We start from the raw sequence: 265,629 nt of genomic DNA on the forward strand, positions 1-265,629 counted from the left end.
AGGACATCGCTATAGTAACACAGTGGATTAGCCTTTTGAACCAAGTGCAAAGTAAACCAATAGGAAACACCGCTCATTTTTGTGTCCTTTTCAAAAGAAATTGGCAAATTTCATGATTTTTTGATCTACTGTAGAAAGAAAACAGCAAATACTTCTTGCCGTATCATATATTTGGCTGTGTTTTACATAGATTTTCCTCTTGTAAACGTGTATATATATATATACAAAAATCATACTATTTAACTCTGTATTACTGGACTGTATATATATTTATACCATATACTGTATGCAAACATGTTTCCTTTTTACAATTGTATTCCATTTTATTACATAACATTAAGCAAAGTTTGATATAGTCTTTCTGGACTCGCCACTCACTTGTGCCACACAGCTGCTCTCACAAATACACATCAAGTCTATGTTCTGCTCTTGTCTGGCCGGATCAAGCACTGCAGTTTAGATCATTGTACCAAACAGGAACACACAGGAATAAATAACATCCGGATTTTCAAAGAAAGTATTCCCTGCTTTGACTTTATTTTCTCAGAATATTAATATTTCATTGTTGTACAGTACAATACAATATAACCTTCATATTTAGTGTGATTGGGGAGTAGCTGGGGCCACCTGTAGGAGCAGTGGGCGGCCAGCATAGGCCGATGCTCAGGGACCCATCCCTGATGGTCAGAACACCTGGCTGGAGGATTATTGATTGATGGGAGTCTTTCTTCAGAAAGCCTGTCAGCTCACGCCGAGTCCTGGAGCTGCAGGACGGTCAGGGGCCCGTCAGGAATGGGCCAGCCACACTGGGACGTCTGAAAAAGAAGACACAGGGACACCATGTGAATAGCAATGCACAGACTATAGTGGAAGTAAATATTGTTATTGTTTATGAAGACATAGGTTCAGACGGAGCAGAGGACAGGGCTCAGTACTTAGCTTCATTACTTTGGGCCATAGACTGTGGGTTTGTGCTGTGCCCAGCTGACCTGAACTGTCTCGAAGAGTATGTGTTGAGCCCAGTATCTAAAGCCCTATTCGCTCGGGATCGTCAGCAGATCATTCTAGTCCTGTGCGAATGGGGCTTAAGCAAGTGTTGTTTGGTCAAAGAAGCTTTCTGCCATCAAGGAGTCTGCCATTGTAGTTAAAAGTTGTCATCTGGCCTGGATTGTTTTACTTTGCACCCAAGAAGCTTCTGCCTTGTTTCCCTTGGATATCTGGAGACCAAACCAGGGAAACTCTGGCATAGAAGTTTTTTCTACATTGTTTAACTAACAAGGGCTGTATTTTCTGAGCCAACAGTCAGTGTGTGACATGAGGAAGACACTGGATTGTATTGAGTACAGTACTGAGACTGAAGTGGACACAGAGCAGACAGTACAGTAAAAGAACAGTAGGCTCTCTGCACATGGGCCACAGTACAGTGTCACTTACAAGGCTCTGTGCCTCATTCATTTTCTAGTGGTGCAATGAATGTGGTTGGTCTTACAGTATATTACAAAAGCAGACACTAAAGTCAAGATATTACAGCTAAAAATGTTTACATTGTATTTAGACCAAGCCGTTACACCTCTACTGCATTAAAAGCAGCAAAGCCTGCCTTGAAGAACATTTGTGGACATTGGCTACAGCTGCTGAGCTACAGGTCTCCAAACCTCTCCAAGAGGAAGCCCTGAACCACACTCCAAACATGTGACAGAGGTCAGAGGTGGTGACTGTACTTTTCCCTCAGAGGGTTCATAGATGTGAGCCGTACATGTGTTCACTGTGTAGGGGCCTAATGCTAATGTCTTGAGCAGCTTAAAGGGACTAGATGGAAGTTGGTCACTTTTATACTCGCTACTGCCACCTCAGGTCTTGTGCGTAGCTGCAGGTTCTATATGAAGCTCGTGCAGATCGGTACCTTTAAACCAGTATGAAAAAAAACTAGGTATCAAAAACAGGTTATCAACAAATATTTGTCTTGAGATACTAAGTTTTGATGCTTGTTGGTCCAGGGACAGCACTTAAGAAAGTTACTTGGCTGTGTCAGCTCAAAGAAATGATACACATTTAAAATAGTCTTTTATGGAATAAATTAACATTATTATTGCTCTGTTTTATGATTTAGATGACAAATATTTTAGTATAATTAAGTAGTGCTGCATTTAGGGCTATGTATTCCATTGAATTAAAGTTAAAGTTAAAGTTAAACTACCTTTTATCAGTTCTTGATTATGGTGACACAGTTTACATGCACACTTCACCTTCCATTCTTCAGTCTGCTATTTGTGTTCTAACTGGAGACAAATAAAGGACTCATAACTGTTTACTACATATATGACAAAGTTGGCTGGTCTTCACTGTCATACAGGAGAGAGCAACACTGCATTTATTTATTTACTTGTTGGGAGGCTTTGAAATTAAGAAATATGTTATTACTACTTCTCATGAATAAATACAGATTATGTTATACATCAATTAAACATGTATATATGATTTAAATACAATATGGGTTTGTGATGATGATGATGATCTTGTAATGAATAATAATGATGATCCTAACATGGCAACACATTAAGTATAGGAAGAGAAAAATGATACACTAGAGAAAAATGATGCACTAAAGTGTAACATATTGTGAACATTGACTTAATGCAACGCATTATTGCATTTCATTTACATCCATCCATTTTATTCCACTGTCCGTTTCCGGGTCTTGGGTGCAACCGTTGGAGTTGCCCGAATCACATTGCACCTGCCCCTTATGGCTCCTCTGCAGGTGGTGGGTCCACGGGAGGACGTCCTCATGGTTCTAACCGGGCCTGTTGGTCTCTCATAAGGGGCTTCTGACCCGCTCTTTGTCTGACCCGTCACCTATAGGACCAGTTTGCCCTGGGAGACCCAACCAGGGGCGTGGGAGTAAACAAGTCTGTGTTCTTCCCACTCCCTTTCGAGCTAAAATGTTGTGTTTTTTTTTGGACAGATTCAGCCTGTACATGTGTCTCTGTCTCTGCACTGTATTCTTATGTTTATATGGCTCAAAATAAAATATTCAATTCAATGCAAATAGAAATATATAGCCTCACACATCATCAACTAAATATCAAATGTTTTTCATGAGGAAACACTGCACGTGGTCCACACCTCCAAACATGGATGTGTCGGCTTCTGTCGTTCTGTTTAGAAATGTACCGTGGTGTAGGGTTACTTTCTCTGTTAGTTCTTAGGAAGGTCCTAATCCCCAGAGATGTTGCTAATCTGTAAACTTTGTTCTTCATGCTTCAATGACACTGCTTCTGGTCAGTGTCTTTCAAGGACAAGGACTAAATCCTCAGCTGACCCCCAGACTGTTGTAAGCTGTTCATCACTGGCACATACAGTATGAGAATTGACCAAAAAAATGCGACACACCTTTATATAAAATGGGAATCATTCAAAGTCCCTAAAGCCTCCATATATGGGCGGGGGTTAATGAGCGGTCTGTAACAAAGCTGACCGACGATTCGCGGGATGTTTCGGTCGTCATCTGAAGGAATCCACACAAATATTTCCTGCAGGTTTCTGTTTGTGCGGTGATCTCTCCTGAGCAGGTGCAGTGATAACAGATTCAAGACTATTAATGATTTACAACTCTACATTTCACCAGGACATGACACCTATAGTCCAGTTCCTGTATTTCATTCCACCCATAGAAATAAAAAGGAGAAGAGTTCAAGCCGACAATCTGGGAGACTTTTCAGAGTCCGTTAGCCTGCTCAGTCTACTTTCCCCCTATAGCCGTTAGCATAAGCCATCAAACATAACATGAACAATCCAGGTGAGGTCACATTATATAAATGCCATTCACCATACATTAGTATTGCACCTGGCTTCCCTTTTGTGTGGGGATAGAACATTTAATTTTATTTATTTATTGACCTTTATTTAACCAAGATAGTCCCACTGAGATTAAGAATCTCATGGGACTATTTCGGGGTCCGGGATTCGACAGCTGACATTTGTAGGAACAGGCCCAGATCGCTAAAGGCATATCTGTGATTTCTATGCTTTCACCAGCCAAAATCACCCACAATGCACCACGGTTGTGCAGAATGAACACAATGACAAAGTTGGAGCTGGCTTGTGCGACTTTTAAAGGCACTTCAATTCCAACATTTCAAAGCCACGATATACACTTTGGCTTTTTTAATAGGCCTGCCAGCAAGTGTACATTCAGACATTGTAATTTGTCATAGGCTAGTTTTTGTCATAGTCTTTGTCATTTATTTAGCCAACCAAAAAAGTAAAGTTAGCCAATAATTTGTTTTGTCAACTTTTGCATTTAGTTATATTGAATCAAATTGCTCTGTTCATGAGCTACAGAGGCTTGTTTGTGGACTCTGAATGTGAATGATTGAGGATCTTTCACATTTTCATTAGAAGGACGTAACACAACATCTTTACTAAAGAAGTCCCTTCGTAGGCACTGCCCTCAAAGCCAAGCCACCAGGCTTTAGCAAACAGGGACTGAAGGGTCTGCGGGTCAGCGAATGGTAACAGTGCATTAGCCCCGACAAGAAGAGACCAGGATACTTGTGAATCATTTCTAAGATCTTTGTGTTTTTTTGTGTGTGTGTATTGCTGAATCTAACCAATAAAGGGACACAACAAACAACAACAAACAACTGGCCGCGTGGTGCGATGAAGAGGAGACGTCTCTACAGACCGAGGAAGGCTCTTTATCCAGTGTGTTCAGACACAATTGTCCAGTCACACGCTCACTGTCCTCTGTCTGCCTCACACTATTGACTCTGTGGACACTCCACAAAGACACATCATTAACTGGATTCTCCATGAACTGGGAGAAAGTCATAACCCAGGGGATGGTGACTGTTTTTTGTTGATCGCAATTTATACATAAATCAATTCAAAGTGCTTTCAGACCAAGGCGGATAAGAAGAGAAGCGGAGAAATACAAAATCAATACAGAGGTCACCGCAGGTGCCTCCTGACAGCTGCTTTTAAAAGTACATTTTATGATAAAATGTTTTTACTTTTACTCCACTCCATTTTAGGGCGGTTATTTGTATTTTCTACTACACTCCATTTCCACTCCATTTCAGTGAAACTAAAGCTGCAGTTAAGTTGTTCTGATCCGAAAGTCAGGATAATAAAGTGTGAAAACACCTTGTTCCAGTCCTGATAATTCTTCATTAAAACATCAATAGTTCACAAACATCAGAGTGAGTATCGATTACTTCTTTATGGAAACAGCTGAGGGGAGCAAGAGGTAAGATTATAATCGTTTTGGACGATCAGGAACCTTACTGGACATTTAGTTTCAGCTGTTTTATATCAGAGGTTCAACTGATCTGATCACTATGGGATGATGAGCTGTGACCCAAATGAAAAATGTATTTGCTCTACGTAATATAATGCAAAACAGTGTTTTCCCCACAAAGCAAATAAGCATTCGATAAGCCCAAAGAGCTAACCTCATGATGATAACAGTCATTTTGCAGACTTCCAGAAGACAAATATGAAAAAAATGGCGAACCACCAGTTGAGAACCACTGTTTTAGATCAATATTGCATTTTCACCAGAAAAGTGTAAGACGGTCCACGGAAGGACAGCCTCATGATTCCTTTTGGTCTCTCATAAGGGGCTGGTGCAATGTGACCCACGACCCGGCAACGGACAAGTGGAAGAAGATGGATGGCTGGATGGATGGATGGATGGTTGGATGGATGGAAGGATGGAAGGATGGATGGTTGGATGGATGGTTGGATGGATGGATGGATGGATGGATGGATGGATGGATGGATGGATGGATGGATGGTTGGATGGATGGTTGGATGGATGGATGGATGGATGGATGGATGGTGTAAGACAGTGATGAAAATGCTTGGAAAAAGCATAATAATCCCTCTTTAGTAAATGTGTTGCTCCTATCCACTTCTAATTACATAAGAAGCTTGAGTAATCATCCATTGGTTAATTTAAAGGAACAGGCCACCGTTCTTCCATACGGAGATATGTTCTTCCCTGAATTTAGATGAGTTGATGCGTACCTGTCTGGTCTTTGTGCGTGCCCGTGGAAGAGCATGGTAGCTCCGTGACTCCACCCCGGTTTGAAGCTATAGGAATATGTTGGGAGAGGCCAAATGCTAACAACATCTTTGGTCGTTGTGCGTGACTGACAGGTATGCATCAACTCGTCTATGCGACATATCTCAGTATGTAAAAATGGTGGCCTGTTCCTTTAAGACTTTCCAATCTGTTGGAACAGAAGAACAGTTTGACCTTCGCCAGGCTATAGGTGACCCAACTTATGATCAGAAATATTTTGAGTTGATCAAAACATAGAATTTCCTCCCAAAGTTCTGTGATCATGAGACTAACAAACTATTTTCAGATAGTTCCCAAATGAGTCTCCTCTCAGGAATTGATTCGAAGACATTTCCCACAGACGGCGTTCCAATCACGTGCCCCTCATTCCTTTAGATACATTTTTCAAACAGCTATACCACACGTTAACACCTTCTTACTGACTCCTAGTCCATCACACATGTCTTCCTCTTGTGAGCCCTCGTGGTCAGCAGACGCCCACAGTCGAGACGCAGAAAGAGTCCACAGTACGGCAGCAGACGGAGGTGGAAATGGGGGTGAGGGATTTGGGAAGAGCAGGTTTTTCCAAAAGGCTTGAGGCCATTTCTCAGAGCGGAGGATTTCAATTACACCTGCTCCTCTGTCTGCCGCCGCACGTTGCTCATCCGAAAATAGAAATGACTAGATTTAATGTGGTCTATGACACTAGGACTTCAGCCTTCACAAAAGATCTGATTGTTAAAGGGGCTGTATATAACAATTCTATGTTGATTTTGTAGAGAACTACAGTCTAGTTTAGTGTAAATTATATTATAGTTCTGCCTCCAACCCTACAGGAGGTCGGACATATTGGGAGGAACGTTCATACTTTCGGAAAGATTATTATTTAGATTATTATTATTTAGACACAAAACGCTGTGGACATTTTGAAAATGACAGCTCTCACATGAACACAATGACATACGGTCCTTGATCCAGACATAACCGTTTCTAGTAATTAATCAGTCTTCCAGCCCCTGTATTGTGTTAAGATTATGAAGGTACACTAATAGGCCTTTTCCACTGGTAATTCCTACCCAGCCCAGTGCCAAGTCTTTCTGTGTAGTCGAGTGTCTCCACTGGCCAGACCAGGGTCAGCCGGGTACAAGTTTTGGGGTCGAGTTCAGCCCTGGGCGCTGCACTGATACTAGTGTGACGTGAACAGACTGCTGGCCTCTGATTGGCCAGAGGAGAGAGGACCACCCTCACTAAAACATGCAGGTCTTACGGGATTTAATATTTATATAATAATTTATTTCATATATTTCATCACACGCTGTTCAAAAATATGATTTTGCAGATGTTAGCATTTAGCTGCTGTTAGCACAACTTTAGCTGCTATTAGCATATTAGCTTACCTTCATAGTTCGTCTTTTAGCTTCTTCTTTCCTCTAGTTTTTACCTTGGCACCTCTGAATGATTCCAGTGTTTGTCCACTTTGCTCTAATCGGCGCTAAAAAACCTTTTCATTGCGGTTTGTTGTTCCGTCAGTAATGTGTTTTCTAGCATGTGTGCATCTGTGGGAGCGCTGCCCACTGAACATATAACGCCATCCCCGTGCCGTTGAAGCTAATGACTAATATGTTCGTATTCCCTGGTTCTAGCAGCAGCATTCTGTAAGATAGTTAACTAAAACATGTTAACTTTAGATCAACATTTTGTCATATAGTTTGATCACGTGACTATGACGCGAGGCTGCTCCAAACACAAGGAGGGCGTTCCGGTGGTCTAAGGGAGGAAGGATCCTGAACGTGGAAAGTTGTCCTCATTTCCTACTTTGTTGACTGCGTGTCCCTTGTCCCCATGGAGATAAACTTACCTGCGTAGTTTCATGACCCCAGGCGTCTGCGATGGGACCAGGGAGGTGCTCTCTCTCGCTCACACTCTCTCAGGGGGATGTGAAGGGAGAAGGGGGGTGTCATCTTCCATAAGCCGCCGCCGCCATTGCCATCGCAGGTGAGCTGTGAGTTACGACCACAGAGCCTGGCGATCGTTTACACAGCGCTCCGGGCGCGGGCCTTTGTGGTGGAGGGCAGTGGTGAGAACGAGAGGGGAGTGTCACACCAGGTGTGTCCCTGTGAGTAAAGCCAAATTCTTCATAGAAATATCCCAGGTTTTTAAACAGCATATTTACTAAACACTACACATTGGCGCTGTAACATATTGTAATTAAAAAGACCCAGCAGAGGTGAATATCTCCTGGAGTCCCCGACACGTCCTACTGAGGGCACGCACAAAGACCAGACAGGTACGTATCAACTCGTCTAAGCTCAGGTAAGAACATATCAGTATGGAAAAACGGTGGCCTGTTCCTTTAAATATGTATATAATATTTAGATTTTTACTGATTCTAACAGTCTCTGAGTCAGGGGTTCTCTATAATGCCCGAGCCCCTGTGTGGCTGCGAAAAACATCAAGCAAATGCGGCACAAACTCGTGTGAACGCAAAACTTTGTGCTCAGCTTGTTAGGTTTAACTAAGGAACCCCAAAGCAGAGGACAGAAGCAGGAGGCAAGTTACACAGTTTATTTTACAAACGGATCGTGGCAGGCAGTGGAGGCAGGGAGCTGGCCGACGAGGAACAGGTCACCAGGAACGAGACACCAGGAGAATCTGTACAGATGAGGACACAGCAGGTAAGTATAATCCAGGTAAGTAAAAACACAAAGTACTTCCAAGACAAGGAGCTCTGTAACACTACCGAACAGGACGGAATTATCTGGCAGTGTGGTGCTGAGACATCCAGGCCTTCATACTGTGGTTGATTAGGTAATGACGTGCAGGTGTCTAGTCTGCAGCACCAGGAGGAGTCAGCCACGCCCCCTGCCACACACTGCTCTGCTGCAAAAACAAAAAGGAGAGAGGGGGACAGCACACAAACCAAATCATAACAGTACCCCCCCCTCAAAGGGCGCCACCCGGCGACCTGCCAGGCTTATCCGGGTGTAGAACATAAAAATCCCTAATGAGATCAGGGTCCAAAATGAAAGAGCGTGGAACCCACGAGCGCTCCTCAGGCCCATACCCCTCCCAGTCCACCAAGAATTGCAGCCCACGACCCCGACGCCGGACATCCAACAGGCAGCGAACAGAGAAGGCCGGGTGGTCATCGACAACCCGGGGGGGTGGAGGGGGCTCGGCTGGAGGGCAAAGATCACTGGAGGAGACAGGCTTCAGGAGGGAGACATGGAAAGAAGGGTGAATGTTCAAAGAGGAAGGCAATTTTAAACGGACGACAGTGGGATTGAGGACGCGCTCAATCTCAAACGGCCCAATGAATCTGGGAGACAGCTTTCTGGACTCGCACCGCAGAGGAATGTCACGAGTGGACAACCAGACTCTCTGTCCAGGGCTGTAGTCAGGGGCTGGGACACGGTGCCGATCTGCCAGCAGCTGGTTACGAGTCCTCGTTCGCGACAGAGCAGCCCGGGCCTCCCTCCATACGCGTCGGGCCCTCCTCAGGTGTCCCTGAATCGAAGGCACTGACACAGCCCTCTCCTGTGTCGGGAAGAGTGGAGGCTGATAGCCGTTAGACGCCATGAATGGAGACATACCTGTGGCCGAGGAGATCAGGGTATTGTGGGAGTATTCGATCCAGGGGAGATGAACGGACCAAGAGGCAGGGTGGCTGGCCGTAACACAACGTAAGGCAGCCTCCAGATCTTGGTTGGCCCGCTCAGTCTGGCCATTGGTTTGTGGGTGATAACCTGAAGATAAGCTCACAGTGGCTCCGATGGCTTGGCAAAAAGCACGCCATACTCTCGAAATGAACTGGGGACCCCTGTCCGAAACTATGTCCTGAGGGAGTCCATGGAGCCTGAACACATGCTCAACCAAGAGATTAGCCGTCTCAAAGGCAGACGGGAGCTTGGGAAGAGGAACAAAGTGGGCTGACTTGGAAAAACGATCAACAATTGTTAAAATAACGGAGTTACCTTCTGACGGGGGAAGGCCGGTCACAAAATCAACTGCTATGTGGGACCAAGGGCGATGAGGTATGGGAAGTGGCCGCAGCAACCCAGCAGGGGGACGATGAGATGCCTTGTTGCGGGCACAGATGGAACAGGCAGAGACAAATTCCCTTGTGTCGGCTGTCATAGATTGCCACCAAAAACGTTGCTGAAGCAGGGTCAGGGTGCGGCGGATACCGGGATGGCATGCGACCTTGGAGCTGTGTCCCCACTGCAGCACCGCAGACCGGGCAGTAGGTGGCACAAACAGAAGCCCTGGTGGACACTCAGCAGGGGTAGGAATGTCTCCCTGCGCCTCCTGAACTGTCTTTTCCACTTCCCAAGTGGCAGCTCCGACTATGCAAGAGGAGGGTAGGATGGTGTCCTCTGGTGGATCAGCAGAGATAGCAGGGGTGAATAGGCGTGACAAGGCGTCTGGCTTCACATTTCTGGACCCTGGACGGTAGGTGAGTGTGAAGTTATAGCGGCCCAGGAAGAGGGCCCACCGAGCCTGGCGTGAATTCAGCCTGCGGGCAGAGCGAAGGTAGGACAAGTTTTTATGATCAGACCATACCAGGAAAGGTTGAGAAGCTCCCTCCAGCCAGTGTCTCCACTCCTTGAGAGCCAGGACGACTGCCAAAAGCTCACGATTGCCCACATCATAGTTCTTCTCTGCGGGAGTGAGTTGTCGAGAGAAAAAGGCACAGGGGTGCATCTTCTGATCGGCGCCTGACCGCTGAGAGATCACAGCACCAACTCCAGACTCCGAGGCATCTACCTCCACCACAAACTGAGCAGAAGGATCAGGGTGACATAAAACAGGAGCAGAACAAAACAGGTGCTTTAACCTTACGAAAGCGGCATTTGCTTCGGGAGACCAGGAAAAAGGTGCCTTAACAGAGGTAAGCTTGGTGAGAGGAGACGCAACTCTACTATAGTTGCGTATAAACCGTCGGTAAAAGTTCGCAAAGCCCAGAAATCTTTGGAGTTGTTTTCTGGTCGTAGGTGTGGGCCACTCAGTCACTGCGGTTACCTTGGCTGGGTCTGTCTTGATTTGCCCCTTCTCCACCACAAATCCAAGAAAACTGACAGAGGACACATGAAAATCGCATTTCTCAGCTTTCACAAAAAGTCTATTTTCAAGGAGTCGCTGCAAAACCAATCTGACATGCTGAACATGCTCCTCAAGGTTACTTGAAAAAATCAAAATGTCATCAATATAAACAAACACAAATCTGTTCAGCATGTCACGCAAAACATCATTAATAAGGCACTGAAAGACAGCAGGTGCATTAGTTAATCCAAACGGCATGACTGAATATTCAAAATGCCCAAGGGGGGTGTTGAATGCCGTTTTCCACTCATCCCCCTCTTTGATTCTGATCAAATGATAAGCATTCCGAAGATCCAGCTTTGTGAACACTGTAGCCTGGTGAAGGGAGTTGAAGGCGGAATCAATGAGTGGAAGGGGGTATTTGTTCTTAACAGTTATGTCGTTTAAGCCCCTATAGTCTATGCATGGTCGTAGAGACTTGTCTTTTTTATCCACAAAAAAGAAACCTGCTCCTACAGGAGAAGAGGAGGGGCGAATAAGTCCTGCAGCCAAACTCTCAGTAATATAAGTCTCCATAGACTCCCTTTCTGGTTTGGAGAGATTATACAACTTACTAGTGGGTAATGGAGCACCAGGTATCAGATCTATTTGACAGTCATAAGGTCTGTGAGGAGGCAGAGATGACGCTCGGTCCTTAGAGAAAACCTCCTTGAGGTCATGATACATAGACGGAACTACTGACAGGTCAATGGGCTTAGGAGTAGAAGGCGTGTGGAAATTAGTGGGTGGAACAGCTGCGTGTAAACAATGGGAGTGGCAGAACAAGCTCCAATTAACAATGGATTGGGTGGACCAGTCTATGTGTGGGTTATGGAGTTTAAGCCAAGGAAGGCCCAATACAAGTGGAGCTGACGGAGAGGGAATTATGTACAGAGAAATTAACTCACAATGGTTACCGGAAACCAACAGGGACACTGGGACTGTACGGTGAGTTACACTGGCTAGCACTCTTCCATCGAGAGCATATACATTCTTGGGCTCTGAGAGAGGTTCAGTAGGAAAGTTGGCCTGGGAGACAAATTCAGAGTCAATGAAGTTATCATCTGCACCAGAGTCCACTAAAGCCTGAACTGTAAGAGAAATGGTGTTGAAAGACACAGTACTTTTGAGTTGAATGCGCTTAGCGGAGGGATCCATAGGAGTGTGGCTCACCAGCGCCCCTCCCGAGGCCGATGAGCCTGGTCTTTTGGCCGAGCGGAACAGTTGAGTAGGATGTGGCCAGCCTGGCCACAATAGAAGCAGAGTCCTTCCCGAAAACGGCGCTGACGCTCCTCCTGGGGGAGTCCCATTCTCCCGAGCTGCATGGGCTCCTCTGTGGCGTTAGAGTACCCTTGTGTTGGAGGGGCTGGTAGTTCCAGCAGGTGAGGGGTCCTGGACTGGAAGGTAGGAACAAAGTGTCTGGACCTGACACTTCTTTCCCTGTGTCTCTCACGAAGGCGGTTATCCAGTCTAATAGAAAGCGAAATTAAGTCCTCTAGGTTAGCGGTCTCGTCTCTGGCCGCCAGCTCGTCCTTCACCTCCTCACTAAGACCGCGAAAAAAAATGCCTTGTAGTGCTTTATCATCCCACCCACACTCTGTAGCTAAAATGCGGAAGTCAATGGAATAAGCCGAAACTGAACCAGAGCCCTGACGTAAAGAGAGCAAACGACTACTAGCCTCCTTACCCTGCAGTGGGTGATCGAATACTCTTTGCATTTCAGATGTAAATGACTTGAGTGCGTAACAAACTGGAGAGTCACTGTTAGATAACGCTACAGCCCAAGCGGATGCCTTCCCAGAAAGTAGACTCATTATAAAAGCTACTTTAGATCTATCCGAGGAGTAGGTGAGTGGCTGCTGTTCAAACACTAACAAGCATTGATGTAGGAACTGCTTACACATCCCTATCTCTCCGGAGTACCTGCTAGGTGTGGGTATGAAAGGCTCACGAGGCTGAGATGTCAGGGGACCGGTGGGAGCTGGGACCTGGAGATTTGGATCCGCCGCTTGGTCAGAGTCTGGAGATTGTGCCTGGTTGAGAGGCTGAAGCGAGGAAAGATGAGCCGCTACTTCATTCAGACGACCACCGAGCTGATGCATTCCCGTAGTGAGTTCCTGTAGAGTTGACATAACTTCCTGAAGGGCGACGCCATGCTGCCCAACAAGCACTCCTTGTGAAACAACAGCGCGTTGGAATTTTTCAGTCTCTGCCAGGGCCTGCTTGATTTTTTCTGTCTCTGCGGGGTTCATTGTGGCCAGATAATTCTGTTAGGTTTAACTAAGGAACCCCAAAGCAGAGGACAGAAGCAGGAGGCAAGTTACACAGTTTATTTTACAAACGGATCGTGGCAGGCAGTGGAGGCAGGGAGCTGGCCGACGAGGAACAGGTCACCAGGAACGAGACACCAGGAGAATCTGTACAGATGAGGACACAGCAGGTAAGTATAATCCAGGTAAGTAAAAACACAAAGTACTTCCAAGACAAGGAGCTCTGTAACACTACCGAACAGGACGGAATTATCTGGCAGTGTGGTGCTGAGACATCCAGGCCTTCATACTGTGGTTGATTAGGTAATGACGTGCAGGTGTCTAGTCTGCAGCACCAGGAGGAGTCAGCCACGCCCCCTGCCACACACTGCTCTGCTGCAAAAACAAAAAGGAGAGAGGGGGACAGCACACAAACCAAATCATAACACAGCTATGAGAGAAGAGATTTGCGTTGCACATTCTGATCGTCGACTGCACGTTTATTGCGCCATAGCTACAGTCCATTGTTGCAAACGTTTTCCTGTCCTCTTCTCTGACGTCTACGAATCTTCACCTCTTCAATCACTGTGGAAATAGTTTTAATGCATCTAAGTGCTGTGTCGGGAAACCAAAAGAGCATGTGGCGAATTACCATATGTAAAAATGCACTGGTTTCAAGCACTGAATCCTGTTGTCTTTCATGGGTTAAACTGGTATCACTAATATATAATGTTATTACATTTAGTCTTTGGCCTCAAGTCTCGAGTTAAATCTCAAGACACAAAAGGCAAGTCAAGTCTTTTTGGAGCATAGGCCAAGTAAGTCTCAAGTCTCTAGATATGTTCTTACCTGAGCTTAGACGAGTTGATACGTACCTGTCTGGTCTTTGTGCATGCGCTCAGTCACGCAAGATGACCATGTTGTTAGCATTTGGCCTCTCCCAATGTGTTCCTATAGGTCCAAACGGGGGTGAAGTTGGAAGCTACCACGCTCTTCCACGGGCACGCACACAGACCAGACAGGTACGTATCAACTCGTCTAAGAACATGTTTCAGTACGGAAAATCTGCTGTGGCCTGTTCCTTTAAGCCTGACCCCAGTCAAGTCATGTGACTCGAGTCTCCCACCTCTGAAATTTAGCTCTGAAAGTGAAAAATTACAAAACAAGGTTTACACAGGGAGCAGAAAGTCAAATATATTACTTTTTAATGCCATTTTAAAGAACAAAAATATATTTTTAATGCCACAAATGCAAAAAAAAAAAGTAAGAAAATACAGCCATATTTCATGTCTTTGGATTTGCAAACATTCCATTAAACAGAGGAATGAGTGCAAATTGTGACTTGACTTTTGGCAAACTTCTTTCACAGCAGTCTTTATGCAAACGGTGTCTTATTGTCATACACACTTTAAGCAAAATATATATTATTTACCATTTCAAATAAAAACACACCAGTGGTTCCCATTTTTGGTCTTTTTGACAAACATATGCAGTGTAAAAACTTAAGAAATATCAGCATTTACAAAAAGATTGAATCCAGTTGAATCCTTTTTAATGACATTTAAAGCCATCATTTTGGCACAAATTGATTTAATGACTTACTACAGGACTTTTATATGATCTCTTCTGTTCCAAGATGATTTTGAAAAGCATAATTCCCCCCAACAGAGATCCAAACAGGCGCGGAGGTGTCCAGAGTTATTTTTAAAAACCTCCATCCAGCGAAAAAACATATCTTATTAAACAACATCCGACTGGAGAAAAGCTTTGGGCCCGCTGTGATCCGCAAATTGCCTGGTTCCCCGTGCGCTCCCCGCGTGTCTGCGAGTGTGGGGGCACCTCAAAGAGAAACCTCAAAGGCGGCTCCGCTGTGGATGAAAGCTCTTTCTGTGGAGCTCCGGCCGTTCCAGTTCAGCTCAATTCTACACCGTTTCCCGTTAATTCAGCGGCCGGCGCGGGGGAATGGGGGTCCTCTCTGCTCTGCGTCCGCGGACACCTCTGCTCCTCAGCGCTCATCTGCAAACACACAATTAGACCAGTCAGTCGATGGGTTTATGATGAGTAAGGACTTTTGGATGCACCATTTTTCTGCTCAAAGCTTGAAAATCTACTTTCTGCTGGGCGAGTCTTGTGAGTTGACGGAAAAAGAATGTAAAATGCTGGCTTAAGAAAACAGACTTCTGGTTGGAAATACTTGTGGTTTCAAGTATGCTTGCTCTTTTCAACTGTGCGCTCCATTATGTTGGCATCCTTGACAAACATTGTATCAGCAAAGGAAAACTAAAACTATTACAATGTTCAGAAACAGCGCAACTCTGAGAGGGAGCGATGGAAAGGGTCTGCTTGTAGATGTACGTACAATAGAAATGCATCAAACAGGTTTGTAAAGGTCCTTAACCTGCTGTACGCTGACCTCTTCTCATTCATGTACTCTGCTATACAACAGCCTCCTGAGCCGCTACATCCCCTCCTATTTACCCACACCTTTGTCTATTAAAGTAAGGCTTAAATCAAAGCAGTAGCATGCTCAATGTGAAGGAACATAAACAATAATCCTGGCGGCATGAAACTTGAGCCGTGTTGGTGAGATGCTCCTCCGTTGAGTTTTGGACTAATCTACACAAGGAGCAAAGGATATGAGAGGCTTCAAAACTTCAGCCTTCGGGGACCCATCTCCAGAGGTGGAACCAGGCTAATGGTCAGAAAAGTTTTTTAGTGGCAGGGGAAACCAGAGTACCTGGAGGAAACCTACGCAGACACGGGGAGAACATGCAAACTCCACACAAGCGCTTATCGCTGTGCTACCATGCCGGCCGCAAACACAGCCATGTCCATAGCGTCCATAGTGTAGCAGTGCTGCATGGGTATCAAAAGCCAGCCTCGAGGGCAGCCTCGAACACCGGGGAACTCCAGAGGCTGTGTGTGCAAACATGCCGAGGAGGACCACTCTGAACATGGCTACACTCCCGAGGAGTCGCCGATTATATTGTTAATGAACAATATAATCAAAGTTTTTAAAGGCACTATAAGGAGTTTATACATATTCAAACTAAGTATTTTCCTCCTTCTACATGTTCCAGCCATGTCCTAATGTGTAGAATGAGCTCAGACCTGTTCACCACAACTTCCTCTAAAATCCTGCACTGTCACTCAAAACGTTTGTTCGGGTCTGAAGTGCCGTCATGCACGAGCTTAATATAGACACTGCACTTACGCACAAGACCTGAGGTGGCAGTAGTGAGCATAAAATGGCCAACTTGCATCTAGCCTCTTTAACACAATTTCATAAAAGTAAATGTACCTGTAGGCCACCGACTGTGCATGTAAATAAAATTTCAGTATTTCCAGTGCTGATGGCACTTCAGATGCTCTTGGAACAGCTGCAGCTTACAGCGCCAATATAAGTAAAAAACAGTGGTGCGGCTCATATTCTGGGGCGCTCAATAGTCCTTCACAACAGAACAAGTATTCATTCACTGTTTGTGGTGGCAAGTGATATACGTACAGAAAGAACCGCACTGGGCGGAGCTGGATGTGAACCAAGGACCTTCTGGATATGTGGGCAAATACTCTAACCACTGAGCCAGCGCTGCCTCAAGCTGACCAGAATAGAACTTTTCTAAACAAATCGTTTCTCCTTCAACGCATCTTCTTCTTCTTGATAAAACCTCATCAAAAACAATCCCAGAGCAGTATTTTTCTTCATTAACAGGTTTGACTTTTCCAGTTTACTATGATAATTGTTTTTCTACTTCTGAAGTGCTATGATCTGTATTTCCTGTTTTTTATTGTGCCATACAGGAGAACAGAACTGTCCTCCACATTTTTAAAGCCCATAACCCAGTACGGCTGTACCACAACATGTAACAATATCTCCTCTCAGAATGAAAACCAAGGACAACTGATTGACCGCATTTGTATGTGATCATAATGGCTACGTAAACAAATCAAGAACAAGGAGATCTTTATAAGGCCAAAGATCTGCTTCCACTCATAAATGACCACACTGAGAGGAAACCAAAAACGTTGTCTGTCACTTCTACACTCTGTGGTGTCAACAGTCAGTTGTTAGTCAGAGTCGCGTTAAGCTGCTCAAGACGTTAGAATTCTACCGCGGTTAGCATGTAGCATTTAGCCCCTGCACAGTAAACACATCCTCGGCTCACATCTATGAACCATTTTAAGAAAAAACACAGAAACGGCCAAGCTCTTACCTCTGTCACATGTTGTACAGGCTACATGAGCGGTGGCCAAACTTTAGTGTGCGAGTCAGTCTGGTGAAAATGTTAACTGAGTCTGTTTTGCAGAGTTTTTTACTTTATTTTGTCTTGGAACCATCAAACCAGCTCTTTCCCACAATAAAATGTTTGTTTTGGACGTATATTGTGTCTCGCGCCAATTCAACAAGAACCCTGAGGGCCACCATATGGGTCTGAGGGCCGCATTTGGGCCGCATTTGGCTCCTGGGCTGCACATTGGCACCCCCAGGCTAGATATTTAGAGATATTTAGAGATCACCCTCTTGGAGAAGTTTGTATGACTTGTAGCTCAGCTCAGTATCAGTGTTCTGGAGGGCAGGTGTTGCTACTTTTAAGTGGAGTCAGTAACGTGTAAGATCAGCTCTGCTCATCTGCATGACGTGTGCTATTTCTGGATGTAGCAGCTTGACTTCAGTCCGTGGAGATGCATGGCTTGATAAGATGTATCTCAGCCAGACATCACGTGACTGAAAGGTATGTAATTCCACTACTGCCTGCAGATGGCGCTCCAGGTCAATTTGAAATCCTGACCAGCCCAGTGTCTCGCTCTATAGTCTTTTCTGCACATAGAGTAGACATTATTAAAACATTCTATATGTAAAAAATCAAAGCTGAGGTGCCCAAAACACTGTTTTTAAGCCTTAATCATGCACATGTCCTCTTTAAATCTCCCCAATAGTCAATCATTTTTCCCTTCAAATATACAAAACATGCATTCACCCTCCACTGTTTACAATACCCCTCCATTCCATTGCAGAAATATTGCACATTTCATTTTACGGGACTGAAATTTGACAGTTTGGATGAGCTCGCTCTCCCTCTCACTCTCTCTCTCACAAAATTCAATCACGGCTGAGCTCTGGCCCGCGGCAGCTCAATGCGCCGACCCCGCCACGCTGGAAAATCGCCTTTTTCTATGTCATTCCACACACAGTCACACTTTCGCGCGGCGCACCGAAAAGATCAGATGTTTTTAACCCTTTGTGGGGGCACTTCTGAGGCCGTCATGGCTGCCGCGGTGTGTGTGCAGCAGCCACGGGCCCGCGGCGGCGGAGAGAGACGGGATTTCTGTACAGGCGTGGAGAAAATTACACGCAGACCTCAAAGGGTTAATGTGATGTGCTGACAAGGGAGAAAAGGAGCGATCACAGAGGGTTTGACAGAGAGGAAGTGGAGAGGGCTGAGTCTACGGAGGAGAGAAGTGGTCATGGGTTCGAGTACCGGCATGTATCAGCCTTATTAGCTGTTGTGTTGGTAAGTAATCATAGTCAATATTTGTACAGACCTTCCCGTTAAAGTGGAGATGTAAAAATATCGACAGGACTGGGTTGGTTGAGTTGAGGGCGCTTTTCGCTCAATCAATCAAAGTTTATTTCTAGAGTACTTTACAACGACACTTGGCGGACCAAAGTGCGTTCCATAAAACATCACTAAATGACATAAAATAGAAAAACACAGGTGTTCTGTTAAGTGAGTCTTTAGTCTGGACTTTAACAGTGGCAGGTCAGTGATGACTACAGCTCGACATGATGATTACCTTAGTTTAGGTGCTGCCACTTCAAAAGCACGATCGATCCACGGCCTGGACCAGAGCCTGGGCACATCCAAAAGCACACGAGGCTCTGCACGGGCGGTGGGTGGACAGAAGCTCGGACAGGTATGGGAGAGCAGGCCTATGTAGAGGAACATACTGAAATATGTTCTTACCCAAGTTTAGACGAGATGATACGTACCTGTCTGGTCTTTGTGCCCTCAGTCACACAAAAAGACCAAAGATGTTTGGCCTCTCCCAGTATATTCCTATGGCTCCAAACGTGGTGAAGTTAGAAGCTCCCACACTCTTCCACGGACACGCACAAAGACCAGACAGGCATGTATCAACTCGTCTAAGCTCAGGTAAGAACATATCTCAGTATGGAAAAACAGTGGCCTGTTCCTTTAACCCCCACCTGAACCGAGCACATTTTCTCCAGATTGGCTTTACCCAAATCTAAAAGCTTCTTGAAAAAAAGTGTTGTGACAGAAAAGCAACAAAAGAGCGACAATACACAAAAATGGAATCACGAAGAAGAAGCTAACATGCTAACAGGCAAAGCTAACTGCGGGCTAGCACACTTAAACAGTATTTACAGCTAAGTTTGAGTGAAAAAAAGGATCTCCATTGTGTAATTGGATATACAAGAGAGAGTACCCTCTCTCCCTTTGTCTTTTCTGTCAGTATAGTATTTACTGTCACGAACAAAAGCAAAAAACGCAACATGCTACGACACCTGCAGTGGCGCTTATGACCTCTAGGGGCATGAGTTAGTTAGTCCTGCTTTAACACTGAACTGGAGAAATTGTGCTCAGTTAAGGCGGGGGTTAAGAGGTTACATTCGTTTTGATCTGCAGAGTAGCTTCTTCTCATTCTTGTTCTTAGTCCATATTCAACAATCCCAAACAAGTCAAAGTCAAAGACACGCCAAATATCCACCAAATACATGTCAGAGTGCCGCTGCAGGAGAAGAAGAAACCGCCAAATGAAACTGGATTTCACACATGAATGAAGCAGAACACCATATCACTGCGGGTATGTTTTTGACAAGGGCCCAAAGCGATTACATGCAGTTTTCAAAAGTTCTAAATAAGATCTGCAGACCTGGAGATCAGGGCAAAAGGGGAGCGATTAAGTAAATGAACAATATGAAATGTTGTTATTAAGTTGACTTGTGTATTTGGTCATCATGACATGATTCACACAAGTATTCATTCCCATAAGTGCTTTTGTCCCTAAACCTGTTCAAGTATAATGAGAAAAAAACAAGTCATCTTTTTAAATCGTGTTGAAATTTCTTATCTACTGAAGCTGCATTCCCGGCTTTATATCCAGAATGTTCAAATGACAGGGTTGAACTCCTAAACTCTTTTCTAAAAAAGTAAAGCACTTCATTTGCCGTTTCATGTGGGGGAAAAAAAAATGTGGAAGTGCTAAGTGGAAAAAATCCAAAGATCCAAACACATGGTCACTTTTTAAAATGCAAACCCTGGAAAGTGCTCCTGTCACTTCCTTAACCCCGCTGACCCCCACCCCAGACCCCATCTCCACCCCTCGGGCCAGCAGTTCACCACGCCTTGGGGCCCGGGCTCCCATTGTGCGTCCTGTGCCACTTCTGTTTGGGGGCCATTGTGCGAGTCTAATCACCCGTGGGCCTCTCGTGCACCCTGCCCCCCCCTCCCGCCCTCCCCCCCTCGTGTCCCGTCACAGCCAGAGTGTGTGCGTGTGTTCTTGGACTCGGTCGGCCTGGGAAGTTCTAGTCTGTCTCCGGTCAGCTGTGGGTGCACGGTCTGTAAAGAGAGGCTGACAGCACCCGAGCACATGGCTAATCTGGGTAGTATACAAGGTAAACTACGCTGTTCAAATTTCTTGAGGTTCTTCTTACGACAATATGGACTTTTTCAAACTTCCAAATCCTTAAGGCGAGACAGGGCAGGTGAAAACATCGATGTTTCACCCAGTGGTCGATGGTGAGAGTTGTTGAATGAATGAACGGTCAGTCAGTCGTGCTTCTGTCAGTCCTCCCCAGGGGAAACTGGAGCTTACACCACCGAGTGTGGGTCAATGTAAAAATGGTCCTATGTAAAGCGCTTTATGACGTCTGTGAAAGTTGCTAGTTCCTTAATGTATTTGTTTTATTAGCTCTATTCGCACAGGATTAGAACGACCTCAGGTAAATGTCAGTATTACTGACGTCCTCGGCGTCTCTGATCCTGTGCAGATCTGCCATGTCAGTCATTTGGGAGGTCAAAATTCCACTGATTCTTACCTTGGTTATTCTGCAAACTCGGAGGTTAGACAGGCCAACATGGCGGCTCTGAGGGAAAGCTTGGATGCTTTTGGTGAAAAGTTTAGACGGAGGAGGCTGTTTCAGATAAAGGAAACAACTGTTTTATGAAAGCAGCAAAATCCCAGACGTGGCGCTGATGTCGTTTGTCATAGCGTGCGCTGTGCGGTAAGAAATAGCCTCTCGCTAAAGCAAAGTTCACGTAAACAAACCTGAGAGTAAGTGCTCGCATCACAAATGAATTAAAGGCTTGTTGTCATGATTCAGAGTTCATTATCTGTCCATTTCCGAAAAAATTACTGACATTGCTTATAAACATTACCTGACGTCCTGGAGTAATTTAAATTTGACTGACGTCCCCAGGTAATTGTAATCCCGTGCAAATAGGGCTAATGTCAGTATAAAAATGGATGAAACTCACCCTTTACGATGCTCATTTTCTGACGTTTTGTCCACTAGCGAGCCGGAGAGTTCCACAACATCACGGCGCTCCCATGTGTATTCATTCACAAATATTGACATGTTTGGTATCCACGTGTAGCACGAAAGGCGACCGTGATGACAGCCTCCTTTGTTGTTGTCGTACTGTGTGTTTTTGGATTCCCGTCACACAGACGTCTTAAGCGAACCCTCATGTGCGTAAGTAATATCTGTTGGGAGAAGGTGTGAGAGTGAAGGGTGAGAGCTGGCGTCCATAATCAGAGGTATCCAGTTTGCATTAATCCTCCAGAACCTCCTCCTTCATATACAGGTGTGCTCCAAATCCTATCAGCGCTGGACGGGAAAGAGCCGTATCTGTTTACAATGTACGACCTGTGAATCACCAGAGAGCAGCGTGGAGGATTTTGTAAATTGACATTTTTGGATTTTCCTTCTTTTTTTTTTTACACAAATAGTAATTGTATTATTTAGGTTCGACGTGTATCAGTGGCAGACTCCTTCATGGCAGAAAGCTTATTTAACCAAACCACTCTCGACTTCATTACTCCTCACATGGTGTGTCTACAATCTAAGAAGTAGAAGAAGAACTTTATTTATAAACACCTTTCATAGACACAGTCACAAAGCGCTTTACATGAGACAATTGTCCATTCACCCCATACTTGGTGGTGTTCACTTTCCCCTGGGGGAAACTGTCGCGACCCCACACATCTGCACTGCCATTCATTCACACACACACACCATTCATCCTGGCCCATTGTACATGTTTTTAGTGGTCGGGGAAACCGGAGAACCCAGAGGAAACCTACACAGACACATGGAAACTCACCGCGTGAAACAGTGACCGCCCACACCCATGTACTTGAATGGGAGTTGATGGCCAACTGTCTTGTGGCGGTCACGCTCGTCATCCACCTCTGCCCTCCACGTGGGGCTCAGTGAGAGCTTTCAAAAAATATATAATATGTTGTTGTTGCGACAGCGGCGATATTGTCTTTGCAAAAATAATGCAAACACTGCATATTCATGAACATATAAATATAAATATGCCAGCATTAGCCTATGGTTACTTTCTGTAATCCCTAGATCAAGAAAATACAAAGACACAGTGAACGACGATCATGACTGAAGATCATCCACAATTCAGCTCTTGAGACATGAAACTTAGAACAATCATCAGTGGTCTGTTCCACTTCAGCCGACATTTAAGTGTTTCATTAAATACTATGAATGTGGTACAGGGTCTTTTGTCAGCTGGGATGCTGTTCCACATCTCAGCCCCTTTCACCGATAGCACCTGTTGACTAAACACTGTGTGTCTATACAGCCTCTAGTGGAGGCTCTGCTTACTTTACCCGTTGAACTGGATTTGAACTTAATGAATTCATTCAGGGATGGTGGAGCGAGTCCATGCAAAAACTTATCACCTGAACATAAACCGAAAGACACAAACTCCACACAGAAAGGCAGTGGTCGCACACGGCCATCATCAAAACAAGGTTTTGGTGAAAAGTGATTTGGATTTGCTGTGTTTCGAAACCAATAAAAAGATGAAAAAGGTGTTTTTCTTTATTTTAAAGCAATCAAGATTTTCTCCCCCTAGACCTCTTTCCCTTTCAGCCCCCCAGACTCCTTACTGCAAACGGCGGTGTGAGACTAAACCAAAGTAATGGCGGTTTGATTAGCAAGCATGTAATGTACTTTGGCCCCCCAGGAGTGGTGCGGAGCGCAGGGGGCGGGCGCTCTACGGCTCCGGCAGGAAGGAGGTGTTGTTTGTGGGCTGCCCTCTCAGCAGGTCTCCCCCAACTCTACCATCCTCCACCTCTGCCCCCGTCCAACCCTTCCCTGAGCCCCGTGAGCTGCCCAACCATGAAGCACTCTCCTCCCAGTGCAGCGTTGTATCCAAACTACTGTTCAGGCCTATGGCTGTGATTTTAGCCGTATTCACATCGTAGACTAGCCTGGCTAAAGCCAGACTAAAATCACAAGTGATATTTACTGATATTACTGTAAATCACAAGTGATATTTAGTCTGGGGACCACCAATTCATTTTCAGTGATTCGAGTTCACACAGCAGCATGGCGTTAGCCAGGTTCATCGTAGACCTCATCTGCTCAAGGGTTTGCATTTTGATTAAAATGACTTATGCTCACATCACGATTCATTCTAACCTTTGAAATGCATGTCATGTAAATAAAGGAGTAGGCATACAAACACACTTTCATTGCCTTGCCTAGGCTCTTGTTTCGTTATTACATTATTATCATTAAAATTCACATTTTGTATATTTTTGTTTTAACCACACAGTTTTTGAGTAAACCTCTTCACTTTGCTTGTTTCTTCTTCTACTGTTGAAGCAAAAACATAAACTTGCAAAACTTTTCTCCACATTTTTAAAGCCAATGTCAGATTCGACACGGGATCCGTTCAGAGCTGCTCTGTATTCACCACAGCAGCAAGTCATTCCCACTGCAGCCTGTGGGGGGAGCTCCAGGCAAACTCCTCACCCGCCCTGGCCCCTGCACTTCACACCAACTGTCTATTCCTTATCATACACCAATGCTCAGGCACCAGCCACATAATATGCATGATATGACCACTTTAAAGCTACACCCAATAAAAAGAACAGTGTTTGCTTTGAGCGGCTCACCTCTCTTTGGACCAGACTTTACTGGGAGGGGGGACGTCTCCAGTTTGTCTTCAAATAAAGTTTGAGATTTAAACTGGTGTATGATTAGCCACGGCAAAAGTAGCATTTTCTGTGTCCAGCTGGTCATTATAGGAGCATGTTTTGTAATACTGGCTAAAGTGTCACCCAAAATGTCACCTAGGGCCAGATCTTGTGCTTCATAGCGCAGGCTGTAGAGCAGACGAGTGCGCAGACGGGTGGCTGTGGAGGAGTTGCAGAGATATGCAGTAAAACTGTAGCTTTTTGGAACTTTTGAGCTACAGCTGCAAGATTCTGGGAGCGGCTGAATTGAAAAAAAATAATAATACACTGACACACGTTGGAAATGTCTCCTAAAAACTCAGATTAGACCTGGTGTTGTGGCACTCGAAGGCCTGTGTGGTTTATTTATGGAAAACTGTGTGTGTTGATCTACTGTAAAGTAAGCCAGACAGACTTTTCAAGGCAATTTCGCTTTTGTTTTCAATTCGATGTCGTTTCTAAGGAAGAAGACAAGGCAGCGCGATGTAAAGAGGAACATAATGTGAAGGTTGCCATAGAAGAGCAGCTCCGTTTGCTGCTTTTAATGAACCACGCCTCAGTCGGCCTCTTTGTCTTGAATAACGCCCTCTCCCGAGTGGCGCAGCCTTTAGCGCAAAACCTGCGCCACACGCAAGATCACGCGTGTACCATGTTGTGTTTAGAGTTGCGCACGGACTGCGCCAGTCACAAGATCTGGCCCCTCGTGTGCCCTTAAGTTCTAAGATTATTGTGGAAACAATCTATAAGACTGAATTGTGTATGCCCTTTCACAGAGCGAGGTCAAAGAGCACTTCATAAGTAAACTTGCATTGGAAAAATAGAGGTATCGAAAGCAGGAACCGAAAAAACATTATTTCTTTAGAGACGAAGTCCAGGAGCAGCATTCAAGGAAGTTACATGGTTGTTTCAGTTCAAAGAAATGATACAAAAAAAATATCTATATATATATATTAGGCATAAACTAACAGTATTGTTTAGTTTTCTGGTTCTATGATCAATTTTAAAAACATATTTTGGTGTTGTTTTTAATCTGTAAAGCACTTTGCACTACAATTCTGTATGAAAAGCGCTCTTGAAGTAAAGTTTTGATTGATTGATAGTAAGGGTAAAAAGTATCATTCATGCATCACTATCAAAACTCCCAAGTCCCGGTATGGATTTTTTAATGACACCCAGCCCTTTCAAAAGGAATCATTCAATATGTAATGCAGCCACACCTGCCCTGGTGTAGACGCTCAATACTCACGCACCACATTCACCCAGAGACGAGGAAATAAAAGAACTGTTTTGGGACAGTCATCCACTCCACACGGGGGGGTGGAGGCCTCTGTACATTCACACATCGGCAAAGTGGGATGAAGTGTGTCTGCACCTGACATCGGCATCGGTCTCCAGTAGATGGGACAGTGGAGCATGGTTGGGCGTGGGTGGGTGAAGGGGGGGTGAGGGTTGGAGGTCAGAGGCAGGAAGACCCCCCCCTCTCCCCGCACTCCTCTCCTCGGGTAAACTAACAAGCTGCAGTCTGCACGCAGGAAGCTGTTTGTGCACACAGACAATGGCGGTTTATTTGCATCCAGCCGGGAAGAGTGGCTCGTGGGCCGCGCGCAGGTTTAAGGGGTTAAAGGCTACGCTAAATGTTGAGGTAGCACCCACCGGGATTAGCACCGCTCCACACTTTCTGTCTCGGTACAAAAGATGCAGGTCAATCATACACAAACAAATCCGTGTTGCCATCGTGCTTTAAATAAGCCAAATGTATCCATTTGCGATTTCAATTACTTTGGTCCATTCAATAACTAAGCACCTCGTATATCCGGAAAAAAATTGACTTTTTCCAGCTTTTAATAAAGTTCTCTGAATATCCTCCACAGAAGCTTGGAGTGGTATTTCATTGAACTGCCACATATCCTGCATATTCAGTCGGTTCTGTCTTCCACACAAAACAGTTTTTACTCCTATTCAGAGAGGTATGTCCAAATTCAGAGAGGTATGTGCACATTTGTTTTATAGTTTGACGGAAGAACATTTTTATTGGATGCTGAGCCATTGGTAAGGTGATATTTTGCGTGTACATTTACTACATACTTGTGTTGAGCTGCGTTCTTTATAGTTTTTGTAGTTCTACCAAAGCATTACAAAGGAACCTTCTGGATACATACGCTCAAGGTTATAAACTCATTATAAATGAATAGACTTCGATGTAGTTTGTATGCAGCGTGGTACTTTGTCATATGTGTTATTCATTATGGTAGTATTGATTCATACTGTATTGCCCACTAACGATTATGGATTCATCTGCAGATTATTTTTCATGATTAATCGCTAAGCTGTGATGCATTCAAATTGTAAACTTTGTCCCACGTAAAGTTATGGTGGTGCCCCTTTTGGACGTGTTGATACACTTAAAGTGAATGTTTGTCAGAGGCACTGCTCAAAGCTGAACATGAACATTCCTCTTTTGAAAGCTAAGAACCTTGGACTGGAGGCTGCACTGCGGCACTGGCCGGGAGGTTATCGAGGACAGGACCTGGGATTGAGGAAGTGAGAGAGAGTCCTTTTGTGTTTATTTCCAAACTGGTTTTAAGTAGACACAGACAGACAATAATAATGATGAAATCTACGATGTACAAACAACTACATAGCCGAACTTTAAAAACAATGTTGACGTTATTATGACCTAAACGTCAGACTCAGGGTCAGAGGGAGAATCTGCGCAGCTCAGATTTCATTCAGTTTGTTGATAACATTTGCTACAATGTAAATGTCCTGGATGACTGAGAGCTTACAAACATTAATAACTACTTACTACAGTTAATGCTTAACTCATAATAGATAGTTCTTCACATACTTCACATTGTTCTGAAGTTATTAAGTGTCACTCACACTTAACATTGAATTCATCATCAACAATTCATTAGTTAAAGCAGTACTAAGTAACTCTTGCCCCTAGAGGCCATAAGCGCAACTGCAGGTGTCGTAGCATGTTGCAATTTTTTTACTTATTAATTGTCCGTGAGAGTAAATACTACGCTGACAGAAAAGACGAAGGGAGAGAGAGATATTGTACATCAAAGTACACAATGGAGATCATATTTTTCTCTCTAACTTGGCTGTAAGTGGTGCTAGCCCACAGTTAGCTATAGATACAGACGGCATCTCGTCTTAGAAGGGGGCGTGGCTTCGCCAAGGGGGAAAATAGAATTTTTAGAGAAACACAATTTTCCACTCTTTTTTGCCATTTTCTGGTGGAATATGAACTTATTTATCACATAAATAAAGTCAAGTGTAAATCGGGCCCATTTGGATATTTTCTCACAGCAGATTGTTCAGTAGAAGTGAAAAAAGGCAGTCGTAGCTAACGCTAGTTAACCGCTAGCATTAACCCGATGCCAACATGTAGCATCATGTTAGCATTCTCCGTTATTTATGTTATTTATGTATTTATGGGCTGGTGAACCATTTTGCTCCTCTCCATGTCTTTGTATCTTTGTATTTGTTCAAGTAGTTTTTGAATAATTAGAGAAAGTTTAGATCATTCTCCAAATTGTTTTCCCCCGAAACTGTTTTCAAACATGACCATATATGGGCGATTCCAGAGATGCCATCTGTATCTATGCCCGTTAGCCTGTTAGCTTCTTCTTTGTGATTCCATTAGTGTGTATTGGTGGCTCCGGTCCGGTGGCAGTCAAGTTACAATTGTGGTTTTCTGGCCAGAGACACTAGGGGGAGATGAAAGACCCCCCAATCATCCCTTTAGCACTTGTATTACCCCCAGAGGGAATACGAAAATGATGTATTAAGGTAAACAAGTTATTTAATACTGCTGTAACTCATCATTTATTAATCTCTTAAACCAAGCACATTTTCTCCAGTTTGCAGTTTTCTCCATTACACAGATTTAAAAGCTTCTTGAGAAAATGTCAAAATCGCGCCGAAAACATAACAAAAAGAAGTGACAAAAAAGCGACACAAAAACGTGACGGAAAAGCAACAATAACACAATAAAAAAACTTTCTGAACCCACCGTGCATTACTTTAACTCCTACTCGACGCTAATGTCTCCAAGAGTACATATAAATCCTCAGCCGGTCCTCTCACCCCTCCTCTCTGTCGCTCTCTCCCCTCTGTCGCCGCCCTGCTGTCGGCCCGTCGCTCCTCCGCCGCACTAATGCGTGGAGACACCTGCCAAGCCCGCTGCACCTCAGCGCTGGGCCTAATCACTGCAGACCCCTGACGCGCCCCGCTCTAAACCTGCGAAACCAAACAGGCCCTGCATGTGGGAGCTGTCCGAGCGCCTCGGCCGCCTGTGTCAGGCAGAAGGGGACAAAAACCCCTGAGGCTAAGTGGATTTACCCCGCGGTCCCGACGTAAGCCCCGAAAGTCAGCCATGGACGCCGGGCTAATGCAGCTTTTAGCACATGGGATGTTTAAGGAGCCTTTCAGGTTAGCAGATGAGGATTTAGAAAGGGAAATGAGTTAGCGTTAGACATATGCCATACAGGTGCACTTCAGCTTTAAAGGTCCAAGAACAGTTCATTTGTTAAAACACATTAGGAGACAAACTTGATCTTTTTGAAGTGGACATACTAGCATTATTGTGACGTATAAACCTGCTTTAGGACACCTTCATTTTTCACATTTCCAAACACAAACTGTTTGTGTTTGAAAAAGAGGCTTCGACAGAATGGACTGTGTTGGTCTTTATCTCGATATAAATCTGGAGCGCCTTCTGTGGGCAGCTGGAGGAACTGTCAATATTCAAAACCTTATACGAGCTGTTGTTTTTGCTAATGATGTTGCTAACAGATTGATAGTGCCGTAATAAAAAGCACTTTGAGGTCAGAATGGGTCTAGTGATGATTGTTTTTTTCTTTGTCAACACCCACAAATGGTGACCGTGAGTGGGAAAACAACAACTCTTTCAGCGACTGCTCCACAGCTGCAACAAACACATTATTACACATTATGGATATATTTTCTTCCAAATAAAGATACAGAGAAGTGAAGAGGGACGAAGTGGTTCAACGGCCGATAAATACATACAAATAACGACGAATGAAAACCCAAATACTCGGGTTAGCTTCATGCTAAAAGGTAACGGCTAGCTTTGAGCGCCAGTTTGTCACTTCGACTGGACAATCTGCTTCATTAACTTGAATTTATTTTCGATTTAGCTTTATTTATGTGAGCTAAATATGCTCATAGTCGGTCAGGAAACGTCTAGAAAGAGTGACAAATTGTGACTTCCATAACAAGCTTCATTCCCCCTGCACCTGCCACTCACCTTATCCGAATAAGTGATTATGAAGGAAAGGCTAAATGATATTATGCTAGTCATGCTGCATAGGAAGCAATAAACATACCCTGCAAAACATGTGCAGTAGCACCTTCTACCTGTTCAATGGTCACATACACTTGATGTGTAATTTGTTGGATCTTTTCCGATGGAACACACTCGGTCTTCAAGAAACTGTACTTCGTACTTGCCGCTGAAGTAAAACATTTCCCTCAGCATCCAGATGTGTAGAAACTGAAAGCTTTTCCCTGTATATAATCCGACAGAATCAGAAATGGTTTTATTGCCATCGTCAGTGAAAAGGTTCACAAACTTGGACCTTGGAGTACTCATGCAACATGAAACATAAACTTTGATAAATAATAAACTATAAAAACTTCAAGGGCATGCATGAAGAAGATTCAAAATAAAATACGATAAAAACAACATTATGTTGCGGACATGATGTTATATTTATTATTCATCTATGTCATGGCACAAACTCATCAGCAAACTCCAATCATCTCAACGACCCGTTTCACTGAAGGAATTTTCAAGGGATCTGCAAGACTTTCTCCGTATTGTGCCACCAAGTCCTCTTTGTTGCTGCTTAGCGTTTCCACACAAATAACTTCAAATGAGCAATTGTCCATCGTCAACAGCGTGACTCATCTCTGCATCCACCACCTGAGCCTCTCACTCAGTTTAGTCAGTTTTGAACATCATACAAACATATAACAAATCATTTAAACTACATTTATCTGCACTCTCTCGTCTCTGCGCTGTCAAATCATACTTCTAAATCTTCCCATCAGTCATTCTGCCAATTGAGATTTCCATTTCGCTTATTTATAGTCTATAGCGTGGGCCTATATAGTGAATGAGGGGTTCGGGACTAAGAAGATGTGTTGTTGCCTGTTTCCATAACACAACAAAATCCAGGATTGAAAACCACATGAATGAAGACACTACTCCCAGTATGTTTTACATTCTAACATTCTAACTTGCTTCCCAAAAAAACACAGAAAAAATGATTAGCTAATTGCAACTATTCCAATTGTGATTTCAATTTGATTGCAATTAATTGTGCGGGCCCACTTCCGATAAACGCACGTAAAAATATTTCTACAGTGAATTAGCATGTGCCTGCCCTCACGTGTGCTCGGGCTGTGACTATCGGCCCATCTGAAAGAGCCCCCCAAAATGGCCCTGTCTCATTAAGCACGCCTGTTTGACAATTTAAATATAAATGAATCTAATTTAGAACGCTCTGCTCGACCAAGGCTCCCATTTAGAGCCAATCTAAAATTAATGATGACATGAGGAGCGGCGCAGAGGAGAGGCCACGCACACGCCGACCCAGCGACGGGCCAATATACGCACTGGAATCTCAATAAGGCGCAGACCTCAGAAATCAGGATGAGAGCACATGAGCGGTGAGTTACCATTTCACCAGGACAGAGGTTTTTGCTGAAAACTAAAATAAAATGAGCAAACATTTCACAGGTTCTTGTTGTTTCATTTTCCTTATTCAACATAAGAGGTAAACGTTCTGTCACTGTGCAGCCGTACTGTATATATGGGCCGCGGCGCTCGATCGTTACGTATAAGGACAGTTAGCAACCAGGCTAGTCTCATCAGCGTTAGCCTCTTCAATGTGTCCTTCCTATAGCCGTTAGCATTTAGCCATCAAACATCGCATTCATGAACGTTTTCAGCTGTTGCCAACCCATAGTTAGAAATAATTGTGGGTGATGATGGGGTATTATGTTTTTATCGGGCACATAGGACCATTCTATAGCATGCTCAAATAACTATGCTACCCAAAATTGTCCGGAAAATGCAGCAAATGTCAAAATCAACTTAAAAGAATTTTCCCTCATAGCAGCACTGTTCCTGACGCTGTGATTTGTCCTCTGTCTCTTTAAGAAACTCCGTGCCTGTCGCCCATGAGCACTCCCCCTTCAGTGCGTTGTTGTTTTTTCTTCTTTTTTTATGCTTATATAAATGAGTGCAGACAACATAAGCCAGGGGTTTCCTACAGAAGTGTTTCAAATAGATAAATTAAAAGCTAAGTCTACAGGGGGGTGCTGTGGGCTGAACTGAGGAAGAGAACATGGGCGAGAAAACAGAAGGAAACTGGCTGCTGGCAGGAGATTCAAATATTACTCAAAAAAACATGAGGAGGCATGTTTTTCAGGAGGGAATGACCACTAGCATGATTTACATTAACGTGTAATGTTCAGACCTTTGAGATTTTTCTTCAGATACAAATTCTACAAGTGGCCCCTGAGCAATATCAGGGTTTCTACAGGAGGCAGCAAATCAAGTTGAATGCTTTTTAATGCCATTTTAATGCCCAAATACTACATTTTTAATGCCACAAACGCAAAACATCTGGGCATGTTTCATTTTGTAAGATCTGTTGTAAACGTTCAATCAAACAGGGGAATGAGGGGGATTTTGACATTCAAAACACAAATTGGACACGACGGGAAACTTTTGAGAGTGTCTAAAACTTCAGTTAATACTGCAGCTGACTTTGTCTTGGACTTGTTTTTTTGTGTTGTTCAGCAATGTCATTGAGTGGGTTCTGTCTCAAAGGGCCTCCCGCGGGAGGTGTTCCAGGCATGTCCTAGTGGGACGAGGCCTTGTGGAAGACCCAGGACACGCTGGTGGGACTATGTCTCCGAGCTGGTCTGGTGTCGCCTCGGGGTCCCCACAGAACAGCAGTTTGGGCATCTCTGCTGAGACTGCTGCCCCCACGACCCGGCCCCGGATAAAGCGGAAGAAAATGGATGGATGGATGGATAGATTTAATCCCAGTTTGAATCCAATTGAATGACTTTTAATGACTTTTAAGGCCTTAATTTTGAATCATCAGAAACCTTGTAAATGCTTAATTACAGTCTTTTTTCTACTAAACCTTCTCTTATAACGTGTCATACCTCACCATACTTTAATATAGGGCCTGGCTTCACCATTCATCTGTAAGGGAATAGAACGCTCAGTTAAACAGGTCTGAGAGGCTGCTGGCGAACAGAAGAGTGCATTTGTAATTAGGAACAGGCTCTGGTAGATGGATTGGACGGACATCGAGAGAGAGATATAACTTCGCAGAGGTTGTTAGCGCCTTTCGATCAACTGAAGTTAAAGCTAGCTTAAGTGCTTAAGTGCCAAAATAAAAAACATTGAACTCATTCAAGCAGGATGTGTTACTTTAACCCTTCAGCAGCTACTTTTAGCCTTACCTTTTTCCACACAACGCAGAATTTATTTGAGCACAATCTGACGTGTTTCAACATACTTTAATATCCCAGGGGGATATTTGCAGATTCCAAATCACCACGGAAAGATTACACTAACAAAACCACCTCGTTTTGCCGGTGTTTACTTTTTTCCGCCGCCTCATTTTGTAGCCATTTAAGCTAGCGCTCCGTTTGCCTCACAGTGGTGTCGTCCCCGTCTCGGCGTGTGTCGGCCGCGTTACCGTGCGCGCCAAAGTGGACTTTACAGGTATCTGAGTGCTCGCGGTAAACCAGCAGCAGGCCGCTTTTCCCCAACACAAACCCACAATTTTGAAAGCGTCGCAAAACAGCGGCGCGGCACCTTGTGAAGAGGACCACCACTGCTCCAACCAAAACAAATAAAAACCACACACAGCAAGGAGCAGCTATTAAAACAAACACGCTCGGAGAGATGCTCAAATGTCGAAAGTTACTTCAGGATAATTCAGTTTTACAGCACAATAACAAACTGTAAGCCATTGTGGTGGGGATAGAGGACACCCATCATAATAACAGCAAGTACAGACCAGGGATATTAATATAGCTGGATATAAAAGACGTTTTGAGCCGATGGTAAAAGCTTTCAAAACATGGGAATTATCTGAGGACCTCGGAGTGTGCCAAACTGTGCTAAAGGTAAAAATCTAAGGCATTTGCAAATCCGCACGGGCATAGAAACATGTGTCCTCGGACTTCTCTTTAGTTTGAGGTGCCAAGGTAAATCCTGTTCCAAACAGGCTTATGGAAGGCTGAATCTGTCACTCCAAAATCAAACAATTTTCAGCATTTAAAATGTCAAAAAGAATCAGAGTAAATGCACAACATAGTCGGGGGTATTGTTACTGGCAGCGCCGCCGTCCTGTCGTCAAGCTGCAGGTTGAATGAAGCTGTATGGGATGGTTAAGAGATTTTGTCATTCATTATGATGAAGAAATGTTAGATTTGAATAAAAGTTGCTGACAAAGCATGCTGTTCTTCAGTTTGTAGCATTGTGTAAAAACAAAGTGACCGTCTGCATCTAAAGTAGCGAGAAATGACTTTGAGCCATGTCGTCTGTCCGTTGTCCGAAAGGGGGAAGAAACTGGTCCTCCAGATGTGACCGTCTGTACCACTGTTTCCTTGACTTTTTAAGCAGCTGGAGAATTCACCCTGTGCTTTGGCAGTTCCACAAAGGTTTTCTCCATTTCTTTAGAAGCTTTATGAGGGAAATTTGATTAGAGACTTATGTATCACGTCATATACCGTTCATATATATAAGTCACATTTATAAATTTGTACACCGCTTTACAAACCTCAATGTCTATGTCAACTTTATTGATATAGCACATTTAAAAACAGCTACATCTGCCCAAAGTGCTGTACACCAAACATTATACACCGCGTTACAAATTATTATGCACATTTTATTTCACTGCCATAGAGGTAAAGTCTCAGGGCTCTTTGAATCACTGACATCAATCTCAGACGCCTGTGATGATTAGTTGTCAGGTAAACCCAGTTAAGAGAAAAACTACTGAAAAAGGGTGTTCCACTTTATTATGCAGATCATCATTTTCAAGCAATATGGGAAAGAAAAAGGGTCTCTCTGCTGATGAAAAGCGTGAAATAGTTGAATGCCTTGGTCTAGGTATGAAAACCTTCGATATTTCACGAAAGATTAAAGCGTAATCATCGTACTGATAAGAGATTTGTGGCTGATTCAGAGCGCACATGGGTTTGTGCAGATAAAGGCACAATGGACGGTTTCTGCCAGACAAACACATCAGATTAAGAGAACAGCTGCTACAAAGCAGCAAACAGGTATTTGAAGCTGCTGGTGCCTCTGGATTCTCCTGAACATCAAGGTGTAGGACCCTCCAGAGGCTGCAGTTGTGCATAAACCTTCTATCCGGCCTCCAATAAATTGTTCATTAAATGCTCACGAGCAGAAACGGCTGCAGTGGCTCAGAAATACAGACTAATTTTCAAACAGTCTAGTGGTCAGATCAATGGAGTAGTGGATGGTTGGTGAATGGCCACCATGTCTCAGCAAGGCTGTGACGTTAGTAAGGAGGGGGCGGAGTCATGTTTTGGGCCAGAATTATGGGCTGGCCGGCCACTTTAGGCTCCCTGAAAGTGCGAAAATGACCTCTGTTATGTGAAGTTTCTGAATGACCACTTTCTTCTATGGTACAAAAAGAAGAACTGTGCTTTCCCTAACACGATCATCTTCATGCACGACAACGCACCATGTCATGCTGTAAAGAATACCTCTGCATCACGTGTGCGTTTTAATCGACAGGAGAGTTGGCCGGTCCTGTCGCATAGTGGAAAAAATTCCAGGCGCCGCTATGTTGCAGATCAAGCTCAGGGAATCACTCGGCCCAAACAAACAGGAAGGAACATGCGGCAGCAAAAGAAGAGCATCTGGTGATTTGAAGTGTAAAATCATCTACGAACGTGCGCTAACTCGTCAATGGGCAAAACAGAAACATTCAAGAAGAAGCAACAGAAAACAACGTTTGGGGGAAGCAGAGGAAGAGTCTGGACAACCAACACTGGCATCAGCCAAACCACCGTGTGATTTCAGGTGTTGACTCTGAACATTTGAACAAGCTGAAGAATTTTTAGCCGCAAAAACGTACATTTCCAAAACATACAAAGTTTGGCCGTCACCACAAACCTCGCCCACTACCTCAACCCCCCACCGTCCCAACCCGAGTCGCCTCATCAATAAAAAAGCGCTTTACAGCTGTACGTCTCCCCCGGCAACGCCCCCCCTCCTGACAACAAGCCCCTCTCCCCCAGTCGGTATCTGGCTGTTTGGAATCCAAGTGCCCGGCGTTTTAAGGCAGAGGAATGCTATTGTTGTGGCCACAGCTGCACCATCACCAGCAGCACTGCCACTCGGCCCAGGACCTATGGGTGTTAGGGGGGGAGAGACAGACGCACGGGTGGATGGGTTGGTGGGAGGAGTCTAAGTAGCAAAAAAAAAAACTTTACGCCAATCCAGGACAATGCAGATGGCAGTTAACAGCTAGTTGGCACATTCTTCTAACGTCTAGTTTTTGCCTGTACCTGGGGCGTCCAAACTGTTTTCATCAGAGGCAATAAGACAATAGTAATGTTACTAGTGACTAAACTTGCAGGAAAAATAAACCGTCTTTGGTGATGCAGCCTATGTAAAAAAAATGTTTCGTCATCATTTTAGTCAAAGAGATATTTTTGCTGACTAAAATGAAACGAAATTAAAAGTTTTTTATGAGACTAAAACTATGACTAAAATATCCAGATATTTTTTGTCAACTAAACGATGACTAATGAAAAATGAAAAGGGACTAAAATCATCCAATGAGAGTCCCAATAAACAATCCGACACGTATTGCAATCCATGTCATTATAACAAACAGTAAAACTTTAGCCTGAATGAATTTAATAAGAAAGCACAAGCTGAGTTTCCAAAGGTTATATTAAAGATAAATCAGTTTCAAGTTTGTAAACTGCAAATGGTACAAACAGGTATCAAACAGGTATCAACCGAATCAACCTTAAGTAAAAAACATTCAAAGTATTGCGATACAATACACGTATTACAACAAAGACACATTGCGATATATTGCGAAACGATATTTTATGCACTAAAAACCCCCGCAAATTTAAGAGAATAATTAACCTTTTAAGATAAGATAAGATAAGATAAAATAAGATAAGATAAACCTTTATTGATCTCACAAAGCAGAAATTGACTTGTTACAGTCGGCGTTCAAGAAGATCACTCAGAGTTAATAAAGTGCAGCTGATACAGAGATTATTGCACATGTTACTTCACAGTCTTATTGCACAGTCTGACAGCAGTGGGGATGAAGGCTTTGCGGTAGCGCTCCGTCCTGCACTGAGGGTGTCTCAGTCTGCCACTGAAAGAGCTGCACAGCTCCCCTACAGTCCCGTGCAGTGGGTGGGAGGTGTTGTTCATGATGGAGGTGAGCTTGGCTAACACCCTCCTGTCCCTCACCTCCTCCACAGAGTCCAGGGGGCCCCAGGACGGAGCTGGCCCTCCTGACCAGCTTGTTCAGTCTGTTCTTGTCCCGCTCTGTGCGGCCCGGGGCCCAGCACGCGGCAGCGTAGTGGAGAGCAGAGGCCACCACAGAGTCATAAAAAGTCCTGAGCAGAGGCCTGCTCACTCCGAACGACCTCAGTCTCCTCAGAAGGTGGAGGCGACTTTGGCCCTTCTAGTACAGGGCGTTGGTGTTGTGGGACCAGTCCAGTTTATTGTTGAGGTGAACACCCAGGTACTTGAAACTGTCCACCTCCTCAATGTCCTCCCCCTGGATGTTCAGCGGTGTGTGCGGTAGTGGCTTCCTCGTGAAGTCGATCACCATCTCCTTCGTCTTACTGATGTTCAAGCACAGGTGGTTGCGCTCACACCAGTCCACAAAGTCTAGGATGACTGACCGGTACTCCAGGTCGTTCCCCTTAGACACACAGCCCACGATGGCGGAGTCGTCGGAGAACTTCTGGAGATGACAACTGTCCGTGTTGTATGTGAAGTCCGATGTGTAGATGGTGAAGAGAAACGGTGAGAGGACGGTGCCCTGAGGGGCCCCGGTGCTGCAGACGACCACCTCAGACTCACAGCTGCGCAGCCGCACATACTGTGGTCGGTCCGTGAGGTAGTCAATGGTCCATGCGGTGAGATGTTCATCCACTCCCGCGTCCTCCAGCTTCCCCCGCAGCAGCGCCGGCCTGATGGTGTTGAAGGCACTGGAGAAGTCAAAGAACATGACCCTCACAGCGTTCCCGGCGTGCTCCAGGTGCGTGAGCGCCCGCTCCGACAGGTAGATGACAGCGTAGATGACAGCGTCTTACCCCCCACGTTGACCAAGCACATTTTGCCCGGTTCGGCTTTACCCAAATCTAGAAGCTTATAGGCCAGTGTAACTCCTCATTTGAAAGCTAAGACCTGCAAAACTGATCTACGATGTTTACTTTTTATGACACTTCCACGCGCGGTTTTTTTTCATGTATTTGTCGCCTTTTCATTGCTGTTCCGTGGTACATTTTTATGCATTTCTGTCACTTTTTGGATGATTTTTTTTAAACTAAATGGAAATATGTTGTAGAAATGAACACTGTTCTCGGGCCTGGGCAGCCCCGGAGGACAAAGCTATTCATCTTATTTTGCTTGAATCTGCGCTCCACATAGTCTCTAGCTTCTGTTTTATTCTTTTTGAGCTGTTCTTCACGTTGACAAACTCTCTGCGAAGACCAATTTGTTCATCTTTAGCGAACGATCGACTTTCGCATTGATTTTAAGAGATGCTACCTGTGGATGCCTCTTATTACTGTAGTTTGTCTGTATAAATACATAAATACAGCTCAGAGAAGTGGATTTATCGTGCAAGTTTTTCTGCATTTACTGATATCAAGTTGTTGTTTGTGCGTTTTGTTTCTGCAGCTCGATTTGTGAAATGGAGCTTTAGGTGTCGGTGAATAAAAGCTATATAGATGTTTATTATTGGTAAGTATTAAACGTAATGCTACCCAACTCCGAAAGTAGTAGCAGCAGCAGCAGATCTTTAATTTCCAACGTTTTACATTCAAAACAGTTCCCCATAAATCTCTCTTTTTATTTATTCCTATGGTGTAATTTTGGGCCTGTGAAAATCCCATGCAACCGTCCCGTCTGCCCAGGTGTCCTCCCAGCTCCCATTGTAAACGCTTTCAATCACGGCCGGCCAAAATTGGTTGAAATCCTGGAAAGTCGAGTTCCCAGCTGGACGCCGGGCTGTTGCGCAGGATGAAACGGCGCGGCGAATCGCGGCGCAGCGTGGTGGTCGGGTCCGGCGGGGAGTGGCAGGTGTGGAGCCTCGTGAAACTGGAGAAGTACTGGAGTTTGCCAGAGTCGGAGTTTACCCAAAGCTAAGTTTCACTGCAGTCCAGGGGGAGCAGATGAGAGGCGGGTCAAATGCGAGTGGTGGGGGAGGGGGCGGGGTTTCTGGGTAACACAGAACTTAACACTGTTTGATTTTATTAAGTTAAAACTAGTGGAAAATTTATTTTTTATTTTGTCCTTAATAAAATGTTTAATGTTTGCAAAGGTAAGGATTCCAGACCCAATAATCTTATTTAATTACTATTATAAAGATGCAGCATGGGTTTGGCAGTGGGATCCTGCAATGGGAAGAATTCACATCTAATTAAATTAAGAATTACAAAAGGAAACAAGAATATTATTGTCCTGAAATTGATATTGGAGAAGAAGTTGCTTAGCTTTCAAATGAGGCATTACACTGGCCGATAGTATGTAAACAAAAACAGTGACGAAAACACGACAAAAACACGTAAAAAGAGGTCCAAAAATGTGACATGGAGACGTCACAAGAGGCGCTACAGGAAAAAAAAAAAAGGACAAACGAGGAGGTATCCAGGCAAGACTCCCAGCTAACACATGCCTTCTATCCCTACTAGTGTTCTGGCTAATGGATGTTGGTGAATAAAACAGATTAACTACTAGTCTCTTCCCAATCGATGAAGGAGGAAGAGGAAGAAGGAGGTGGAGCTGGCCAGTGCAGGACACCACGCTCTGAAACAGAGACACCGTTTCAGAGGAGTACTGAAGGCAGCCAGCCAGGTTTCCCCTACCTCCAAAAACATGCTTGGCAGGTTGACCCAAAGTGGGGGGCGCGGCTCAGTCGCAGCGGCTCAGGACTAACACCTGAACACTATGTATTTCATTGTGCGCTTGTACAATGTCAAATAAAGCACTTACTTAGTTACAAAAACGTGCCGGAAAGGCAACAATAACAGAATAAAAAGGCAACAAAACAAAAAAGGGACTTAAAAAATGCTACAAAAAGCAAGCTTTTAGATTTGGGTAATGTTGAGCTGATGCGCTCGGTTAAGGTGGGAGTTAAGAGGTTAATTAAAAAAAGTGCACTGGATTATTACAACTGTTTGCCTGAAAGAGGAAGCTGTTCATTATTAAACCGCTCAGGCTAACAGCTAAAGCAGCTAACTTTCCACTTTAACAGCTTATTTCAGTGGTTAATTCACAAAGCTTTGATATAATATAATGCATGTGGTGAGTGTTTGTGTGAGGCAATGAAGAAAAGTTGATTTTTCCCCCGTTTTTTTATGTTCCAAATGAAAAAAGAAGCACTCATTTTTTTCAAGAATTGCGACTCGCCCTTAGGTACAGTATGATTGCACTGTGATAGATAGGGAAAGGTTATCTCTTCTTATCTGTGCTCATGTCTAAAGGAAAAAAGAGAAACCTGGAGCAACCTTGTTCTTAAGATAACTATGTAAAAATGGTGGTTCTAACTGGGCATGTGACACTTTAAGAATAAACCAATTGAGCGAGTACTGAACAACAATCTATTTACCGCTGAAATCTGCCAAATCACGTGTGTGTAGGATCTGTTCCGGGCCTGCCCCGTTAGTGAGAGGGGACGGAGGAGGAGGAGGGGGGTAGAGAGTGGGTACCTACTCTCTCTCCTCTCCATCTTTCGCAGCGGAGTAATGACCCTCCAGCTGCTCATGGGACAATGGCTGGCCCTCTTCCAGCGAGCGCACTTCATGTGTGCCACTCTCAATTTAGGGGAGCACAGGCTGAGAAGAGGGGGGTGGGGAGAGAGAAGGGTAGAGAAAGGGAGAGTGGACAGGAAGGGACGGGGAGTATGCATGCGTGTGTGTGTGGAGGGGGGGGGGGGGGGGGGCCTCACATCATCAGGTGCTAAAATCCCAAATCTTCAGACAGCTGAGGATCTCGCACTACAAAAAAACCAAAATGAAATCAATTAGCATAGAGTAGATTTTTGACTTAAAGGGGCTAGATGCAAGTTTTATACTCACTACTGCCACCTCAGGTCATACATGTAACTGCACCTTCTATATTAAGCTCATGCATGACGACACTTCGGACTCGAAGTAACAACTTTCTGAGTGACAGTGCAGGATTTTAGAGGCAGTTGTGGTGAACAGGTCTGAGCTCATTCTACACATTAGGACATGGAGGAACATGTAGGGGGAGGAAAATACATCATTTTAACATGTTTAAACTCTGTATAGTCCCTTTAAATGTACAAAAAGAAGAAAGAAAAAAATAAAGCTTTTTCAAGTTATGGAACATGCCCAACATTTCCTAGATTTCAAGGAATTCAATTGGATTTATGGAAAAGGCAAGTTTAAAGTGATGGTTTGTAAGTTTAGATGTTTTACAAATCTAGTTTGCCTATAACTGACCGCCTGGGTCTTAAATTTGACGTACTGTAAGTAATATTATATTCTGAATTTTTTCAAAAGTCCCTCCCTTTGTAACTTATCAGAATCCCCGGCTATCACTTTGACCAATGAGATGAGCTTGGCTGTGAGCGGGCCTGTCAGGTCCAATCAGGAGGGAGCTTGATCATCTACTTTTATTCTCCTTTTACCAACTATAGGAATGGCTTTCTGGTCCAGTCAGGAATCTTGATTGTTTACTTTTACATTTCACTCTCTCCTCACTTTGCAATCTTACAGACAATCACTTTAAGTTTATGGTGTTAATACATTTTTTTTTGACATAGTTACTTCAATGTTTTGATTCGCAGAAGGGATTTTGAATATCCTTTTCAATCTGGGAAGAAACTGAAATGACCACAACATAAATGATCCAGCTCAGTTATCATCACAGTGAGCTGAGTAAATGACACATACATCCAAATGCACGAGTGTCGATAAAGTGTGAAAGCTCCGCACTGCTGCTGCTGCTGCTGCTGCTGCTGACGGAGGCGAATGCTGGAACGCTCGGCCTTGTGCCGGGCAGCTCAGCGCGGGAGTCAGAGGTCACGCCGAATGCTTGCACACCCACAACTGTTCCCAACGCTTCCTGTGCGGCGCCCTGTTACCTGGCAACAAGCGGTCCGGGCCAAAAAAACTTCAATATGTGCTTTTTTTTTTTTTCTCCACCGGTGAGAGGAGAGGGGGAGAGAAGCTGACCGCATGATATTTACTGAGAGAAGATTTGACTGTGAGCTTGCAGGCTAGTTGTTGTTGTTGTTGTTAGCATTATTGCCATCAGTTCCTGCTAAGCTAAAACTTTTTTTACAAAGAGAGACCAAGCTTCAAATTTGACACCTTTCCTCTTTGTCTGTAAACGGGAAAAGAATCATGTACATGGCCTTTGAATTGTGTTTCCTCACTGGTGTCTACAGGTTTTTGTTATATTTTGACAAAGCACAGGAAAAGCATGACAATAGGATAGAAATGGTGTAACAACTATGGCTTTTAGTTGGTACTTCATAACGGCTTGTACTTGGGTTGTGCTATACAAGCCTGTGTTTATTAATTAATTAATTTATTTCAGTCATGTTAGTTACATGTTTTCACATTTCATAAACAACTATACATGATTATTTCTTTTTTTGTACATGATTGAAAAGGAGCACGATGAAGACAACACTTATACTAAGTGCCCTTTTCTGTGTTGACAAGTTTCTCAAAGTGCTACCCTGTAGTCATTATTCGTTGACTTCGTACTCGGTAATGGTTAGATACTACTGTAGCCACAGGTGCTCTAGGGTAGACTGATGGAAGCGAGGCAGCCAATATGTGCCATTTGCCCCTCCCATCACCAACGACTCACTCACAGACTGTAGAGGACTGATGGACTAAGTGAGGGTGGCTTCCCCCATAGTGTTCAGCGCGAGCTAACTGAAGCTTGTTCATGCTAGCAGTCTGGTTGGGTTTATAGAAAAAAAAAAATTAAAAAGCAAAAGGAAAAAATAGGACGATGTGGTGAGTGTTAAGACAAAGCCTTGGAGGTCAGAATAACAGGCCCGTGTTCAATACTGGCCGAAAGAGACAAAGAAGTTGCCTCTTGCAGTAAGGACATTTTGGAGCCTGGCCCCATTTCCTGGGCTTCAGCAACGGTTTATTCACCTTATCCCGCCCCGCCCACTTTTGCCTCTTTTTGCTTTGTCTCGGCACTTCCGTTGTCTTGACACTTCCGCTCGAGCGCAAAGCCTGTTAATTTAAACGAAGAACGAAGGAAAACATTCTCCACTCAAATCTGTTTATGTTCATTTGCACCAACAAGTCAACTCTGCGGCGTTTCTCTGCACAGCCGAAAATGGGCTTTGTTTTTGTGTAGTAACTGATTTATCTCCAGTCCTATGTTAAAGAAGGGGCGGGCACAATTCATGGTGGCGCCCACGCGAACTTCCGGAATAAGGTGAATACAGGTCAAAATTAAGTCAAAGTCAAATGTAATGCTTTTAAACGTCATTTTGAATGCCAAATACTGTATTTTAATGTCACAAATGCTGAAAAAGATTTGCATTTCATCAAACAGAGGAAAGAGAATTGGACTATACGTGATATTTATGAGCAAAAAATTAGTCAATTTCATCCAAAACTGCAAATGAATATATTTTAGACCATAATGTAGGTATTTTTGATTAACTTAAACAGCAAAAAATGTTGAGCAATGTCATAATTTTCTAATAAATTTACATTTGATCCCAGCTTGAATCTAGTTCAATGCTTTTTAATGACATTACTCAGGAAGTTGCTCTCCACACCTGTATACAGTGACAGAAATGTATCCAGTGAGTACTCCAGTTCTGCCTGTGAATTGTGGGAATACGGGAAAATATTGGACTGAATAAACCGTGAACTGAATCAAATGGAAATGTCTGAATCCCAAAAGTTTTAAAGTGATTTCACATCATGTAGGAAAAACACAGGTGGAATGACTTCTTGTGCATAGAGTCATATCGATATCGTGGGAAATGCGAGAATCATCGCGTTCCTACTAGTTTTCCCAGTCACCATGCGATTTCCATCTCATTACCATATCATTACTGTGCAGTAAAGCAAAGTGCACTTGAACCCAACATTCATCAGTCACTCACAGATAAGGCCAGAAGGATTAACTGTACATTCAAAACTAGAAATGACCACAAAGCCCCGTGTGTCCCATCAAGTCACCGAACCTTCAGTGGGTCATATCACAATCTACGACTGTACACACTCCGACAAGCGGGTCCTGTCCCAAACAACAGACACCCCCACGCCAGTCTCCTCACAACATGAATGGACAAAACGGACACATGCTAAGGTTTGGTCTATACGGCACAAACAGTGACAGGCGCTGATTGTGGAGAGTGGTTCAGAGAAGGAGATGGTGCCATTCGGACACGCCAAAAAAACTTTGAAAGGAATCATTATGGAGGAGTCGGTCAGCTGTTCCAAGTCAATAAAGCTACGTGGTCGTTTCATCAGCTGATTTTCGTCACCCGTCGTCGCTAGCTGTGGTTGGAGTCACGGAATAAGTGGGAATGTTTCAAGAATGACCACAAAGGTTAGCGTGACTGTCTTTGCCTGCTCAACTCAATCCATGGTTTTTGATAATCCAGTGTGTGTTTTGTGCGCAACTCAGCTGATCGTGCGGTCTTGTTTGTTCGCTGGCTTGCTCCACCAGAAAACATCGAGAAACAGCAGAGACAATGAACTTTGAAGCCACTGACACTTAAATGTAAATAATCAAATCCAACACAAGCCAAGCGTAGCAGTTTAGTTTCGTTGAAAGGTTGTTTTAAGATGTGTGTACGGCACTTAGGCCAACGGTAAAGTTTTTAAAGTGTGTTATAAATAAAGTTGGTGTAGTATGGAATAAACTGTGGAATTCACTCCTGTAAAATATTCAGCCTAAAGGTGACGAGTAGGTGTTTTACATTTCTTGTACGTTTGTAAAGGATCCTGGAGCTTGGTTGGGGTGGTAGGATGGGTCGCAGCAGGTGCCAGAAAATGTCCCTTATTTTCAAATAGAGAACGTGCAAACTCGGGAAGGCCCTGCCGGGACAATCTTACAGTGAATTAAGAGCAGGGATGGGAATTGAGAAAAACTTGTAGAACGAGGAGCTGACAAGGATATCCGACCCGTTGTTCATAGAAATAGAGGAGGGGAGAAATAAGTAAGAAAATCACTAACAACAAGCAAGTTGAATTAGTCAAACAAATGCTTAAATACACATTTCAGCTTTAAATCCTGTCCATTTTACAAAGGCTTTTTTTAGATGCTTTGTGTGATGGGAAGTTGCTAATATAAAACTACAAGAAGCATTATATAGACTATTTCTATTCAGTTGGAATCGCTAGAGAACCGGATCGATAAGAGAAATGATCAGTGGCAATGATATAGATTCAAAACGTATCAACTCCCATCCCTAAGCAAGAGCGCGAACCACAGAAGCACCACCAGAAGTCCCAACACTTTCCGAAAATGTCAGTTCCACCATCAGTGACTCCAGGGCCTGAGCTCCAAAGTCGTCATATCCTTTCCTCATCATCTCTCCTGGGTGAACTGCATTTTCTAATCTAAGCCCAACTTGTTGCATGAGATTTAAGAAATTGTCATTGTTGTTGGCTGCGGTTGTGTTGGGATTAGCCCTGTAGCTAACAATGCCAGCAGCGGCGAGAGTGTACATTTGCCCTGTGGCTTTGGGCCAGAGTAAACAGAGGCGCAGCTCATTTGGCTGCTACAACAGAACAGAGGAAACCAAACGGGCCTGCAAACCTGAGAACCAAAAGAACGCGCTTTATTCGGATGGATTTACAAATTGTAGCAATATCCAAATTGCACGGCATGTCTTTAAGGAATGTAAATTTACTGTATTTTCAAGAGGGTTCATGACATTGTACAAATAAAACTAAAATGAACAGCTCTATCGCCAGAAACAAATGACAAGTTTAAATGACTGAAATTCAGATTGTTACTCTAAATGTTGTATTGACCTACATTAATGGACTTGTTCTTGGATGTTTCTGCTTTAAAACCCTGAACATTGCATCCTCTACTTTCATCAGAATTAGACAAAAAACAAAACAAGACACCCAGCTCCTCTGTTTCCTGTTGTCTCAAAATCAGTTTTTATTTGTAATACCTTCCCATATGAAACAACAGACTCCAGTAAGAGCTCACATCCACCTGTTTGCGTATATTTGTGTGAGAGTGCACTAGCACCCCCCCTCGCGAGCCCCAGAGGATTGTGGGTAGCCCGTTTGCCGCTGTGGACTGGCCTTTTGTTTGTGCTGACATCACTCTGCTGATGGCACCAAATCCCACTTTCTCTGCACACAGCACTTTCTATAGAAAGTCCCGGGGCTGGCTCACCGGCCCAGTACTGCCGCGCTGGCCAAAAAAAGGCCCTCTTTGAACACGTATGCATATGGACATGCATGCACACACAAGCAAGAGCGGGACGCCAGAAAACTGTGGACAAACGCCACATGCTTTCACCAAACCTTTCTACCTTGTGAGCTTTTGCCACATAAAAATGTCAGAGAGGACACTCTGAGGACACTTGAGTGACTGTGGGGCTTAGGTGGAATACTCAATGCACCAGACTTTGTTCTAGATGTAGAATTAAAGCTGTCCTTTCATGATATTGTAACCCTGGGTGAGGCTATAGTTATTAACAGCTCCCTGAAAGTTTTGAAGTCTGCTAATAAACTTATCCAGGTGAAAAACTGGGATGTCAGAAATAGAGATAGAATAAAAAACGGAGTAAATTTGGACCACAATGTTCAGTTTAAATGTTACTAAAAAAGGGTTTTCTCTGTGCGTGACTATGGCTTGAAATAATAATAATCTTTAACCAATTTTGCTTCTTCAAACTTTGTGGAAATTTGTAGAAAGCATCTGGGAACTCCAGAGCTACAGGTCGGAGAGCCTTGATTATAATAAAGAAGGTTAGTGACAGTTAATCCCTGGGTTTAAATGTGAATATATGGCATGAGTTTTTTTTAACATTTTATTTATCCTTTATTTATCCAGGATAAAACTCATTGAGATTAAAAATCTCTTTTTTTTTGTCCTGGCCAAGAGTGGAAAGAGCAAAGAGGAATCTCATAAAAAATATATATATACATTATAGAAATAATGCAATAAATATACACACACTCATGAAAGTGTTTTCTTTCAATTGAAAATGTAGTTTTGTAATCTTGTTTGTGTCTTTTTCTCCTGAATTCTCTCCCTAACAACCAGCCACCTGTTGCAGTGTGTTTATCACAAGAGCATGACTGATAGTCATCAAATAATCTCAGATTTGATCACTAAACCTGTTTTTCCCGTTGTATTTATTCATTTTTATCCATAGATTTTATTATACAGGACAATGTGCAACCTGGAACAGCAGAGAGCACTGTGAGTCATACAGCAAAATCAATCTCACCACGTAAACAACAAAGCTAACCCCTGGGCCGCTGAGTTTTGCACTTTTGCATGATCTTCCTTGTGTCGGATAATACCGAACGCCTGGTCCACGTAGAGAAGTAACTGGATTTTCCAGAGTTGCTCCGTGTTTGTGGGTAGGTTGTCGGGGCAGTGTCGCCGGGCGGGTTAGCCTGTTTGCCAATGCGCTCAGCCCCGAGTGTGTCTGTACACAAACTGGTTAAACATTAACAGCGGCTGCCTATGCCCTCTCCTGCTCTCTGGTATGTGCCTGCTGATGTGGGTGTTAAGGGCGAAGACAGGGAGTGTGGGTAAGTCAGGCTGGAGATTTTGCATTTGACCCATCCTTCCATGTACTGGTGGGAGATGTTGTGCTCCTCTTCCCAATCATGCTCTGTGGGTCTATCGTACATCAGACAATTTGAATACTTACTTACATATTAGATGAAGAAACAAAACACAAACAAACAAAAGGGATGTCGCTAAGTCCGTCTGACCTTTTGGGGATAAGTCAGTCTCACCATCTGCATTTTCCCCATCTCTCAATACTAGATGAGATACTTCAGTAGAATTGTGCATTTGACCCATATTCCAATGTAACAGGAATCAGGATCTGGATTTGACCTACCCTTAAATCACCTCTGACCGCCGCTTATATCTGTCTCCACTCAAGGTCCACAATGAGACTTCTGGACAATGAAAATGATCATGCATTTGACCCATTTTAGTTGCTCTCCATTGTTACTGGACGCTCTTCTTCTCTGTGATATGTGTGGATCCAGACTGTGGATGAGAGAGAGAGCCTGTTGTACATCCAACCATTTTTGTACTGCATTTGACCCATTCCTCAACACAGCAAGGGTTTTTGCACTAAACCATCTACCTCCATTTCAAATACTGTGGATCATAACCAGAAATATGAAGCATTTGACCCATACCCCAATAAAACACACATTAAATAAACGATTCATTGGTGTCCTATTTTTTCTTTTCATAAAATGTTTCCCAGTGTGGCATTAAGCATCTGTATTTCCCGGATTTTGCTGCGCCATAGATGAACATGAAACTGTCCTCCACCTTCGTAAAGCCCATGATCCATCACCGGACTCTATCTGAGCAGCTTCACGCTCAAAGTGTGTTCATCACGACGCCATTGATATATTAGCCCACATTTAAGTGAAAGCTTGTTTTCGCTGTCCATAGCATGCCTTTTTCCCACTGCTGCCTGCAGATGGCGCTACAGATCGATTTGAAATCCTGACCAGCCCAGTCTTTCGCTCTACACTGCGATTCCTTAAGAAACTCATGGAGAGACGCTGCAGGTGAATGGGGGTAAAAGAAAAATATAATTTAGAGATACAAAATTGAAACTTTTGTTTTACATTACTGAGAAAATATCAATATTATTGAAATATCACGAGTGGGAAACCGGACTTTGCAGCACAATGTTGCATCATAAAGGGTAACTTTCGTCTTCTTTTTACTGATGTTCCGGGAGAAAACTAGCTAAAAATCTCAACATTGACAACTGCGGGTAAAATGTATGATTCCCCCTGTTGCGTCTCGCCGTAAAAGGTCAGTGCTGATGTCCCCTACAAATATGTGTCCATGGTAGTTTGTGAATTTCAACCAAAAGAATGACCAAACCTCTCCTGCTCTATTGTGCTCGGCGACACTCGGAAAAAAGAGCCGCATTTGACCCATTCTTGTGTATTTGAACCGCGGACACTAACCTCACTCAGCCTCCATTCACTTGTATGGGTATAACATTACAGGCCAAGCGGCGCAGGAGAGGCCCGCAGCGCAGAGTGTGTTTTGGGGGGGATGGATCGGGCACTTACAGGTACTCAGAGCCAATCACTGCTGATGAGAGAGGAGCCGGGCTAGACAACTATCCATCAGCTGGGCTACTCCTACGCCGCTGAGCACTTAGAGGAGCAGGCGTGTTGCCGGTGAGCCAATCTGCGCGCTGAGAGCGGCGGAGACGGCCGTACACACAGGCAGGTGCGGTCTGCAAGAGAAAAAGTGGGTTCAGACGTTGGGTTTAGTATTCTGGGAATGTGACACACAATCTTGTAATATTCCTTGACATAGAAAGCCTTTGAGAGAGTGCTTTTGACGTTATTTCATAGTTCCAGAGAATGAATAATTGAGTATAAGCCAAAAAAGGGATGGTTCAGGTCCCGCTTCTGTAAACCGAGCACCGTTAAAGCCCTCGTCCCACCTGCTTCTTCATGGCCCATGACAAAGTTTGAGTGACCTCTGCTTCCCCAGCGCTCTGTCCCACACGAGCTCCTGCCGGGGCTAACCGACCACGCGCTGGGATTGGCCGGACAGAGGTTGCCGTGGGATACGCGGGGCGGATTTGTCGGGCCACCTGCCGAGCCTCACCCGTCGACTGACCAAAGCGATTTACTTCAAAGTCACAGAGTCGCACTCGTGCACACGGACACGCCGGGAGAAACGTCTTGCCCAAGGACACAACAAGTAAATCTGAGAGTGTGAATGAACTCGTCTGTCGTGTTGCCAATGATGCTAATGTGATATGAACGCTTCATGATATGATTCAAAACATGCTAAACCACAGACCCCATCACTGACTACACTTCTCTGTGGAGGCCGTCATTGCCTTTGGACAACTTTAATCCTGGTTTAGTTCTAGTGTAGTTCTAGTGTAGTCCTGGTTTAGTTCTAGTGTAGTTCTAGTGTAGTCCTGGTTTAGTTCTAGTGTAGTTCTAGTGTAGTCCTGGTTTAGTTCTAGTGTAGTTCTAGTGTAGTCCTGGTTTAGTTCTAGTGTAGTTCTAGCGTAGTCCTGGTTTAGTTCTAGTGTAGTCCTGGTTTAGTTCTAGTGTAGTCCTGGTTTAGTTGTAGTGTAGTCCTGGTTTAGTTCTAGTGTAGTCCTGGTTTAGTTCTAGTGTAGTCCTGGTTTAGTTCTAGTGTTTAGTTCTAGTGTAGTCCTGGTTTAGTTCTAGTGTAGTCTTGATTTAGTTCTAGTGTAGTCCTGATTTAGTTCTAGTTTAGTCCTGGTTTAGTTCTAGTGTAGTCCTGGTTTAGTTCTAGTGTAGTCCTGGTTTAGTTCTAGTGTAGTCCTGATTTAGTTCTAGTGTAGTCTTGATTTAGTTCTAGTGTAGTCCTGGTTTAGTTCTAGTGTAGTTTAGTTGTAGTGTAGTCCTGGTTTAGTTCTAGTGTAGTCCTGGTTTAGTTGTAGTGTCGTCCTGGTTTAGTTCTATTGTAATCCTGGTTTAGTTCTCGTGTAGTCCTGGTGTAGTTCTAGTGTAGTCCTGGTTTAGTTCTATTGTAATCCTGGTTTAGTTCTAGTGTAGTCCTGGTTTAGTTCTAGTGTAGTTCTAGTGTAGTCCTGGTTTAGTTCTAGTGTAGTCCTGGTTTAGTTCTAGTGTAGTCTTGATTTAGTTCTAGTGTAGTCCTGGTTTAGTTCTAGTGTAGTTTAGTTGTAGTGTAGTCCTGGTTTAGTTCTAGTGAAGTCCTGGTTTAGTTCTCGTGTAGTCCTGGTTTAGTTCTAGTGTAGTCCTGGTTTAGTTCTAGTGTAGTCCTGGTTTAGTTCTAGTGTAGTTTAGTTCTAGTGTAGTCCTGGTTTAGTTCTAGTTTAGTCCTGGTTTAGTTCTAGTTTAGTCCTGGTTTAGTTCTAGTGTAGTCCTGGTTTAGTTCTAGTGTAGTCCTGGTTTAGTTCTAGTGTAGTTTAGTTCTAGTGTAGTCCTGGTTTAGTTCTAGTTTAGTCCTGGTTTAGTTCTAGTGTAGTCCTGGTTTAGTTCTAGTGTAGTCCTGGTTTAGTTCTCGTGTAGTCCTGGTTTAGTTCTTGTGTAGTTTAGTTGTAGTGTCGTCCTGGTTTAGTTCTAGTGTAGTCCTGGTTTAGTTCTAGTGTAGTCCTGGTTTAGTTCTAGTGTAGTCCTGGTTTAGTTCTATTGTAATCCTGGTTTAGTTCTAGTGTAGTCCTGGTTTAGTTCTAGTGTAGTCCTGGTTTAGTTCTAGTGTAGTCCTGGTTTAGTTCTATTGTAATCCTGGTTTAGTTCTAGTGTAGTCCTGGTTTAGTTCTAGTGTAGCCATGGTTTAGTTCTAGTGTAGTCCTGGTTTAGTTCTAGTGTAGCCATGGTTTAGTTCTAGTGTAGCCATGGTTTAGTTCTAGTGTAGTTTAGTTCTAGTGTAGTCCTGGTTTAGTTCTAGTTTAGTCCTGGTTTAGTTCTAGTGTAGTCCTGGTTTAGTTCTAGTGTAGTCCTGGTTTAGTTCTAGTGTAGTTTAGTTCTAGTGTAGTCCTGGTTTAGTTCTAGTTTAGTCCTGGTTTAGTTCTAGTGTAGTCCTGGTTTAGTTCTAGTGTAGTCCTGGTTTAGTTCTCGTGTAGTCCTGGTTTAGTTCTCGTGTAGTTCTGGTTTAGTTGTAGTGTTGTCCTGGTTTAGTTCTAGTGTAGTCCTGGTTTAGTTCTAGTGTAGTCCTGGTTTAGTTCTAGTGTAGTTTAGTTCTAGTGTAATCCTGGTTTAGTTCTATTGTAATCCTGGTTTAGTTCTAGTGTAGTCCTGGTTTAGTTCTCGTGTAGTCCTGGTTTAGTTCTATTGTAATCCTGGTTTAGTTCTATTGTAATCCTGGTTTAGTTCTAGTGTAGTCCTGGTTTAGTTCTAGTGTAGTCCTGGTTTAGTTCTAGTGTAGTCCTGGTTTAGTTCTAGTGTAGTCCTGGTTTAGTTCTAGTGTAGTTTAGTTGTAGTGTAGTCCTGGTTTAGTTCTAGTTTAGTCCTGGTTTAGTTCTAGTGTAGTCCTGGTTTAGTTCTAGTGTAGTCCTGGTTTAGTTCTCGTGTAGTCCTGGTTTAGTTCTCGTGTAGTTTAGTTCTAGTGTAGTCCTGGTTTAGTTCTAGTGTAGTCCTGGTTTAGTTGTAGTGTTGTCCTGGTTTAGTTCTAGTGTAGTCCTGGTTTAGTTCTAGTGTAGTCCTGGTTTAGTTCTAGTGTAGTTTAGTTCTAGTGTAATCCTGGTTTAGTTCTATTGTAATCCTGGTTTAGTTCTAGTGTAGTCCTGGTTTAGTTCTCGTGTAGTCCTGGTTTAGTTCTATTGTAATCCTGGTTTAGTTCTATTGTAATCCTGGTTTAGTTCTAGTGTAGTCCTGGTTTAGTTCTAGTGTAGTCCTGGTTTAGTTCTAGTGTAGTCCTGGTTTAGTTCTAGTGTAGTCCTGGTTTAGTTCTAGTGTAGTTTAGTTGTAGTGTAGTCCTGGTTTAGTTCTAGTTTAGTCCTGGTTTAGTTCTAGTGTAGTCCTGGTTTAGTTCTAGTGTAGTCCTGGTTTAGTTCTCGTGTAGTCCTGGTTTAGTTCTCGTGTAGTTTAGTTGTAGTGTAGTCCTGGTTTAGTTCTAGTGTAGTCCTGGTCCTGGTTTAGTTCTAGTGTAGTCCTGGTTTAGTTCTAGTGTAGTCCTGGTTTAGTTCTCGTGTAGTTTAGTTGTAGTGTCGTCCTGGTTTAGTTGTAGTGTAGTCCTGGTTTAGTTCTAGTGTAGTCCTGGTTTAGTTCTATTGTAATCCTGGTTTAGTTCTAGTGTAGTCCTGGTTTAGTTCTAGTGTAGTCCTGGTTTAGTTCTAGTGTAGTCCTGGTTTAGTTCTAGTGTAGTCCTGGTTTAGTTCTCGTGTAGTCCTGGTTTAGTTCTAGTGTAGTCCTGGTTTAGTTCTAGTGTAGTCCTGGTTTAGTTCTAGTGTAGTCCTGGTTTAGTTCTCGTGTAGTCCTGGTTTAGTTCTAGTGTAGTCCTGGTTTAGTTCTAGTGTAGTCCTGGTTTAGTTCTATTGTAATCCTGGTTTAGTTCTAGTGTAGTCCTGGTTTAGTTCTAGTGTAGTCCTGGTTTAGTTCTAGTGTAGTCCTGGTTTAGTTCTAGTGTAGTCCTGGTTTAGTTCTCGTGTAGTCCTGGTTTAGTTCTAGTGTAGTCCTGGTTTAGTTCTAGTGTAGTTTAGTTGTAGTGTCGTCCTGGTTTAGTTCTAGTGTAATCCTGGTTTAGTTCTAGTGTCGTCCTGGTTTAGTTCTAGTGTAGTCCTGGTTTAGTTCTAGTGTAGTTTAGTTGTAGTGTCGTCCTGGTTTAGTTCTAGTGTAGTCCTGGTTTAGTTCTAGTGTAGTCCTGGTTTAGTTCTATTGTAATCCTGGTTTAGTTCTAGTGTAGTCCTGGTTTAGTTCTAGTGTCGTCCTGGTTTAGTTCTAGTGTAGTCCTGGTTTAGTTCTAGTGTAGTCCTGGTTTAGTTCTAGTGTAGTCCTGGTTTAGTTCTAGTGTAGTCCTGGTTTAGTTCTATTGTAATCCTGGTTTAGTTCTATTGTAATCCTGGTTTAGTTCTATTGTAATCCTGGTTTAGTTCTAGTGTAGTCCTGGTTTAGTTCTCGTGTAGTTCTAGTGTAGTCCTGGTTTAGTTCTAGTGTAGTCCTGGTTTAGTTCTAGTGTAGTCCTGGTTTAGTTCTAGTGTAGTCCTGGTTTAGTTCTAGTGTAGTCCTGGTTTAGTTCTAGTGTAGTCCTGGTTTAGTTCTAGTGTAGTCCTGGTTTAGTTCTCGTGTAGACCTGGTTTAGTTCTCGTGTAGTTCTAGTGTAGTCCTGGTTTAGTTCTAGTGTAGTCCTGGTTTAGTTCTAGTGTAGTCCTGGTTTAGTTCTAGTGTAGTCCTGGTTTAGTTCTAGTGTAGTCCTGGTTTAGTTCTCGTGTAGTTCTAGTGTAGTCCTGGTTTAGTTCTAGTGTAGTCCTGGTTTAGTTCTAGTGTAGTCCTGGTTTAGTTCTAGTGTATTCCTGGTTTAGTTCTCGTGTAGTTCTAGTGTAGTCCTGGTTTAGTTTTAGTGTAGTCCTGGTTTAGTTCTAGTGTAGTCCTGGTTTAGTTCTCGTGTAGTTCTAGTGTAGTCCTGGTTTAGTTCTAGTGTAGTCCTGGTTTAGTTCTCGTGTAGTCCTGGTTTAGTTCTAGTGTAGTCCTGTTTCGTCCACTCTTGGTTTAATCCCTTAATACTATTTTAGTGCCAGTTTAGTTCTGGATTGGTCCTGTTTTGGTACTGGGTTGGAACTGTTTTGTTAGTTAGTCTTGGTTTTAGTCATAGTTTCATTAAGTGTGGGGTGAAAAAAGTCCACAAACTTTGAAAAGCAGGTTTTAACATCTAAAACCAAAGTGTTGCTCAGGAGTCCAAATATTTGTCCCATTGTTTAACTTTTAACTTTTATCTTGCACTAAAGTTTATTTCTGACGGCCGTCATCCATAACCTTTCCCGAATGGAAACTCCATACATGCTTGATTTGCCTTCAGTCCGAGCGCGCCCCGGGATTGGCCGGACAGGGGTTGCCGGGGGTTACGCAGGATTTGGCGGACCACCTGCCGAGCCTCAGCCGCCGACTGACCAAAAGCATTTCCATCAGAAACCCCGGGCCGCAGGAGGGGGAGAGAAAGTTACGCAGCGCTTTGAATGCAAATGAGGGCCAGATTAATCAACTCGCCCTTTGTTTGTCCAGGAAAGGGAGATTACGCCAAAAAACTGCGACCAATTAGACTAATCTGGACTTTGTGGTGAGCTGATTTGTGCCGAATTTCACCAAGAATTCAATTTGGGACTTTTTGCTAAAACCGTAACAGTAGCTTTTATTAAAGTTCCATTTTAAGCTAGTACTTTTCTGAGTATTTGATTCGACTTAATGTTCACGAGCTGCACTGAAAGAAAAGGACTTCATCAGCACCAGGTTTTCCATAAAGCAGTGGGTCTCAACAGGTGGCTCGGGACCCAAAAGTGGGTCACGGAACAATTGTCAGTGGGTCACAGCAAGACTTTCTGTTCGTATTTATCTCTGAAAAAGTACAAAAACACTTTCTAAGTCAGTTAAAATGACCGCTGTAGAGTTCTTTTGACCATTACTTCAGCTCTATAGGTCTATACAATCCATAAATTAAAAAAAAAAGTTTGTGGTAAAACAGCATTTCAGTACTACTATTATGGGGTACTACTTTTTACAGCTACTTCAGTCAAATTAAGTCTAGTGCCGTCACTCTTTCTTAAATACTTTGTCTATTTTACCCACATCTGGTTGAGAAAGGCTGAACATCGGTGTCTTATTTAATAAATGTTAATACTATAAATGTTACTTTTGTTTATGTCGTAGTCATGACATAAACAAAAGTAACATTTATAGTGTTAACATTTGGAATGGATACATTTTAGGGCTTTTAGTTTAACTCGATCGATACTCAATCACGCTTAAATAGCAAATGTTTTCGACCAAACACACTCTTGTGTCTCGAGTGTCCTGAAAGACGGAGCTACAAGTCTTTACACATTGATTTACGAAAGAGTTACTACTTTGTGAGTGAAATGTGAGCAAGCACTTTGAATTTAGGTTAAGGTGCTTTATTTATCATTACCAACTGCCCAAGGGCAGCTGCCACCCCATTGTCATGTGGTCATCTGCTCTAGAAGTTACTTGGGTGCTCTCAGTTAGTACTTTTTTGACAGGACAAAGAATTATAACAACTTTATAGCTAAATAAGGAGCAAGGTGCCAACACCTGTTTATTTATTTACTTGTTTTATTTATTTACTTATTTATTTTACAAAAGCTAAAATTTTACCTGAGTTAGAAACCCCCTACTTATATTTTGCATAATGCTACTATTTGTCAATAACTGTGGGGGGCTCTGCCTGCATCTAAATGGAAAAATTGCCTTGTGATCAAGCAAAACTTGCGTGCCCCGCTATGAACATTGAACATTGTAAAATGTGTTGCCACCACATTAATGATCCCTGACCCTGCTTGCCACCCCGTGATTTTTTTTCTAGATCCGCCCCTGGATGGATCACCTGGCTGGAGGATTCACCTATTGTACATGTTTTCTGTGGTGGGGAAAGCGGAGTACTCAGAGAAAACCAACCCAAATATGGAAAGAACATGCAAAGTCCCCACATTTAGGCCCCGTCCAGGAGGGAATCGAACCCGGGACCTTCTAGATGTGAAGCACAAGTGCTAACCACTGCGCCTTTTTATGTCAGCCTGGTCTTAAAATGAGAAGTACATTCCAAACCAGCCGAAGTTCTCATGAGGTACGTAAAAATGTCAAATGTTTTTCAGATGAGATGATTTAATCCATACTGTTATACTTTCTTATCTCCTGGGAAAGTTATCCAAACTGTTTAGTAAGGTCTAATAATCTCTGGTGTTTTGGACAACAGTTATGATACAAATAATGCCGTTTAAAAGCAGCAGATCTAAAACGAGCTGCTGTTGTTACATAAGGTGCTTATTCCCCACGGAGCGGCTGCCGTGCCCGCAGTCCCGAACATAAAGAAGTGCTGCTTTCACAGAGAACACTCGGATTCATTGTTAATTAATTGGACACAAAGAGGCTTGATGTCGGCAGTGTCTTCTCCATCACTGGGCCATGTGTCAGACAAACAGCCCACAAAGGGGAAGAGAGTCACTCTGCCACCGGCTGAAAAAGGCTGTGGATTTGGATTTGTTCCACTGCCAAGGCCATTCTCGGACAATTACAAGCACTGTGTGTCAAAATCACGAGAATACTCCGAGAAATGATAATGTATGTGTCTATCAGATACCCATCAGACTTCAGATGCTGTTATAATAAATGTATAGATATAGGTTAGTTTAGTTGTACCAAAACAGCTGCATCATATCACATTATGCAAACATTAGACGACAACTTGGTCTTAGTAAAGTAAGTATATGGTCCGTGTAGCCAATTTTATGAATGATTTGTATTTCCGTTTATTGGAGTAAAATGAGTGGGAATAGAGTGGTGCTGTAGTTATTTCCCCAGATCTCTGCACAGTCACTGAAATACGGTAAGATTATGGAACAGTACAGTACGTGGAGTCATAGAAATGCCTTTAACTATCTGAGCCTGTTCCAAATGTGTACATTCTGTTAGCCAGCTGCTCCTGGTTAAAATGGAGTGTTCTTTCCCCATACAAATGAATAGGGAAGCCAGGACTAATACTAAAGTATGGCGAGGTATGTTTTGTCCTTTTCATGGCATTTCTAGAATTTCTGTGTTTTTTTATCATTAACATCTTGTAAAATGATGTTTAGTGCTCATTGGATGTGTACACCAGTGTTTCCCAACCAGGGGTACTCGAGGACCTAGCAGGGGATACTTGGAACTAATTTAGATTGAAAAAAGGGGAAAATGTAAGATAATTTTTTATAGGAAAAGCTATATTTTTCAGTAAAATGTGTTGCTTTGTGAGAATTTTAGGTTTATTTTGACTCTAACATTGTCCTTTTTCTTACAAATACTACTCTTAAGTAATTACTTTTTAAATAAACTGTAACACCCTTGAGGTAGGGGGTACACAATTGACCACTGAAAGGCCAAAGGGGTACGAAAGACAAAAAACGTTGGAAACCACTGGTATACACGACCTCATAAAGAACAGAAATGTATGTGCGTTCATTTGTGAAATAAAATGTTAGAAGGTCTGTACATTCATTAATGATTTCTGACGAGGCTTTGAAAACAGAGTTTGTCATGTTTGGTTGCTAACGCTAAAGCCTATATGACTATAGCCGACTTGCTAACTGTCCGCAGATGGTAGGATGTGCTTCTCCTTTTTATTTGTACATGTGGAGTGATTTGCATTCATTTCAGTCGTTGACTGGACTAAACCCAGTCGAGTCAACGATTTAAGCTTCACTACGATGAATGCTTCCTGGACGATTGAGAGCCTGCAAAAACATTATAACATAGCTAAAACCTTAAAAAACCTTTTCTTGCAAAAACTTGATATTGTTTATATGGAGAGATTCTCACTTTGCGGTGCCTGAGCCTCCGTTAACTGCCACCAGTCACACAATATTGCCTCCATTAAAAAGTGGAGGCAACATGAGCAAGGGAATGACCAGATACACCATGGAAAAATAAATTAAACATTAATGAGACAAGACATAATAATGTAAACGCATATGAGTCAGTTTAGTATAATATCTGTCGTATAAATGAACTGATTTGTTTGTATTTCTGCGACTCGCTGAAAGTACATTGAAAGCAACTGTTATTATTACCTAAAAGCTTCCGCAGGTTTAGGAATCCTTCAACGTATAAATAGCATTAGCATCGGCAAATCCAAGCCGGCCAACCGCAAAATAATCCGGTGCGGACAATGCCAAAGAGCCTTTAAACCTGCCTAAACTTTGTGCCGTCCAGCTGTTTTTGCATTTGCATTTAGGACTTCACGGTAGCCTTTAAAACACACGGGCAGCACCAGCTCTTATGGAGGGGGTGGTGGGGTTTATGGAGGGGTGGGGTTGGGGGGGGGGGGTTCCTTGTCCCCTCACCGGGTGCGCTGGGACAGGGGGGGGGAGTTGACCCGCTGGCTGACCCCATCAAACTTCAAACTGAATACTTGTGGCAGTTTCCAGGACGACCGAGCCCCTCCAAGAGTCTTATCCTGCTTTGCTCACTGGGACAGGGGCTGCTCTGAGGAGGGGTGTGGGGGGGCTCAGGGGGCGGGGGGCAGTCAGGCAGAAAGATTTGACTTTTTTTTTGTTTTTGTTTTTTTAAAGACGACTATTATATTTAAGATTGTACTGAAAAACATAGATACAGTTTTATCTGGATTGACCATTTCTGTTATGTGCGTTATATTCTTTTTGGACAATGGTCAGTGATAGGATTGCTGTAATCACACTTTTCCTTTGAAATGAGCTATAAGTGGTGCAAAACTATAATTATCACTTACCAAAGGCATTTATAACCTTTTAGTAATTACTTATTATTGCATCAAAAATATAGGGCTGGGACGCTTTTGTCATGAAATAATAGGTAAGATAAACGAAATGCCACCTGACATTTATTAAAATGTTTTAAATTAATTTAATTTAAATGTGCATTAACATAATAATAATAACAAAATACAGGTTTAACACACAGAGGCCCATACCTCAGATAGTTTAGAGAGCAGTGAGGATGACAAGCTGCGACCCAAATATAAATGTCATTTGCCAAATATCATATAACTGACTGAAAGAAACAACTCATTAACATTCATTTGAACAGACTCCTGTTTTCATGCAGATTCAGATGTAAGGTCTCGACTCAGCTGTGCCCAAAGAACGAGATCAGCTGACAACCTGAACATCCTGATCGACCAGGTTACTCCATCAGTGGATTTCTTCTTCCCTGATGGCACGGGTGTATTCTGACATGACAATGCCAGGATTCATTGGGCTCACGTTGTGAAAGAGTGGCTCAGGGAGTATGAGATGGATTGGCCGCCACAGAGTCCAGATCATTGGCAGTTCCGATGTTCTAACTTAAAACAATGCACATGTATGGAAAAGATGACTCCCTCGGGTCCACTTCACCACACGACCACCGGGACACGTCGACGAACCGCTTCCGGCGAGGACTTCCAGAGGAGCCAGTGAAGGAGATGTGATGGAAGACGACTAAAAAATCAATAGTCTGCGGGACGTAGACATGGAGCGCACGGGACACCTGGAGGATTCCCAAGCCCTCAGCCCGCCACTCCAGAGAGAAAGACCGGGACAATCAGCACAAAGGATGGGACAGGGCAGTGCAGCCGGCTCCCCTCACAACAAAAATCAACGGCAGAGAGGAAATAGTGTAAGTAAGTGGGCTAATCCTCCACAGCAAGGTTTCATGAGGACAAAATTCTCTTCCAGGACGATTTACTTAAGCCACAACACAGCAAAATGATGTCCCATGTATGGGCTTTGTATATCTTGTTTATTCATTCTTAAATAATACAGGAAAAAATACTCCAATATTGCTCTCATATCTCAAAGCCTTGCATTGATGACTGCTGCAGAAGCTGTTCATGTTCTGGTGCCACTGACAAGATGAAACTTCATGGGTGGTTCGTCGTAGTTTTCATGACTTCAGCTCGGCCTCCGACTCATTATTGGGTTAATGTTAAAATTGAGGACAAATGTAGATACAGGGCAAGTTGTAACCTGCACCTCTGTGCCTATTGAGTTAAAAGGTTTTCTTCCTTCATCAAAATGGCCTCCGTCACTCCTCTTTCAAACCATCGTCATCTTGAGTCAATGTCAAGATGAACTGCTCATTACAAGAGCCTTCTGCTGGAGCTTTTACCCCAGGCTCACACTGGATCCTGAGCAGCTACAGTACAGACTCAAAACTCATTCAAATCAATGCTGTAGGCTTGTGAAACCAACAGCTTTCACAAACATATATGGGTACTTATACAATTTAGCATGGACGTGTATATTTAGAATGATCATAATCCAATTAATTTCCTTCTGTGTCATTATTACAACAATTTTCTCCGCAACATTCGTATAATTCAGCTGGAGGGCAATTTCAATTTCTGTTTCCTATGGATTTCCAAACTTTTACCAATTTGACAATAATATTTCTTTTTGCGGCATCAGAGCCGTCGCCTCTTTTTCACTTTCACGTCCTCTTCTAGTCTGTCACATTCCCCCGAGAGAGATCATTTCTCTTGTCTAAGCACAAGAATTGATCAATTCAATAAACTATTCATTGCACCTCACTCTTTGGCCTGCGTCTGGTCTCTCCTGTGTGATTTTTTGGCTTGACTCAGATGGGACGTCCTGCCTCGTGCACTTGTCCCCGGGCGCTGGGCGGAGTGCGCTCCCTCACACGTTAAATGGCTAAATGATCCTGCCTGTCATTTAATCAATATGAACAAGCAGCAGCTGTCAGCTATCATCTCCTCCCGGGGGGGCTGTTACAGCTGCACACGTGTGTGTTTGTATTTAACACACACACTTTCTTCATTCACAAACACACAAACTAAACACTTATGAGCCTTAACCCTTCATTTACAACACAATCTTAAAAATATGTATTTTACATTTTGATCTATATTAAGTGTATATTAAGTGTAAGTGCAAACTGGAAATAAATGGATTCAAAATGCAGAGTAATAAAAACAATATAGGCTATTTTGTCTATACAATATACAGTATACAGTAGCCTCTTTGCCTTTTAAAGTACTGATAAGTATACTGATCAATAAGGAGTATCAATAAGTAAGTAAGTAAGCAAGTGCTTTATTTGTCATTGTACAAGTGTATGTTACACTTTTGAAAGATGGGCCAACTCCTTCTTGGTGCAACATATTTATTTCCGGTGGCACAAGCTGCAAAACATGTACAACATGAATTACTACGGAGCTTGCTGCCTCTGTTCCTCTCATATCACGTACTGGCAGGACTTCTTACAAAACAATACTTAAAGTCTGGAGTTGAACAATTTTAAAATATTCTAAATGACTGAGCAAAAACCTTTTTTAACTGTTTTTAACTACCTTTCAATCATGTCTTTAATCACTTATTTATTCATGTATGTATCTTTTGTCATTACCGTTCTACTGTACCATATTACTTGAAACTTGACCTACTGTACTGTGTGACTCCATTTTCCTGTCTTAGCACACGTACACTAGTAGCTTAGCCGTACACATAACTGATGTGCTTATGGTGGCAACAAAACACTAAAAATGTTAACCTGGATATCCCTACCGCACAAATTGCCCCTAGCACAGTACTAGTACGCACATCTGAGTACCTATTTCGCGAACATAACCTCATACTGTATTAAATGGTATTTTACTTGGTCACCGCGGCAACCGTTGGACCAACGTCCGCCATCTTAGAAATGCTAACTTGGTCTGGTACTCGTCTTAAACAAAATAAAGTTTACAAAACACTTCCTAACTAAACAAAACTTAATCTAACAGGTGCAGGAGAGACTCTACTACTGTTTATGTGTGCGCTTTTCCAACCAGCTTACCTGCAAAACATGTACAACATGAATTACTACGGAGCTTGCTGCTTCTGTTTCTCTCATATCACGTACTGGCAGGACTTCTTCTACAGCGCCAGCTACTGATACGAAACGCACCAAGCGCCCTCTGCTGGTGTACCCGGGTATTGCATGTCACATAAAACACAGTGAAACCTTAAACATCGCAAAAAGCAAACAATTATAAACAGCATCTAAACTTAGTTAAATGACCTTAAAGAGTTTTTAATGGGGGGGCAACTATTTTACTCTAAAATAAAACACCTAGTGCCACACTCTCCCCCACAAAATTAAATGTCTCCTGACATTTCTGTTACTTAGTCTGTATCCTTAACACACTTGAACATCCCAGGGTCGCCAAAAGGTTTTACTCTCAATAACCTGAGTCTTTACCTTGCAACCCTTTTGTACCGAAGTCGGCTGACCTAAAGTGTTGTAACTCAGTACCATAGGTCGTTGTCTGTGTCGCTGAGGTCGCTGAGTCATAGTCTTAGTCTCACCTCCATCGACAGCTGAAGCGTCAGTGTTGGACTCACCACACGCTGGACTGTCTCTTCTTGAATCCAGAACATTTTCTTCAGTCTGTGGTGGCAAGTCCTCTTCGCTCTGTAGTGGCAAATCCTCTTCGCTTTGTAGTGGCAAATCCTCTTCGCTCTGTAGTGGCACATCCTCTTCGCTCTGTAGTGGCATATCCTCTTCGCTCTGTAGTGGCACATCCTCTTCGCTCTGTAGTGGCATATCCTCTTCGCTCTGTAGTGGCACATCCTCTTCGCTCTGTAGTGGCATATCCTCTTCGCTCTGTAGTGGCATATCCTCTTCTGGTTGCACTGCATCCTGATGAGGGTGGAATGGCTCCGCCAATGCGTTGAGTGGAGTCTGCTGCCGCCTTCCTGGACCAGGCCGAAGGTACCACCGGTAGGTGCTGTCGTAGTCATCGTCGGATGTGTCACCGTTGTCTCGTGGTTGCTGCTGCTGTTGTCTGCGTTGAAGTCTGGACGTTCTCTTTGCTGCTGCTGGAGTAGTTGCCGGGGGCTTCTCGCAGGGCAGGAAATCGCACGGGAGCAGAAGATTTCTATGCACGACTTTGTCTCTTCCTTTTCCATTCTCGGGGGTTATCTGATACACTGGACTATCTTCAGCTTTTCTCTCTTTTACTTTGTAAACGTGTTCTTCCCAATAGGACTGGATCTTTGCGGGACCACCCCTTTGAGTGAGATTCCGGAGGAGGACTCTATCGCCTGGCTGGAGGTCTCTGCCTTTAACTCTTTTGTCGTAGTGAGCTTTACCTCGAGCCGCCTCTTTATCAGCTGTTTTTCCTGCGATAGCGTAGGCCTCTTGCATTCTCTTTTTCCAACTGTTTACATAATCGTCGTAATCGACATGGGACTCTTCTTTCTTTATGTCGAACAACAGATCAATAGGCAAGCGGGGGGCACGACCAAAGACGAGGTAGTATGGAGCGTAGCCTGTTGCTTCACTTTTCGTGCAATTGTATGCATGAACAACTTTAGCTAATGACTCTTTCCAATCTTCTTTCTCTTCGTCTTCCAGGGTACGCAACATGGACAACAGGGTGCGATTAAATCTCTCGACCTGTCCGTTACCCTGTGGATGGTACGGTGTCGTGTGTGAGCCCTGGATGCCTGACAGTTCTTTGAGCCTTGCCATTAACTTGTTCTCGAACTCTTTACCCATGTCATGGTGTATTCTTGTTGGGAACCCGAACTTGAGTGCGAAGTCGTTGAACAGCTTGTCCGCAACTGTTTTGGCTGCTTTGTTCCTCGTAGCGTAGGCTTGAGCAAACCTTGTAAAGTGATCCATAACTACCAAAATGTACTCATAGCCGTTTTTGCACTTTTCCAAGTGAAGGAAGTCTATGGATACGAGTTGAAACGGGTACGTAGTATGGATCGTGGTCAGAGGTGCTCGAGTCTGCTTACTTGGCTTTTTCTTCTTCAAGCACTCACATTCTTCCGTCACAAAATGCTCCACTTCTTTACTCATTTGTGGCCAGTAGAACCTTTCTCTGATCAAGTCGAGCGTCCTTTCCACCCCTAAGTGGCCCATCTCCTGATGCAGCTCTTTGAAAACCAGGGGACGATAAGCTTTAGGGATCAACAGCTGCTCTCGGTGCACAGTGCGGCGGCGCAGGACACCATCTGGATCGATGTGAAGCTTTAGCCATTGCTTGAGCAGTGCAGCGACGGCAGGATGCTCGGACTTTACTTCGGCTCTACTCGGTCTTTTGTTCTGTGTCTTAAACCAGATAACTCTTGCCAGGATCTCGTCATCTTCTTGTGCTTCACGGATCTGGTCTGGAGTGAAAGGCTGGTTAGTGTCAGAGTCTTTGATCAGCTTTAGGGCACTGACCTGGATCACACCAACGCCTTTGCAAGGGTCATGTTGTTCGATTTTCACAGACTCCATAGATGCACTTATTGCTTCTTGAGTGACTTCGGCTGTGCAGATGTTCATGTAGTTTTCAATGTCCAATGGCATCCGCGACAGCCCATCAGCATCAGCGTTGGTCTTGCCTGGACGATAGCGAATGATGAAGTTGTAATCGGCCAATTCCGCGACCCATCTGTGACCTGTGGCATTGAGCTTTGCTGATGTGAGCACATACGTTAACGGGTTATTATCCGTGTACACGATGAACGATGAAGCATGGTACAGATAATCCCGGAAGCGTTCACAGATGGCCCACTTCATTGCCAGGAACTCAAGCTTGCCAGAGTGCAGGTGGTACTTCTTCTCTGCTGGACTTAGGGTGCGGGAGCCAAACGCTATCACTCTCATCTTTCCTTGCTGTCGCTGATACAACACCGCACCCAAGCCGACTTGTGAGGCATCACAGTGTAACACGAATGGTTGGGTGAAGTCAGCATACCCGAGGACAGGCGGCTCTGTGAGTGCATCAACGAGTTGGTTCAAGACTTCTTGGTGGGTACTGGTCCATTGTATGGGCGTGCGTGAAGGCATGTGGCCTTTGTTCTTCTTGACCCCCTTTTTGAACTTTTCTGCAGGAGCTGGAGTGGTTTTCTCAGGAGGTGGAGGGCTGAGCAGGTTGTACAGCGGGTGGGCCACACGAGAGAAGTTAGGTATGAAGGGCCTGTAATAAGAGAGAAAGCCAAGCATTTGACGTACCTCTCCGACAGTTACAGGTGTCTTTTCTTTCAGGGCCCTCACTGGCGCCATCTCTGACGGGTCCATGGTATAGCCTTCTCCTGTCACCAGTTTTCCCAGAAACTTAACACTACTCCTAAAAAGTTCACATTTCTTTGGCGTCAACTTTACACCGTGCTCTCTGTAGCGCTGGAGGACAAGACGGATGTGCTCAACGTGGTCTTCAAAGTTGCTGCTATGCACAAGGTTGTCGTCCAAGTATGGGAGGCAAATAGTGTCTCTGAGACCAGCCAAACAATGCTCCATACTTCTCTGGAACTCTGCGGGTGCGGAGCTCAGGCCAAAAGGAATGCGCACCCATTCATATAGCCCCCAGGGTGTGATGAAGGCTGTTAGCGGGCGGCTGTCTTCATCAAGGAAACCCTGGTGGTACGCTTTTCCCTGATCTAAAACTGAAAACCAGGAGCTCCCACCCAGCGCATCCAACATGTCTTGAATTCTTGGTATTGGATGGCGGTCTGGAACTGACTTACGATTGAGCTCTCTGAAATCACAACAGAGACGGAGGCCCCCGTCTTTCTTGCGCACACACACAACTGGCGACGAGTTTGGGGACCGTGAGGGCGTGATCCAACCTTTGTTGAGCAGGTCTTGCAAGTATTCTTTGACTTCGTTGTGAAGGGGCTTCGGAACAGACATGTAGGTCTTTTGCACTGGACTGGTGTTATGCAGGGTTATGTGCATCTTGAGCGATGGTATACAGCCTACATCGTCATTGTCAAATGCGAACGCCTCACATTCCTCCCTCAACATCCTCCTTGCTGCTGCTTGTTGACTCGGTGTTAAGTGTTGGAGGCTCACAGGTGGATCCCATGACTTTGGTCTCTGTGTGTTTCGATTCTCAGACTGCTCTGTGTGACTTGGCTTATTTGTCTTTACCTCTGTACTGCTCTTGGTTTCTTTTGTCAGTTCGTTTACTTTTGTTTGAATGTCTGCTGAATAAACTGTCTTCACTGGTTCAAGATGCCCAATAACTTTACGACTCTGCAAGTAGATGGTGTGGTCGGTGGCGTTAGTCACTGGAATGGGCACGTAGGGAAATCTTCTGTCTGAGATGTTTACCAGTACCTCGTTGTAGACGATGCCCTCTGGTGGCGGGTCAGGTGTGTCAGGTGAGAACAGCATATCTTGGCCCCTGAAGTGTTGACTAGCATGTGCCCGCAGGTAAACTACTGTGACTTGGTTAGCTGGCAATGTCACTGTTTTTACACCAGTACGCACCACACAGATCTCTGAATCTTCGTTACTCTTCTGTACTAGTTTGACGACATTGTGAGCAGTTTTGACAGTTATCTGAAAAGCTTTACTTACTTTGTGGGCAAGCTGCTTTCTCCCACCTTTAGTTTTGCCTTCATTGTTGTTTACAATGGCCTCAATCACATTGTAGCCGATGATGGGGTCACTGGCCACTGCGGGGTCACTGCAAACTAGTATTGGCACTTGCAACTCACTTTTGGACGAATCACTGTCGAGTCGGAAGCTGACTTCAATCCAGCCAGTGTAGGGAATGGGCGTGTCATTAGCGGCATAAACTGTGAGTGTCTCGTTTTCTAATAGTTCAGATATAGGCCGGACGACTGTGTGAGGAAGATGCTTTTGTTGCCAGTTGTCATTTACTATGCTCGACTGGGCCCCTGTGTCCCACAAGACTTTGACTGGATGATTGTCCATAAAACAGTTCACTATACATCTGTTTCCCACAAGGTTGATTAACTGTGACTTGCGTTGAGGGGGTAGATAATGAACTTCGCTGACACTGGCATTGGCTGTAGGTTGTGTGAGGGCTGGTCTTGAATATGGGAGCTCATCTTGGGACGCTTGGCTTTGGGCTACTGCTGGTCCCATCTCAGTAGTCCCTCCCCGTTTCCCGACAGTCTCTGAGCTCGGCATCCACGAGAGAAGTGTCCCTCGCACCCACATTTGAAGCAATGTGAACAGTTGTCTCCTTTCCCCTCTTCTCTGCACTTTTTACAGCCCTTTTCTCTCTGCTTTGGTCCACTTGGACGGGGACTGGTCTCCATCATTGTCATAAACATCTGCTTCATTTCTTTACGCAACTCTTCAATGATTTGCTTTGTGTCAGTGCTTTCACTTTTAGTCTCTTTACCTTTCACTGCTCTCACGGCCACTGCGGTCTGGGATTCTCTGGGCTTTGCGGGGCTCTGGACAGGTGTGGGGTCTGCCTGGCATTCTGTTTGGAGCTCTTGCACCTTGGGAATCTTGGTTGCAGCGGACCTTTTACGTTTCTCAAGTCTTTCATTTTCCAGCTTTGACGCCTCAGTTACTCTTTCGATCAGTTCTTCGTCTGTTGTGCCCACATTACTGAGGAAGGGCATCAGCTGATACTTGACCGAATCACTGAGCAGCCCTGTTTCAATGGACCGTAGAAACTTGCGCTGGATTGTGCGTCGGCTGTACAGTTCATCAGTTTCCTCATTAGCAACTTTCCACAACAGTTTCTCTTTCAGTTCAATGGCACGGAAGACAAAGTTCACGGCAGTCTCTTTGGGCTCTTGGGAGACATTGAGGAGCTGGTGGTATAGCTCAGTGGGGCTGTCTACCTTGTAGTGTCCCTTTAATATGGTGAACAGCTTACTAAGGGTCAGTCCACGTTTGATTTCCAACATATCTCTCAGGGGCAGGCCTGGACTAATAGCCTTGATAACTGCTTCGACTATTTCTGTCTCTGAATGCCCTTTTTCTGTCCCCACCCCAATTTGACGCACAAGACTGAGGTAGGATAGCTTATCCCTCTGTCCGGGTTCACCTATCTGCCCACAGATCTTGAACTCCCTCCTCAAAGTTACCTCTTGCAGAGAAGGTATTGGCTCTGGTCGGGCTCTGAGTGGAGAAGGTGTCATCCTGGGTGGAGGGCCACTCTCAAACAGTTCCTCAGGTCCTTTCTTTAGAGATAGTCTCTTTAGGTATGTACTTAACTCTGTATAAAATTGCTCAACTCGTTCTATTTTTTCACTTTTCTCAATCTCATCAAACGCGCCCTCTGCCAACTTGATGAGCGCCCGTCTTGTCTTGCTGTGAGGCTCTCCGCTGTCTAGGCCAGAACATTTCAGTCGCCCGCAGACATCCACGAGAAGCTCTTTCTCCAGCTGCCACAAGGCTGCACTCAGTCCATCACGCAGTGGCTGTACTTCGTCCATTTTTGATTGAAGAATGAGGTTCGTCTCTTGGGAAGGAGGGTCGATGGTGGTGGTGTTGACTCACTGGCGCCCCCTCCTGGCTGGCTCGCCAAAATATGTTACACTTTTGAAAGATGGGCCAACTCCTTCTTGGTGCAACATATTTATTTCCGGTGGCACAAGCTGCAAAACATGTACAACATGAATTACTACGGAGCTTGCTGCCTCTGTTCCTCTCATATCACGTACTGGCAGGACTTCTTACAAAACAATACTTAAAGTCTGGAGTTGAACAATTTTAAAATATTCTAAATGACTGAGCAAAAACCTTTTTTAACTGTTTTTAACTACCTTTCAATCATGTCTTTAATCACTTATTTATTCATGTATGTATCTTTTGTCATTACCGTTCTACTGTACCATATTACTTGAAACTTGACCTACTGTACTGTGTGACTCCATTTTCCTGTCTTAGCACACGTACACTAGTAGCTTAGCCGTACACATAACTGATGTGCTTATGGTGGCAACAAAACACTAAAAATGTTAACCTGGATATCCCTACCGCACAAATTGCCCCTAGCACAGTACTAGTACGCACATCTGAGTACCTATTTCGCGAACATAACCTCATACTGTATTAAATGGTATTTTACTTGGTCACCGCGGCAACCGTTGGACCAACGTCCGCCATCTTAGAAATGCTAACTTGGTCTGGTACTCGTCTTAAACAAAATAAAGTTTACAAAACACTTCCTAACTAAACAAAACTTAATCTAACAGGTGCAGGAGAGACTCTACTACTGTTTATGTGTGCGCTTTTCCAACCAGCTTACCTGCAAAACATGTACAACATGAATTACTACGGAGCTTGCTGCTTCTGTTTCTCTCATATCACGTACTGGCAGGACTTCTTCTACAGCGCCAGCTACTGATACGAAACGCACCAAGCGCCCTCTGCTGGTGTACCCGGGTATTGCATGTCACATAAAACACAGTGAAACCTTAAACATCGCAAAAAGCAAACAATTATAAACAGCATCTAAACTTAGTTAAATGACCTTAAAGAGTTTTTAATGGGGGGGCAACTATTTTACTCTAAAATAAAACACCTAGTGCCACACTTACAACAAAATAATGTTCAGATGTTAGTCCTAAGTCTCTGCGACTCAGCCACACTGCCACTGTGGGTCAACCTGATCAGCATGTTTATAAGAGGAATAGTATCGATAAATACTAAACAATGCCCACCCCTATTTATAGGAAAGGGGTGGGCTAAACTAATCTTTTTTTAAATTAATAAAATAGTAGCAAAATCAATATTATAATTTTGCATCGATAAAGAAATTAAAATATATACAGTATATATAAAAGTATAGGGGGATACGCAGCAGTGGTCAAACTACTTGGTTTCATTACCTGAGTAAAAGTACAGATTGTAGTGGTCAAATATGACTCCAATAAAAGTAAAAGTCACTCAGTCAAATTATTGTATAAGTGAAAGTAATGAAGTATTTGCTGCAGAAAATACTAGAGTATTCAAAGTATAAAGTACAACTCGCTTAAATAAGTCATAAAAAATAACACAAAAATCGTGCCCAAATTCACTGTACGTCAAAATGTCGGGGACAAACCCTCTTCCTTGTTGTGACTCAATGGCATTGACAGTATATCTGCACAGCGCCACCTACTGCTCTGGAGTGCACACTTTATGGACTTTGAAAGGAAACGTGGCCAAATTTACTTTTTACTTTGGTGCAATTATGGAATAAAAGTAATAAGTTCTCACCAAGGCACTACTCAAGTAAATCAAAAACTTCACTTAAGTACTGTGCTTAAGTAAATGTACTGTGTTACTGACCATCTCTGGATGTATTACAATTTAAATGTGGTTTCAGTCAGGTTAAGGTTGGGATTATTCGAAATTGAATGGAACTTTGCTGCGTCCTCACTAGTCACATAGACCTGCCAGTGTGTGTGTGTGTGTTTTACTGGATGAGTGAGAAGGAGCGAGGCTTACGGGTGTAATCCAATGGCTCCAAAACCCAATTGAAGCACTTGTTTTAGCAGCGTAATAATACATTTAGCAATTCATTTACGGATAAGTGCGGGGGAAATGAACAGCCAATTAATGTCTATAAATGTACTTCATATGGATTTGGAGTTAAGCATTAGAGAGGGATCGAGGAAACGTGAATCGAATGCTAGCGTCTTGCGGTATTTGAAATGTGACTGTTGTAGGGAGCTCATTTACAGAAGCCCAAAATAACTCATATTTCCACTATTTTCTATCTCTCTTGTTTTTGTACAAAGTATCTGTTCAGTAAGATCTTGAATTTTTACATCATATTTGTGCTTGAATTTTGAGGCAGGACTCATCTTGTACAACAACAAAAAATGTTACAACCCAATAGCTTTCAAAACTATTGCTTACTTTCATAAAAATGCTTTACACTTTTACTTTGTTGCTCCTATAGCTGTACTGTTACATACTACTACTGTGAGAAATAAATGTAGTACTTCCTCCACCGCTGATCAGATGAGGAGTGTTTGGCTCTGATTTGTGCACGTGTGTAATCGGAGCGCAGTCCCAGGCCGAGCCCTGAGGTTTCCCATCGTTCCCCACACCTCTGCAGGGGGGCTTCTCTCTTTCTCCCCTCTCCTGTTCCCTCCGGCCGCGCTACACCTACCCTACCTACCCTATACCTACCGTACCTGCTCCACCGGCTCCTATCCCCACATGGGACAGTCCGCCGGCGAATGAAACCCCATCCCCGCCACCGCCACCGGAGGAGGGACATGTCGCTTCACTCAGCCGCATACTCGTGTGTGTGTGTTTGCACAATGGCACGATGGCAGCAGAATGGGGTGGGGGGGTGGGTGGTGTAGGGAGAGGGGGGGTGATTATGTGTATGTGTGTGTACGTGTGGGGGGGGGGGGGGGGGGGGGAGTGACAGGGCTCTGATCTCGCAGATAGGGAGATAGCCACCCGATTCCAATGCCCCGCTTGTTCCCAGCAGTCACCCGATCGGCGTGCGAACCGACTCCTCTCTTATTTACAATCAAATGCGGCCGAGCTGACCTGCCCAACCCCAACAGCTACCCCCCCCCCCCCCTACATACACATACATGACCACACCTCCCCTCCTACCTGTCCCCGTATACAGGTACACGCCCCAGCTAAGGGCATTGTGTAGCATTGTATATATGGAGGTGTGAAAAGACGGCGTGGTAGGAAGTGGCCACAGAACAACTCTTTCACCTGTTCCTCCAACACGACTTTAACAACTGCTGAAACGTGGATGCACTTTTCTAACAAAATAAAGAAGATACAGAGACACGGGGAGTGGGTCAACAGCCCATCACCACATGAAGAACGGAGAATGTTAACCACGATACTAACGTTAGCTCCATGCTACAAGCTAACGGCTATGTTTACATCCTGTTGACAATCTGCCCTGTATAACATTCATACGGTTTGATTTTGACTTAACTTATATGCTCATAGTCTGCCAGAAAACGTCTAAAAAGAGTGGGAAAAATCTCAAAAATAATGCTTGTTTGTATCGATGGGACATTAGAGAGAAAAGCACGTTACAACAACACAGTTTAGGACACGGAACACGGCTTCACTCTCTGCTTCCATCACCAGTCAGTCTGCCCTATAGAAGCTAATGATATCGATCGGCAAAATCATCTCTTACTACGATGCTGTGAAATATATGACATCATATATCGATTTTTCCACTGATATACTGTAAGTAAAGATAGTGCATGCTTTTTACAGTTTACAGTCCTCTTGGGAAAGCCAAAAACCCATTGATGTCCATATTGGATCAAAACATTTGCCAATATTTGGTTTAGAAAGTGCTCTGCGGCTATGAACTTTCTTTTCAGGGTGTGTGCTGCGAATAGCTAGCAGTTGATACTTTTAGCCTTATCTAAACTGCGTCACTCCAGACTAGAGCGGTGTGGGTTTGAAAAATATCCAAGCGAGATTTTTCTGGCGAGCTTTGTGACTGAAATGAGACTTCCATAGTGTGCTTTCGTTAACATTTGAGAAGTTATGGTTATAAACTGCGGGACATCCTTTTTGAACCGCTAAAAGAGCATCCTACAGTCATTACCTTTAAAGTTTTATCAAATCATTTGCCACATCCTCCTCCTTGTCCCAATAACAGCGGCAAACAGGTCCACGCCCCACCTGCTCTGGCCTATATTTGCCGTGTGCGCGCCGCTGATGGAAAGTTCCACCGATGAGGCCACTCAGGAACACGCAAGCTAATATGAAATATGAGCCGTTACCATGACGACCGATGGTTTTGTCCCAGAAAGCAAACAGGTTCACGGCAGACATCGGTCAGGGTCGGTGTTAGGTAAACACTGCTATGAGTCAAGGGAACAGGCACAAAAAAATATGATATTCTTTATGTCGATGGGGCGCTAATGACGCAATATGTGGAGTGTTTGCTGAAGTGCCCCTTAACCAAAATTGTTTTTGTCCCATTAGTAATTAGTTTGATAGGAACATGTTTATGGTAAGTATTAATCATAGTTTTACACTGGTGAAGAGACCATTTTATGAAGAAAAGTTTTGAAACAGCTCTAAAAAAAAAATGCTTCAAATTGAGTCCGTTTGTGTTCAGAGTGAGACTGTCCAGTCCATCTGCGTGTCTGTAACTGTCCGCTGTCATTATAGGTCCTCCCGTCGGCCCCTGGGGGGACACTCTCCCTCAAAGGGGCCACTCTTCCCCCTAACAAGTGCCCCTGTCACTGCCCCGGACCCGCCAGTCAGCAGCCAGAATGGGCCCACAGACTGAGGCAATCTATCGAAATCTACGCTACAGCACTCCAGCCTTTGGGAACTGGCTTTTGAATGCAAAGTACAGGAAACAGCCACTGTGGATGAGACGATATCTGATATTCATTAAAGCTGCTGTTCAGCTTCACTCAGATTTGTGACAATAATGATAATGATAGAAATTGTAGGGGAGTCGTTCATCACTAACTTTTAAGCATACACGATGTGGACAAGCCCTCAGCATGTCCTACATGGAGGCTAAAGGCCCGGCACCTGGCCTTCTCCATGTTGCAGAACAGTGAAACAGGAAGCTTATAACTTTCAGCATCAAAGTGATCATTTAAACTCAGAGTATCCAATATATTTGTAGAATTGTGAATAACTAAGACGTGGATACATTTTATTCCTGAACCAAGAGCAATTTTTGACACTTTTTCCACGAGAGTCATTTAACCAGAGGCCTCTGTATTTCAATCTGGCAGACACCAGCCCAGTGATTCCCCTATCTTCCCTCGGCATTAGCGGCAGTCACAACACGGCCGTGCGTTTACAGTGCGGAGCGAGGCGGGCGGGCGGGCGGGCGGCGCGTGCTGCTGATAGCATCTATAGCATGACAACAGGCGGCTTGTGTTTCCACGCTCAAGCCGAGATTGTTGTGACATTATTATTAGCATCGCCAGATTACGGCTGTCACTGACCCGCTCCTTCACCGCGCTCCCGGGCAAAATTAATCACTAGTTATGGAGTAAAGTATAGCAGCGACTTTTTGGCATGTCAGAATTATGGTAAAGACAAGATGATGGAATACGATGGAAGTTTATGTTATCTCACAGTGGAGAACATGATGCATTTTTTCCCCCTCTTCCCGTTTGGCACGAGCATAGTCTTCTTTCTTTCCAATCTTTCCGTTGCCACAGCCTGGCACAAAAACATCAGCGAGGTACAATTGAACAACCCGGCGAAGTGCGGTCAGGGGAGACATCGTGAGAAAAGTAATCAAGGCAATAGGCTATGATGCAAACAGCAGCCTCTAATGGGCTCTGTGCGCTGGAGGCTTTTGGCTAACTTCCTGTTGGCCAGTGTCGAGTGACGAGTCCGAGTACTTACTGTCCACAGTTGACTGTAAATAAGAAATAAAATGAGATTTCAAGAACAGAAGAAAACCTGAATGAACAAGTGTGTTTCATAAAAGACATTTCTAACATTTGTTCCCGTCAGATTAATGTTAGCCTTTAGCTTCAAGGCTAAAACAGCTACAGTTCATCTCCAGTTGACATTTTTAACAGTTTTTCAGTGATTGTCCGACAGCTTCGTGGTTTCTGCCAAATACTGCTTAAAGGAACAGACCACCGTTTTTACATACTTACTACTTACCTGAGCTTAGACGAGTTGATGCGTACCTGTCTGGTCTTTGCGCGTGTGCTCTGGCACGCAAAAATGACCAAAGATGTTGTTAGCATTTGGCCTCTCCCAATGCATTCCTATAGCTCCAAACCGGGGTGAAGTTGGAAGTGACCACGCTCTTCCACGGTCACGCAGACCAGACAGGTACGTATCAACTCGTCTAAGCTCAGGTTAAAACATATCTCAAATATGGAAAAACGGTGGCAACGTGATGCTAACTGCGAAGTTAGCATCACGTTGCAATGTAGCATTGCGCACACAGAGCCTGTCAGGTGATCCTGGCATCACGCCCAGCAAATGACTCCCATCTTCTCTCATCATTTTAGGGATGCCATAAGAATGACGTTTTTATTTGACTGTAAAGAAAGTACACTGGCCCCAGGGTTGCATCTTTCAGGCAGTTGCATCAGTGTTGAAGAAGGACCACCCAAAATGTCTGCCAGGTATGAGGCACTGAAGGATGGGTCAAATGCAGAGGTTCCTGACGTCTGCCTCACCTCCCTATGACCCACTCCTGACCAAATACATCAGCTTTTACAGTGCGAGACATGACTTTGTTTTCCATAAAAACATAATGAAATGGATAGAACCATACATGTCTGTGTGCAGAGCTTGGTTACATGTTCAGCCCGCGTCAACAGTGACTGAGTGCGTACGCGTCGCGAACCCCGGGAGCCAGCCGGAAGTGTCGACGCATTATCACCTCCGCCTGTAAAACCAGCCACTTCACCAAAACAAACGGTCGCCAGCGCCAAAACGGACGCGCCACAATCCTCGTAATCCGGCCTCGACGCTGCCAGACTTCACACGTCGGGCTGCGTTCACTGTCACCTGAACTCAGCCAGGCCAGGACACTCAACGCTGCAGGAAGTAATCGTACTTCCAGTTTCTTCATCTATCAGTGCGTAAAAGCAACAGTGGTCGAATTATAAACTGTGCCAAAAAAAAAGCACTAAAATACTGTATTAACTCTGGACTCCAATACATTCCGACAGTCAGGGCATAGTAGTTACAAACATCAGTGCAATATTTAAACAGCTCATTGTGAATGTTAGGCCATTTATTTGTGTTGCGTTTAAGTATCTCCTCTTAGATGATCACCTTGCAAGCTCAACAATAAAAGGGCTTAAAATCACTGCTGCTAGTTAGACTTTGAAGTGCATCGCAAGAAGTTACAAAGAATATTGTAAAATCACTTAAGTCTTCCATCTGACGGAGACTGGCCCTTTTGTGCAAAAGTTCGGTGTCAGTCATGATTTCTTTCATTTAGTTTGGCCTTGTTTTTGTTTTTGATTCAGTATATTATTGGGTCTTGTTTTGACGGATAGATATCTGCTCCTCAGGGTTGAAGCAGGGTTAGCTTCAGTCGGTCTCACTGATTTAGGGACGTGGATTGTCTTTTCCTGGCAGGATGGAGCGGACTAAATGAAGGTAATACGAGCACAGGGCCGAGACAAAGGCGCGAGGTTAAAGTTGTTAAAGACACAAACAGGCGCACGTGCAATGTAAGGGCTGGGCATTGTTGAGCCCCCCCCCCCCCCCGCCCGAGGGCTCAAAAGGCACGCGGGAACGGGACCCCCACCACCGATCACCCACCCACCCTTATTATTCACCAGCCTTTCACTGGTTGCAGCTTTTATAGCAGAGAGTAATAGACGGGGAAACAAGTACCCAGTTACTTCAAGATGTAAAACCAGCAACTGTGGTTACTCTTTGTTTGGCAACTGTCTTCAAAATCCAGATGATTATTGAGCTATTTTAGAATACTTTTTCCATACATCGAATTGTGGCAAAACAAGAAGAAGACATTAATTCAGGACATTAAAAAAAGGCTAAAATGGAACTGAATCAGGAAAATCATGACGGAAACTTTGGCACATTTTCAACATGTGTTAGAAGAAAGGAACGGATGGAAGATTTCAGTGATTTTGTGATATACCCTGGCTTCTCACGATACGGATATTGCTCCAACTAATATTGCGATCAAAGTGATTTTTAGATGTGTATGTTGCCCAACTCCCCACTCCTCAAATTTAGGAGCAAAGATCAAAAGTGAGGCCAGTGATTTTAGTTTCAAAGATCCTAATTTTGAGATCGCTCTGCGTATAGATGCAAGTTGGTCTTTTTATGCTCACTACTGCCACCTCAGGTCTTACGCGTAACTGCAGTCTCTATATTAAGCTCTTGCATGAAGGCACTTCAAACCCAAAGTAACAACGTTTTGAGTGACAGTGCAGGATTTTAGAGGAAGTTGTGGTGAACAGGTCTGGGCTCATTCGACACAATAGGACATGTAGGGGGAGGAAAATACATCATTTTAACATTTTCAACTCCGTATAGTCCCTTAAAGATATGGCTCTTACCCCGTTCAGTCATCAACTAGTCCACTTTTACGCCTACTTCAGACCCTTCAGACCATTTCATTTGAAAATTGACCAACCCTGGCTACTTTTACATCACAATAGCCTTGGTTCTGCTCGGGTTCTATTTACATATTGGAGTAAAGCTCTCAAAACAACTCACCAGTCTGGCTGATTCCCATGTGATCCCTCGCACTCATCGTCTCACCGTTCTTCTCCACATTCGGCCGCTCTGTCGAGACCAAAATCACACAAAAAAATAGCCATCATTAGTGCGCTTTGTGGCTGACCGCAAAGTGCTGCTTTCCCCGTGAAAACATACGAGACGCCAGCCCACACTCCGACATGCAGCACACACACGTTCCCACAGAATCCCTCTGTCTTTCACAGTCTGGAGGCCTTACACAAACTCTCACAGTTTAACATGTTGTAAGGCGCCCTCTGTTGGTGGGTTGTGCAAGAGCATTTTATCACAACCATAAACCTAGGGATATTTTCTACACATGTACATCATTCTAAGCTCCAGATATGCTTAGATATTTTCTGTGTATCGTGTTTCTCAAAATCATCAGGGGGACCAGGAGAGATATGCTGTAAACCATGTCTAAACCAGAGGCCTAACTTAAATGCATTACTAGAGCATCATTAAATGAAATGACCAAAGGTGACCCTCAGTAACAAGTAACTAGTGTTGATGCAAAACAACATTATTTATTCCCAAATTTGATTTAGTTTTAAAAATCTAAATCCGTGAACCGTCTCACTCCGAGGCCCCGCCAGACCCTGTTGTTTTGGAACGCTCATATTAGCGAATGTGTCATGGTCTAAAATAGGCCAGCCCCCTCCGGTTTTAGTGTGCGAGCGGAGTTGTTGGTCAACAGTTGGGTCGGGGGCCCAGGCGGAGGGGCCGTGGTGGGGGTAAAGGGGTGAGGTGGTGGTGGTGGTGGTGGGGTGGCCCGGGAACAATGGGTCGCGCTGTTGTGGGATGGACGGATGACGGGGAGAGAGGGAGAGAGTGAGTGAAAGAGGTTAGTGTCTATGCTGGGAAATGAGAGCAAGAGGAGTGGGGGGTCCGCGGAGGGCAGAAGGGGAGGGGGGGGGGGGGGGGGGGCTGCTGTGTCTGCTGCCGCGGCTTCGTTAATGATGATTTAGTCCCATCAGCGCAACGGGCCTCGCTATCTGGGGATCTGTAAAGGCCTGGCTCTAACTCCGGCATTTTCAAATAAACCCAAAAATGATCTTCAAAATTCTCCCCAGAGAAAACACTATAGAGGTTATGCACGTGATGTCATAACGTTCTGCCGTGAAAATGTGTTTGAGCAGCACTATAGTAATCCTAGAAACGCCGCTAGCCGTCTGATCTGTCCCTACAAATGTCCCGGACCTGTTTGATTTGAGCCTTCTCTATCCATACAAAAAAACAGAGAAGCCAGGCCCTATATGAAAGTATGGCAAGGTCTGTTTCATGGCATTTACATCATTTTTGAGGCAACATACAGTAATATAAGATGATGTATCTGACCCACAAGAAGCAGAAACTTAACTAAATATGATTCATTATTTAGCTACTTTTAGACACTAATTTGTATCTAGAGCAACATCTCAAAAGGTCTGTTCATTCATAAATGATTTCTAACCAGGGTTTGACCTCACCTGAATGTCGTTGATGGTTTCACAACAGCTGAAAACATCGGGATCTTTCCTCATTTGCGATGTTTGATGGCTAAAGCTAACAGCTAAAGGAAAAATACATTGAACAGGCTAACGGACGCCATTTTATATTTTTATATTGAGTTCCGGATGTTGCTCTTATTTGATTTTGAAGCCCCCGAGTTTAGGATGTTCTGTGTAGAATGAGTATGAGGTATGGGCACACCCTATTGTACATGTTTTGAGTGATAGGGGAACCAGGAGCACCTTGAGGTAAATCTAGGCAAACACATTACTTAAGGACGAGGCAGCGCTCAGTCTGTGACACAGGGGCCAGGGCTGGTGTTTGCCTGGAGCTCCCCCCGCAGGCAGCAGTGGGAATGATTGGAAAAATAACGTTGGCATCAGCTGCAGCGCTACTGAGGGAAGAACTGCTCAGAATGGACCTATTGTTGAATTACGGGCTTTAGACGAGACGCTGTGGGGGAATAGGGAAAGAAATGACATTTTTGCTGTAGATTTCCCACATAAATATGAGAAAGATGTATTGCAAGTTTTCAAATGTTGTGTTATATAAAAAATAAGGTATTACATTTACTGTTTTACTTTGTTGTATATTCATGTTTTTAGATGGGATTTTCGATTTTGTTGAATAACCTAGTTGTAAGGGAATATAATATGTCAAATAAACAAGTTCAATCAGTTTTTTACTTTTTTTTACTGAGGCATTAACACGAAGCCGTCAAGAGAAAAAACTAGCTAAAAGTCTCAACATTGACCACTGCATGAAAGAAACAATGTTTTCATCGCCTTAAAAGATGTGTCGGACAGTTTGACGCAGTAGAACCCGGGAAGAGCAGATCGAAGAGCTACAGAAACAACGAGCGGATTACTCCCAACTATTGAGCAGCAGTGATTTGTCTAACCCGCCATGTTGAGCTTGTGTTTGCCTGCCTCCCCTGTCTCGCCCCCTCCCTCCCCTGTCCCCCTCTCAGAAAGGGGGGGCAGGGGGGGTCACATCAGTAAACGCCGTTCCCCCGCCGAATATCTGCACAACAAAAGCCCAGCAGACCGTGTGGGGCTGCACTTTCACTGCATGGGACGGTCCCGCCACAGCCAGCCATGGGCACCTGTTGCTCCATGCTGCAGCAATCAAAGAAAAAGAGCCCGTTTCCCCCGTTTCCCCCTTTTCCTTTCCGCCGCCCGGGCCTCTCTGAATCGCAAAGCGTCGCACCAAATACTAAAATGATGGAAACTTTTCATGCGGCATAATACGATCCTGCTCCTGCACTGTCTGAAGCACTGTGTGACCTCGAGTTAGACAAAAGTGCTGGGCTTTGTTTTCGCACGTTCTCACCGGAAAGAACTCGGAAATACAAGAATTTATTCATTGTTTTGCATCCCAGAGTTGTCTGCGACTATAAGTGTGGCTAATATGTTTACAGCGTGTCGCCATGGTTACTGCCCTTCAAGTGCCAGTGAAAACTATCTATTGAGGGGGGATTAACTTCCAAAAAAGCATGGAAAAAAGAAACAAACAACAAAACGATCATATCTTGGGCCAGGCGCATGGACAGACGGTCCTGGAGGAAGAGCCTATTGTACATGTTTTGGGTGTGTGGACCCAGCACGTTGATTGGCGGCAGTAAATGTGGGATTTTATTCTCAAACATAGACTTTTAGCTTCCTCCACATCCATAAAAAAAGACACAAATGTGAATAAGAGCATACTTTTAGATACCTTTATAGCTTTTTAAAGTTTTCTACTTGAACTGAAGGAACGGGCGTCCGCGGTGCCCTGTCTCACCGCGGAGCAGCCGCGCGCAGCCAAGCGTTTGACGTTATTAAATAATAAAGAGATGGTGATCTGCGCGCATTGTTGTCTGGGAAAAAGGGCCAATTAGAGCGCTGTTACATCGCCATTATGGCTATATTAACTCGAATTAGAGTTAAGACAATGAGGCGTCGGCTGCTGGGAAGACACGCAGGGAAAGTCTTCTCTTCGGACGCAATTTGTGAACATCTGAATGTAAAAGTTTTATGTTTTTATATTTTAGCTTGATAGGATATTTTAAGAAGAAAAGAAAAAAATGTCGAAATACAAAGACGGAACATGACTTGCTCATGACCCATTAGTACAGTATGGCTGCACAGTTATGCAAATTCTTCCTCTTCTCATGGAAATGTCTGTGCCCAAGGATCATGAATAAACAAAGCGGAAAAAAAGTCAAACCGGGGGGAAATTGGAACCTTTCTTAGCCAAATCTTAGAAATATTTGTGTTAACTATGCTCTGGTGATGAGTTAGTTTAACTTTAAGAGCAGAACCTTTTTATACACATCAGCCCCGTTTAAAGATGACACATGCATCCTTTTTGTACCTCAGCAATGATATTTTACATTTGAAAGTTCTAAATCAGTGAGAAGAAGCTTCCACTATCAGCTAACGGCATGCTAGCGAATCGATGGCGCCGTGATGAACACATTTTGAGCGCGGAACTGCTACTTTCTGAAGAAGAGGAACGTAATAGAAGAAGAAACAGCCAATGTGACGGAGGGAAGCGCAAAAATCAGAGAAAAGTTGATTCTTTTAAATTGCCCTAAAATGACCATGTCAAAAATGGATGACAAGGAGTGAATACAGACAAAACCAGAATAAAGCCTGGTCTAACGGTATACTATGATACTATGATACTATGATACTATGACACTCGGATTGAAAATGGGCCCGAGCAGTGATCTGAAACAAATGTCTTCTTTGGGCCTCAAATATAAAAAGACAAAAAACAAAGAGGAAACATTCTGTATTTTCACAGGCCTGATGAGCATCGAGTCAAATCAAGTTGATCTCGTCTATGAAACCTAAACGCGCCGCTATTGCCACCCCGGGCCTTAAGTGAATTAGTAATGATAGCGGTTTGAAAACGGCACGACTCATTTCAAATTGACCTGGACAGAGAGAGAGAGAGAGAGAAACTTCCCTCCCGGGCCGCCTACAGTAGCACACAGGCTTGGTATTGTTGTTCAATGGAGCCCCCCACCTCCCCCCTTTAATTCCCCCCGCGGTCCATCCCTCGGTGCACTTTCTCCCGGCCTTTATGCTAATCTCATCTACAGGGAGCCCTCCATTAGCAACTGTTTTATTTGCGGCGCGATGAAGCGTCGGAAAGTGCATTAAAATGGAAGGAGCGAGACGAGCGTTTGAAAAGAGACCTCGTTGTTTTTATCGCGGGCAGAGGGATAAATGACCATTTTTGAAAATTCATTATTTTCAGACCTTTGCGAGTTTCAAACACGTCTCATTGGATGTTTTACGATATGATTCGTCTAAATGTTATCAAAAACAGCCAATTGTACACAAAGAAAGCTTCTTATTCTTCCTACGTCACTTAATCTTAGAACATAAAACCATTCTGATTGTGTGTAAAACAGGTGTAAAATCATCATCATCGACAAAAACAGAAGTGTCCCATACAGAAAGTCTCGTTGATTAAAGCTGTATTGATAAAACCAAACTGCTGAACATATTAATGTATTGCCAGTTTATAATTAGTAATTAGTTTAACGTTTAGTGAATTTTACTCTTACAAAAGTGTTTTGGAAATAAATGACCAACTTGCATTCAATAAATGATATAAAAGTACTTGAATTGAGGGAATTTGTGCTGATTTTTTAGTCTCAAGTGTTGTTTTTATTATTTCAAGTGTCCAAGTTAAAGCCTCTTATTTCAAGCGTAATAAAGCGTGTTCCACTGGCAAACTCAGAACAATTCAAGTCATTTTGGATGGTCACTATTCTCTATCGTCATGGGTCACATCAAGCTGTCAGCGAGGGCAGTGATGAACGTCCCGGCCGGAGTGACAGGGTTCTGAGGGGGGTAAGAGGGTGGAGATGCCCCCTACCCTCCAGAGGAACCAGGGGAGGAGGAAGTGACAGCGGTGTGTGGTCCCATTCAGAGAATGCCCTCTACCCTCTGCTCAGGGTGCACCTGCACCTGATAGTTAGAAATACTGACAAATGTTACTGCTACCCTGGGGAGTGGGGGTGGGCACTATCACACAGGTAAGCTGGGTCAAGTCTTGCCCAAGGACACAAACAGGATTCAAACTGCTGACCTTTGGCACCAAGCAGCTGATCCGCAGTCCCCACACACACACAGCAGAGCCGTCAGCCCCCTCAGCCTCTCCATGGCCTCTTCACCAGCATCAGTGTGAGCACCAGTTCCACCAGAGGAAGACAGTGTCGCTCTGTTTCAACTTCCTGAAAACCTTTGGATGTTGGAACTGTCTGAGGCCGCTCTGGTGTGTCCTACAGTAAAAGTCAGACCGTTATTGGACTAAATAAGAAACACACTATTTTGAGATTGTGAGTTAACCAATCTGTGTTTAGACTGTTCTCCGGATGAGAAACAGGCCTCCCACTGAGAGATGAAACTACCTCCTCCAGAGTTAGTGGAGCCCGGGGTCAGGGGACAAGGCGTGCTTTGTAACGCAAGAGAGACATGCATCCGATACCAATGCACTGCAGCGATAAAATGATTCACAAATGATGAGCAAAGTGTAAACAAAGACGAATTTAAGCTCTGCAAATGCTGGATAGTGTGGAGTTATCAGAGCACCACTGAAATGTTTTTATGCGTCTTTCCCCAACCTTACTGTCTCTCTTAGATTCCTTCGCAGAGCAAACACAGGAGCTGCCAGGGCAACGTCACCCCCCTCTCTCACTCTCTCTCACTCTCTCGCACTCTCTCGCTCTCCACCTCCTCCCGCCGTGTCTCTCCTTATTACGTGGCCGTGTGTGAAAAGGGAAAGTGGCTGGGCCTGGGGATTACTGTCGGCTAAGCTCGTTTGTTTCAGTGTGGGAGAGCCGGACCCATTACTTGACCTCATTTTCAGAACTCATACTCAAAACAAGACAGACAGAGCATCGGCCCACCTGCTGGACCTCCGAGCTGCTGAAAACACGCATGAAACACATGAGCCTTTGCAATTTAAGGATCGCTTTCCATAAACCAGTTTGCGTATGGAATGCTAAAATACTGCATGTTTAGTAACTTTATCAAGTGATATATCTCCCAAGTTTAAGAAACTGTGTTGAAACTGTGTTAAATGTTGAATTGAGAAATCTGTCACTTTTCCTATGCACCTAAACTGACAAGTAAATGTTTATTGTTGTGAATTTAGGAGCATCGCATTTACACACTTTTTTAATCAATCTGTCTTATTGCATACATATCATTTTTATTGTAACATCATATTAGACAGTGGATCATTTGTCGGTATTTCTTGATTTACAAAGACAACATTTATTTCATTACAGATATTTGTCATGATTGAAATAAATCTAAAGAATGACTGTAACTTTACTGAATGCTCCATGGAGAAAAGGCAGCCAAATAAATACGTCCTCATCCAAATCCATTATATGGTTACCCCATTGCAAAAATTGCAATTTTCGGTCAAACTAATCCAAAATTTTCAAACGTTACACAGTGTGCCTTTAAATAAAGGTACAAGAGCAACACATTTACTCAAGTGAAAGTCTCAGATTACAAGTAAAAGTATCCACTTCCAGATGAACTTTTTGAGCAAAATGTGAACGTATTTTACACCGAATTAACAAAGATTTACCGCGGCGTATTTTAATAAAACTCATGCGATTGTCAAACCAGGACAAAATGGTCTAAACCGGGCCTAGACCAGGTCAGAATCAGGTATGGACAGACTTTTTGATGCAAGGACCTTGTTCGGCTTCCATGAGGGCCGGGCCGGTCACGGTTCCTTTACAAATCACGGTTATTATCTAAACACATACAAAAGCAGATATGCACTACCTTTCTTTATATCAGTGAAATGACCGGTAATGTCAACTATTTAAAGTCATGCATTTGGGTCCTGTTTACGGGCTCGGTGGAAGGGCTACAAAGGCCTCATTTTGGCTCTTGGGCTAAAAACCAAGGCTAAACCTGGACTAAACCAACTGTAAATCAGACTGAATGAGCTGCTGGTGTTTTCAGACTTTAATACTATGTGTCAGATCAGAACAACTTTAGTTATCAATAAATGCGTATTTAAGCCACAACCATGAACTTCAAAAATGGTGGTGAAGTAGAAAGTACAGACACCTGCAGTAAAATGTAGGGAGGCCAAAAGTAAAGTAAAAGAACCCCAGAAATGGAACTTTTTCCACCACTGCCATCTCGACCCTATCGCAAATATCAAACACCTGCACGACTGCCATGTGAGCATTGCTGAGATCTCCTAAAGTGACAAGAATCTTCGCGGCCTCTCCGTTGTAGCCGATTTGTTTGTCAGAAAGCCCATTGTAATCCCCCACACACACACACACACACAGACACACACACACACACTTACTGTACACCCCTTCCCTCCGTCTCTCCCTCTCTGTTTATCAGGCCTCACATCTGGAGCGCGAAAAGGGGTTTGGGGTGGGGGGGTGGGGGTGGTGGTGGAGTGTAACCAGCGGCGGCGTGCGCTCACCACCTGTTGCACAAACCCACCCCCCTCCACCCACCCTCCCCAAACCAGAGCCTCTGCTGCTGCTGCTGCTGCTGCTGCCATCACGCCGTGCACCGGAGACAGAGAATGAAAGGCCTATTAGCGACACATGCGCGGACTACACCTTCCAGGCATCCTTATTCTGCTGTTTCAGCCATGCATTTGATGAACCATTTTGGGCCATGCCATATGATAAGTGCTACAATAGCAAGAGTCACCTGTTGGCTTTAGGGATGAAATCGGTTCAAAAAGAATGATTAAAAAAAGAAATAAACATCTGGCCATTCCCTGGGTGCCTATGCTAAACAGCTTTTAGCTTTACAATACAAATATATAATATAACTCGGTAAAGCTTCTCTAGAAATTAACATGTCAATCATGTCCACCTCAGCCTTATTTGCAATTATCGGCTGTAAGAAATGCAAAGCCACTATGTAAAACAGCCGCTTGCATGGCTAATTTTTCTTTAACCAATGTGAGAATGAATCGGAGAGTATTGATGGAAATCGAATATTCTGATCTGACAACATTTTCACCAGAACAGCACAATTATATGTAAGATTTAGTCTTTTTTTGAACATGTTTATTATATATTGGGAACAGCCTGGAGTGACACACCAGAAACTAGAATTTCCATAACTCTATCCGTGCGGCCATGTTACACCAAAGCAAAAACGACAGACTCACACATCTGTGGAACTGTCCCTCTAAAATGAGTATTAAAAAAAAACGTACACTTTGTTTTCAACTTTCCTTGTGTTCCTCTGATTCACCACAGGCCCATGGAGCTGAGTAATAAAGAATGATGCCCTTTAAAATCCAAGACAATGGAATAAAAAGCAGCCCATCGCGTTTAATGCGCTGTCACTTTGTGCCATCTCATGACGCACGCTTGTTCTTGGTGACCCACATTCCCACGCCACTTCCAAATCACCAGGCACGTTTTATTTTAGGCATCCATATTTTCTCTGCCTGTCTCGATCCTTTTTTTTTTTTTACCCCAATTTGAACCGTGCACATCTTTAAGTGGAGGAGAGTTAACGGTCCTCCCATGCGCGCTCTCTTTGGCGGCTTTTTCTTTTTTTTCCCCTACCGCCTTGCCCGTGCGCTCCCATAAGGCTTCAGATTTGATGACATCCCCCCCGCCCCCCCAGCCCGTGCTCCTTGTCCCGTTCACAACATAACCCCTCGTAATTTACATCAAAGCGCTACATCTTAAATAAAACGCGTTTCCCCAAAAGGCCCGAGGGCCGAAAGCGCCGGCTGCGGCTGCGGCTGCATGGGGCCTCGCTGGATGCTTTGCGCGTATGTGCGCTCTCGAAAAAGGAACAGCAATTCCCTCTTCCCACAAGAGCTTCACCTTTTTAATGTTGGAGTTATGGGATCCCGTACAAAAAAGAAGAAGAAGTTTTGTGCAATAACAATTTTCTGGTTGTTAAAGGCCCTATCGCGGAATAAAATGAGTTGTGTCCTTCAGTGAAAGAGAAGAGAAAAGAGTCTGTTGAAAGAATAAACATGTGTGCGCTGTGCAGCTAATCGTAAAGCCGTTTTTATCAGGGTGAACTTGTAGGGTGATAGTTGATGTGTGACAGTATTGCTCCCTGAAAGTTTTGAACCGCGCGTAAAAGCTCATCCCTATACAGAACTGTTCGGGAACGCGTCACCAAATTTTGGAATGGGTTTGGACCGAATCTGACCATTTGAAATTGACGCACTTCCTCTTTTGTTGTTGTTTGTGAACATAAAACACACCAGCTGTTGAAGGCCTTCTTTTATTGGTAAACATCAATGTGATCGCTACAGCTGCCATGTGTTTGTAGAAGATACTTTAGGGATTTGTTTTAACAGCAGTGCGCTATTTTTTTTATCCACTTGGGATTTTAGCACGAATTTTCAACTAATAAGTTGAGCGCGCAACGGACGGCATCAGCCAAAGAGGACACCGATTCCCCAAGGAGCTGCCTATTCAAAAGAGAGAACACGCACACTGGCAAGCGAGCGATTATAGCCAATTCCGCGTCTGTAACGGAATCAATAATTAATAAGACAAACAGCCTCCCCTGACCTCGGGGAAGGTCCGACACAGCGAAGCGCGCGCTGCGAAGGAGAGTGTACGGGAGAGGAGAGTGGCTGGATAAACACCGAAGAGGGCCTTTTCAAATATTCATCCGCTGGTTAACGTGAGCCCCTCTCCCCAGGGACGACACCATGCAGGCAGGCAGGCAGGCAGGCAGGCGGGCAGGCAGGCAGGGGCCCCCGCGAGGCTCAACGGCTCCTAATCTTTGCGCGCAACACACATACATTAAACCAATGCGCACGGGCAGGCAGATTTTTTTTTTTTTTAAGCAAATCCAGCGCGCAATTGGATCATCAAAGGGATTGTTTCTTGCAAGCGAGTTGGCGGTTAAGAGTGAGAGGGAAAGCGGTTGTAATTGTTGTGGATTCGCTCAAAGGAAGATGATTTTTTTTTTTTTTTATTATTATTGAGAGAGAAAGAGAGAGATCGACAGCGTTCAAACGAGCCGGAAAAATACATTGGCATAAAAAGTAGGCGACGCAAGCAAGAACTGTGCGTAAAATTAGCAAATTGGAAAGGGCGTTTTGGATCCACATACACACACACCATATCAAGTGCGTCTGTCACACTTACACAATAACATGACATAAAACGAACCGTTAGCCTCGGTGTAAAATGTGGTTATCATGTCACACGTTGTAACAGGCGTGGATTGGCTCGATTGTGAAAACTGGAGCTACTGCGTAATTTGGAGAAAATGTCAAACACAAAAGTTATGGGGGAAAATGATTCCAGTAAAAACACACACAAAAAACCCACAACAATAAAAATGCGTAAAACAGGCAAAACATAATAATAATCTACCTGTTGTTGCGCGTAAAACTCTTCCCCTTTCTGCGCCGCACGCGACACCAAAGCAGACTTTACACAGATAGGCAACAGCACGTGGTACAATGAAATAAGGCCTAAACATATATGGAACTGAGCAGAAACGATCAAAATCCCAAGTCGGGGCGTTGAAAGATGAAGCCATGCGTAAAAAGACGCAAGTCCAACCCTCAGAACTCCGGAAAGACAGACGGCTCCAAAATCAAAACTCAAAGCTTGTATCCAAATTTCCAAAAAATTTATTCATTTCAAACTGCATATTGAAAAAAAATATACTCAGCTGAAAGTGTAACTGTTATAAGGATGGTATTATTAGTCCTGGTCATATTTACATGTAGCGGTTGCTTGGGGGTGGTGGTAACAGGCCAACATTTTTTTTTTTTTTTCAAAAACACAACTACGGAGGAGGAAGAGGGGGAGAAGGAGGGGTGGGTGGGTGGGGGGAGTGGGGGGGGATGGATTTTGGAAATTAAAAATATCACAGAGAATATACAGAAAATTGTACAAATCAATTAGAAAATAAAAGAGACTCCAACACGCGGCTAAACATATGAAAAAGTGGGAGACGGAAATATAAATTAACAACCTATCCGTTATGCGCTTAATTCAAAAGTTTAGTAGGAAAGAAAGAAAACAACTCCAAATAAACAGTGCTCGGTCCCTTTTGTCCCTTTTCGTTCCAGTGTTTGCATTTATTTGAACTGGCCTTTTTGCGTGAATATATATATAAAAAAACAAACCAAAAAAAATAATAAAATAAAATAAAGAAAATTCAAACCTCTTGCAAACATCTTGATTGTAATGTTTCGTCTTTGATAAATACTGTACAAAAGGTGATTGCAATAATAAACCCACTTTTTGTTCATCCAGGCAGGTTCAGAGTCGACTCCTCGCCCGTATTTTTTTTTTCCTTTTTTTCTCTTAACTTTTATACAACTGTCCAGCGCTCTCTGTACAAAAATAGTCCCGTGTAGAGGTCCATAATTCTCTCTAGAAGAGTCTACATGTGTGTGAGAGGCAGCGTGCCGTTGATCGTCGTCCCAGGCACTGCGCTCTGATAGTGCCCGGACATGTGTAACCTGCTCTGGGCGCCTTGCTCGCTCACGTCGGCGCCGGGGAGGTACATGCTGATCATGTCCCGCAGGTCCCCGCTCTGACAGCCGGCCTGTGCGGACGGCCGGTGGGACGAGGAGGTGACCACGGGCGGGCTCGAGCTGCTGGACTCCGACTTCACGCCGCCGCTGTTCCCGGACGCGGGCCCCATGCTCCCCAGCGCCGTCATGGTGGGCTGCTGCGCGTACGACATGGACGTGTAGGTCGGGGAGCCGTTCATGTAGCTCTGCGTGCTCGCCATGGAGTTGTACTGCAGCGCGCTCATGTCGTAGCGGTGCATGGGCTGCATCTGGCTGGCGTTGTGGTGGTAGCTGAGCTGCTCCTGCATCATACCGTAGCCGCCGTTGGTCCAGCCGTTCATGTGGGCCGCGTAGCTGTCCATGCGCTGGTTCACGTTGCCCACCCCGACCCCGCCGACCCCCGAGCCCACTCCCATGCCGTTCCCCCCGGGTGCCAGCAGCCCGCCCGGCAGCGTGTACTTGTCCTTCTTCATCAGCGTCTTGGTTTTCCTGCGTGGTCGGTACTTGTAGTCCGGGTGCTCCTTCATGTGCAGCGCGCGCAGCCGCTTGGCCTCGTCGATGAACGGCCTCTTCTCGGTCTCGGACAGGAGCTTCCACTCGGCCCCCAGCCTCTTGCTGATCTCAGAGTTGTGCATTTTGGGGTTCTCCTGGGCCATCTTCCGCCGCTGACCCCTGGACCACACCATGAACGCGTTCATGGGCCTCTTGACGCGCTCGGGGCTGTTCTTCTGGTTGTTGCCCGAAGAGTTGTTGTTGTTTCCCGTGCCCCCCGTGTTGGTCTGGGGCGCGGGGGGCTTGAGCTCGGTTTCCATCATGTTATACATATTTAGTCCGAGTGTGAACGCCAGTCCAAAACAAAGAAAACAGCCTCCAAAACAAGAGGAAGAGATGCGTAAAAGTTACCTGGCACTGTAACTTTTCCTCGCTCCCTGTGCCAAGCCGCGTCTCCACACAACTCAGTCCTGCGCGCTTGGCTTGGCTTCTCTCTCCCAAAAAAACAGCTCCGCGCTTCCCCTGCCTACATCCACAAAAATCCTTCCCCTCTGGTTCTCTTCTCGTCCGCGGAGGAAAGGTTTTCAGCCTCGTACAAACAACTTTTCCCCCCTTTTTTTTCTCGCTCCTCTGCTGCTGCAACACCCTCGCCTTGACAAACTCCAGATAGTTTTTGAAACAAGTTAATAGACAACCATTCATGTGACGGGGGCTGACAACGAATAAATGGCTAGGACCTGGCCAATCGCGTGCGCCCTGCTCCCCTGACACGCCAATGGGAGGCCTCAATTTGCATATAGAGGCGGGGTCTGAAGCTCCTGCTGCCGCTGGCTGCCCTAAGGGGGGAAACGCGCAGGCTTGCATGTGCTAGCCAAAGCAAAGTGCAGCGCTTTAGGAGGCATGTCACCGTCAGCGAGCGTGGATACTTCGAGCAGGAGCGCAGGGGAGCGAGGTTGCGCCGTGCGTAAAAGTCGGCGAGGATTCCGCGGTGTGCATATTGCTCTGGACAGTTGGGCAGGGGGGGGGGGGAATGGGCAGCAAAGGGCGACGGAGTTGGTCGGTGGTTAAAAGTTGCTATATTAGTGCCGAGAAGACGCGGATGACTCGTAGGAAATGCGAAATTTAGAGGGATAGGATTTGGAAGTGTCTCTCGATGGCTGAACCTGCCTGTCCTTTCAAATCTCAGCGTGATAACTTGTGTCATGATAATTGGCACTTCCCCCCCTTAAACTAGAAGGAGCGAACATTCACGTTGACCAATTCACCAACAAGCCAGCGCACAGTGAGAAAATGTAAATTTGTCGGTCAGCAATAAAGCTTGAAAATGTTTTTGACTTTTTGAAATCTTTTGGCAAACCTGATTAACAGAGACACACCGCGAATTACACTGATACAAAGTTTTTTTATAATGTCAAATTAGGTTTTTTTAGTCAAACTAGGCTTTTTTCTAGTTTGATGGGAAGTGTAGTTTTATGCATTTTCAGGAAAGCTGAAAATGGTTGACATGTTTTAGCTCCGTTAACATAGAAACATGGGAAGACTTGGAATCTCAAGGCTAGAACTGGGACTCATTCATGGCCCATTGGTACAGCATGGTAGCGTGGCGACCGTTATGGAATGTTTACCTCTTCTTTCGGTCATATCCTGTGCCTATTTCACATAAGAAAGTACAGTAAACATTACAGGGGAAAATAAAAACAAACCAGAACAAATGATCAAACTTTTTAGCCAAACCCTAACTAATTTTGAAAGCGAATAGACAGCCTTCGAACCTAAATGCACTTGGGAGCTCTCTTGCTACTGAAGCCTGACATGACCCGGGGAAACTTTTGGTATAGCTTCGTCAATGGATGTTTCAAACTATTTCGGCGCAGAATGGGAAGAAGCCATGGTCGTTTTTCTGTCCGCAAAGGTAATCCAAGATGTCGCCCCTTCATGTCCCCCTCTCGACGCTTTGTTTTCTTCAAGTTGAATGCCAACACACACACACACACACACACACACACACACACACACACACACACACACACACATGGAAGAGAGTTAGTCAGAAGAGAAGAAGAGGAGGAGGAGACTGAGGGGGTATTGGTGAAATTCCTAGCACAAATAAACATGTTTTGTTGATGTTGTCGCTACAAAGAAGGATAAAGTGTGCACTTTTTCACAATAGAAAGAGAGAAGGAGGAGGCGTGCAGTAGTAGTAGTAGTTGTAGTAGTAGCAGTAGCCTAGGGGCAATGCATACGGGCCAGTGGGGGGGTGCAAGGCAGGTGACCAACAGTTTAACATAATGCGAATTGCTAAGTACACGCATACAAATGGCTTATTAGGGGATTCCTGGGTTTCATTCTGAATGGTTTCCTAAAGGGCCTAAGACGCGACGACTTAATAAAAGATTAGCCGGGTTTGAAAACAATGCGCTTCCTTAAATTTGTTAGTGTTTCGGGCACAAGATGCGACCTCGCCGGCGTCGCAACTCAAAGGGTCATGACAACAAACAAGCATGGCATTATGGAGGTCTTTTACATCCATAAACAGTCAAGAGAGCTGCATTAGTAACGTCCAAAACATCTTTTTTATTTGTGGAAAGATGTACTCTATCGAAGTGGTTCCCAAACTTTTCACACCAAGTACCACCACTAAATCAGCATAAACGGACTTGAATTAAATGCAAAATAACATGTCTTGAATAGTTTCTGAACCTTTAAGCTAAAGCGTGCCTTGCTTTGGACTTGTTTGCAAATGGTTCAGCTATTCTCCTATGAACACAATCCAAACATTAACAGGAAAACGAGCAGTTTCCATCACATTTCCCCCAAACAACAAACTTTTTCTTTTTTCCTGTGTGTGTGCACTTGCCCAACGTCACCGCAGAAACCCATTTGTTGTAAGCTGACCCAAGCAGAGCCGCTGAACGAGTCTGCTGTGTGACGCTACTGCCGCCTATTGGCCGCAGCGGGGATGGCAAGGCCACTGTCCTCTCCCTTTTATGGAACGAGACAGATGATCTGAGAAGAAGCGACACGTTTGGGAGCTTTGAGAGCGACGGAGAGAAACGTCATGAGAGCCTATTGATGGTTTTCACATTTTAGAATGTGGTGACTGTGTATTTTTAGTGTTGTGAAGAGAAGTGTTGCAGAGAAAACAAGCACAAAGGGATAATGTTTGTCACTTGGTTCATAGCCTCGCAATATCACAACAACTTTCTAATTTTGCATGCACCATTTTACGATATAGCTTTCAGCAAACTTTCCATAGATTTGACATGTATTGTTACATAAAAGTAGAACTCGCGGATGGACATTTTTAACCATTTTCAGCTGGATGTTTTACCAATATTCCTGTCTAAACAATAAGAGCTATAGCTTTATGTCTTTAAAGGCCTTGTACCAGATCTCTTCCTGTTTATTTTCATTTCTAACTTCCCTAACATATTTCAAACCTCCCAGTTTTTCCCCAGGGATGAGTTTATGAGCACAACTTTTTGGACAACTTTCATGGAGCAACACCGTCGACGAGCTGCTAGTTTATGATGAGTAACAAGGCTTTTCTCACAAATGACCCACAGAATCGATTCAATTCCACGATGGAAAACAATGTAGGGAAAGATAATGTATGCTGCATCTTCCATTCTGGATTTATTTTAAGTTGACCGTAGTCATGGTGGCATTTCTGTGCACCCCGAAGTTGATCAAATCGTAAATTCGGACAGACGTCGTTTATTTTCAACGTCTTTTAGCCCCCGATGGGCCTCTACAAAGCAGCCCTGAGAAAAGAAGAAAAAAAAAAGCCAGTTCAAGTGTGCACACCTGACATAATCCCGCATCCGGGCTAAATCCTAATTGAAAACGAGCAGATCCGCGGCTTATTATTTTGTTTTTAGTCAACCCCGCGGAGCACCTAGACCCCCCCAATCACCCCCCCCCCCACACACACACACACACACACACTCCCCTCTACCTAAAAGATTCATCTGCTGCCTAATAGGGCGACACATGCAGCCAGCGCGCCCATTCTAATGCATGCAGCGACATATCTACATGAGAGAGAGAGTGTGCTTCCCTGCCTGGGCTAATCTGCTTAGGATAATAAAAGGGACGAACAGCGGGGCCCCCGGCATTCGAGGAGGAGGAGGGGGTGGGGGGGAAGGGGGGTGGGGAGGATGTGGGGGGCCCCTATAAGCATTCTAGAATGGGCCCCTAGCAGAAATAAAGCCTCCCCCTGTGTGTGCGCTGGCAATATGAAAACGGCGAAAGTACAGGCAGGTATACACGCGAGGATAAGGGGGGGGGGTTAAACGGCAAAAATGGTGACCGAACTGTGTTAATTGTATTTTTTGTTGTTGTTTGTTGCAAGATTTGTTTTAAAGTGGAGGTTTGGGAAATGTTTTGTATCATCCTGTGGAGATGGGACAAAAAAAAAAACTGCACAACAAGTTATCGCCATCACAACATCGGGTGACGCAATATCTGTGTCGCATCCACAAAAAGGAAGAGAAAAAAAAGCAAAATCACTGAGGTCCTTTTTATTTCCAAACCAAATGATAAAGTGGGTAAAAGTTTAGTTTTACTCATAATCAAGCATATTTAGTTCTGTTTTAGCCTCGCTTTGATTTTTGTTTTACTGTTTTGAAATGGATTAGTAAAGTGTCATAAATACATTTAAGGCCGCTATCAAATATAGCAGTTTTTCACCTTATATCTTAGAACTCTGAAAAAAAAAAAAAAAGGATTGTTAAAGTGGGATAAAGTGGTTGTAGGATATGGCATTGAAATCCTTTCACTACTAAAAGTGGGAGTTTTAGACAAACATAGGCCACCCTTCAGAAAGGTGTTACTTAAGCACGCAGTCGTTTTGGATGATTGGGATTTGTGGAGATAATAACAGATACAAGTTTTTGCAAAATCAGATAAAAAGTGGAGGGTACAGACACAGACATAAGAGCCATCAGCGTTATTAGTGTTTCGGACATTTTGGATTAGGTATAGGGATAGGGATATAGTGAGACAAGAACAAATCTAAATTTGTCAATTTACTGACTAAAAAGAGAGTTGCTCCTCAGCCTTTGAAATAAGTCCAGCAAAATAAGTTTGCGATGGAGGAAGCGGCCAAGAAGCGCAACAAATGTCCTTCTATCGGCACATAAATCAAGATTTTTGACAGATCGCTTTTGGAGAAATAAATTATGGATATTACTTAACGGAACATAATTAACAAATGACACCAGAGTCCCGAGGGTGAGTGGGTGGGTGGGTATCAAGTGGCAGCAGGCCGGGAGTGGGGGGGCGAGAGGGGGGGGTCGCTGCCACTAGGGGCCGCGCGCCTGGAGCTTGCTTCTGTGCACAGGAGTATCAAATCTACAGGCAAAATATAGGGAAATAGTACACCCCCCACCACCGCCTCCCCGCCCTCTCTAACCCCAAAGCCCACCGCTAACCACGGCCATGCGCGCGCCAAACACGTCAAAGAGCAGTACGGGACTTTGTTTGCGCAAATTTAAATAGACAGATGGAGCTGACAGCGATACCCAAAGCCCGCAGGGCGCGAGGCAACACGTTTTTATCAATTAGTGTTTTAGGCCAGTGGTGGAATGATACACAGAACAAAACATATTCGTTTTTGTATGTACACCTGCACAGGCGTGATTCTACACAGAATATTTTGCTCCTTGTTGCTTTAAACTTTAGTAGCTGCACAATCTGAAATTATATCACTGGCAAATGATTAAAGAAAAATAAATAGGAATACATGTTCCTTTCAGCAAATGTAATGACTGTGCGTAAAGTTTGTTTGGGCACACACGCACACGCGCACACGCACACACACAGACACACACACACACACACACACACACACACACACACACACGCACGCACGCACGCACACACACACACACACACCGAGCTCTCAAATTAACTTTTGCGCACACAGCCTTGGAATTGGAAGACTGACGTGTTGTTTGTTTGTTTTTATTAGAAATGTAAAACTGAAGTTCGTAGTTGCATAATTATTTATGGAGCCACATGTACAGTTAATCATTGAAATGAAAAGTTGAGAGAAACAAAAGGGGGAAAACGCGCAAAGTCGAAACCGCGGAAAAGGCGTTCCGTTTAATGAAGACATGGCACTAAAGTGCAAAGCCATTGTTTATCGGCCATACATAACAGGCAGTAATAATTGTAAACGCGCTAATAACAGTGCGTGGGGCCGGTCGTAAATCAGAGACGCCGGAGCGGCGCGGCAAAGCGTTGAAAAACACACGGCGCTCCCAGCCATGAAGCCAGCCCCGCGCGCTTCTCCTCCTCATGCCATGCGCTGTCATTCCCACAACGCACACGCACGCACACACACGCACACCCACACAAACACGCACGCACACACACGTGGCACACGCGCGCGGACGCACCCCCCTACACACGAACGAGCACGCCACCACCGCCGTCGAGCTCTCCGCGGCGGCGGCGGCGGCGGCGGCAGCAGTCAGTCAGTCAGAAACTTACCGCCACTTCAGGGAGTTGCCTTTCGCTTCCTCGACTTGATTGGCACAAATAACATTTTCGCTCCCAAAACAGACAGCCTCCTCCAGTCCGCGCGCGCTTTCCTTTCGCTTCGCTCTTTCCCCCACACATCCCTCTCCATAATCCAAGCAACTCCAACGCGCTTCCATCCGCGGAGGGCCAGCCGCGGGTGTGTATAGTCTCCATAGCCGCAGCAGCGGTGAAAGCCAGCTCGCCCGGCCGCTCTCCCTCGCTCCATCCACGGGGCTGCGTGTGCACGGACGCGCCGCTTCGTGCCCCCCGTTTCGCTGCTGCCCCGCGCCTCTTTGCAGCGTGTCTTCTCTCGTCGGAGTCCTGCAACGAGAAAAAGCCGTTTATGGCGACACACAATGTGAAAAGGGGGCCGATTTAAAAAGGAGAAGAATGCGCGCAAGAACAACAAAAGTCAGTTATAAGCGAAGTCTATCTTCCACCCCCTAGCTTAGCCCACATAATAAGCAGGAAAGAGCTTTATATTCCCGTTCACTGGGTATTCACAGATAATTTGAAGCCATTGTTTCTGCCACAGATGGTTCTTTTTAATACAATAACGCGGCGCTTTGTGAATGGCGAGCCCACAATAAAAATCTAAAGCGTCCTCTTGAATAACCATTTTGTTCTCCGTTGTATGGGCCTAACAAAAGCGCCAGTGAGGTAATGGCCTGCCGCATTCAAAGGCTCAGAATGGGGATTTGATAAAGATTTTTTTTTTTTTTCGTTCCTTTTTTTTCTCTCCTCTCCTTTTTTGTGCAAAGTACGCGGCAATGTCAAAGAAAGTGACACGGCCTAAGTAAAAAAGAAAAAGGAGAATGGAGGCGAAGCCTGTTCCTGCTGCAGCGAAGTCTAGCACATTTGTGCTATTATTATTTTTATCATCATTATTATCATTATTATTATTACTGCGGAGACATCACGCCGTTATTACGCATAAAACAAGCGCAATTCGAGGAGGCCTTTGCGCGCAGATGCATCTCTCGTCTTATCTCTTCGTCATTGTCAGTGTCAATCAACATTTTGTCCAATATAAACAGGCAAAGTGCGATGAATGACCATACAACGATGTGAGACAATTAAAGCCGCACTGTGGAACATTCAGAGTTATTCGTTGCTACGTCGGAAAAAGCAACTAGTGTTGTAAAAAAAGGCGGATCAATCGGCAAACTTACCGCGATACCAGCCGTGACGCAAATGCATTTCCCCCAACAAACACGACCTCAGTGCGGGGATATGTTTCTATCTGTTGGGTGGAATGTTACGGAGTGTGGCTTTGAGTTGAAGTTTATAATTTTGCTGCATGGATAGGTTACATATGGATAGAGGAAACTATCAATAGAGCGAATGACATGATGACTGTCAGGCTCTAACTGTTTTGCTATGGGAGGTGTCACTTGCATCTGGGGTTGGTATTGTAGAATGGGCCGATTCTGTCAAACATGTAAATACAGATCGGGCAGCAGGACGAGAAGAAACTACACTGTGTAACTGAAGCTTGCACAAAGATGGCACTTCTCCAGGTATGTTCCAAGCTTACAAAAGTCGATTTTGCATGATTTTTCTCCAATGAAAGTGAATCGGCCTTGTAACATGGCCCTAGTGTAGTTATTAGTCTATAGACCCTACACGCTGCCCCCGCCTGGTCTATAGGGGGGTCACCCGCTGCCCACGCTCCGTGTCACTTGTAATTAACTCATGGCTAATCAATAAAGCATTTAACAGAGAGGAGCGGTCACAAAGGACGCGGCGGCGGATGAGCCGGGGACAGGCTGGGTGTCACCGATCGGGCCAAGGTGAGAGCTGCCTGTCACTCACATGTGGGGTGGGGGGCGTGAGGGGGGTCACTGAAGGGGTGTGTGTGTGTGAGGGGGTCACGGGGGCGGATGGAGAGATAGGTGGAGAAAGGATGAGGGAAAAACATCAGCAGACTCTTTGGAAATCGCTCAATATAATGACGTGGATAATTTGGTCTTGGACTTTATTCTGTAAGAACCAAGTATATATTCAAGTCCAATTCAATGCTTTTTTAACACCACTTTAAAGCCCAAATACTACACCGAACATTAACACAACACTTTTGTTTTTGCTCCCATTTGTCATGGGTTGAATTCAAAGATATAAAACCTGTTTCTCTCAAATACTGATCAAAAATCTGTCTAAATGTGTGTTAGTGAGTGGCTTGCACTAGCCACAGTCAGAAGTGAGGCTGCCAGTCTGTGCCATTGGCCCCTCCAATCACCATCAACTACTCATTCATTCTGGCGGGGGGAGAACATGCAAACTCCACACCTGGACCTTCTCTTTCTCCAGACAGACAGATTTGTGAACAGTGTATGAGAGAAATTGGTCTATTTTATTTACTGTTTACTTAATAACTTGCACAAACATCAACCGTATACTGACCTCAGTTAGATGGCATTAGGCTTTATTATATTGTTGGAAAAGTGCATTACTTTAAGCGTCACGCATGTAAATGCCACCAAATGTTAGCCATCTTCAGAGAGCAGGAGCTTGACCCCAATAATGTTTCTCGTATATCAGCTAAGAAACAGTTTGTGACATGAGGTAATTGGAGCTGTAACAAATGTTATTTTCAAGCAAGTCTGAATCCATCCATCCATCTAAAAGTGGAGTTCTTTTGCTTTCTTTAGGTATTCATTGGTAATTTCAAAGACATCTCATTTACAACCTTATGTTGTGTTTCAGAAATACTATATTGATCCAAAGAGCCTTATTGAAAGTGTAACCTGTCTTTTACCAATGATCTCCAAACGGACTAAAGCGCTAAACACCTGCCGCTGTCCACCCAATTTTCTGCCAGCGCAAAACTAAAACATGCTTTCATTTGCAATTCTCCCATTTACGAGCCAAAGGAATTTCATTTTTCTCCCGTTTCTCATTTCTTTAAGACACTAATCTCAAAAACACAGCCTCAGTGACCAGATGAAACACTCGCATTTCGACTGTGGGAACCAAGCCCTGTAATAACCGCCGGAAAAAGAACTAAAGAAAAGAAGCAGGATCAACCTCTCTCTCTGGGCTTAACATGGCCGCTGTAATGCGCCGGGCCGCTTATCTGATAGCCCACATCACACGGTATAGCTCTCATATTAGCGAGAAGAGTACTTTTAATTACAAACCCGTCCACAGAGGCTGATAGCATGTCAGTGAACGGAGGAGCGCGCCAGGGGGCTCCAATAGCAACGCGACTGCTAATGCCTTTTTATACTATATTAGCTTTGCAGAAACGGAAAGTGGTCAAACGTGGCTTAACTTTGGAATGTCAAATTTTCAAAAGTCAATTTTTCCCCCCTATTCTATATAACGGAGAAGGCCCCAAAACCCCATCCAAATTGCTAGCATGAACGAGCTTCAGTTAGCCCGTGTTGATCACTATGGAAGAAGCCACCACCTCACTTAGTCCATTCTTCATTTACAGTCTATAGATGTAAACAACCGTGTTGGATGATGATGTTTAAAGTGCTCTATGTCACTTCAAACCAGGTAAGGCAAACTTTTAGGTGTGTTCAATTCTCAGATAGAGTGTAGCTGCATTAAACATAATCAAAAAAAGAAAATGTTATGCAAAATCTTTCACTAAGTCAGTGAAAATGACCCACGATATCCAATCCATTTTGGGTCTGTGCATTAGCTTCAAGTCTTTTTCTTCACGTTTGCTTATATTTGACACCAGAAACAGAAAAGAAAAACCCGGGTACTTTTCGTGCATCAAAATTCCTTATTTGCAAACTCTAAAAGCCTTTATTTTAAGGGGTTCATTCACGTCTTCAAAAATAATGCATGCTGAGCATTTTTTATCCTACGCCTAGCAACCAACAAAACGACCTTCTTCAGGGAGAGTCCCAGCTCTTTTTCCCCTTTAGGTAATTAGGAAATACAGAACCCGAACACACATAACTAAGGACCTATCAAAGTGTAAAACAAGAGCTCCCTGATGAAGGCTGATCTCTTGGCCGATACATGGGATAAATTAACTTCCAGCGCGCAATGTTTTTAATGAATGAGCCCCAAAAGGTTTTTCACAAAACCCTCCCGAGCACTGAAACATTCATTTTATTTTTATCTGTGAAAAACATCTCAGAAAACATGCATCTTTCAAATATGCAGGCTCCATCCCCTGCAAGTCTTTGCACCACAACTTCTCTGCGGTGAAGTTTGCAAACTCCTTGGGGTGACCAGTGATCTGCTGACCAGAAGCTTCGATTTTTTTTTCTTTATCAGGCTCTTTCTCACACCGGCTGGACATGCTTGGGTGGTTCTGGCCTGACCACTGCGACTGGCTCGAGCGGTCCGAAGGATTAGCCGCTGCAGATATCAAAATGCTGACCGGCCACTGACCACTCTCTAAACGCTCCTTTGTGGAACAAGCCGGTCCACATTTTCACGACTTAATTGGTAATCTAATAGAAAGCTGGCCCACATGTGGCAAAGTTAGAAATGTTGTATTAAAAACCACGCTGCGGAACGTTCCAGCTTTTATGTGGCTACGTCACAGGTGCAGCTGCTGTGAAACTCAGACATGAAGAAACATAAATGCTTCTTTTTAGTCGATTTATTGGGTGCAGTGTCTTGTGGGTACTTTACCCAGTGGGCCACGGCACCTTTGGGCTACCTGCATGTATGTGGTAATAATCTAAAACACATCTTTGTCATCATCTTCCACATCGAAAACAGATGAAACTAAACATCCAGTGGTTTCACTTCCTGATTTTCCCCATAAGCCCCTCCTCTTCCTCCCCTTTGCTGTGCAGTTGTTTCACAAAAGAGAAAAAGGACTGTGCAGCTTGTGTGTCAAGTCTTCCCTGTTGCAATAGGCACAGTTTAAATAGCAGTTTCCCGAAATGAGAAAACCTACTTGAGATACAGAGATCTCAGTCAAAGCCCAATTCCTTCATGAAGTCAAACACGGCCTTGGAGACCGTCTGGAGCAGCGGCTGATAGACTCCTTCAGTGTTTACTTACTCTAATGCAAATACTGAACTTACAGGGTTAGTCGCTGCAGAGGGCAACTCAGAACAACAGGCTTGTGGGGACTAAGAATAAGTACTATAGATTGATTTACATTTACACATCATTTTTCAGCGAGCACGATGATTCGCGCCGTGTCTACACACTGGCCGAAGATCTAATGCCATGTTCTTGTCAAACCACCATTAGCCAATTTAACTCTGTCATACTTTGAACAAAAGTGTTAGGCTTGTACCGTTTGGAATTTGGGTCTATTCTGTGGAGAGCCGCAGTCAGTGAGTGGTTATTGCTAATGGCCAGTCAGTCACTTAGTCAAACTAAGTCTAATTCCAGGGTATTTTAAAGATTAACCCACTCAAATCCCCAACTTTCCGTCCCCCTGCCATCTTAAAAGTCTCTCATCATGACGGGCTACTGAAAACTATCTGATGGATCACGCTAAAGACTCATTTTAAAATATATTGACTTGATAAAGTTGACTTGTATCGTTACATTGATGAAATATCTTAATGAGCATTTCTGATCAGTCACTACAGACCAATATATTGAAATGGCTCGCACTCTGATAGATAGTTCATAATGTCAAGTGGGATTAGCAGAAGACCGTTTTTCTACCAAATGGACAAAAATCCTTTTATGGAAACTGTCAACAATCAAAGCGATTGATCCAAAGGACTAACGTCTCCATGCATTTGGCATCAAATATGGAACTGTGATGTTTTTGAAAATGTACATCTGTGCCTGTACGGGTCTGCATTTCATGGGTTGATCTTCAAAAGAGTTGGAAAAATGTAGTCAAACGAGTTTAATTATAACCTGAGAAGGACCAATTTGATGTCACAGTGTTCATAAGGTTAGCAAAAGCTTCTGTTTTAGAGAAGAGGGCAAGCTTTTAGCACTGCCTCTGTTGTAGATTGGATCGAGCGGTCCTTGTTTTAGCCAATCACAGCCAAACTGCCACGATAATAAATCCATTCAATATTTAGTTTGAACAAATATTATTTATGTATTTAAGCTTATAGCAGAAGCTTGCGTTTTTCTGGTATCATTCTGTTGGTATAAAGTATTGATAAAGGTGCTTTTTGAGGTATGTAAAACTCATCCTATCCAGCCGCCAGTGGTGCGATCTCAAACAAATCGTTTGCAGTCTATTGTTGTGACACAAAGCTGTGTTTCAGAATGAGATGGTTAATGAGCAAAAGGTAAACTCCTCCCAACAAGATCAGTGTTTATTCAGCCGGCTGCTAAAAGGCTCTTTTTGGTGAGAAAACACAAAAACAACCCAGTACCGATAATGGTTTAAGAACTCCTCGTCTATGATGGAAAAGTCCTGTACGGCTGAGAACTTACACAGTAGTGATATCTGCCTTTTTTTTCTGACCATACTCAATCTGACCCAATGGAAATCAAACCGGACCCACCCAACTCTAAAAAATGTGGCTCAATTTTCCAACCAACCCACACACAGTAAAAATACTGTACGTGAGCTTCTCTGCAGCTGCTGTCAATCAAACTTAGAGCAGGAACTATCACATGGCTTTACTTTTACCACGTCACGGACAAATCCTTCTGTCAAAGTAAAAGTAAAGTTTGAAACTAAAGTGGCCCAGGAGCAGCCTACCTTCCTAACGCTGCGTGAGTGACATGAGTGACATTTATGAATAACTATGCCCTTTTAGTATGTCATAAGCCTTAACAAAATCAAGAAATATACGCGTTTTTTAACCCGACCTAAACGCATTGGAAAGTTTGCCCGAATCTGCAGGTTTACCGGGGGTTTGGAGTCGACACGCACTATTACACAGACATATTACAGCGTCTAATCAAAAACAAGTTCATGAGATTGATCCGAGTCCAGACTTCACAGAGATAGAGCCTGTCACAGAGTAAACAGTACACATGTTTACATCCAGGCATTCGGAGCGCACCTGCAGGCGCCAGATCCTCCCTCTCACCATCGGGCCCTCATCTGTGAGAGCTCCGGACCGCCACCCGCGCCTCTGTTTACGGGCCCATTTGAATGAGAATGGAGCTGCGGTGGATGATTGGGGGAAAGCGGCGATGATCGGCACGGGCAGCGGCAGACTTGGAGCCCCTTTTGTTTGGGATTACCGCAGCTTAGCGCCGACTGACAATGCCGAGATGAGCCGCGGAGAGGTGAGCCGTGGAGAGTCAGTTCGCCTGCGATCTAGCTAGCGCCGCCGAGCTGTGGTGAGACTTCACACATGCCTGCACTCACGGATACACACTAGATAAGTGGTGCTGCATTGGTAAAGTACTCTTGCCTCGTGGTAAGATGGTTCCAGGTTTGATTCCGAAATGGGGTGGAGCAAGTTACTGTGTCTCCAGGTGGGTTTCAAATGCATGCTCCATGTTCCTCCAGTAAAACTGAACACAGATACAAAGAAGAGGACGTTCTATAGAAACATGATATTCTTCTCTCGTCGCTAAGGGGCTGGAGAGAACAATAGTGTCTGCAGGTGGAGGCAAAAGGTGAGAGGGCAGGGAAGTGTGAGAGTTCAGTTTCCTGACTCCCTTACTGTACAAAGTCCAAGCTTTGCATCAATCAATGAGCTGTCACGATGAGCTGTCATGATAAGAGCAATTGGGATTTTTACAATAAAGTGCTCCTTAACCTAAACATTATGCTTTACCTCAGCGACAACAATGGGCGGATCAGATACCGATGACTAGAATAAGATTATAACCTACAAAACATGCCTGGAGTGAACAGTCAACAACACACTGTTCAGATCTTTATTGATGTATTGATCTTTGTGTGTGGCGATGCGACTTTACATTCTTTCTTTGTTTGGAGAGGACACATTAATGATACTTTCAATCCATATATTCATGCTACCGTACCATGTTGATAAGTAATAACAATATCAGAGTTAACATCAGAGCTAACAATCTCATAGATTCATACAGTACGGCCAACTTGATGCTAAAGCAAAGCTACTGACTAAGAGAGGATGAAGGTAGGGCAGACGCATCAGCCGTGTACTGGACGCTCTTCAAACAGACAACCAGGCCTGGCTCCTATACCACAGGGGAGGAGGAAGAGGAGGAGAGAGGCAGGTGCTGGAGGAGAGCTTGACAACAGTCCAAGATCCATGGCTGGGCAGGAGTGACATACCAGGAGTCAGGACATTCCCCTGGTTCATCTCACAGAAGTATATGCCAGAAAAAGTTCCAACCAGGTCAACGATTCTGTACAAAACGATATATGAAAACATCGACCTATAACTAGCTTATTCCAAAATCCCCTGTAAGTAAATCGTTGTAACAAAAAAAAAGTGTTCAAATATATATACATTCTTGGGCGCTTCAAAATGTTTATTTCATATTATCACGGCAAGTGTATGGAAAAGGCGAGTAAGGACTTGCATCTCTTCATGAGCAGCAGGGGAGATCTACAAGAGGAAAAATACGATACAAACAACATTGCATGCTAACAAACACACAGTGGTAACCCAGTTTGAGTGCAGAACAAGGCCATTGATGGTTGTGGACACTTTGTTTCTTTGTATCACAACAAAATAAGCCTGTAATCCAGGCTCTTTTGACGATGTAGATCAAATATGAGAAAGTTTCAAGCTTGACATTGATATCTCTTTTGACAAATTTGATTCAGACGATATCTGGACATGGCTGAGCTTGGTTAGCTCCACTGCAGAACGTCCCACCCCTCTGTCCCTGGTGGTTTTGCGTGGACATTTTGTGGACACTTGTCTCCACTTCTTGTGCTGTCCTGTCCAGCCTGTGTGTGTGACCTCTTCACAGTGGTGTGTTATTTACTACTGGGGCTGAGAACCCTCCGCTCCCCGGTCACTCGTCAATATTAGCCTTAGCTGTGTCGCGCTGGTTAACAGTCTGTTTAGCTGCTGTTTCACACACGTCGAGCAGGTCAGGGAAATAAAATACAACACAGTTCTCCTGACCAAACACCTCCTCATATCATGCAGAGTCCACTTTCTCCAGCTTCATGCCCTAACGTTTCCTCATCAAATCATACTTGGAGTAGTGTTTCTACTCCATTCATGCACAGTGTTGGGGTAACGTATTATAAAAGTAATGAGTTAAAAATATATTACTTTATTCAGTAACGTAAAGGACTAATATTACTTACACAAATAATATATTTGTCATTACAATTGAAGTGACTTGAGTAACTAGTTTGTATTTATGCACAAACTCCTCCAAATAAAAAAGCAACACCAAATCTGGATACATATACTATACTCCATAGCAAAGGAAAAGGAAGTATTTGACTTTGCTTTTACTCTGTGGCATTATTACTATTTTCAGTTTATATTTAGTCAAAAGTATCTCAAAAGTAACTCAACAACAGTAATATGTAATACAAACATATGACATTTTTAAAGCTGTAACTAATAATATAGAACATATTACTATTTGAAAGTCACTCGCCCAACACTGTTTACACAGTTTTAAAGTGAGAGGCTGTAAGTTGACATGTTTTAAAAATTCAATAGATTACGTATAATTGACAGCGTGGGATGAAATTTGATGTAATGTAAGTATTAAAAAACAATAATAGTTTTTCTAAAGTCCCTCTTTTTGCTGAATTCAGCAACTAATCAGAATCCCTGGTGCCATCACTTTGACCAATGAGACAAGCTTTCCTGTGAACCGGCCTGTCAGGTCCAATCAGGAGGGGAGGAACTGGGTTGTTTACTTTTAAATGTCACTCTCACTCTCTCTCTCTAACCTCACATTGCAATCTTACAGACTATCACTTAAAGCAATCCTCGTTTAATCCTGTTTAATTGAACATAATCCAACAATATATCGGTTTGGCTCTGAACACACTTGCAGCACTGGACGGCTCTGTTCAGCGCTGCAAGTGTGTTTATCATGTCGTGCTGAAACTATAAACTACGCCGTAAATCAAGTTATTCCCACTGGAGCCACTGGCAAAGTCTTTGTTCTAGTGCCTGTAATTCATTGTTACTATCTCATTCCTACAGAGACGTAATCTCAAATCATAAACTGTTGAATCAAATAGTCATTTTGCAGCTAAAGGCATGCTGTTTGTCTTGGGCCATATTTTCATGACCTGCTGTACAGAATATAGTTTCCTCTCGCTGCCGAATACAGCCTAGAAAGTAGCCATGTTATCTTGATGTACAGGGCTGTGACAGGAGACTTGTTGACAGTGGGTAAAGTCACGACTGCCCGCACTGTGCTGTTTGAGCCGGTCCCGTAGACACACATTATCACTGAGGTGTGAGCTTTCTCAGCCAACAGGCAAACACGGCCGTTTATGAGGGCAATCTTTACAGCATGTGCGCTCCGAGGCCGGGCTGCGGCGTGTGTTGTGCAAACGGCAAATCATTCTGCATTTCTGGCGGAGTCAAGTGAGCTTTGCATGGCATGAATATATGGGCTGCAAGGTTTTGATTAAAAAAACTGAAAAAAAAAAAAACTAACTAACTAACTTATTTTTCATGCAACTGAGCCTCATATACTTTGAAAACTGCTGTTAAATATCATGGTGCTCAGTAATTACATTTAAGCTTCATGCAGCAAAAGCATGAACATCTACAAAAGGCAAAGAGGCCTTTTATGGAGTTGTCTGAACATCCTTAGTTTAAAGGGACTATACAGAGTTTAAAAATGTTAAAATTATGTATTTTTCTCCCCCTAAATGTTCCAGCCATGTCCTAATGTGTAGGATGAGCCAAGATCTGTTCACCACAACTGCCTCTAAAATCCTGACCTGTCACTAAAAAAGTTGTTGATTCGGGTCTGAAGTGTCATGCACGAGCTTAATATAGAAGCTGCAGTTGCACATAAGAATGACAACTTTAAATCATTCAGCTACATAAAAACGCTGCATGTTTTATGGAAATCTGCCTCATGTTAACATCCAAAATCTGCCTCAAATATGTTTATTAACACATAGCCTAATATAGGTGGTGAGACTCTTGTTTGTTAGCGAGAAGAGTTAGCAGTTTGCACAGCATGAGACACACATGGAGTTTGTCAACAGTGCACTGTGGATCATTCAAATATGATTCTTTTGATCAGCCAGCAGCCAAAGGCAGCAAGATAATTGTGATGGGCGAAGAGAAAAGCAAAGCTCAGCCCTTGCGGTTACTGCAGTCGCTCAAACATGAGTTTTGATGTGATGAAGGTTAAACGTGCAGCCCCATAGTGATTCATATGTTCTCCCCGTGTCTGTGTAGGTTTCCTCCGGGGGCTACGGTTTCCCCTACCACCAGGTTAAAGGTCAAAGTCAGGCGAGACACGGCAGGTGAAAAGGGAAAAAAATAATAATTCAGAAACTTTTGCTCTCAAAAAGAGAAAAACGTGGATAGAGCCAGATTTAGATTTATGATTTCATTCTGTTGATATATTAGGTTACTTTTTTCAGAGGGGATTGTGAATATAATACCTTTACTTTTTGGACAAATCTTTTTCTCTGTGTTTTGTGATTATTGACATTATAGAATACCTCTGGACAAAAAACTTCAAAATATTGTATATATAAGTCCAAGATGGGAAAGTTTGGAGTCTGTAGGAGCTGCTAAAGTGGAGATGTTGTTGCAAGAGTGGAACAAAAACTTCATTTGGAGAAAACAGCCTTAAAATAGTGCTACATCTGCGCATGTACATTTCTTCCGTCTTTAGCTGCCTCGGCTGTCTCCCTGAAAGGAAATGACCATATTTGTATTACAGTGTCATCTCGGCCGCCTTTAAGGGTACACGTAGACACCAAACATGTGCAGCACGATATCGTAGTTACTTCCTGGAAATTTTCAGCTCGCTATGAAAAAAAGTCATGCAATAAGTCATACATAATACGCATCGTGAAGAGAGTAAACTCTTCACTTTTTTTTTTTTACTCTGACATTAAAACGAAAGAAAACTACAGTTAAAAATATGCGTGGCAAATCTATGTTTTCACCTGCCTCACCTTAAATATAATAAATAAGTAAATTCCATTCATTTTAAATAAACAGAAATGTCTCAAATTGCTTATTTTAATGCACTGTGTTGAAATTAATTAGCGTAAAATATTGCAACAACGCTCAAGACAGTACTAGAATATTGCTCTCCTCCAAAATACAAAAGCCAGAAAAATGGCCACAGAGCCATTCTTGAACAAAGCAGCAAACTCCAGAGGTATTTTGCACATCCGCAGCAGGTTGTCCCAGGCCCTAAAAGCACTAAAACCCACGGCGTGCTGGTGGTGAAAGAGCGCATGTACACAGTGTCAGTGGGAGAGGAAACAGTAAGGGCCCTACTTAGCACTTGGCTGCCACATTTCAGTTCGAGCCCGAGAACCGCAGACACAATGGACTGTTTGGATTCGGGGCGAACACAGGTTTATTAGCACTCACACTAAAAGGTTATAGCTAAAAAAACCCCAAAAAAAGCAGTTGTTGTCTACTGGCAGCAATGGCAGTGAACAGACATATAGATCAACAACGATAAGGTGGCAAGGAGAAAGACACGTAGCAGATCAAGATGTCTAAATATGTAAAGTTTTTTCCACGCGATGTTACTAGACATCCCACATCTACAACATCACTGCAAATACTCAGCTGTGATGTTAATGATAAAAATACTGTTCCGTCACCTTTCTCGTGCAGACCTTGTTGACACAGCCATCTGTCTGTGACACACTTGAGTGCTGCAGACATGCTCGGGGGCTTGTCTGATTCCACAGGAGCCTCTCGTACACGTATTACGGTAACATGTTCGCGCCGTGTAACAGAGAGCTCCAGTCTGCCGTCTCGCCTACTCAAAGCATCTGCTACTGTCAACTACATCTCTGCCTGCTGTCGTATGGAGCACGATTAGCTCTGGCGAGTGCCGCGATGAAGCCGTGGCTGCCGGTCGGCGCAAACGGCCTCTCCGATCTCCCTCAGCCACGAGGGGAAGGTGGTGTTTTACTGAAGCAAGTGATGATCTACTGCGTAATGAGAGGGAGATGTTGCAGACACTAAAATGAAGCTTATTTGAGGGATGCAACACTCTTGAAAGTATGAGGGGTTCAGGGGCTCAGTGAGATATATTTGAGGGTTTTGCAGGTAAGAAGGAGGATTTCATTTTAAGTGTCTGACATGGTGCTGCTGGAGTGAGGGCTTCAGGTGATTATCCGGTCTGCACGGTTTTGGACAAGTTGTAGTTGGAGGTGAGACCGAAAAGCAGTGAACCCAGATTTAATGAGACTGTGAACCAGGATAGCAGTACTTGGGATGAGAGAGGGGCAGGCGATGTTTCGTAGATGAAAATATTGCATCTTTGGGAACAAACGGTTACGTTTGAAGCTGCCCTGTTGGGGAAAGTGCTGGTCTTTCGCCTGCTGTTCCATAACTACTTTAATAAATGCTCAAATATGGATGAAATAACTAAATGCTAACATGAGGGTCTGTACCTTCCCTGGTTCCGAGATTTTGAGGAACTGCAGACCTTCAGGACTTAGACATGGGCGCTGTTTCCCGCATACTCACTGACAGCAAATTCAGATCAGAACGCTAACATTAACCTGGCCGATGTTTCTTCCACCATACTGCACATTAAGAATGGACTAGTGGCTAATGGGGGCAGGCTCTGGAAGTTACTTGTTCTCATGGACTTTCCATTGAAAGATTTTTGCCATTCTTTGAGTCATTACTGAGCACAGGCTTGTCATTCTGACCATCACATGTTTGTCTTCACATGCGCAACATTGTCTTCATTATTTTCTTTCACTATATGTATTTTATCTTATCCTTAATAATGGAGCTGGTTCCAGAAACTCAGCCAAATTGCTCCCATGAATAAGCTTCAGTGAACCCATGCTGAACGCTATGGGGGAAGCCACGCGTCCTTCGTCCATTATTCATTTACGATCTATGTCTCCGACGGATGGGTCTGACATCAAGGCACCTCATTCCCAACCCTAACTTTAGCCCTATCCCTGAGAAAACTCTAATGACACACATTACACATGGGGCACATAGGTAATTCTTATGTCTGAAGGAGCCTGTCTTCCCCTGTGCTCTCTGAAGCTGCTGGGGAACAGTGATACCAGAAAACACTGAGCCGAGTGCCATTTATGCACTTCTATATCTTTCACATGTAAGAGTGTCAAAATGTTCACAAGGACCCGATTTTTTCCCCAAACAAATGAGTGATTTTTAGTATGGGATAATTTCATCTGAGATTCAATCAACATTTCACTCTCATTTTAAACACTTTTCAGCCTCGCTCTCCCCAAACCAATTCCCAATCTATGCCACACCTGAGCTCAGACTCGCATTACCGAATACTTCTGCCCACACGAACCCGCACAATGCCCCTCTTCTCCCGGCCCTCGTCTCCACCCGACCAAAGCCCTTAATGGAAAAAAAAACTCTGGCTCATCCACCCGGCCGCTAATGTAAATGAATGGCGGGGCCTAGCTAGCTGCTAATGTGTGAACATGCACAATGGGGCCTTATTGTATCGGCTCTGTGACACACATACCCCCGTCAGACACCCCCGCCGAAACCCCAACCTCCTTTTCCGCCCGCCTTCCAGCCTATTGACGTCCCCTCAAAATCAATAAAAAAATGATCTTCGCGACTGCATCATCTTGGAAGTGGGTTCTTTAGAATGGGGCGCCCATACTGTACAATGGGCCAGCGGAGCACGTGTAATTTGCCATTGATTGTGCTGGCTGCTACCCCCCCACCCCCTTACCCACCGCACGCCTCCTTCCAGGCTCGACTGACTCCTTTGCCCCCCCCACCCCCCCACACACACACTCCCCTCGTCGCTAAAATGAACTTCTTTTGCTTCTGTAATGCACATGCACAATGCGGCTCTTCGCGCTGCTTTCTCCTGCCCTCTGGTCATTTGTCTTTATGAGTTTTATATGGGCCCCGAAGTCTCCCATGTCTTCACAGGTCAGTGTTCTTTCACAGTCAGGGCCTAATGGAGCGACTTGTGAGAACGCACGCCACTCGTCGTAACCTGCTCCCCCCCCCCCGCGCTCCGCTTTTCTATGGCCCAAGTCGATAACATATATATACACAGGCCATCATTGGGCAGTAATGATGGGCTGGTTGATAGAGAGAAAACTTCAACAAACTTTGTTCATAATTGCTTGCATTGACAGAGTTGATCAAGGTTGCAGTGAAAAGAACGTAATGAACTGATAAGACACCACTGTAACAGTATAATGAGTATATCATTTATAAAAGGGACATAAATACTCATTAAAAAGTATCCTTATAAAGCGTTGTCGAGGTCAGTTTCTTCAGGATGAGTAATAAAGCAAATTTGAATCAAAACATCCAAGTCATAGAAAAAGGATTCAATCAAATTTAGGATGTTTTGCCTCGCAGCACCACATGAAGCTTTGTCAGCAACTAAAAGCAAGGGCCCTTCTGTGTAGCTCCTCTGAGTTCACTTTTTCATTTTGACCGCAAGTGCCGGAACATCTTTAAAGACAATTAACATCCTTGAGACATTTATGGTTATTATATTTACTGTTTTGTGCTTTCCTTTTTATATGTTATTACAATTTAACACTGGGGTTGTATTCTGATAGATACAGACGGCATCGTGTCATATAAGGGGGCGTGGCCTCGCCTAGGGGGAAAACAGAATCTTTTGGGAATACCATTTTTGACTCTTTTTAGACATTTTCTGGCTAAATATGATCTTATTAATCACATACAAATAAAGTAAAGTCTAAATCAGGTCCATATGGATGTTTATTCACATCAGATTATTCAGTAGTAAAAACGGCAGTCGAGCTAGCGTTAGCATTAGCACTAATCTAATATGAAGCATCACGCTAGCCTTCTCTGTTATTTATGGGCTGTTGAACCACTTTGCTCCTCTCCATGTCTTTGTATCTTTATTTATCAGAAAACAATATATTCATAATTCAGCACGTGTTAAAGTAGTTTTTGAATAATTAGAGAAAGTTAAGATTTTTCTCCAAATTGTTTTCCCCCTTAACAGTTTTCAAACATGACCATACATGGGCGATTCCAGAGATGCCGTCTGTAAAGCTTTCCTTCACAATAAGCTTCACTGTGTGGAGTTTGCACATGCTCTCTGTGTGGGTGACATTCCCAAATGTTTATATTTTCTCATGAAGTCATCCTAAGACTTTATTCCATATACTCAACATGTACAATAGGGTCTCTTCTGGAGCATGAGAGAATATCACAGGGAAAGAGTGAAAGAGAATATACCAATGGTCCCGCTGTAGTGCTACTAAAACGAAGGGCAGACTCTGATAAAAACACCAGCACGTGCATCCACACCAACCGCCACCCACAGTCCGAGGGAAATGTTCAAGTCAAGGATGAAAAATCTTGAGGTGGGACCATTGTTGTACATAACAGTCGCCAGAGGGAATTTCCTGGTTAAATAAAGGTCAAATTTAAAAAAAAATAGAGCGCCCCACATCAGCGCAAAAGTCTAGTCTGCAGCCTGCATTTAGAAACACAAGATCAGGCCCTTTAAGGTCATCTTCCAAAAGCTTTCATTTTGATCAGCCGCTGCAGAAATAGCTTTGATGGACCAACGTTGCAACATATAACCTGAAATGTCCTACGATGATGAAGTGACTGACGGTATTTTTTTTGGATCATGTCATAATAATCTTACTAAAAACATTAACATCACTTATACAGTAAACATCTGCCCATGTTGCCGTGTCATTTCCGCATATCTCTATAAAAATCCACTCATTTCTCCCAAAGCCGATGTGTTCCTTTTGACAACAAAACGCCTTGCCTTGTTGTCTTACAGCAGATCACACTCGGGAGGGCCCCGCGCATCTCCACAGACACCCGTCAATCACCCTTTCAACCACTGTTTGCTGCTCACCAACTTTAAGCCTATTACCAGTTTCCCTCTGCCCCTGCCTCCGTAAGCCGGCCGCCGTATCTCGCCTCCCTTCTCAAGATCTAAACCCTTACTTTTATTTATTTATTTTCCGCATTTTTTTTCTCTATAACCCCGTGTTTGTTGGAGAGTATCGTTTACAAGCGTGCAAAGAAAAAAAAAAAGGACAACCTCTCCGGCGGTTTTCCCCGAGCAGGGGCTTTATAGGCTGGCTCCGCGACGCCGTTATCTTGCGCCTTTCCCAATGTATTTCTTATCGTGTCGCCGAGCCGTCGAGAGTGGGGGGGTGGGGGGGGGGCTGAAAGGGTGAAGGGTGTGGAGGCGGTGGAGCGGGGGGGGGGGGGGTGGTGGGGTAAGGCACTGACAATACGAGCTTATCAAACAGCTTCAGACGCGATTGTGCCTGTCACTCAAGAGCGAAAAACAGCCCCTGTGTTTTGATTGATACGTGGCGAGGTAGCAAATGTGGAAAAGGCAAGATTCTCATGTGCTTTACTAACTTTGATACTACAACACCTGGAGTATTTGGAAGATGCGCCTTTAACAGACACTCCGGTGACAAAAGTAGGATTAGGAGATGGAGAGAGGAGTGAGAGGAGGGAGGTTGTCAATAGCCCGGAGAAAGAAGAAGAGAGCGATAACCCGGGGCTCTACACGGCGACGACTTTGAGCGTGTGAATACAATTTTCACACGTGGGTAAACAATGATCTGAGTAATGTCAGATCGCTTTCGGCAAAACAACGCGTTTCCTCTCGAGGTGCTGATTTTTAATGATTCTTTTTAACTTGCCGCCATGTTTGTTTTGACGCGAACAGACCGTGCATTTCTCTGATTGGTTGATTCACCCGGACATAATGAAGCTCAACTGTCCCGCCCACGTCAAAACCCGCTCTGACAAAGTTCTCTACTGAGCACGAAATGGGAAGCACCAACAGTATTTTACACAATGGCATAAAGCACCATAAATGCCATATCGCCTGTCAGCACTACCAGCTCCCAAACCCCTCATTGGATCTGCTGTTTTCCTCCGAAGCCCGAGTTAAACCTGACATATAGCCGCGAGCTGCTGAAGGCCTGTTTTGACACTGCCCAGGGCTAACTGACAGGCTATATGCTATTTATCATCCCCACATGGACATGTCGGACTAGAGCGGCGCCTCCTATAGTCACAACATCCCTACTGCGGAGGTGCCATTGTGCTGCGTTAATTAATTTCACTCAGGGACGTTATACATAGGTCTACACTATAAAAATGTAATCTACAGGCCGATAGGGGAAGGCAACGTCAGGCTACAGCATAACTTCTCGGGCTCCCCACATGATTTTGAGAAAAAAAAAAAAAAAAAAACTTTAAAATTTTTTATTCAATAATGTTGGGGAGGACCCACAGACCCTTTAGACCAGGGGTAGCCAATCTGTGGGCCGCAACCCAGAACTGGGGCGTCCGGTATCGGCCTGAAGTGGAAAATTATATTGAAAAAAAGGGCCTGATGCAAACCTGAGTATTACTTGGATGTTAAAGCAGTACTAAGTAACTTGTTTACCATAATAAATCCTTTCCGTAATCCCTGTGGGGTGTTAATGGGATGATTGGGGGGTCTTTCATCTCTGGCCAGAAAACCACAATTGCAACTTGACTGCCACCGGACCGGAGCCACCAATGCACTGTGAAGTGGCAGCCGCGCATCCATGTGAATCCATAACACTTGTCTGTCCCTCAAAAAGGAAAGACTTCGCTGGTTACTCTTAAAGTTTGATCAAATGATAAGAGTTGGCCAAAAAGCCCAACTCCCTGTGCAACGTGCGCTGTGTCGGGGTCGGGGAAAAAGGGGTTCGCGGACCACTAGGGGGCGATGGCGGACCATTCTACACTTTGAGAATTACTGCTCTACACACACAGGATTCCAAAACACTTTATTTATCCCACTGTGAGTCAAACACTGTTCTGAGAGACAGAAAATATACCGATGGTTCCACACTGGTATCATGTGGCAGAAACATCAAAACAGCAGCCCATGTCTAGGAGCACATGGCTAATTAATATTACACATACATCTAGAGCGCCCTCGTCACCGCAGTTCTGTTTTGCCACAGTTACTGCTCTGTAAAGGCTAAATCAAAGCACTGCAAAGGTGTCTCTGCCATTATTATGTTTTAAGCGGCTGCCGAGCGTTCTCAGTGCGTTTTCAAGCTGCTTCCTTTAGCGACAGTAGCTTAGCAATAGCATTAGCAGGGCTGCGGTAAACCTGCCGGCCGGAGCCACTGCAGATTCAGGACCGTCTTCTGGTGGATGGAACCTGATCCAGTCATTTGATCTGATCCGATCCTCTCAAAACGCTTGGATTGGCGACCGATTCCAATAATGTATATCAGATAGGCAGGGCTTGTAATGGAAACACTACAAGTACAGAGTAGAAAACAGCCACGTACAGCATCCCCTCGCTTTGAAATATCACTATTGTACCTTTGAATATTTTCACATAAATGGAAGGTCTATTGATTAATGTGGGGCTTAACAGCACAGTCAAAACCAGATACTCTGAACACAAGTGTCATATATTTCTACGGTGTTGGAGGTATAGGTAATGATACAGATAGAAATGGGGGGAGAAAGGGATGGACGGAGAGAGAGAGAGAGAGCGTAAGGGGGCGGGAGGCTGAGGAGAGGAGCTAGCTGTCACGCAAAGACACAATGAGGCCTGCCAGCAAACAGCCACTTAAAATAGGCTGGCAACACGGCGCAAATTCAATTAGAGAAGTAATTAGCAGATACAGGCCAGAGCTGCAGCGCGCCAGAATTATTACAAGCAGGGCGCATGCCACAATGAAGAGGCAATCACCTATGTCAATGAGCGCCTTAAAAAAAAGAAGAAGAAGAAAAACGCACAAGCAACGCAAAACTATTAATTCAGCGATCAAAAAAATTTATTCCTGGGGATGATTAATACAGCAAACTCATTTTAAAAGACTAATTTCTGGAAAGATAGCAAGACAATTGGCAACATAATGCAACTGGGCGCTGGCATTTATATTGCTAATTAAATTTTTGATAATGGGTAAAAAGGCTTGCTATTGTGAGCCGGGGTCTAAAATGTGTTTGTGCTAAGAGTGAGAGCGAGACAGAGACGGGGAGGCGGGGTAAGTATGGTGTCAACACGTGCTGCAATTTATATATTTCCTTCACGGGTTTAGACAAAAATGAAGCTGACACCTGGAACAGGAGTTACTACAGACACAGAGAGTGTGCTGGAGAAGGCTTGGCGCAGTGGTCAGACTCTCCCATCAACAATACTAGGACTAGGGGTGGGAGATATTGACAAAAATTGAATTTAATTCAATATCGATATTCAAATGATATTTTTGCAAAGAAATGTGGCAAAGAAGGTCCAGTTGGTCTTTTGACTTGCTGTATCTGACCTATTATTGTATAGAATTACTAGTACATAAAGATATGAGACATTATTGATTCAAATATTAGGGCTGTATGTATATCATAATGTATATCACGGTATGAAAAAGAAAAATCACATTTGGCGATATAATTTACACCTGACAAAACACTTTAAACTCAAAGCTTTTAGACAATAGGGCAAATTCATTTAAAACTTGTTTATTCTATTTATTCATCTAAATCTCTACCTTCATCTGGAAGAACACAGAAGAAGAGATAAAATAATATTGCTATAATACTAGCAACTTCATCTCCATCACAGTGACATGCAGAGTAAGTTCACAGCCTCTGGTCAGTTTACTTGTGTTTCACTATCAGGAGACGGGGGATGGACCTGTGAGGATAAACATGTTTGGGACATGTTGTGTAGCAACATGAGTCAAATGAATTGTAGTTTTCATAGTTTTCAAAGGATCCACCGTTCCCCTATTTCCCTATTTTTTTATTCCCTAGATCTGGAGAAAACAGGTGAGAAGGATATTATTAGCCTAAACCGCGCTTGTATCGTGGTTTTCTTCACCGTGTTGTTAGTTAGCATCAGGCTAGATGTTAGGAAAGTTAGCCAGCTAGCAAGGCAGTGCTGCAACTTGTCCTGAGCCCTTTCCTCGCAATATGAGCGACTCAAGTGACAAACTTCATTCATATCATTAGATTCTTCATCTCTGTAATCGCTCCACGCTGCCATGTTGGTAACACACAAGGACAACGCCACAAAAGTCCTAGCAACAAAAAACAACAACATTTGGGTCAGATTGTACAAATTTTGAAATATCCAATATCCCAGTTTTGCATATTGTACAGACAATTTGAATATTATCATCTAAACGATATATCTCCCACCTCTAACTAGGACTTGAAAGCAACACTGAATGTAAAAAATAAGAAAAGAAATTGAGATAGAAGCGTATCGACACAATGCCACAGCGACTGTGCGATTAAAGCTAAAGTGGGTCATGGTTAATATTTCTGTAATGACAAAAAATGCAACAACGTTTAATGTCTGTGAAAGCAAAGATGAACTTGTTATATTCTACAATAGTGTTAAAAAGTGTCCTTATGTTAATAACTCACATGTGGTTACTGTATATGTGAAATATTGAACCAATCCCTGACAAAACTATAAGGCTGCACATTTTATGTTTGTCAACGTCTGAATTTTTGTTCGCCCCTTCGTGCACAATTATGTCAAACATTATATTAAACAACCTGTATAACCAGGAAAGTGGCACTGACAAACCGTAAATACTCATTTAAATGTGGAGCAATTTTCCTTTTTACAATTCTTTTTACTTCAGTAATATCGTTTTGAAGTAACATTACAGTAAATCTGTAAGTGACAAAAGCTTCATTTGGACAAATAAACATGACTGTGTTCATTCCAACAAATGAGTGCCTTTTTGCGTCCAAAGGAAATTAACCTGTGTTGAACTATTACATACTATTCAATAATTTTTAAAAAGATACTATTTGATCATTTTAAAACAGTTTCAACAATATTTAAGTTTTTAAAATAACCTTTTAAAATATGTCCTCACCTGTGATTTCTGTGTATGTTGTAGTTACACAAATCACTGAATCACATGGCCCTTTATGAGATCTCATTATTTCCCTGTTTTTAATAAACACATATTTTATACATGTCCCTTAATTGATGTCATTCATTGTTTGAAGAGGGGGTTATTCATGACATGTCACTCCTGTCACCTATTTTTAATGTGCATTTCCAAATCTTTTGCTATTCACAGTTATCTTACTAATATCCTCCAGAGAGGTCGTTTCAGTGTGTAAAGCATGAGCCTCTGTATTAGTTAGCTTTAGCTTGATCTGTCACTGTCATTCCAGTTGAGAAAAGTGTTAGAAAAATTGCATTGCTTCAATATTTTGGCGCCCATTTCTAATGAGAGCAAGCAGAGGCATTAACTTTGTCAATTTAATCAGTGAAAACATTTGTATTTTAACAACAGAATTCTCTTCTGCCTTTCACCTTAATGTTGACCCTCTCAGATATCATAATGTCACGTGAACAGAACCTTTGAATTGGAAGGATGAGGACTTGGACACTTGAGTAGGTTATTGATTTGTCCTCCCAGGGCACAGGGGGCGCTGGCAGATATCGCTTCACTATCACTAATTACCGCAGGCTGAAAATCCTTTAGATGAGCAGGTTTAGACGGATCTCAAAGCGGATTAGCCGTAACACGAGCAGGTTGGCGACGAGCGATAGGCTCCTGTAAGCACCTTGTTTTTGGCCTTACCGCGGGATCAGGAGGAATCCCATTTCTCCAAACAAGTCCAAAGCGGCTTGTTTTAGAACATAATGGGATGTTTGTGTCAAATGGGTTTGGAGATTGAAGTGTCATTTTAAATTTTCATATGAGAAATACAAAGACACAAAGTTCAACACATTAGGCAGGAATTAAGATATTGAAAAGAGACTTTCAAAATCTTGTTTTGATTGGAAAATCTGTGTGGAGATGTCGCCACAATGTGAGAAAATGCTTCTTGAAGTTACAGTTTCACCCATAAATCAATGGAGAATGATCCAACAACTTACTGTAAATATCGGGCAAAGTCAAAATGTGACACATTTCAATGAAAGTCTTATTCCTGAACCAATACGGCTTGACTTTCGCTACAAAAATAAACCACAGAGCCAGTCCAAAATGCACTTCATTTCATCTTCTGTGTGGAAATGAAAGCAGCTGCCTCATATTTCAAAACAGCGGGCGATCTCCATAAACATTTACATATCCTCACAGGCCTATTCTCAAACTCATTTTTGGGATCGATGTGAGAGAAAATATCCACTTAGCCCTATCGCCGCCTCCGATCGCGGCTTTGCGAGAGGCTGAAGGCCGCGGTGTGCCACTAATACAGCCCATATGTGTCTATACAGGACTAGTTAAAGCTCTTTACCGCATGAGGTGGACGAAGGGAAGACGAGTCGGAGATGGACATTAAGTGGCCTTGGAAGTCGGCGACCGCTATTTTTAAAAGGCAATTACCAGGCTAATGGAGTCGACGCTTTTGAGATGAGATGAGTCGCGGAGATGAGAGGAGGCCGGCGTGACAGCGAAAGCCAAGTGCGGCGGACATCTTGGCTAATCCCACGACGAGCGGGCCCCGTGATTGAGCGTTCGGAAAATATAGTATGCATCGCACAACCGCGGCCAAAATTCCGTAAACAGAAAAGGCGCCGACATTCCCTGATCCGTCCGTGTCATATAGGAGATAAGTTTAAAAATTGTGATTTGCATGGGAGCTTATAAGCGATTTAGTCAATTACCCACGTTTTATCTGAAAATGCTTTAATTTGCCATTCAGTGGAGAATCGTCGGGGGCCCTCGCCGGCGTCAATGACGGTGATTAGGATGCCAGATTGCTCCTTCCGAGGAAGAAAAAAAAAAAAAAGACATCCCAAAACATCTGCTCCCTGAGACTTGGACTCTTCACAAACTACTATCTGATTAGAGGGAGCAGGGAGGGGAAGCTTCAAAAGAATTGTACAGGATCACATTAATAGTTCAGATTACTGGCTAAATGTGGATCAACTATAGTTTGTAAATGAGGAAAAGTTCAAGCTTAAGGTCTGTTACCTGATTTTTCCTCTTTTCAAACCATGACGAAAGGAACTCATTCTTCACATAGTCTTAACATCCCAGTTCTTCACATGGATGAGTTTAAGAGCTAGACTGATAAAAGCCCATGTTCTACTACTAAAAAAAGTTCATAGTACAAGGCAGAAGGTGCACAGCGGTCTCTATTTTGTATCTGTGAATACTCTATACCAGGGGTCTCTAAGTAAATTTCCCTGGGGGCCAAAGTACATCGGGAGTGATCGCGGTCCATAAACAAAAGCTCCAGTAAAATAAGTTTTAATTGGGAAAATACTATTTATAGAAAAATGAGCCTGACGGTCCATTGACCATGTGGCTATAATGTGTTGTTTATATCCTGATCTCTCACTATATCAGTGCCCTCTGCTGGACACGGGTGGTATTCTTTCCCCTTTTTTAAATTTAAGCTGCCCCCTAGTGGCTGGAGTGAGCATTATGGTTATTTCTTTCAAAATTCATAACTCCGCACAGGAATGGGCTAGAGACTTACTTTTTTGAGCATACTCAGGAATTTATGATCTGTTGGAGACCCCTGCTCTATACTGTAAGGTGGCAACCAATTACAATTCAGTCTGCTACAAGAATAAAGGGAACAATCCCTATAGATGTTTCAAATAGGGCTGCAACTAATGATTAGTTGGGTAATTAATTTGTACAAATCACTTGGCGGTGAAAGTTGCAAGAAAATAGAATCTTTTCAAACCTTTTCCTACATAAAGCTAAAGTGATTCGCTTGAGATGTGTCGATGGAGTAAACTTAAAGTGATTGTTTGCAGGAGGCTCTTAGTGCTTTCAAAACAGTCCCTACGGCTGAACTTGGTCTGCTCAAAGCTGCTCGTGAACACAAGCACGAGTCTGTAAACAGGGCATTCCTGATTTGAAAGCTAAGAACCTCCAGAGTTCAGCCACTGAGCTTTAACCATTGGAGGCTACACCGGCACGGATTGGGATTTTATCGGGGACCGGAGCTGGGATTGAGTAAGTTCATTTCCAAACTGGTTTAAACTATTGGAGCTGGCAGCAATAAGAGTGGAGCTCATTCAGCTTTCTGAAACAGAACACGGAAACATGAAATTTACAATGCACAAAACACTTGAAATGCCCTACTGCAGATGTAGACAGCTTTACTAATATTCTCTTTTTAAGATCTGGAGATTGGGCTCTCTGGGCACAACACTGCGGTCACCGACGGCCACTGCTCATGAACACCCAATCCTTATATTACAATCTTATTTAATGTCCAGCACACAGTAAAAAACAGAAAGAGATCAAACGAAGGCACAAGCTGAAACGTCTGTGATTGCGCAATGTACATGAACGGCAACGAAAACCAGCTCATGCTTCCGGGTTCAGGACATATTTAGAAAAATAAAAAAGAAAGAAAAAATCCATGCCAATCTCATTTTTCTCCACAAATTACACTACATTTAGTTTAGCATGTTTCTCTCTCTCTTTTTTTTTTTACTCTACTGAATTTGAAAATGAGCAATAGACGAGATTCGAGGGGACCTAAGGTTATTGAGGATGTGAACCACTGAATACTTTGAGTGACTTTGAGTGTGTGAGAAAACCACTATGCAATCATGTTTGCAGGCAAGACTAGGATGCTCTTTTTGCATGATGTCTGTCTTCAACTTGACAACCACGAATTAAAAGTGGCTGAAAATCCTGCAAAAGTGTTGACTCTAAGTTCAGCCTCAAGACCCAAAAAGAGCATGCACCGAAGTCCCCTGTACCCAGAGTCGAAAACTACGGCAAGTGAAGCTTTCTACTTCTTCCTTGACACTTTATTTTATTTTTTTTCATCACTTTGGGGTTAACAGTAACTCGCAACTCGTCTCCGAAACATCTCCAGCCCCTCCGGAGAGAGCGGGTCCCCGAGCTGGTGGTGCGCCAGGCCTCGCAGCGTGTGCCGCGGGGGTAAGCCCACCTGCCATCCGCCGATCTCTCAAGACGGCGCGCGTGAAAGCCGTTTGATTTCCCATTGAAATCCGAAAGTGGCGAGAAGTTCGTCTCCCTCGTCGTCCGCGCGCACACAATCATGGGGTTTGTACGGGCTTCGTCAAGAGACCCCCCGAGTGCCGCCGCCGTTTTTCGCCTGTCGCGGTGCCAGCGTCGCTCCTTCCTTCCTGCCATTTCGCGCCCCTCCCATCTCCATCCCGTCTTACTTTTTTTTTTTTTTTTTTTCCTTTCTAAATGCTACATCTGCGCCGGCAAATTAAATCATTTAGCGTCCATAGAGGGGAATAGAGAGGCAAAGGCGTTTGGCGACAAAGCGGGGCTGTTTTCTCTCGGCGAACTGCGGCACTTCGGCGGGGTTGATTAGACGCCCGATATTGTGCGGGTGTCGTTAGCGCGCGGTGAATGGGAAAGGTTATGAAACGTGGTTGACACCTGCAAGCGCTCTGTGTCAGGGCTAACATCTGCGCGCCTGACGGGAAGCAGAGGTCGAGGTTTGCGAATGAAGGAGAAAGAAATTACTGCAGAGTTTTGCTAATTAACCATTTGTAACTAGTTAAAACACAGAGGTCAAGAACACTGGGAAAAGTAATTTTGAACATTTTTTTTTTTTACAATTTACCAGGACATTTTGTATCTTACTCGACCACTGCTATTGTGTTTCCATAAGTTTCCATATTGTCCACTCTTGTAGTATGCAGTCATTTAAACAGGACCTGAAAGTGATGGCTCCAACTGATGTTTTAAAGTCCATCTTCATCATTCAGGCCTGTAAGTACTTTTGGGAACTTGTGTGACCTTGTGTTTTGAGATAAAGGTCTGGTTTGTAAGTTTTAGAACTATTTCATAAACATGACCTAACTGCGTTTTCAGAGAAGATTCCAAACCCAATTCAAATCAAATAGTGAGAAGGTTCGGGCCGGTGTTTGTTTCCTTCAGGTGTTCCGCTGTTTCTCGCGTCTACAAGGTTCTAATAAATATACAAAGTCCACCTTCTGACATTTTCAGGGATAAACTGTAGGAAGAACTGGGGTATATACAGTATTTCAGATGAAAAATGGCAGAATATATATCACAGTTCTCTAAATGCCAGGCATGCTCTTATTGTTAAAGGTTGTTCATAGATTGCACTTCCCTCCTACAAAGTTGACAAAGGTTTATCAAAATGTTAGATATGTGTGTTAAATGTGTATCGGATCAGGGAACATTATCTCATCTTTTTGTTCATTGCCATGAATTACAACTGTTTTGGTGTCACATATTATTTGACTTCCTCAATAAAGTTACTCTTATTTGTTTATTTGGTTGGGACAGTGCATGTTAATGAACGTACATGGGTCTCATGCATGTAAATACGCCACACTGGATTGTAGCCTTGGGCTAATTTCCATCCGTCGTCCCCCATTGCACTCAAAAAACAAACTCTCATTCATCCTGGCCTATTGTACATGTTTTTAGTGGTAGGGGAAACCAGATTACCCAGAGGAAACCTACGCAGACACGGGGAGAACATGCAAACTCCACACAGAAAGGCTCCGTCCAGGAGGGAATCGAACCCGGCACCTTCTAGCTGTGAAGCACGAGCGCTAACCGCTGTACTACCGTGCCGCCCAATTGGCAGAAGTCCCTAGTTTTGTTTGGACACTTTTCTCTGCCACGCTGTCCCTCGCACGTAGGAGGAAAAGACTTGTGAAAATGGAAGAGAAAGGGCTAGCTTCAAAGCGATCTCCTCTGTGACAGGAGTTTACAGCTCGTCGGCTCCTAAAAAGTTACGTGTTTTGTTAAGACTTTTATTTTCCATTGCCTTGCGCAGCGGAGAGGACTAAGGTGAGCTGAAGCGGAGTTAAGAGCCGCTGATGTCGCCGTCATTTGGAGGAGTGGCGCTGAGCGAACATTCAAACATGTGGAATCTGGGGGTTACACTTTAGGATGCCGGATCGGCTGTCAAAGTCCCAGAACCTGTCCCTAATCAAGTCCTAACCATTGCTAGTGCAGACCTCCATTAGTGGCTGAATTTGTATTTGTGTTCTATTCAGCTTAGGGTGCAGTACCTAATAAACCGCTACCAGCATATGCCAGATGCACTACGTTTAGAAACATTGAAATGAAATGAACAGAAAGAGTCCGGTGAACTGACTGAAAATGTGAGAGAACTCGTAAAGTCCAGGCACACGTTTAAAAACTCTCTAAAATGTGAGTTTAGCAAAATGTGAGTTTAGCTAAATGTGAGTACTTTGGACATTTCGAGGCCCATTAGAGTCAACTGTCAAACGTACTGCCACATATTGCTACTTGTACTATAATATTTACCCCATCTCTCCCGTGTCTGATGGGTAAACACATTCAGGCTGTCACATCGCCACTTTGAGATGGCGTCTACTTTGCCGTCGCGTTAGTAAAATGTGTCCAAAACAGCAGGCAGCGGGGGCTCTGAGTGCTCGCGGAAACAGCGGGGGTGGTTTCCGTGAAGTGAATGAAATGATTTAATGTTTGGGATCAGGCTCGGCCCCCGGGGGAAACACTAGCACTACACTAGACAGGCCGCTAATTGACACTGGGTCAAATGCCTCTCAGCTACTGCTCCCCTCTCCCTCCGCCGCGATCTCCCGCGGCAGCCAGGAGATCCTGAAAACAGCCCATGGTGCGAAACAAAGACCAGCGCTGTCCGGCAACGATGATGAATTACCCCGGGGCGAGCGTTTTATAGGCATTGCGAAGAAGTCAGAACATTCCCAGGCCGAGCTAGTCAACAAAAAAAGTAGCTTTTTGATGTTATTAAGCTAATCGACGGAGCTATGGTTCATGACAGCTGAATGCTATTAGCCGCATTAGTGGTGCCGTTATTTGATTGACAGTGCCCCGGTGGCCATTTTGGAAGGTTTTGGGCGGGCTCGTCATGCGAGAAGGCCATTCATCAGGACTGATTCTCAAGCCAGGTACACAAAGCATGACCGCAGTCACAAATTGTTGAATAAATCGTGAGCCAGTCAAATTGTTGCTTTTTATCATCATTTTAAAACGATATTTTTTATTGCTATTGAAGCAAATAATAGTAATAAAATAAAATAAAAACAATTAAAATATCTGTGCATATTCAATTTAGTGGGATTTGCAAACATGCTATAAAAAAGGGGAATGATGGTTTCAATATTCTAAAACAAATTTGGATATATTGTGCAACTTTTGTACAGAAATGTGTACAATTTCAGCCAGCTGTTGAAGTTGTATGTGTTTCAGACCCAATTTTTTGTACAAACTTAGGCAGTAAAAACAAGAAAGAAAAAATTATAAAAATGAAATGCCTGTTGGACTCAAATGTAATGCTTGTTAATAACATTAATTGTCTAAATTAATTGCGGAAACCCTGCTGTAATTTTGAGTAAGACTATTTAAATAAATGCATAAAGTGGATACCTGCTCCTCTAAGGTCCATAAAATTACATGTGGTGTGCCCCAGGGTTCGATTTTAGGCCCAGTGCTTTTTAACCTGTATATGCTCCCTCTTGGTGATGTCATCAGGAAACATGGAGTCAACTTTCACAGTTATGCTGATGATACACAGGTATACATCTCCTCTCCATGTCTCCTGATGACATCAGGCCAATAGATGCACTTTTTAACTGCATTTTAGAATCAAATTCTGGATGGCAGAAAACTTTCTCCAGCTCATCGGTCCTGAGGCCCAGAGAGAGAGACTTTTACCCAAACTACAGTCACTGTCTTTAATCCTTCCTCACAGGTGAAGAACCTGGGTGTGATTTTTGACTCTGAACTCTTTTATTCCACACATTAAGAATATCACAAAGATAGGTTTTTACCATCTAAAGAACATAGCCAGAGTCGCCCCATTCTCTCTCGGGCCAACACGGAGACGCTAATGCTTTTATCACCAGTCGTATCCGCTACTGTAATGCCCTGCTTTCTGGTCTTCCCAAAAAGAGGATTTCAGGTCTACAACTTTTACAAAATTCAGCAGCTCGTGTCCTGACGAAGACCAGGAGGCGGGACCACATTACACTGGTTTTAGAATCGCTGCATTGGCTCCGTGTGTTTCAGGATCGACTTTAAAGTTCTTTTAATGGTTTTTAAATGTCTTAATGGTCTGGACCCATCTTATCTTTCAGAAGTGCTTTTACTTTATGAACCTTAGCGATCCCTTCGCTCCTCCGGCAGGGGTCTCCTAGCTATTGCTGAAGTCAACAAAAAGATTCATGGTGAGGCGTCGTTCCAGTATTACAGCCCTCGCCTCTGGAACCACCTGAGGAGGAGCTCAGGGCTGCAGAGAACGTTCATGTTTTTAAGAGCAGGCTCAAGACCCACCTTTTTAGTTTTGCTTTTAACTTAATCTATTTATTTAGTTCTGATTATATATTATATAATTATATCTATATATATATATATATATATATATATATATATATATATATATATATATATATATATATATATATACTTCTTTCTATCTTGCTTAATTGCTTTTACTTCTGGATTTTAAACTCTTATAAGTGTTTTTAGATGGTTTCTTATATTTTTAGGCTCTCCCAGTGTTTCCTCCTCTGGCTCAGGAGCGGTGATAGTCTGTGGCTGTGTGGGTGATCAGGTGGAGGTGTGGCGTCTCTGTCCTGTGGGTGCTCAGGTGGAGGTGTGGTGTCTCTGTCCTGTGGGTGCTCAGGTGGAGGTGTGGTGTCTCTGTCCTGTGGGTGCTCAGGTGGAGGTGTGGTGTCTCTGTCCTGTGGGTGCTCAGGTGGAAGTGTGGTGTCTCTGTCCTGTGGGTGCTCAGGTGGAGGTGTGGTGTCTCTGTCCTGTGGGTGCTCAGGTGGAAGTGTGGTGTCTGTCCTGTGGGTGCTCAGGTGGAGGTGTGGTGTCTCTGTCCTGTGGGTGCTCAGGTGGAGGTGTGGTGTCTCTGTCCTGTGGGTGCTCAGGTGGAGGTGTGGTGTCTCTGTCCTGTGGGTGCTCAGGTGGAGGTGTGGTGTCTCTGTCCTGTGGGTGCTCAGGTGGAGGTGTGGTGTCTCTGTCCTGTGGGTGCTCAGGTGGAGGTGTGGTGTCTCTGTCCTGTGGGTGCTCAGGTGGAGGTGTGGTGTCTCTGTCCTGTGGGTGCTCAGGTGGAAGTGTGGTGTCTCTGTCCTGTGGGTGCTCAGGTGGAGGTGTGGTGTCTCTGTCCTGTGGGTGCTCAGGTGGAGGTGTGGTGTCTGTCCTGTGGGTGCTCAGGTGGAGGTGTGGTGTCTGTCCTGTGGGTGCTCAGGTGGAGGTGTGGTGTCTCTGTCCTGTGGGTGCTCAGGTGGAGGTGTGGTGTCTCTGTCCTGTGGGTGCTCAGGTGGACGTGACCAAGGAGAGATGTACTTGACACATAAATGAGGGCATTATACTGTATATAACTACTGAAAGAGGCAGAACAGTGGCAGATACTACCTGTTTCTTATTGTTGGGCCCAAAGCACACACTTACAGCGGGAACCGTATGTTTACATACACTTTATAAAAAGACACATTTGCATATTTTTCTCACTGTCTGACATGAAATCAGAATGAAGTTTTATTTTGTTTAGGTCAATTTTAAAAAATATTTCTATTTGTAAAATGCCAGAAGAATGAGAGATTTTCTAGAAATGTTTATGCTACTTTTTACAAAACCAAACGTTTACATACATTTCATAAATATTTGGTGGAATTGTCTGTATTGTCTGTATATTCCGGGGCAAATAAGCTTCTTACAATAGTTGGCAGGAATTTGGGTCCATTCCTCCAAACAGAGCTGGTGTAACTGAGACACATTTGTAGCCACCTTGTGTGCACATGCCTTTTCAGCTCTGCCCTGCCAAAACATTGACTTTGTTATCCTTAAAAGACTTTCTAACCAGTATTAGCCATATGCTTTGGAAGACCCATCAGCGCCCAAGCTTTAACTTTCTGGCTGATGTCTTGAGATTTAGCTCCAATATTTCCACATAGTGTTCTTTCTTATGACATCATCTATTTTGTGAAGCACACCAGTTCCTCCCACAGCAAAACAACCCCACAGCATGGTGCTGCCACCCCCGTATTTCACAGTTGGGACGGTGTTCTCAGGCTTTTTCCTCCAAACGTGGCGATGGTCATGAACTCCTGCAGAGTTCCCTCTCAGTCCGTGTCGGTACAGGACTTGTTTCACTCTGGATAATGACAAACTCTTACCAGTATCAGCATCTTCACCAGGGGCCTCATTTATCAAACTGTGTGTGAGACTCTGATTTTGAAAGTGCGTAGGAAAGTAACGCAAAATTCTGTACGCAAAGTTTGTTTCCGATCTATAAAACCCTGCGTATGCGCCGGTGCGCACACCTGACCGCAATCTTTCCTTCGCTGATTCCACCTGGAGCAGAAAGCTGTGGACCTCACGCCACGCCCTCTGGACACGCCCTCTGCCCGCCTCCATTTGACCATAAAAGGCAATGCAAAGTGACTTATGAATGAGATTTCCCTAAACATGAGGCGATAATGAGTGGGTTTTACCGAAGGGGAGGGGCAGAGAGGGAGGGGCAGAGAGGGAGGGGCTGAGAGGGAGGGGCTGAGAGGGAGGGGCTGAGAGGGAGGGGCTGATGCTGCCGCAGCTCGGGCAGAGAGGAGATTTAATGAAGAGTGAACTCTGCTTCTCTGATTACACGTATTGGCATCTTTCTACATATTCCATCAATAAAACTTTGTCCGGGTGGTGTGTGTGAGGAGTGTCCGGGTGGTGTGAGTGAGGTGAGGTCAGTGTCCGGGTGGTGTGAGTGAGGTGAGGTCAGTGTCCGGGTGGTGTGAGTGAGGTGAGGTCAGTGTCCGGGTGGTGTGAGTGAGGAGAGGTCAGTGTCCGGGTGGAGTGAGTGAGGAGAGGTCAGTGTCCGGGTGGAGTGAGTGAGGTGAGGTCAGTGTCCGGGTGGTGTGAGTGAGGAGAGGTCAGTGGTGGTGTCTCAGGAGGGCGTGGGCAGTGGAGCCGCGGTGCCGGTGCGCACTGCGTAAAGACGGCCTCGTCTGAAGGTCATGTGACCCGAGCTTTGGACCTAAACCCAGTTGGTCAGACTTATGTCCAGAGATGACTCAAAGCACAGGACAACGGGGTCATTCCTGCTTCCCGTTTAAAAGGCTTTAGCGCCAGTGCGCATGCGTGCACGGGTACGAGCGTGCACGTATGTGCGCACCAATATTCACAGACATCGTGATAAGTTGCTTATTTCATTCTAATCTTTGTCATTGCTGAAGAAAGTAAATTCAAACCATTTCAAACCAAACCAAACCAAACCTGACTTCCTGAAACCAGTCCTGTCTCTGCTCTCCCGTCTCTCAGCAGTGTTTCTGAAAAGTGCGGACCTCGTACGGCAGCGTGGAGGAGCGCAATGTTTCACGTTTGGTTTGTTTTCTATATATACCAACTTGCGCAGAGGAGCGGCTACGCAAAGTTTTGGCCTCATTTTGTGCGCAGCAAGCTTGATAAATGAGGCCCCTGAGCTTTTGCATTTGTTCTTGGGTTGATTATTCACATTTCAGACACAGCACGTTCACCTCTGGGACACAGAACCCGCCTTCTTTCTGATCTATATGATGACTGGACGTTTCCATTTTTGTTGAACCTGGCAACTTCAAGTGTCATGAAATTGCACCCAAGGATAAACCAGACTTGTGCTTCCAAGGCCAAGACATCGTCATCTGGCCTTTCCCAAATGGTTTAAAGGTATCGTAATCTTAGTGTATGTAAACTTCAGACTCTGTAAAAAGTAATATAAAACTGTGTAGAAAAATCTATCTGTCATTCTTCTGGCATTTAGCAAATATAAATATTTTTTAAAATTCAAAATGCCCCAAAAATAATAAAAGTTAATTCTGGTTTCATGTCAGACAGTGAGACCTAACCTGAGCCAGTTTTAACCTCCAGTCAAGTAGATCTGATTTTAGGGAGCAGGACTCAGTGATCCTGCTAACACTGAAGGATGGGTCAAACGTAAGGGACCGACTCCAGTGGGCTAGGGCCTCCGTTAAAGACACAGGAGTAAAGTTAACCACATCTTTACTGCTATTAAATATTCAAGGCCTCGGTTCACATTGCGCCAAGGATGCACAGGTTGTTATACAGTTTGACTTTCATCAGCCTAAAACATGCACACAATCCTCCAGCAAGGTACTCCAGACCATGAACCTCACAAGTCTTCCGCAGGGTGGGTCAAATGCAGAAAGCAGATATTTACCTTGATTTTCCTTGTAACCAATTCATATATTTGTAATATAACTACAGTGCCTCTCGTAAGTATTCATACACCTTGAACTTTTGCACATTTTGTCATGTTTACAACCCTAAACATAAAGATTTTATTTTGATTTTTTTACTGAACGTTCACACACAAGTAACAGACAACTGTGAAGTGAAAGCAAAATGATACATGATTCTGTTAAATTTCAAAAAATAGAAAACTGAAAAGTGGGGCTTGCATAAGTATTCATACAGCATGCATGAATACTTTGTGAACCCCATTTTGCTGTAATAACAGCACAAGTCTTTTGGGTCTGACTCTACAAGATTAGCACATGTAGAGACTGACATTTTAGCCCATTCCACTTTACAAAACAACTCCAGCTCTGTCACATTAGAAGGAGAGCGTTTGTGAACAGCAGTTTTCACATTATTCCACAGATTTTCAATAGGATTTAGGTCAGGACTTTGACTGGGCCATTCTAACACATTAATATGTTTTTATTGAACCATTCCATTGTAGATTCATCTTTGTGTTTCGGGTCATTGTCCTGCTGGAAGGAGAATCTCCGCCCCAGCCTCAGTTCTCCTGCTGACTCCAGCAGGTTTTCCTCCAAAATGTCTCTGTATTTGGCTCCATCCATCTTCCCAACTATTCTTACAATCTCCCCAGTCCCCGCTGAGGAAAAGCAGCCCCACAGCATGATGCTCCCCCCCGTATATTTGACACTGGGGATGGTGCACTCAGGACGATGAGCAGTGTCAGATTTGCTCCATACATAACGTTTTGCATTTGGGCCAAAAAGTTCAATTTTTCTCTCATCTGACCAAAGCTCCTTCTTCCACATGGAGCTGTGTCCTCCATATGACTTCTAGCAAACTTCAAACGGGATTTTTTATGGCCTCCTTTCAATAATGGCTTTCTTCTTCCACTCGTCCATGAAGGCCAGATTTGTGTAGATACGACTTATAGTTGTCCCATGTACAGATTCCCCCAGCTCAGCAGCAGGACTTCGCAGCTCCTCCAGAGTTATCATGGGGCACTTGGTTGTATTTCTGACCAGTGCTCTCCTTGTTCGGTCTGTTAGTTTAGGTGAACAACTGTGTCTTGGTAAGTTTGCAGTGGTACTTTACTCTTTCCATTTCTGAATGATGGATTGAACAGTTGCTCCGGGAGATGTTTAAATCTTGGGAAATCTTTGTATAACTTAAGGCTGCTTTAAACTTCTCCACAGCTTTATCCCTGACCTCTCTGGTGTTCTCCTTGGCCTTCATGATAGTGTTTAGTGACCAATACACTCCGACCACAGCTCTGAGGGCCTAAAAGAACAGCTGAAATTATACTGAGAGTAGATTACACACAGGTGCCTCTATTTAACCGTTAGGCCAAGGAGTGAACATTCTGGAGACATTAGGAATGTTATAAAGGCAATTTAATGCACTCAGAAAATGCTGTATGAATACTTCATGTATCATTTTGCTTTCACTTCACAGTTGTCTGTTACTTGCGTGTGAACGTTCAGTAAAAAAATAAAAATAAAATCTTTATGTTTAGGGTTGTAAACATGACAAAATGTGCAAAAGTCCAAGGTGTATGAATACTTACGAGAGGCACTGTATCTCCTGTTACTTTAGCCAATCACAGGGCGCCTCGGTTCATGACAGCTGAATGCTGTTAGCCTCATCAACGTACTGCTATGTGACTGACAGTGCCCCGGTGGTCATTGTGAAAAGCTTTCGCAGTGTGTACGGCCCTTGTCACGCAGAAGGCCATTTGGTGCTTTTAGCCATTAGCCGGTTTCCATTGTTCTTTACCTTTCATGGAGTAAATCTGTCTTAACAAGCCTCAGAGACGCTAATCAAACCAGAAATATACGCTGCTAATGGCTTCATGAGATTTCACTTCATTCAAATCAGGAGTTTATTTAGCAGACGAATAGCCTTCTTTCTTCGAATATTGCCATAATAATATCGCACACTAATTATGCACTAGTCTGATTACTGCAGAGAGGAAGGGACGGAGCACAGAGCATCGTGACTATTTTTACCCCCACAGTGAACATGAACATGAACGCTGACAACTCATTTGTTATTTTCTGTGCTGCCATTTTTGAAGGCCATCTCTCCAGTTTGAGAGTTAAGTCAATTGACTTATAGGGAAAAACCCATCCAGAAATTGACAAAAGATGCGAAATCACCCAATGGTCCCGTCAAAATTGCATTAAAGGATGGGTGAAATATAAAGAACAATGTATGCTCTCATCGACATTAAAAGCCCATACACCTGTTTTTTCTTTCTCTCTTGTAGGGTAAAATCTTCTCTACCATAGAGAATATATTGTCAAAGTGTTATTTGGGGGGGAAATTAACCCTATGTTTGCAGTCAACATTTCATTGTCAATAAGGGACAAAAAGGGGTATTCCTTATTTGCCATATTTTGACACCAAAGGACATAAAAAAACAGGTAAAAAAATAGGGCCTTGAATCCGAGCCCTTTATTTATGTAATCACCTTGTACTGTAAAGTGGGGTCAGTGAGTTTTCATTTTATCTATTTTTTCTTGTGTTTTATGTTAGAAAAACTGTAAATCTTGTAAAAAGTGAGATTTATTGTGCAGTACAACGTTTCGGCAACTAGGCCTTCTAAAATGTATTTCTGGGCCACTGCAGCCGTTTCTGTTCGTGACTGTTCAATTAACAGTTTTGTGGAGGCCGGATAGACGGTTTATGCACAACTGCGAGCCTCTGGAGGGTCCAACACCTTGATGTTCAGGAGACTCCAGAGGCACCAGCTTCAAATACCTGTTTGTTGCTTTGTAGCCAATACACGTGCAACAAACCAGCAATATGTCTTAAAGATTTTAAGATTCATCAGCCCAGCACAATAAAGGCTTTTTAAATGTAAAGAGAATTAGGATGTGGGAGGAGTGCCTTGGTTTTTGTCTTTCTTTTAACTCAAAACATGTTTTATATTTTAAATTCTTCAAAATTGACACCTTTAACTCTTGGTATTTTCTCAATGAGCTTCATAAGGTCGTCCCTGAAACGGTTGAACAGTCTGTGAAGTCAAAACTGTTTCTCATGAAGCTTAAAGAGAAAATGTCAAAAGTGTGCAGAGCAGTAATCAAGTTTAAAACATAATTTCATCTATGTTAATTTATAAATGAGCACCTTTAGTGAGAATCTACAATGTAAATAGTCTTGAAATAAAATAAACATATACATTAAAAAAAGCGCTTCCAAACTGTACTGTATATAGCGGTATATATAACATTGTGTTTTTACTATATATTGTGTTTTTCATCTGACTATAGCTTCCACCCGAGCCTCATCACCAAACTGAAATATTGATTTAGGTCAAACTATTTAAAATGACGAAATTGACCGGACCTGTCTTTGTCTCTGCGATTGACCTACTTTATTAAAATGATTTGTTTGCATATGCCCCCCCCCCTGTAACTGCATTGCAATGCCTCCATGGCATTAGCACCAGCCTGGATCGCCCATCAAACAAAAGGACTACAGAGACGAGGAAGCCGGTTATATTGGACAACAATAGCTTCATAAGGCTTTAAACCGATCTGCTTCATACCTATGACCACAGCCAAGCGCACATGCCCACACGGAAGGCATACAGAGACACCCCCCGCACGCATACACAAAATGCCAAATCCTGCAGCAGCCTTCTCATTTCGGGCCAAAAGCGTGGGTGTTCGGGGCGGTCAGTTAACAGGCCTGTCCCGGAAGAGTGGGTTGCTGATGGGGGGTATAGGATTGCTCGCTGGATGGACGGACATATGAAGCAGAAAGAGGATTAGAATGATATGAAGACAAAGCATAACAATAGTTGGTCACATTTTTTGTCGAGAGCGGATTTGAGAGAAAAGCTCATTTTCGGAGAAGAGCCGCCACCAACAAGCAGCGACCGGAAATGCGGGATTTGCGGCTGAAAGACTTTTTCGGGATTTGAGGAAAGTTTAACAAGTGTGTGGTGTACTTTGAGTTATGTGCTCGCCAATAAGACAACTTGTTCACTAATATCGGAACAGGGCAATGTTTCAGTTCAGATGGAAAAGGTGTAGTGAAACTTAAATGTACTATTTATTACATTTTCTGCTATTTATTTCAACCAATAATTATAAAAGAAGAAGAAAATAGATTCATCTTCTCCAAAATGTATTTATAAAGTAAAAGTACAGTGGATTCTTTTAGATGAACTTTGGATATTTTCTTTTGGGACTCTTCCTGGACAGTATGTTTTAACTGTGGAAATAAGATTTGACCTTGGACTTGCAGGATGAGAGATTACAGAAGAATTGGACCTGTACTTGTCTGCACCCCTAACCGTGAATGAAACCACACTGACTTCATTCTTTTGTGGGTGGATGTGACACACGCTGAACCACTTTGAAGGAAAAACAGTGCGGTTGGGGCTGCTTCACATGTGGCGGAGCACTGTTCTGTCCTCCGTGTAATGGGTTTGGGTTCCTACTCCGGCGGTTTGCTGGATGTCTCTCCCCGTTCTTCATCTCATTTTACAACATGTTATCCAATCCGATAAGAAATACTTAAAGGTGCATTATGCAACTTTTTATGCAAACAAAACAATAAGTTGATATTGATGCATATTTGACCTAGAGGCCCAGAGGCTGTATATGGGTGGGTTGCTTGGCGCCTTTGCTTTCCATCTTGGTGGCCTTTATGATGCTCCAGGACCAATTTTTTTTTTCTAGTTTTTTAGGGTTTCTGGAAGGTTTTCTAGATGGAATGTTTACGTAACCATGGAGACAGACCCATCAGCAGTGAAAACCTACCAGGAACCCCAAAAAACAATTGGTCCTGTAGTGTCCCAGAGGACACTGGAATGGAAAGTAGAGGCACCATGCTGACCACTCATACAGCTGCTGGGGCATTAAAAGGTCAAATATTCATTAATATTCACTTTTTTCCCATAAAAAGTTGCCTAATGCACCTTTAACCCTCTATCACACCCAGGCACATTTTTGTGTTTTTGGACTTTTATTTTTTGCATAACTCCTACATTTTTTATGACAAATGCAAAATGGGAAATTTCTGGTGTGGCTGGTGTGGCTGGATGTGTAAGATGACCAAAAGGATTTGTTTCTAAGTTGTAGAAAAATGTAAGGGGACTTCGGTGTGTGGGATGAAGGCAGAAAGCAAAGTCTAAGTCTTTGTTTCCAAGTTAAAATCTGTTAGTTTTAGTAAAAACTACTGTAGTGGGAGCATCAACACAAAAATGTTTGAAGTTACATTTTTATTCAGTTTTATAGTAGCGGTTTGAAAAATAGTGATTGCAATGTAAGTCTATGGACTGATATATCAAAGGGCCCACAAGGGCAACACATTTTAGTGGCTTTGCGACAGAAAGTTGGCAATGAAAGGGTTCAAATATTTTAAAAGTTATATTATTTTGATATGTATATCAAGAGGAGACTTAGACCTAAAGTTTAAAAATATATTGTTCCTTTATTTTTTTATAGCTTACAAACACATTTTTGTGTTGAAGCTCCTACAACGTGAGTTTCTTTTACTAAAACTGCCACTACGTAAAACAAATTTTAACTTAGAAACAAATCCTTCGGGTCATATTTCATAGACATCAGGCCACATCAGCCAGACCAGAAATGTCCCATTTTGCCGACGAAAATATTACATTTTTGTGTGTTTTTGGAACATGTACTACAGTAACTTTGGCTCAGAAAGTTGGCAATTTAAGGGTCAATTAAAAAATTTTTTTAATAAGTAATACTATTTTTATATGTATGAAAAGAGTAGAGTCAGACCTTCAAAATAAAACTATAGCCTTCTAAAGTTCAAAAAGTCAAAAAGCACATTTTTGTGTTGAAGCACCCACGTGAGTTTTTCTTTTTACTAAAATTTCCGCTACATAAACACATTTTAACTTTGGGTCATATTTCACAGGCATATTTCCCATTTTGCATTTGAAATTTTCAAAATATTAAATGCTTTGTGTTTTTGGACCATGGACTATAGTAACTTTGCAATAGAGAGTTGGCAATTAAAGGGTTAAGAATGTTGAAAGGTTATAATAATGTTATATGTATAAAAAGAGGAGAGTCAGATCTTCAAAATAAGAAAGGTTTTGAAAAATATCACTCCTTCATTGAGTTATAGTTCTCTAATGTCTCAAGCACATTTTTGTGTGGAAGGTTCCACAACATAACCTTTTTAAAAGTGTGATTGAGGGTTAATAAACCCAACTTAAGACCCCTACAAAGTGACTTCAATATAAGAAGACTATAATCATTTTTCTAGCATATCCTGCTAAATTCTGATTATCGACAATGCCACAGAATTGAAATCGATGGTTAATATTTTTCACTCATCTATTTGCAGAAAAATTCAATGCAGTGAAAGTTACAAAACAACATTTGAGGCTCAGTTCATCAAGAGTTGAAAGCTAATGTTAGTTCACTGCTCCTGCCCCGGTTGGGTCATTCTAGACACTTTACATATAATACATACAAACAAATACTACTGCAATTACATGAGTCTCAACAATACACTCTATACTAATTCAATAACCTGTAATGTTACATCCAGATTACAACATGGCATGATTTTCAAATTAGTAATTCACTCTAATTGTGTCCTAATCAGAGTAGAGTAAAATAAGCTCCAAGTTTTGGGACCACCGCCGTGATTAAAAAGGATTACAGGGGCCGCACTGCATTCATCAAAGTCCAGCCGATATCACCGCGCGGCTCCGGCAAAGCAAATCCATCATAACGTTAGTACAACACACCGAGCCTCAACAAAGGGGCAAAAATATCAACAAACCTCCCCCATAGGAGAAAAATAATACTTGCAGTGTAATTGGTAAGAGAATTAGAAAGATAGGAAAGGCGCACTAAATCCATTCAAGTATGTTTACGGGTGCGGGCCGAGATGAAAAGTGCGCCAGCGTCCTTGATGCTGTTACAAAGACTATTGTCAAAGAGAGTTATGGATTGGATTTGCAGAATTATTTCTTATTTCTTGGCTATATTGATCCCCGCTTTAAAGTACGAACACGAGGAATGAGATATTGTATAATGTTTTTCAACGCTGGTATTGAGCACTTGTTTTCGTGGGGGATGCAAGTAGCCGCTGGACTGCATATTATTACAAACATGGGTGGATTTCATACAAGGCCTCCTCCACAAATATTGGGACCACTGACCTTTAACTAAAACCTCTACAGTAAATGTTTATCTTTATGAATATAAACCCGTGTCAACCATCACAAAGGTAACACAGTGGATATCAGAGTTTGTGGTGTGTACTGCAGAGCTTCTCCTGTCAGCATGTAGTACGCTAGTTAGCAAAAGCAACAACACAGTATACAGCGGCGCCTCTCATCTCCTGATCCTCTTTGGGAAATATGCCGTCTGGATCAGTAAATTGGTTTTGATGCGAGCCGATCACAATACCTGGAAAACCTATGGTATCGATAAAACCTTAGGTGCTTTATGTTATAAGGTTTGCATAATAAATTCTCCTCCACGAAACCTCACAAACGTTGTAATCTTGTCAGTCACATTACTTCCTGTTGGTAAATGTCTATTGTCTTGTTGCACTTCTTCGCCTCATCTAAATAAAGGGAGGGATCTGCTGCCACGCCACTGCACACTAGTGACACTTTTGACTGACAGCTGACGTCTTCACAATAGAACACACTGTCACAGCTTCTAAAGCTTTTTTAAAACCAGAACAATTAGACAGAAGCCGCATTCTTGTGTGACGATCTTTTTTTTTTTTCCTTCCTTCCTTTTTTAAATTTTTTTTTTAAGCCAGACAAGTTGTCCGAAAGATTTTAGCGAAGCATCTTGTCTAGCTTATTGACATCTTTCCGAACTGTATTTTTGATGTTTTATATTGCAGCGAGACACTTTGTCTTGCAAATTTGAAGTAGTTCGAAACTGGCTTCTCAGCAAGAAGGTCCATTTAATTTTTAGCTTTCTTTTCTCAAGGCAAAAGTTATAAGTGCATTGACCAAAACCTTTGTCAGAAGCGACATCGAACGGCTGTGACATCTTATCAACTGATGTTCTTAACAGCACTTAACAAAAAGAAGGCTAGAAATAAATATTATTCAAGAAGACAAAATTAACTTTATCAGTGGAAGAAGTATCCATGAACCTAAACCTCATCTGGAGAAGGTTTACCACTGGACAATGGCACTGAAAAGGTCACAGAAAAACGCATTTTTATAAGACTTAACATATTCGATGATGATTCTTGAGCGGCCAGGAGGCATAAAAGTTTGTGCCAACACCTTTATATAATTGGTTAACTTGTGACTCTAAGACCCAAAGTTGCAGTGATAGAAATAACTCACACAAGCCATAATCATGAACCAATCTTTAGATGCCATTTGAGTTCAGGACTAACATGTTTACGCGGCAAAATTCTCCACAAGACTGACGCGTCCTCCTTCGATTTGGTTAAAAGCACTGGCCTTGTTGATACCGACCCATTTCTCATTAGCAATTTGATTTTAGACGCACTCTTTCCTCTCATCTGTGTGTGTGGGTTTTTTTAGACATGCTTTCAGCTCCGACTCACACTGAACCAACTTGAGCGCATCGATATTTTCTCCACAACCCTGACAGCGGCGCACAGCGGGACCCCGGTGTCTTAATGCGCAATCAAAGAAATGCATCTTTTCAATGCCCGTCCACTGCTGCTGCGGCTGCTGCCCCAACTGCCAAAACTTTCCTCTCAGCCTCTTAAGAGTGTGGCCCATGGCTACATTACCAACTCGGCCTACCTCTCATAATGTCTTAATGTATCGAATGGAGCAGGGAGGGCACGAGGCGGATGATGTGCTCTTTTCGGGGCCAAACATTGCGATAAAGAAAGACGGCGAGAGTGGGTACGCCTGTCTCGCGCCTGTCTGTCTATCTGTCCACCCGTTGCATTAAGGAGGATTCTTTTGAAAAAACTCCCCGGACCGGCGTCTCCAGGGGCCTTTTGTCCGAGCTCATTTCAGTATCTCGGTCCCCGCGTAAATGGACCAGGCGAGCGGACCCGATGGAAGGTATGGGACGCTAGGAGAAAGGAGGAAGCGGAGGGTGAAGTGGAGACGGGACAAAAGCAAAGGGGGTGGTGGAGGAGGAGGAGAGAGCGGGGGGCAGAGGAGAGCCAAAAGGAGGATGGGTCTTTAGGAGGAAGCCAGGCGGCACTAAGAAGCACTGTGGATGCCCAGTCAGGCCTGCCTTCTCTCCCCCCCGGACACTATGCTACCCCCCCACTATAAACCCAGAACCAATGGCAGAAAAAGTGTTTATAAGTACTTTCCATATGAATCCAAGTTGTTGAATCTCAAGGACACTGCTGCTTCGAAAAGTTGTAAACCAAATGTAAGAACAAGTGCAACTCCATGCAATACCATACTCGACATGACGCAGTAATAATCATGTACTTTCGAAAACACAACATGTGTCCGAGCTAATAATGAAGAAGAGGTTAGTTGACAGTTACAAAACGAAAAAAAGAAAATTACATTAAAGTAGGTTATTGCTGTTAAGTATGAACAAAGACAGATGTTAAGTTTGAAAAGTAATGAACATCATCTGTAGTAAACCTCGTTGCCACGAGCAACGAGGTCGAGATCAAAAAGATCTTCAATCATCAGCACACTCATTCCCAAACTTATTTATGGATTGAATTGCTAGTAACTGCAATAGCTTCTCAACAAGTGTGAACACATCGTATTATTTCATTCTTTTATCTTTTATTTATATGGAAACATGATTATTTTGAATGATTCATAATTGTTAAAGAAAGTATACAATGTCAACTGGACACGTTTTTTAGGATTGATCAAAGCGTTTCGGTGACCATCTGTTCACCATCATCAGTTTGATAACTCTGGAATCCTCAGAGCTTATGTACACAACTGAAGGGTACGAACAACACCTGTGTTAGACTGTGTTACCAGAGAAGATGTTGGATTTAGTTCTTTGTCAAATTAATCAACAACAGTCTAAGCAGATAACTGTAATGGAGCAGTAATGGAGTTCTGAACCATGGTAGTTGATTCTATACCATATAAAAGTTATTTATGTTCCATTTTGTTCTTTGTATGTCAACACATTTACTGAAAATTAGGCCCTGAATACAGCAAATTAAACATACCATATCAAAAAAATCAAATGGTACTGATACAGTATTTTTGCAGCTAGCACACGTAATCATCCAAAAAGTTTGGGCCAAAACTCTCGTTGAGGTTACAATATTCCACCTCATCACCTTTTCTAGTCAGGTTCAAATGGTCAATAGTTTCAAACTGAAAGAAAGTTGCACCATCTTTTTGTTTTAATCCGAAATTGGACTTGGCTTCAGCACCATATTATTATTACTATTATTATTTTTAACGACACGCTGTCATTAGACCGAGACAGAGGCTACCAATCATCTCCACTGTTTGCTAATTTGTTTACAAAAATTACACTAAGGTAACAAGATTCATATTGACGTCTAAAATGTTTGGCTGGCAAAAAATAATAAATAAAAATCTGTTATAGCGCCGGGTTCCTTGCCATGGCTAGCATACACACACACACACACACACACGCACACACACACGCACACACACACGCACACACACACACACACACACACACATTCTCAGTGAGTATAGCCCGGGGACTAATTGCTAGATTGGAGCAGATTTTCTAGTTCACTTGAAGGATGTAATTGTGCCGAGAGCCGCGAGGGATGACAGGGCTTCAAGCTGGGAGGACAAATGGCCAGGGGCTGCCGATTAGCGCCACTTCCCGTGCACGCATTCAGGGCGAGGGGGTAGGTTGGCGGGATGGGCGGGAGGGAAGGACGCAGGGAGGGGGGGTGTCTATGGACATGTGTGCTGGGGGGCCAGGGGTTAAGCCAACCATCACACAAACCCAGGTTTCACTGACCTCAAAAAAGGCAACACGCGCCGCCTTGACCCCTATGTAGTAGGATACGGAGCGGGAGGTGCAGATAGCATATGGCAAAGGTGGTAAACGATTCCAGCACACATGGATAGGTGTGATGATGTGTTGGCGGTACATTTAGGTACAGCCAAGGCCCAAATGCTGCAATGGTAAAGACAGTGCCAGAGATTTTCAAGTAAATGGTTATATTAGATATTTTATTTGTGAGCTCTAGTGGTTGAGGGATTGTCTTTCAACATATTCCGGAATGGTAAAAATATATATATATATTTATCCTAACTAACCTGAACCTAACCATCTCCTTTCACTAATTTTTGAAACTGACAAACTTACTGTACAAAAACTTCTATAAGAGAATATGCTACTTTTTTTGCCTGTATACATTTTGGCTTTATTTAAGAGAATCACGTGGGGGTGAATTGGGGTAATGGGGTGAAGAGTTAGAGGCTGCATACATGGAAAATTAGAGGAAAATAGTCAAGCACAAATAAAGTGTTAGTGTCACACTAAATTAAACAAAAAAACTAAAATAAAAGAGTAACATTTTCAACAATTGTGAAGCTAAAACAAACATCTCATGATTGAAGAATGACAGCATCAACTTTAGGTGAAGTTCATTGAGGTCAGAGAAAGCCATACAGTAGATACCATGCACATAAATTGCAATCTTACTGTATATAAATTGTAACTAAAAATGAATAAAGTAACGTCCAACAACACAATATCCCTGTTCTGAAAAGCATGTGATTCTTAGTTTATCTATTCACATTTCTGTCAGTTAATGCTCCTGAATGTGCTTAGTAAACAGACACACTGTGAAAACTGAGCCTTGAGTGGAAAAATGCATGTCAGAAAAAAAGATAATTAGATATGAAACACGGCGCATGCAGTCTCATGAAGTTGGAAGATTGGCCTCTTCAAACTATGGATGCATGACAACAATCAGCAAGATGAAATTCTAAGTCTTGTTTTTCTCTCTCTTGAACAGCCTCCATTGCAGCGGTCGTCTTACCTCGCCGTGATGTCACGCTGCCACGCTGATGACAAGGCCCGGGCTCCTGACGTCTGATTGGACACTGCTGCTTCTGCCGACCATCCAAACCCACGTTACATCCAAGGGGCTTCTCAAAGCATTTCTATATGTAGTTCTGGCATTGAACAGCATTGCCTTCCTGGACCTCAACTTCACCTGTTTCTGATATCTTTCCGTATTAGTTTGCAATTTCCTTGTAGTGAGCGCTAACTTTTCATGCGCTAGCTTCGTGCATCTTCTCTCTATTTGTCATCCCCTACCTCCCCAGCCAACCCTCGAACCCTCATCTTCTATATTTCCTTGCCTATATCCTTCTACCCTCCTGCCTTCTCTGCAGCCTAAGCCGACTGCTGAAGAGGAGAGCCAGCTAGGAATGCTTTGGGCTCCAGACGTTTTGTCCAAGCCCTAGGTCTCTTTCACTGAGGCAAGATTAGTTCATACAAAAACTCAACAATACGCCACTGAAAGCCATTGTTGATATTCAACATTTTTCACATAGCCGAGCAGAATAGACAATGCCGGCAGCAGGGAAAGCCCGAAGCGGACTCGCTGCGAGGGGTGCTGTGGGATGATGCTATCGGAAAAGAGAGAGGAGAAGAGAGGGGTCCGTAATCCAACTCTCCGCGGCAGGAGACAGTAAAATCAATACGCTTCTATTCTTGTGCGGGGAGATGGGTGGGTGGTGATAGACACAGCAAAGGGAGGCGAAGGGAAATAAAAGAACTGTCTGTACCTCATAGGAGTCGAAGTGTTCCTCGTTTTTTTTTGGGGGGGAAAGACGATGTATTACAAGTATGATTAAACGCGACGCAACAAAGACTTGACTTCAAGCAAGAAAATGATGTTTGAAATGAGAATCTGAAAAGAAACAGGCGTCGTGGTTGAGCGTGTTGCGGCTGCTCGTCGTATTAATCCGTCTTGTTTGGGGTTTTAAGTCTTCTAAGTGATCGGGAGCGTTTGGTAATGTCATGTAACATCGAGCAGCGTCTCATAAACTTCAAAGGAGCTCATAACAACAGGAGAAAAGTTTCAACTGAAAATCACATGAAATATAACGATAATTGATTTCAAAACAGTCACTGAACCTATTTCATGCGGGCGATGTGGGTGAAGTGTCTTGCTCAAGGGCACAGCAGCACAACGCTATCCACGAATAAAAACTAAAGAAAGGTGAAATGAAGGAATGAGTGGAGACAATGTTTCAAGCTTTCAGAGAAGTGGGTAGTACTCAAGATAAAAGAGTACATGAGGTTTGTTCATAGCTTTCACTGTTTCGGTCTTGCTGAAGTGCAAAGTGATTGTGAGCGTGTTTGTGTTAGCTTTACCGTTACATTGACAAGTTGTGAAACATGCTTTTAAACTCTAAACTGAACTGGGATGTAAGGAATGTGCAAGGAATGTTGCGACTGAGTTTGGACAAAGAATAACAGCTTAACTTCCCCCCTCTTTTATTGTTGTGAAGCAAAAGAAATCCGGTATAGGACCTTTAAAGGAACAGACCCTTGTTTTTCCATACTGAGATATGTTCTTACCTGAGCTTAGACGAGTCGATACGCACCTGTCTGGTCTTTGAGCGTGCCCGTGGAAGAGTGTGGTAGCTTCTAACTTCACCCCATTTGGAGCTATAGGAATATACTGGGAGAGACCAAATGCTAACAACGTCTTTGGTCTTTTTGCGTGACTGATGGCACACTGTTCTTAGATACTGTTATATGTTCTTACCTGAGCTTAGACGAGTTAATACGTAATTGTTCGGTCTTTGGAGCTATAGGAATACATTGGGAGAGGCCAAATGCAAACAACATCTTTGGTCATTTTGCGAGACTGAGAGCACGCACAAAGATCAGACAGGTACGCATCAACTCGTCTAAACTCAGGCAAGAACATATCTCAGTATGTAAAAATGGTGGCCTGTTCCTTTAAAATAATCTAAAGTAACTAAAACTTGATTGTCCGATTGGCAATCCAATAATCGAAGATAGTCCAAATCTACGCAAAATCAGCATTTTCTTAGACAAAAACTAAAAAGAATTTGAGTGACACAAAAACCAGTAGTCCTGTATAATGTTCTGTCTCATGTGTACAGTATAGTCTATAAAGTTTCTGTAAAGTGTACCTCCAAATGTGTCCCAGAAGGTGTTCTCTCAGAGAAAGAAGTTCACATCGTTGAGCACATCCAGGCCCTAAGAAGAGCGAACACCACAGCATTAGCATAAGAGAAGACTGAGATATGAATTGCTAAAACAAGGTTTAAAGACGACTGTTCATCGGGAGCCACCTTAAACCTATAAACAGGATCCACAAAGAAACAATCCTTAAAGGAACAGGCCACCGTTTTTTCCATTCTGAGATATGTTCTTACCTTCCAACTTCACCCCTGTTTGGAGCTATAGGAATACTAGCTGAGACCCGGCCTTTGATATTCTGAGATTATGAGTTATTACAAAGAAATGTCCAGTATAGTCCCTATAACCCGTCACTCAGTATAGCTGTAGACCCGCACTAAGTAGACCAGTGGTTCCCAACCCATTCCAAAAACTATGGCCACTACAAATGTTTAAAATAATGAATGCTAAAAATAATTTCAAACAAACTGCAATTGGAGTGTTTGATGCACCCGTACTCCTTTCTTATATACTACAACGACAATATGTTCACTAAACTCAGGGAATAGAATTCAAGAGACAGTGGAATAAGTATGGATAAATATTAGGGGTTCAGCTCTAACGGTTCGGTTCACGGTGCAGGACCCGTGGTTTGGTGCATCACGGTACAAGTGCAATCAAAAAAATAATAAGTTGTTTTTGAAATGAAATAGCCTAATGATCGTTATTAGACAGTATTTATAACCGTAGAATACAATTGTCAATGCTTTCAAAGCTGCTTTATAATAAAATGTACCTCTGGGCTCACAATACGTGAAAGCAGAATAGAAAAAAAAAAGCAGCGCAGTGCAGGCCATGCGCTCGTTAAGCGGTAGTTTCATTTTGGCTTTCCGCACACGGAGGCTGAAGCTCTCGGAGCAGCGCGTTTGATTTGAAAAATCTGAAAGCTTTGGAGACGGAATACGGCCAGGACTGGATGTTACACATTTGTCTGCGCCTCTGACATTAAGCAGCACTGGATCTATAATGAACCACAGCCTCGGTCACTGCAGGAGAGACTTAAACACGCAGATGTCATGTGTGTTGGAGGATGTCACTGTACCTGTGCGGAGCGTCTACAGCTGCGGTTTAGCGGTGAGTGACGATGACACACATGGCCCTGTTTGGATGAGCGCGCGCACGCACGGCAGTCAGATCTCGTGCACTCGCGTTGTTGTGACACCGGGTTGTCCTCGGACAGCAGCACCGCGGTCCATGTGGACCCGTGGCCAATGCCCGGGGCCGGTGGGACGGTCACGTGGATTTCTGGGAAATAAACATGGCGGCGCCCTTATGGAGCTTAGCCCCGCCCTACTCGCGATTGCGTTTTATATTATAGATGTTGGGAGAGGCCAAATGCTAACAACATCATTGGTTGTTTTGTGTGACTGAGCACACGCTCAGGTAAGAACATATCTCAGTATGGAAAAACGGTGGCCTCTTCTTTTCGTCCTATAGGGAAACGAGGGAAAACGTGTACATTTGTAAAATCCAAAATAAATGAAACAAATCAAGCCACTCGTATGCACTTTTATTTCATATCATTTTGAAGCAGCTGTACTTATACTTCACCCATAACCTATAGTATTATCATTCTGTCCTGTGCTCAGCCCGGTTATTACAATTTTTATTGAACATTTCCGCCACATTTCAGCATCCAAACCCAATTCCAGAGCGATAAATTACCGTGAAGCCAAATTAGAAATGACACGCCGTTTGCCGGGGCCATCTTGTTAAATAAACTGCGGCGTCACTTGACAGGCCGTTCGATTAGCCCGGGCAGCTTAATGTTGATGAAAAGCGTGTCATGTCCCCGTCATAAATCACGGCGGCGGAGCCTCGCGTTCAGCCGCAACACCCCATGGAAGTGTGTCGGCTAACAGAGCGCGCCGCCCTGTCACTGGAGACATGCTAATTGTGCACTAATGATATGTAATGAATGTGATCAGCCCCGCGGCCCTCGGCTAACCAGCTAAATGAACTGGCACTAATGGGCCTGTTAGCTTATCATAGTGCTAACATTGGCTATAGCTTCTGAAAGGCTTTGACAGCGGCTGGGACTTTTCGAGTGGAGAGAGACGTCATATCGGAGTTGTCCTTCAAAGGCTTGATGACATAGAGAGAAAGGGAGTGAAGTTACTTTTTCAAACTCTATATAATCGCCTTAGAAACTTCTGGCTTTGAGAGCTGAGCGGCGAATGTGACAATATACGTATGGGACACAGTTTATTATTGTTGGAGGGCGCAAAACAAGATCATCAATCAAATGAGAAATTTTGTCACAAATTGAATGGTTTCTAATGGGCTGAACAAATCTGGATTGTGATTGTAACTAGGGATTTTCTGTCATTTTACTTGAGACTTGTTAAAAAAAATCAACATTTAGGAGAGTTCTGGACGTATTTTGTACATGTTTTAGGGGTAGGATAAACCGGGGCACCCAGAGGAAAAAGTACAGAGACACCAGGAGAACATACTAAGCCAGTCCATTGTTGAACCCGGGCCTTTTTGCTGTGAGGCGAGAGTGCTATCCACTACGCCACTGTGCGACACTGCTGTGATGTTACATAGTGTGACAGGGGTGGATCAAAAGTGACGACATTGTATTTATATCATTTGTATTTATATTTTTTATTCATTATTTACATTTTCTATTCATGAATTTACTTTATTTTAATAATATTACTGCCAGTAATGCCTTTCCTTCCTTCCTTCCTTCCTTCCTTCCTTCCTTCCTTCCTTCCCTCCTTCCTTTCTTTCTTTCTTTCTTTCTTTCTGTCTTTCTTTCCTTATTTCCTTCCTTCGATTTTCAACCCACTAATGATTATGGTTGGTCATGTGCTCCACCACACACAAACATTTACAAAGACAGGACACAGATTGTTACTGTCGTGTCCGCCATATGTTTCTTTTGTACATTACGTGTGACAACCTACAGCTGTAACATGTGATGTTCATGTACCCTCAATACTGTTTGATCATATTCAGAAGTTTCCTTGTCTATTTGTAACAGAAGCATAATAACTTCAGAATCGTTAACGTTTCAGAGAAGGCTGAAATGAGCCCGATCACACAATCAAACATTTTCTTAGTACTGACTTTTACCATCCAAGATAACAGCTTAAGATCTGAAGAGGAAGAAGAATCCGCTGCTGCTCCCCTCTCCGCTCTGATGTCTGATCCACTATCCAGGTTTTCGCGGGTCCCACAGTGTAAGTCCGGCCACAGACCAGGAGGAAGGGGAAAGGAAGGGAGAGGGCTGCGGCTTCACTGTCCCCTCTTCAAATCCACTCCCAGCTGACGAGGCCCGTCTCCTGTGGACGAGAAAGAGCAGCATCAGCGTTTGGTGAAGCTGGGGAGATTGTCAGGTTTCTTTATTGTTTGAGGTTTGAGACGCAAGACCAGTGTCTGGCATCAAATATTGAAAAAGTGCTGCGGAAGCATTCAAAAACCTACATGTTTGAATTAGAATAAGTTAGGGTTTAAGATTTCAAGATTACTTTTTTTTTTGGCTGTATCGCCCAGCCCTACAGGCATAGATCAAATAATCTTGTTAGATGGGGTTTTGTATATTCATAAAATGCATTAACTTCTTATATTTTACTTCAGACGTTTGAATTTCAGTTCAGATTGCAGATTTTGAATAATAATTTGCTGATCAAACCACAATCGCATAAAAAAAAAAAGAAACGTCTACCCAAAGTGATTGATCCCTGCAGCAGCAGTGTAAAATATTATGGGCTGTATCCCAGATCGCCTCTCCCGCTCTGATTGTTGATTCACGATGTGAACCCAGAGCTGGCGCTAAGATAATGACGCTGTGTCGTTAGCTTCTGTGGCTAAATGAGCGGCGTTTCCATGGTGACAGTCCACAATGAGAGTGATTAGTCCTGAGTCTAAACACGCGGGGCATCTCTGGACAGGAGCATCCTCATTCACCTCATCTGTTTGTGAGGCGAAGCTGAAAACTGAACTTAAAATGACAAGGCTTTTAATTCATTCTTTGATTCTCTTAAGATATTAACCTCTTAAATATCTCTTTTTGTCTGGTTTCCGTAGTTTTTATTGTCTTGTTTTCGCAGGGTTTTTGGTCTTATTTTTGTCATTTTTTTTGTTGCTTTCTGGATCGCTTTTTGTTATTGTTGCTTTTCCAGCACGTTTTTGTTGCTGTTTTGCGTTCTTTGCCTTTTCATCACTTTTTAATCGTGTTTTTGCTACGCTCATTTCTTTGTTTACATCTCATTTTCGTTGCTTTATTTCAAGAGACTTTGAGATTTGGGTAAAGCCAAACAGGTAGGGGTTAAGAGGTTAAAGGAGCAGGCCACCGTTTTTCCATACTGAGATATGTTCTTACCTGAGCTTAGACGAGTGGATAAGATGTTGTTATAGCATTTGGCCTCTCCCAATGTATTCCTATATCTCCAAACGGGGGTGAAGTTAAAGTAAACAAGCTCTTCCACGGGCACGCACCAAGACCAGACAGGTACAGATCAACTCGTCTAAGCTCAGGTAAGAACATATCTCAGTATGGAAAAACAGTGGCCTGTTCCTTTAAGATATGGGTTAAAAGTCAAGGGGAATACCAAAGAAATGTCTACAAAACTGTGATTAACATGATCAATTTACCCCAGGTTGGGATTCTTTTTGTGTTATTTAAACAAAATCTAAAGTTTGAGAATAATATACAAAGGGTTGCAAACTTTCAAGAGGCAAATTGGTATAATATTTTGACCCTGTACACTTCATTAGACAAGTGGGTGAAGTGTGGGGTGAGACTAGGTCCCACCCGACATGGACTTTTACGGGCCAATAACAAAGAAAGACATAAACATCACAAAGCACTCGAAGGGTGATTTGTGATTTAATGTACTGTAGTTTAAAAATGTACTACTAGGCTAATGTGGCTAAAGCTAACAGCTAATATAAAGGTAAAAAGATAAATAAATGCATTTTTATCTTGCTCCATGTAAACAGCCCCTGTGCCTTGCCTGTTGCAGGTGTGTTGTGTGAGTAATGGCTCGTCCCCTGAGGGCCCCTGCAGTGTGAATGAGTGGTTGACCACAGTCACACCGCGGGGGCCTGTCCAGCCCACTTCCTGTGCCTCGGGACAGAGATCATCCCCCCAGCGGGACAGCGTGTTCAATGTGAATGCCAGCACAGCCGGGCTCAAATCACCGTCATTACCTGGGCCTCCACTGGTGCCCGCAGAGCCTGCTGGGTCCACTGTGTCTGAAAGTCAGTGGTCAACATAAAGGAGGTTCTAGCACCCCTGACCCGACACATGAAAGCAACATAAAAGCAAAACAAAAATAAGGGGAACAAGCTTTTGAAAATAATAGGTCCCAGCTTTAGCCTCAACAAAATTCTGTGTTTGACTCACAAATCATGCAGGGCCTTATTAAATCAATCCTACACCAATACTTTAGCTGCCAATACCAAGTACCAGTAGCGTGAATAAAAACTACAGTGAGTACTGTTGAAAAAGCAAGGAGGTGATGCGAGGCACTCTGACTTAATCGCCATCTTTTATTCAATAGCAGTTCCTGTTACAGGAACTGTTCCTGACTGCACACACTTTCCGAAACACTGCACTGCTCTCCGTTTCTGACCTGTTGGATCCAGAGCACACTTTGTTGTCAAAGCTTGCACACAAAGAGCAGAATTAAGACAGCAAAACACTAAGCCCTGTTCAATCAATGTGTTCTATATGAAACTGCAAAGACACAATCAAATTATAGTTCTCCAAAAGAAACAGGCAAACTTCTCATTGATTATGGCTGATATGAAAGACCTTCCTCTCTGGGATGAAAAAAATATGATTCGACCATACAGAACAGTACAATACAATAAATACTAACCAGTCTGGGTGCAGTTCATGTTCCATCAATAGAAAAAACTGTTCGATGGAAAGCCTTAAAGGAATAGTTGACCGTTTTTCCATACTGAGATATGTTCTTACCTGAGTTGATGCGTACCTGTCATCAGCCATCAGTCACGCAAAAAGAGCAAAGATGTTGTTAGCATTTGGCCTCTCCCAATGTATTCCTATAGCTCCAAACGGGGTGAAGTTGGAAGCTACCACGCTCTTCCACGGGCACGCACAAAGATCAGACATGTACGTATCAACTCGTCTAAGCTCAGGTAAGAACATATCTCAGTATGGAAAAATACATACATTTCTAATCAAGAATAATAAACAGAGTCAGCACAGTCAATCACAATACACGGCCCGGTCCATTCTGAACACTAAATGAAGGTGTCAAAAAGACAACGTAAATGTCTTCTGTGTTTTTAGATTGCACAGACTCCTCACAGGCAGTATTTGAGCTGTTCTGGACATTGGCATTAGCAACATTCACCGCCGCAGCTCGTATGTGCAACACTTTTAAAAAAAACGCAGGACAGTGTCGGACAGGTAAACTGGATTACAGTTTTTCTCCATTGGTAAGACACTAAGTGCAAGTGACTTCACACATTTCTCACAAACAGGACTCACAGCACACATGATCCAAAAAGGGAACACTACGAGGCAGGATTAAAACACTGCTGCTCCAACACAAGTGTCAAACGAACCACTCAAACTGACTGATTTACTAAACCAGGGGCTAAATTGCGAGTAGTTCTATCGACAAAGTTCTTATTAATGAGAAAGGTTGCTTCAGATCGTGTCAAAAAGCCAGATTTATTGACAAAACACAGTTGTTCTCAAGCATTCAGGGAGCTCAAAATGTATCATGGTTCTTATGTACAATTCACAGCCCTTGGCCAAATAGACAAAACAAAGCATAAGTATCATCTGGTGCTGCCAATGGGTAGTCCTTTAATCGAATCGTGTACGAAAAAGAGCAGTCAGAGGCACATTGCGAACTCCACCGCGTACAGCCTACTTCTTTAGCTCAACAAGAGTCATGAAGAAAATAGATGAAAATAGATCCGTAATTCCACAGTAACTATTATATGGGCGTGTTGCACCTGATTTACTTTTAGAAACTGTGCCTATTTTTTGTGCTGTAAATGTGATGTATGAAAATGAGTTTACTGCGTGGGCAGAGGAGCTGCTCTTTACATGCCCGAGCACCTTTGAGAAAAGAGCCACATATAAAAATAATGATGGATAATGGACAAATGACCATTGATGATAATTATTACTTAACTGAAAGAATAACGAATAATAATTATCAAAGCAAATAAATGTTCTGATCTGAATCTTTGTCTCTCATGCCCTCTGAGCACATCCCTCTGTAGACTGTAGACTGGTTCAGGGACATTTCGCTTCAGCGCACACAGGCCATTACCGTAGGGATGTGTTGGAACAAATTGCAGCAAACAGTGACAGCGCTGCTTAATGTGGGACTGCAGACTATGAGGCTTCGGTTCAAAAGCAAAAGGAAACAGGAGGGCAGGATGCACGGCTGGCACATTGGAGATGCCCGTGGATGAGATGAACATCTCCTTCAGTATCATCAACACACTGTGCTCAGACCCCGGGCATGAGGACTTTAAAAGAATGTGGGAATCCATCCTGAAGTTTTCTGTCTCTTTGACGGACAGCAACTGTGAACCGAGCCAGTTCAATGGAATACATTAGAAAGCAAAAGCCAAAACACTTGCAGGTAAAGTGCACACAATCAAAACAACACATGTATCACTCATTTATCATTGTAAATGAGCCAGATATAAGGGGTGAAAAAAGTTTTCAAATGTTTCTGAGAAATCCTTTGTCTTGTGTCTTTGCAGTTTCATATAGAACACATTGATTGAACAGTGTTTAGTGTTTTGCAACAGTGTCTTCACTTCTGCTTTGTGCGCAGGTTTTGACAACAAACTTCACATTTTTATAACAAAGACGCTTTATAGAACTGAGTCCTAATAGTAAAGAAAACCGTATGCACAGTGTTTAGGGAAATGTGTGCAGTCAGTGTGTCCGGAACACAGTCGCTGAGTCGATAGCCCTCACGGCATCTCCCGGGTTTGATTTCCGGACTTTCTGTGTGAAGTTTGAGAGCTCTCCCTGTGTCTGGGTGATGCACCGATTTCCCTCAATAACCCAAAACATCCACAGTAGCCAAATCTTTTAGCGTTGTGTTCCTAACCAGTCCAAGATTTGGGTCAGAGGACACATCTCCACACGACGAAGTTAAGCTTGGAAACCGAATTTGCTTTGTTTTTCATCATCCTACATGCGAGCGCTACAATTACCGGCATCATGTTTTGGATTCCTACAAAGACTGTGTCAGCAATAAAACTACTAAACATCAGCAAATATGGTAAATCCTTGTGCAATTGTTTAATACGGAGAAGCATGCTGTGCTGCGGTATCGAATCAAAGCTAGGGCTAACGGAATACAAAGCCAAAAAAACTGGGTTAATCCTCATATGTTGAAAAGTGTGTCACACTGGAAAGAGAAAGCACTTGTCATCACAATCGGACTTAAATCTATTAATTTCCTGGATTAGATGGATAAGCATCAAATAAATCCACTTTCCTCCATGTTGCGGTTTCAGCCCAACAATCTGGCAGTTGCCGAGCAAGAACAACAAGGAACTGTACATAAATACTATGAAGCTACTTTTTTATTACTTTTCTTTCCTTGCTAATACGTACAGGTCATTTATATGGGTTGACAATAATGCAATCGGGAAGTGCCGTTCACCTTCCAATCAGAGGGAAGTGGCTATACATAATGTTGTTGCTAATGCCTAGAGAAGCAACAATAGTGGAATTTCACAAGAAGTCAGCATTTCATTCTTAATATAGTTTACATAAACTCATATTCAAAAAATTAAATTAAATTACAAAGGCAACACCAAAGTATCTACAGCAACCTTTTCGCTAAACCGTCCCCATCTGGACAAAAATGCTGAATATGTATTAACAAGGTCCACAACTTTGATAGCATATACGCATAATTAGCCCTGTGCTCTGGGACTACAGTCTTCTGTTTTATTCATATTACTGTAAGTGTCAAACTGGCACTTTGCATTGGTACCAATCCTAAGCCGAAGTCTTGGTATCAGATTGGGATCAAACTTTCCAGACCATCCATCCATCCATCCAGCTGTTGGAGCTGCCCAAATCACATTGCACCAGCCCCTGCAGGGGGTGGGTCCACGGGAGCAGTGCTTTAAGTGGGCCGGTACGCGCCGGTACTCAGCACTTCCAAAAATAGCTGTGAGCAGAGACTACATTACCCATACACCCTTGAGTTGTATGAGTGAAAAGCGTGGTGCTCGTCCACACAAACAAGCAGAGAGGGCGTGTGAAACGCAAACATCGCTGCTCGGTTAAAATACAATGAACACTTGACTCTGCTCTCCTGGCTTCAGAGTAGTAAAAGAACAAGGTCAGAATCAGAGGAATAGTTGGCTGACCCCACCTGTGCCACAGTCATTGAGGTTCTCACAAGTGGCGACGAGCATGAGAGCCATGTGGACTGTTATCATGAGTTGTTTATTTGAGCAGATCTGAGTGTAATTGTTGTGAATACATGATATATTTGATACAGTCCAGCGTGGCAAAAAATAGAGTACCAGCACTTTTTTTTTGTCCACTTAAAGCACTGCACGGGAGGACGGCCTCCCACTTCAAACCAGGCCCTTTGGTCTCTCATTAGGGGCTTCTGAACCGCTCTTTGTCTGACCCGTCACCTAGGACCTGTTTGCAATGGGAGACCCTACCAAGGACATGAAGCCCCCGACAACAGAGCTCCCAGGATCATTCGGGTGCGCAAACCCCTCCACTACGTTAAGGTGGCGGTTCCAGGAGGGGCTATCCAGACCAAGAAGGACATTTACCAACATTTACCATGCACGAAAGACCAGTTATAGATAAATAACAAAATCAGGAGGTCAAGCAGGAAATAACTGCAGATGTTCAACCGAATACTTTTGCCCATTAAAATACTGTAAAAACACACCAAAACAATGCCTAGCTCCTAATTAAGTATACAATAACATTAACAAAACTCGACTTAGAGAAGCAAAAGTGTCTGGCTGCTTTGTCGTCGTGACAATGCAAATTTGCTTCATTGTGGTTCCTGAATGAACTTCCCCCTAAAGTTTATTGATTGAGAGCGGCTCATTGTCTGATCCTTTCCATTAGCCCGTGGGGATTGTGCTAAAGCTCTTAGCATGAGCCGCAGTAATCCTGTGTGTGTGAGGCGACACGGAGTGGACAGTGGTGACAGCAGTGACAGTGACAGCAGGTGCTAAAGCTAATGGAGCTCATTACATTCTATTACACAAAGGCCGACTTAAGCCTCTGTTACAAACTCACTGTACAGAAAAACATATGCTGACTGAAGTCTCAGAAAGAGAGGGCGTTATCGCGTTATGTTGTTGCACTTGTATGTTCCAGCTTTAATGATTTTTTATTTAAATGTAGTGAAGCAAAGTGGTGAACAGCCCATAAATACATGAATAACCATAATGCTAACATTAGCTCCATGCTACATGCTAATTGCTAGCTCCGAGTGTTGGTTTTTCGCTTCTAGGGGACAATCTGTCAATGTGCGTTTTAAGATCCAGAGAATCCTTGATTAGGCCCAACGTTGAGCATGTTTAAGTCTGAATATTTACTGATTAAAGAAGTCACAAATGGCATGAGAGCAACTGAGATGACCTAGACTGTTTTTAAATCTCTTCTAAAAAACATTTCCCCCTTGTTTTATGTTTGCACTTTGTATGTCATTTGTATTTGGCATCTTGTGCAGCACTTTGGTCGACTGTGTTGCTTGATAAGTGCTTTATGAATAAAGTATAAAGGATTAGACTGATTATGTTCTTTTCACCTTCTAGTCAGTTTATGTTTTTGTGTTATTTTTATCTTTACAAAAGGTGAATGATGTGTCCTTTATTTACCTCGACATGTTTCGATGGCACTCGACCGTTGAAACACAATGAGAGAAATGAAGAGAGTAACAGCCTAAAATAATATCACAAGCTTATCTTTTTTTTTTCATAAAGCTCAAATTATTTTCATGTCAAATGTAGGTTATAGAACAAAGGTCCAGCGCCGTAATTCACCAGGGTCCAATGTGGATCCAGACTGGACTGCACTAGTTTGTGTCTCTGTTGGAAACTATTCATCAAAATAACATAAAGTAATGATAACATAACCTTGTATAGTACAGTGCTATTATGTTATGTTCTAGAGCAATAAATGATGGTGCGTCATTCCCCACCTGACTTTTAAAACCTTTTAAGAAGAAGAAGAAGAAGAAGATCTTTATTTATATAGCGCCTTTCACAGACATGGTTTACAAAGCACTTTACATGAGACAATTAAGTGTTGCCTGGTGTTAAAATGTGCCCATGTTCAAGGGCTTGTTATTTTATTCATTTTTTATTACAGCATTATAATTATTATGATAATATAACATTGTGAATGATTGTGGAACTGGCTTTAGTTTGTTGAGGGTTTTTGTTTTCAGGTAATTAGTTTTATGAGGCTACAATAAAACAAAAAGCTAATTTGATAGTGTACAAGTGTAAGTGCCGTTCATTGTGACATAAATGTAAGGCCTTTTTGTAGGGTGCAAGGGGGAGGAGGAGCCGTGCATTAAATGGTTATAATGCACGACGCGGAGTCAAGAACACCACGACGCGCAGCGGAGTAACACCACTTGGCGGAGTGGTGTTACTCCGCCAAGTGCATTAGAACCGTCTAATGCACGGCTCCGAGTTGTTTAATCCGCTTATACCGTGGTCCCACAAACGCAACATTTTATAACAAATGTTTTTTTTCCATTTACTAAACTCACTAAATGTGCCAAACTACAGGGACTATTTTCTGTGGGTTATTAGCCGGTCACTGTCTGAAGGCCCGTCTCAGAGCGAGTCATTCTGGGCTGCTACGAGGATCTCAGTCAGGCTCAACCAAACAACATAAGCACAGAATCACACAGCAGGACTTACCATAACAGGACTTTCCGAAAAGTAAACACTGATATGCGGCACTCCTGGGCAGGAGTTATTTCACTTTTATGTTGCATTACCCGCCACTAGCTAGCTAGCAACCTGTAGCTCAACGAGCTCAACTGTTTATGGAAACATCTGCGGTGGAGTCGCTCACACCTGGACCTCACGAACTGAAACTTTTTTTTTTACTTTACTAATCCAGCCAAATATGCTTAAAGGAGCTATATCCTGCTATTTTAGCCATTCCAAAGTTAAGTATAGGCATTTATATGATATATTGTACCTCTACCATTATGGAGCACTCATTTTTGTGATAAATATAAGTGTTTTCTGGAGGTATTTTTCAAACCCGGAAGACACAACGCTTCGATTCAGTTAACTCCGCCCCCTCTCTCCGCGCATACAACTTTACCGTAATATAAATAAACAGCAATAAGTGAAATTGCTTCACTATGCAGTTATACGGAGTTGACATCTGCAACACAGCTTCATAAATGGCTAACACACAAGCTAATATGCTAACACACAAGCTAACCCGCGTTTGGATTGACTCACCGCTCTGCTCCATCGCTGTTTACATTATGGGACTCGCGTTGGTTATAAAAGTTAATCCACTTTGATTCTGGCGAAGATTCACCAAACATCCATCAGTGACAGTCACAGAAAAACAATATTTTGGCTGAGAGTCGCTGAATCCCGGAGAAAAAAACAGCTAGACGAGTGGCCTCTTCCTGAAAAAGGTTGAATAAACTCCGTAGCCAAACGCGCTTCTTTTTCTCCGTCCGTGACATTATCGTTAGTTAAGAATGAAGAACAGGTGTGTCCAGAGTAGGTAACGAGCTCCATCTTCACAGCTGCAGCGCAAACATGACTGATCTGTTCAGACGCTCAGGGGATGTGTTTGTTTTGGCCTCAGCTGACCTGGAAGCACCTCGGGCACATCCTTTTTATTTTTTTTATTTTTAATTTTATTTTTATTTTCTCTTTGCATCTCTCTTACGACAGAAATAATGAAAACGCTGTTTTACAAATTAAAATCAGGCCGTAAGCATAGAATTAAGACATTACATTACAGACGTCGAGCACTTCCGTTCCGCTGTTACGACACAACTGAACAGGTCAGTCGTTCACCAGGAGAGGGAGGAGCAGCTGCTCAGAGAGCAGGATTCAGGAGGATTGCGGAGAGCTGCGTGAATGAAGCCACAAACCAAAACGATGTCCAAACCTCAACCTGTTCAAATACAAATACAAACAAAAGATTTTTGAAAAGTACAGAGAAGAAGAAACATGTTGACACTAGGGGGAGCAGTAGGATCAATTTGCTGCTCTGAACGGTTGTCATTCTATTGTTTATAATTGCAAATAGAGAATTAGGGCAGGCGAGCTACAAATCTGCTGAGAGGCCCCTCCCAACGGGCTCATAAACTTCGTCTTTTAATGCACCTCACAGTACAGGAACATCTTCTAAAAAAAAAAAAAAAAAACAGATGTTAGGGCAGCTGGGTGGGGGTTTGTTGATGGGGAGCTAACGCCCTCTTCAACTATCCCGCTCGACACCCTGGCTTTTTAACACACTACACTATGCAGGGCTTAAATACTTACTACATATTACATAATTCATTGGCATTGATTGATAATATTGATAACCATTCGACTGACAATCGTTCGCCGTTTGTAACTTGCTTTGTACCAAACATTGTATATGTAACGAGACTGTTGTTGTAGTTGTGCTGCGCTTCTCTTCTGCTAAATTCTGCTAATTACATGAACATTCCCTTAAGTGCTTTGTAAGTGTGGTCCGTGTTAAAACAGACGCTTTGAAACGTAACAGGTTCCTTGCTTAGGAGGCAAATCCAAGTATGATGTTGCTTAATGTATCATTGTATTATAATGTGTTAAATCACAGACGGGTACGTTGTGTTCATGTGTGTGCATGCTGTTTTCCAAGGCTCTCATACTTTGTAATATGTTCTTTGGTACTATTGTTGTGATATACACTTTTATTGTAATGATTTCGGGGTGGGCGTTTATAAGCTTTTGCTTCGGCCCACTCCTTTTGAGCAGAATTTTAACTGCTCAAATGAACAAATAAACTAAACCACTCTGGGGGTGTTTTTGATAAGGAAATAGCATAACAACATGGCTAAAAGCTCCAAAAAGTCGATTTTGCATGATATAGGACCTTTAAGAGCAGGGATAATTTTATGTACGCCTGAAAATAATGAACAGTGCCTTAAACATTTTCAATATTAATGGAAAGCTCATATTTTGTTAACAGTAGCTAACCTAGCTGCTTACTCTCCTCTACTTCCCATTCATCAAAAGTTTTGTTTTTCGCTAAAAACGTTGAAATTAACCACAAAATCCATCGTTCCTCTGTGTCATGCGTTGCTATGGCGATGCCCACAGCGGAGTGATATCCCAGTGATTTAACTATCGGACTACTTGTGCAGTTACACGAAAATAATGCACGCTTGTTAGCGCCCATCAGCCAATCAGAATCCAGTATTCACCCAGACCAGGGTATAATATTTGTTAGCCCTACCCAGACAGTATAACTCCACTTTGCTCCCTGAAAGAAGTTAGGATGATTCAAACTTGCAATGTTTAAAAAAAATGGCTATTGGGCCTTTAACTCACATTAAATCCATTATATTTCATCTAATATTGTAAAAGCATTTGCACAGCACCTGTTGCTGCCCTCACCCTCCTTTAGCCTATTACACAGTTGGTATTACCCTGCTTCCATCTTTATTGACAGGTGCAGACGACTCTCATTACAGCGTTCATTGAGCTTGACTAACGACGTCATTTCTTCTTGTGCAAACCTACACAATCCCACAAATACGTCCTGACCCTTTTATTGTAAACCAGAATTTCTTTCTTTCTCTTAAGCCCAAACTCCGGGTCGATATATTGATCCTTCCTAATGAGGATCGATAGCTTGTCTTTAGCCCGGCAGGGGGTTGCTTGGTGCGCTCTGTTTGTGCATCTCGCTTGCCTTTGTGTTGCCTGTCACCCTGAAGGTTATCTCCGCGGCGGCAGAGTCGTCGGCGCCTGACAGCAGCCGTATCCCACGACGCCGAGCGAGACATCAAATCGTCCCCCCTCCGCGCTGCGTTTCCCTTGGCGACGGCAAGACAAACCATCACCTCAACATTTTTTTTTTTTTTTAAGGAGGAGGCTGCCCGTACTTTGATAAGCTATCACATGTCCCAGGTGATGATAGCCCGCGAAAAAAAAAAAGGGGAGCTCTCTGACAACCGAATCAAGCGCGCCCAGGCCCGATACCCTGGCAACGCCAAACCAAACATACCCGAAGAATCGACAATGTCCTGTATATATTCTACATGCGTTTCTTTGACTGTGGAAAGCAGCGCCTTCTGAAAGCGGACATTAGAGATAAGCGGGTCCGATTTAGGGCTAGGTCCGGTCTGGTCTGGTTTGGAATGGTGCGCCACCAGCTGCAGATGGCCACGGCGGCCAGATGTATTCATTCTGTCAATAGCACCGTATGAAAAAGCTTTTCCAGAAGGGAATTTTCAAACAAGCTATAGCTGTTTTATCAATTTGTTGCAGATTTTCTGAGAAAAAGAAAGATGGCAAGTGTATGCAAAATGTGGTGACTCTAAACAGCATTAGGATTTCCAGGCCTTGTACTCGTCGAACCAGTGCTTTAAGTGGCCCAAAAGAAGTGCCGGTACTCTGCACCAAGTACCCAACCCCACCCCACCCCCTGCAAAGAAAAGAAAAGAAAAAAGACACCTTTATATGATGTAATCACCCTTTACTGGAATGTAGTCACTGGAGTTGTATTTTGCCAATAGCGGTCAGTCCATATGATCCTGAACCCTGTAGGCACACAGGAACAAGGGGCAAAAAAAGAAACTAGTCCCATATGTATGTATATATATATATATATATATATATATATATATATATATATATATATATATTTGCATGATTGAATTCCAGCTGCTCTAATGCTACCCTTATACCCATTATTGAGCTTGGAGCCTAACATTTCGACATTAGCTTTACATTAGCTTGGCGCGCTGATGCTGAGATGTGCCGTCTTGTACAATTACAGAATTACAGGCTGGCGCAGATACGACATGACAGAGGCAGTATATAGGCCTGTGTTCCCTCCACATACATCCCATAATGAAGTGTTTCCCCATGCCCTGTCACTACCATTACCTGCATGTCAAGCCCGTCGCCGTGGCGATGGCCTGTCAAACTCTGTTACCATGGGAACATCCATTTCAGCTATTTGAATAAAAGAGGAATTTGATTGGCCCATGTTTCTATGGCTTATGTTGGCTTTCCCCAAGGTCCAATGCTATGCTTTATACAGCCCACTTTGGATTTCTTTCTATTTCACATTTTCAAATTGAAATAAAGTTTTCAAACAGAACTCATTTTGACTGCGTTGCTCTTAATTCAAGACATATTCCTCAGTTCTGTTTCTGGGATTTATACACTGAGACTCCACCCTGTTGTTTAAGCCAAACACTGGCTTTGCATTGTTAAACGGCCCATTGAATATTCCAGCTCCAGCTGTCCTTGGGCAAAACACTTCACCACTTTGCCTGTGTGAATGTGCTCTGCTGGTGAGTAGTGGTGGTGGTCTGAGGGGCCGATAGTACAGATTGGCAGCCTCACTACCCGTAGTCTACACCTGGGCACCTGGCCACCAGGTATGGAGTGAATGGACAATGATACAGTCTGGCACTCTAAGAAACTTGTCATCTCAGGCTTGTAAAGTGCAATACAAGTGTAAGCCATTATTATTATTATTAATATTATTATTATTATACAGTATATTGTTTTCAAAATTGAATAGCATTTGTACTGATTGTGTTGCTTTGTTTGAATTGCTTCTCGTGTGTATCTTGTGTGTGTGTTTGTGACATTAGAGTAAGTAATCCTTGTCTTTAAAGAAAGAGGATGTTAAAGTGGCTGTTTGTTGGTCAATAACCATAACCATGGTTATTGGTGCATCACAATCTTCTCCCACTGAAAAACCATTGTACTGTACACATTTATACCCATGTGTTTATATTCAGCACTTCAGCTGTGAAAGTCATTAATGTAGTGGGCGGGGACACCAACAGCTGATAAGAAGAGGGGGCGGAGCTTCCGCTGTATTCACGTGCGCATTATTGTGATCATATGTTCAGATGTGTGTGCCAGTCCAACCAGGCTAATTGATTGCATGCTTTATTTCCTGGTGTCAGAATCACGGCTGGTTTATCCCGCCTGAGATCTGCTCCGGGCGGCTGTACTCCACGCACCCTCCACCGCTCGGCTGCTCCTTGTTTGTTCTGCTAATTAACTTTATTACCCTGATAGCTCCCCACAGCCTACTGACGAAAACAATTAGCCATGCTTCTCTTTTCGCTCAGTCTCCCTCGCATCTCCCTCTCAGCCTGGGTGTTCCAACTTGGCAAAAAAAATAAAAATAAAATAAAAATGGATTGATCTATGTGGTACTTGGAAGATCACATGATTTATGGGGTGATAATTTGAAGGTCAAACAGACCCGGAGCTGAACAGCTGAACGTGTCACAGCACATGCGCCCCAGTGCTAGTTTCTCGTAGAAAATGGCTGGTAACTGTGTTTTAGACATAATTATACTTGACTTAAGGCTAACCCTAACACTAACCCTTAGGTCAGGTGTGTCTAGAGTGCGGCCCTGGGGCCAAATACGGCCCTCAGACCAATCTTTGATAGCCCTCAGGCTTCTCATTGAATTGGTGCACATCGCCTGAGATGGTACTTTTATGACAAGTTTCATAATTCTGCACAATTTAAACCTCGAAAACAAACTGGTTTAAGGTTCCCAGCCTATATAAAGGTGTGGGACTTGGGTTAAACTCTGCTAAGCACACACATTTTCACTGCATTGACCACTAATATATGTGGCCCTCCACACCGTATACACTTCAATATTTGGCCCTAAATGAAAAAAGTTTGGACACCCCTGCCTTTGTATTTGATTATGAACATTTTAAATGGAAAATGTAGAAAATGTCATGATAGTTGTGCACATGCACAGTGACACCATTCAACTCCTCTCCACAAGCAGTTTGTTTTACTCCTTTGACCCCTACCCGACCAAATAAAGCCTATACGGACAAAACACCTGTTTGTCCCAGTCCAAGAATCGTTCCAGGGGCAGCAGGGGTAGAGCCCAGGCCACCACTTAGTATGGCGTGAATGAATTATGACTACAGTGTAGCGCTTTGACAAACTTGAACACAGGCTTGTAAAGCACGGAGGAGGCGTCACAAGAGGAGCTACAGGAAACAACAAAAGGGATCAACGAGGAGATGGTGATAGACTGTGGAGGCAGCTGTGCAGGAGGAAGAGGAAGGACGAGGTGGAGCTGACCAGTGCAGGACACCACGCTCTGAGACGGGGACAAGCCCAGGAGGCGGTGCACCGTTTCAGATGATCAGAGGAGACAGAGGGCAGCTACAGTTTCTCCATCCTCCAAGGTCATGCGGGTGGAGTGGCTGAAGGACAACGAGATCATGGACCCGGCCGAGGACAGGAACTTCTACATCACCGTGGACACAACCTGATCATCAAGCAGGCGCGTCTGTCCCACACGGCCAACTACACCTGTGTGGCCAAGAACATCGTGGCCAAGCGCAAGAGCTCCACCGCCGTGGTCATCGTCTACGGATTTCCCATCAACCAGGGCTCCTCCTGTGACCAAAACAGTGAAGATGGCCGCCGCGACACAACCATCTTTCACCAAAGAAAAAAAGAAAAGTGAAAAAAGAGTGGTGCCACTGAATGGGTGCTGCTGCCGGATGCTCTCTCATCGAATACAATTTCTCCATCTGTGAGATCAATAAAGTACCATCTTATCTTAAAAGTGTAAGCATCATTATTATTATTATTATTATTATTATTATTATTATTATTATTATTATTATTATTATTATTATTATTATTATTATTATTATTATTATTATTATTATTATTATTAAGAATCCCATACAATTCAGAAATTATTTCCATTGGTCAAAACAGCAGGCAAGGCTGGATATTTTCTTATTTGCAAAAAGACATTATATCACCTAAAGAAAGGCAGACTTTACATTTAAGAATTTCAATTCCAATTTGGATTTGATAGCGGTTGGTAAAATATAGTGGGATTAGCTGAGGTTTTTGATTGAGCATCAAAAATGAAGTCAGGGTTGAAAAGTCCTGAACTGGCCTAAACAGGATCACAGCACAACCTCACAAGTTATTTGAACATCTCACCTGGATTAAGATTAACAATGAAATACAAATTCCAACAATAAGAATAGATGCTACTGCAAGATGTAGGGCAGCACAATTAAAACACTCAAACTGAAATCTCAATCTGAGTGGCTGCAAATAAGAAATAGACATTTAGATGAAGAATCATGTCTCCAAAGGATTTATCCATATTTGAACCCTGCCACTCCTCCAAACATCCGCAATCTCATTCTTACTACGACTTCCAAACTCTGATAAAACTTCAAACCGTTCACATTAAGCTGAACGAACGCATCTCCGTTTTTCTTTTATAATAATCATTTTGGTCGGACCAAAGCGCTCTCCTCTCCAGACAGTATAGCGTTACATTATCAGTGGTAATTTACCTCTCATCTGCTTTCACTAATTATCCTCATTCAGTATAGATTCATCAAGCCGAGGCGAGCTCGGGAGGGGGCGGAGTCTGCAGAGCGGAGCCGCTGCAGATTCACCGCAGCGGATCTGGCTTTGTTTTGAGACGGCGCTATCTTGCTGTTTGGAAGATTACGCAACAACTGAAGCCAAGCGCAGTTTCAGAGTGTTTACAACGTATATTATATTATATATTATATTATATTATATTGTTTTGTGTTTGGTAGAAAACCAAAAGAAACCAATGAAATATGAAATAAACTGGAGCAAAAGCGTCTGTGGTGGATCTGCAGCGGCTCCGGTCTGCAGATGTACTGCTGCTGCTGCTGGGGGGGGGGGGGGGGGACGACTGCCATTAAGGCCTAAGTGCTGGAGGTGAGAGCGCGGCTGCTACATGAGAGGGACAACTCCTATTCACGGCTAATAAGAGCAAGCTGTGTGATTAATTATACAGCGTGACAGGCTTTTTTTTTTACTTTTTTTTTTTTACTTGCAAGACATGGTTTGGAGTTGATAAATCCAGAAAGAGAGACAAAACAAATGAGAGAGCTAAATTAAAGTAGAATGGGGGGGGGGGGGGGTACCTTCCTGAGACGGCTTTCATTAGCAGTGGAGTGGTGAGGGATATGCATTGAATAGGATTTTGCACAAATCAGTGTATTTATGAAGAAAGAGGTCATTGGTATAATACAATGTGTTCAAATCTTATTGTGGTCCTTTTTCAGAGTATTTTTGACCAGACTTTGTTGACCCTGTGTGAAAAAGTTGCTTTTGACTTATCAAGTAGCTCAGGTTAAGCATGTTTTTGGAGGTCGGGGAAACCGGAGTACTGCCTTCAGTCTCCTCTGATCCTCTGAAACGGTGCAGCGCCTCCTGGGTTTGTCCCTGTTCCAGAGCGTGGTGCCCTGCTCCTCCTCCTGCGCAGCTCTCTCCACTCCACAACAGTCTTTCACTATCTTCTGGGAAGAGTGCAGCTCTTGAATAAAGTCTGTGTTATTCTCCAGTGAACGAATGTTAGTCAGAGCAATAGTAGGGGTAGAAGACTTGTGTGGCTTGCCAGGATACCTCCTCGTTTGTCCCTTCCTTGTTTCCTGTAGCGCCTCTTGCAGGTGAGGGGGCTCTTGGTGCCTCTTCAGTGTTTCAGAAGAAGAAATGTGTCAGTCTCAAATATCTTTAGCTCATAGGTACAGGTGGCATCTTTGCAAATGCCCATATATGGTCAATCATCATCACTAAAAATGATTAGTCAGACAGTTGCAGCCTCTTTTTATTAGTTCTGGCATTTTTCAAAGCGTAAATATCAGTCCCATTGTAATTTTAGATCATTTAAATCAAAGAAGTGAATCGCACCTTAGATATTGTGGGTTATTAAACATTTTTATCAAAAAGAGACAGTCTTTTGAACAGCTCTTTGAAATAAATGGATCCCAAAGATTCAAATCCCATCACTAAAATCCTGTCACCCAACATGCACATTTCACCCCCTCATACTGTATAGAACATCAACCACTGTCCGAATCCAAGGTAACAATTTATCAGACACTTTATGGCAACAGCACCGATATATTTCTCAGGTTTCTAAGTGATATAGGACAGTATATATACTCTCCTATATCATCATACTGTATGTTACCATGCCCACTGCATCTCTCATCTCTGCAGTACATCAGCCTTCCCTTATGTCCTCTCTCCCACCCTCACTTCCGCCTCCCCCTTCTCTCTCTGCTTTCTCCCTTCTTTACCCAGTGTTAATTCTCCAGTTGTTAAGTCTAGATAAGACCTACACTAAAATCTTAAACTGTAAAACTGTCCCACTCCCCATTTCTCATCCTATCACACACAAACACAACCCCCCCACTCACTCACACTCACACATACATCTCATCAAGACTGCACCGTCTTAGCGATTGTCTCTCTCTCCCCTCCCGTGTGAGGACGAGTGGAGAGTCTGCTGACGTGAGTGTTGTGTCACGCGTGCTGGCGGTAATTCGCACCTGACACGAGACGCCCTGAATCCACGGGAAATTGCAACTTGTCAGCGGCAAATAAAGTGCGCTGATAAGTGATTAATAACGCGGGCCGCCACCTGGCGCAGCTGCAGGCGCGCAGATGTGAGCTGACGGGAGGCGTATGCGCACTCATATTTTCATTCAAACACTGGCTTAAGTAGATGCAAATGACTCCCAGCTGATGAGCGGGACGGGAGGAGGACAGGAGAGGGAGAACTTCTACCACACGTTCACCAGAACACAGTTAAAGGGACATCGGGCTGGGCGACAGTGACAATAATGTATATCCCAAATAGTAGGGATGCACCGATGCCGATACCAGTATTGGGTATCGGGCCGATACCACATGCTTGTACACATACTCGTACTCATTCATGAGGTCCCGATACCAGAAACCGATACCATTTGACGTGCGGCCAGCGCACCTACGAGGCGCAGCTACGAGGCGCAGCTACGAGGCGCACCTCTCAGCTGAGAGAAAACAGCAACTGGAGAATTCTTTACTGCAAATAAAATATTCCACATAGAGCTGACTTTATTACAGACTGCGCTCTCTAAACCAGAGTCTGTGTTGGATTTAACCAGAGCTAAATGTTGTTCGTGCTGCAGCGTCTGCAGTGTTTACATCATACAGGCTAACGTTGCTAACTCGCGGCTAGCAGTTTTGGCCATTCTGACGCCGTTTTATGCCCAGGGGTTTATTCATCTGAAAAACTAACCCAGCGACTAAAAAGTCCTCAGAAAATCCAAATTAAAGAGATACAGCATGTCCATATTTAGCGAAAATGAGCTGCAGCAGAACAATGAAAACACTGTAGCTTCTCGCTAAGCTGCTACAAACACACGAGAAAATCTACAGGAGCTGAAGTAAAGACGAAAAGAGACCATTTAAGAAACATCTCAATACTATTGTTAAATAAAAATACATAAATGAATAAAGCACAGGCATTGGGAGCTTTAGGACATGGGCTTTTCTGTCTATGATGGACAGTGCAATAAAAATAAAAAATTATATTGAATGAAAATAAAAATAAATGGCTTCAGCACAATTCTAATATAACTGCTCTTAAATGTGTCGCCGACTTTACTTAAAGAAATATAAACGAGTAAATTGACTAATTACAAACCAACCTGCTGTGAAAAAAGTAAGAATGTTGAAGAAAATGCCTTGTACTCGTATCGGTATTCGGTATCGGCGAGTACTTAAATCCAAGTACTCGTACTCGTATCGGTTTTAGAAAAAGTGGTATCGGTGCATCCCTACCAAATAGCAATCGTCTTTTTTTTAACCAACAGAAATATGCAATAATGAGAAGGCAAACAACAGAACTGCAATAAAAACACTATGCCCTTCTTTTGTTGAGACATTACACATTTACAACACTTTGGTTGATAAACCTGACATAAATCTTCCAAACATTATCTTAGAGACAAAACACTGTCCACCTCTACAGAGACAATGTATTGTTTTGCATAATATTGAAACGTGTCTGTTGTGACAGACATACAGTATCAGTGAAGGCGCTGAGGTCTCCACTCTAGAGACAGATACTGCCACAAAAGGAGAGGGCAAGACATCACAGTTAAGCACCTAACATTTAAGGCATTTCTATAGTGGCCTTTCATGTCTTTAGTGACACACCTAAACTCACTGTAAATAAGTTGGTATTTTTATCAGCTTCGGTGCTGACTGGTTTAAACAAAGGAGTCATAATTATAATCCCATATGCACTTTTATAACTTTTGGAAACTAAACTTGTGCTTTCTTATTAAATTCATTCAAGTTCAAGTTTGTCATAATATCAAATCATAATGAATCATTATAATAAGATTGCATTGGAATAAATATCACAATATGTGCTGTACATATTGTGATTACAAGTTACTTAAAGGTGCAGTAAGCAACTTTTTAGGTGAAAAAAAAAAATCTGAATATTTGCGGGTATTTGATCTTTTAGATCAATTGTTGTTAGGGGTACGTACCAGAAACTGGCCAGAGACCCCAAAACAATTGATTCTGGAGCATCATAAAGGCCACTGTGAGGGAAAGCAAAGGTGCCATGCTGCACCTATAACGCCACTGAGTCACTAAAAGGTCAAATACACATACACATATCAAGTTGTTGTTTTTTTTACATGAAAAGTTACATAGTGCACCTTTAACGTATTTATTATATTTTGACATGACATTTTTGCGATGTTGATCATTTCATTCCTTATTAGACATGGACACAAGTGACATAAGAAGAGGAAGAATTACAATCACTGCAGGCGATAGCTACGTGGTTATGCAGCACATATGGCAGAACGTGACTTCATGGGTTTAAGTCCCGGCTTTGATAATTTGCTGAATGTCTCTCCCCGCTCTTCACCCCTTCACGCTGTGCTGCCCCGTCAAATGAAGCCTAACAATAACAAATCAAACATACTTCACCAGTGGACCATGAACGAGTCAGAATTCTTGGAACTTTCCGTCTTCCTTTGTCAAAAAGAAATCTTGATGAAATTGCCACCTCATTGTTGTAAAACTGGGATTAATCCAGAGTGTATCCCATCAAACTAAGTAATAATTAGCAGTAAGAAACATGTCTGCACTTAAAGTTTAATGCAATATTCTTATGGTGTCTATGTAGGGATGTCACATTGTCAGTTCTCTGTCAAATGCCAAGGCCTTAAACAAAGTTGAAAAAAAAAAGATAGAACATGATAGAACATGGACTAATGTAACCTATGGAACCATGTCGATGGACAAACCAGGGGCAGTGTCTTTGTACAGCTCTTTTCACGGACCAATATGTCATAAAGCACTTCACAACGGATGACTATCAACTACTCACACAACACAACACACCAAGCCCAGGCTAAACCAAACAAACCCATAATGAAATACAGATTACATGGACAAATAATGATTGTCGTTTTGCTCACCTTTAGCTTGAGCTCTTATTATGATCGAAAGCTTCCCCTTCCCCAAAAGTCAAACTAAATGCATATATTGTTGAAATGTAGGATCTGATTACAGGTGCTGTACCAGTTTGAAAGGAGCAGGTGTTTTTATAGAAGCTTTAGAATTAGCAAGTGTTGCTAATGTTAGCTTAGCGCCCATTCATTTCTATGGCTTAGTCTAGCCTAGCAGCATCCATTTCTCTATATGTATCAGTTAGCATGAGATATGCCGTTTTTTCTCCTAAAAAATCTAGACAAAATTAAATGATCCCAATGAAAACTGTACAGTGACATGTTTCCAATCTTTACACGACTCATGGATATATAAAGAGGAATTTTAAAGGCCAGTTTAAAAGAAGAACTTAGCAACTTTTTACCTTAATAAATCCTTTTGTAGTCCCTCTGGGGGTAATATAAATGTTAATGGGAGGTCGGGGGTCTTTCATCTCCCCATGGAAGGAAGAAGCTAACAGGCTAACGTGCAAAGCTAACTGCGGGCTAGCGCCACTTAAACAGTATTTACAGCCAAGTTTGAGTGAAAAGAAATATCTCCATAGTGGAATTGGATGTACAATATCCCTCTCTCCCTTTGTCTTTTCTATCAGCATAGTTTTTACTCTCAATGAATGTGTAAAAAAAAAAAAGGCAACATGCTGCAACACCTGCAGTGGTGCTTATGGCCTCTAGGGGCATGAGTTACTTAGAACTGCTTTAACATTGTCCAGTGCTCTGAATGAATGCACTGTTCTGCTCCTAAATGTGACAGCAGTGATGGTCCAGTGCAGTAAATAGTTTATACTTTGTTTAGATTACCTAGCATATTTTCTGCATTTGACTTTAATAGAACAAATTACACCTTTTATCACAATAATTTCTCAAGAACATGATAAAACCAAGTAAGCTAATATAATACAATGCAGGGTGGGGGTGGGTGCATCAGTGGGTCCTGATAAAATGGCGATCAGGTGCTCTTCAAGGACAAAACCCACCACAACATGAAGATAAAAGGCACTCTGATATAGTTAAACGTCCTTTATTGAACAGTTCAATATAGGACTTTATCAGAATGCCTCGGACATTACATTTTTTCTAAACTACTGAAATGTTGAGTATTCTGCAATGTAGATAATACTGGGTATTGATAATCTAGTTTTATTTTCAGTATTGATATTGAGTTTTAAATTTTAGTATCGCGAGAACACTACATGGAAGTGGAGTTTTTTTGTTTGTTTTTTAACAGTGCAGATAATGTTTTGTAATGTTTGGGCTTGTTATCACACAATAAAACCCATAAAACTGTGTGAACGGCAAGCCGTCTTTTTGGGAAACGTGGTTAAAAGATCAGAGTAATGTCTTGCGCTGTGATAATTACAGCTCAAAGTGGACACTTCTCCCAAAATCTCCAGCTAATAGTTCAAACTCGTCCTCCAAAAACTCATTCCCTTTAAGCCCATCCTCTTTCTTGATCTGAACCACTTCCCCCCCCCCCTAAACCGACTTTTCCCGTGGAACGTGGGGGGAAGGCGCTAAGCCAATTCACTGATATATCTGTATTGAGAGCATAGACGTGTAATTCGCGAAGAGCCGGGGATTGAGGGGAAGAGAGAGAGAAGAGGGGAAAAAAAGAAATCTGGCGCATGGGCCTCCGGAGACAAAACAACAACAATGGCAGAGGCAGGATTCAATTACGGCTGGATGGAGTCGCAGATAGAGTCAAGGGATCACTCTGCCGCTCGCTGGGATGAGATAGCGGGAACACGTCAGTCAATATTGGCACAGCCTGACCCAGCGGCGGGGAAAAGCCATCGAGACTGACAGCAACCCCTCTCCACCGCTGCTCGTCTTCTCCTCTCTTTGCTCCGGATGGGACGCAGTTCACTCGCGCGGACCTCTGAACTCTGGCCTGATTGGGACGACAATGCCGGGGGGCCGGGAGGAGCCAGCGGCCAGGTCGATGAGTCTTAAAAATACAAGCCGGGATCAGAGAGGTGTTAATAAGGGCACATGCGCGGGGGAATTAGAAGAGATTGGGTAACGCGAGTGTCAGGGTTTGTTGAATTGCACAATTGTAAATATTAAACTAATGTATCCTCAAAGTTGAACGGTGATAGATTAGTACGTTATAAGGGTCAATGAACTGTTGCATAACGCGCATAATAAAGCTCATTAGCTCATCACGCACAGATAAACACCGCCAGCTCGACTGTTTTTGCAAAAGAGGATTTGGTAGAATACTGAAAGCAGTACTAAGTAACTCATGCCCCTAGAGGCCATAAGCGCCACTGCAGGTGTCGTAGCAAGTTGCGTTTTTTTTTTAAGAGAGTAAATACTACGCTGACAGAAAAGACAAAGGGAGAGAGGGATATTTTACGTTGTGCCACAATGGAGATCATTTTTTTCACTCAAACTTGGCTGTAAATACTTTTTAAGTGGTGCTAGCCAGCAGTTAGCTTTGCCTGTTAGCCTGTTAGCTTCGTGATTCTATGAATGTGTATTGGTGACTCCGACCCGTAGGCAGCGAAGTTGCAATTGTGGTTTTCGGGCCACAGACACCATTCCATTAACACTTGTTTTACCCCCAGAGGGACTACGAAAAGGATTTATTAAGGTAAACAAGTTACTTAGTTCTTCTTTAATGTAAATTATTCAAGCAAGGGTGATTACAGAGAATTAACGGTAGAAAAAGCACAGAAATTCAGTTCTTAGTTCCTCAGAGATACACTTCAGAATAGGATATCCTTTAGACCAGCCATTAGCCCAAAGTCGTCCTCATTAATTTGAAAATCTCTCGAGGCCTCCAATAATGATATATTTACTCTATTCTGAGGACTTTATTATTTTACAACATTTAGACACGACTGTTGAAAAAATTGGGAGGCTGGAGTGCTACTCGGATGTAAAAAGTTGTATAAGTTTAGTCTTTTGAGTGCTCTTCAGTGCAGGGATCCGTTTCAGCAAAAAATCAAACAAACTGAGGCACTCCAAAAGTAGAAATATTAAAAAGCCTTTATTTAAACTAGATTAGGTAAAATTGCCAACACGTTTGGGCTCTAGGCCTTCCTCAGGGCAAGCTCGAGATGGCTGCCTCTGTACAGCTATAAGCTCACAGCATTGGTCACATGTCCCAAGTGGGTCGGTCCAAGGTGGGTGTGTTCATAGTCACCTTGTTTGTAGAATACAAAACATTAAAATATGTACAATACAAAACCATAAAGAGAAATGCAAATAGTTATAAGATCCATACATTTTACAAAAATACAGACAAATCTAGGGTAGGCCAGGGTACTCCATAGCTGTGAGGGTATAAATCCAAAAGGATTCCCTTTGAAGGAGCTTTTTTAATCTGTCCCCTCCTCTGACAGTCTCTTGTATTTGTTCTAAGCCACAAATTTTAAGGCTTTTGCAATTCCCATGGTGAACATCTCTATAATGCATGGCCATAGGATACAGGGGTTTTTAGTTCTTATTGCTAGTTTATGTTCTGCTAGTCTGTTTTTCAGTTTGCGTTTGGTTCTGCCAACATGAAATCGACCGCAGGGACATTCAAGTCTATATAAAACATAGGTAGTGTTGCAGTTGATGATGGTTTTAATGTTGTAAGTCTGACCTGATTTAGACACGACTGTAGGCTAAATACTTGTTTAAAGTAGTATAATGTAGCAAAGAAATCTTACATTTCCTTTAAAAAAAAAAAATCCCTTTTTTCAATTTTTCAATTTTCAATAACGGTTCTTGAGTTTTTTTCAATGTACTTATTTTTTGTAGACAAGCTTTGGGGAACCCCCTGGAGGGTCTGACTTTGGGAACCATTGCTTTAGACGATTTAGTTTTAAATAATTAATAAAATTCAGCCAATTGTTAAGATAAGATAAGATAAGATAAGATGGTACTTTATTGATCTCACAGATGGAGAAATTGCATTCGATGAGAGAGCATCCGGCAGCAGCACCCATTCAGTGCGCACCACTCTTACTGTCAGACTTCTTCATTACCACAGTTACAACTTATTTTTAAAGATCATTCTCCAGTGCCTTGGGGCAGGATCACATATACCAAACTACAATACTTGAAATTTTACTTTTTAGAACTTTATACCATGTTACATTGTTCGTTCCCTCATCAGAAACACAGCTGGAGTTGTATTTCGAGCCACAAGCACATCTTTGAGTAATCTTTGGATCTTTACTGGTGTTCTTAGTGAACACCAGTAAAAAAATGTATCCAGGAAATGCTTCGCTCACCTCTCCATCTCTTGCAAAGCTTAATCCTCTCATCCCTGAGTAAAAAGACTCTCTTAATTGAAACAGCTGCGCAGGGGAGCATGAGGACGGAGTGGGAGGGCTTTTCGGGAGAAGGCATTTTCTAAGTGTCAGATATTGGTAAAGAAATGTTGTGACATTATGTGACATTAATGCCAAATACTACGTGCAAAATAACATTATCCCCGCTCTATAAACCTCAGCAAACACTATACTGTATATAACCAGCCGTCCTCCTCAGAGTGGCTTTAATTGATGAGTTTCTTGGTTACTCAAATCTCACGCAAACAAACCTCTCCATCTGCGGGACAATGGGGAGCTCTTCTGAAAGCGAGAGAGGGAAGTTCAAATTGGATCGGTGCCGAGTGCTGTCACCACCATTGGTTTATCATCTGCCGTCTGACGCTCAGACACCCTCCTCCCCTTCCCGAAAGGTCATCTGACATAACAAGGGATGGATTTCAAAATGGCGAACGCGCGGGATCTTCATTTGCAATTTTCAATTTACCCCAAACAGCCCGTGTCTCGATAACGTCTGCAGGCTGTCATCGCTATCTGGACCTGTCAGTAACATCGGCTGTGGAGAGGGGGGATATCCGCTGACGAACCGATAAAGAGGGATAAATCACATCCTGTATTTGAATGGTCTATTAGGGACGGGAGAGGGTCACATGCGCCACCTGATGGAGTCAACGATAGTCGGACGCTATTCTGCCATTAGCCGTTACTGAAGGCTAAAGCTACAACATCGGCAGTGGGGTAAGTAGAAATAGTGTGCGTACATACAGCAGAGTTTTGCGATTGTTTGACTTTGGTGAAGCGTTCAGCCGAAGCATAGGGTCGGGAAGGGCATCTGGGGGAACAGATCTGTCATGCATTTTTCATTCCTCCAGAACTTTGATACAAATATGAATTCTCCAAAAACATTTTCTTGTAATATATTGAATCTATGACAACTAAATATTGAATGAATCAGATGCGAGTGGAGGTGAGCCAAATCGCAGTAAACAGTATGGTCGGTGTCCTTTAGGTCAGGGCAGAGGCAGGCAACCACTACTGCAGAGACAAATCAATAAAAAAATGTGGTTTGGCTGTTTTTACAGATGCTATTGCGGCTTTCTTTTGGTTTGAAATGGGCCAAAGCGGCTCTTGTGATGTTGTCATCACAGTTGCAGATCTCGATAGGGCTAGGAACAGGGAAAAGATGGTGATGCATTTGAGTCACTGTTTCTCTACTCACTGTAAATTCACATAAAGAGCTTTCAAATGGGGTACGGCACATTCGCATATTCTGAGAGTAGATAAAGACAAGAGCAAAGATGAGAGTAAGTTGCAACTGTTTTTAAGAGTATAAGTGCATGCCACATACCCTGACTTTGCCAGATGAAGTGGAAGAAAATGTGTCTTTTAAAGCAGACATTTACATAAAGAGAACTGTTGTTGTTTACAGCTTGACTGTGTTGCTCCCTGAAAGCTGTGAAACTTGCTAAATACCTCATTCCTGTGAAGAATGCAGATGCTAGAACTGCGCTGGGAAAAGTTAAGAATGAGTTTGGACCACAACAAACTATTTAAAATGTACGCACAAACAAATACAAAAGTATATTAAACGGTTTTCCTTATGTGGTTTTTCCTCTTATGTTGTTGTAAACTTCTCCATACGTAACCTTTTCTTGTTTGACTGTTCCACGTGTGTCTTCTTCCGGTGTAAATGTTGTGGTGTCACTGCAGATGCCTCCTTTATCCCCACTCCCCACATAACACCGGCTCGCACTCCCGACTTTTTATACTGTTTTGGAGAAATGCGGCCCGGCGCCAGATTCTCCAAAACAACCTCCCCATCATCGCCTATTCATCCTCCGGGGAGCACCTGACACAAGAGGGCCGCACAGACACCCCACGAGAGCTCGGGCTCTTGGCAGCGGCCCCAGGGCCTCGCTGCGCTCCGTCGAACAGCTGTGGCTAATAAAGAGTCTCATCTCCCACAAAAAAAACAAAAAAAACGCACAAATGGAGCACTTGAGGACAATCCAGCCGTGTGGAGGAGAGCCCGGATGATGGGAGGGATTTGCGGGTGAAAAGCGTGAAATGACACAGGCCAATTTTCACCGAAACCAGGAGGAGAGCGTATCAATGTGGCGGCTGATTGGCGGATGCTCAGGATTTAAAAGCGTGCTGATTGGCTGTGAGAGGACACTCCTGAGACGGCTTAGGTCGATAGCTTAAGTCCAAACTGCTTCCGGACTTGAGAAAATACAGCTGGGAACACGTCTCTTTTAAGCAAAATCATCAGCTTTACTGATGTTAAAAAGGTTATATTCCGATCGTTTTGTTTTTGATCGTCTCTCTCCAGAGACTACAGGACACCATGGCGTTGTGATCCATGAAATATGAGGGCGTTTTCACACATGTTGGAGCGCCTTCTGGGTCAACCCTAGTTTCAACTGCTTCAGATTTCAATTTTAGTTTCAATTTGCTTCAAAGTTAGTTCAGTCCATGTTCACACGTGCACACACTTAACGTCGCACCATCAGCAACATAACAATAAGCTTCTGTTCGCAGAACTTATTCCCATGACAATAGGCATCAACCTGTCAATGCGCCAGCAGGAAGGGAATGAAACAAACCTTGTTAATATAAAGTTGATCCATTTTGCCTCATCAAAACAGTAATGCAAACATCCTGTCATGCAGCACATATAAAAAAGAGGCGTGAAAGAGAGAGTAGGTCAGCTGTTTCAACGAGACTCAGAGCGGCTGTTTAGACCGGCTTAAAGTGCGGCAGGCGAATTCACACTGATCCAACTACCGCACTGCAAAAAGTAATTAACTAGATTAGTATAAATGTCTCAATTTGAGCATAAAAATCCACATTTGAGTTGTTTTGAATAGTTGGGCATTTGTCCAAGATTTTATTACTTGTTCTGAGATGTTTCTGACTTATTACAATACCTTTATTTCCTTATTTCAGGTAATTTGCTTTGCCAATGGGGTAAGAAAAAGAAAAATTAAAAGGAAACGATCAAGCTCCTCCCCCCTGGACCTGACAGGCTGGTTCACAGGAAAAGCTCATTCCATTGGTCAATGCAGGAGGATACTAGACTCAGCCTGGGGACCATGGCCGTGTGATATTTTGTCTGACAACAGACAGGCTAGGAATGAGGGACTTTTCAAAAGATAATATACAGTCTATACATTATTACTTCAAAATGCAAGACCAGGTGGTAGATTTAGCATATTTTCTAACATTTCTAAAATATTTAGACTTCCAGACTATCACTTTAATGAAGATACTAAGAGGCTAAATTCAGCATATTACCCTTCTGTTAGGGTTACAACAATAACACACAACGCATTAGAGCTTGGAATTGTGTCGTCCATTAAGATTTCTAGGATTCCTGGTCCATAATAATAAACCAATAGAAATTTCATAATATAAAAATATTGGAGTTTTTGTTGATGTATTTCTCAGTAACGGCTGGCGAGCTAGCGGAGATGTTCCATGGCTCATTGCTCTACTATTTTAAGATTGTTTTCATCTCGCTAGTCCATTGACAATGGCTGCTTTTACCTCCTAACATGGCCAATTTCTATGGTAAGTTATAGCATCTCATCCCGACCTCCATACTGTCATACTTTCCTATAAAAGTACTATTCATCATTATGGAAGACTAATGTTATTATAATTTGAAAAAAAGAAAACATGCTTCCTAAAGCAGCCCTTACGTATGCGGATCTCTCCATAGAAGTGGCTGATAAACAGATATCCGGAGGAGGTGTGAATAGGAGCAGTCCATTTGAGGCACAGAGAAAAGCAGCCTGGCCTTGAGAGGTCCCATCCACGCTTCCACCGCTACTGCACCTTTCTTTGTCTGTGCAGCCACACTAACCCCGCCTGTATGTGTGTGTGTGTATGCACTCCTCGGATGGGAATGGGGTGGAGGTGGTGGTGGTGGGGGGGGCTCTCTGCATTAATTGCTTAAATTGAAGCGTTGCCACATCTCCACGAGAGAAGCTTTGATATGATAATGGAAGCCTTCTCAGCACAGGAGAGGAGAGGCCAGCTTTGTGCCAGTGTGTTTACTTGTACGCGAGCGCGTGTCCTGCTGACATCGACGCGGACGAGTGCTAATTTTGACAAGCTATTAGGCTTCTGACAGATACGCTTCTTTAGTTTAAGACTAAACTCAAACAGCTCTGCAGTTTCAACTGTCTGGTTTTAGTCAAGGAGATGTCATATAAATTTAGTCAACAAAATCTACGCTACAAGACATCACAAAGGTTTCATATGAATGTTACAAGTAGCAGCAGGTAAAATGGAAGGCTTTTAACGCTACTTTGTTGCCCAAATACAATATTCGTAATGCCTCAAGCACAACATCTATGCATTTTAGACTCTAAAGATCTGCAAACAGTAGATAAAGCAGAGGAATAAAGTAAAATGTTGATATTTATTTTGAAAAAAGCAACTTTGGACCAAAAATTGTGCAACATAATTCATAGAAAACATAAGATTAAGTGAGAATTTAGCCAATTTATAGCCACACGGAAAAATATAATACGATTTTTAACATCTATCCCATACAACAGAGGAAATGTCTTGAAATCCAACAAAAGATTAAGGTGGAAAATAAACATCTGTAGATTTACCAACTGTGCTGGAGCTGGGACTTCCAAGAAACTTCTCAAACCCCACCAGGCATAGTTGTTTACGGCCTCTATGAGGTTCTACGCTCCATATCAGTTTTCCGAACCAGTAGTAATGAGAGAGGTATCGAAGGGCCTGCTAAATTAAGCTAAGTCAACCCTTTATGCGCTCTCTTGTTAATTTCATTAAGAGTTGTGTTTGGTTTCAGTCACGTCTGAGTCATCCCTTCAAGAGCTCAAACCCCCCCCCACCTGCTGATGTCACGAGGTGGTCCCCGTCTGTGTGAGCTGATCTCAATTACAAAGTTCTTGCCAAAGTCATTAAAGCTGTTCACACACTGAACCAACCGCCTGTGTACGTCCCAGCTCTTTGTGGCCAAAGGTTTGATTGAAAAGCCGCTGTAACCAGTCTGAACCAAACTCCATGATGTGAGGTCGCTAGTGTTTTATAGTCGTCCTAAACCCCAGTAAAGCGGCCCGATTCCCACAGACCAGTTCGTTACCGGCCTTGCTCATCATGCGTCATGGGCCACCGCCGGCCTGCCATTAAAACACAGAGGGATCGCCATGGTAACGGTGTGTGTGTGTGTGTGTGCCGCTGAGTCGGTCGTAACCCATCAGCCCTTGCGTCATCTGGAGCAGAATGAGGGCTCTGTGTTCGAGGGGTGACCTTCACTCGGACCACCCAGGAATGACCGTCTGAGGTGGGAGGTTCGGGGCCTGGGACAGTGGACGGTCCAGGAGGAGACTGTCTACACATTAGTAGTTCGGGTCACAAGGGAAGGAACGGTTTCACTGGGTCACGGGGCCTTTGCCAGACAAGACTGTTCATTAGTTGTTTTCATAGTGACTAAGGAAATACACTCATTATGTCATGATAGTTTTAAGGTAGAAGGATTGCACAGTCCACAGAGGAAGACTCTTCACCATTTTTGGAGTCGGATTGTCGCTCTGAAACAGAAACTGAATTCTAAGCTCCATCTGTGTCAGTGTGACAGAAGTTACGTAGTTCCAAAGTGCCCAGATAAATTGCATGTAGCCAAAAGTAGTCAAAAGCTCTTCAGATCTCTGAGTGAAATCTTAGAATCCTAGAGTTTTTCAAAGTGGCATCATCTGAACCTAAAATTGGAGGTGACCCTGATGATGTCCAAGTCCTCAGTTTGAGAAACACTGTGTATCCTTTAGTCACTTGGGTTGTGCGTTGGCATTTCTGATGTTTAGGTCGTTAGCTAGAAATCAAAGTGAGCTTTATTGTCATTTCCACCACATGTAATAGCAATAAAAAAGCAATAATGTTTCTCTGAAAGACGCAGATACAATGTGGGTGGTCAAAGTTATAGTCTGTACGATGCGTATTAGTGGTTGAAAAATGGCTCTACAGTGCCTCTCGAAAGTATTCATACACCTTGAACTTTTGCACATTTTGTCATGTTTACAACCCTAAACATAAAGATTTTATTTTGATTTTTTTACTGAACGTTCACACACAAGTAACAGACAACTGTGAAGTGAAAGCGAAATGATACATGATTCTGTTATTTTTCAAAAAAGAGAAAACCGAAAAGTGGGGCTTGCATAAGTATTCATACAGCATGCATGAATACTTTGTGGAACCTCCTTTTACTGTAATAACAGCACAAGTCTTTTGGGGTTTGACTCTACAAGATTTGCACATGTAGAGACTGACATTTTAGCCCATTCCTCTTTACAAAACAACTCCAGCTCTGTCAGATTTGAAGGAGAGCGTTTGTGAACAGCAGTTTTCAGACCTTTCCACAGATTTTCAATAGGATTTAGGTCAGGACTTTGACTGGGCCATTCTAACACATTAATATGTTTTTATTGAACCATTCCATTGTAGATTTATCTTTGTGCTTCGGGTCATTGTCCTGCTGGAAGGTGAATCTCCGCCCCAGCCTCAGTTCTCTTGTGACTCCAGCAGGTTCTTCTCCAAAATGTCCCTGTATTTGGCTCCATCCATCTTCCCAACTATTCTTACAATCTCCCCAGTCCCCGCTGAGGAAAAGCAGCCCCACAGCATGATGCTCCCCCCCGTATATTTGACATTGGGGATGGTGCACTCAGGACGATGAGCAGTGTTAGGTTTGCTCCATACATAACGTTTTGCATTTGGGCTAAAAAGTTCAATTTTTGTCTCATCTGACCAAAGCTCCTTCTTCCACATGGAGCTGTGTCCTCCATATGACTTCTAGCAAACTTCAAACAGGATTTCTTAAGGCCTCCTTTCAATAATGGCTTTCTTCTTCCACTCGTCCATGAAGGCCAGATTTGTGTAGATACGACTTATAGTTGTCCCATGCACAGATTCCCCCAGCTCAGCGGCAGCACTTCACAGCTCCTCCAGAGTTATCTTGGGGCACTTGGTTGCATTTCTCACCAGTGTCTCCTTGTTCAGTTTGTTAGTTTAGGTGAACAGCCGTGTCTTGGTAAGTCTGCAGTGGTGCTTTACTCTTTCCATTTCTGAATGATGGATTGAACAGTTGCTCCGGGAGATGTTTAAATCTTGGGAAATCTTTGTATAACTTAATGCTCCTTTAAACTTCTCCACAGCTTTATCCCTGACCTCTCTGGTGCTCCTTGACCCTCATGATGTTGTTCAGTGACCAATACTCCCCGACCACAGCTCTGAGGGCCTAAAAGAACAGCTGTAATTATACTGAAAGTAGATTACACACAGGTGGCCTCTATTTAACCGTTAGGCCAAGGAGTGAACATTCTTGCGTCATTAGGAATGTTATAAAGGCAATTTAATGCACTCAGAAAATGCTGTATGAATACTTATGCACGCCCCACTTTTCTATTTTTGGAAAAATAACAGAATCATGTATCATTTTGCTTTCACTTCACAGTTGTCTGTTACTTGTGTGTGAACGTTCAGTAAAAAAATTAAAATAAAATCTTTATGTTTAGGGTTGTAAACATGACAAAATGTGCAAAAGTTCAAGGTGTATGAATACTTTCGAGAGGCACTGTATATCTGAACTTGGGTTGGCCTCAGCTGCAGATAAGGACACAAACACAAGTTTCACTACATGTAAACATACCCTTGTTCCTTTGAAAGCTAAGAAGCTCCAAAGTTCAGTCACTGAGCTTTATGTGGAAGTTATGTTAGTTTACATTAATTTCCAAAGTTTTATGTGAGAGGATCTGGTGTGGAACTGATTCTGCTTTCTGACTGGATAATCGTCTTGAGAAGTGAAGCAAAAACTGAATTCAATCAATTGTTTTTAGGGTTTCTGATCGGGTTTTATCTGCTGACGGAACCATCTCCATGTTTACGCATATATTCCATCCAGAAAACCTACCAGAAACCTGACAATACATTGGTACAGCAGCATCTTGGGGCGGCCCTAATGGAAAGTAAACGTATAATGCCAACCACTCAACCAGTTATTGGATCACACAAAAAGTTTTGTTTTGATTTTACAGATAAAAAGTTACATAATGCACCTTTAAAATGAGTAAAATCAATTTTTTATTTGATTGAACACATTGACCTGAGATCTGGGGACACACTTGGGCCAAATATTTATAAAATTACATTCAACTTTCAAACCTAAGTTATTTCAAGTACTGCCGTGTTATAAAGCTAATAAAGCGTTTGAAAGCAAGAGGAAATTGCCGTGCTGGAGAGTCTAAGGACAGGGGACACCCGCGCCGCTCGTCGCTACCTCCTATTGGACATTATATTTGCCTGGATTCACCTGAACTTTTCATTGTCATATTTATTGCTCTGTTTTATTGCCTTAATGTTTGGTGCAGCTGTGAGGAGACTTCTGTCGTGATATTGGGCTATACAAAACCATTAAACTTGAAACTTGAAATAACTTAATAGATGATCTACAAGTTTTGAAAGACCTGTTTGGGCAACTCGATATGGCGTTATTACATGCAGGCAACAAAACCACGGCCATCAGTCTGATGATGTGACCTTATGTGATCTGGAAATGGGAAATGCCTCAAATATAAAGAGTAATTGGTCTTGTATGGCTGCAAGGTTACGACACAAGGAGCGGTATGTTCTAATCAATATGGCTTTCAACAGGCAGCGGTGAAAGACTTTACAAACCTACAGCATCGCAGCCATGCCCTTGCTCTGTCGAATCTGTAAACGCAAACACGCGGAAGAGGTCACGATGAAGCTATGAGCTGATGGGCCTCAACTAACTGTGCAGCCACACACTCGCCGATAAATGAGATTTAATTCAATGAAGAGAGAAGCAAACAAAGGACTGAGGCGTGGAGAGCAGCCTGTTGGATGAACTTCCAAAAGCCTCAGTGGACAGAGACGTAACTGAAGCAAAGACAGGAGACTGTTGTGGGCAGAGTTATTTCCTCATGAGGTTATTTTTCCACATATTTTTTATATGTTATACAAACCAACACATTTGGTAAATACATAACAGGAAAATGTGGAGTCTGTACATCTTGCTGTGAATGGACATGTTGTCCTTAAAGGAACAGGCCAACGTTTTTCCATACTGAGATATGTTCTTACCTGAGCTTAGACAAGTTGATGTGTACCTGTCTGGTCTTTGTGCCCTCAGCAAAACACCCAAAGATGTTGTCAGCATTTGGCCTCTCCCAGCATATTCCAATAGCTCCAAACGGGGGTGAAGTTGGAAGCTACCATGCTCTTCCACGGACACGCACAAAGACCAGACAGGTACACATCAACTCGTCTAAGCTCAGGTAAGAACATATCACATTATGGAAAAACAGTGGCCTGTTCCTTTAAAGAATATTTCTTTTGGCCTTTCAGCATTGGAAGCTACACGTTCCCAGTTCAACTATTTCTGTTTCCAGGTGATGGCCCAAAACATAATAAAATTGTGAAGGTTGTGATAAAGTGGCTCAGGGCGCATGAGATGGAACTGAGCCCCATTGAGGATCTTTGGGATGTGCTGGAAAAGGCCTTGCACATCATCAATACAAGATCTTGTTAAAAAAGGACTGGATCTTTGGATATTGCAGAAGCTGAATGAAAAACATTAGAGTATTAGAGTGAGCCATCATGAAATATCAACATGGAGACTTACTAAAATAGTAACAAAAAACAAAATGAGTTGAACAATTCACAATAGAATGTAGGGCTGCACAATGTGAAAAAAATGCAGTATGTTTATGAACCCTTTCAGTGTACATTCAATTACATTAAAAACAAAACTGTAAGCAACTTTTTTCATCAAAGTGCATGAGGCAAGACTAAAACAGGAACAAACAAGGCTTTAATGGAGCTAAGACTACTGCACATTTTGAAGGTACCATTCATTATTGTTCTATGCCACGTTAGCAAAATATGAGAAACTCTCAGTCAGATGGAAGAACTTGTTATTTTGCGTCACACTTTGCCTCATTATGACATGTGTTTAATGCACCTAGGATTGCCATAACATCAGTTTGGCAGTATACTGTGCAGCCGCATTTAATACTCGACTCAAAGGCATATGTTGTACTTTTACATTAAAACATTGGCATTCCCTACAAGTGCTTTGTACAGCAGTCACATGGGGGGGGGGGGATCGGAGGCTGCTCTGACATCCTGAACCCTGAGACAAAAGTGCCTTCATGCCTTTGCTAATTGTCATTCTGAGGATGCAGCCGCCAGTGTGTTCCAGGGTGCCAGGCCGCAGTGGGGCAGGAGCCAGGGCGAACAGAGGGGCTATTCATGCGCAGGAACAGCTACCGAGTCCATGTGCCAAATACAGCTAGAATCATCACAGCTTCACTATCACAGGCGGGGAAATAGGATTGGCAGATTTCATATCAAAGGCTGACCTGCCCTGAGCACCTGTCGATCGAAAACTATATCTCACAAGCTTGCTAGAAACATCATGGACTTCTTGGTTTATGTTTTGCACTAAACTACTGCATTTGAGAGTAAAAAAAAAAAAACATCTTTCAAAGTGCCTCACTAAATCAGAGCTGCTGCTGACCATTCCCCAACTCTTTGATAAGTCCTCAAGTTTCCTTTTTTTTTTTTTTTTAATACCACGCCAATAACACACATCCAATTTGCCAAACGTAAATATTTGGTCCCTTCCTTTCACTACTTCTCGCACCACGGCTCGCAATGAAAAGAAAAACTCGACAATTTTTATTCCGCAAACTGCTGACTGCTATTTGGTTTGTTTGTGTTGAAAAATGACTGAACACCCCCCCCCCCCCCCCCCCCCCCACGCACCACCTCAAACTCCTTTCTGTGGATTCTCCCTGTCCAATCATCCTTTGACTTGCATCCGTCCTTTGCCCCGTTTCACTGCTGCGCTTCCCCACCTTTGTAACTGGGACAAATGTTTTTTTTTCCCTAATGAACGAGAGCGGCCCGGGAAAAGCAGGCAGGAGCGGAGCGCGGACTGGCCTCTGCTGCTTGTTATTCATGAGATGTTTTGTAGAAATAGCCTTCCAAGTGGTTGTCAAACGCTACTTTCGCTAGAGTCATGTATGGGCCTATTCTTCCGTGTTGCTTTCAGTTTTGGAGTGGGTTGAAGCTGGCAGAAGGACATGTTGTGTGTGCACCGGAGAGAGAGAGAGAGAGAGAGAAAGAGAAGGGGGGTTGTATAGCCCCCCCACCCCACCCCACCCCCCCAGTGTCGAGCTTTGAGTGACTGGAGCACATTGTTCCTGATCAAGGGATGGGAAAAGAGGCCTTTTGGCAACAAGCAGAACTGCCGCACACAAGCAAGCACTCATTTAGACATGAAAAGTGCCTATAAATAGTGCATGACGGTTTGGTCAGTTGGATACGGAATGTGACGAGTGAAATGTCGCACGGAAAAGGACACTTGGATAATAAATAGAATAGCAGTGATTTTGTCCTGTAGTATTCCTCAATAAGTTGGTTTTGTTTTGATCAACATTTGTGCCTTTCAGTGATTACAACAAAAGACAAGAGTGGCTCGGTTGGTTAAAGTAGGGGTTCCCAAACTAAGCATCATACAAGCAATTCAATTTTAAAAGGTGCTTAAAATGACATCAGTCATCAAGTCAAATGAACAAGACCTAAATGAGTCAGGGTTTTTAAATGGCTCTTGAGTTCCAGATATAGGAAAAGACCTTTATGAACATGTTGTCATTCTGTTCTGTCTGGCTTTTCTCAAATATGTGTTTAAAATATACACTTTTGGTTTGACAACATAAATTTCATATGGTCATGATTAAAACTACTAATGGCGTAAAATCTATTCCATAATCGGTTATCTACCGGAGAAAGACATTTAGATGAACACCTCAAATACCAACAGTGAAAACAAGTCCTTCAAAACTTTAATTTGCAAACTTTAGTGGAGATCAACTTTTTTAACTCTTCAGCAAAACAATCCTACATAGTTGAACTGATATGAATGAAATGTGCCCTTAAATGTGGCCTGCACTCTCCATTTAAAGTAGAAAAGTCCTCCAGTTTTATTCAAGTGCAAGATAATCTGTTTGACAGATTGGCACAAAAAAACTTGGTGGGTGCAAGCATCTTTTGTGACTGATTTGGAGAATTTCACAAGTAGCCCCAATGTCACCTTTAAAGTTTGTTAGCGATCAAATAAAAAGTTTCTTCTCAAAGTGTTCGCCCCAAAGGTGTGGGATCGCTCTAAAGCCTTCTCCCACTGTTGTGAAATCTCTCCGATATAATCCAGGTGTGCTCGGAAAACACAAACTTCGGTGGCCTTTTAAGAGTTAAGCCCGAGTCTCCTCCCACTGCTCCGGCATCGCCATCAACAAGTCAATAGAATCTCCAGCTCGCCAGCGACGCTAGCCTGCAAGCTGCGGAGGTGAGCGGGAATTATGATAAGCCTCTTAGCCGTTCGGCGGGAGGTGAAGAGATGCTCTCGGTGAAGGGGAATCAATGGCTGGGAGTAATCACGCCACGCTAGACCCGCGCCCGAAACGGCGGACGCTTCGGTTCAATAAGAGCCTTTTAGAGGGCCATATTGTCTCAGGCTTAAAGAGAGGCGAGTGGCCCGTAATGACGATGTGATGATGATAAATACACAGGGAGTAATCAAGTAGCGTTTGACGGAAACGGCGAGAGGGAGAGTGAGGTCTCATCACAGACGTGCGCAATCTATATCCCCCATCATCAGCCATCGTCTTTCGGAGTCCGCCGTGCCAGAATGTGCCAGGAGGGAGACGGAAACAGGTTGACACTTTAGCACTGCGTTCGTTTTGATAGGTTTAGAGTTTGGTGTTCCAGGTAAGGCAAAGGTAAAGTAAACAAGGTCAGCATTTCAAGTTCCTGGGTTCATTTACCCTGTGTGGAGTGTCCATGTCCTGTATGTCCGAGGTTTACCTCATCAATAAACACACATAGTAGTCTTCTCCATTTCGCTACTCCTCACAAGATCAATATTACGGCTCAACAAAATAACTTCATTGTCTGTTCCAAAAGGTGACACAAATTCTACTTTGACATGTTCAAGCACATTCATTAACGTTGGTAATCATGCCAAAACAAGACTTAAAAGACAAGGCTTAGGGACCTATAGTGAATTGTAATGTAACAGAGAATGCACATCCCAGGACACTTACTTGGGGACGTTGCTCTATTGAAATGAACTTCTAATAAGAAACTTTTTGTGTTGATGGCAGTACAGTATCTTAAAGGAAAAAAACATCCGTTTTTCCATACTGAAATATGTTCTTACCTGAGCTTAGACGAGTTGATGCGTACCTGTCTGGTCTTTGTGCGTGTCCTCAGTCGCGCAAAACGACCAATGATGTTGCTAGCATTTGGCCTCTCCCAATGTATTCCTAAAGCTCCAAACGGGGTGAAGTTAGAAGCTACCAAGCTCTTCCACGGGCACGCACAAAGACCGGACAGGTACACATCAACTCGTCTAAGCTCAGGTAAGAACATATTTCAATATGGAAAATGGTGGCCTGTTCCTTTAAAGAAATGGATCCCCTTCCAAGCCAGAAACAATGTGCACAAAGAGAAGATTGTACACTTGACCTTTAATGGACTTTTTAGAATATTTGCATTGCAGCTGCTGTTGTTGAGCCGATAAAATGCGGATTTCTGCTTCTTTTTGCACGATAAAATATAAAAACAAAATGCATCAAAAATGTTTAAAAAAGTGACTGTGTTTTTGAGACAAGGCGAAAGACATTCCCATTACTCAGGTGGTGTTGGACTTGATTACTGACGCTTTACATCTGAGCGTCACATTTTCACTTCCTATGAGGAGCCGTTTACAGTGAGGCAATTTCAAAATCCAACCTTTTGTGATGGAGGCCAGGCATAATCTCTGCACACGGCGGCCTTGAGCGCTTTCGTCAGGATATACAGTGTAATCGTGTTCGCTCGTGCCGCCCAAGTGTCATCGTCAAATGTAAATACTGGCAAGTGTTTCATCCAACGTTTCTGATTGTAGCAACTTAAAAAAAAAAAAGATGTTTTAAAGTGTATTAAGTCAGGAGCGGCAGACAGGCAGTTAGCGGTAGATAAAACGAGCCAGACACGCGGCCGACAAGTGAGATGAAGCCTTGCCACTCTGACACCGCACAGAGCTATTTGCAACAACATGCTCCTGAAAAAAGCCTCCATGGGAAAGTAGATAAAGTCGACACACTCTTTCATATGAAATCAAGAGTTTAGGGGCCAGAGTTCAGCCATAAGTGCCGCTGCTACAACGCGGCGCTCGGTGAGGGGAGAGAGAAAAAAATTAATTTCACATTCTTTAATTTTCGGAATAAAATGGCCAGCCATTTCAGGTCGAATAATTGTTTGAACCAACGATTTTATCATTAATTCGACAGCGGCCCCCGAGAGCTAGGGGTCACGCCGGGGGTTGATTAGGTACGAGGCGGCACAAAGGGCCCTCCAGTGCATGCCATTGAAAAGAAGCAAGTCATTTAGATTGTGAATTGGTCCCCGGGTCTGCGAGGCTCGCTCCATTACAGGCCATTTTCAATTTCAGCCGCACAATAAACATCAAGCCGAGGCCAAGGAAATTACAGCATCTCGGAGATGTAGCCGAACAGATAGGTGGGGTGCAGACGAGATGACACGACGGGAGAGGAGAGGCGAGGCGCGGGAGGGTAACGGGGTGGGTTGAGAAACAGGAGTTGGAGGGTGGGAAAAAAACATACAAATTTGCAAGGATGCACATTTGATATGCAGTAGTAAATCTTAAACGTGTTGATGCTGTACTTTATTCTGTCTTTTGAAGGGTCAGGAGTAGCACCCGGATGATCAGCCTGGCATGACACAATTATGGAGATAAAATGTTGATTTCATTGTATTCCACAATAAGGAAAACCATGTTATTAGAAGACCCACCAGTCAAGTCCAAATGTTTGGTGGGTCACCTCACAGCCAGGGTGAGGTGCTAAGGTTTTTCCTATCAACCTGAAACAAGTACCGTCAGTAAATTCTCCAGCTAAAGAAACAACAAGCATCAAGAAGAGCAACAAAACCTGTGAAAGCCTTTAACAATCATTATCAAACATGTTTGATATTTATAATAGTCATGCGGGATTTGTAGTGACAAAACTCAGGATGGATTACCTTCAGCTTGTACCGATCATCCAAAGTGCTGTCTTTGTAAATTGGATTTCATCCATCTGCTTTTAAAATGTCCACTTTTAAGGCTAAAGCGGGGTACACAACTGCATTGTCCCTATGGAAAAATCTGTCCTCTGCATTTGACCCATTCTTTGAGCTCGCAGGGGCATATCAGAATTAGCAGTGGTATTCGCGCCTAGGGACCCCTTTCCAGATGTGGAGCCTACATGGCTAATTGTCAGAATCACCTGGCTGTAGGATTAACCTGTGTTGGTATTGGAAACCGGAGCAGACACGGGGAGAACATGCAAACTCCATAATACCGTACCACCATATGCATAAGCAGTGTGTGGCATCTCGTTAATTTAGATACTTTTGTATCATGTTTAAAGGAACAGGCCACCATTTTTCCATACTGAGATATATGTTCTCGCCTGCGCTTGGAGGGGTTGATGCCCACTTGTCTGGTCTTTGTGCATGTGCTCAGTCACGCAAACGACCAAAGATGCTGTTAGCATTTGGCCTCTCCCAGTATATTCCTATTGCTCCAAACGGGGGTGAAGTTGGAAGCTAACAAGCTCTTCCACGGGCACGCCCAAAGACCAGACAGGTGCAGTGGGGCAAAAAAGTATTTAGTCAGCCACCAATTGTGCAAGTTCTCCCACTTAAAATAATGACAGAGGTCTGTAATTTTCATCATAGGTACACTTCAACTGTGAGAGAAAAAAAATCCAGGAATTCACATTGTAGGATTTTTAAAGAATTTATTTGTAAATTATGGTGGAAAATAAGTATTTGGTCAATAACAAAAATTCAACTCAATACTTTGTAATATAACCTTTGTTGGCAATAACAGGTCAAACGATTACTATAGGTCTGTACCAGGTTTGCACACACAGTAGCTGGTATTTTGGCCCATTCCTCCATGCCTCTGTCATTATTTTAAGTGGGAGAACTTGCACAATTGGTGGCTGACTAAATACTTTTTTGCCCCACTGTACGTATCAACTCGTCTAAGCTCAGGTGAGAACATATCTCAGTATGGAAAAACGGTGGCCTGTTCCTTTAGCATTAAAAAAAAGATTTTCAAGGTTTGACCGACATTCAAGGCCTAACTCAGAGACAGTCCATGCCCTTCTTTCTAGTGGCCAGTAGAGTTAGGCCTCTGTAAAATTCTGGACACTGTTGTTTGCAGGAAGGCTTGTACAATTTACATTTAAAGACCCCAAGGCATTGTATCCCAAAAGTTAATCAACTCCCTCACAACTTTTGAATATAGAGTCTCAGTCCCGAGTGATTTTTGTATGCTGCAAACCGGTGTCTTTACATCTCTGACATATCTTTAATAGACAGCATTCAAAAGTTTAATTACATTTGCTGACGCCTGACAACAATGAGCGTAATTCCCCAGGTGCTGTAACAATGCCGTTGTTTACAGTTTATGTTGTATCTAAAGATCCAAAAGGCAAAAATTAATGGGAAAACCTCACTCCATTTCACTTCTTTGTACAGTCAAATATGCTACACGAGGATTTGTGTTTGTTACAGTAAAAAGCATCATGTAAGTGTATAGAGACAAAAGCACAAAAGCATCTTACTGATATTTTCCAATTTATGTAATTCATGATTTGAATTGAACCAGAGCCTGGTGTGTCTAAGTGCTCTTGAATGTCAGCATCCTCCAGCAAGTGGGCTTAAATAAAAGTAGAGGTAAACAAAGTGAAACAATGAGGAAAATGTGTTAAATATCAAAAGTGCAAAGTCACCCTTTTGCAAACGTTCTCCACCTTCCACCTGTTCATATTGTGAAAGTATAATTTGTGCTATTTCAACTTCAGTTTCAGAATACCCACTTAAGAATAGTAACACTAGGGCTGTCACGATAATTATATATATTGACTTATCGTTCAGTATATAACAGATAAACAATATATTTTTGGGCTTGATATTTATCGTCTGTACATTTATCAGCATTTTCCCCCTATTCTTTCTTTATAAAACTTATATTATTTTCATTATATTTCATGTTTATTGCAGCTTGTGTGGTATTTTAAGATATGATTATGCACTTTTAGAACAAAGGTTTACTGTCATTTTTATGCTTAACAGTTGACAGTATCTAGTATCATTAGAGTCAATAATATCGTTTGCGATACTTTGCTGCCTCAATATATCGAACTTCAAATTTGTTATCGTGACAAGCCTGAGTAACACTCATGGTAGCTTAATATTGCTTATCCTCTTCAGGTTTTTCAGGTTTTCATGGATATTACATTTTTCTAATAAAAACAACTGATCTATTCTCGTGCTCAATCAGAACTACACTGCCATGCTCCCACTTGAAAATATATAACAAAAAATGGAATAGTGTCACCAATATCTACATGTTTGGCGTCACGTAAATGTGACTTGTTTGACTTTCATATGCAGAAACTTTTTTTGACCTTAACATAGGGGAGAATAGCTATAAGCTTCTCTCATGCCTTTCTGATACATTATGCTTGAAGTCTCAGCAAAGTAGTATCATAATAGACTGTTCACTACAGACACAAGATTCAATCTATAAAGCTGCTTGTGTCACTATATTTCAGCACTTTGGTCAGTTTGCTAATGGACTGGAGTTCCTTACTGGAGGATTAGCCTTTATAGTAAAGTTATTTTTTCACGACAATACTTCAGTTGGTAAAACAAGCACAAAATGTGGCTTTTTTTTCATTTTTTTTTCATTTTTTATCATAGTAGAGTGAACAAGCAAAGGTGAAAAGGATTTGTGTTTAATATTTCATAGAGCATACTTCCAATATGGTCCCCACAAATCTTAAAAATAAGTTTCAGGATTCAGTAGGCACAGATAAAGTGTGTTTAATAAATGAAATGGCTTTTCAGGCTACACATGTCTCTGAACAATTCATTTGGTGGTTTATTACAAGTATAATTCGGGTGTTACGCCCTCCCCAAAATCTGGGGAGATCCTGGCGCAGACCATGGGGGTAAGATTCATAGCAAAGAGGGACTAACTAGCCCCAGGCATGAGCTCCTTCCAAAATACGACTACGGTCTGACCGCAGTATGCTATCAACAGGAAGTGCACTTGGCGACAAACTGTGTAATTTTTTATCACAGGGCCGCTCAGTGGATGAGATTTTGGGGGCGCAGAACGCCCGGATTGTATATATGTATATATACATATACTTTTTTTTTTATAAAGTGAATGTCACTGCATAACCAGGGCACACTGGTGACTTCACTGCAGTGTAACTCAGCACGGGGTTCAGTGTCGGCTAATCTTGCTTTACTAATGCTGTACCGAGTTTTACTTTCTGCAGAAGAGTAAACTCGTATTAGTTAAAGTTTAGTGTCCCAAATGCTGTCTAATAGCCCTATATCTGAGTTGACACGGGGGTGCCAGCTAAAGCCAAGCCAAGGGGCTATACATGTCTTGCTCAAGGTATACTTTATTTATCCTATTGTACTTGTTTTATTGGTAGGGGAAACCGGAGTACCCGGAGGAAACCTACACAGACACGGGGTGAAGATGCAAACTCCACACAGGCCCCATCCAGGTGAGAATCGATCCCGGGACCTTCTAGCTGTGAGGCAGGAGCTCTAACCTCTGCCCTACCGTGTCTTACCCGGATGGTGCACAGATCACACGGGACTTAAATGGCACTGGATGAATGATCGGGCGAGGTGGAGGATAACCAAACCTAAATGTAGGCCATTTTTTTCATCTTGGAATTTTTCATGGACACCCATATTTTTTGGGTTTCAGTTAACACTTGGACCAAATTTCATTCATGTTTCACAAACTTAAATGTTGTTCTACTCCTCTGCCGGACTATTAGCCCATTAGAAGACGTTGAGTTAGCTGCACTCAGAGGATCCCTCTCCAGATCTAAGCTCAGATCATGGTCTGAGCATCACCAGCCTGGCAATCACACCTAAAAGCTTCTTGCCAAGAGGCCACACACTTAGCAACTGTGAAATAACTGAAGTAAGATATTCCTTACTTAAAATAAACTAATTTTATGGAGCTACAAAATTTGATCTCATTGTATCCAGTCTTTAATGCGTCCAAAAGCCCACAGTGTTTCTGCATTTGGGTGAAGTTCACTAGCAAACACATATAGCCTCAGTTAGCCTTCGATGAGGAGTTGGGCTAAATTCCATTGAAGTGCTCCTGTAAAATAGACTTTGTTCAGGTAGTCACTTTGTTTTCATGCTGATAATATTCATTTTCGCCCAGAGATCCGTACTCCCCTTTTCCTGGGGTCATCCGGCGCTGGCTGCTTTAGCCCCTTTAGCTCCTGGCCCTGGGATTAGCCGCCAGGGAGAATGTGGGGTAAAATTAGCCCCCCGGCAGACCCACGGGGCGAGACCATTGATTTTCTGCCACAAGGGAGAGAAAGGCTACGGCTTAATGTCCATAATGCCACCAGTGAGCCGCTTGGTTTTAGTTTGGAGACTACCTTTCCATATTTTAAATTCCATTGAAAGAAGACACAGGCCAACCACCAGTGCAGCTTTTTAGTCAGCGGCGAAAATCCCCATTTTCCATTTGATGTACGTATAAATGGCTACTTAACGGGTCCAAAAAACTACTCAACCACCATCTCTGGTTAAAATAAAAGGGGAAACTACATTAGTCTAGTTTAGCTTAGTCTATTTGGTTTATTTGGGCTGCAAGGTTGTTATTAATAACAACACTGTTCCCAAAGGGAGTAGGCAGAAGATAACTTATAAATGCCTACCCCCTCATACATTAACAAACAAATAGCAAAGGATTGACATTTGGAAACGTGCCCCGGGGACAGTAAACCAGGATGGGGAGGACTTGTTTTGCCTCCGCACACTTCGGCTGCTGTACTGAAGAAGTCGATTGGAAAACATTACGTGGACACTCTGTGGAAGACTGCAGTAAGTGAGCAGTCGAGACTGGAAAGAATGAAAACCAAACTGCACCTTTTTCGATTGGGAAGTAATAGAATATGGTGCACCCTGGCGTAGTTAGAAATAGTTCAAATAGTTAAAATTCCTAATAGTGGGTGAATGATAGCTGCAAGAATATCAAACACAAAAAATTGGTGGCAGTAGCGCACATGGTGGAGATGTTCACCCACTAACCACCATCAACCCACAACATGCACAATAGAAGATATGCAGTGCACTGACATCATTTTCATTCGAACAGGATCCCCATGTTGACAAGTCCAAGTCTAGAGCCCTCGACTAGACCGGGACATAAAAATACTTGAGGTCATGACATGATCACAAAATCCATCAAACTCCCTCCACTCTACATGTTTTTTCCCAGACCCCCTGCTGTTCTAACAGTAGCCATTATGTGTGACAGAGCAGCTCTGGGGAGCACACATAGTGATTAACCAGGTTCTTAAAGTGAAGCCAAAATAACATGCTGTCATAAGCCCCGCCCCTAAGTGTTAATCAATAAAACTATATGAGCACACTCCATCATTTCGAGGCCGCCACTCCTGAAGCATTTTAGAACATTTTTGCAGGCTAGGATTTGGAAAGAAAAAACCTAGTGGGAAACTGTAAATAGTCAACATTTATTATTATTACTTGTTTAGAACTGTTTGTATGAGATGCAATATTGGAGATGTTCGGACCAAGTTGTCTATGTCTCAGTTGGCCCTTGTCATTTTTAGAGAGGATATATAAAACCATCTTGTGTAACTGACAATGCACAGCGATACAGTGGTTAGCAGTCTCCCTTTAAAATATGTATTTCACAGTTGGGATGGTGTTCTCAGGCTGTAAGATTCCCCCTTTTTCCTCCAAACGTAACCATGGTCACTATGGCCAAAATTTCTTTTTTTTTCGTCAGACCACAGGATATGCCTCCAAAAATGATAGTCTTAAAAATCCTTTTTTATTTGCAAACCCAAACTGGCTTTTTTGTGTTTCTTTTGGAGTCAGAGCTTCTTCCTGGCAGAGTTCCCTCTCAGCCCATTTCGGTACAGGATTTGTTTCATTCTGGATAATGACAAACTTACCAGGTTCAGCATCTTCACCAGGTCTTTTGCATTTGTTCTTGGGTTGATTATTCACATTTCAGACACAGCACGTTCATCTCTGGGACACAGAACCCGCCTTCTTTCTGATCTGTATGACTTGACATTTCCCTCATTGTTTTTACCAATGAACCTGAAATTACACCCAAGGATGAACCAGACTAGTGGTTCCAAGGTCATGACATCAACCCAAATTGTTTAAAGGTATAGTAAGTAATCTTAGTGTATGTTAACGTCTGACTTTGTAAAAAAGTAATACAAAATTGTGTAGAAAATTCTATCTCTCATTCTGCTGTAATTTAACAAAAAGAAATGTTTTTTTTAATTCTAATTGATCAAAAAATAAAAAAAATAATAGTTTATCTGGTATCATGTCTGACAGTGAGAAAAAAAATGCTAGGATGTAGGAGAATGATATAAGGGTACAATAAAATACAGACGTACAAGTACATTAGCCTTATCATTGTAGATGTTTATGAATAAAGATTTATATACAAATGTTGGAACAAACTGAAATAAGACAGTACAAGAGCAACTCCTTTTAAAAGCACAAGGTCAGCATCAGTGGAAGGCATCCAGTAAGTGCTCCTAGACTCAAGGAAGTCTGCCAAGGCCTTCAATCAACCACTGGATAGCCCACTATGGAGATACGGATGCTGCAAACAATTCATAGGAATTGGCACTTGGGCATGTTAACCTTCAAGAAACAAAACACGAAGGACAAGGAGCGATAGAACAGCAAAATACTTGCATATGTACATAAACAGTAGGACCATATACACAAAATGAGTTGCATAATGGCTGCATAATAAAGTGGCACGTTAGCACAGGCTTATATGAGGAAAACTATGCTGAAAACAGTCAACAATATTTCACACAATTTTAACACAGCAAGCTGTGTCCAAATGGATCAATATAAAAAAGCACATACTAAACTAGGATAAACAAGCGTAGACTAACATCTTGAAAACTGAAAATATGTGTTTGTGTTATATATTTTGATTTCTTGTGAAGTCAAAATGCTAGCGCGTGGGTCCGGACCCGGACCGAGGTCCGACCTCTGACCTAAAGGAAGCCCATTCACATCTCCAAAGGCCTTTTACACTGTCTGACAGTGGGTCTATAGTGGGTTGAAAAAGTATCCGGACCCCTTTACCTTTTCGACATTTTGTCACGCTATGGACCACAAACATAAATACCGTAAATTCTCTAATATAGGCCGGGGCCTTTATTTATTCAAGCGCATTTAGGACCAGGCCTTTATTGGAACCAGGCCACAATTAGAGACAGGCCTTTATTTCTATTTGAGCAAAACGGACGGCCAGTAGAATGAAGAAAAACGCGATTTGTGTCCATTTGAATGTAAAATATTAGGTTCAATTATTAATTTACTTTGCAAACACTCTCCCAGCGGCTGGAACATTGACGCCTTTTATTTTGTAGGGACAACAGGAAGCGTTTTGTTGCTGTTAGCAGAACATTGACATCAATGTCACTGCAGGTTTCTCTTTCGTTTTTACCGCGGACAGGATTATTTGTTGTTATCTTGTGTAAAAGGCGAGTTTTGACGGAGCGTTTGTGTTCGTGATCGATCATAAAAGACCCGACTGAAGACGAGACGCTCACGCCGATCGGAGGAGTTATTTTGAGGCGTGGGACTTACCTGCACACGGAGCAGCTGGACGTGCTTTGAAGACGCGATGGTATCTTTATTAAAACCCTGGAGGGTCACACAACATTTGTTGCTTACCCTGTTTCCAAAAATAGTCACTGAAGGTTTGAAAAGTGGCTAAATCTGTGTCAAAGTTATGCTTGGATCAGCTCCACTCCACATTGTTCCCCATCGGCCCGGGTTCACGTTTGTTTACTTCCTGCACGTAAGTTATCATTTACACTAGTATGAGACCTATTCCTAACTTGGTGAATATTTCTACCGCTATAGTTTCTAATAATAGCCCCGGCCTGTTTTAGAGACCAGCGTTTATTTGCCTCCGTCAGCTACGAACCCGGCCGGTAATGGAATATAGGCCAGTATTACAGAATTTACGGTATATATACATAAATATTTTACATGAAAGACACACACTAAGTGACACACAATCATGAAGTGAAACGAAATTTATACACAATTTTGAACTTTTTTTAAGAATAAAATCTGAAAAGCGAGGTTTCCACAAGTATCTGTACGCCTTTCCTTTTAGTGCAACCAATTACCTTCAGAAGTTGCCTGATGATTTCTGAAAGATCACATGTTGACCCAATGACTAAATCGAGTCTACCTGTGTGTAATCTAATGTCAGTTTAAATACAGCTGCTCTGTGATGGTCTCGGAGGTCTGTGAAGAGACTATTGGGGAGCAGAAGTATCATGAAGTCCAAGAACACACCAGACAGGTCCAGGATAAAGTTATTGAGAAGTATAAAGCTGGGTTAGGTTATAAAAAATGTCCAAAGCTCAGAACATCTCTCAAAGTACAGTTAAATACACCATCCAGAAATGAAAAGAGCATGGCATCACTGCAAACCTACCAAGACCCAGCCAACCTCCTAAACTTACTGACCGAACAAGGGCAGCACTGACCAGAGCTGTTACCAAGAAGCCTATGATGACCCTGGATGAACTACAGAGAGCTACAGCTCAGGTGGGGGAAACTGTATACAGAAAAACTATAAGCCGTACACTACATAAATCTGGCCTTTAGGGAAGAGTGGCTAGAAGAAGCCATTTTTAAAAGAAAACCAAAAGATGTCCTCTTTTCTGTTTGCCAGAAGCCAAATGGGGGATACAGCAAACATGTGAACTAACACTGCACATCACCCTGAAAAACATGGTGGTCGAGGCATCATGTTCTGGGGATGCTTTTCTTCAGAAGGGACAGTTGATAGGAAGATGGATGGGGCCAAATACATGGCAATATTGGATGAAAACATATTGGGGTCTGCAAAAGACTTAAAACTGGGGTGGAGGTTCACCTTCCAGCAAGACAACGACCCTAAACATAAAGCCAGGGCAACAATGGCACAGCTGAAAACAAAAAATATAATTCAAAGCATAAGTCCAGACCTAAATCCAATCAATAATCTGTGGAAAGACCTTAAAACTGCAATTCTGTTCTGCAAAGAAGAATGGGAAAAATCCAGTCTCAAGATGAGCATGACTGGTAGAGACATACAGACTTGCAGTTGTAATTGCTGCAAAAGGCGGTTCCACAAAGTACTAACTCAGGGGGTATAGATACTTGTGCACACCTCACGTTACAGTTTTTTATGTATAAAAAAACTCAAAATCATGTATAAATTTCATTTCACTTCACGACTGTGTGTCTCTTAGTGTATGTCTTTCACATAAAGTTTCAACAGAATATATTTACAGTGCCTCTCGAAAGTATTCATACACCTTGAACTTTTGCACATGTTTACAACCCTAAACATAAAGATTTTATTTTGATTTTTTTACTGAACGTTCACACACAAGTAACAGACAACTGTGAAGTGAAAGCAAAATGATACATGATTCTGTTATTTTTCAAAAAATAGAAAAGTCAAAAGTGGAGCGTGCATAAGTATTCATACAGCATTTTCTGAGTGCATTAAATTGCCTTTATAACATTCCTAATGACTCGAATGAATGTTCACACCTTGGCCTAACGGTTAAATAGAGGCCACCTGTGTGTAATCTACTCTCAGTATAATTTCAGCTGTTCTTTTAGGCCCTCAGAGCTGTGGTCAGAGTGTATTGGTCACTAAACAACATCATGAAGGTCAGGGATAAAGTTCTGTAGAAGTTTAAAGCAGCATTAAGTTATACAAAGATTTCCCAAGATTTAAACATCTCCCAGAGCACTGTTCAATCCATCATTCAGAAATGGAAAGAGTATAGCACCACTGCCAACTTACCAAGACACGGTCGCCCATCTAAAATATTAGATTGAACAAGGAGAGCACTGGTAAGAAATACAACCAAGTGCCCCAAGATAACTCTGGAGGAGCTGTGAAGTCCTGCCGCTGAGCTGGGGGAATCTGTACATGGGACAACTATAAGTCATATCTACACAAATCTGGCCTTCATGGACGAGTGGAAGAAGAAAGCCATTATTGAAAGGAGGCCATAAGAAATCCCGTTTGAAGTTTGCTAGAAGTCATATGGAGGACACAGCTCCATGTGGAAGAAGGAGCTTTGGTCAGATGAGACAAAAATTTAACTTTTTGGCCCAGATACAAAACGTTAGGACGATGAGCAATGTTAGGTTTGCTCCATACATGAGTGCACCATCCCCAGTGTCAAATATACGGGGGGGAGCATCATGCTGTGGGGCTGCTTTTCCTCAGCGGGGACTGTGGAGATTGTAAGAATAGTTGGGAAGATGGATGGAGCCAAATACAGGGACATTTTGGAGAAGAACCTGCTGGAGTCACAAGAGAACTGAGGCTGGGGCGGAGATTCACCTTCCAGCTGGACAATGACCCGAAGCACAAAGCTAAATCTACAATGGAATGGTTTAATAAAAACATATTAATGTGTTAGAATGGCCAAGTCAAAGTCCTGACCTAAATCCTATTGAAAATCTGTGGAATAATGTGAAAACTGCTGTTCACAAACGCTCTCCTTCTAATCTGACTGTTTTGTAAAGAGGAATGGGCTAAAATGTCACTCTCTACATGTGCAAATCTTGTAGAGTCAAACCCCAAAAGACTTGCTGCTGTTATTGCAGCAAAAGGGGGTCCCATAAAGTATACATTCATGCTGTATGAATACTTATGCACGCCCCACTTTTCGGTTTTCTATTTTTTGAAAAATAACAGAATCATGTATCATTTTGCTTTCACTTCACAGTTGTCGGTTACTTGTGTGTGAACGTTCAGTAAAAAAATCAAAATAAAATCTTTATGTTTAGGGTTGTAAACATGACAAAATGTGCAAAAGTTTAAGGTGTATGAATACTTTCGAGAGGCACAGTATATTTGTGTTCCATAGTGTGGCAAAATGTCGAAAAGCTAAAGGGGTAGGGATACTTTTTCAACCCTCTGTATAAGCACTTTCCTTTCCTTCCTAAGGCACAATAAGAAAGTCAATAAAAGGTAAGTCCAGTTAACTGCTTAGTAACATTAACAAAAAACAACCATGCACCCTCTTATAAAATTCCATATTAAAACCATAATAAGCGGCCAGCACGCTTTTAAATGTGCCGTGCCTATCGTCACTGCGTTAGAGCTTTCCACCTGCCGTCACTTTCCCAAACAATAGAATAATTAAGGCGCTGGCAAAAGAAAGTATATGCAAATGGGGAACATCTGCTTCTTCTTCACTGGTTTTGACAGAAGCCTCACCACTGGGCAGCAAACAATCAGCTGGTTTGTCTCAAAGCAATTATCCACATCATCCAAGCTCCCATGTGCCAGTCAAACGCAACCTGGCTGGGTAGATAATCTCCACGCGAAAAGACACGGAGAGAGGGGGCATCCTTGTATGCACCCCCCAACAAGGGTAATGTAAGCGTAATGACATCCTATAGCTGTTTGTTTTGAAGGCTCTAATCACAAGTTGTCTGGCTTAGCGGTACTTGATGTAAGAGAAGTTGTTGTAAGTTAGAAGCACTCAAGGCAATAAGTAATCGTTTGTTTCTATTGGGAGAACATACCCGACGAAGTGAGCGCTGCGGTAAATGAAGAACATTTTGAATGAGGAATTTCTTCTTGTTCAACCGTCTGTGCTCACACCAATAAAGTGAAATATTTCTGTTTATTTGGGCTGTCACAATTATCGCGTTTACACACACAATTTATCCAAAACAAATTAGACATTTATCCTGGCTTAAAGCAAGTTAAACGCACCATGTTTTCAGCTCATTCACCCTGCAGCTTTCTGAGAGACAGAGCAGGTCATTACCTCCCAGTTCAGCTGGTCTTAGGAGCTGTGCATTGCAAGACTGCAGAGATGCTGAGGCGGATACTGAGAAAGCTGCAGGTTAAATAATGATTGTGTGTGCAGCCACGAAATGAGTAATTTGGCAAAACTTTTCACCAAACTGCTGAAAACCGTTGATATTTCACAGAAATACATTTTAAAATTTCAAACAGTCTTGTTCACTGATGAATGCCGTGTAACCCTGGATGGTCAGATGGATGGAGTAGTGGATGGTTGGTGAATGGCCACCATGGCCCAACAAGTATTTCAGTGTCAAAAAGGTAAAAAAAAAAAAAAAAAAGCTTTTCAATTAAACTCATGGATGGTTTTGTGTCTCAGGGCTCTTTGAATCACTGACATCAATCTCAGATGCCTGGGATGATTAGTTGTCAGGTTAAGCCCAGTTAAGGGAAAAACTATTGAAAAAGGATGTTCCACATTATCAAGCAGACCACCATTTTCAAGCAATATGGGAAAGAAAAGGATCTCTCTGCTGATGAAAAGCGTGAAATAGTTGAATGCCTTGGTTTAGGTATGAAAGCCTTCGATCTTTCATGAAAGATGAAGCTTAATCATACTGTTAACAGATTTGTGGCTGATTCAGAGCACACACAGGTTTGTGCAGATAAATGCACAATAAGGGCGGTTTCTGCCAAATACATCAGATTAAGAGAACAGGTGTTACAAAGCAGCAGAGAGGTATTTGAAGCTGCTGGTGCCTCTGGAGTCTCCCAAACATCAAGGTGTAGGACCCTCCAGAGGCTGCAGTTGTGCATAAACCTTCTATCCGGCCTTCCCTAAACTTTAATTGAATGCTCACGAGCAGAAACGGCTGCAGTGGCCCAGAAATACATGAAGACTCATTTTCAAACAGTCTTGTTCACTGATGAGTGCCGTGTCACCCTGGATGGTCAGATCAATGGAGTAGTGAATGGTTGGTGATTGGCCTCAATGTCCCAACAAAGCTGTGACGTCAGTAAGGAGGGGCGGAGTCATATTTTGGGCCAGAATCATGGGGAGAGAGCAGGTCGGCCCCTTTAGGATCCCTTCTATGGTACAAAAAGAAGAACTGTGCTTTCCCTAACAAGATCCTCTTCATGCATGCCAATACATGCATGAAGATGTCCTGCTGTAAAGAATACCTCTGCATCACTGGCTGCTATGGGCATGAGATGGGGTCCACACTCATGATGTGGACCCCATCCTCCCCTGACCTCAACCCTATTGAGAACCTTTGGAGCATCAACAAGCAAAACATCTATGAGGGTGGGAGGCAGTTTTCATCCAAAGAGCAGCTCTTGGAGGCTATTCTGTCATCTTGCAAAGAAATCCAAGCAGAAACTGTCCAAAAACTCACAAGTTTAATGGATTTAAGAATTGTAGGCAGCTATCAAATAATGGTCCTATGTTAAAATATAAGTTCACCTGTTGAGATGTTTTTGATTGAAATAGCTTTTGATTTCAGTAAATATGACCTCCTAATGCTACAAATTCAACAAATCACCATTTTCAGTTAACAAAGTCACAAGCTTTCAAATGTATTGAAACGATGAGTTGCATAACAATTTGAAACAGTAGATTTGAGTTTATTTTACTATATTTACTTTTGACAAAAATACTGTTATCACTGGGAGGTTTTTTCAATCACATTCATATGGTCATCTAACCATGAAGACTTGAAAATTATGCTGACTCTGAGTTGACAGTTTAGAAAATCAGAGAAAAGAGTCATTTGCATAATAATTTGGAAAGTGGTGTAATTTAATTTTTTTCTTTTTTTTTTCTCTTTTTACAATACTGAAGGCACTAAAATACAATGTGGGGTAGGGCCTGACAGTGGAAACACCCCAGTATTATATGTATCTTAAAAGCTACTAAAACAGTGAAAACTCACCATTACTGCAAAAAGTCAACTACACCTGTCCCCCCAAAGTGAATATCTCCATTCATAGCACAAATCCGCAAATGGGCAGAGATACTTTTGAATGGGGGGGAGGTGTAGATAGGACAAGATATAGTATAACTGAGAAAAAAGGGATCTGATTCCTCTTCCACACCACTGCCTTCAATTTAGCACAGGTGCTAAAGTTAGCAGATAGCACTGACAGTTACGCTAAGGCTCCACATGAGGAGGGAAACACAAAGGCAGGCATCCACGGGTGATGGGCTACAGCATTTCTACACTCACATCAGAATGAGTGAGAAAATATGGAGCGACAGACACAAAATATCTCATGCAGTTTCAGGGATTTTGATGCATCTATGTGTTTTTCAATCATTCAGAACAGTTGGATTCGCCATCCAAACACAGAGTAGATAGTTATAATCTTGCCTATAGCAAAATGCTGCAATTATATTCAAACAGTATGTAACAGTAGTAACAGTAAATTAAATATCCATAACAGCCCAAAAGCCCTAATACCAAATAATTTAAATTTAACAAAGACAAATTTTCATCTTATACTGGAGCAACTTGTTAATTTTAATCTGACCATGTCAACAAAAGTCTTTCATTTAAGAACCTTAAGATTGGTTCTGTCCATCTCCTTGGTTCCAGCAGCAGTGCCATCCTCTGCGGCAAACTGCATATTATTGAGCAAAAATTCTCATTATTAACTTTATGGACCTGGAAATGATAATTCATGATTTCATATCTACAAGACTTGACTATTGCAACTCTGCCTTTACCTGTCTGAATAAGGCTGCTCTGAACAAACTGCAAATTGTTAAAAATTCTGCTGCTAGACTTTTAACAGGTGCCCCTTTAAGGTCTCATATCACTTCAGTTTTGTCGGCTCTCCATCGGCTCGGTTGGTGGGTTTTCAATAGTGTCACTTTAATTTTACACCTGTTAATACATTTTATATTGTTTTTACCTATTATTATGTACAGCACTTTACTTACTTACTTGTATGTATATATGTAATGTATAGCTTGGAATTGCCCCATGTGGGATAAATAAAGTTTACTGAACTGAACTGAACTGAATTATTAACTCCTATTTATAGTTTCCAGCCCATGCAGCATAGGAAAAAATAAGAAAAAAGCTGTGTATTTGACTGGTCTATTCCTGGAGCTCAGATAGTTCATTAACCCCATGTCATCCGCTGAGACCAGCCTAGAGCTGAGGTGAGAACCTGCTGTAACAAATAAACTCTCTCAGTCACTACAGTCTGTTCTCTTAACGCATTGAATGCCAAAAACGGAAAAACTTGTTTTCCGCTGTGTTTCAATACGTAACGTGTCAACAATGTTGTCGTTGAAAATTTACTTGAAACAAATATATTTAGGCATTTGCCTCTTCCCATAACATTAGTACCAGAGCAGAGAGGTGGAGAGAGGAGGAGAGAGGAGCTAATCAGAAAGGAGAGTGTTATAAAACACAAATTATCTCCGAATCTAGAAAGAAATCTGTGATTTTGATCCAAACTAGCCTCTGTTTAGTTTAGGATTTCTCAGGAACCGAGGCACATAGAATTAAACTGTTTTCACCTATGGAGAGCTTAGATTCTCTCTATAACATAGAATATGCTGTGGTGCTACAAATATCATGAAAAATGGTCTGGATTGTTGGCACTCAACAGCTAAATCCCAAAAACAGCTCAACAACTCAATGCGTTACATACGGCAGATGCCTCTCTGTAACAGCCAGTGCCTAATGCTACACACAAAAACAATATCACACAACTATGACGATAACTGCATTAGCCTTTTAGTGTGATTTAAGTATACACTTTTGACAAAATAATTTAATTTAAAGCCACTGCACCAAATTTACATTCTTGCATATGAGAAAAATGTTGTTGTCCAGCGTTTTCACCCATCTGACAAAGGTGTACATGCACATAATTATTTATTTTTATTAATTTATTATTCTTGACTACTATAGGCAACGCAACTTATTGCGCCTATAGCTGCCTTTTACAATATGAAAGGCAGCTATAGGCGAAACAATATGAAGGCTCAAACCTTTTATAAACTACAACCATTAAGCTCACATGGAAAATGAACTGGGGTTTTCCATGTTCAATGTTCAAACAACGTTTCATTCACTTGAAAAATGGCTTTTTCTTTTTCATTTTTCGTTTTTTGATTTGCAAACCAAAATTGAAAAACAACTTATTTTTCCATTTTTTATTTTCATTCCAATGAAGAAAATCCAAATACCCATAAGCACACTGACTGGGGTCAGTGTTTGCATCCCATGAGTGTCACTCATTCCTTTCACATGTCGCTGTCAAACGAGGCATTTGCGAGTTGGAGACACAAGCTCTCGGGACTGGTTCCCATCATTTTTTAAGTTGCTATAACTGCTTGGGGCTTCTATATTAGCATCATAGCTGTTTATTGCATTTTCAAAATGTTTCACGCCCTACTGTAGCCAGCAGAGGGCATCAAAGACCAAATCCAAGTGTTTTCTGTGACACTGAAAACTCAGAATCAAACCAATTTGCTGTGCATCAACAAAACGTCCAGTCTTCTGACAGTTTTATAATTAACATCACATGCTTCTTTCAATGGCAGTATCTTAAAGTGATCGACCCTATTAAAAAGTAACAGTATTAATCTGCATAGACAAAAGTTTTACACTATAAAGGTTTCAAAAAGTTCCAGCCACAGCACATATCTCCTTGAGCTGCTTGCAAGAATTTCGCAACCATTTTCAAAACAGAGGTAATGGCAGCTGACAGCTTTTGACAATCTCCCTTGCTATAAATCCACAAAGCAAAACAATTTGACTCATCAAGGTAACAATGTTTTGTCCCGGACCATAGCGTTGATCCGTTCACTACGTTCAAAGCTTCTTAATGACAAGTAGAGGATGGTAAACAGCAACACAAATGGTGGAGAGCCTTTCTACTCACTTGCCTGCCTTGGGTTTGAATGGCGATGATCGGGATTGCAGCTGGCCTCGGTTAGCCTCAAATGCATCCTCATTGTTCTAACCCATCCTCGGTTCGGTGTTGTGGGCTGCAGCGCTCGAGGGGCGCTAACAGGTGTAGAGGGGGGGGGGGGGAGAAGAGGCAGAGAAAATGAGTTTTGGATGGGATCCCAGGCGCAGGCACAAGAGGAGGGTAAATCAAAAGCATTATCCGGTCCACTCGAAGATGATGGTGCTGTTAGAAGATGAGAGGGACATGGAGACACAGTTTTAAAGGATTGAAGTATTAGACAAACACAGACTAAGTGTTAAGGGGGAATTGTAAATGGTAATATGAATGTAGTAACATGCAAATGCTTGTTCTTTGTGAGAGAAAACGCAACCACAATTTTATTTACAGAAGAGTAACGGCTAGAAAGGAAGAACTTAGCGCTTATTAGTACAGCTACACATGGTAAGATGGGACCACACTAATTTGTGAACTTTTCTTAAAGGTGCATAACACTTATTGTGCAAGGGCTGTGTGATATTGCAAGAAAAAAATCTAACCAATTTTCAAAACAAATATAGGTGTGGTTAGCAAAACAAAAACATTTTGAACAAACCTCTGTCCAAACAAAAAACTAATGCTTTTTAGTTTCATTCATCACATGTAAATATCCCATTGTGCTGTGCTGTAATTATTGTGACAATAATTACAATGTCAACTTCAATTAATTCAATTAATGATTGATGATGAACATATTTCTGGGCTCAATATTTCTTGTCAGTGTGTTTACTTGCATTTTCTCTTTTTCCCCCTGTAATGACAGTGATTTACATTTTTGAGTGAGTTTCAGTGGCAAGTTCTTCTTAATAACATCGTTTATCGCCGTATTATCTAGAGGCCGACCAATATGGTTTTTTGTAAGGCCAATGCCGATATTTGGGGATTTTAATTGGCCGATGCCGATATGTACGGCGGATATTTTTGACCAATATTTTTGGCCCATTTTTTCTTATTTCTTGTCTATAATCCTATATGAGGCTTAAATGTGTTGGACTGTGACAGCAGAGGGTGTTTTATTAGGGGCACAAGGCTGATTTATTAAAAACATTCCTGTACTGGTTTTCTCTGAGTAAAAAAGTGAATGGTCCTCTTTTCTCCAGTGTGACATCAATACATAAAGTCCCATGTCACCATTTATCAATTATATTAATCGATACAATAATGTAAAAACATTAAACATTAAAGGATCACTGGACTATTCTACACTATTTCCTTAGGGAAATGACAGGCTTTAGGTTGCACTAATAATAATAAGTTACATTAAGTGATCCGATGATATTATGTTAGATCAGTGATTTCATGAAATAAAATACAAACACTTGGCCACTGCTGCAGTAGTTTTTTTTTAGTTTATTTCTTTACGTGATCCAATCAGTCCTAGTCCCAGTCTTGCTTAGTTGATGCTAGGATTCTGCCGCTGGCTTTCGCACACTGATGCCGATCAAAATACAATTGCGGAGTAAACTAACTAAGCGATTGTATTGTAAAATGAGCTGCAGCATGTCCATATATTCACTGAGGTTGTGTTAAACAGGCTTTTTTCAGACCGATTTTCATTGTGATGTTTGAGTGTGTTGTTGAGCTCATATTAAAGCTCTGACTGAGTTTTTTCCAGAGCAAAAAAACGGTCTTTTTCACTTTTGGTTCTGGAGATATCGGCGTTGATCAGCATTGGCATCGGCCAATAGCCGATATCGAAATAATTCCCAAAAATCGGCCCGGCCGGTTGATATATCAGTCTGGCCTCAATACGTCAAACGTTCTTGTTATTATGACAGGCCTAACTGAACCCCTAAACTCATGATGATAATCGAGATTGACCAAAATTGAGATTTTTAAATCTTAAAATATTGGATAATGGGTGTTTTAAGTGTCCCGCCTTGGGCTACAACAATCGCACATTCAGCAAGAATCTACACAATCCCAATCCAGATAGTTCAAGATTACAAATAACATTGACTGGAACTCATGGAACATAACAACTACTCACTGGCCACACAGTATCACTCCTCCACAAAAGCTAAAAGTTTGGATCGACTTTTTACCATCCGTTTCCCCTCCCACTTGGCCTCTCCCTGGTAATTACCGCGTCTCTCTGCAGAACAACAGACCACAGCGAGCTCCAGCCGATCCAACTGAAGACCTTTTCATTCCCTACTTTTTTTATCGTCCCAAAACAGGCCGCTTCCAACCAAACTCCTTCCCATCGCCCCCCCGAAAAATCTGCGCATCCCGCCGGTCCCTGGATGCGTCCTCCCCTTCACTCGCAAAATCTGGCTGCGCGGACCTCCAAATCTTGGCTTGACGGGGAATTAAGCACCAGGCAATTACAGTGACAAAAATTGAAAATCTTAGGTTTTTTGGTGGCGTCGAGATGGGACGGGATTAGCCCAAAGCTGGACTGGCGTTTGAATGCTGAAGAGTCCCACTTGTTATTAGCCTATGTAAACATTTGCCAAGCGGCTGAGAAGCTAGTAAGAACACACTGGACATAAGGATGAGTGGAATTATCCCTCCGTACATTAACAGGCTGCTAAATACTTGATTTTGCCCCCCTTCCCCCCCATCCGCATTTACGCCTGCACTTGAAATGTTGTGGCTCTGTAATCTTATGAAGACAATAAGTAAAAGGGGGGGAGGGATTCACCAAAATCTTGAGCCCATTAGGAGCAAAAGAGCCTTATCTCTATCTAGCAATGCCAGCTAAAGACACTGATCTTACCTCCGCGGAGAGGCGTGGGCTAGGGTGAGGGACATGCAGTAAATCTCATGTCAGAATGAACATAAAGAACGTCCTGTGCTGATGATGGGAGTAAGCAGGGAGCAGTTAGCAATCGCAAGAAAACAGACCTCAGAGATGCAAAGATTTAAGTGTTATATCTTAAATACTGTTTCACTAGGGGCAGCAAGAGTCACATTTCAATCCATGCTAAAGTCTTACGCACCATACTTTGTTAGTCCATATCGTTCACTTATAGAAAAGACCAGTACGTTTGCACAAGTATAGATAGATTAGAGGTCTTTAAATGGGATTTTTCAAGCTCAGCAGAGGAGAGACGCTGGTCCTTATTAGGCATTTGAGCATACTTGCTATGAATAATCCTTTAACCATAGATGCAATGTCTGAACAGGCTACAATATGGCTAGAGGGTGAACACATGGAATTATCGGAACGTTATAAGAACGCTATGGATCGTCACACAGTTGTCACTGCTTCTATGCATTGCTTGAAGACATTGCCAAACAAAGTGGCTAAAATGAACCTTGGCTTTATTTATCTCAAAATATTCTACCCGGAATTATACATGGAATTATTATTCTACATGGAATTATTATTCTACAAGGAATTATTAAGTGCCTACTATGATAGAACAACAAAAACAATGTTCGCAAACCTGGCATTGCTTTCCTTGCACTGTAAGAGATCGGTAATTTTATAAAACAGCATTAGAGTCTGGATGCATCAGCTGTTTGCCGACCATTCACCAAAACATCCGGCGAAAATCACGGAAAATCCCCCCAATGGTGATCCAAGTATACTAGTGCTCCTCTAATGTGGGGATTCTCAACTGGTGGGTTGGGACCCAAAAGTGGGTCGCAGGATAGGTTTTAGTGGGCCGTGGGACCGTCTTCAGAGGGTCGTGGACCAGGGCCAAAATGACTGCTGTTAAATAGTTTTGATAATTTTGTATAATACTAATCCTTTTGATCAATGCAAGGTTTCTCACATCTGAATTTTCTCTTTTCTCCCAGTGGGTTTTTGAGTTTTTCCTTGTCATGTTAGAGAGTTTTGGAGAGACGGGAGATGCCCTTGGCTCAGTTCCATCTGCTGTTGATGCTTATTTGGACATTACCTCTATTGGGACGTTTTGTTTGCCTGGACACTACATTTACATTTGCTTGGACATTGCATTGTTTGTTCTGTTTCATTGTTGTAATGTTTGGTGCAGCCCTGTTAGGCAGGTCAACAGAATTCTGTGAGATGACACTTCCAATGGGACAAAATGCTTGATCGATAGAAGCTCTGCGCACCTAAGAAGGCGACAGGTGCGTAAGGGAGCCAGCATATTCCCCACTCCATTTTGTACACAAGGCAAACTCTATTTATCTTAGGTCGCATCTCGTCATGATAAGTTGAAGGTGGGTCCTAAGGCTACACAAGTCAAGAACCACTGCCTTAATGTGCACAATCTTTAGGCTTTACAACTTTCTTGCAATAAGAATCTTGAGAGACAGCATTTCTTGCTTTGGATTCAGGAGGCTGCAAACCAGTTTAATACACTTTCTGCAACTCCACATGTAATCACACTTCACGTTTGTAAAGTCTTAACTGCGCCAGAGAAGTCTAAAACCCACTAAAACCCATTCCCGTGGGCAACAGTTCTACAGATCGATACCAACCCACTAATCCAGTCGGCAATAAATCACCTTCAAATTGCTTGTTCTCGTTACTACTGTATTTTGTGTACATTTACCCTCTCACCGCTGTGCCACCCGCCTCTCCAGCAACTCCCCCACGCCCATTATTCCCCCTCATTCCTCCACAAACGCAGAATAAACTGTAATTTCACTGCGCCACATGTCACGGGGATGCCATTACGACCACGCCAACCCGGGTAAGCCTATATTACGCTTAATATATTGCAACCTATAGTCTTTATGTCACTTGGTTGATTTTTTGTTACCCTCTCCCCCCACTAGAGAGAACTCCCCCGCGCCCGTGAATGAAACCATCTGCATAGTAAGATTAGGCCCTGTAATTATCCAGCTAGCGGCACACGCATTGTCTCTATATGTCTTTTCCCGACGCAAAAAGCCATTATGATAGTAGAAGCACGTGAGCGAGCTAGCAGGCAGGCAGGCAGGCCCCTATTCACGGAGCGCTATTGTTCGGGGCCAAGGTAAGTAGAGAGCGAGAGAGGGGAGACTATAATCACCTGCGCGCACACACACACACCGGCGAGGAAAACCAAACGCGCGCGCCGGCATTGATGTGGAAATGAGAGCAAGGCGAAAGTGAGAAAATAAATATTAGGCAGGAAACAGCTGCTCGTGAAGGTCTCGCCTTGGTGCAATTAGATTTCAGGAGGCTTGCGAGTATAAATTGTGTTTTAGGTGCGTTACGATTTAGAGCTGCGTTTCCCATGATTAACATGATTATTTCCAAAAGAAAGCTATTTAAAGGATATTTTGCAGGTAAAAAGGTATGAGCTGAGAGTATTTTAGCTTTAATTTCAACGCAATGTATCTTTATTTTACCAATAAAGTGAGTTTTAGTTGATCTCTTTCTTAATTGTCGTCAACATCTTTGGAGTAGCAGGCAATGGAAGTTTCAACGATAGGCCCAAGGGTTATGTAAGACAAAGAAGGTTAGGTGGGGTTTATAGGGGGGAATAACACAAAAAGGAATTGTGTTTTCAAGATATCAACATTGGAGATTTGGGCAGTACACGTGGTCACTGCATCGAACAGATCAATGTGTTTCTCCAGCTAAACTCAGACAAAACTGAAGACATTGTATTTGGTCAAAGAAACAAAGAGACCCTCACTCTAAAACCTAAAAATCTGATTAGAAATCTAGGGGTAATAATGGACTCAGACCTCAACTTTAACAGCCACATTAAACCTATAACATCAGCAGATTTTATACTATCAAAAAACATCGCAATTATCAAAGGTCTCGTGCCTAAACCAGACTCTGTTTAACTCAAACAGTTTGGACTACTGTACGTCTGCTGTGCATCCTGGAGCTCGGAAATAGGACCATATTAGCCCAGTGCTCATGTTTATGCACTTCCTTAGAGAATAGGCATAAAAACAGCTGTGAGGCTGTGTGCTTGTGCCCGGAGTCAGGACTAAACACATTTCAGTTTCATGAAACAGAAATCTGGAATAGTCTTTCAGAAGATGTGCAACAGGCCTTAACTCTGACAATGTTCAAGTCGCGGCTGAAAGCCACTTTATTTAGCTGTGCATATGGCACTGAAAGTATTCTTATCTGCACCGCTCGCTTTTAATTGGATTAATGATTATATTTATGGATTCATTTATCCACCTTCTTGTAATTTCCTGTAGCTGTAAAGCACTTTGAATAGCCTGTGTTTCCCATGGGGGAGACTGACAGAAGCGCAGAGGATAGACCGGACCCTCCGACCACCACCAGCCACGCATTCACACCGGCTTCTGGGTGTTTCGTGGCAGTCTCCCATCCAGGTACAAACCAGGCCCTACCCAGCTAAGCTTCCAAGATCTGACGGGCTCGGCGGGATTCACAGGGCGGTAGGACTTTTTTTACTCAGTTTGGACGATTTTATTGGAAACAAACTTAAAAAGGTCTCCTGATCTTTCATATGAGGAAAACAGCTCATTAATATTTAGATTCAATCAGACGGGATTTTACGATTTAGCCATTTTCCCCATTGTCTGTTTTTAAAAGCATGAATTAATCGCATTAATTTGATTTATCGCCCAGCCCTACAGGGTCGTATGGCCAATCAATCAAAATCAGGGTCACAAAAACAAGTCAATGAGAAAATCGTGACAAAAATTTGGACCTTGTTATAAAATGTTGTTTAACTTATTCGTAACCCTCGAAAATTAGACAGCTTTGTCAGCTTTATTTGTATAGCACGTTTACAACAACACTAGGTGCCCAAAGTGCTTCACATACAGGTACACAATATAAAATTACAGTACAAAACAACATCTCAAAGGGCATTCCATGAATAAGTTAGATAAAAACGAAGGCAGTCATTTACCAAGCATTTGCTCATGTGCAATCATGAGTCATTTACACATTTTTCAGTCATGCAGCATTCTGTCTGCTACATATCAGATTTGGGGCCCTAAAACTGGAATCCACACAATTTGAAATGGTAAATCTTGAGCAACATGCTAAATAAATAGCTGTATGCTATTTTCCAGCTTACACTCGCTGTTTAGCCGTGTCTTGGTTAATGACCCCTAAGAGTTGAAACTTAGCCCATGTACTGAAACTCTTAACATCGTGTTCATTCCATGTCATTGCTGTGTCTGTAATGGTCCTACACCCAATTTTTTTCCCAAGTAGCGGTGAAATTGCACTGTTTCTTTGGCCTACAACTAACCATTTAATTTCCATTGTGTGTAAACCAACATTTGTTAATAATAGCAATATGTAAATCTCTAACGGATGGATGACCTCGGCTCTTTGAAGACCTTGGATATTGTGTCACATAATATTACATACCGTGTAGCACCAGGACGGACAGGAGTTACATATCTAAGACTATAGAAACAAATCATTTTCCACTTTGTGTTCACTGTAAATCGGGAAAACAACTTTCAATCAAAATAAGAATACATTTTAATCCAGTTCCTGCATGTTGCTCAATGCTAGCAGTGTAAACATGCCTAGATTTCAAAGTGGGACTGCCTTTTGTAGAAGAAAGGAACCAGCCAAGCCCAACTAATGGGTCAATATTCAGCGTGGCGCACCTCCAGATCCCTGCCCTCCCGTGGGTGAAGAGTCAACACGGAGTGGGACTTTCATTTGGAGCCGGAGCGGTTTTATCAGAGCAAACAAGAGCTCGCTGTAGGTAAACTAATGCTGGAACGCAGGCCATTTCTCACGCACTCAACACCTTATTCTGCCTCCAGCTGCAGAATATACAAGACATAGCACATGGTCAAGCTAAATCAGCGAACATAGATATTTCAAGGCGAGTGAATAGAGGAAAAGTCTACATTTAAAGAAATCAATTTGAAGCTTTTGCTGATGATTACTGACATACTGTAAATATAAGTTTTCTGTCATTTTTTCATGCATAAAAATGCATGTATTTTTGGTGACAACATCTAACTAAATGATGGATTAAATTTTGTTTAATGGTTAAATTAAATGTCTGTATTTGCACTGAAGACATTTTTGATCATCTTGTTTAGTTTGTGATTAAGCTTGTTATTACTGTAATTTCACCTTTTTGTTTGGCTCAATAAATCAGGAAAGAATTAGGTCTACAGAAAATCCATCTGAAATAACCTTAAAAATCTTGTTAAGTCCAAGACTGGGAAGTTTGGAGTCTGTCGGAGGAACGAAAGTGGAGGTGTTCTTGCAAGAGTGGAATGAAAACCTCAGTTTTAGAAATCTGTAACATATGCACATAGATCTTTTTGGAAAATGCCCATATATGGATCACAGAGTCTTGTCAGGGGAATTCCTTGTGTTTGCTTTACCAAAAATGTAAGTATTTGTGAATGTGAAAAATGCATGTGATTTCGGACAAAAAAACATCTTAAAGGGTGACTTTGGTCTATGTTTTTTTACTGTGACATTAAAACAAAGATGTTAAAGGGACTATACAGAGTTTAAAAATGTTAAAACTAAGTATTTTCATCCCCCCACATGTTCCAGCCATGTCCTTATGTGTACAATGAGCTCAGTCATGTTCACCACAACTGCCTCTATAATCCTGCACTGTCACTCAAGAAGGTGTTAATTCAGGTCCGAAGTGCCGTCATGCATGAGCTTAATATAGACGCTGCAGTTACACATAAGACCTGAGGTGGCAGTAGTGAGCATAAAATGACTAACTTGCATCTTTAAGAGACTAAGCTAGCCGGAAATTTAGTTTTCATCCCCCTACATGTTCCAACAATGTCCTAATGTGTAGAATGAGCTGAGGCCTGTTCACTACAACGGCCTCTAAAATCCTCATTCAAAAAGTTCCAGTGGCATAGCAAGGGTACCAAGGGGCCACAAACAAGAATACCGGTAGGGGGACCTCTGGCGGCCGCCCTGTGTACTGCATACTGGGGATAAACAGCACCATAGAGCCTTAGTGGCGGGACAGTATTACTGCAGCACCACAGTCACTAAGAGTTTGATGCTTTTGAAGATTTGAAGTGCGCTAGATCACGGGGCCCCTTGACAACTGGGGGAGCCCAGCCAGCTGCCCGCCTAGCCTAATGGCAAGCTACACCTCTGTCTGAATTGCCGTCATGCACGAGCTTAATATAGAAGCTGCAGTTACGCGTAAGACCTAAGGTGCCAGTAATGGGTATAAAATGACCAACTTGCATCTAGTCCCTTAAGAAACAAAATAAACTGCATTCAAAGGTTGTAGAGTGCCTCTCGAAAGTATTCATACACCTTGAACTTTTGCACATTTTGTCATGTTTACAACCCTAAACATAAAGATTTTATTTTGATTTTTTTACTGAACGTTCACACACAAGTAACAGACAACTGTGAAGTGAAAGCAAAATGATACATGATTCTGTTATTTTTTCAAAAAATAGAAAAGTGAAAAGTGGGGCGTGCATAAGTATCATACAGCATTTTATGAGTGCATTAAATTGCCTTTATAACATTCCTAATGACTCCAGAATGTTCACACCTTGGCCTAACGGTTAAATAGAGGCCACCTGTGTGTAATCTACTCTCAGTATAATTTCAGCTGTTCTTTTAGGCCCTCAGAGCTATGGTCGGAGTGTATTGGTCACTAAACAACATCATGAAGGTCAAGGAGCACCAGAGAGGTCAGGGATAAAGTTCTGGAGAAGTTTAAAGCAGCGTTAAGTTATACAAAGATTTCCCAAGATTTAAACATCTCCCGGAGCACTGTTCAATCCATCATTCAGAAATGGAAAGAGTAAAGCACCACTGCAGACTTACCAAGACGTGATCGTCCACCTAAAATATCAGACCGAACAAGGAGAACACTGGTAAGAAATGCAACCAAGTGCCCCATGATAACTCTGGAGGAGCTGTGAAGTCCTGCCGCTGAGCTGGGGGAATCTGTACATGGGACAACTATAAGTCGTACTCAAATCTGGCCTTCATGGACGAGTGGAAGAAGAAAGCCATTATTGAAAGGAGGCCATAAGAAATCCCGTTTGAAGTTTGCTAGAAGTCATATGGAGGACACAGCTCCATGTGGAAGAAGGAGCTTTGGTCAGATGAGACAAAAATTGAACTTTTTGGCCCAAATGCAAAACGTTGTGTATGGAGCAAACCTAACACTGCTCATCGTCCCCAGTGTCAAATATGCGGGGGGAGCATCATGCTGTGGGGCTGCTTTTCCTCAGCGGGGACTGTGGAGAGTGTAAGAATAGTTGGGAATATGGATGGAGCCAAATACAGAGACATTTTGGAGGAAAACCTGCTGGAGTCAGCAAGAGAACTGAGGCTGAGGCGGAGATTCACCTCCAGCAGGACAATGACCCTAAACACAAAGCCAAATCTACAATGGAATGGTTCAATAAAAACATATTTATGTGTTAGAATGGCCCAGTCAAAGTCCTGACCTAAATCCTATTGAAAATCTGTGGAATAATGTGAAAACTGCTGTTCACAAACGCTCTCCTTCTAATGTGACAGAGCTTGAGTTGTTTTGTAAAGTGGAATGGGCTAAAATGTCAGTCTCTACATGTGCAAATCTTGTAGAGTCAAACCCCAAGACTTGCTGCTGTTATTGCAGCAAAAGGGGGTTCCACAAAGTATTCATGCATGCTGTATGAATACTTTTTGAAAAATAACAGAATCATGTATCATTTTGCTTTCACTTCACAGTTGTCTGTTACTTGTGTGTGAACGTTCAGTAAAAAAATCAAAATAAAATCTTTATGTTTAGGGTTGTAAACATGACAAAATGTGCAAAAGTTCAAGGTGTATGAATACTTTCGAGAGGCACTCTATTTGTAGATGTTCGCTCTTGAGGTGAAATGTCTTCAACCAGCGCTTTCTTTTAGGGGGTGCTGTGCAGATACTGTCAATACAAGCAATGTTTGTCCCTGTTGCTGCACAGGTGGTGATTCAGCTGCTATTCTATTGTTTTCAAAGTTGTACAGTTATTATTCGTAACACTTACTTAAACTGATCTGATTCTTCGACTGTATTCTCTAGTAGTATCTGTTTTTACTCAAGTAATGAAATCAAGTACTTTGACCACCCCTGTTCATGTATAAGGGTCTGTAAACGAGCACACCGCTGAGCCCCAGTGGCATAGGTTTTCTTAGTCTAGGCAGTAAGTGAATGAAACATTTTCATGGTGTCAATAATTATGACAATCATGAATTCACACTCTCTCATAATGACACTAGAGAGACCCTACCGTGTGGCGTTTAGTGACTCCCATAATGACAGTAAACACCATTCACTATAATACAGTCCTCCTCCTTCTTCTCGTAATGTACTTATCACCTTTTCAAAAAAGCACACATTTATTCGCATGAGCTACGGTTGACAGTTATTTCTCCCCGCGCTATCCGCCAATCCGCCCCTCTGACATGTTTGTGTTAGTTCGGCGTGGCTTTCATTAGAAAAACACACAGGTAGCAGTATCTCCACGCCTCCTCTGTTCTCCTCCACTGTGCCATTCCCTTTTTTTTCTCTCTTCTTTTTTTTTTTCTCTTCTTCCTCTACAAGCTGAAAATTGTTTTGTGCTGTTTCACGGTTGAGGCGTTATGGTAATCCGGAGAGGCACTAGGCTGGAAACTAATGAAGTCTAGAGCTAGTACTGGGAGCCCAATTTCGACCCTTGTATCGTTGATGCTTTATTTTACTGGTTCGGGCAAATGGAAAGAGCCTTGCTTAATTAAAGTGCATTCAAGTCTGGCGTGACGTGTTGCCGCCGCAACGGGGCTGACTGACGGATCATGCGGGGCTGCGGGGGGAGAGGATGTCAGATAAGGATTCGAAAAAGTCAAATTGACGCCTTTTCATGAGGCATTTCGCACTTGGAAAATGTATGAGCTTGGATGGTGAAATTGCAAAGTTTTGCACAAAGTTGGGCTGAATAAGATTGATGGATGGTGATGGGAATATTATATATGCAGCATGACTTAGAGTTAGATATTGTATTATATAACAGAGTGGAACTATGGAGGAACATTGGACATGAAACAAAAAAACAAACAAAAATCACGAGCAATCTGTTTTTTTCACCAAATGTTGCTGAAACAAAAGGTCAAAATGGAACTAAATTAGAGAAAGTTAGGACTAAAAATGAAGTGGGAAACTGAGGCGGAGATTAAGTTTAGTCTTGTCAAGCTAAATTCCCAAGTCTGAAAAAATAAATATGTTGTTTTCCGCATATTGATTGATCTTGATTGACTTTAAAAATGTAAAATAAAAACTGATTATTTTGGCTATTATCAGTATGGTTCAGGGGTCAGATTAAAACAAAAATCAAAACAAAGAATGAATGCTTTCCCCAGTAGCATTCAACACAAAAATGAACCGTCACCCCCATATGGAAGCACTGATGTCTCTCCATTAACAAGCAATACAACATGATGATCAACATTTGATCCACATTTGATGAGTTGATAAGTGCAAACTATTCCCAGGCAAACAGCAATGTACACTATTTTTTAGTTATTTTTTGTTTTGTTTTGCTATTTAGAGTCGCCAGCACATTTCACTAACAACAAACAACAAAGTAGCAAAGAGGTCCTATTACGACCTTCTTGTTGGGAGGATGAAGTGCTATATTTACTTAGATGCAAATGCAAAGATTCAGTATGTTGCACGGTTCATTGACAGTACTTTTTGTCACAAGTACAAACCAGTCAGTGAAGAGACTTGCCCAAAGACACAATGACATCTTGCTTTTTATACTCATAGTTCAGTTGGAACCGCCGACACATAGCGTATAGGCAAACGCTCAACCTCCTGAGTCACTGTTGCTTTTACTTTTGTTGCCATTGTCAGGTGAGTTCCATAAAAGACCAAGGGTCTCCCCATTCTCTCTTGGTTTCTTACAGCCCTGTCTCTATATGCTGACTTTGGGCATGGAAAGGTCACCAGTGGAAGTGCTGAAAACATCAGACTTAACCTAAAAACACCATTTTCTTTACTCACAGTATTTGGGGCGATTAGATGGACAGGCAGGGAGGCAGTCAGTCCTTCATCCTTCAGGGAGTCAGTCCTTCCCTGACAACTCCGACGAAGATGGTTCAGATTCAATTCCAGTAAAAACTCTGTATTCCAGGAAACTTTGCACAGACTCATTTCACTTGTGTAAACAAGCTCATGACCGTGCATACTTTCTATGTGATCAGAAAAATACCTTGATAGGTGCATTACAACTTTCGCTCTGCTTGATCTCGGTTGGCACTTTAATCCACAAACCTGACAGAACTTTATTTTCGGGACACCAACTTTCATCAAGATTGCAAAAACACTTACTTACACACATTTTGTTATTGCTAATGCTTTCACAGTCATTTCCCAAAGATGCAAATGGAAAAAGTGTTGGCTATTGAGTGAGCAAATGTTCCCCAAATGCATTTTTCACTAATAACACTTTATACAGATGTTGACGGCAGCAGCGAGGACTTCGAAACGGCTGTATCTCGCATCTTCTGAGCGCCGGGGATCTAATATGTGTGTAAGCTTTTATGCAACACAGTCAGTGTAATGAGCTGCCCCCCCAATCCTCCCCATCACACAAAACATATTTCCATTTTAACCATGATCAAAGGCCGGGTTTAATATAATCACTTGAAACCGCATTTGCTCGCCCCCGCCTCCTCTCTTTTTGCTTCTAATATCCCGTTGATGCTCATTGCCATTTATTTCCACCTCATCTGTCCACCCGTGCCCCCACCTCTCTCCATTTCAGGGGTCTCGTGTCGACCCCCACTCTCCATACCATCCCAAAGCCTCTATCTATCCAGCCACAAACAGGTGCTCGATAATAGTAAATTAATTAGACGGCGAAACGGGACAACCTTGTCTGCAGCCCCTAGTGGCGTCGGAGGGTTCGCACATAAATACACTATAGCCAACTCCTGAGCCAAAGGGAATGGAGCCATCTGGGCCTGTGTGCATGGATGGGAAGTGGGGAGGTGTTGAGGGGTGTCCCTGGGGAGTGCTGAGTGAAAGCTGGGACTTTGAGTGACTGGCCACAGTGATGGTTTTTACATGACAATTAACCCTATTAGCCTCGGGACCCCTGCAGAAGTAACTGTGTCTGTTAGGTGTGGTGCTCGGGGGGGAGTGGTGAGCTTAGATATAGCACTGGGCGTCCGATGTAAGGACACTCGAACAACAAATGGCTAATGTATAAATAATTCCTATGACAAATTGAATTGGCCGGCCTTGACACCATTCTGTCAGGAACATTTTATAGCCCCAAGTGTTTTTTATTTTGTTTTGTTTTGTTTTGAATAAAAGGCAGGGTAAGACCCCAGATGCAAGGTAAACATGCTTAAATCACATATATACCTTTTGTTCCTAGTAACAATTGTAATGTTAATTTATTCACAATTTAAAAAATTTAAAATAATTCACATGACAGTTTTTTGAGCTTGCATTTTTTAATCAGTTCAGCAAAATCACCTCAATATGTCAATATTTGAGAATACCCGTGGGAAAGCCGGCTTTGCAAAGCGACGCAGTAGCTACTTCCGAGCTATCTCCACCTCACTCATGGACAAAGCATCATAAAATAAGCATCGTACTGGTGAGTTTGTCATTTTTATACTCTGACATGAAAACTAAGATGTTAAGGGAGGGAACAAGCTAAAAATCTACACTTCGACCATTGCGTGAAAAATCAATACTTTCACCTGTTAACTAAAAAAGTTTTTTTTCTACTGGCAGACACGTTTCGACTGCCAAGGCCAGGGCCAAACCATTCTGACACTGGTCACGTGCAGGTCATACAGATTTAATATTTCATCATACCGCTGTTCTAAAAGGGGATTATGCCGAGGTTAGCATTTATCCGCTAGCATAATTTTAGCTGTTGTTGGCATAACATTAGCATGTTGCTTACCTTCATAGTTCGTCTTTTAGCTCTAGTATTTGCCTTGGCACCTCTGAAAGATTCCATAAACCCCACTATAGAAGGCAGCATTTGTACTCATCGCGGTTTACAAAACCATGTGGGGGCGCCGCCCACAACAACTGTGGTTGTGTAGTGTAGTGTAAACACAAGTGTGTACTGACACGTGACAAGGCAAGTACATAGACCGAGGCGTGCAGAACACATGCACTTAAAGGCACTTAAAGTGATCCACTTTGGGGACCAGTTGAGAACCACTATTTTAAATCAGTTGGCACCTGCCCTCCATCGGAAATTAAGACATCATCAAATTCAAGTCAATGAACAACTTTTAAGTTGTATTCTTTAGACAACTTACAGCACCTCTCAACATTAATTATGCTTTATGGTATGAGTCTAGTTGACATATGAAAGCCATAAATCTAAGCAAGATCAGACTTCAGAATCTTATTGTTCCCTTTCCAAAGTACAGTACTTGGAAATAGACTTAGTCAAGCAAAATGTTGGTATTCAGTCTACTGTCAATCACCAAAGAGAGTACAGCATCATTTAAAATACATTTTGGCTAATTTTCCCTAAAGAAAACTGGAGAAAAGTGCAGACGGCCTTGTCCGTTGGAATGTATTCTCAATGTAATTCCTGTAATTCTCCCAGACTTGCAGTACATGTTATAAACCCCTTAAGAGTAAACATGAGCCAACACGCTGACAGCTCTGTTTGAACCGGGGCAAGCTGAGATGTGCAGACAAAAGGAAGTGACAGTTGAGCGTTTGATTGACAGGTTTGTCTTTGACTGGAGAGTAATTACTGCAGGGGGATATGGCAGGGAACAGGGAATACAGGCACAAAGACACCGGAGGGAGGGTTAACTAACATGGGATTTCTAAAGCCCTGTGCCAAACGTTTGTTCTGGAACTGCCATGTCGCACTCAATATCTAACAAATTCAACTAGTTTTTTTTATTTTATTAGAAGAACTGACAAGATCATAATAAACGCGTAGTCTATGAGGAAAACGGCAAGGTTTCCGTTCACGTAAATTCATTTGAGCAGTGTTTTTTTTTTTTTTTTTCATTCAACATTTCTGGGAATGTAAGCTTGACATTTTACATTTTTCATTTGAAATACAACCCATGTGAGAAAAGACAACAAAGAATGAAAGACTGGGCTGGTCAAGAAAATTTGAACATTTTCAACACAAACTACTGGTTAAAAGCAAAGGAAAAGAGCTCAAAGGCACACACTTTGGACTTAATGAACAATTTCCTAAGGAAATAAACGATCGAAGGAAAGTGCTATACCCGATCATGAAAGAAAATAGAAGCAAGAACATACGCACATCACTGATCGCTGACAAACTATATGTTAACGGCCAGTTATTCAGAAACAGCAAAATAACACCCTGGCTCTTTTGATTAACGCAGCCGCAATGCAAAGATACATATTAAAGCTGTAACTCCCAGCATTGCTCTAACTTACTGGCCCAGTCCAGTTTCCTACCCCCCATGAACACACCGATATTCTATGATGCTTTGTTTTTTCACTTATCTTTTTCTTGTTATATGTCAACTGCTCTGTTACCTGATGCACCCCCCTCCTGCCCCCCACCCACCCATCTCCCTCCCCAATGTGCAAAATTTGCTTTACCTAGACAATATAGATTCACAAACACATCAACATGTACACTTTTAAAATTGTAACTTGGAATGTGCGTGGATTTCGTACTCTGTCTAAAAGAACAAAAATAATTAATCACTTATCAAAATTGAAGGCTGATCTGTGCTTCTTACAAGAGACCCACATAACCCAACATGAATCCCAACAGTTACAACTTAGACAGTATGATCAAATATTTTCAGCAACATATAATAGCAAACAACGAGGAGTTTCCATTTTAGTAAATAAAAACATCTCATTTAAGAAACATTCAACAATTACTGACCCTGAAGGAAGGTTTGTCATTGTAAATGCAACAATTAATGACACGTTGTTTACACTTGCCAATATTTATGGACCAAACAATGATGACCCACTTTTTTTTCATACTCTCTTTGCAGCACTGCTTGACAAAACAAATATCATCCTCGCTGGAGATTTCAACACAGTTATCAACTCCACACAAGATCGCTCCAACTCTGGTAACACAAGAGATACACATTCATCAGAAATAGTCAAACAATATATGCAGGATTATGGCCTTAGCGATAGTTGGAGAGTGAAGAACCCTACTCATCTGGAATACACATACACCTCTCCCCGTCATCAAACATCTTCAAGACTAGATTTTTTTCTTATCAGCAACTCACTCACTCAGCAAATAACAGAAAACACAATACATCCAATAATAATTAGTGACCACGCCCCTGTCTCCCTCACAATATCTAACCACACCAGAATAAATATACCACACTCAAGATGGCGGCTCAACACATCTCTACTAGAGGACACAGAGTTCAACACGCTTATACGGAGAGAGTGGGCATCTTTTCTGGAGACGAACGACTCCCCAGAAATCTCCCCATCACTTCTATGGGAAACAGGCAAAGCTGTAATCAGGGGCACAATCATATCTTACTCATCACACAAGAAAAAAAAAGAGAAGGAACAGGAAAACAATCTGGAACTTAAAATTAAGCAATTAACAGATAAATACAACACAAATCCAGATGAACAGACACTACAGGAACTAAAACAAGCTAAAACTAAAATAAATAGCATTCTAAGCAAAAAGACAGACTTTATTATCCAACAATTAAAATATGAACAATTCGAGTATAACAACAAATCTAGCAAATTACTTGCTAATCTACTGCAACATAAAAAAGAAAAGGCAACAATCGCAGCAATACAAAACAAATCCGGCGTTACTACATATAACCCACAAGAAATAAATGATATCTTTCAAAAATATTACACTGAATTATACTCCTCGGACTGCACTCCCAGCACCTCAGCAATAGAAGCCTTTCTCAACAAAGCTGACCTTCCAACACTCCCATCTGATCAAGCACGCATGTTAGATGCACCACTTACAGCAAATGAAATTTATAAATCTTTAAACAAAATGCCCAACAATAAATCACCAGGACCAGACGGATTTCCAGCAGAATTTTATAAACAATTTTGGGATATCTTATCACCGCTCCTACTGAAAGTGATTGCAGAAATCAAAACAACATCCACAATTCCACCATACATGAACACTGCCATCATTACCCTTATACCTAAACCAAACAAAGATTTAACACAGCCGTCTAATTACCGCCCACTCTCACTGATAAACACAGACCTCAAAATAATAACTAAAACACTTGCAACCCGACTAGAGACGGTTGCTCCATTACTTATTCACTCGGACCAAACTGGCTTCATAAAAAATAGATATTCTTCCGATAATCTCCGTAAACTCTTCAATTTAATAAACATAGCCCAATTGGGAAAAAGGAAATCCGTTATTCTCTCTTTAGACGCAGAAAAAGCATTTGACAAAGTTAACTGGCAATTCCTGTTCTATACACTCCGTAGATTTGGTTTTGGAGAGTCGTTCATCCACTGGATACAGACATTATACACCTTACCTAGAGCCACGGTAACCACAAACGGAATCACTTCATCTAGTTTCACATTGCATCAAGGAGCCAGACAAGGATGCCCACTCTCTCCATCTTTGTTTGCTTTATTCATTGAACCACTTGCAGCCACAATAAGGAACAATAGTAACATCAAAGGAATACAAAATGAAACAAAAGAATATAAAATTAGCCTATATGCTGATGATTTATTACTGCACGTACAAAACCCACATACATCGCTACAAGAATCCTTCTCTGTTATTAACACTTTTTCTACCCTCTCCAATTATACAATAAACTGGTCAAAATCTACATTACTTCCATTAACTCTAGAATCATGGGACCCTGCAACCCAGACCTCCTTCCCATCCCTACAATTAGGTAACATAAAATACTTGGGTATTTGTATTTCTTCCAGGTTATCGGAGCTTTTCAATTTGAACTTCACCCCATTACTCAAAAAAATAGAAGATAGCCTCAGGGGTTGGAAAAATCTTCCTCTAACACTAATTGGACGAATTGCTGCAATCAAAATGAAAATCCTACCTCAAATTACATACCTATTTACAATGATTCCGATCACCCCTACCGATAACTGGTTCAAATCGCTCAATTCTATAACTACTCAGTTTTACTGGAAAAATAAAAAACCTCGCATCTCCCTCTCAACATTACAAAACAGCAAACAGCACGGGGGGCTAGAAGCACCCAATTTTCTTAACTACTTTTTAGCAACTCAACTACAATACATGAACATCTGGATAAAAAAACAACACCACAACAAACCATGGATACAGTTAGAACAGAGTCAATGTCAGAACACACCCATAGCAGATCTCCCCTTTTTACCCCAATCAATAAAAAAGCTTGACTACTTCAAATCCATCACCATATCAACAACGCTGAAAGCCTGGTGGAGAACCATTAAAATCACAGATTCATCACTAGCCTCATGTAAATACACCCCAATATGGCACAACCCCGACTTTCAGTTGCATAATTCCCCCATATATTTCCCACTATGGCACCGAAAAGGAATATCTCATCTACACCACCTGTTTGAGAGCAATGCATTTATTTCCTTTCACACATTAATAAAGACGTATGGGGTTGGAAGAGAAGAATTTCTCCACTATCAACAAATCAAACATATAATTAAATCTAAAAATATCTCATTACAACAACCGTCTACTGTAATAGACAAAATTTTGAAAATTTCAAGCACAAAAAAAATTACATCCAAACTTTATAAAATTATAACATCAAAACATCAGCTGACAATGCCACTTCCTAAATGGGAAAATGACTTAGGTATATTACCAAACTCCAGCATCTGGCCAGACATATGCAGAAACATTTTTTCCATGACAACAAACCCTAACTTGCAATTAATACAATATAAAACCCTCCATAGATTTCATCTGACACAAAGCCGATTGCACAAAATGGATCTAACTGACACGGACATTTGCACACAATGCAATTTAGGTAGCACCGATAATTATCTACATGCTACATGGGACTGCACTCCGGTACACTTATTTTGGCGCTCAGTAACAGATAAGCTCTCCACTATTTTGAAGTGCAGGGTCCCTTTGAACCCATCATTGTGCCTTCTAGGAGACACCACACAACTAGCCCTACCGAGCAAGTATAACAACCCTCTCCTCGTCTCTCTAACTATCGCTAAGAAAATAATTTTTCAAAACTGGAAATGCAAAAAATCCTGCAACATTAACCACTGGATTAACCTAGTAACAGATTATATATCAATGGAAAAGAACATGGCTCACAAACAAAAGCACATGTCGTTATTCAATGAAACATGGACTCCGTTCATTGAACATCTACTCGTGTCCATAAACTTCGAACCTGCTTATACGGATTAATTATACACACACAAAGAGGAAAGGGGAAGGGAAAGAAAATAAAGAGAACAAAACAAAACAAAACAGAATGACCCCACCACCAAATAATGTAGATGTCCCCCTTTGTCTGTTTCCGTTTCTTCTTCTCTCCTTCTTAACTTATATTATGTTACATGTATGTATGTGACTATATTTGTGTGCATATGAGTATTTGCAAGAGTATGTGTACTTCCTTTTCAAAAGCTATATATATAGTTACTCTAATTTTATCTTACTAACATTACTATCTCTCGCTGTTACTATTTATCTACTGTTGTTTGTGAACTGTGGTGATTATTGTTGTCATTGCTGCCATTATTGTTTGACCTCTTATCCCCCCGTGTTTCCCCTCTGTTTTTTTTTTTGTTTTCTTTCCCCTTTACTCCTCCTCCGTTCTCTCTCTCTCAAGTTAGCCCTTGGTGTGCCCGGCCCGCTTTTGCTGTGGGGTTTGGGCTCCTCCTGGCATTCCTCCGCTGCCTTGGGCCTACCGCCAGGGGCATTCACTAACCCACCCGCCTTCACACCCTTTTTAATGCACCACATAAGAACAGACAAAAAGACAAAAACAATGGGAAAACAAAGGAACAAAACAAAAAGATAGGGTAAGCCTCATGCTTATTTTAATGCACTCTACACCGATCTAGGTACAAAACATGGGAAAGGGAACAAAAACTAGGGCTGGGGTTGAAGGCTCTGTGGCGGATTGTCCCTGACCTGGTTTTGCGCCTGGGGGCTGGGGTGGATGTTGGGGGGTGGCCCGGGCCCTCAAGGTGAGGGGGGGGCGGGGGAGGGGGGAGGTGGACGGACGAACGGGTTGGGGGTGCGGGGGGATGTGGGTCTCGGAATGTCAATGTAGTGACAACGTATGATCACACAGGATTATATCCCTTTTATTTAGTTCTGTTTTACTTGTCCATCCAATCACGTAATCCTTCCTCCCCATGTGTATCCCATCTTTCTCTTCTGTTGTGTCCTGTGTCCTTATCACTTGTGTAATTGTGCACTTTGTATCTTATATATTCATCACTTAATAAAAAAAAAAAAAAAAAAAAAAAAAAAAAAAAAGATTTCAAATTGGCTTGTCTGGCATTCTCAAAGTAGTGGGAATGAACACAAACTTTTACTTTCAGCTAAATGGCATGCTGGCGCCATTTTTAGTCCAGAACTAATCAGAAGTGCTCGCCGATACCGAATACCGATACGAGTACAAGGCATTTTCTTCAACATTCTTACTTTTTTTTTTACAGCAGATTGGTTTGTAATTAGTTAATTTACTCATGTACATTTCCTTAAGTAAAGTAGGCTACACATTTAAGAGCAGTTATATTAGAATTGTGCTGATGCCATTTATTTATTAGGCCCGAGCAACAGACACGCAGTGTCCCGCGAGGGACTAATTAATATCATTAACGGGGGACGAAAACGCAAGAATTCACGTAGTAAACGTGAACCGATATGCAAGTAACAGGGGTCAAAACTAAGTGCTCCGCAAGCTCTAATTTTGGGTGGGGTTCGCGAGAGAAAATAAAAAAAGATGGCTCAGTGGCGCCCCCTCAAACAGGCAGTTTACATTGAGTCAATGAGAGCCCGGTCACAAAAAAAATCATCGTACAAGATTGACATTGGCCAGGGACATAGACCACATCAGGACATGTCAAAAATTATATTATGACCCCGCCCTAAATGCTACAGGAAGTCGGCCATCTTGGCCCGAACCTCAAACCTCAAACCTCAAAATCGTACCTCTTGAACCTCTGGCCCCTGATCCCCGAGTTTTCAATGGAAAGCCTCCAATTTTGGCCAACATGTCCCAAACCCATGTGGCTTTCAAAATCATCAATTACATTTATTATTGGGCGTGGTCATGACAAGGAAGCAACTGAGAGGCCATTTTCAGCTAATTTAAAATCCTCATATCTTTCATGGACTTTGTCGGATTGGAACGGACCCAATATGTGCATATTCTTGACCTGGACCTAATGGTGCGCACGCAGCCGCTGTCGCCAAAAATGCCTTTAAATTGGCTTTTAAGTGGCCCGCCCATCATCTGTGAAAATAGCCAGAGTTCTTTGCCTGGCAGCATGTTGGACTCAGTCAGAGTTTCTCCTGAAATTCGTAAATTTTCCAAATTTCCCCCTATATTCACAAAAGCCACAGTTTTAGACTCGTGCGGACTTATACTAACCCTCTGTCAGCGAAAGAAGTTTTAATTTGGACGTTTTTGGCTGCAAATTCAGCTTTTTCTGGACTGTACTATCACAGGAAGTTCAGTCCGGCTGTTTCCTGTCCGCCTCTCTGTGTGTTCCTTGCGCTACATGGGTTGCACCACAATATTGCTTCACATATCGAGGGAGCACCCTCTCAACAAATCTTTGGACAGCCATGGGAATTCACTCTAATTACAAAATGATTCAATATATTATTGCCCAAACTGTAATCACGTTTTTTGCAAATACACAACTGTGTATTTGCAAAAAATGTGTTTAAAATGTGTTTTAAACTTGACACTTGTCCAAGTTTAAAACACATAAGCGTGGGGCATTTCATAAGGGGCGAGGGCCTTTATCGCAGCGCACGGCTTTAATTTTATTTTATTTTCATTCAATATATTTTTTATTTTTTATTGCACTGTCCATCATAGAGAGAAAAGCCCATGTCCAAAAGCTCCTCAATGCCTGTGCTTTATTCATTTAGGTATTTTTATTTAACAATATTGAGATGTTACTTAAATGGTCTCTTTTCGTCTTTACTTCAGCTCCGTGTAAATTTTCTCGTGTGTTTGTAGCAACTTAGCGAGAAGCTACAGCATTTTCATTGTTCTGCTGCTGCTCATTTTCGCTCAATATGGACATGCTGTATCGTTTTAATTTGGATTTTCTATGGACTTTTTAGTCGCTGGGTTAGTTTTTCAGATGAATATAACCCTGGGCATAAAACGGCGTCAGAATGGCCAAAACTGCTAGCCGCGAGTTAGCAACGTTAGCCTGTATCTTGTAAAGACTGCAGACTCCACGCTGCAGCACTAACAACATTTAGCTCTGGTTAAATCCAGCACAGACTCTGATTTAGAGAGTGCAGTCTGTAATAAAGTCAGCTTAATGTGGAATATTGCATTTACACTAAAGAATTCTCCAGTTTGTTGCTATCTTCTCTCCTCAGCTGAGAGGTGTGCCTCGCTGGCCACACGTCAAATGGTATAATGCTGGCCCCAACTCCAATATAGGTCACTGGGAGATTTCCACAATGTTTCTCTTTGTTTTACAGTGTTTCCATAAAATTATTCTGACACAGCATGTTGTTTTTTGCTTTGTTGGTCACTGCACAAAAGAATTGCGCCCTCTGCTTGCCTAACTGCTCTTAATCATACCATTGAAAAAAGAGGCATAGTATTTAGATACCCTTGATATTTTGTGTAGTGTGAACTGAAATAACATACGTAAGATCTGGAGATTGATCCCCATGGTTACCAGTGATGCGCGGGTAAATGTATAAACAACTCACACCCGACCGATGTTTTCAACAACAAAAAAACAAAGAAAATATTGTACCCGAGCCGCTTCCTGACCCGCATTTTTTAAAAGTAGTAAATGCTCATCGTAGCGTCATTGGGCCATAGACGTTATTCTGCCAATAAAGTGTATTGTATAAAGTGTATAAATTGTGTCTGTTCATCCATCCATCCATCTTCTTCCACTCGTGGGGGCAGCCTTTGGAGCTGCCAAAATCACATTGCACCAACCCTTTATGGCTCCTCCTGCAGGTGGTGGGACGGCCTCACGACTAAACGGGCCTGTTGGTCTCCCATAAGGTGCTTCTGAAAATTGTGTCTAGTACTATATACATTTCTAGGGTTTAATTGGCATCTTTATTTCAAATGACTCGACAGACCCGAATATCATTTAAAATATTTTTGGATGACTCGTAAGCGTGGGTGACCGCAGGCACCCGTTTATTTTGGATCAACCCGCACATCACTGATGGTTACCCATGGGTTGCCCCCATGAGGCACTAGTTGAAGGATGGGTCATATGCAGAGGCCAAAGCAGCAATGAAGTCTACAAAACACTCGATAATGGCCTGTTGTCAGTTACAAATGTTGTACCAAAACAATCCGACTCTTTTCCTCTGAGGGTCAAAATGTCAGAAGGAGTGAAACCGCGCGACTGTATAAAGACATGAGATTATCAGTATCAACTTTTGCCACCGTTAGCGTACGCACAATACAAGCGCTAACAGTCGCTAACGAGATTAGCGCCACTTCACTTTCCTTGGCACAGCCTCCCCCATGTGTCACACAGATTTAGAGATTAATCAAACAGAGGGGCGACAGGGGGCTGGGAAGAGGTGCCAAGTGCCCTGTCCCATCCCGGCCCTGGCAGTTTGAGGGGCCCCTCGAGGTACCCCCTCTCACACACACATACACACACACGTACCCAGGCACAGGGGGTGTCCCGCTGAATACAAACACTGGGGCTATGGCACTGTTTGAGGAAGGCCCCTGAACAGATGGTCGGGGATGTTCGTTTAAGATACTCGATTGATTTTCGGAAGCAGATATCCAGGCTCGTTAAACAGAAAGCACCTCTGGGACCCTGCCGCAGAGAGGGAGGGGGCGAGTGTGAACTTGTCAGACCAATCTTGTTGTGTTTTTGTAATTTGCAGTAATCTTTTTTTTTTGTTAAGGTAAAGGAAATCTGATCTGGATGGCACTTTTTTTTTTACATGACAAACCCAAAACGATTCACAATGGCCAGTTTTTCATTTATTTTGTACTTGGTGGTGCTATGTATGTGCCCACAGATGTCCTGGGGTAGACTGACATACACCAGCACCAACAGACCCTCCGACCTTCACCAACCACTCACTCACACACTATTCACTTGGTCGTCCGTCCAGGTGCTCACTCGGCCTGACCCTGCAAGCCTCCCAGACCAGACACTCACTAGTATAGCCAAGGTCATTGTTTTTCCAACCATCCTTCAATGTTGCTGGAAGAAGAAGCACCGTCATCCTGAAGCACATGTCAATCACAAGGCCCGCAGGCTGGATTCGGCCCGCATGATGCTTTCCAAATTCTATTATGATAAATTACATTGAAAGTGTTTGAACTGCAGCTTCCAGTGTGCAACGCAGCTTCTGCGCCTAATCGGCCACTCCCGCCACCGATTTATTAAACACACAGAGGAGCAAAGAGAATGCATAGCTCTTCTACAGACGTTTAAACTTTCCAAAACAAAGAAACGGATGAAGGGCCAGTGGGAGTGTCAGTCTGATTGTTCAGTGAAATAACTGCCATGAATCCAATACAGCTGCACTATGAAGCCATGCATAAAAATGTAAAGTCAATAATACATTGATTTATCAATTAACAAGAGCTGATTTCAACCCCTCTTTGGGAAATGTACAAAACCCATATCTAATAATAAAATACATGCTAAAATCCTGGCCTCTGCTCTCACCCTGTGTAACATTTTACTCATTTAAATACAATACTTTATTGACCCTTAAGGAAAATCAGTATTGTGAAAAATGCTTTCCAAAAAATGTCTACAAAGCCACAAAGAAAGAGCTCACTCTTCTTTAGATCTCAGAACATCATTCGCTTGTCGTCACGGAGATGATGCTACTTTAGCCAGAAAAGTTGAAGGTAAATGATGTCCTCTTCCCTATGCTTCACTCTGATGATTGTAAAAACAGCTTTGTCGAAGTCGAGCTGATACTTAGGAGTGTGCATTGTATCACTGCCATGTTTATTTATGCATCAACATTTCACAACATTTGTGACGGAGCAAGATATCAGGAATGTTCGGCAGTATGGCTTTTAAAACAACTCGAAAGAAAACAAGATAACAACAAAGGCGTATGGGTGCTATTTTTCTGCTACAAAACTAATGTATTCCAGGCGGGATAATGAAATGCAGGAGTGATGGTGCGTTTGCGTGGAGAGCTTGTTTAACCTCTGCCTCGGTGAACTGCGGAGCCGTGGATGGGCGAGGGAGCGGGCTGTGATAGCTGTAATGAAGTGTGATAGGCCTACATGTGCGAGCGCGGGGGGGGAAGAGAGAGAGTGACAGAGAGAGAGAGAGAGAGAGAGAGAGAGAGAGAAAGAGAGATGGAGCGAGGGATGGAGAAGAGCGGACAGGGCCAAGATAATGGGGTTAATGCTGGAGACAAACTGCACGGCTGGGGTTAATAGCACGCAGGCCGTCCCGGGAGAGGCCCGGTTTGATCTGCAGTAATACGTTCAGCACAAGAGCCCACGAGAGCTTTTAGAACTAGTCTCTGAGGTGGTCTCTCCGTAAACAAGCGGAAAACAGGGGAGGTTTAGTGGAGGGTTCTTGAGACGAGAAGAGAATATGATGAAATAATACCCTTCATTGAAAGGGACAGTTTGAAGGGATGGAAGATAAATTTTATATCAGAAAAATAACATGCTTTTACTTTATAATAAAGCAGTTTTTGGGGAGTATTGGACATTTTGTTGTCATTTTTATGCATTAGAGTCACAGTTTTGTTGGCATAGCAACATTGTTAATTTTCCCGCTTCAATGTAACAAACCTCAAGTTTAATATTGTGACAAGAGGTGTAAAAAATACGAGCAATGTCACTATTTTCTATTAAAATTAGACTTAAAGTCTGTTGGAATCATATCTAATACTTTTTAATGACATTTAAGCTGTTAACTTTGGCCCAATTCATTCAATAACTTTGAAACCTTTTTAATGCCTCCGTGGAGGAGACACACGTTCGGCAAATTCCCCTTCACATATTTTTTCCCATTTCTTTACATTATATTCATCATATTCTGTATTCATTGGGTTTATTAAACGCCTATGCGCTCACAGTGACCTGTAGACGCATGTGCCCTGCATTTAATCATATGTGGAGATGACTACATTATGCGTTTGCGCTGTATACGGCGGGGCGACCGTGACCAGGTGAAGTGAAAAGGCCGTGGTGTGTTTCAGAGCGCCGCAGATGAATAGTGGAATAGTAGAGAGAGGATCACATGTCTGTTATCTCTACAGGCTAAGCGCGTTATTCATTTGTGTGTTCGTTAGCGAGGGGCTGGGGGGGCGAGCCTTAACCTTTAGGCTGAGCGATGAGGGGTGGGGGGTGTGATGTTCTCCAAAGGTCTCCCTTCTCTCTCTCTCTCTCTCTCTCTCTCTCTCTCTCTCTCTGGATCTATACGAGTCTGTATGGATGTGAACAATGATGTGACATTGGCTTAACAAATGGTATACAACATCTTTAGATTTATTGGCTACGATATGCAGACCACTAGGAAAGCAATTTGGCCTCAAGAAGTTTCATGTAATTTTCTTATTCTGTCGGTCTTGGTTGTTTCTTCTTCTGCTGCTAAAACATTTCGATGACTATTTTCTCGAATTTACTGCATCATAGATGTGTGTGGCATCAATTAGCTGTTAATGTGTGTCATTCCCACTACTGCCTGCAGAGGGCCCTCCAAGTCAATTACAAATCCTGGGAGATAGCATTTGCCGTTGAACGCGCCTCAGAATTAGCTCAATCAAGCGGTTTCACTCAACAGGAGTTGAGTCCTGGACCAAACACGCCACTGCACAGAAAGAACATCACTAAGGGTGTATGTATATTCATATTCTGAAATATATAGTTTAATAACACAGACTGCCTAATCTGTCTATGGTATATTCGGGGTGTTGATAAGCAAATACAAAATACTGTGAAGTGTGTCCTGTATAAATGTATAATTATGGCTTACTTTTTTGTTGCATAAAGATGTATGGTATCTTTGCATGTCCACACACTATATGTGCACATCCATCAGTGATTGATACATTTATTTTACACCAATTAGTAAAAACTTTAGGAGCAGAATTCCAAAATGATGCTTTCCAAGATACTTTTGCATTATGTGGTAGAACATGGGTGTTAGATTGGATACACACAAAAGTCAACTTAGGTAAATTAAACAAAATCTGAATACCAAGTAGAGCCTCCTATTACTTTATATGAGTTCTTGAGTAGAAAGGACAATTACAATATGGCCGCCAGAGCTGGACAATAGTTCCAATGGATTACCATGGCAACGTCCTATCTAGAGTTTAATTCTAGCTCTCTTGGTTTATGGCATCACAGTATCAGTAAATCTGGATTTGATCCTTCCTGGGAAAATATTCCATCCTAAAATAGCCCCTCACTTCCCCAAAATACTTTGTTTCTCCTTTTTCTCCATGCAGACAGAGGTGCGACCTGTTAGTATAAAATCAAGCCGGCCTCCCTCCCCGCGGCTGTGTAATTGGCTAAAATGATACCCCTTCATCAGAAGCACCTTAAGGAAAAAAGAAAAGAAAAAACGCCTGGCAAAGACCAACAATTTTTTTTTCCTTCTTTTTTTTTTCAATCAAATCATGGTCAGCGCCAATGTCTGTGGAGGCCACGCTGCTGCCGAGCCTTTTGTGCCGGAGCATTAAGAAATTAGACTGCAGAGGTGGAGGAGAGGAGAAATAGGATGCATGGAGATTATCACTGGGCACACAACACACGCACATTTAATGTGCTTTTTTTATAAAGCACATGTGGTTTTGGAAATGATACCAGTCAGATTCAGCCGAAGCATATGACAAAGATTGTTTTTGGAATCTTTGGTGTATTTCGTATTACCTAAGTACTGTTGAAATGGTTTAGTAAAATACAGAAATAATATAAATTTGCGATATGCAAGACAGCCATCGCTTTTGCAAAAGATTTCACCTATAGTTCCATTGTGGCGAATTTGAATCAGTGTTTTAATTACTGCAGAGTAAATTCAACCATGATTTTTCTTCTTTTTTTTTAGCTCATTAATATGTTAAAATGTTATGACATGAGAATGCAACTTAATAGCAGCTTATTACTGTAAGTCTGCACTCTCACTGCTCAGTCCAATCCCGGTCTTCTGGTTGAATCTGGGAGGGCATCTGACTTTAAAAATAAAATAAACTACCAAATCGCTGAGCAACTGATTTGATAAAGCAAGCTTTGACAAAAATATATATATAAAGCATCAGAATAAAAAGGCATACGGACACAAAGCGACGCAAGCATGTTGTCCTTTCTCTCCACGCTTTGACAAAATATATTCAAAGAAATAGTATGTTTTCTCTTATGGATGTCCTGTATTCATCCACCAAACACATTTTTACCCATTCACGTATAATTTCTAATGAAAACATTTCTCTCTTTGGCCCACAATCATTTGTCATTTCAGCTCCCATCTTTTAACGTGTTTTCTGCACGGATGTGGGGTACGAAAAAAAAAAAAAAAGAACGGTCTATTACTGTAGCCTATTCTTCTCATGTCTGGAGGAGAGGGAAAATATAGCAGCGGGGGATTCGGCAGCGTGGGCATTTAAAGATGTCTGCTCTCCAAACCGAGCAGCCTCCCAAAAATAAACACATAAAAAGTACGATTACGACTACTGTGATTTATGTTGACGGATTGCATGTATACACAGTACAGATAATTACAGTTTTCTAACTATTACTGCTATAGCGCTGAGATGCATATTTAAAAGAAACACCCAAAAAACAAGGTTAATTTCAAAAGAGCACGTTTTAAGTAGTTAATTAACATTCGAGAGAACACTATAATATGAACGGCCAAACTAACACAAGCATGGCATTTCAGAACATGCAGCTCAAAAGATTACGAATTTGAAAAAATATGAAAATTGCAACGTGGTAGTTGGAAGCCAGTCAGAGGCGACTGCCACTGAATTCCTCCTATACGAGCCCCCAAAAATACGACAAACATTATTTACTAGCATGACTCGTGTCTACGGAATGGATGATGACAAACTACAGCAAATTACCGTAAGACCGAGCATTGTGCGGAGCGACGAGGGCGGGATAATGGCGCGCGATTAATCACATTAGGAAGACATAAAGCCGGGTGACACGTTCAGGTTATAATCCTGGAGTAGGAACTGTCAACGTCGGGAGAGTTACAAGCACTTCACTTGTCTGCCTGGAAAAAAATAAGGAAAAAAACAAAAAAAACAATAATAAAATTGAATTAGTGCCTCAGACGTATATTTTTGTTGTCACGTCAAATTAATCCGCCAACTTTTATTGGCGAGAAATGAGCGGCTAAAAGACAATTTGCAGGTGCGTCCATTTGCATAATAAAAGCGTTTAGTAAAATGGGCATTTGATGTGGCGCGGGTGCTTTGTAATAAATAGGGGGGAAGCCGCGGCGCATAATAGATTAGAGTTATTAGGCTGTGAAACAAGAAGGTGCTGGGACAGGATGGCGATTTTTTTTTTCGAAGTATTGATATTTATTTGTTGGGGAGAGGGGTTGATGTAGTGTGTGGAAGAAGTTATATAATGGATTTTGATCATGTTGGCTAATATGTTTTACAGTGAAGTAAAATGTGCTATGTAAACACCCTAACAGACATCATTGCCTTCTTGTCATTCACAGAATATAACTGTAAAATCCATTCACTGACGTAATTGTGCGGGAAAATAACAATAAAATATTGAAAAAGTCATTCTGTAAACGTTAACCGCGATATTCATATTATTTACAGCTCATTATTGTAAAAGTTGCAAAATTGTTTCTACTTGAAGGTGCAGTATTTAAGCGCATCATTATAATTTTGACTTTCTTTCTCAAATACAAAACGCTAAAATCAAAAACAATGTGTCTTGTGTGAAGTAACTGTTATTTTTGAATAATTTGACTTGCAAGAAATATAAATCTGGCCATGGCAACAACAAATACATGTTTTAAAAGATGAATAAAGTTAGGTAAAAAAAAAAAAAGTTGCAGTGGTGGTCTTTGGGACCTGGTTAGAGTATAGCAATGGCATGCTTCAGGCTCCACCGCTCTTGCATGACAGCGCAGAAAGATGGAGGCATTTGGCTAGGAACGCCCACACACTGCTGCAAGGAATCTATGGATAAATACGTATTTGATATCAGTAGACTGGAAACGCTCTAACAAAACACATGTAGGATTTTCTGCCATGTTACTCAAAGGCATAAATGCTGTGGGTAACGCTCCAGTTGGCTCAACGAAGGGATATATTAAACGTTTTTGTAAAAAATACAAGAATCCCCAACTGAAATGGATGCTGGAATATTTTGAGGGATGAGAATCAAAAATGTTTTGACTGAAAGGTCTTATCAATATATAAAATAACACTACAAATTTCATATGTTTTGAGCTTCTGATAGTTATTGTTCGAAATCAAAAATCAAATGCTAAAGTTAAGACAAAGATGCGAGGTCGCAAAAAATAATGTTAAGAGTTCGCTGGTCATTGCCACAATTACTGATCATGTTTAACATACGTAAAATATGGTTGTGCGAAGGTTCAATCAACAGAACTTTGTGAGAAAATACTGTATTATGACAGAATATTCTATGAAAAGGTCAAACCACGCTATTTTCTTTTGGTTGATAAGTTGAAATAAAGCATTATTCATTTTGGCTGTGGCTTGTCAAAATAGGTTAGCAGTGTGTCCCGGAGCCACACCAGTTGAGAACCACTGATCTAAAATCTTTAAAATGTACATGTTTCGAAATAACATCAACTCAAAATCTAGAATTGCAATGGGTCAGTTTGAATCAAAGTAAAAACTACATGAGTGTATTAATTTTCTTCTTATTTGCTGATTTGGTTGGAGCTTGTCTTGTTTTGCTGTGTCTGGGGTTAAACGCTCCTCTGCTGCATCTGGGAGGGCAGACTGAAGCCTGGTGCTCTGTCGCCATCTACAGGAGCCTGGAGTTACACCTCATTGCAGTGTCGCCATCGGGGAGGAGGCAAATCACAGAGGGAATTATTAGTAGACGCCTAGAAATATAATTAGAGAAGAAATTAGTCATAAACACTTACTTGGTTTTGTGAATTATGTGGCATTCATTTTGAAAAACAAACAGCAATTGTACAATGACAGTACAATGCAATATGTCATTTGGCAATAAAGCCTTTTCAAATGCAATAACAACTGCACGCTAAAAGTTGTTGCAATTGACATTCATATTCATGCAGTAATTTTGATAAATGGAATGAGGTGAGTGAGTGAATATATACAAAAGGGCAATTTGAATGAACTCATCTGCATCAAAATTATTTTTTATGTAAGAATTAGTCAAACATGAAAATAATCTGCTATATACAGCATACGGTATAGCATAAGTGATTATTTTCTTTTTTTTAATATGATATTGACATCCCTACATCCATCAGACTTTTTCTGTAGCACACACAGCTTGAGTCCCAGCTCCGCATAAGCACAAACCACTCACTTTAAATACCTCGGCGACGTGACCCGTCTAATGCTGTTGAGGAAATGTTCCTGTGGGCTGCAGATAAAGAGAGGGATCCTCCTCTCTCTAGCCAGTCTCAGTATGAGCCGCCAATGTCTTGCATCTGCACTTAATGAGGTAAACAGAAGCTAAAGGAATAGCCTTTGGTAAGTGTTACACAGCTAAAACACACCGCAGAACATGGATATACATATGGTGCTACATTGCACAGATGCCAACAATGCAATTTCAGCTATGACAGAGTAAAGCATTTGGATGAGTTACTGATGTACTTAAACCTCATGTTTGGCTTCCTGTAGTCAAAACATACCAGCAACATCTTCTTGGAGATGAGCTGTTGATGTCCCACTCTCAGCAAAGTTACGAATCAGGTCTTAAGGGAGGCTTTAAGAAGTAACCTACAAAAGAATAACAGGGAGTTCAAGAACCCTCGGCCTCTACTAAAGTTCATCATTCAGGAGGTAATATTTTACAAAGCAAGCACCTATTTGTTTTTAATCTCCTTCCCTCTCCCCTGCACCAAATGAGGGCAAGTCCCTGTGGCCAATCACAGTTTATCATCACTGTTCTCCCTTCATAGCATCAGTCTGTGTCGGTAGGCTATGTCTACTGGTTTGAGAATGAAATGATAGAGCATTTAGCTTCCAAACTTTAGTCAATATCTACATCAATTTGTGATTGGGACAATGTGTTGGTGAAAGCTTATGGTCCTATTGAAAGTGATTAAAGGATGAAGGTGTAGGATGAGCGTGTTCATGTCAACATTGTACGTATAGCGAGTGTAATTACAAAAAAACACGTGACATGGTATAAATCTCACACATTAGGTTGCCAAATCCTATGGCTAAAACCAGCAGTATAATGCCTTTCTGGTAATAACTTATCACTTACTCATTGCTCAAACCCTCCTTATTAATCTCTTTGGTCACTTACTAAAATATTCATCTGTAATGGTCATCTCTTTCATATTCCATAAAGTCAAATGGATGAGTGAGCGGCCACAAAAGAAGCTAAAAAAATGTATTCGCCACGGCACTTGAGTTTATTCAGAAAGACCTCCTGCTTTCATTTTTTTCAGATATATTCACTGCAAAGCGTTTGGTGTTAGTTCTCTAAGGACACCCGCTTTTTCCTGTCTGTGTTCGGTGGAATGACAGACCTTGTGTCAGACTTGTACCTTATTGCTATAGAAATGCCTCACAGTAGGTTATGAAAAGCGTTATTAAGAGCAGGTAAAAAACAATGGCAGGAGCAACGAAAAATATAATTGGATTCATCAGATGTTAATGTGTATTCACCAACATGTTGGAAGGTCATATGGAATAAAAGAGGACCTAATATTGAGCCTTGCGGTACACCTGGTTTTTGAGCTTATTAATACTCTGTACACAATCACGGAATTAAAGAGCAAATTAGTGACACAACAAAGAAACCGGCAGAAAAATTAAAAAGCTAAACTACAAAAAGATTTTAATAGGTAGGTCAAAGATGTCAAATCAAAGATACTCCTAATCCAATTCCTCGTGAACACAAGGAACAAACTCTGCACCCAAAGACCCCACATAGATTGGGAGTCGTGCTCAAGACCTCACCATAATTCAATTCAGATTTTTAAAAAATGGTCAATTGGAACATGGCTATTGTTACGATAACATTAATGCTAACGCTAATGAAACTAAAGACCCACAAGGTTTGGTCTGACATACAAACATTATAAGCTTAAAAAAATCAATTCAGCAAAATATGTCCACTTCAAACTCCCCACTTCCTCTTCTCCTACAGCCATGTTTTCCTGTTTCTAAACCCCCCAACACCTACAAAGGCTACATTTGAGTTTTTCGATCTCTCTCCTGTCACTCAAACTGCACGTACAGCACAGCGCCCCACAATCCTTCTCCTGACAGTGTAAACATGTGCACAAGTGTGTTTTTCTCTCCACAGCGCTGGCGTGTGGATCGGCAGCTCAAGGCCAGCTCTGAATGAGACAGAAACAGCTAGGTGACCTCGGTGCAAGGCTGCGGCGCTCTTCACGCTCTCCAATCACGCTGGATACATCTGTGCACAACCATTAAAAAGGAAAATACTGTCGCCCAGTTCAGGTGGAAGCAGCAGCACAGTACGAGAAAATATCAATAAAATAATTAGGGTATTGTAATATCGGTGTCTGTGTTTTTGAACATAATCTGCTTAAACTTCATATTTCTACATTTCTTCGATCATTAAATACAGGAATTAATAGTGGGGCTGGTCTATATATACAGTACAATGAGAACATCGGTGTATCTTTAGGGGGTAATATGAAAATACAGATAGAGTGTAGACAAATATTTGTATTACTTGAGGGATGTCATCAGTTAGCGTTTAAAATAGATAGCATGCTTTTATCGTTTTAAAGCTTCTATTGCTGGGTTTCAGGTGACGTCACAGCATTCTAAAGGTCTATTTTATTATATCCAGGTAAAATTATTAATGCTTTTGAGGACATTTTCGGTCTAGTACAGATGAGATAATGTGATAATGGACCCAATGACTGATATTAATGATCATTTTTGTAATTCATACATTTTCTATTTATATACAAGGTGTGAAAGTGTAATGCAGTTCATAGGAAAAACTAGCTCCTACTAGCTCCTCCATTTGATATTACCTTTCAGGTGGAGGTACACCTACAGATTCAATAATAAAAGGAATATCGGCTAAAGGCCATTGTTTGTGTAAATTTCACATGTATATTGCTGGTTATATGGGTTCTCCAATAATTCTCCTAAAATTTTAGGCCATCTTGCCTCGCCCTAGTAAATAGAAGTAGAATAGTAGAATGAATTTAATTTATTGTCCAGTCCTACCTCTTTCCTTTCTCCACCTCCGAGTTGCTGTCTAAAGCCTGGAGTAGTAGTCGTAGTAGTAGTGTGATGGCTATGGACTGTGGGGCCACTAGGTCTATCTGATAATTGACTGTCAAATAAAGGCCTATTCCTCCCTGACACCGGCATCAATCTGAGTTCACTTAACGAAGACTCTGCTGCCTCACAATTATCCCTCCATCCAACCACTCCTCTGCTGGCCCTTACCGCTCCTCTCTGTTTCTTTGCCTGCTACTCTTGACGCTGGTTGACGCTAATGGCTCTAAAAGCAGCGTGGGGGTGCCAGAGTACGAGGCCTTGGGTGTGAAGAGCCTAAAACATGCTCAGGAAAAAGAGAGAGAAAAAAAAATAGTGCTGACAGTGTACTTTGGGATCGATAAGAGTTGCGGTTGGTTCGCGGTAATGTGGGGAGGCTTTATATTAAATCGGCAAGATGAAGAGACGAGCACTGTATATGCACGGAGAGGAACGCTTATTGCAAAAGTACTCAGAGCTATCAGTAATAGCGCTGGTGAGGCGGGAGTACTTCAGACTCTTGTTTACAAAAAAAATTATGTGGCCGCAGACTTTACAAGGTCTTTAGAAGAAAACACTGGATCGATGGAATACTTTCGGACACAGATGTAAAGCTTTCTTCTTTGTTTAGTTGGAGTGCCAGACTCGGAGGATTTTATTCCAGAATGCCCTTCCCTTTACAAGCAGCTGCATTACTGTTACTGAACGTTCAAGCCACTGTACACTACCACGACTTATTATATTTTACATTGTCTGTAGCGGCCAGTCATTTTAGCTGATGTTTATTTTTATTTTTGGGCCAGTCCTCGTGATTATTTATTTTGTCTGGTTTGGCTAGTATAACAACGCATGACTCAATATACTCTACCTTACAACTGCTGTATCAGAAATTCATTCATCCACTATATGAACAAAAGAAACATCTAAAACACATGATTCTTGACAACTACGTCATCGAAACGAGCGGTTACATGATAAACACACGCTTTGAGATGCTGTTTTTGCAGGGCCACATCCCATCCATCTCCATTTGTTGATTGTGTTTACCTCACTGTCCCTGTGACACAGTGAATGTAAATGGCTCTCATTATACAAGAGCAGAGTGTTTTGGTGCGTTCCTTGTCCCTCCTCTCACCACGACTGCATTGTGAAGCTGTCAGCTCGGCGTTTGATGAATTGCATGCAATTCCCCCCCCCCCCCCCCAGCCCCTACCCGCAGGCTCATCATCCGCCATTAGTTATAGATCCACGTGCAAACTGCTTATTCCGAGGGACATGTATGAAGTGGGCACCGATAAAGACAAATACATCAGCTCAGCTCAGACGATTTAGTTCAGGACACCTTTTTTTCATTCTACTAATTCTAACTAACTCTGTGTGTCTTTGCTTTAGAAAAATCTTCACTTTGGTACTGTCAGCAATGGGTTGTAGCCTTCTACCCTATCTCAAGGTAATGTGAAAAAAGCATCCATGGCCAAGTGGGCATCACACTTCAAAGGTTCAAAGGCTAAAGCTTTGCAAAACGTTTAATTTTGGCATGGTAGGATGAGTAATGTTGTTGATGTACTAAACAATAAGAATGTAACATGTAACATAATAGTAAAGTGAATTCCTTCCATTTTATGGTACCAGCAATACTCAGGATACACAGGACATTTTGCCACGCTATGGACCGCAAACATAAATATATCTACCATAATTGAAATTTGATGTGAAAGACACACCGAAATTAAATTTATACATGATTTTTATGAATAAAAATCCGAAAACTAGGGTTTGCCCCCTGAGTTAATACTTTGTGAAACTGCCTTTTGCTGCAATTAAAGTTGCAAGTCTGCTGGGGTGCGTCTCTACCAGTCCAGCACATCTTGAGACTGGATTTTTTACCCATTCTTCTTTGCAAAACAGCTCGAGCTCAGTTAGGTTAGATGGAGCGCGCTTGAGAACCTCAGTTTTCAGGTCTTTCCACAGATTCTCGATTGGATTTCGGTCTGGACTTTGGCCTTGGCCTTTCTAACAAATGGATAATTTTTGTTTTCAGCCATTCCATTGTTGCACTGGCTTTATGTTTAGGGTCGTCGTCTTGCTGGAAGGAGAACCTCCTTGGAGGTCTCCAACAGACTCCAACATGTTTTCGTCCAAGATTGCCCTGTATTTGGCCCCATCCATCCTCCTATCAACTTCAACCATCTTCCCTGTCCCTGCTGAAGAAAAGCACCACCAGGTGGTTTGGTCTCGTCCGACCAAAGCAGCTTCTTCCACATGATTGCTGTATCCCCCATGTGGCTTCTGGTATACAGAAAACGGAATTTCTTATGGTTTTCTTTTAAAAATGGCTTCTTCTAGCCACTGTTTCATAAAGGCCAGATTTGTGCAGTGTGCGACTAGTAGTTGTTCTGTGTACAGGTTCTCCCACCCTAGCTCTAGCTCTCTGCAGTTCATCCAGGCTCAGTGCTGTCCTTGCTCGGTCAGTATGTTGAGGAGGGGTCTAGGTAGGTTTGCCGTGATGTGATGTCTGTAATTGTCTGATGAAGGGCTAAACGTCCGAAATGTTACATTTGTGGTGCCAAATAAACTGGTGAGTAGCAGCCTGTGCGGATCTTTGTAAAATAGGAATATTTTCCTTAAATACTAGTATTTATCAAGAACATTTTGCTCAAAAACAGGTATAATTTTTTACATTTTACTTAAATCAAGCAACATTTAAGTAAAATACCCCACAATTTTTCACTAAATAAGAATGTTTTTCCATTTTCTGAGGACATTTTGCTTAATTCTAGCTTTTTATTTGCTTAAATTTAGTGCTTCTTTCTTGTTTTTTAATAAGAAAAATAAGAATTCTTAGCAAGAAAAAAATGCCTATCCAATTGGCAGATTTTTTTCCTTAAAACAAGACAAAATGTCTTTTTTCAAGATTTTTTTCCTTGTTTTTAGTAGGGTACTTTTTGCAGTGCCCACTTTTCAGATTTTATTTCAGATTTATACATGTACAAATTTCACTTTCACAAAATATATTTATGTTTGTGGTCCATAGCATGGCAAACTGTGAAAAGTTTAAAGGGGTATGGATACTTTTTCAACCCACAGTATGTCCTGAGTATTGCTGGTACCATAAAATGGAGGGTATTAACATTACTTTTATGTTACATGGTTCTTATTGCTTAGATACAGAAAAAGTATCATTCAGGTTCTGTAAACACTAAAATGAAGTATTGGTAGTGGAACCACAAAAATGAAAAGTACTCAGCCATAGTCCTGAGTTTCTCTGTGCGTTACTATGAGCAAATGTGGGATGAGACGAAATTGCTATTTGCCAATAAAAGACCGAAGTTAAGGAAAAGTTCATGTTTGAATTGAAGTGTTGAGATTTGAAAATTTCTTTACAAAAATGAGTTCATGGTTAGAGCTTGTATGGTAGATACAATTATTGAATGACAACAATATAGCTAACTCATTCTACCATGCCAAAATTAAACATATTGCAAAGCTTTAGCCTTTCAACCTTTAAAGTGTGATGGCCACAGTAGGAGAAGAAGCAAAAGTCAGCTGAAGTGACCTCGACTAGCAGCAATAAATAAGAAGAACCAGCCATATGTGACAGACGCAATTGATAAACAATAAAATAAAATAAAAATACTCTACATCTGAAATATAAGTATGAACTGTATCATTAAGAATTTTATTGCAGTGCACCAAAGGTCAGGAACTGTGGGAAACTGACGCGTCATTTACACTGAGCAGCACGTTATGTCCACGGCCTTTTCAAGGGACATAAGTAATGGGACAATTGGCTTATCAGCTGTTCCATGACCAGGTGTTTGCTTTTCCATCATTATCCCGTTTCTAAGGAACAGATGAGACGTCGAGAGTTAATTTTAAGTGTGATATTTGCATTTTGGATATTGTTGCAATTATTTTCAATATGAGATCCAAAGAGCTATCACTATCAGTGAAGCAAGCCATTATTAGGCTGAAAAATCAAAACAAATCCATCAGAGAGAGGGCAAACATATTAGGCATGGCCAAATCAACAATTATTAAAAAGAACGAACTCACTGGTGAGCTGACCAACACCAAAAGACCTGGAAGACCATGGATGACAAATGTGGTGGATGACAGAAGAATTCTTTCCCTGGTGAAGAAAACCCCTTCACAACAATAGGTCAGATCAAAAACACTCTCCAGGATGACTTCACCAGAGAAAAACAGGAGGCTGATTAGAGTTTGCCAAAAAACATCTAAAAAAGCCTTTACAGTTCTGAAACAACATCCTAGGACAGATGAGACAAAGATCAACTTGTACCAGAGTGTTTTAAGGAGAAAAATATGGTGAAATAAAGGATCTGCTCATGATCCAACACACCAGTTTCAGATGATCAGAGGAGACCGAGGGCAGCTACAGTTTCTCCATCCTCCAAGGTCATGCGGGTGGAGTGGCTGAAGGACAACGAGATCATCGACCCGGCCGAGGACAGGAACTTCTACATCACCGTGGACCACAACCTGATCATCAAGCAGGCGCGTCTGTCCCACACGGCCAACTACACCTGTGTGGCCAAGAACATCGTGGCCAAGTGCAAGAGCTCCACCGCCGTGGTCATCGTCTACGGATTTCCCATCAACCAGTGCTCCTCCTGTGACCAAAACAGTGAAGATGGCGGCCGCGACACAACCATCTTTCACCAAAGAAAAAAAAGAGTGGTGCGCACTGAATGGGTGCTGCTGCCGGATGCTCTCTCATCGAATGCAATTTCTCCATCTGTGAGATCAATAAAGTAACATCTTATCTTATCTTATCTTACCACCTCATCAGTGAAACATGGTGGTGCAGCATCATGGCATGGGCTTGTTTGGGCCAGTGGAACTGGTTCCCTTGTATTTATTAATGAGGTGACTGTCGACAAAAGCAGCAGGATGAATTCTGAAGTGTTTCGGGCAATATTCTGAGCTCATATTCAGCCAAATGCTTGGATGCCGCTTCACAGTGCAGATGGACAATGACCCAAAGCTACTGCCAAAGCCACAAAGAGCTTTTTAAGGCAAAGAAGTGGAATGTTATTCAATGGCCAAGTCAATCACCTGACATGAATCCAACTGAGCAGCATTTCTCTTGCTGAAGACCAAACTGAAGGGAAAATGTCCCAAGATTAGAACAAGCAGGAACTGAAGATATTTACAGTAGAGGCCTGGCAGAACATCACTAAGGATGAAACTCATTTGCAACCAAATATCAAAAAGAAAAAAGTTTGATTCATAATTGTTGCCTTGTCCCATTACTTTTGGTCCCTTAAAAAGTGGGAGGCTCACACAAAAACGCTAAACACTAATTCCTACACCATTCATTCGATTTGGATGTGAATAGCCTCAAATTAAAGCTGAAAGTCTGCTGTTTACTTACATATTTTAGCTTTATTTCAAATCTTTTGGTTTTGGTTTATAGGGCCAAAAACAAAACAAATGAGTCGATGTCCCAATATTTATGGACCTGACTGTATTCAGCTGGAATGAGCGGGCTAAAGACGGGACTGTCTCTTTACTGTCACCGCACACTGAGACCGACTGCACGGTTCAACTTTTTCTCTCACATGAACTCACTACGATTTGAAACGCCAGGACCGAGAGCATGTTTGCTTCAGAGGTTAGATATGAGGATGGTGATGATCGGAGAAGAGGAGCTGAGAAGGAGAGGGGAGAGGACACAAGTAAATGCATAAACCTGGTGCTAGGTGCCTTAAGTGTATGATTCAGATTGCTGGGGGAAACAGGAGTGCCCACATAAAACCAGTCCCAGGGAACCAAGCACACATAATTTTCCAGTGCCAAATACAGTGCCTCTCGAAAATATTCATACACCTTGAGCTTTTGCACATTTTGTCATGTTTACAACCCTAAACATAAAGATTTTATTTTGATTTTTTTACTGAACGTTCACACACAAGTAACAGACAACTGTGAAGTGAAAGCAAAATGATACATGATTCTGTTATTTTTCAAAAAATAGAAAAGTGAAAAGTAAACTAACAAACTGAACAAGGAGAACACTGGTAAGAAATGCACCCGAGTGCCCCAAGATAACTCTGGAGGAGCTGTGAAGTCCTGCTGCTGAGCTGGGGGAATCTGTACATGGGACAACTATAAGTCGTATCTACACAAATCTGGCCTTCATGGACGAGTGGAAGAAGAAAGCCATTATTGAAAGGAGGCCTTAAGAAATCCCGTTTGAAGTTTGCTAGAAGTCATATGGAGGACACAGCTCCATGTGGAAGAAGGAACTTTGGTCAGATGAGACAAAAGTTGAACTTTTTGGCCCAAATGCAAAACGTTATGTATGGAGCAAACCTAACACTGCTCATCGTCCTGAGTGCACCATCCCCAGTGTCAGATATGGTGGGGGGGGGACATGCTGTGGGGCTGCTTTTCCTCAGCGGGGACTGGGAAGATTGTGAGAATAGTTGGGAAGATGGATGGAGCCAAATACAGGGAGGAAAACCTGCTGGAGTCACAAGAGAACTGAGGCTGGGGCGGAGATTCACCTTCAGCAGGACAATGACCCGAAACACAAAGATAAATCTACAATGGAATGGTTCAATAAAAACATATTAATGTGTTAGAATGGCCCAGTCAAAGTCCTGACCTAAATCCTATTGAAAATCTGTGGAATAATCTGAAAACTGCTGTTCACAAACGCTCTCCTTCTAATGTGACAGAGCTGGAGTTGTTTTGTAAAGAGGAATGGGCTAAAATGTCAGTCTCTACATGTGCAAATGTTGTAGAGTCAGATCCCAAAAGACTTGTGCTGTTATTACAGCAAAAGGGGGTTCCACAAAGTATTCATTCATGCTGTATGAATACTTATGCAAGTCCCACTTTTCACTTTTCTATTTTTTGAAAAATAACAGAATCATGTATCATTTTGCTTTCACTTCACAGTTGTCTGTTACTTGTGTGTGAACGTTCAGTAAAAAAAATAAAAATAAAATCTTTATGTTTAGGGTTGTAAACATGACAAAATGTGCAAAAGTTCAAGGTGTATGAATATTTTCGAGAGGCACTGTATATGGGGAAAAAAGCAAAAAGGCAGATTAAAAAGGCAGGCACAATTTCTCCTCCCACAGACTGATTGCTATTCATAAATGCCACTCCAAAACCCCTCTCACCTCCCCTAACCCTCATTACTTTATCAGGACAAGACAAAGGGGACTTTAACCATCCATTAGCAGATCAGAGTCCAAGCTGGGGTCCCATATCCACCACAGGTATTACTGTTTGAGCCATGTCCGTAGATTCAACAGTGTAAGCCTCTCAATATCATAAGACAATACCTCTGTCATTTGAAGATATCCAGTGGTCATCCATTAACCCCCAAAGTTCCCCTAAATCCTCATTACCTTATCAGGCTGAAACAAGACGAGGTAAAGGTATAGCTTAGGTTCACGTGAGGGGTGCCAGGTTGACTTTGCTAGCTCATGGATTAGCCAGAGAGCTAACATAGCGCGCTAGGCCAAGGTTAGGACAAATTTAATGCCAAAATCTGCCTAATTTGAGCTTTTATCGCAGCCCGCAGCACTTCAGAGGGGAGCCGCGCTAAGACAAAGTATTGTGAGGTTAATCCCAGCAATGGAAGTCAGGAGGTATTATTTAAATGAAGTCAGCCGCGCACCTGTTTTAAAACGCACTGCAGGGAACCTGAGGTAATGCACTGCACATCAGTGCGGATTTTAGAATAAATGCAAAACCATTCATTTTCTCACAAATATCGCAGTGATTTCTAGGGATGCACCGATACTACTTTTTCTAAAACCGATACGAGTACGAGTACTTTGATTTAAGTACTTGCCGATACCGAATACCGCTACGAGTACATGGCATTTTCTTCAACATTCTTACTTTTTTCACAGCAGATTGGTTTGTAATTAGTTAATTTACTATGTACATTTCCTAAGTAAAGTAGGCTACACATTTAAGAGCAGTTATATTAGAATTGTGCTGATGCCATTTATTTATTTATTTTATTTTCATTCAATATAATTTTTTTTTTTTATTGCACTGTCCATCATAGACAGAAAAGCCCATGTCCAAAAGCTCCCAATGCCTGAGCTTTATTCATTTATGTATTTTTATTTAACAATAGAATTGAGATGTTACTTAAATGGTCTCTTTTCGTCTTTAATTCAGCTCCGTGTAGATTTTTCTCGTGTGTTTGTAGTAACTTAGCGAGTAGCTACAGCATTTTCATTGTTCTGCTGCAGCTCATTTTCGCTCAATATGGACATGCTGTATCTCTTTAATTTGGATTTTCTGAGGACTTTTTAGTCGCTGGGTTAGTTTTTCAGATGAATAAACCCCTGGGCATAAAACGGCGTCAGTATAGCCAAAACTGCTAGCCGGAGTTAGCAACGTTAGCCTGTATCTTGTAAAGACTGCAGATTCCACGCTGCAGCACAAACAACATTAAGCTCTGGTTAAATCGTAACAGCGCAGTCTGTAATAAAGTCAGCTCTATGTGGATTATTGTATTTCCACTAAAGAATTCTCCAGTTTGTTGCTTCTCCTCTCCACAGCGGAGAGCTGCGCCTCGTAGGTGCACTGGCCGCACGTCAAGTGGTATCGGTTTCTGGTATCTGGACCTCATGAATGAGTACGTGTATGAGTACAAGCATGTGGTATCGGACCGATACCCGATACTGGTATCGGTGCATCCCTACTGATTTCAAGCACGTTAGTTTAAACATTGAATTAGGTATGTTAAAGTGCTTACAGAATCTCAGTCAACATTCCCTGCATTTATGATGATAGAACCCTCTCCATTCCAAACCAAACTCCTAACATTTCTGCAAAATAGATAATTTCAGTACTCTTTGAAATATATTGTCCCCTTCTTTTTTTTATATATATGTATGAATATATATAGGTGTTTTTTAATATATGTATGTATGTATATGTATGTGTGTATGTATGTATATGTATATACGTATGTATATATGTATATATATATATATGTATATATATATATATATATATATATATATATGTATAATTTTTGCTTTAATTGTTATTATTATTATTTATTTATTTTATTTTTTTCATAATTAACGTAAGATTTGACATGAAATCATTTATTTCACTCATAATCTTTGTTCTTATTCTTAATATTTTTTTTTTTTTTTTTTTCACAGTATATAGGGTGGATACACCAAAAACACCGCTTGATCAAGTGAGCAGACTCTCTCCTCATCAGGTCAGAGGGTTGCTCAAAGGGATGGAGCGGTTTCTGCTCTGCTGCTGCCTCCCCACCTCGGACAGGCAGCAGCAGAATTTAAGCACCATGGTCTTACCCCACCTCAAAATTAAAGAATGAAAAAATGTAGAGGTGGATCAAGTGAGCAGACTCTCTCCTCATCTGGTCAGTGGGTTGCTCTGAGGTGATGGAGTAGTCCTTGCTCTGCGAGCTGCCTCCCCAGGGTCGGGCAGCAGCAGAGTTTAAGCCCCTGGTTTTACATCCACTTCAAAAGGGTACTGAACTTATATAAGTAAAAATGATTATAAATAAATAAAATAAAATTATAAGCATTGTATAATTGGAAAGAAATGTCTTCTATTTGATTGATTTTACTATTCTATATTCTAGTTGTATGACTATTACTATTATTATTAGTAGTAGTATTTTTCTGCTCCTTTCTATGCTGCCAAACTCTCCTTCTCTTGTGTTTCCCCTATAAACATATCCAAGTCGCACTTAGCATTTCATACAGGCACGCACACACATGCACACACACGCACGCACACACACACGCATACACATGTAAATAGAATTTAAGGTAGCACTTCTAACTTGTGCCTTTTTTTGTTGTTGTATAGAATTTATGGTTATTACACGTCTGTGGACTTGTCTACTGTTTTTGTATTGTTTGTCTGCACTACCTTAAATAAAAATAATAATAATAATAATAAAAAATAAAAAATAAAAAAGGTATGTTAAAGGTCGTATATCATGCAAAATCGACTTTTTGGAGCTTTTAGCCATGTTGTTATGCTATTTCCTTATCAAAAACACCCCCAGAGTGGTTTGTGGCTTCATTCACGCAGCTCTCAGTAATCCTCCTGAATCCTGCTCTCTGAGGCTCCGCCCTCTCCTGGTGAACGACTGAGTGTTCAGTTGTGTCGTAACAGCGGAACGGAAGTGCTCGACGTCTGTAATGTAATGTCTTAATTCTATGCTTACGGCCTGATTTTAATTTGTAAAACAGCTTTTTCATTATTTCTGTCGTAAGAGAGAAACAAAGAGAAAAAAAAACAAAAAAAGGATGTGCCCGAGGTGCTTCCAGGTCAGCTGAGGCCAAAACAAACACATCGCCTTGAGCGTCTGAACAGACGTCATGTTTGACGGAGTTTATTCAACCTTTTTCAGGAAGAGGCCACTCAGCTGTTTTTTTCTCCGGGATTCAGCGACTATCACCAAAATATTGTTTTTCTGTGACTGTCTCTGATGGATGTTTGGTGAACCTTCACCAGAACCAAAGTGGATTAACTTTTATAACCAACGCGAGTCCCACAATGTAAACAGCAATGGACCAGAGCGGTGAGTCAGTCCAAACGCGGGTTAGCTTGTGTGTTAGCATATTAGCATGTGTGTTAGCCATTTATGAAGCTGTGTTGCAGATGTCAACTCTGTATAACTGCATCGTGAAGTAACTTCACTTATTGTTGTTTATTTATTTTACGGTAAAGTTGTATGTGCGGAGAGAGGGGGCGGAGTTAAATGGATCGAAGCGTTTTGTCTTCCGGGTTTGAAAAATACCTCCAGAAAACACTTATATTTATCACAAAAATGAGTGCTCCATAGTGGTAGAGGTACAATATATCATATAAATGCCTATACTTAACTTTGGAATGGCTAAAATAGCAGGATATAGCCCCTTTAAAGTGCATGTGTAGGAAAAGTGGTCTTGTGTGCTAGAAGTAAATGGTGTCTTCTTTTGTGGTTTTCTTTAGCAAGAATAGCGGCTTACTCTTGTATTGCACTTTACAAGCTTGAGTTGACAAGATTCTCAAAACACTACATCCGTTGTATGTATGTGTGGTTTTGCAAATGTGAAATTATTATACTGTTTCTCAATGAGGTATTTTTGAGATAACTGAACAAGGAAGCAGCTATTTTGTTCGGGCTGGGCTTCAATAAGTTTTACTTCTCCCCACTCCATTTCAAGCATCAGTGTATAAATAATTATTGTGTACCCTTTCTGTTCTGCTCTTAGCACACTGAAATAAATGAAATGAACTACACAATTCATCATTGATTAAGTCCATACTCGATGGTGGTAAGCTACTACAGTAGCTACAGCTGCCCTTGTAAATACTGATGGAGCGAGGCTGCTAATCTACACCCCCTCCGACCACCTCAGCCACTCACTCACCCACTCCAATCACACACAGGCAGTGTCTTGCCAAGGACACAACTAAAGTTTGCACCTGTGGGGGCCGATATTCCAATCGTTGAGCTTCTGATCAAAAGATGACTCACTCTGCTATCTGAGCCACTGCTGCCTCTTTCTCATCTTACCTGTAAGAATGTGTAATGAGATCATGTGATAGACCGTTAGTCCAGGGAAGCTATGGCCACAGAAGTCACTTACCACTCAGAGTGACTGAGAGGGGTGATTTTATAATGCATGTTCGGTGTTCAAATTTGAAGCACCTGGTCTGAGTTTGAGAACCTCTTTTGACAAATGTAAAGCATTTAAAGGATTAGTTAGTGTAATGGAAAAAAGATGCCGATTAAAAAAAAAATGTGTGGATAAAGATATCTGCAATTTTGTATAAAAACTTCCAGAAATGTCAGATGGGCTTCCCCTTTTCCCCCCTAATCACCAAAGGTCTTTTTTTCAACAATAGCTGAAATTATACCAATTCATCTTCATCTCTAATTGTCTTTATTCTTTTCATAAAGCTCTATCTTGATTAAAATAACATTAGCACCTGCAGATTCACCCTCACTTCCTGCTTTCGGAGCGGCAGAGGTCAAAGGTTAAACACAGGAGCAAGCCTGAAGCAGCGGGTCAAATGCACGCAGGGGAAAATGATGGGCTTAATGGTGGGTTGCTGCCTGTAATGACGGTGTAGAGCCAGGGGGACGAGCGGAGTGTGTGCATGTGTGTGTATGGGGAGAGGGAGCTTGACAGGTGTGCCCCCTCTCCCCGCTCCTGTTCGGCCCCTTACTTTAACAGCCCATTAGGCGTTATTAGAGGGTCCCGCGGGAGCTGCATGGGTCACGGCGCTTTGGCGAACATCGCTCAGATTAATAAAGCGTGAGATCCAGCACAGGCAGTCGCATTCTCAATCACGTCTGACAAGCAGGAACAGCTGCTCCTTCATGACATAATACAGGGATCATTCATGGAGTGATAGTGTTGCAGTGGGTGGAGTTTGTGCCCGACAACCTGAGAGAATACTGTTGTGACCCATTCGCATGCGACCATTGTGTGCCCGGGCAAGAAACCTCATTCAGCTCTCTCCATGGGTGTCCGTGGATAAAAGCAGACATTCTAAGGGGTGCTTTGGTTTGTAGTTTGATATACGCACCTAATGAATAAGATAAGATAAGATGATACTTTATTGATCTCACAGATGGAGAAATTGTATTCCATGAGAGAGCATCCGGCAGCAGCACCATTCAGTGGCACCACTCTTTTTTTTTCTTTGGTGAAAGATGGTTGTGTCGCGGCCGCCATCTTCACTGTTTTGGTCACAGGAGGAGCACTGGTTGATGGGAAATCCGTAGACGATGACCACGGCGGTGGAGCTCTTGCGCTTGGCCACGATGTTCTTGTCCACACAGGTGTAGTTGGCCGTGTGGGACAGACGCGCCTGCTTGATGATCAGGTTGTGTCCACGGTGATGTAGAAGTTCCTGTCCTCGGCCGGGTCGATGATCTCGTTGTCCTTTAGCCACTCCACCCGCATGACCTTGGAGGATGGAGAAACTGTAGCTGCCCTCTGTCTCCTCTGATCATCTGAAACGGTGCACCGCCTCCTGGGCTTGTCCCCGTCTCAGAGCGTGGTGTCCTGCACTGGTCAGCTCCACCTCGTCCTTCCTCTTCCTCCTGCACAGCTCCCTCCACAGTCTATCACCATCTCCTCGTTGGTCCCTTTTGTTGTTTCCTGTAGCTCCTCTTGTGACGCCTCCTCCGTGCTGCAGGTGTGGGGGCTCTTGGTGCCTCTTCACTGTTCAGTGTCTCAGAAAAAGATGTTTGTAGATCTCAAATGGTTTAGCTGATAAGCTAGCAGTTTGTTTACCTTCAAAAAGCTGCTTTCTTCAGGACCATTTTGGACTCTCAAAGTAAACAAATCCACCAAACCCTCCAAAAAAACACGGTAAAGACGCACAAAAGTATCTAGAAAAACAACGTGGTTCGCTGAAAAAGGCAAACAATTCAGCTGCACCAGGAGAGAGGGGAGAGAGAGAATGGACTGTCAATGCTACTAGATACAACAATTAAAGCCCCTCCCACTCCCTTTTTCTTTTTCTCCCCTTCGCTGCTCAACGGTTTCAATAAAGAGTATAAAAAAAGAACAAAATTCTGTGGTGCTTCTGTGGCTGTAGTGAAGTTATGGCGAGTGTTTTTACTTCGTGATGAAAGGATTAACCTTAGCATAAGATCAAGAGGTGAGGAAGGATTGGATACGTAGCTCAGGAGGAGCTTTTGGGAGCTGCCACTGCGGTGCTAAGAACAGCCACTGGAGAAGATTAAACAATTACTCAAAGCAGGTCGAGTGGGTTAAAACACAGCTCCAGGTCTGTTTTTGATGACAGAACAACATTGTAACATGGTTTAAAGCTCTAAAAAGTATATTTTGCATAATAACTTTAACTTCAGGGGATTTCTTTTTTACTTTAGATGCTTTTGGACTTAATTATTGAGGTATTTCATGTTTTATAAATCAAAATTGATAGATGAAAAAATGTGTTTATGTGTAAGCATCTGGGCTTTAAACTCACAGTGAAACATCTTGTAATTAACATTCGAACTAGATGCCATATTCAGTGTTCAAAATCTGCGTTTTAATATTTTTACAGTTTAGATTTTTTTTTTTGTGAGAGAAAAAATATAATTTTCAGATTTTCACATAATACACCTGACAGTAGGCTGGATTCCCCACCACCACCTCACACCTTGTTTGTTGGGAACAATCTGATCACTGATGCGTTTCCCGAGACCCCCACAGTGCACACACACGTGTACATGCCCAACAACGTGTGCACACACGTTCACGTGAACACACGCAGACAGCTCATTATCCATTCTGCACAGGGCCAAGCTCAAACACACCATTTGTTCCTGTGCAAATTCTGACATTTCAATATGCCAACAGAGAAATCAGCTACTTTCAGATCACGGTTTGTTGTGAGGAAGAACAGCACAGGGAAAAGGTGGAAGTTGGAGAAAGAAAACTATCAGTCTAAGTTAGCAAAGCCAAACTGAACATTTTAAATGTACAATTGGACGAGCAATATGACAAACAATTCTAATCAGGATTTTTTGTTAATGGTGTACCTTAATATTGCCTTAAGAGGAAACTAAAGCTGTTTCTTGAGAGTTCACACTGACGAGGCTGGCCAACAGAAGAAATCGGTGCAGAACCATGTCAAAGTAGATGGTAGAAACACAGCACTAAATCTTACAGAATAACAATATTTAAAAATGAGCATGGCACATATAGCCTAGATTGTTGAATGACATCCGCCTGTTAACAAATGTAACACAATGCTTGATACTGACATTTATGACTTTACCAGTGACCTCCAAATCTATGTCAGACACACAAAAAGAGAAAAAAAATGCAGTTTCATTTCTTAACAACCAGCAGAACATTCGCTAAAATTGTACCATGTATTGGAAAAAAAGTGTAAATAAAATGACAAGTGACAGAGTTTAAAACTCCTAAAACATACCTTGCAGATTTAGAAGAACTTCTGGAGTCATCCTGTGCTCCGTGTAGATCACACAGTGTTAAGTAGAAAATGCACTCTCCTTGTGGTACTGGATTCTCTCAACTTCTCTGGTTTCCTCCCAACGTCCTCCTGACACATGCAACAGATGAATGTAAACTAATTCACTACCAGTCTCTGGATCGGAACATGTCTCATTTAACTTGACCGTACCATAGAATCCATAGGAATTGTTACAATTGTTGCAGTTTACAGTTAAAAAGAGATGCCGAAGCTTAGATGATTCATATGTTTCTGTTACTTAAAGAGACTCAATATTATGAAAACGCTTTCGAGCTTTAGACCATGTTATTTTATGGACTTGATGCAATCAAAATGCGTCATAAGGAGACATCCTTTATGAAAAACATGCCTGATATAGTGTTTTGTTGCATTCTGTATGCGTCTCTATTTCAAGTTAGAAAAACAAGTTCAAAGAGTTCAAAACCCCCCACCTTGTGTTATTTCAAACTCCAGACAGCGTCATCGGACTTGTTTCAGCACAGAATAAAGATTAACATAGGATTTTTTTAAGTGTTGCTTTTACATGGAACAGACAGACTTCACTCAAAGCCACTCGTCTTAAACAGTTCCGATTAGAATAATGTCAAGATTTGACTGTTGCTTAAACAGAATACTGTATTGTGTTGAGACGACAGTGTCTTTCATGAAACACATTGCATATAAACATGGCACTTTAAATCATACAAAATTCAAGGTTATGTTTGAAACACTGAATATACTCATACTGCTAGAAAATCTTAATCTCTCATTTTTTAGAACTAAAAAAAGGCATAAGAAGATGGAAAATGATCTCTCAGAAGTGAGAATACAGATCTGCACTGAGGGAAGTGAAGCGGTTTAAAAATAGGTTAAAAAAAAGGTTGTTTACTCTATTGCAAGCACAATGAGCATTGATTTTTATCAGTGCGAGTCAAGTGACGCAGCCTGAGACATGTAGCATCACATCATGACATCACCAGGTGGGGCCAAGCTTTTGACACGGTTAAAAGTTTGTTTGTTTTTTAAAGTGAGTATAGAAGGATAAGAGTTCTTAGAAACAGTTAAGAACAGCATTCTGATTCCAGTAAATTGCTCGGACAATTAGACGAGTTGACATCCCCTTTTATAAAGGAATAGCTCATGAGTAGTCTATAAATAATATATAAGGATATTCTTACTATAAGGCAAAAAGAAAAAGACCTACCCAGGCACCATGTACAATGTCATTCCAGTAGGGGCCATAATCCATCCGCAAATCTGTTCTTCAAAATCCTCCATCTCCACATGGGACCCTCCTCTTCCCCCATCCCAGAGGAGGGGAGCGGGGGGGGGGGCTTCACACCTGCAACAGAGACCCGCAGGTAAATGTAAATGCTCCTTAAGTGTCCCAGGATAGTCCCAGAATTGTCCCAGCTTGATCCCGTTTTGAAATGGTCCTCCTGAAGAACTGCTCCGCTCAGCTGCTTGGCGCGAGTGATCGGGCCAACTCCTCCGTGCTGTATTTTTTTTTTTACTTAACCACACAAACACGCAACACATACACCGCACTAGCGCCTTGTGTTTTCTTTCTTTTACTTTTTTTTTCCTTTTTCTTTCTCTCCTCAGCATCAGCAGCGGCGGCGGAGGCAGCCTAGCTAACCCCGCGCAGGGCCTGAGATGCTCTCTAGCCCGCGAACACAAGACGGCTTTCATTATCTTGCCCGTCGCAGCGCGAGGCCTAGCGTCTAAAAGCTACTGATTTCTTTCTTGCTTTAGCCCTGCGCACAAAGGGAGGGCATTTTGTAAATTACTTGCTCGTTTCAAACCAACAAAAGGTACTTTCATTGAACCCTCGCCTCCCCCCCCGCACAAACCCCCTCCTGCCTGCTCCTCTTCTTTGCCGGCGCCATTTGATTTTGCTCAAATTTGATTACAAGGCTGGAAAGAAAAGGAGAGAGGAAATAAGAAAGAGCCCCACAGATGGCGTGTTCTTTTGAGGAGGGCTGAATGGCTTTATACGGGGCCGCCTTTATACGCGTGGCATCCACACGCCTCAGCCGCGCGCTAAAAAAAGGACTTGACAAAATTATTGGTTTGGTGGCTTTCTCGGCGACTGACACTGAACCGTGGAGGAGAAAAGATGTCTCCGCTGCTCTCTCTCTCTCCCTCTCAGGCTGTTCAGGTCTGCATCAACACAAACTACAGTGATTGAAGATAAGAACAAGTCAATGTCCAATCAGCAACTTATGATACTTAGGGTTATTTATTAAAGCAGGAGGCCAGACATATTTGAGGTGGAATGATATTTGCTCAGAGAGCTGCATGATTTGACAGATAATAAAAATGGCTCGAACGACAGGCTCGTAGTGGTTGTAAAACAAACATAACGAAAAAACAACCCTAACCTAGACACTTAGCAATGGATTTGAGATTTTGCAGTCTCTCCGTTTTCTACCTTATTTTTTCTTTTTGTCTAGTATCTAACTTACACAGAAACGCCTAACATGATCCGGGAACTGAACCTGGGGTCATAAGCATTTCTATGACAATTCAGCCCAATATCTGATAATGTTCCGTTTGATCAAAATTTGTATCAAAAAATCCACTGTTTTTTGTATTTTAAAAAAACAGATGCCGTTTCTGTTTTATCTAACGAAGGTTTTTGGCTAAAATATGGAGGTTAGACAAAACATTCTGTGCACAGAGCCCACTGAACCCAAGTCACAGTTTGTAAGATAGCAAAGAAAGCTACTTAGGCAAAGGCAAAAGGTGTTCATTGCTAATCCTTGCAGTTTACATTTGCAAACATTTTTTTATGAAAATGCATGTGATTCTATCTTCAAATGTACAGTGCATCCGGAAAGTATTCAACCCCCTTCACTTTTTCCATACTTTATGTTACAGCTTTATTCCAAAATTGGATAAATGCTAACGGCGCAGCAGCTAGGCTAACCCCGGCAGTAGTGACTTTAGTAAATATCACTTTTCATCAATAGGTGCGGCATTTTTGGCTAATGAGTCTGAGAAAAAAGTAGGTTCAGTAACTCTCTGTTGAGTTTCAGAAATATTGATGGTTGTTTTTAAGAGTTTTTTGTTTGTTTTTTCTTGCATATTTGCCGGTCTGCTAGTACCTGGAAGTGGAAGTTGTGACGTCACACTTAACAAACGTATAGTAGAGTGGAATGGATTCTCTGGTCTGATGAAACCAAGATAGATAGATAGCCCCTCTCCCCTCCATTAAGGGCATGTGCTCCACCCGTTTCACCCACAAAGCCTTCAGAATCACCCATCACACAGTTTTGTTTTTTTCTTATTATTTGTTTATTGCATGTTAAAGGAACAGGTCACCGTTTTTCCATACTGAGATATGTTCTTGCCTGAGCTTCGACGAGTTGATGCGTACCTGCCTGGTCTTTGTGCGCGCCCTCAGTCACGCAAAAAGATGTTGTTAGCATTTAGCCTAACAGGGGTGAGGTTAGAAGTGACCAAGCTCTTCTTCCACGATCCAAGAATAGTTACACAATATATGTCGATTTTCTAAGCCCCCCAGTTGCACTATCTTTCACACTCTCATTCAATGTTCCCTCTAATTTTTCATGTGTCTGTGCAAACACAAAAACTCTCTGAGCAGTGCCTTGGACCACTGTAAGCAGCAGGCGGCTTTCCGTTTTTCTGGTTTCGTTTTAAAACAATATTTTGAGCCATTTTTGCCACAAAATGTTCTATTTTATTGTTGTACTCTCCATTTGCAGCAAATGAAGGGCAATAAAGTTATTCTGTTACTAATTGGTTTAAAGGCAGCTTAATCCTCTGGGCCGCCTTCATCTTGGGCTCCCTCAACAATTGCCTGGTTTGCCTATAGTATATTAATCACTTAGTATATTAGTTATAATACTACATTTATCACAGACAATTAAATATACCAGTAGATGTGATTCAAATATAAAATCCTATTAATTTACATGTAAGTAATTCTCAGGCTGTAGCTAAAAAGGTTTTACAGTGTGGGGACAGAACACAAAATGAAAACTTAGTCCTGCAAAATGAATAAAGGCCAGTCTGCGATCTTCATCCCCTCACACACTGATCAAATCAGCTGATGTCTGTAAAGGACTCTCGCACTGTAGAGCGAGTGCCTGCACACCGCCACGTGCACATCACCGTGCATGTTGCTTGTTTTCGTACAATGTTTGGATGGAGACGAGGGCGCAGGTGGGCAAGGCGCAACACTTTTCAGTCTCTTTCAAGCCTTCAGCGACAGCTCCAGTGTCAGAGTGCAAAACGCATACGGTGTACGACGCATCTTTCCTGCATACTTCAGCGCTCTGTGAATTCCAGATTACATATTTCCATAACGCACCCGTCACTGCCTTTGCCCGAAGCCGCTCTCACGGGCCGCTGCAGAGGGAGGGAGAAATGCGCAAAGATGAGCCGACGTCGAGGACTCTCAGAGCAGTGATGTGTCTATGACAGAAGAGACGCTAAGCTGACCGTGAGACACTCGACTCCTCCAGCATGTCTATCATTATCAGCTATTCTCAGGTCGAATCTCAGCATAGACTATCTGTGCACTGGGAATTCCAGCCAAAAGAACTTACCACGGAGAGAAAAACAACATGAATGCAACTGCAGGTATGTCCAACGTGAGAACGAAGCGAAACCACCGCCCAGTCAGTGTATCAAAGCTAATCAGAGCTACTGATAGCGAGAGGAACCCGTCCGCTTTAGCCTCTATCCAAATACACGCACAATGGTCCTGATGACTTTACTCCGTACTTAGGTATACGTGCTACTGTTCCGCACTGTTCAAAAGCCAGAGAAATGCTGCAGTGGTTTGACAAAGAGTCAACAAACTGCTTCACTGCCACAGCCATGTGGACATATGGGCATGGCCGTATCTACCATTGAGGTCACCGAGGTCCGGACCTCGGTAAAATTTTAGCTTTTTTTTTTTTTTTTTTTTTTTACACATTGAATCCTGCGCAAATGAATGTTGTAAACACGCGCTTCTACAGGCGGAAGAGCCTCTAGTTCAGACGTGGATGAGCTTGTTCTGAACCTAAATGTGTCCACTCTGAAACCGGACCTCATGAGCCGCTTTGGACCCGAGTGCGTAAAACTCCGCGGAGGCGCGGCTGCGTCAGCCTCACTACAACAGCAGCGCATGAACCGCGCCAAAGTTTGATTGAGATGCAATTTCTTTGCTCTCTGTCATAAAGAGAGAGGAGCCAGTGCGCGCGCCGTCACGGTGACCTCGATTTACAACAGGAGTTTTCCTCATTCTGATCTGAGGAGCGAGAGGAGGAGGAGAAGCGTCTGAGCCTCATCATCGCCTCCTCCTCTGATGCTCACTTTGTTTCTGTCTCATGCAAAGAATGTCCTGCGTATAAATGATCTTCGCTTTAATGAGCTTAAACCAGCGCATTCACCTTTGTAGCTCCAGTGGTTTGGCAGTGAGGGCGACGCAGAGGGGGCGGGGCCAGAGCGCAGTGTCCAAACCAGAGTCTGATGTTCAGAATGAGCCAAAGCAGAACCCTCAGCTTTACCCATTCACACCCACAGCCTCGTTTTCAAAATGATTTTCATTTAATATTTCAGTATTTATTTAGGACAAGACATTCTTATTGCCTCTCACTCAGGCGAGTAAAATTGTTTGGAAAACCTGCTTCACAGTAATAATGGATGAAATAGATGTTAAATAGATATTTTGTTTTGTGATATTCATCATGTCAAAGTAGGTGGTACGTGACTCGTCACCTAACACTTTAGGGGGTGCACGGCTGCACCCACTGTCCATGGGTCGACTGATGGAAGTGAGGCCAGTCTGCACCATCTGCATGTCCGACCACCATCCACTCACTCACACATTCACTCAGGCTCCTGGTCCCAAACGGTGCAACAAAAAGCAATTTTTGAAAATGGCTCAAGGATGAGACAAAAGTGTTTTTGATCACTTAAAATACAGGAAATTACATCTGAATCTTTAAAAAATTCTTGGGGGAGGACCCCCAGACCCCCCGGTTCAAAGAATTATCCGGACCTCACTGTTTTTTAAATCCTGGCTACGGCCCTGCATATGGCTACTGTAGTAATACATCTGAATCCATACATTTAATATACATTTTATTCTAACCAGGTTTAATTTAACTCAGAAGTGATTTGCAAGGAAATATCTAAATAGAATGATGTAGATGAAATAGCAATGTTAGTGTTATTGACTATTTAAAAAAAAGGCCTAGTTCAAACACAGAACCTGGTGAGAGTGAAAAAGGTTGAGAAGCACAGATGGATAGAATGTCCTAGAATATTTCGACCCTTCTAGTTTGCACTTTGTTTGGTATAAGGTGCTATATTGAATGCCAAAAGCTCAATACATTTCAATTAAAATAGTTGCTTTAGTTTTCTTTTTATTACAGTATTTGCATGATACCCAACATTATCGTTTATCGCGATATTTTCTGAGACGATATATCGTCCTAAAAAAAAATGTGTCGTGGCAGGCCTTCGAGCAACTTAGAGGGAAGTGCTCTCATTCATCCTGGCACATTGTACATGTTTTTAGTGGTAGGGGAAACCGGAGTACCCGGAGGAAACCTATGCAGACACAGGGAGAACATGGAAAATCCACACAGAAAGGCCCCGTCCAGGTGGAAATCGAACCCGGGACCTTCTAGCTGTGAAGCACGAGCACTAACCGCTGCGCTACCGTGCCGCTATTTAAGGTAATGCCTTCAAGGAGGAGACTGGAAAATCCACAGGCCAGGTCCAGTCGACTGAGGAACAGTTTCATCCACTAGGCTATCAGGAAGCTTCCCTGCCCTCACTCCCCACTCCTCGCCCCACACTAAGGCCTTGAGAGAATGAACATTTCGATTCGATTCTTTGAATCTAGAATTGAATGCCAAGTGTCATGTCTGGAGGAAACAAAGCACGAAGCATGGTGGTGGCAGCATCATGTGTGGGGATGTTTTTCAGCAGCAGGAGCTGGGACACTAGTCAGGATAGAGGGGAAGATAAATGCTCAGAGGAACAGGACAAGTCTGTGAATGTCCTTGAGTGGCCCAGACAGAGTGGCCCAGAAAATATCTGTGCAGCTACACTCCCCATCTAACCTGACAGAGCATAAGAGGATCTGCAGAGAAGAATGGGAAAACTACCCCAAATGCAGGTGTGCAAAATCATAGCATCATACCCAAGAAGACTTGCGGCTGTAATCACTGCCAAAGGCGCCTCAGCAAAGTACTGAAAAAAGAGTGTGAATATATGTGCTATTTCAGTTTTTTATTTTTAATACATTTGCAAAAATGTCATTATAGGGTATTGTGTGCAAAATAGATTGATGACAAAAAAGTAATACATTTTGGAATAAGGTTGTAACAAAACAAAATGTGAGAAAAACACTTAAATACTTTAGAAAATACTAGAGATATTTGCACAATTGGAGCATATCCTGGAGCATATGCAGTTCATCCAGCACATGTTATCTCCCTGCTGCCAGTGGAAGGCGCTCCATGCAACATGCTAAGAAGGAGCAGTCAGTTGTCCTTGTCCAAACAAATATGAAGGCACATTTTAATGCATCTCCATCTTAACAGTACTCTAGTCAGTAAAAGTATCTCTATTCAAAAGCTCTTCACATTAAACAGCTTAAATCAAGGCGCTCCTCTTGGTTTCTAATCCTGTTTGTACAATGCACCACTTGTTTTCTTCAGGAGGATAATTATAGGCCTCCATCATCAGACCCATGTGCACACAGCGAGGGCAGCAGGGGGTCCCTCCTCCCATCTCCACACTGCCCCTAGTCTCCGGGTCAGAAGCTCTAATGGACTGCTGTTAGATCGGAGTGCAGTGAGGGCACACAGTCAAAGCGAATGGAGTGGATATGATAGTCACCCGAAAATAACTCTTTTTAGTACAGTATCATAAGGGATTGGCTTCTCTGTGGTTCTATCCATTTTGTACTTTTTGCATCTCAAAAACATGAGGGGTAGTTTCAGACTGAAAGTCTTCTGAACAGATGTAAATGCAGGTTTTTAATATCCCAATAAAACAAATGAAACAAAGATGTTGTTTATAGTCCATCCCCAGACTCACCCGTGATCAGTTCAGCACTACCTTTCATAAACTTTCAGTCATACTGACGCCATGTTGCAAATTTTTCAATTTTTCATGTCAAAATGACACCCCTTGCAGCCCAGTGTCGCACTGGTTAGCACTGGTGCCTTACAATAAGAAGGTTCCAGGTTCGATTCCCAGGCCGGGGAAAATGACAACATTTTTCCGCATGGACCACACGGGCGCGTCAAGTGTAATCCAACTGCAACACATCAGGGCGGGGCAGGCAATCAACACAAGGGAAGCAAAGCAAAATCACACGGACAGACCACACATGTCAAAATAAAAGAGGACTAGACCAAAGACAACATACAAAAACAGGGGAACAAAAGACCAATCATGACATTATGTCTACCTTAAAATGTGTAAAAAGAAAGCAGTCTTGTGTCCAAAGTTTGAAAAACCATGTCTGCATTAGGGCAGGGCGATATGGCCTATAATATAAAAGAAATGTCACGAGAACGATATATTTGACGATATAATTGACAATGGACAAATTACTTCAAAATCCCAGCCTTACGCCTATTGGGAAGATTGATTCAGTGATATTTTATTCTTTTTTTTTTTAAACGGCATACTAATTTCCTCGCAAATATGATATACCGAAGCAGTTTACATCCTTCATTTCCTTTTTCCTTTTTAGGCACTTGTCGTGTTTTACAGTCAGTGTTTATGCTGCTCTGATGGAGATGAGCGTAACATCAATATTGTGTCCACAACGATATAAAAAATTACAACGATATCAAAACAATATATCGATATGGGATACAATATGGCGCACGCCTAGTCTGCAAAGATTTCCACCAAGTGCTCCCCTCCCCTAAATGTGTAAACTAGGACCCCTCTGTGGCCAGGACTCCCCTGAAAAGAGAGTATTTCTCTCAACTGGGACTTTTCTGATTAGGTAAGGTAAAATAAATAAATAATGACGGTTTGAATCCAAATGACTAGGGAGTCCTGAGATAAGACCTTTCCAAAGTGAATTCTGTGTCTGCAGAAGTGAGTGGTGCAGAAGCTTATAAGGACAGGAAGTAATTCAATCATGAACTTTTGTAATACACTTCGATTCCCAGCAGGGCCGCTGCCAGACATGTGGGTGTCCTGTAGGCAGAATTGTTTGGTGCCCTACGTGCAGCACATAAAGGATTCCCAGATCTTTTTTTTTTTATTTACATGATTTGGCAATGTCCTACAATATTAATGTAGGACATTGCCAAAATATGTGGTTGTGGTTAGCATTGATTGCCCCACAGTCTCCAGCATGAGCCAAGGTGGGTCAAACCCATCTTAGCAGTTATTTCTGGTGTCCTGAAAAATCTAGTGATCACTTTCCATTTAAACTCTTTCCAAATGTTCGAATTTGTGGTTAGATGTGCCTCAGTGCATATCTCCTCCCATATATCCTCTGGTATAGCTATTGTCATCTCCGCTTCCCATCTCGTTCCTATGTACTGAGAGTCATTTGTGCACATACTTAAAAATATAGTATATAGCTTGCCTATAATTTTCTTATCAGTATTAACTAATTGTCTCACAAGAAACTGTTCTATAGGAGTAGGGTTTATACACCGTTTCCAGTCTTTATGGGTTGTCAGAAATGATCTTAATTGTAAATACCTAAAGAAATCAGTATTAGAAAGACCAAATTCATTTCTTAACTGCTCAAATGTTTTAATATTCCCATCTTTAACTAACTGAAATATACAAGTTAATCTATAATCGGACCATTTCTTGAATGCATTATCTAATTTGTTTGGTGCGAAGGTTTTCATTAATCCAATATTTG

General features: G+C 42.5%; 1 protein-coding gene and 1 long non-coding RNA gene across 6 annotated transcripts; both read right to left on the reverse strand.

Moving 5' to 3' along the window:
* Nucleotides 1-14,889: 14,889 nt before the first annotated feature.
* LOC306977142 lies at nucleotides 14,890-148,293 on the reverse strand. Of its 5 annotated transcripts, none has more exons than XR_013793806.1 (7): nucleotides 148,181-148,293; nucleotides 147,589-147,797; nucleotides 144,456-144,522; nucleotides 96,229-96,579; nucleotides 77,197-77,265; nucleotides 49,234-49,403; nucleotides 14,890-15,417 (listed from the first exon to the last, which is right to left on the reverse strand). It is a non-coding gene; the product is annotated as an uncharacterized lncRNA (long non-coding RNA). The 5 variants fall into 5 exon arrangements; XR_013793807.1 differs by having other exon boundaries at nucleotides 147,583-147,797; XR_013793808.1 differs by lacking the exon at nucleotides 144,456-144,522 and having other exon boundaries at nucleotides 147,583-147,797; nucleotides 148,181-148,291.
* sox2 (SRY-box transcription factor 2) lies at nucleotides 87,863-90,605 on the reverse strand. The gene has a single exon (XM_079574548.1). It carries the CDS (start codon nucleotides 90,060-90,062, stop codon nucleotides 89,106-89,108), a length of 957 nt encoding a protein of 318 aa, XP_079430674.1. The 5' UTR covers nucleotides 90,063-90,605; the 3' UTR covers nucleotides 87,863-89,105.
* Nucleotides 148,294-265,629: the final 117,336 nt, after the last annotated feature.

Source organism: Gobius niger (genome assembly GCF_951799975.1).
Source record: "Gobius niger genome assembly, chromosome: 17".
NCBI lineage: Eukaryota > Metazoa > Chordata > Actinopteri > Gobiiformes > Gobiidae > Gobius > Gobius niger.

Bases quoted from the DNA above. Each gene is read 5' to 3' on its own strand.
- sox2 (XM_079574548.1), bottom strand. From the start codon at position 90,062: ATGTATAACATGATGGAAACCGAGCTCAAGCCCCCCGCGCCCCAGACC.